The 218,654-nt window shown below is 52.9% G+C and overlaps 14 protein-coding genes across 29 annotated transcripts; 6 read left to right on the top strand and 8 right to left on the bottom strand.

Annotated features, from left to right (window-relative positions):
* The first annotated feature begins 1,121 nt into the window (after nt 1-1,121).
* PERCC1 (proline and glutamate rich with coiled coil 1) lies at nt 1,122-4,482 on the top strand. Its single transcript, XM_075059403.1, has 2 exons — nt 1,122-1,182; nt 3,610-4,482. The coding sequence occupies exons 1-2, from the start codon at nt 1,157-1,159 to the stop codon at nt 4,340-4,342; spliced, it is 759 nt and encodes a 252-aa protein (XP_074915504.1). The 5' UTR covers nt 1,122-1,156; the 3' UTR covers nt 4,343-4,482.
* Nucleotides 4,483-5,181: 699 nt separating this feature from the next.
* CLCN7 (chloride voltage-gated channel 7) lies at nt 5,182-26,861 on the bottom strand. The gene is made up of 25 exons (XM_075059365.1): nt 26,654-26,861; nt 18,943-19,014; nt 17,629-17,700; nt 17,366-17,431; nt 16,648-16,780; nt 16,191-16,300; nt 15,325-15,405; nt 14,823-14,885; nt 14,157-14,240; nt 13,900-13,993; nt 13,425-13,489; nt 12,833-12,949; nt 12,432-12,486; nt 11,814-11,874; nt 10,866-11,004; nt 10,512-10,605; nt 9,000-9,169; nt 8,604-8,655; nt 8,154-8,281; nt 7,889-7,974; nt 7,457-7,589; nt 7,264-7,323; nt 6,750-6,926; nt 6,562-6,642; nt 5,182-6,435 (listed from the first exon to the last, which is right to left on the bottom strand). The coding sequence occupies exons 1-25, from the start codon at nt 26,780-26,782 to the stop codon at nt 6,349-6,351; spliced, it is 2,409 nt and encodes an 802-aa protein (XP_074915466.1). The 5' UTR covers nt 26,783-26,861; the 3' UTR covers nt 5,182-6,348.
* A 748-nt stretch (nt 26,862-27,609) lies between these two features.
* Nucleotides 27,610-29,594, bottom strand: PTX4 (pentraxin 4). The gene is made up of 2 exons (XM_075059338.1): nt 29,274-29,594; nt 27,610-29,128 (listed from the first exon to the last, which is right to left on the bottom strand). The coding sequence occupies exons 1-2, from the start codon at nt 29,400-29,402 to the stop codon at nt 27,872-27,874; spliced, it is 1,386 nt and encodes a 461-aa protein (XP_074915439.1). The 5' UTR covers nt 29,403-29,594; the 3' UTR covers nt 27,610-27,871.
* A 2,215-nt stretch (nt 29,595-31,809) lies between these two features.
* On the top strand, nt 31,810-39,450 carry ECI1 (enoyl-CoA delta isomerase 1). Its single transcript, XM_075059367.1, has 7 exons — nt 31,810-31,925; nt 32,901-33,029; nt 34,050-34,177; nt 34,830-34,976; nt 36,324-36,445; nt 37,154-37,332; nt 38,948-39,450. Exons 1-7 carry the CDS (start codon nt 31,883-31,885, stop codon nt 39,112-39,114), a joined length of 915 nt encoding a protein of 304 aa, XP_074915468.1. The 5' UTR covers nt 31,810-31,882; the 3' UTR covers nt 39,115-39,450.
* Nucleotides 39,451-39,461: 11 nt separating this feature from the next.
* Nucleotides 39,462-48,411, bottom strand: LOC142045600 (uncharacterized). Its single transcript, XM_075059284.1, is given in 16 exon segments — nt 39,462-39,795; nt 40,549-40,645; nt 40,763-40,917; nt 41,171-41,459; nt 41,576-41,659; nt 42,683-42,771; nt 43,126-43,333; nt 43,745-43,770; nt 45,129-45,173; nt 45,447-45,543; nt 45,620-45,777; nt 46,088-46,200; nt 47,011-47,126; nt 47,268-47,351; nt 47,521-47,609; nt 48,265-48,411. Coding segments are annotated over 16 exon segments (1,848 nt in total). The 3' UTR covers nt 39,462-39,744.
* A 2,433-nt stretch (nt 48,412-50,844) lies between these two features.
* Nucleotides 50,845-59,643, top strand: INTS15 (integrator complex subunit 15). Its single transcript, XM_075059475.1, has 6 exons — nt 50,845-51,092; nt 52,099-52,320; nt 53,641-53,806; nt 56,062-56,589; nt 58,274-58,313; nt 58,868-59,643. The coding sequence occupies exons 1-6, from the start codon at nt 50,901-50,903 to the stop codon at nt 59,073-59,075; spliced, it is 1,356 nt and encodes a 451-aa protein (XP_074915576.1). The 5' UTR covers nt 50,845-50,900; the 3' UTR covers nt 59,076-59,643.
* A 1,066-nt stretch (nt 59,644-60,709) lies between these two features.
* Nucleotides 60,710-81,882, top strand: NAA60 (N-alpha-acetyltransferase 60, NatF catalytic subunit). 2 transcript variants are annotated; one of them, XM_075059295.1, is made up of 7 exons: nt 60,710-60,865; nt 73,829-73,944; nt 75,467-75,596; nt 76,994-77,090; nt 79,390-79,624; nt 80,461-80,646; nt 81,168-81,882. In XM_075059295.1, the coding sequence occupies exons 2-6, from the start codon at nt 73,835-73,837 to the stop codon at nt 80,615-80,617; spliced, it is 729 nt and encodes a 242-aa protein (XP_074915396.1). In that variant the 5' UTR covers nt 60,710-60,865; nt 73,829-73,834; the 3' UTR covers nt 80,618-80,646; nt 81,168-81,882. The 2 variants fall into 2 exon arrangements, with proteins under 2 accessions (XP_074915396.1, XP_074915395.1); XM_075059294.1 differs by lacking the exons at nt 80,461-80,646; nt 81,168-81,882 and adding an exon at nt 62,005-62,030 and having other exon boundaries at nt 60,728-60,865; nt 79,390-80,446.
* Nucleotides 81,883-85,073: 3,191 nt separating this feature from the next.
* NUDT16L1 (nudix hydrolase 16 like 1) lies at nt 85,074-88,243 on the bottom strand. 3 transcript variants are annotated; one of them, XM_075059405.1, is made up of 4 exons: nt 87,963-88,243; nt 87,318-87,393; nt 87,133-87,239; nt 85,074-86,137 (listed from the first exon to the last, which is right to left on the bottom strand). In XM_075059405.1, exons 1-4 carry the CDS (start codon nt 88,188-88,190, stop codon nt 85,664-85,666), a joined length of 885 nt encoding a protein of 294 aa, XP_074915506.1. In that variant the 5' UTR covers nt 88,191-88,243; the 3' UTR covers nt 85,074-85,663. The 3 variants fall into 3 exon arrangements, with proteins under 3 accessions (XP_074915506.1, XP_074915505.1, XP_074915507.1); XM_075059404.1 differs by having other exon boundaries at nt 87,133-87,393; nt 87,963-88,242; XM_075059406.1 differs by lacking the exons at nt 87,133-87,239; nt 87,318-87,393 and having other exon boundaries at nt 87,963-88,242.
* Nucleotides 88,244-88,902: 659 nt separating this feature from the next.
* MGRN1 (mahogunin ring finger 1) lies at nt 88,903-145,815 on the bottom strand. Of its 7 annotated transcripts, none has more exons than XM_075059304.1 (18): nt 145,628-145,815; nt 137,532-137,650; nt 134,485-134,573; nt 127,980-128,126; nt 116,202-116,319; nt 112,076-112,142; nt 108,994-109,046; nt 105,608-105,655; nt 101,096-101,164; nt 98,756-98,915; nt 96,975-97,084; nt 95,971-96,036; nt 93,179-93,402; nt 92,102-92,225; nt 91,513-91,558; nt 90,742-90,849; nt 90,057-90,178; nt 88,903-89,431 (listed from the first exon to the last, which is right to left on the bottom strand). In XM_075059304.1, exons 1-17 carry the CDS (start codon nt 145,713-145,715, stop codon nt 90,069-90,071), a joined length of 1,746 nt encoding a protein of 581 aa, XP_074915405.1. In that variant the 5' UTR covers nt 145,716-145,815; the 3' UTR covers nt 88,903-89,431; nt 90,057-90,068. The 7 variants fall into 7 exon arrangements, with proteins under 7 accessions (XP_074915405.1, XP_074915407.1, XP_074915408.1 ...); XM_075059306.1 differs by having other exon boundaries at nt 90,057-90,101; nt 145,628-145,814; XM_075059307.1 differs by having other exon boundaries at nt 90,057-90,068; nt 145,628-145,814.
* Nucleotides 145,816-151,314: 5,499 nt separating this feature from the next.
* UBALD1 (UBA like domain containing 1) lies at nt 151,315-160,113 on the top strand. The gene is made up of 3 exons (XM_075059328.1): nt 151,315-151,569; nt 157,821-157,880; nt 158,974-160,113. Exons 1-3 carry the CDS (start codon nt 151,462-151,464, stop codon nt 159,292-159,294), a joined length of 489 nt encoding a protein of 162 aa, XP_074915429.1. The 5' UTR covers nt 151,315-151,461; the 3' UTR covers nt 159,295-160,113.
* A 5,134-nt stretch (nt 160,114-165,247) lies between these two features.
* CDIP1 (cell death inducing p53 target 1) lies at nt 165,248-196,516 on the top strand. Of its 5 annotated transcripts, XM_075018416.1 has the most exons (7): nt 165,696-166,009; nt 166,376-166,563; nt 193,643-193,744; nt 194,360-194,458; nt 194,916-195,071; nt 195,393-195,657; nt 196,280-196,516. In XM_075018416.1, exons 4-7 carry the CDS (start codon nt 194,374-194,376, stop codon nt 196,389-196,391), a joined length of 618 nt encoding a protein of 205 aa, XP_074874517.1. In that variant the 5' UTR covers nt 165,696-166,009; nt 166,376-166,563; nt 193,643-193,744; nt 194,360-194,373; the 3' UTR covers nt 196,392-196,516. The 5 variants fall into 5 exon arrangements, with proteins under 5 accessions (XP_074874519.1, XP_074874515.1, XP_074874517.1 ...); XM_075018418.1 differs by lacking the exons at nt 165,696-166,009; nt 166,376-166,563 and adding an exon at nt 165,248-165,595 and having other exon boundaries at nt 195,396-195,657; XM_075018414.1 differs by lacking the exons at nt 165,696-166,009; nt 166,376-166,563 and adding an exon at nt 165,251-165,595.
* On the bottom strand, nt 176,216-179,349 carry LOC142025727 (endogenous retrovirus group PABLB member 1 Env polyprotein-like). The gene is given in 1 exon segment (XM_075018413.1): nt 176,216-179,349. A coding segment is annotated over 1 exon segment (1,089 nt). The 5' UTR covers nt 177,864-179,349; the 3' UTR covers nt 176,216-176,774.
* Nucleotides 196,517-199,040: 2,524 nt separating the features above from the next.
* Nucleotides 199,041-209,516, bottom strand: HMOX2 (heme oxygenase 2). 3 transcript variants are annotated; one of them, XM_075059372.1, is made up of 9 exons: nt 209,343-209,400; nt 208,369-208,441; nt 207,240-207,307; nt 206,523-206,593; nt 203,464-203,574; nt 201,838-201,955; nt 200,518-201,009; nt 199,395-199,515; nt 199,041-199,311 (listed from the first exon to the last, which is right to left on the bottom strand). In XM_075059372.1, exons 5-9 carry the CDS (start codon nt 203,544-203,546, stop codon nt 199,187-199,189), a joined length of 939 nt encoding a protein of 312 aa, XP_074915473.1. In that variant the 5' UTR covers nt 203,547-203,574; nt 206,523-206,593; nt 207,240-207,307; nt 208,369-208,441; nt 209,343-209,400; the 3' UTR covers nt 199,041-199,186. The 3 variants fall into 3 exon arrangements, with proteins under 3 accessions (XP_074915473.1, XP_074915474.1, XP_074915472.1); XM_075059373.1 differs by lacking the exons at nt 207,240-207,307; nt 208,369-208,441 and having other exon boundaries at nt 209,343-209,443; XM_075059371.1 differs by lacking the exons at nt 206,523-206,593; nt 207,240-207,307; nt 208,369-208,441 and having other exon boundaries at nt 209,343-209,516.
* A 148-nt stretch (nt 209,517-209,664) lies between these two features.
* On the bottom strand, nt 209,665-216,744 carry LOC142025666 (uncharacterized). The gene is made up of 3 exons (XM_075018273.1): nt 216,420-216,744; nt 215,758-215,880; nt 209,665-211,580 (listed from the first exon to the last, which is right to left on the bottom strand). The coding sequence occupies exons 1-3, from the start codon at nt 216,604-216,606 to the stop codon at nt 210,394-210,396; spliced, it is 1,497 nt and encodes a 498-aa protein (XP_074874374.1). The 5' UTR covers nt 216,607-216,744; the 3' UTR covers nt 209,665-210,393.
* Between the last annotated feature and the right edge of the window lie 1,910 nt (nt 216,745-218,654).

The following is a 218,654-nucleotide window of genomic DNA, read 5'->3' as shown; positions in this document are numbered from 1 at the left end:
AGGCCCCCGCCACCCCGTGCCCTCCAGCTGTCACAGGCAGGCCGTCCTGCACCCCTTGGCCATCCGGTGTCCCCCAGCCACCTCCAGTCCCCCAGCTGCCCGTGTCCTCTGGCTGCGCTCTCTGCTGCCCCAGACGACCCAACTGGCACGTCCCCCTGCCAAAACAGACGTGGCACCTCTGCCCACAGCTGCCTCGGGACCCAAGCTACTCGCCATCGTCACTGTCCTCAGGCCGCCACGCGCTGCGTGGGCCAGCGCGGCTGCAGGCCATAGGGAGACACGGGGCACCCCAGTGCCCCATCCGTGGTGGCAACGCTGCCGTCCTAGGTGCTGTCCCCAGCGTGGGGCTGGCCCAGCCGCTGTCCACACGGCATATCCCCATCTCTGCATCCACAGGTGCCGCCTGGCAAGAGCCACTGGCCCTGGGCACCCAGCCCCACCACTCCCTGGGGAGCACAGCACCCTGAAGTGCCTCTCCCGACGGCCGTGCCGTCGGAGCTGTGTCCTGCTACCTTAAAACGTTCCAAACCCCATCCTGGGGCTGGTCAGAGAGCCCCGCATCCACCTCGGGGAGGGGGACGAGGATGGAGATGGGGGGGCTGGACCCACACGGGGGCTGCACAGCACCTGGCCCCGCTCTGCTGTGCGGGGGGCCGGTGCTTGCAGGACCCCCACAGAGAGGCTTTGCCCTCTGCAGCCACGGCAGCAGCGCCTGTTTGCAGAGGCATCGCTCGATAACACAGTATGTTCTTCAGAAGATCCCTACTCCAGGAGTCAAAATAGCATGAAATTTAATTTTACGCCTATTTGACAAAGCTTGATTTCGCCTCCAATCAGCAGGGAGATAAGAGCCCTCGGCACAAGTGTGCGGGCAGTTTGGCAGCTGGGGCTGCCGATTTAATAGGTGAATTTACAGGAACAACACTTGAAAATCCCCTGGCTAGTGAACCATTAAGGTGAGCCCTGCCTTCCGTCCCCGCATCCCTCCCCACGCCGCTCTCCCGTTGCTGGGTGCTAAAGCAAACCCCAGCTCTGTTTACTGAGTCTACTATTACAATACAGCTACCAAATATTTGCCAGCCGTCAGCTCACTGCTCCGCTATAAATACTTCAGGCCCAGGTGGAGGGACGGGAAGGGGGAGCGCCGCGGGAGCCTATGCATGGCCGGGCGGCAGCACCAAGGTGAGTGCCGAGCCGCGGCCCTGGGTGATGCCTCCCCGCACCGGGGCTTTTCTCTGTCTGAGGGTGCTAGCGGGGCAGGCTGGCTTTGTTGCCGGGGTGGCCCCGCTCCCTTTTCCCCGCAGCCCGGAGGTGCATGGTGCCTCAGGAGGCTAAGCCCCCCACCGCCTGCCCCAGGGAGGCCGGACTGGGCGTCCCACGGTGGGGAAGGCACAAAGAAAGACGCATGGTGACCCCAGAGATGGCAACGATGCTGTCTCCGGCTGGATGCAGGGCCCAGCACCGTGCTTGGCATGGCAGGAGCAGGGCTTGTCCCCCAGGATTTGTCCCTTGTCCCAAGACCCTCTCAGGGCCAGGGCTGGGGCGATGGCAGTCCCAAGCATGTGGCCAGGGATGGCCTGGAGCAAGGCACTGCTGGGGACCCCAGGGCACAGGTATCACTATCCACAGAGGGGCCTCATCCAGGTCAGCAAGACCCAGCCATGGCTGGAGCCCACCGGGGTGGTGCGAGGAGGTGGCTGGGTTTGCCCCGTCGCAGGGAAAATGACGGGGCCATTGTGTGGGCAGGGCATGGGGCTCAGCATCCCAGGTGCTCAGCCCAGGGTGGCAGGGACGGCTCAGCCCAGAGTGGCAGGGTACTGAGCCCACGGTGGCAGGGTGGGTGCTGAGCCCCATTCACCTCCGTGCACAGCCCCAGGGTGAAGGGGAACATCCCGCTGCCCCACAGCTCTGGGGGACATCCCTGCTGCCCTACGGCTCATGGCTCAGGGGGATCAGGGCTACATCCCATGACTTGGTGGGGACACCCCTGCTGCCCCACGTCCCATGGATCAGTGAGGACATCCCTGCTGCCCCACATGCCATGACTTGGGGACGTTCCCATTGTCCCACATCCCATGGATTTGGGCGGACATCCCCGCTGCCCCATGTCCCATGGCTTGGGGACGTTCCCGTTGTCCCACATCCCATGGATTTGGGCGGACATCCCCGCTGCCCCATGTCCCATGGCTTGGGGACGTTCCCATTGTCCCACATCCCATGGATTTGGGCGGACATCCCCGCTGCCCCATGTCCCATGGCTTGGGGATGTTCCCATTGTCCCACATCCCATGGATTTGGGCGGACATCCCCGCTGCCCCATGTCCCATGGCTTGGGGACGTTCCCGTTGTCCCACATCCCATGGATTTGGGCGGACATCCCCGCTGCCCCATGTCCCATGGCTTGGGGACGTTCCCGTTGTCCCACATCCCATGGATTTGGGCGGACATCCCCGCTGCCCCATGTCCCATGGCTTGGGGACGTTCCCGTTGTCCCACATCCCATGGATTTGGGCGGACATCCCCGCTGCCCCATGTCCCATGGCTTGGGGACGTTCCCGTTGTCCCACATCCCATGGATTTGGGCGGACATCCCCGCTGCCCCATGTCCCATGGCTTGGGGACGTTCCCGTTGTCCCACATCCCATGGATTTGGGCGGACATCCCCGCTGCCCCATGTCCCATGGCTTGGGGACGTTCCCGTTGTCCCACATCCCATGGATTTGGGCGGACATCCCCGCTGCCCCATGTCCCATGGCTTGGGGACGTTCCCGTTGTCCCACATCCCATGGATTTGGGCGGACATCCCCGCTGCCCCATGTCCCATGGCTTGGGGACGTTCCCGTTGTCCCACATCCCATGGATTTGGGCGGACATCCCCGCTGCCCCATGTCCCATGGCTTGGGGACGTTCCCGTTGTCCCACATCCCATGGATTTGGGCGGACATCCCCGCTGCCCCATGTCCCATGGCTTGGGGACGTTCCCGTTGTCCCACATCCCATGGATTTGGGCGGACATCCCCGCTGCCCCATGTCCCATGGCTTGGGGACGTTCCCGTTGTCCCACATCCCATGGATTTGGGCGGACATCCCCGCTGCCCCATGTCCCATGGCTTGGGGACGTTCCCGTTGTCCCACATCCCATGGATTTGGGCGGACATCCCCGCTGCCCCATGTCCCATGGCTTGGGGACGTTCCCGTTGTCCCACATCCCATGGATTTGGGCGGACATCCCCGCTGCCCCATGTCCCATGGCTTGGTGAGGACATTCCTGCTACCCCATGTCCCAAGGCTCTATGGGGCTGTCCCTGTCGCCTGACGTCCCAGGATTCAGCTAGGATATCCCTGCTGCCCCATGTCCCAGGGCTTGGTGGGGATGTCCCTGCTGCCCCATGTCCCATGACTCAGAGGGAGCGTCTCCACTGCCCTGTGTCCCACGGCTCGGTGAGGACATCCCCACTGCCCCATGGCTTATGGGGGGTGTCCCCGCTGCCCCGCTGCCCCACCTTGGCCACAGCGTGCCATGCCACGGTCCACCTGCCACCTCAGGGTGGTGGGTCAGCGAGGGTGCCGGGGTGCACGCCACCCTCACCCCACTGTCCCTGCCCGCAGGGTGAGTCCAGGCCCTGGGGTGCCCCTGCACGCTGACATGGCTGCAGGCGTCATCCAGTCCCTGGCCGAGCTGCGGTTGCCCTCGCCCTTCCCACACGGCCTGCTGCTGCCCCCGCGCCCCGAGCCCGACTTCCCCGACCTCTCTGAGGAGGAGGAAGAGGAGGAGGAGGAAGAGGAGGCTGCAGAGGAGAGCATGAGGCCGGAGCTGGCCGTCCCCAGCGCTGCTGAGACCACCCTGCGGCTCCTCAAGTTTTCGGAGCTCATCAGCTGCGACATCCAGCGGTACTTCGGGCGGCGGGGCCGGGAGGAGGCCGCCGGCAGCCGCAGCGTGCCCGAGGACTGCGGCTCGCCCCGGCACGCCGAGGCCCAGCCCGAGACCGTGGCACCGCAGGGCGGCCCTGGGGCCGTGCACAGGCTGGGGCCGCTGGCCGAGCTCTTCGAGTATGGCGTGCACCGGTGCCTGCCGCCCCGGGCAGCTGGCGGCAAGACGCAGCGGCTGGAGAGGAAATACGGCCACATCACCCCCATGCACCGGAGGAAGCTGCCACCCTCCTTCTGGAGGGAGCCGGTCCCCAACTCTGCCGGCGTCCTCCACGCCGGCACCCCCGACTTCAGCGACCTCCTGGCCAACTGGACGGTGGAGCCGGCGCCGGAGCTGCCGGGTGCTGGGCGGGAGCTGCCGCCCGAGCCTGGCCGCCCAGAGCTGGAGGCTGAGCCCTTCGTTGGGCTGTGAGCCCACCGTGGCCCCAGGGGCCTCCAGCCCCGCCACGTGCCACCCGGTTAATGATAAACCCAGCGGCCCCGGTGCCAGCGCCAGGGCACCTGGAGCCGCCGGGTCAGAGCCGGCGCTGGGACGAGTGAATAAATGACTCCCGCCAGGCACCAGCGCATGCGGTGTCCTTTGCTACCCAGCACCGCGGTGTCCCTGCCGCCAGTGACAAAGGGCCACTGCTCGGCCTGGCCCTCGGGGGGCCGCCGGCTGCCCGGGCAGCAGGAAGAGGAGGGAAGCGCGGTGCCGGCAGGAGCCAGCAGCCCGTGTTTACTCTGCGGCCCAAGTCAGTGGATCCCATCTCCTTATCTCGGCCGTGCTGGGGCAAAGGGCGACGCGGGGCCTCATAAAGCACCCGGCTGCCAGCACCCAGCAGGGACCCGTCGCTGCTTTGGGGACCCACCGCACCCCACGGCAGTACCAGGGAACCAGCCCCACGCAGGAGAGCAGGGCCGTCCCGCGGTGCCAGGGCAGCTGGCCCTTCCCCACAGCCCCCGCCGCCAGACCTGGCTTGTTACCAAGGCCCAGCCGAGGCATTCTCGGCTTTGTGGTAGCTCTTTGTTGGCCTTGAAAAGGAAAAGCACCCGGGAAGGGGCAGCCGCCCCCCGCCTTCAGCACTCCAGCCCTGCCAGAGGGCCGAGGAAGGGGGGGCCCTTGCCTCCCCCCATACAGCCCCCCAGCTTGTGCCCTCCCAGCACCAGCAGCGGCAACAGGGCTTGGCTCAGCGCTGGGGGGACACCGACAGACACGGCCCTGAGTCTGGGCAGCAGCACCAGGGGAAGAAGAGACAGGCAGCACCACGATAAAAGTACAAACAGGCTTTATTTCAGCACAGTATCCCGCAATCAAAAGTCGCTCCCGACACCAGGTTGCCCGTGCCCGAGGGAGGAGGGGGCAGCCCCAAGCCAGGGCAAGGAACAACGCCAAGGTGAGGAGCAAGGATGGTGGGAGATGGGGGAGCGGAGGTGCCAGGGCTGGAGCCCTCCTCCTCCTCATCACCTAGAGGAGTGCAGGCTCTGCTCCCTGGCCCTGCCCAGATCCAGGGCTGGTGGGTGGTTTTAGGGCAGGGCCCAGGCTGCTGGAAAGGGCCAGAACAAGCTGCAGCAAGTGCAGAAACACACCCAGCGTCACTCTGGACCCCAGCATCGGTAAAGGGGAGAGGCAGCAGCAATGGTGGGAGGAGGGCAAGAGCAGCAGAGGGGCACACGCTAGGGACGCAGGCTGCAGGACCAACACTGCCCCAGAGCAGGCAGCTCTCCCCTCCCCACTCCTGCCCCAAACCCCACGGGTGTCCCCCCACAGGCAGGTTGGGGTCAGAGTGGCCAACGGAGGAGCCAAGAAAGAGCAAGAGGCGGCAGCTGCTGAACCATGGGAGCCCTTTTATTGCACAGCCGCGCAGGGCACAGCCCCCTCCTCCAGCCAGAGGTGCAGAGACGCAACCGCCTGCCCCAGGGCTCAGCCCAACCCAGCCAGCAGGAGCACAGGGCAGGGGGGACGGGGCCCTGAGCGCAGGAGGGAGCCCCACCGTGTCCCCCCTCTGCTCCCCACGCAGGCCCTGCCACAGGGGCCAGGGCAGGGCTAGGGCTAGGTCCTGAGCAGTTCAGGCTGGGGGCATAAGGCGATAGAGGCCACGCACCATAGCAGAGGACTGTGCCCAGCTCAGCCCGACACTTCTGCTCCCCTGGCCCACTCCAGCCTTCACCCAACCCTCAGGCAGAGCCTATGCCAGGAGCTAATAGAACCAAGGGTACTTTTTGATCCCTCGGGCAAGCAGAAGAAGGGGTGAGAAGGAGGCAGTAGACATGAGAAGGCAGCGATGGACAGGAGAGCCAGGTCAGCACGGCCATGCCGGTGCTCCAGGCACCATGATGCCTGCACAGACTGGCCCAGTCCTCTCCCCACCTCTGCAAAAGGGTGTCCCCAGCTCCAAGGGGCCAGGGTGCATCTCTGCTGGGCAACGCCACCCCACGTCACGTCTGTGCCAGCGAGAGCTCCTCCAGGCCTTCCTTCCCCAGCCGGTACCTGGCAAGGTCCTTGCGGGTGACCATGCCCACCACCTGCCAGGAAAGGGACAGGGTACAGCCCACACTGGCATACAGAGCCTGGGGACAAGGGCAGCGTGTCCTGTCCCTCCCCAGCCCCGAGGAGCCTAGGCTGCCCGCAGACGGTGAGCACGGACTCACCTCGTTGCGATTGTCCACAACCACCAGGTGCCGCAGTCCCAGGGCTCGGAAGAGCTTGAACACCCGTGGCAGAGATGCCTCCTGCAAGGTAGAGTGGGGCTGCGTGGGCTGCGGCATCCCCAGCCAGCACCCATCAACCACCCATGACACCTGGGATGCTGGGGTGTGGAGGGGTCCCTGGCCATTACCTGAGGCACAGTGTAGGGTGAGGGGTTCATGAACTCGCTGAGGTCGATCATGCACTCGCGCTCATCCTGAGAAACATGGATGGACTGGATGGGGGGGAAGCGGGGGTAGGCGTCCCGAAAATCCTTCAGCTTCAGCCGCCGCTGCACCAGGCTCAGGTTGGCCCTTTCCACAAAAACCTTGGGAGGAAAGAGACTGTCGGGGACTGTCCTGCAGCACCGACAGGTACCAGGGCCAGCGCAATGCACAGGGGCAGATGAACCACCTGCAGAAGAACAGCCTGTTTCCCATTTACTCAGGGTTTGTGGGCCCAGTGGGGTGCAGGATGATGCTGGGGTAACCCCAGCACGGCACAGCAGCCCCCACTGTCTCCTTGGGTGAGCTGAGGGAGATGACAGGGACCCCTCTGCCAGCTCCACCCAAGCAAGGCAGGGAGCAAGGGGCCTGAGGCAGCAGTGGGACAAGGGCACTGGGGCTCAGACACAGCCCAAATAGCCTCCACACAGCATCACCCACCTTGTGCTTCAGCAGGACGATGAGCTGGGAACGCAGGATCAAACCCCGCAGTCCTGCGACCTGTGACAGAGCATTGTGCATGAGATGGGGCTGGGAATGATGGGGGAAGGCAAGGGTAAGGGTCCCACACCATAGCCAGTCCTTGCATGGCCAACCCCCAGCTGTATCCCCTCGCAAGCAGCACCCAGCCCACCTGCGTGGCATCAGGGTTGCTCTCCACCACTGGGAAGCCATTGTGGTTGGAGGAGGTGTCGCTGAGGACGTCCACAACCGTGCCCACTCGCTCAATCCTCCGCAGGCAGGTGACAGGAGTGCTCATGACCTCCCTGCAAGGAAGGCTCGGTGTGAAACACAGCCTCACAGCAGCATGCCCCAAATATCCCCCCCAATACAAATGCCTCTGCAGCCCTGATGCCTCCGCTGTCCCCAAAACCTGCCAGGGACATGGGGAGGAAATCCACTGCAGGCCATGTTCCCTGCTGGGGAAGGAGCTGGGCTGGTGGTACCAGAGGACAGCAGGCTCCCAGGACCAAATTTTGTCACCACCTCCATTTCCAGCTCAGGCCAACAGTGTGGTCGAAAAGCTGCCACCCTGGGAGTCACAAGCATCCCCCAGCCCACCTACCTGGCTGTGAGGGAGTGGGACGTCACTGGGGCTTCCCAATGCAGGAAGGGCACGCTCTGCAGCTGAATGTGCATGTCATAGAGCCCCTGCAACGAGAGGCAAGCCATCAGGAGAAGCCTGGTGAAACGCTGAGGAGGTACAGCCAGGCAGCAGCTCACCTCTGAGAGGGAGCACACACTTGTCCTAGCCCCCCTATGGCTCCCCAGCATCACCAACACTGACCCACAGGCTCTCGCTATGTCCTGATGGGCACACCAGCCCTCACCTCCACAAAGTAGTCTCCCACAATCTTTGCTGTCATCAGAACGAGCATGATAGGGAAGCCATAGGTGACATTGCCTGTTGCCTCCATCATGATGACTGTGAGACTCAGTGTCATCCGCACTATCCCACCTGCAAGAGACATCCAAGGGGTTTGGGGGTTTAGGAGGGCAAGGAAATGCAGGGTGAGGAGATAGCAAAACACCTGAGGCCCCTGAGTCTCTGCATAGTGATCCAGGACTGCCCAGACAGGCAGGGGTGCCCTGGATGAGTCCAGCCCTCACTAGTGCCCCAGCACTGCCTCTGCTTGGCAGGGTCATTAGGAAGCTGACAGCCAGGCTGAGCTTCAGCTGGGGAAGAAGCTGCACCAGGGAAGCAGGGATTGCTTTTTTTCATGCCACCTTCACCCCAACATGAGCAGATGGTGGCCAAGACTGCACCATGGGGAACTCACCCAGCTGTGCGGCAGCTCCCATCAGGGCGTACTTCCCAGGGTCAGCCCAGATCTGAGCACAGGAGAGAGAAGGAGCTGAGTTAGCTGCTGTCTCCAGGGCATCCAGAGATAGTGATTAGTGCTCTGGCCCCCAACCCCCTCTCCAAAGTGGGGGAGAGTGCCTGAGGCTGCTGCACAGCCCAGCTGCTGGCAGGGCTCTGTTGGGGGACAGGAAAGTCCAGACCCAGCTCAGGAAGGCATCAAGTGAGGAGCCAACCCTCTCCAGACTTCTGTGCCAAGCTCTTAGCCAGCTTCATGCACATTGCCCGCACATGCCACCTGCCCAGTGGCAAGGGAGGAGGAGGGCTGAGTGCCATGGCTCCCACCGCCCAACACCCCTTCCCACCGAGGACTCACTGAGCCTTTGGTCAGGTACGACAGGGAGATGCCGAAGAGCCTCCCCCAGGCAGCGCCGATCAGCAGGGAGGGGATGAAAACCCCTGCGGACACCGTGAGGCCATAGGTCCAGCAGGCCAGGAAGAAATACATCAGGGTGAACATGCCCAGTGTCATGGGGTTGTAGGAACCTGAAGTGGAGAGAGAATGGAGAGTCAGTGCTGGTCCCACAGCCCAGAGGACACTGCCATGGGCTGCAGCCATGGGAGAACAGACAGCAGCTGCCCCAGCATGAAAGCCCCTCTCATCAGGTGCACCTTCTGCCCTGGCAGCACAAGCCTTTCAAACCAGCTCTTTAGGTTGTTTCTGTCCCCTCAAGGGCCCCACTAGCCGGCCAGTGCTATCCCAAGCCCTCCCATCCCGCTGAGTCCAGCACACGCCTTTCCTCCATCTCGCGACCCGTGATGACCCATCCCCTCCCAGCCCTGCGGTTCCCAGCCTCCCATAAGGCAGCATGACGAACTTCAAAGCCCCGAGGGACCACCAGTGCTGGGGGACAAGGTCAGGAGGACAGAGGTGAGCTGGCAAGGGTCCTACTGCCAGCTTTGGGATCAACTCAGCAGAGTAGGTCCTGCAAACCCCCTCCTGTCCCGCAGCTCCCACGGCTGCTCCGGCCAGTCCCAAGCTGCCCCACGGCGCAGGCTGTGCCATCACAGCAAGACCCTGCTGTCCCCAGGACTCAGCTTACTGCTATTTTAGGACTGCTGAGCAGCTCAGTCTAGTTTAAAAGAGTACTTTGCAACCTCTCCTTCACAGAGAGGTCAATGGACTGAAGCCCTGAGCCAGGGAGGACCCAGCACTGCAGGGAGCAGCCTTGAGAAACAGGACGATCATCACGTGGCTTCAGGTGGCCAGGCTGCACTGTCTGGGCTGACTGTCTAGAAATTTGGAGCTGTCTGCTCGCTGCCCACATGGAGCTGAGCATGAAACTCAGACCAGCAGGCAGAGGGCACACTGATCTTATACTAGGACCAAGGGAAATGGGAGCGGGAACCTGGGAGCCACATTGCATTTCTCAAGCAAATCCAAACCCCAAGATCCACCTCCACAACTTGCCCAGAAGGTAAAGTCATTCTGGGGCAATAGGCCCTGCTAATTAAGAAAACAGCCAGGGACATTTCCAGGACAGACTTCAGACAGCCAGTGAGGGTCATACATGCTCCCACACAACTCACAAGCAACAGCTTGCAAACATGCACAAACAAAACCAGGTCCTTGTCCACAGGCTCCCAAGACCACGGCCCTTGGCCAAGCTCGTAGGTGCCACCAGGCGCAGCATCCATCCCTCCTCCTTCCACCACCACAGGAAAGGAGCAGGCGCGGTGCTTTGCTGGATCCCATTGTGCCCTCAGGGGGCCGTGCTGATCATCCCCTGCCTCGTCCCACAAGCAGCCATGGAACAGGCTGGCCACCTCACACAAGCCCAGCCCTGCTCTGCTCACGTTCAAGGACCTGCTTGCCGGGTGCACAGACCTGGAGGGTCATGGAAGAGGTTGACGACGCTCTTCTCAGGTGTGTTGAAGAAGGCAGTGGCCATGGAGTTGTACTCTCCATCAGCACAGAAAAGCTGAGGAGGAAGAAAAGAGAGGGTCAAAAGTGGCAGATCTGGGCTGTGCTGCAGCAGGGAAGGCTGCCAGGCTCAGGGGAACATGTGTCAGCGAGGCAGCAGCTCTGGGCAGCAAGCACACCAACACTGCACTTGGGTCTCCAGCTCTGCCCACAGTGGAGGGCATTGACTGGGAGGTCCAGTGCCACAAAACCCAGCAAGGTCTCATCTCCCTGCTCAGCCCTCAGCCTCTGCCCAGGCTCAGGGTGCCCCCCACTTACCTGCAGGGGATATGCCACCGAGCTCCCCTGGATGGGCTGGCAGTCTCTCGAGCAGTAAATCATGACGAACCCCACAGTCGCTGTCACTGCTGCCACCAGCATGGCCTCAACCACCTGGAGGCAGGGCCGGTGGATGTACCTGTAAAGGGAGCAGAGGAGCGAGGGTGTCACCCAGGGGTGCAAGCAGGATCACCCACAGCCTGGCTTGGCACATCACATCAGGCATACAGACAGGCTGGCTGCCTCTGCTCCCTTCCCAGACCCTGCCAGGCTGTCCTGCACTCTGTCCTCTGGCAAAGCTGTCATGGTTACCTGGGGCAGGAGGCCAGCAGCAAGAGCAGCTTTGCCCAGCCAGCTCCAGCAGACCTGCCTGCCTCCCCTGCATGGAGCCGGGCACAGCTCCCGGGCAAAGGTTGGCGTGACCTGGCTGGGGGGACAGGGCAGAACCAAGCCCAGAAAGCTGCGGCCCGTGAAGGCCCAAGAGGATTGACGCTCTGGAAGCTGCTGCCGGCCCTTCACCGCTCCACCTCCATAGGTCACCCCTCCCTGAGGCCACAAGGCCGGTCCTGGTGTTTGAAAAGCTGGTGACAAGTATTATCTGTGCCAGACTGGGCTCGGATGGCTTTAGCAGCTCCCTCCATTCTCTTGTTACTCTCAGAAGCACATAACAGTCAGGTCTGCGCAGTGTTTGCACTCCTTTCAGCCCTCAAGTCACTGAAGGGAAATACTTAGCAGGGTCAGAGCAACGGTAGGATGCTGTGGGTCACAGCCTGGACTGCAGGCAGCGAGAGGCATGTGGCATCTTTGCCTCCCAGCTTCCAGGGGCTGCTGTTGCTCACGTTAAGTGTGAGATTACAGCCTTGCGCTGGCTGGGCATGGTGCTCTGAGGGAGTGCAGAATGTGCCAGCCAACCCACACCAATCCCCTTAGTTACCCATGAGCTCTTACCTGATCCGGAACATCGTTAACCAGTAATTGAGGGCATTGAACAGGGCCCCGAGGATCCCGCCTGTGAATGCAAAAAAGCTGTGAATGAAAAGCTCAGCATGAAGGTCCCAGGCTGTCCCATGGCTGCCCAGGACACAAGAAACCTGTGAATCACAGGGAGACATCAACAACCCATCCAGCATGACCAGCAGTCCTGGGACATGTGGACACTGTCCCTGCAGAGACAGCTAGGACCTGACACCAAGAGGAGCCAAGCACCAGCAGCAGGGTGGCCAGGGGCCAGTGTCACAGCCCTGGCACTTGGGAAACAAGGGACCGGCCAACTCCGCAGGGATAAGAGCAGCTAATTTGAAAGCAAGGGGCTGCCCATGACTGCCATGCACTGACCCCACTCAATGGGTTTAATCCATCTCCTGCAAAGGGCCTTGCCTTTGCTACAAGGGTAAGGGTTGGGCCAGGATCCAGCTCTCATCCCCGTGTAAGCCCCACAGCCTCTGCTCCAGAGTTTAATGGATTTCACATTCTCCCCAGGAAACTGGATCCCAAAGCTTTTTAGACCCAGACAGAACAGAGGAAATTATTCAGACTGATCAAATTGAAATAGCAGCACTCTCTTACCAACCACTCCCATAAAGATGAAGATAGGAATTTCCTGGATCGTGTATCCCATTTTCTGCAAGCAAGAAAGAAACGGGTTTCAGATCTCCTGGCCCATCTGCAGCCCTGCAGCTGGTCACTGTCTGCTGGGACAGCACAAGCCTGTGCTGGCGAGTGGCTCTCAGAGCTGCCACAAAGTCTCCTCTGGACACCCTGCAGCCCCCAGACCCAGCAATGGCTGCAGAAAAGCCTTCTGCTGGGATTGGTGGAGCTGGGATCTGGCCAGACCCCACAGCCTGCTAGGGCAGAGCCTGCCTCAGCCCCTGGGTGATGTTTTAAGACAGACTGGTGACCCCAAGCTGCCATGGGTTGCTTCTAACCCCCCCAAACAGAGCCCTACATGGGGAATATCTGTGCCATACCTCATTATCAAACCTGCCAAAGTTGATGAGCCCAGGGCTGGAGAGATCCCAAGCATTGCCATGGTAAACACTCAGGACAGAGTTGAGAGTGAACGTAGAGATCATGGAGGCAAAGAACTGGAAGGAGATGCAGCCCAGAGTCACTGCCAGATGCCTCCAGCCCTGCTCCCTTACCATTTGCCCCCCGCACTACCTCGAACCGCCCCCTCCTAGGCCCTTGGGTAGGGCTTGGTACCCACGGTATGGTGGGGACAAGAAGCCACATTCCCTGTGGCAGCACTCTGGACAGCTTACACCAACCAGGGGCTTGCTCCTCCTTTTGCCTTTCCGTTGCCCAGGACCACAGCCCAAGGCTGCTCCCTTAGAAAGTAGTTGGCAGCAAGATGTTGCTCAGCCAGGTCCAAATTCAGCCCCTGATGACCAGGGCACAGAAGGGGAGCTGAGATACTGTTCCCTGGGATGTGTTACACATGGCTGCCCAGCCGGGGCAGGAATAGCAGGAGGCCTGGGGCTGCGGGGCATTGGGAAAAGGCAATGCATCACACCAGAACTGGCAGCCCTCAATTTACTGCTCTTGCTTTCCAGCACTTACGATTCTCCATGTCAGGAACTGGTTCCAGAAGGAAGCTCCTTCCTCCAAGCTGAAGAGGACACCCCCTGCAAATGCAAGGCACAAACACCTTCACAAGGGGCACAGGCTCACAGCACCAGCTGAGGCACCCAAATTCATCCCAGCCCACGTGCCCCACACTGCCCCGGACCTCACAGGCTCCAGCGAAGGGACCAGCAAGCCCACCAAGCCATCAGTGATGTACTGGTCGCAGTGACTGCCCTCCTCCATTGCAGGGAGGCAACATTTGGGATCAGAGACAGATGACCCCCCTCTTGTCTTCCCAAGACCTGCGTGGCATGGCAGGACAGCTCGGAGCTGGGCTGGGCACTTTGCAGGAGGGCTCCTGCAGTGCCCTAGGCAGATCCTGGCAGCTGCATGCATCATGTGGGAGCAACCTCCTAATGAGATCCACGTGCAGGTATACCACTCAGCATCAGAAAGCTAAGATACATACCCACGGGGGCACCAAACGCAGCTGAGACACCAGCAGCAGCTCCAGCCGAGACAAAGTCCCTCTTTTCCGTGTCTCTGCGGAAGTACTCAAAGATCTGAAACACCGAAGCGAAAGCAGGTTTAGGGCTGGCCACAGGCGTGAGTTTAGGGGAAACACAGGGTATGCCATATATGACCCCAAGTCACCAGCATGACCCTGAGGAACTGCCTAGTTTGGGCACAGGAGGGTCACCTGCAGTTCAGCCCCTCAGCACCAACCTTGAAGTCTCGCTTTAAAGATGTGGATCTTCCCTGGGAGATCCCAGCAGCAATCACCGCTCCAGAGTGAATCATGGGTCCTTCCTACAGGCAGGAGAGCGGAGTCAGATCAGAGAAGGAAGAACCCCAGGGATAGCCAGGGACGGTTGAATGTCGCACACCAGGTTGCAGCCCTGAAGAAGCTGGCCAGGAGGATTTTCCTCTGGGAAGCAGACCTTGCCATTTTCCCCCCTTAAACCCCGTTCTAGCAAGTGGCTCCTGTGGCCACCTCCTCTTCCTAACAGCGCTCTCTCCAGCCAAGGAGACAGGGGCTTCCCTTGCCTGCCTTCAATCCCAGCAAGCTAGAAAGGTCCCAACGGGGCACCCAGGTCTCCCCCATCTAACATTTGCAGGGACAACCACCGATGGATCTAGTCTGCTGATCTCCTGCCCTCAGCTGAGCCACACACAGGCTGGCTCGGTGGCACCACACACCCTGGGGGCCGGCACTGCGTGCCCTGGGGGCTCCCCAAACCTGGCCACGCCATAGTCACCTTGGCCAGCACACCAGGGAATAAAAACTGGGAAGTCTCTGCAGCGCAGGGCTGGTGACAGGCTGCGGCACGTGTGCCAGCAGTGGGTAACAACATGCTAGCATCGTGCCAGGGAGCGCTTTGTGCACATCACCTTCCCAACGGCCAGGCCGCCGACCACCGAGAGGATGACTCCGCAGACTTTGATTACCAGGGTCTGCAAAACAGAGACGACAAGCACAGCACATCACGTGGGTGGCACAAGGATCATGACTGCAACAGCCACGGGGGACACGGACCCAGCCAGCCACAGGGGCAGGAGCCAGTGACCCTGGTGAACTTGTGATTCTCAGCCCTCCGTTGTGGCAATGGGGTTGGCCAACTTGCTGCTTGGCCAGAGCAAAAAATTACTTAAGGTTGCTCTTCCCAGCGCCAGCTGCCGATCCCAGGGCAGGACATTTAACTGCCTGACACCGGGGGGAACAGCTACGGAGCTGGGCAGGGCAGCAGGGTGGTCAGGAGCTCGTACCAGCTCCTCCTCTGCCGCAGCGCAGGCAGGGACCACCCCATCAGGACACAACACGCTTGGGCCAGCCCAGTGGAGGGGGCCCCATCACAGGCAGAAGACACGCATCCCACCACCTCCCGCTTCCTACCTTGAGGCGGACAACGTGCGGGATCTTCACACCGTTGAGATAGCATTTGATCTGGGGAATGCCGCTGCCAGCTGCAACGGGCTGCAGGGAGCAGGGAGAACATGAGTGGCTGCCATGGACAGGATGGGGACACGCTGGCCACCTTACCCCTGTCTCTCAGCACAGGGCACACCAAGCACACCCTTGGGTAAGCTCAGAGATGAGGCCAAAGCCTATCTACAGGCTCTGGAGGTGGGCTTGAGGGAGGCACCCACTGCCTCTAAGGGCAAATATGTCAGGGAGACTGGGTTCTGGGTTCTTGGAGGACACTAGGATGTTTCCACCATCATGCCATGGCAAGAGGCCCGTTGCTGCACAAGGCTCACACTTGGTGGCCAGGGAGAGCAAGTGTAAAGCCACAAGGAAGACACTGCTGACTCAGAGTGGCCCGTAGGGAGCCATCACCCCCTCCCAGCCAAAACCGGCCCCAGTCTCTGGCTCGTCCCCCCAGACCATGTCCCCGAGGCATCCAATCAGCCTGCTCTCTGCTGGCACTCCTGTAGCCCCAACGTGGAGAGGCCAGGCCAGGGCCAAGGCTTGCGAGAGCTGCGCCTGTGCCCAAGGCTGGAGCACACCCTCTGCCCCAGGCTGCGGCTGCCAGCGAAGGCTGGCGCATCCCATCAGTCTGACGAACCCAGAGCAACTTGACAGCACAGCTGGAGCCAATGCCAAGGAACTGGGGCTACCAAGAGCCAATCTGGCAGAAGTATATTTACTATTATACAAATTTGCATGTTTTCTGGAGACACGATCCTTCTTCCCCCATGTAAAGAGCCAGGGCAGGAGGTACAGGGATACCCCAACCCAGACCAGTTCCAAACACTTACCTCTATGAAAGCAACGATCATGGAGCCCACCATCACCACGCTGGCATTCAGGGTGGCCCAGAGCAACAGGGAGAAAGACAGGCCCCCTTTCTCTGTGAACTTGTCAATGTCTGGGGAAGCAGCTCAAGGAAAGGCAAGTATTGGTTGGGTACCATCCCTCCCACTGTGATAATGCGTCGATAAAACGCTTCTTCAGCTATGGCAGCGCAGCAGATCCTGTGCTCTTAGGGCAGCCTGGGCTGCTGCAAGGAGCCTCCTCCGTTACAGCAGTGCCCAGCCACAGCTCAGCCCCACAGAGCAGCCAGGCACTTGGCAGCACCTTGGGCAGCAGGGTCTGTGCCAACAAACCCAGGCAAGGAAGCACTGCCGTCTCCCCCAGCATCCCTCTCACGGCTACCAAGAGCAGAGATCCCACAGCTCCCAGCCGGCTGGTGGCCACAGCTCCATGGGAGGATACTGCCCTTCACCACCCGGTATTTCAGCCCAGCCAGGTTCTCCACCACGATATCAATAAAGCAGGCGACGAGGCCGGTAAGGATGCCGATCATGGCACAGATGACCCAGCGCTTTATCTCCACCGTCCGGAAAGCCTGAGGGGCAGACAGCCGTCAGACCCTGCTGCCACCCAGCCCAGCCCCTGCCAGCATTGAGGGGACTCAAACCAACCTGGCCACCTTCCCCAACACAGCCCTAAGCCTGGGCAGCTCCGAGGAGAGCTGCCCAGGGAAAACCGATTCTGGCTGACCCAGGATTGCAAAGCCCCTGTGTGGGATCCCTAACAGCAGATGTGCTTTTCCAGCTTGCCTGCCTCCGTCAGGCCCTTCCTGTTGGGCTTCTTGCTGTGGCACTGACTCCCAAAGCCCCCAGGGCAGATGCTTCACATGGTTCCAGAAGGCCCTCTGCTCAGGGACCTGCCCTGTGCTGCCCAGCAATGCCACCGTGCACACCCAGGCTAGCTCCCATTCAAACCATCCTATGCTGGGTCCTTGGTCCTGAGGTTTTACAGCTTTTCACAAGCTGGCCAGTGCCCATAAACCCACCCCAGCTCAAGCGCTGCTTTAAGCTCAACCTCCCCCATCACAGAGAAGCCCCCCAGCAGCCAGGCAGGAGGAACAGCTTCCCTGGGCCATCGTGGCTGCGGGGACAGTGGGCAGCCAGGTCACAGCAAGACTCACTGTGTGGTTTATCCTCCTCTCCTCCTCCAGGAACAGCTGGTTTTCACTGTTGTCATAGTCCAAGCTCTAGTTCAGGAAAGGGAGATGCTGTTACCATCTAGCAGAGGGGAAGAGATTCCACACCCCTGTATCATTTTCCTCCCTCAATCTCACTCCTTCCCCATTGAAACCCCCCTAGCTGGGCAGCCACGAGTCCTTGCCCCAGGTACCTTACCTGCTGCATCCCAAGGAGCAGAGCCGAGACGGGGGAGATGGGCACTTACCTCATACTTGAGCGACAAGAGCTTCTCGTTGTGGGGGATCTCATTGGGATGCTGCCGAGGGAGCTCCGTCTCCTGCAGGACGTGATGCATGAGTTAGCATGGCCAGGCCCAAGTCCAACCCTCCCCTCTGCTGCATAACTGCTGGTTTAACACTAGTTTTTACACTCAGGAGAGGCAGTGAGGACTGCAGAGTGCAAGCTGCCTGGCAGGCTGGGATCTGCGATGATTTTCCACCAGTTGGTGGATGTATGGGATTTAAGGCAGCTGGAACAGGCGGTTGGGTGTGCACTCTCACCCACTGCCTCTCCACCTACGGGCAGGACATTTCCCCATGAGCAGATGAGGGGTTTGCCCAGCTGGGTACCACGTTGCCATGTTGATCCGGCGTTGCCTCCAAGCGGCTTCGTGCTCCGGCTGAGGGCAACCTTTCATCTCGGCAGGAAATTCCTTTGGCCAAAAGCAAGGAGCTATTTCAAGCAGGCTCACGTTTTTGGGCAGAAACCAAATTCTGTTTCCCAAACGCCTTTGACCGTGCACGCTGTCCCCAGCTCCAAATTAGGGCATTTACCAAGGATGCTGGAGGGGCTCCCGGGGCAGCAGCACCCCACACCCTTCCCCAGCCCCACGTTACAGCTACAGCCAAAGCAGGCCCAGCTTGTCCTCTGAGGCGCTGGATTAAGACATATTCCTTCCCATTTAAGAATTCCACAAGAAATATTTAGCAAAAGTCGTCTTCTCGTTTGCTCTTCCTACAGCTCTGGAGCTGAGGCAGAAGCATCTGGGGAAGAAAAACTTTTTGGGGGTGGGGGGGAATAACTTGAAACCTGAGAGTTTTTGCAAGATGCCCCCTCTGCCACCAGCCCTGTCCCCAGGGCTGAGATGTTCCCCCCCCAGCTGCTGTCACACTGCTTGTCCCCTCCCCTGCCTTCACGCCGAGCTGGGCAGCAGGCAAGAGAAGCAGCTTGAAGGAGCTCTCATGGCAACAAGGAAGAAATCCCTTCCCACCCCACCCGCCTGTGCATTTGCTCCCACGGGAGGAAGGTCTCTGTGCCGGCAAGCTGGTGCTGCCGCCCAGAGAGGTGCAGGGGACCGCGATGTCCTTGGGCCAGTGCTGCGACTAAGGGGAAGCAGCGACAGTCGAGGCAGAGCAGCAGGCAACCCACGCCACAAAGGTCACCCAGCCCAGCAGGAAGCACTGGAGCCCTCGTGGGACAAGCAGGATGTGAGTGGGGGGAACAAAAACAGCCGTTAGTGCTGTCAGTGGAAGAAGGGAAGGGGTCTCGGTAAAGGTGGGCCCCTTTCTGTGCCACTCACCAGCTCACGGACATCCTCGTTGAGGTCCACATTGCTCAGCTGCCCGATGCGCAGGAAAGAGGAAGGAGTGAGCTGAGGAGAGAAGGGAAAAATGGGGTCAATTCCTGAATGCACTGCAAGCCTTGGCAGAAGGCAGAAGCAAGCACGCGGGTGCTTATGCTCTGCCTGCCCACAGCCCGAGCCCCCCAAAGTGCAGCACCCACAGAGGACTGCTCTCGGAGGACACACTGAGGAGGTGGGACCCACCGCCCCAGAGGGAGCTCGAAGCAGCAGCAGTCTGCCAGGGTTTCGGCAAGCCACTCTAACCTGTTAGCTAGCAGAGCTGGCTCACCCAGGAAAGGTGCCAGCCAGCAGTGGCTCCTTCAGGACTGGCAGCCAGCAGCCCCGAGAGCTGGCGAGAGTCACCGACAGCCTCTGGCCGACAAGTGCAGTACCCCAATGCAGCAGCCATGCAACCAGCAAACCCATGCTGAGTAGCACGTTCCACGCTCCCTTGGAGCTGGGGAGGGACAGACCCCCCCAAACAGAAAGCGCCATCTCCACAGTCACAAGCACACCAAGACATGCTGGGGCCATCCCCCCAGCTCGCACGCCCAGCCAGCAATAAGGGATGGCCAAGGGCACGTTTGGCTCTGCCATCTGCTCCACGGGAGCAGTTCCCAGCCAGGGAGATGAGCACGTCGGCGTGTTTGTCTCCCTCCGAGCAGCCAGGACCGGAGCGATGGCTGGGCTGGCTGCCAGCCAGCACACACAAGAGGAAGCGGGGCACGCAGCCTCGGAGACACCGGCGCCTCTCCGAGCCGGCCCCACTGCGATGCTGGGAAGGAGCATTTGCATCTCCCTCTGGGAAGCAGGTTCTCCTTTCGCTGGTGACCACTCAGGCTTGTTACTGGCAGTGCAATTGCATAACATGGGAGTTTTTTGGACTATCTGGGGCACCTCTCATCTCCTGGCCGATGCAGGCAAGGGCTTGGGCTGCAGCCGAGCCAGCCTCCAGCTGGGCAGTGCCGTGAGGGGATGCAGCACAACCAGGCAAGCTGCTGTCACCCCTCTGCCATTGTGAAACACAGGGACGCGAGCAGCACTGTCACTAAGTACAGCCCAAACATCATTTCTCAACATTAAGATCTTCCCCTCCAGAGCCTCAACCCTCCCCAGCTGCCAGGCTAAAGGACTGGAGAATAAAAGAGGGATGGCAAGCAACAGCAGGGCCCTGGCATGTCGGTCTCTCTCTGCCGGCAAGCCGGCAGATCCGAGATCGAGCCCCTGCTGCTTTAATCCCCACCGATCCAGTCTGGAACGTGCAGGCCATAGCGGCCGGGAGCCACGCACGTCACTGCAGACAAAGAATATATCCCTTTGTGTTTGCAGCCTGACCTATTTTCCCATTTCTCCGTCTGCTCCACGTTCTCATCCACTCCCTGACCTGTAGGCAGGTTTCGCCCCAGCTTCTCAAACCCTCTTTGGCCCCCTTTTGTCCCCAGCAGCCTGAGCTCACAGGAAGGGCTGAGCACAAAATGCTCCATGCAGCTGTTTTTGGACACTGGTTTGGTGAAAGCAGCCTGGGCTTTGGTTCTGGTCCGTGATGGCTCCAGGTGGACCCTTCTCCTGACAGTCAGAGCAGACCACTGCAGGCTCCTACGAACTGGGCACACCCAAAGCTGTCACCTCCCTGGGGGGACATGGATGGGAACTTACGCTGAGTCACAAGCTGGAGGCAGGAACTGCCCATTTCAGTGCCCACTGGTGCCCAGCTGCTCTGGTGGCAGGCAGAGGTCCCAGCTGGGCCCCCACCATCCTGGGGAGGGGGGAAGGACATGGTCCTTGCCCTGGGAAAGACAAAGCTGAGACCTGGCAAGTGAACCAACCTCCAGCTGCCTTCAGGAAGCACAAAGATTTAAGGCTCCCATTAGATGCCACACATCCAGGGCAAGATCAAGGCAACGAGATGGAAATGGTCGCTCATGCCATTGTCCCCTGCTCAGACATGGGCTCAGACCTCAGGCACCAAGACCTCAGACAGGACCAGTCCTTTGGGGAAATTCTCCTTCTGCTAGCCATGGGGGTCTGCAGAAAGATCAAACGTGGCTGAACTGGTGACACCCCCCAGACACTCCTTCCCTATGGAGCAAGTGGCTAGGGCATGGCAGTTCCAGTCCCAACGGATTAGGCAGCAGCAGAACCCAAGCACAGATGAAAGGAAAGGAATTGTAGTTGAACCTGAAGCTGAACTTTGTTAGACAAACAGCATGTTTTTAATATGCCCCACACCTCCTCCCCCTAAGTCCTGGCATCCCTCTGGCATCCAGATGGGCTGAGCCGCTCTGCGAGCGGAGGGCTGGCTCCTGTCTCACCCGGCACAGGGATCACATGCCAGGAGGACAGGAAAAAAGCTACTTCCACCAGTGCCCAACTTTTATAAGAGTGACAAGGGGGTTTCAGGCAGCCAGGAGCCAAGACAGAAGGTTGTTTGTGCACAGCTCAAAGATTCACCGAGCACACAGAGAGCGCTACCCTCCTTTGGGTGTTTTTCAAACTCAGGCCAATACAGCTCCTGATCTCAGGTACATATGATGTTGGTGTGACCGTGGTACGATTATCTCCACGTAACAACATGCACTGTTGCCAAAACCCAGAGGACGCAGATGAGTTAACAGCTCTCCTGTCCCAGGAGAGGCTCTTGGGCCAGCTGAGCCTGCCTCCAGCTGCAGCACATGAACAGCAATGGCACTCAGCCCTCGGCACCTGCCCCTTTTGAGTGGTAAAGCTAATTCCTTACCCATTTTGAGCTCTGCAAAGAGATGCCTGGAGCCTTGATCTGGACCAAAACTGCTTAACATCTTTGTCAGCAGGGCAGTTGGTATGCTGGCAGGCAGGGCTGCTCTTAGAGGCACCTCACCAGGCTGTAGAGAAGCCCCCAAAGTTTAGCAGAGGCAAATACAAAGCCCTGCACCTCAGATGGATGTGCCCCAGTGGTTAGAAAGCAGCTTTGCTGGAAAAGTCTCACAGCAAGCTGGTGAACAAGTTGAAGAGGATTCAGTGGCACAAACCTGCAGTGGAGGTGGTTGACCACCTCCTGGGTGGTCCAAGACCACATCCAAGAGGTCCAGGGAAGAGATGCCATGCCTCTGCCTGGCACATGCCATAGCACACCTGGGACTTGGCATCCAGTTTGGGCTTCCTGGGACAAGAAAGGCATGGAGACACAGGAGCAAGTCCAGCAAGACAGTCAGGGTCTGGAGCACATGGGCAAGATATACAAGGAAAACTGGTGCTTCTCAGAGATCCTCTTGCCATCTCCGGACACCTAACAAGAGGTTATATAGAAGACGGAGCCAGACTTTCCTTGAAGCTTCGCACTGATGGGACAAGAAGCAGCAGACGAAGCTGCAGCAAGGGAACTTCTGCTTAGATATCAGAGACAAATGCTCACCCTGAGGGTGGCGACACAATGAACCTGGACCCAGAGAGGGTGCAAAGTCTCTGTCCTTGGGAATACCCAAATCTCCACCAGACATGGACCTGAGTGAACTGGTCTAAGGAATACACTCTTAGCAGGGCCTGGGCTAGACACCTCCTGAGGCCCCTTCCCCCTTCATCACGCTGCCACCCACACCAGCACTGCTCCGAGCAGGCGAGAGCAAATTCAGGATCAATCTCAACAAGAAAAAAATCTGGCAGATCTCAGCCACTGTCTTCTACTCATGCCCCAGAAGGATCATCTCCAAGGTCGGGCAGTGGCAGCTGAATGCAGATACCAGCACAAGCCTGGAGCACTGCAGGTCGGGGTGGGAAACAGCAGCACTGCTGCCAGTGTCCTCATTTGGCAAAGGTGACAAGAAGCCACACTGCTATACCCGATGCCACAGCAGTGTTTTACCTCCAAGCAGAGCAGTCAAAGAGCAATTCCTGTTTGTGAATAGCAAAACGACTTCAGTCGAGGCTAAAATGCCACAGAACCAACCAGCACTGTGTGCATGGTGACCTAGCAGTGCCTTCCAAATGTTGCTCTGAAGAACTGTAAATAGGGAGCGTCTGACTGCTCCACAGCCCATTTCCACAGAGATGAGCCAGAAAAGCCACTCCCTGCAGGACATCACTCACCCCCAGCGACCACCACCTGGCATGAAGACACCCCCCCATACGCTGCCCCTTATCACCATCCTGCTGCTCACTAACGAACTGGAAGCACGTGGTTTTCTGTTATCAATGAGATAAAGCGCGGTGCAGACCACATCAGGAGCCCACAGCAGTATTGCAGAAGCAGCGGGAGGGAAGGAAGAGGATTCCCAGCCCCCAGGGCCCTCCTGGCTCCAGTGCGCTCTGCGACGGAGCCCCCGGTACCTGCTTGGGTGGGAAGAATGGCTCCAGGCTGCAAGGCTGCATCACCAGCTGGTTCACTAGCAGGGGAAGCCCTGTCACCAGCTATGGCAGCGTATGGGGGAGATGAGCTGCAGGGCTTTTGAAATCCCCCTCCTCTGACACACACACAAAGCTGTAATGGGCTTCAAACCAACACAGCCATCATCCCTGAAATGCACCACACCAGGAGACAACAATGCTTCTCACCTCCAGGCCCATAAGGTGGGAGAAAGCGTCCAGACTCTCCCTGTAGCGTCACCACTCAGTTACGATTTTGCTTCCAGCCTTCCGCTGCCACTCCAGGGCACAGTTGCTCCTTTCCCCAGGAGACGCCGTTATTGTCCTGGCCCACCTGCCTTTCTCTGGGCACTTTGTCCCATGTGGGCCCTCTGCAGAGGAGCAGCGCAAGGTTAAAGCGCTGCTGCAGTCCCCGACGATGCGAGCACCCAGCAAAAAAGACTGGACTTACTAAAACCCCTCTGCTTGGGGAAGCTCCTGCCACCACCTGAGGGCAGTGGCTTTCCAGGGAGGCCAGCTCCAGGCTCCTCACAGCAGGCGGGCAGGGGACAGGCAGCCTCTCTGCCAGCACCCAGCAGACACGCAACCTGCAGCCCATCCGTCAGGAATTGGGGCTCACCCAGGGGACTTCTCTTTTTCTCCCTCCCCCACCAAGATTTTCCGATTGCAGCAAGTGCGGCAGCCCTCCGGCATTGCCAGCCAGTCACAAAGGCTGCATTTTGCACCCTGTTACTTAAAGTAAAAGAAAACAAGACCAACAACATCTAGAGATGCAGAACAAACACACAGGGGTTAAGAAGGATGAGCCACTCAGCAGCTGCAGCCAGCCTGGTCCACTTTTAGGTGACCACCTGCCCACTTCCACTGTTCCAGGCACCCTCTGGAGCAGGAGAATTATACCAATCCCAAAGTCAAGGCATTTTAGCACAAACACAGAGCATATCTTCGATGGGTAGCGAAGGAAAAGTGTTCTCTTTCCAAAAATGCCTAATGATGGAAATCCACTGCTCTCACTAAAATTGTCCACCCACTTTTCAGCCTGAGAACCGACATGCATGGCTCAAGAATGTGGGAAAGGGGCAGCCCGTGGCAGGCGTGATGGTCAGACACACAGGCAGCCTCTCGCTTCTTGATATACTCGAAGCACTAGAAAGTCCTGGTGAGAGGACAAATGCTCAGTCAGCTCCAGAGCAGTGCTCAGCTGGTCCCAAAACCAGAGAAGACCTCAGGCACAGCCCTGTAGCATCCCCTCTATGGTCACAGGCATGTTTATCCAGCCCCTCCTCACCTCTCACCCAGAAGCACTCAATCTCAGTCTCTTGCAGCAGTTGGTTGGGGAACTACAGACCTGTGTTTCCTTTTGTCACTTTAAGATCATTTCCATTGAACAAGCATCTGAGAAAGGAAAGAAGCTCCGCTGAGGACATTTTTATTGTATTACCACAACCCAAGCTTAAGTCTCTTGTGAGCTAAGCAGCTCCAGTCTCTCTGTTTCTCTGCCAAAGCTGTCCTGCCTTCCCACCTCAATCAATACAACTATACAGCATCTAGGTCAAAGGACTGTCCGAGGGAGAGAAGCAGCTACCCTACACCGAAAGGCAACCCCAGCACTGCTGTGACAACCCAGCCACCACTGCCAGGTTGGTGCCACTGGCAGGGGTACCCGTGGTCCGGGCAGCTGTGGGTTCAGAGCTCCAGCAAGGTACTCGGTCTCCTCCTTTGCCAAGGAAAACACCACGTAGCACCTTGTCACCAGCCAGGGCCTGAGCTGTCTGTGCTGTGAAGGGGCACAGTGACAATAAATCAGATTGGCAGTGCCAGGTCTCCACCATCAACTGCCACTGCTCAGGGTGGCTCAGGCATTTCTTCCAAGCCACCAGGAACACCCTTTCCTAACTGACCTGCAGCCACGAGATCTGGTTAATCCCTATTTTAACACCCTTCAGACCTGCAGAATTCACCACGTGGTCTTTAAAGACAACCCGTGCTGTAAATACACAGGGTCCTGTTGTACCGGCTGGGAAGATTATTTTTTACACCAGAACAGCTGCAATGGCGCAGGCAACTTCTTCCAGCCACCATGCCCCACTCCCGCAGCACCACGCTAGGCACTTCCAGCCTAACAAACCCTGCATTTCCCTCTAATTAGCCTGCTGTTCTGACTTGCCCAGGAGCAGGGCAGCATAGAATCACGCTCAGTGAGACATCCCTGCTAACAGCTGCCAAAGGCTGGCACCGCTCCTCCCTGTCTAAGCTCAAGTCTCCCAGCAAACTCTTCACAGGAAATTCAAGGACATCACCCAGAGGCACCCCCTCTCTCACCTGGTGCTGGCACAGAAGTGCCCCGTGGACCCAGACATCCCACCCAGACCATGACCCTCGCCTGGCATGGCCTGCCCAGCCACAGCTTCGCTCTGTAACAGGCACCAAGTGCCTTGGCCAGAGCCACGGCATACTTCAGTTAACTGCACTGCATGTGGAGGAGAGACTGCTAGGCAGACTGCCCAAGTAACAGCCTCAAGGTACACTGGAGAGAAGTTTCTCTTCAGTTAATTACCCAAGATTAATTTGCAAGAAGGAATTGGCCTCCCTGTGTTTGTAACACAGCCCACCCTGGACTTGCTTTTTGCCAGCGTAGTTCCATCCATACTGCATGATGATCACCACCACGCCAGCAATAGAGGTCAGCGTTTGAGGCCGACCTGTTGGCTTGGGCAGCAGCCGCCTGCCAGGCAAGGGACTCTCTCACAGAACAATGTTTTTAGTAGGAAGGAAGAGGGGAGCCCCAGCAGGCAGGAGCAGGCCCCTGCTCAGCATGAGGTCCTGCTGGCAGGGACGGCCGAGGAGCAAGCAGGAGCTGGCCCCGTGGAGCTGCGGCGGGGTCCTGACGGGGCATCCCGTCGTGTGCCAGCACCTCGTGATGGGAGCCGGCCTTGGCGGGACTGCCCCGCTGCACGGCGGGAGCTGGGCAGTGAGTCAGTCCCCACGCTCACTTTTTCCCCCACGAGTGATCCGAGGGCCCGTGGCTCCCTCCCGGCTTCTCCCCACACCGGGCCCTGCCAGGTTCTGCTTTCCCCGGCTTGGGGGAGCCCGGAGGAGCCCCAACCTCCCCCCGGGGCTCCTCAGGGAGCAGAGCCCCGGCACCCCGCGGTTCCTTGCCGGCAGCTGCCGCCCAGCCCCGGGGCAACGAACACGGTTAAACGCTACAAGGGAGGGGGACGCGGACACGACCCCAACCGCCGGCCCCAGCCCCCCTCCGGCGGCCTCTCGGCGCAGGGAGGCCCGGGAGGGAGCAGATCCCCCCCTCCCACCCCGGTGCGCCGGTACCCACCTGCCGGGTGCCGGCCGCCGCCCCGGGACCGGTGCCGTTGAGTAGCGGGGTGGTCTCGCCCACGCGCTCGTCGTCATCGTCGTCGCGGTCGCGACCGGACCAGGACACCTTCTTGGCGACGTTGGCCATGCGGGGGGGCGGGGGGAGGGTGACGGCGGCAGCAGCACGCACCTCCGCCGGCCCCTGCCTCACCGGCCGGTCATGTGACCGCGGCGCCACCGCCCTCACGTGAGCGCTACGGCGGCCGGCGGGGGCCGCCCTGCCCCGCGGCACCATGGGAGTTGTAGTCCCGTCCGCAGGACCCCCCGCCCCTCCCCGGGAGAAGGGGCCGGAGCGCGTCCTCCGAGGCGGCTGCGGGACGGGACGGGGCCGGGCTCTGCCGCGCTGGGGCCTGACACGGCCGTGACAGCGGTGACGGCAGCCCGGGAGGCTGCAGGACCGCTGCAAGGCCTTGCCCCACACCGGGGCCCGGGCACAACCGCCAGCTGTCAGCTGCGGCCGGGCAGCAAGGCCCCGCCGAACCCGGGGAACACGGGGCTGGGGAGCAGCCAGAGCCGGTGCTGCTCCTACTCTCCTGGCAGAGAATTTCGCCGGGCAGCCGTTTGGGAGCGTTTTGTGTGCTTCATGCGAGCCCCCCCAGAGCAGCACAGCTCGGCCCAAAGCTTGGCACTGCCCCAGGAGCCCCTCTGGTGTGGGGCTGGGCACACGGGACAGATGGCACTTGTTCCGGCACCTCTGGCTCACTCACGGTCACGGGCTTTTCTGTGCTACAAATTCCCCCTGGGTCTGACTCAGTGGCAGACAGCGGCAGTGGCAGGGGATGGGCAGGGGTCACCCGCGTGTGACCCAGCCTGGGGCTCCAGCTGCCTGTGCTGAGCAGCTCCTGCCTGGCTGTAAGTGGCAGCGAGCGTTACACTGAAGAGCAAGACCAGAAATAAATGAGGCTTCTTCTCTGCCCGGAGCATTTTAATAGGAACGATGAGGCGGTACATCCTCTGGGGGCAGGAGCTGATGACCCGGCTTTGGGACAGGCCCCAGGACTGGGTCCCACCTCTGGCTACCCCTTTTCCTTTTCCCCATGTCCAGTGGTCCTGGTCCTGAGACACCCCTCTCTGTCAGGTGTCCCATCACCTCAGGAGGATGCAGCTCATGCCAGCATTGCCACTGTGAGCCAGCTGTGAAAGCTGGCAGCTGGCACTGTTCCAGCTGCCAAGCTTGTCACAGGCAGTGCTGGAGGCAGGGACACGCCACCCTCTGCACCCCACCGTGCAGGGAGGCATCAGCCAGCGTGAGGAGGGGGCTGCAGGGCAGCCCCTGGCTGGTCGCCATGCTGGCCACCTCCCCGGGCAGGAGAGCCCGGCTCCAGAGAGCGAAGCCAGCCAGGTGACCCACAAAAGCTTCTGCGGTGCCAAAGTCCCTGCCGGGGTGGTCCTGCTCCTGGCCCAGAACCAGCAAGCCACCAGCGGGAATTTCATAGCCCTGCCGGAAGCCAGAGCCGGCAGCCAGCAGCTGCCTGTCCACGTAGAAACGGTACTGGCCCTGGCCAGAGGACCAGATGAGGCAAAGGTGGTGCCACTTGCCATCCAGGAGCGGCATCACCGGGATCTCCCGAAACTGCCCGTCCCCGATGACGAAGCGCGCAGAGCCAGGGAGGTCCCCACGATGGCTACGCACACCCAGCTTGCTGCCGCCGTCCTCGGTGGCATAGGAGAGGAGGGCACCGAGGCAGGGGGCTGGGGTGGCCAGCCAGGTGCAAAGTGACAGCGCCTGTAGCCCCTGGCGTGGCCCCGGCCCCAGGACAGCCACGTGCTCAGCAGAAGTGTTGGGGAAGAGCAGGACGGCACCGGTGCGGCAGGCTGGGGATGTGGGTGCCAGGTCAGGGGGCCTGTACCTACCCTCTCCTGGCTGTTGGGGGGCTGGCGGCTGCTCCTGGGGGACCGTGGTCACGGTGGGGAGTGCCACTGCCACAGCTTGGGGTCCTGGTGCTGCACTGCGAGGGGCCTCTGCATCCTCCCCAGGTGCACTGCTGGCCCCGCCATTAGCCAACAGCTGGTGCCCTTCCTCCTGCCGGTGTTGCTGCCACCGCCTTGCCTTCGGGCGCCCAGGCCTGGGGGTCCTGGGGGCCACCCGTCCCTGCGGCTCCCACTCCAGCTGGCTGCCCCAGCTCCGGGCAGCATCCGGCAGGCTGTGCGGCTTGGTGCCAGCCTCTACCGGAGCACCCGGTGCGTGGGTGAGCGGGCGGTGCAGCGGGCTCAGGGCACCCACTGTTCCCTCCAGCCTCTTCAGCCTGCGGTGCAGCCGCCGACCGCTGGTGGCCAGGCGGGCAAGTTCGGCGCCCAGGGTGGCCCGGGCAGCGGCAGCCGCCTCTGCCTGCTCCGCCAGCACCCGGAAGCGTCCATCGATGTTGTAAGAGATGTTATAGTTCCTGGCGATGCTCTGGAGATGGTTCAGTGTCACCTCCCGGAGCCGGTGAAACTGCAAGGGAGCGGGGCAAGGTGGGGTGAACCTACACCCCCGTGCCAGGCCCCTGCGGCGCCGCCAACCCCGAGCCCGGCCCAAAACGCCGAATGCCCCCCTGGCACGGGCCGGGCTGCACCCCCTCCCCAACCCGGGCACCCACCTGCTCCTCCAGCCGCCGCAGCCGCAGGAGCGGGGGTCCGGGCCGGGCCCCGTGCCCTGGCGCCTGGGTCAGGGCGTCACGCAGGGCAGCAGCAAGGAGCAGGCAGAGGGGCAGCACTGTCCCCGCCATGCCGCTGCCGGACACTTTCTGCCTGCACAGCAGGGCCAGCCAGCCCTGGCCCCCGCGGTGCCCTCCCCGGGACGGCCTCCACCATGATGAGATCCGCAGCCACCGCTGGCTCGCCCCAGCAGCCGCCAGCACCGGGGCTCCCAGCCCTACGGCCGAGGGCCAGGCGCTCTGCGGAGGCGGTTGGCCCCGGCCCAGGAGCTCCCAGGGGCTCTGGCTGCCCGGGTCAGGGGCCGGGCAGGGGGTGCTGAGCTGTGGGGTGGGGGAAGGTGTGGGGGGACCCCTGGGCGCACGGCCCTGGTGGGCCCAGCCATGCGGGGCAGCTCCCTGAGGGCAGCAGGGGGGGGAGTCTCACGCTAATACGCTCGATGCAAGGCAGGGTGGGCAGGCAGGACAGGACAGTGCAGGCAGGGCAGGGCAGTGCAGAGCGGGCAGGACAGGACAGGACAGTGCGGGCAGGACAGGACAGACAGGGCAGGACTGTGCGGGCAGGGCAGTCAGTGCAGGCAGGACAGGACAGTGCAGGCAGGGCAGTGCAGAGCAGGCAGGACAGGACAGGACAGTGCAGGCAGGGCAGTGCAGGCAGGACAGGGCAGTGCAGGCAGGGCAGTGCAGGCAGGACAGGGCAGTGCAGGCAGGGCAGTGCAGAGCAGGCAGGGCAGGACAGGACAGTGCAGGCAGGGCAGTGCAGGCAGGACAGGGCAGTGCAGGCAGGGCAGGACAGTGCAGGCAGGGCAGTGCAGAGCAGGCAGGACAGGACAGTGCAGGCAGGGCAGTGCAGGCAGGACAGGACAGGACAGTGCAGGCAGGGCAGTGCAGGCAGGACAGGACAGGACACTTGCAGGCAGGGCAGGGCAGTGCAGGCAGGACAGGACGGGACAGTGCAGGCAGGACAGGGCAGTGCAGGCAGGACAGGACACTTGCAGGCAGGACAGGGCAGTGCAGGCAGGACAGGACAGGACAGGACACTTGCAGGCAGGACAGGACAGGACAGGGCAGTGCAGGCAGGACAGGACAGGACAGGACACTTGCAGGCAGGACAGGACAGGACAGGGCAGTGCAGGCAGGACAGGACAGGACAGGACACTTGCAGGCAGGACAGGACAGGACAGGGCAGTGCAGGCAGGACAGGACAGGACAGGACACTTGCAGGCAGGACAGGACAGGACAGGGCAGTGCAGGCAGGACAGGACAGGACAGGACACTTGCAGGCAGGACAGGACAGGACAGGGCAGTGCAGGCAGGACAGGACAGGACAGGACACTTGCAGGCAGGACAGGACAGGACAGGACAGTGCAGGCAGGACAGGACACTTGCAGGCAGGACAGGGCAGTGCAGGCAGGACAGGACACTTGCAGGCAGGACAGGGCAGGACAGGACAGGACACTTGCAGGCAGGACAGGGCAGTGCAGGCAGGACAGGACAGGACAGGACACTTGCAGGCAGGACAGGACAGGACAGGACACTTGCAGGCAGGACACGGCAGTGCAGGCAGGACAGGACACTTGCAGGCAGGACAGGGCAGGACAGGACAGGACACTTGCAGGCAGGACAGGGCAGTGCAGGCAGGACAGGACAGGACAGGACACTTGCAGGCAGGACAGGGCAGGCAGGACAGGACGGGACAGGACACTTGCAGGCAGGACAGGGCAGTGCAGGCAGGACAGGACACTTGCAGGCAGGACAGGGCAGTGCAGGCAGGACAGGACAGGACAGGGCAGTGCAGGCAGGACAGGACACTTGCAGGCAGGACAGGACACTTGCAGGCAGGACAGGGCAGTGCAGGCAGGACAGGACAGGACAGGACACTTGCAGGCAGGACAGGGCAGTGCAGGCAGGACAGGACGGGACAGGACACTTGCAGGCAGGACAGGACACTTGCAGGCAGGACAGGGCAGTGCAGGCAGGACAGGGCAGTGCAGGCAGGACAGGACACTTGCAGGCAGGACAGGACGGGACAGGACACTTGCAGGCAGGACAGGACACTTGCAGGCAGGACAGGGCAGTGCAGGCAGGACAGGGCAGTGCAGGCAGGACAGGACACTTGCAGGCAGGACAGGGCAGTGCAGGCAGGACGGGACACTTGCAGGCAGGACAGGGCAGTGCAGGCAGGACAGGGCAGTGCAGGCAGGACAGGACACTTGCAGGCAGGACAGGGCAGTGCAGGCAGGACAGGACGGGACAGGACACTTGCAGGCAGGACAGGACAGGACAGGACACTTGCAGGCAGGACAGGGCAGTGCGGGCAGGACGGGACCGCGCGCGCAGCGCAACCAGCCCGGGGCGCGCGGGCCACCACGGGGCGGCGGCACGCGCGCGCAGCAGCGCCGACCGTGGGCGGAGCTTCAGGCCCGAGGGCGGGGCGGGGGGGCGGGGCTTCCAGCCGGGAGCGCCGCTTGTCGCTGGGGTCCCGTCCCGGCGGGGGGCGGGGCGGCGACGCGCGGCCGAGGCCCCGCCCCGTACCCTTGACCCGGCGGCAGAAGATGGCGGCGGCGCCGACCCTCGCCCGTCGGATCGCTCGGTCAGGTGCGCCCGGCATCCCTTCCCTGGGGGTCAGCGTGTCCCCGTGCCCCCCGACGCGAGTAGGGGCGGCCCCGCGGCCCCTCCCTGTGTCCCCCCGCCGTGGGTCAGGGTGTCCCCATGTCCTCCGTCCGTGGGTCAGGGTGTCCTCCGTGTCCCCCCTGCCGTGGGTCAGGGTGTCCCCATGTCCTCCGTCCGTGGGTCAGGGTGTCCTCCGTGTCCCCCCTGCCGTGGGTCAGGGTGTCCCCATGTCCTCCGTCCGTGGGTCAGGGTGTTCTCCGTGTCCCCCTGCCGTGGGTCAGGGTGTCCCCATGTCCTCCCTCCGTGGGTCAGGGTGTTCTCCGTGTCCCCCCTGCCGTGGGTCAGGGTGTCCCCATGTCCTCCCTCCGTGGGTCAGGGTGTTCTCCGTGTCCCCCCTGCCGTGGGTCAGGGTGTCCCCATGTCCTCCCTCCGTGGGTCAGGGTGTCCCCATGTCCTCCCTCCGTGGGTCAGGGTGTTCTCCGTGTCCCCCCTGCCGTGGGTCAGGGTGTCCCCATGTCCTTCCTCCATGGGTCAGGGTGTCCTCCGTGTCCCCCTGCCATGGGTCAGGGTGTCCTCCGTGTCCCCCTGCCGTGGGTCAGGGTGTCCCCATGTCCTCCCTCCGTGGGTCAGGGTGTCCCCATGTCCTCCCTCCGTGGGTCAGGGTGTTCTCCGTGTCCCCCTGCCGTGGGTCAGGGTGTTCTCCGTGTCCCCCCTGCCGTGGGTCAGGGTGTCCCCATGTCCTCCCTCCGTGGGTCAGGGTGTCCCCATGTCCTCCCTCCGTGGGTCAGGGTGTCCTCCGTGTCCTCCCGCCGTGGGTCAGGGTGTCCCCCCACCCTCCTTCAGTGGGTCAGCGTGTTCCCCATGTCCCCACCCTGTCTGCGCTGAGCAGTTTTGGGGAGCACCTCCCGCGCCCGTGGGGGCTGTGCCCTGCCTGGCCCTAACTGCTTCTGTCCCCCCCAGGTGTGCGGCCCCTCTGCCGCTGGCCGTTGGCATGGGGCAGAGCCGCCCAGCAGCCCCCTGGCCTCCCGCTCGCCCCGTGTCGTGCCTTCAGCAACAACAAGATCCTGGTGGAGCTGGATGAGAGCTCAGGTATGGCGGGTGGCACCACTATAGTGTCACCCTCAACCAACTGGGAATTGTGGGGCACAGGCAGGGCCCCTTCCATGCCTGCCCCACAGCACATGTGGCCTGGGGCCTGGAAAGCCACCAAAGCCCTGGATGTTCCAGCTTCAGCTGCTTAGTGCCCTCAGAGAGAAGCGTTTGGGGACGGGAGTCTCACTGGTCACGGGCGCTTCAGGTGGCTGGGTGCTGCTTGGGTGCCACGGGTAAACCCTAGCTGTCACCGTGGGCAGACCTCGTGCCCTGTCCCCTGCCCATGTGTCATCTCCTCTGTGGAGTCCCTGCTTTGGGGACCTGGTAGAGTGGCAGATGCTCCTTCAGGGAGCAGCTGTCGGAGTTTTCTGTGTCCTGGCTGCCAGGAATAGCTGTCACAAGGCCACGTCACCGCACTGAACAAAGGGTGCCTCTTCCTGAGGTTTCCCAGGGCCTGCCTTGGGCTGCCAGGCCCCTGGCTGAGTCCTCACACTGTCCCTGGCCTGGGCATGGCTGCAGCACCCAGACTAAGCACTCAGTGAGGACCTTTTGGGGTAGGGTAGTGCTGTTTGGGAGGAGGCAAGGGCTCAGAGCCCTTCCTGCAGTGCTGGCCAGGGTGGCAGTGCTGCCGGCAGGTTCAGAAAGGTGTGTGATCCCCTGGGCATGGGATGTTTGCTATGACAGAAGCTGGAGACTCGACCTTATCCAGTGAGCCCAGAGAGAAGGGAACTGCTGGGCACCGTGACCCCAAAAGCGCCTGGTCTTTGGGACACACGGCACGCCACGGCACGCATTCTCGTTCATGCTCCAGATTTACTGCTGGCTGAGTGAGCCTGACTTGTGGGCAGATCTGGGCAAAGGCAGGGCCCTGCTCTTGGCCCCACCACTCTGGGGGCTTTTTGAAGAGCCAGGAGTGGAAAGACATGATTTGGGTGAGCAGGGAGGCAGGTGAAGCTCCCTTGGGCGCATGCTGCCATGATGGGCAGTTTTGATGTCTTTGTATTTACCATGGCACAGGTGTCGCCATGATGAAGTTCAAGAGCCCTCCAGTCAACAGCCTCAGCCTGGACTTCCTCACTGAGTTTTGCATAAGCCTGGAGAAGCTGGAGAATGACCGGGCCTGCCGGGGCGTGATCTTTACGTCTGTATGTGTTGTCCTGAGCTTGGGGTGCGAGCTGCGGGGCGATTTGGCAGGCATGGGTGCTGTTCCCTTGCTTGTGTTTGGTCTCTTGGCTCCCTGATCACTGGCATGGGAGGGCCAGGAGGCAGCTTTTATCGGCTCTGGAAGGAGGGGAGGGGGTTCCTGGAAGGGCTGTGCTCTTTCTTCCATGCCCTTTTCTAGCAGAAGAATAACTGCTGAGTATTGTCATTTGTCATTAAAATCAAACTGCTTATCTGCAAACCTGACACATCCCTTGAGATCTCTTGAACTGCCTGGAGGGAGCTGCTAGGGGATGCCACTGTTTATTTTCAGATGTGATGTGGTTACAAGGTGGTTCCTAGGAATGGTACAGGACAGGTTTTGTGCAGCATGGCTGATGTACCCTCACAGGAACCCTGATGATGAGAAATTGTGCTGCAAGCAGAGGGTGCCAGCCCTGTGGGCCATGATGATGGGATGATCCAGGCCGTGGAAGCACTGGGGAGATTGTTTCAGAACCCTAGAAGACTCTGGTTTATGTCATATTTAATTAGCACTTTCCCTTTCCTCAGCCTGCCAGGCCAAGTGCATTAGAGGGCTAAAGGGTCATCCCTGAGCAGTGACTCTACGTGATGTTTGTGTTTTCCCAATTCCAGGCTGTCCCCAAAATCTTCTCATCTGGCCTGGACATCACTGAGATGTGTGGGAAGAGCATGGAGCACTACGCCGAGTTCTGGAGAGCCGTGCAGGAGATTTGGCTCCGGCTGTATGGCTCCAACATGGTGACAGTCGCTGCAGTCAATGTATGTCCTTTAGATGTGCCTTCCTAGTCACCCCGCATGGTCTGTCACTTGCTGTGGCTTGTTTGCACCGTGTGAGCAGGGACAGCCAAAAAATCAGGCTTGTCAGTGCTGAAACAAATACAGGCATGTATTTGTTGGGATGTCTGGGCAAAGTACCTGTCTGTTGGTTCAGCGCATTGGGGTGTGGGAAGGTATAGAAGCATGGGATGTTGCAGGCTCCATGTAAGCTGCAGGTGCTGCTGGGGTACAGCAGCATTTCAGCTGCCGTGGAGAGCTTGCACAGCACTCATGTACTGCCGATGGGGGCTGAGGTGCCCTTGGCAGTGTTGTGTGCAACAAGAGCCATACCCTGCTCCAAGAACTCGGCTGGGAGTCTGTCCTCCAGGCTGAAGGACCAGGAAGAGGGCTGTAGCCCAGTGGTAAAGCCCAGAGGGGCGTCAATGGCAGACGAGTACTGGAGAAGCCAAGCAGTTGGCGTAGGAGTCCAAAGCATGTCTGTCACGTGCCCACTGGCTGCTTTGTCACTGATGAGACTCATAGGAGTCACCCAGGGTCACTTGCTTGGCCGTTGAACTGCTTTGCTAGAGGGGAGGAGATGGGAGGCAGCCCTGCAGTGCCACAAGTGCTTGTCCTCAGCCCTGTGGTCAGTGATGCTTTGTGCAGTGCGGTTTGTCATAAACTCTTTTTTCACCTGTTTTTACTCCTCCAGCAATGGTTCTTGGCCAGCAGGGAAGTGCTGTCTGAATCTCAGTGTCCATAGATGGGTTGTTGCCTGCTCGGTGTCTTGTTTTCATTTTTCAGTGCAGCGCTGCTTTGGCAGCTCACGGTTCTGTGTCTGTCCATACACTGTCTTTGAAGGCAGCTGGGTCTCTGAGCAGCTTCCCGCAGGCATCCTGTGCAGGGCTAAGCGAGCACTGAGTCGTGGCAAAGGTGGTTGCTAGTGGAAGTTTTATAGACAGAAAGTGTTACAAAGCCCCTGGACGGAACTATTTCTGTGGCATTTAGGGTTACAAACTCAAGTAGGTTTAAAAACTTATGTAGGCTTACAAGATAATGCCATAGCAAATCTGCGCTGCAGGGTTTGCAACCTGAGTAACACAGATTAATTAACTAGATTTCCAGGCTGGAAAATGCAAGAAACAAAGAGCATTGCAAAATGAAAGGATAATCCCTGGTAAACCTATCAGAAATCTTCTTTAGGGCTGTTTTGAATCAGGTAATCAGAGACTTGGGGGACATCTGCTCTGTCACCCTGTGTCTTCCCTGCTCTGGAGGAAACAGCAAGGCTGGGGTTGCAGGGACGTTTGTAACCATGACCTAGACTCACTCCTTCCTTCTCTTTGCCAGGGGTCCAGCCCGGCGGGAGGCTGTCTTGTTGCCTTGTCGTGTGACTACAGGATCATGGTGGAGAACCCCAAATTCAGCATTGGCCTGAACGAAGCCCAGCTGGGCATTGTGGCTCCCTTCTGGTAGGCCAGTGCCTCCCACATCTAGTGTCATGTGTAGGCCTCTAAAAGGAATTCATCTTCAAGGAATTTATTAATCAGTTTAACTGGCTTCTGAGATACAGTTTTATGTGTCAGTGATCAGGTAGTTGCAGCTGCAGGAGACAGCACCTCGTTTCTTTGTCCTATCCTGCAGGTGTCTGAAAAGCTTTCAGGCTGCAGAATGTCCTCACATCCTTCACCAACGAGGACCTTAGCTCTGACTCTGCAGTCAGCTCCGAAACTAGTGCTGGTAGATGTCCCTGGTCAGGCTCAGTCTGGGAATATGCTTTTCTCTGGATACATGCTGTGTACCTGCAAAATCCCATAGCTGTGGAGATCTCTGAAAGCGTAGGGACACTAATATACTAAGGCACAGGTCCTTAGTTGCCCTAAGAACATGTAAATGTACTGTTGGAAAGGAGCTTTCCCATCACAGCAAGTGGGCACAGCTGCGACCTGTGCACTGAAGGTAAATAGAGCAGCTCTTGTGGAGAGAAGGGAGAACTCTGCTGGGATAGTACTGAAAATGGCTCTGCTTGCCTTTGCACAGTGTGGCTCAGCTCGTAGCTACTGTTTAGAGACCCGTGCCTGTGGAGTGGGGCCAAGTGTGCTCTTAGCTTTGTTGTCTGGGTGCAGCTGCTGCAGGGTGTTTCTTTCCCTGACCGTGGCTTTTCCTCCCATCTCTTCTAGGTTTAAGGACACATTTGTGAGTGTTGTGGGACACCGAATTGCTGAACGCTCCCTCCAGCTGGGCTCTCTCTACCCTGCACCTGAGGCCCTCAAGTTTGGCCTTGTGGACGAGCTGGTGCCAGAGGAGAAGCTCCAGGAGAAGGCTATGGCTGTTATGGCACAGTGGCTGGCCCTTCCTGGTAAGGGTGGCACCTCTAACAGAGGAAGAGGGGATTTGATCTGGGTGGGAAGGACAGGTACCGGGGCTGATATCTGGGACCTATGTAACAGTTTCCTTTTAAAGGGAAGGTGTGGATGGCTGGGAGGTAGGAAAGCTCAGCACAGCGGTCCAGGCAGCCTTGGGCTAACAGAGATGGGCTTGCCAGTGCCCCCGCGTGGGAGGACACAGTGCTGGGTGTGCAGGGCATGTGGCTGCAGCTCAGCTCGCCCTGCCAGCCTGCTGAGTCAATCCGGAGGTGTCTGAGCTGTGGATACAAACTGAATCTCTGTCTGTCAGTGGAGGTGTTACCCCAGGAAAGCTGCCATGGAGTTAAGGGAACAGGCTGGGCGAGACTGCCTGGGTGGCAGCCAGTCCGCCTTTGTGGTCTGGATCAACTCTCGGCACTCTGCTGAGCTGGGGATAGGGACAGGGGCGTGAGGACAGACAGCAAGTGCAGACATCACATGTGTGTTTGGGCTGTTCTGTGACTGGCAGCACATGGTTCCTGGGCTGGGAGAGGGATCTCCACTGTCCTGGGCTAGGTCTGAGCTATCCCATCCTGTGCCACCTCCTAAGCACTGCAAGGAGGTGCAACTACATATCACCCTTCAGCTGCTCTTTCTGTAGAAACCTGAATGAAACTGCGCAGAAATGGATGGGTCACAGGACTGTCACTTTGAGTCCCAGCCTTGGAAGAGGGTCACTAAACAGCTCTCTCCCCTGCTGTCCTGGTGTTAGAGTGATGACTCAGCCCCTAAGAGTGGGGAGCATGTCTCAGCTGTGCTCTCTCCTGACTTCCAGGAGGCACCATGCAGATCCTTCCCCAGAGCCCTAAATCAGAGCCAGGAGGAGTCTGTCCAGCCAAGGGTGTCTGTAGCACACAGGTGCTGGAGCGATTCGGGGTTCCCAGTGCAAGGGGGGTTGGTCATCGTTTCATCACCACAGATGAAGCACACCGAGAGTGCATATGCAACATCTGTGCAACGGATGTGCTGCTGCATCACTGCACGTGGCTCTGTGTGTGTGTGAGCAGATGTGTGCTCGAGGCATCGGTCAGCTCCAGCAGCCAGCACTGCTCCAGCAGCGTCCATGTGTTTGTGTGGAATGGCACAGGCCCAGAGCTTGTTGGGATGAGCTCGAGGGGACTGTGCTGCTGGCTTTTGTACACTGTGTTTGGCATGAGCAGACTGTCTTGCCAAAAATCAAAGGGGTTGGGTTGGGGGAGCTTAGAGCCAGAGCAGTTTCAAATAGTGGAGAATTTTGTTTGGTTACCACTGTCCTCAGCGCGGTGGTGTGTATTGGGGTGGGGGCTGGACTCCGAAGGGCGCAAAGAGAAGGAGATGCACAACTTCTTGTCATCTGTCCCAGTAGATTGGTCATTTCCCAACTGAGCGGTACAGATCATGATTTATTGTATGAGAATTTATCCAGTTCAGCTTCAGCTGGTGGGTTTTTCTTACATCTTTCCCTGTGGGTTTAAAGACCCCTTTGGTGTGTGGTACCTCCCCATTTGGAGGCACCTGCACGTGGTGGCACTGGCTGAGAGCTGGTCAGGGGTGAGGACCATGCACGTTCCCCATCCTCACTCTCCACAGACCATGCCCGTCAGCTCACCAAGTCCATGATGAGGAAGGCGGTGTTGGACCGCCTGGTAGCTCACCGGGAGGAAGACATTCAGAACTTCATCAACTTCATCTCAAAAGAGTCCATCCAAAAGTCACTTCGCATGTACATGGAGATGCTGAAGAAGAGGAAGAGCTAAGGAGCCAGCCACCCGGGGCCCGGTCCCAGGAGCTCGAGTGACCCTCTGAAATGCTGCAGTAGCTGTAGACTTTCACAGTGAAGCTGTCTGCAGTGTCAGCAATTGGTGATATGCTGCCCGCTCCCATGGCCGCCCCAACCTCCTCTTCCCCTTAGTCCTCGTAGAGTGCCTGACACCACCACTGCCTTTCCTGAGAGTGGGAAGAGCTGCCTGCTCAGCTCCCTGAGGAATGGACAGGGAGAGGGTCTTGACACTGCTGTGGCTTGAGCCCGCCGGTCCTTGGATATCCTCCTTCTTGTCCAACAGCTAATTGTGAAATGAGATTTGTCAATAAAGTCTTCAATGAGGTAGGAGATGGATGCTTTGTTCCCCAGCCTGTCTGTGGTCACTGCTTCCTGCCTGGTGGCCTGTTCCTGGGCTCTGGTTTATGGTGGGCTGGGGGAGCTCTGCCATGAGCCACGTGGGCTGGGGGGGTCTGGGCACGGCCAGTGGCCGGCTGCGACCCTCCTCCAGACTGGGGCCCGGAGCAGCTGACGCAGAGGGCTCGTGGATGGGGCTGCGGGGAGCGCCTTCACGGGGGTTGGTGGTGGGAGCTGGAGCTGGATCGTGGTCTGTGGCCGCAGGAGGAGCTCAAGCCATCAGCTTCACCTCGACTGGGTAGTGGTCGCTGACTGCCAGGGCCTGGAGGAGGGCGAGAGGTGTGGAGTTGTAATGCAGGGGTTCAGCGAGCTCCTTGCTGTGCTGGTGGGGCTGGCAGGGCAGCTGTGAACGCCCTGCCAGAACCTTCTGCCTGCTGGAGGGGGATGCGATGTCCCCAACACCGAGACACTCAACACACAAGGCTCCAATTTTGACTCCTGTCATGGAGAGATGCCCAGATGTGGCCTGGAGTGGGTGCTGGCAGGGGGGTGCCTGCCCTCTGGGACCCCTGTGTCTCGCTCGGGAGCTATGTGCCAGCTATGGGTGGTTGAAGATTGTCTTGGATTGCCCCACAGCCCTGGAGTCCTGCCTGCGCCTGCCCATGAAAGGCCATGAAAATCTCCGTGCATCTCATCTCTTCCCCATGGGGACAGGCAATGACCCCAGATCCCCTCTCCTGTTTCCACCCATGTGAACCTCATCACCCCGAGCTCCCCGTTAGCTGGTTGCAGGCTGTCGTGTCCCATGAGGGGTGAATGGCTTATGCAGGGGCTGTGTTGGCATCCCAGCAGGCAGGCACTGGGCAGGGGCACAGGTGCTGCAGCCAGAGCCAGCTCGGGCTGCTGCTAGAGCTGCTTCAGCTCTATTTTTGAGCTGATACTTAAATGCGGCAGCTATGTGGCTGCACCAGGCTGCCTAATCCTGAACACATGTCGGCAGCCTCACAGCTGGTGCTGCCCTGGGCAGCTCAGCTTTGGTGCCTGTTTGAGCCCTGGGTTTGCAAGCCCAGCTCACCTCCTCCTGCTCCAGCTGGAAAGCGCGCTGGAAATTGTAGATGGCAGCTGAATTCGGCACGATGCTTCTCTTCAGCTTTGCGCCGCACACCACGATCCTGCCAGGGAGATGTGGGCAGTGGGTCCCACTCCTGCCCCCACGCTCAGCTGCTGGTGGTGTGGGATGGGCAGGGGGGTGCCGGGGACAGGGATGGCGGTGCCGTGGTGGTGCTCACCTGTCATAGGCACAGTCTGACTTCCCCACGGTGGTGTCAGTGCCATCGGGGAGCAGCCACTTGAAGATGTCGCTGGTGCGCAGGCGGATGGCCGACCAGTCGCTCGGCTGGACGTAGGCGCAGTCAGCGTTGAAGTCCCCCAGGAACATGATGTTCTGCGATGGGAAGATGGGGGGGACTTGTGGCGGCTGGGGAATGGGGCTGCCCCTGACACCAGCCCTCCTGTGGGGGTCAGCCCTGGGTGCCAGGGCATCCCCTGTGGCAGGGGACAGGGCAGGAGCAGGGTCCCCATCCCACCACCCTTGCACCAGCCGTGCTCGCCTCGGAGCGGGGACCCAGTGTTGGTTGAACGGTCCCCAGGGCTCAGTGCCCACCCTCGGTGCCAGCCCTGGTGCCGGTGGCACTCACGTCGGTCCCCCACTTGCTGATGATGGCCAGGTAGACGTCGTAGAGCGCGTCAATCTCAGCAACGGCATCGTGTGGAGCCGAGTGCAGTGGCACCAGCACAAACTCTTCCACCTCTGCCAGGGGAGAGGGACGTCAGCCTCGCAGCCACCCCACGCCACCACCTTGGGGCCACTCATCCCCCTGCTTACTGGTGTGAGGTGCTGAGACCCTCAAGATGAACGGCTCCCGGCTGAAGACATCCTGGGGGTCCTCATATTGGTAGGTGTCCGCCACGGACACAACGTCTGTCCTGTGGGACGAAAGGGATGGTGACCCTGGGGCTCGGCACAGCCCCTGTGTCCCCTCCGTGGTGTTGGTGGCCCTGCAGTGCTGCAGGACAGGTGGCAGCACGCCGAGCCCCGTTACCTGTAGACGAAGAGGTACATCTCCTTGTAGTTGTCCCGTCCCAGGGGGCCGCTGATCTCGTAGTCGTACGGGGATGTGGACATGCTGCAGAGATGCAAAGGCAAGACGGTGACATGGCTGGTACCGTCCTGGGGTGGCCTCAGCATGGCCAGGGGCTGGGCGGCCATGGGGTTGGCACCAGCTTGTCCTGCTCTGCTGTCCCCATGGGCCACGGTGCCCCAGCTACGGGGTGACACGGGCAGTAGTGGCTCCGAGACACCCTGCCGTCCCTACCGCCGTGGGGTGGCTCCTCGGGCATGGCCAGCTGCTGGCAGGACATGGGGCGGCTCCTGCCACCCCTTTCTCCGCAGGGACGCTCCCCAACTTCATTTGCAGCAAAGCTAAATTAGGTTAATGAGCAGCCCGGGGCCCCGCAGAGCCTGGCGTCACCCTCCCTGCCCTGGGTGCTTTGTGGCCATGCTGGAGGGGACACCAAAGGGGTGAGGACATGGGCTGGGTGTACCTGCTCAGGAGTACTCACTGCCTTTCAACAAGGCAGTGGCAGCCTCCACCCAGCCCCAGCCTGCGCCCTTGCCCAAAATGGGGTCAGCACCCAGCTGGTGAAGGGGCTGCCGCCCTGCAGTGGCCAGTTTTAGCCCACCCCAGCAGCTCCTTTTCCTTCTGGGGTGCCTGAGCCGCTCGCTTCAGAGCATCATCTGCTGCTGGGTCCATCCTGGGGTCCCCCTGTCACTCACGGGGTCTTGGGGTGCAGGGGGCTGCCTGCCCCTGCCCCCTTCATTCCCCATCTCACCTCTGCCCTGTCCTGTTGGATTTTGGAGACAGAGCTTGCCAGTGCTGTTTCCATCCTGTGTGCTCTGGTGGGATTGTAGGTTTCGGAGGGGTTTTGTGCCACTTGTATCCCTCTTCCCCCCCCTGGATTATTCCTGGTGGCTTTTTCAGTGCCTGCTCAAAGCTTCAGCCCCAGCACTTTTCTCCTATTCCCCTTTCCAAAAACAAACCCTCTGCCGATGGACTAATTTTTTGCCTTTTGCTGCTCAGGCAGCTTGGCTTTCCCTGCTAATACTGGCGTCTCAGCCCAGGCGCTCTCGGCCCCAGCCCCGCTTGTACCTGTTGAGCTGCTCCATGAGCTCAGTGACAGCGCTGAGGTCGGAGTCGCGCACCTCCTGCACCAACACCACATCGTAGCGGGCCAGGATCTGCGAGGCCGACAGGGATGGTGATGGTGAGTGGGTGCCTGCCACCAGCTCAGGCCACTGTCTCCCACCCTTTTCCCGGCCGGTCACCCTGACGCGGTGCTGGGTGCAGCACCACGGGGACTCACATGTCCCTCGGTGCTGGGGCAGATGTCCCCACAGAGGGCTCAGAGGGACTGCACGGTGTGCCTGGTGCCCCACCTTGGTCCCCACCAAGCCTTCACCCACTCAGGACAGCCCCAGCACTGGGATGCCATCCCATCCCCATCCCCGTCCCCATGTGTCCCTGGCACAGGAGCCACATTTTGGGTCTGCCCTAGCACACAGCCCATCCCTGCATGGCACGGCTGCACTCACGCTGACGATGATGCCTGCCACTCCCTCGTTGGACATCTTGGTGTCACCGAACGCCTGGATGTTGAAGGCACCGATGCGCAAAGTGGCGGTGGCCGGGCACGGGAGAGCCACAGTCAGCAGGAACAGTGCCAGTGCCATGGTCGCCATCCTGCCAGGAGGGATGCTGAGCTGCAGGGATGCAGTGATGGGAGCCGAACTTGGAAAACTGCTTTGGATTTGGGGACAGAGCAAAAAAACCCATGTAGGTCCTTCTTAAGTCCTGGCGTGCAACAGTGTGCCATGGTGGGCACTGCCCGGAGCAGCCTGCGGAGCTGGCACGGGCTGTCTGCTGGCTTGCCAGTCCCAGGGGAATCTAAATCCCATCCTGCCATGGTGAATCCGCCCGGTAGTGCCTCTTCCAGCCCCTGGGATTGCCCAGCTCCACTCCCCGCCAGGATGTCTCCATCGCCCGCCAGCCCCAGCCACCGCCACCGGCACCCCGGGCTACTCCGTGTCCTTAAACTTGATTGCAGTCCCCGCTGTTGGGGTAAGGGGGTGACTCCTCATCCCAGCTCGTCCCAGCTCATCCCAGTCCCTTGTGGTTCACGGCTGACTGTGCTGAGCCCAGATCCGTCCTTACCTTGCCGAGTGCGCAACACTTCTGCCCTCCCGGCAGCAGGACGGGCGGCTTTATTCCCGATGGAAGTGCCAGCAAAGCAGGATGAGTCGGACACCCCGTGGGGGTTTTGGCACGGCTTTGGGCTCCTTCCTACATTGTGAAACCAAAAACCCACGGGGCGGCAGGGTGGGGCCAGCATAGCTGCTCCCGTGCTGACGCGGTGAAGTGCGGCCGGGGAGGCGCGGTGGTGCTGGGGCATCCCAGCAGGGCTGGATGAGTGCACGGGACTCGAGGTGCTGCAGCTGGGGTGGCCCCCCCGGGTCGCAGGACGGGGCACGGTGGTCAGGCAGGTGGCGAAGGGCGATGGCCTTAACGTGGGTGATTCAGATGGTGTAATTAGAGGGGAGGGAAGGAAATGGTGGGGTGTCTGGGTCAGGCAGGTTGAGCACCACCAGCCTTGGCAAGAGGGGTCAGCTGCAAACCCCTGCAGCAGCCCCAGCAGTCACCCAGAACAGCCCCACTTGTGCCCCAAAGCAGCCCCAGTTGCCACCTAAAGCAGCCCCACTGGTGACCCAAATCAGCCCCACTGATGACCCAAAGCAGCCCCAGCAGAGCTGGCATCTCCCGCGCCTGCACATGGCGTCACCCTGGCACATGGCGTCACCCCAGCCGGGGGAGCGGGCGGCTTTGCCGGGGTGCCGGCAGCGGGGCGGGCAGGGAGGCGATGGCTGCTCATGCTGGGGCTTGCCAGGCTCGCGTGTGCGCCGCCAGGTTTTGCATCCTCACACCCAGTCACGGGATGAGTCTGGTGTCCCTCAGCACCACGATGGCACCGAAACCCCCCCAGGAGGCACCGAATCCCCCAGGAGCTGACTCACGTCCCCTGTCTCCCCCCACCCTCACCGTCAGCGCCCCGTCAGCTGCCCTGCAGCCAGGCGGGCGCCAGCAGGTTGTGGCCCTGCAAGCCGGTGGAAGAGCATCCTACAACCCAGCAAGGGGGGCCAAATCCTGCCTGGATCCTCCCAGGCCCTGCCCAGTGTCCCTGCTTTTGCTGCCAGCAGCGGGGAGCAGTGGTTGCCACCCCGTGGGTCCGGGTCTCTCGATGGTGGGAGGGGAACCCCAGCCCTGGTGGGGCTGCCCCTGGCAGGGGGATGGGGGGGCTCAGGTGTGGGGGTGGTGGGGTGGGGGCTGAAGGGACCTCCCTCCAGAGCTGCAAGGGCTGGAACAGGCTCATTTTTTAATGGAAGCAGAGAGCATCCCATTCCCCCAAGACCCCAAAGAGCGGCTCCTTGCAGAGACGGTGGGCAGCTTGGCTGGTACTGGTGGTGCGTGGGCTCCCACGAGGGATGCAGGCGCGTGCTGGGGCATCCTGGTAGCCGCCGGCACGGGGATGGGCTCAGCGGGCTTTCAGGGTCACCTCCACTGGGAAATGGTCGCTGACGGCCAAAGCCTGGGTGCAGGGGGGAAAGCAGAGAGGCAGCTGAGCTCATCTGGACCCACCACGACTCTCGTGGCTGGCTGGGATCCAAATGCTCCACTCCAACCCCAAAATTTAGAGCGTATCCCAAATTGCTCAGGCTGGAGGGTAGCATCGGTGCAGGGGTTGGGGCCGGGCCACCCTTGGGCACACCCTGGGGAACAGAGAGCCCACCCGCACTCCCAGGAGATGTGGTGGGTTGGATCCCAGTGCCGGTGGGCTCACGTGCCCCGGCCCCTCACTCACATCCTTGTTCTGGAGGTGGAAAGTCTTCTGGAAATTGTTGACGGTGGCGGAGCCAGGCTCGATGTCCTGGCGCAGCGCGGTTCCACAGGCGATGATGCTGCCGGGGCATCGCAGGGGTGTTAGCACCCGCCAGCCCCCTCACACCAGCCCCCACACCTCACCACGGCACCCACCGGTCATAGGCGCAGTCGGTGGTGTCGGTGACAGTGGTGTCAGCACTGTCGGGGATGAGCCACTCGCAGGCGTCCAAGGAGCGCAAGCGGATGGATGGCCACTGGGCGCTGGTCACGTAGGAGCAGTCGGCATTGAAGTCACCCAGGAGGAGGATGTTCTGTGGGGCAGTGCGCTGTGTCCCTGCCCACAGACCTTATGGGGCACCAAGGGCTCCCTAAAATCTTGAGGGGCAGCAAGAAACCCCGCCTGGGGCTCCCCAGCACAGTGGGACAAGCCCCCAGTAAAGACGGCAGAGCCACCCAGCAAATCCCTGCCCGGACATTGCCAGGGTGGCACCCACCCCGATGGGTATGAGAGGTCTCCCATGGGACACATCCATCCCAGGACAGCCGCCAGGATGTGCGGTGGCCGTACCCTAGCCCACCCAGCTGCCCCGGAGAGGAGCCAAGCTACCCGCCGCCGCTTACGTTAGTTGCCCACTTGTTGATGACGTCGGTGTAGACGTCGTAGAGCGCGTCGATCTCGTCCGCTGCGCTGCTGGGGGTGGCATGCAGGGGCACCATCACGAACTCCTCCACCTCTGCCAGACAAGCGGCTGTCAGCCCCTGGCTTGGGTGCAGCACCCAGGAAGGGAGAGGGAACCCCAGGGGACACCCCTGGGCCAAGCCCCAGCTACCAGCCAGGAAAAACATGCTGAAGGGAAAGAGTGCGTTGGCTTTTTGTGGTCTGCCTGTCCTCCAGGCTGGAATTTCCAGTGGGGAGCTGCATCCCTCCATGCGTGGTTTGGGGTTTGCTGCTTGTTTCCTATCAGTTTTTCCAAGCTGCTATGGTTTTGGGAAGGAGACAGGGGTGGGAGAGCAACAGGAGAGTGTGTGTGCCTCGGGGAGCTTCTCGGGAGGTGGAGGTGATGGCATGAGGTAGGGATGGCACAAGGTGGGAGATGGGAGGTGATGAGAGATGGCAGGCGACGGGAGATGGCACATGATGGGGGATGGCACGTGATGGGAGATGACATGGAACTGGAGGAAGGAAATGGTGGGTAGCAGGTGATGGGATGTGGGACACAATGGGAAACAGCTGGAGACATGATACGGCATGCAACTGGAGAGAGCATGATGGGAGATGACAGGCAATGAGAGATGGGAGATGGTGGGAAATGGCACATGGTGGGAAACAGCAGGCAGTGCTGGCCATGCTGGACGGGTACCCAGGACCCCTGGGCACCCGCGGGTGGGAGAAGGCCCCACAGCAGTGAAGGACCCCAGTGGAGCCCCTGAGCTGGGCTCCAGGGTGCAACCCCCCCACCCGGCAGGCACAGCTCCAGGCTCAACCCCACACAGAGGGTAACCCGTGCCAGATCTGGGCAGCCCCCAGTGCTGTCTCTGCTCACGTGTGGTGGGTGAGGAGAACTTCACAATGAAGGGCTCCCTGCTGAAGGTATCAGTCCCACAGGGCTCGCAGCCGTCGTCGTAGTAGTAGCTTCCCAGCACGGAGACCATATCCGACCTGAGGGAGCAGAGCAGGGCAGCCCCCAGCACCACTCCTGCTGCAGCCGGGGCCCCCAAAGGTACCCACCACCCTTTGGGAGCTGCGGGGGGGGGACAGCGGGTGACACAAGGGATGCTGGGCCCTGGCATCATCCCTTACCTGAAGATGAAGACATACTGCTCCTTGTAGCTGGTCCGACCCAAGGGCACGCTGTCCAAAAAGCTGTATGGGTGTGGGGATGCTCTGGGAGCGAGATGCGGAGAGGGTGAGAGGAGGCTGCTGGTGTCCCCCAGCACCCATCGGGCTCTCTCTGGCAAGGCAGAGGTGCCCCAGCACAGCAAGACACCAGCTGGGATCTGTCCTGGCATCCCATGTGCAGACACCCCCCCCAACCCTGCGCCATCGGGGTCACCTGTTGAGCTGGTCCATGAGCTTCTTCACAGCACTCAGGTTGGCGTCCCGGACCTCCTGCACCACGATGATGTCGTACCCCGACAGGATCTGGGGGGACAAGCTCAGAGCTGCTCACCCCTGGCTGGGAGCTGCTCGTGGAGGCACCCGTGGGTGCCTGGGCTGGGCTGTGAAAGCTCCCAGGCTGGAAACAGGGGCAGGTAGCAGGGACCCAAGAGCCCAGAGAGGGAGCTCCTCTGCTGATGCCAGTGTTCTCTGTCTTGAAAGAACCCTGAGGTGACACAGTGCCCTCTAACACCCATCTGCCTACCACCCACCATCCCAGCAGCTCCTCGCTTGCGGGCTGCTCTACGTGAGGAACCTGGGCAGCACCGAGCATCACCCATTCTTGGCCGAGGACCGGGAAGAGTGGAGATGGCCTGAGGTTGGAGATGGAGATGGGGGGAAGAGCAGATGTGTGGATGGATGGAGGCAGGGATGGATGGACGGAGGCAGGGATGAATGGATGGAGGTGTGGGTGGATGGAGTCATGGATGGATGGATGGACAGATGGATGGGTGGACGGATGGGGGCATAGGTGGATGAATGGGGGTGTGTGGACAGGTGGATTGATGGGTGGGTGGATGCACAGATGGACACATGGATGGACAGATGCCTGAAGAAATCTAGTGTCCGATTGCCCCAAGCTGGCTGCATCCCAGAGACTAGAGAGTGGCCAGGACTGCTTCTCTTCCCCAGCACTCACAGAGACGATGATATCTGCGATAGTCTGGTTGGACATCTTGCTGTCCCCAAACACCCTGATGTTGAAGGCGCTGATCTTCAGCGTGGCAGCCACATGTAGCAGGAGAGCTGCAACAAGCAGCGACAGCACCAGCTTCGAGGCCACCATCCTGCACGCAGTGGGGCAGGGATGAGCTCAGCCCCCCTGGCTGGGAGGGGAATTTGGCACAGACGACGAGGGTGACTAGGGTATTATTCCCACTGGCCGAACTTGTTTTCCTAGGAGGCATCCGTTTTCCAGCAAACTACCAAGACCCAGGGATGGTGCACTACCCTCCAGCCATCCAGCTCCTGCCTCATGCGGGGCCTCATCCTGCCTGTCCCTCCTGGAGGGAGGGAGGCCAGACCACCTGTGAGGCTGGAGTGGATAATTCACTGGCAAAGGAGCAAATGCCATTTCATGGTAATGCAGAACAGTCGCTTCCTCATTCACTGCACTCAGCCCAGACACCTCCCCTGGCCCAGGGCAGGCAGCAGCAGCCGGGGACACCGAGGTCCTTGGCTTGTGCCTCTCCCATCCCTTCTCGGGTCTGTGCCGGAGACCCAAAGGAGCCTACAGCTGCCGTGCTGGGACAGAGCAAGGGATGGATCCCCCCCAGCACCCCTTCCCACCTCCTTCCCTGCCTGGAGCATCCTCACCTGGCATATCCTGCCCCCCCTCTCCCCCAGCACTGCCCCTGCCCCATCCTCACTCACGCTGGAGTCTCCCGGGACCCCCGTCGGGGCAGCGCAGCAGCTCATGGGGAAAGGCATTTGGGAAGTATTTCCCGTGGCGCTCAGCTCCCTGGGGTTATATTTCACCAGTGGATGGGATCTGAGCCCTGCCCAAGCCCAAGCACCCTGAGCACCTGGTGCTGGTGGGAGCCCTGATAAGATGGGCTGAGAGGACTGGCAAACACCCCGGCTTTTGGCACACCCGAAGCCTGACCCGAGGAAGCGCTTGCTGCCCCCGGGCCCACTTTTTCTTCTGGGGCAGCCGCTCTAGTTAAATCCTCACCTTTACCCACTTGCACCCTTGCTATGACCGCAAACGCTACCATCCATAATGCTGCGGTCTCTCCAGTTGGTAACACAGCGATTCGGTAATGCCGCCATTTGGTAACGCTATGATTTGGTCACGCCACAAACTGCCCCAAGCCCCGCAAATCCTCCCCGCTCCCAGGGGCACAGCAGCCTCTGCAGCCTCCCCAGTAGAGGCACCCATAGAGGACTGTACCCACTTCGGGCAATGCCTTGAGCTGTGCCCAGGCTCAGTCCCAGCAGAGAGTTTCAGCAAAATTAAGCCAAGCTGGAGAAAGTGACATTGGAGAGGTGAGGTCCCGGGGCGAGGGAGGAGAGGGGAGTGGGACATACCTTTGGTGTTGTCCAAGGTCTCTGGAAGGGGAAGGAGCTGCACCTGCATTTATGGGGAGGGATGTGCTCACCTTGCCAAGTGGTCACCCAGCCAAGGAGCGTACGAGGCCGCAGGCTCCATATGGCATTTTTCACGGAAATAAAGGTCTGCTCAGTGAAAAAAACAACCCTTTCAAACAGTGCCAATACCTCCTGACACAGGTAAGGCCGAGAATGTGCTGGAATCGATAAAAACACCGACAAGAGATCTGTGAGGTGTAAGTGAATCCCAGAGACCACTCGTGGGGAATGGCAGCTCCCCAACATGGGGCGTGAGCACCTCTCACTCATCACCAGCTCCAATTTCTCTTAAAAAGTGTTTATTTCACCAACACCAACCATTCCCATCCACCACCCCACATTTCCAAGACGCCGGTTTCAAGCGAGCGTGCCAGGGCCAGCGGGAGCCCGGCGCTGAGGCCTGGGGGCAGCCGGCATGTGCCGGCGTCACCCCCGCTATCTCTGGTCTTCGGGTGCGAAGCCGAGCTGGGACCCCCAAAACCCGACGGGTCCCTGCCGTGGTGCCTGTCCCCCAGACCCCCCTCAGGAGGTCCCCTGGGGCAGGCCCCATCCCCGGGGGGGGGGGCTGGCGGCCCCTCACCCCAAATGTTTCCACAGTTCGCCCCGGCCCTGCCCCAGCGGCCTTGGCCGATGATGTCCCGGTGTTTCCTCAGCCTCCAAAAGCAGCTGCCGCCTTTCTCAGGAGGGTCGGGCCGGGCCGGGTGCCTGCAGTGCGCGGTGCTCCTCAGGGGCTGGGGGGGGGGGGGGGGCCTGCTGGCACCCCCCCCCCGCCCCTCCCCGGGGCCAAGCACCCCCTCAGAGCAGGGCCAGGGCCTGCCCCCCGCTCCCCACAGTGGGATCAGGGCTGGGCCGAGACGCCCCCCTCCCAGCAGGGCTGCGGCGGCTCCCCAGGGCCGGGCCCCCCCCCCCCAACAAGGGCCGAGACCCCCCCCCAGGCCCGCCCCAGGGCTCAGCGCCTCCCCCCCCCCTGCCGCTGCGGGCGGGGTCGCCAGGGGGCGCTGCGGGCGCCGGGCGCTTGTGCCCCTTTTTTGGCCGGCGCGGGCCGCCGTAGCGCCCGTCGGCTCCGCGCCTCCGCCGCTGTGGGAGGCCGCGCCGCGCCGAGCGGGGCCGGGCCGGGCTTGGGGGGGGGGGGGGGAAACGGCGGAGAGGAGGGGAAGGGGGTCCGTTCTCGGTGGGGTCGAAGCCATGAGCGACATTCGGCACTCGCTGCTGCGGCGGGACGCGCTGAGCGCCGCCAAGGAGGTGCTGTACCACCTGGACATCTACTTCAGCAGCCAGCTGCAGAGCGCTCCGCTGCCCCTCGTCGACAAGGGCCCCGCCGAGCTCCTGGAGGAGTTCCTCTTCCAGGTCCCCAAGGAGCGCGGCGCTCCGCCCAAGGTGGGCCCCGACCGTCGGCGGGTTGCGGGGCGAGGCCCTGAGAGTCCGAACAGGGTCCCCGGGGGCTGGTGGAGGCCGAGGCCCGGGGGGGAGCAGGGCAGGCCCTGGGGGCTGACGACGTGAGGCCGGGCGGCGCCCTGGGAGGCCGGACGCAGCCCCAGGGAGTGGCTGTAGAGGCCGAGGCCCCAAGAGCTCAGGACGGGATCCCTCGGGGGCTGCTGCTGGAGGCCGAGGCCTCAGCAGGACAGGATGAGGTCCCTGGGGGGCTACCGCTGGAGGCCGAGGCCCCAAGAGCTCAGGACGGGATCCCTGGGGGGCTGCTGCTGGAGGCCGAGGCCTCAGCAGGACAGGATGAGGTCCCTGGGGGGCTGGTGACTGAGGGATTTTTGGCAGGGAGGGGGCTGGCTGGCAAGAACCCGATGGACTGGCCAGGACTCTGGGAGACCACACAGGGCCCCGGAGAGGTGTGGTGGGCTTCTGGGGCTTGCTCACAGCCTGACAGTGCTGCCGCTGGGCCCTTACGAGGGGCTGGGTGTGGGATGGAGCTGGGATGGGGCCCTCCCAGAGAGCAGCGAGCAGAAACCACAGCTGCTGGTGAATGTCAGGGTTCATGGGCCTGGGGCCCGGTGGGTTGCTGTGCCCAGCTGTGAACCCCCCCAGCTGCCCAGCAGCACCCTCAGTGCTATTATTTGCAGAGGGAGGAAATACTTTTCACCCCAGTATTGCTATCTGTTTCATCTTTTAGTTCATGGGCAGCGCTTGGAGGTGCAGCACGCACCAGACTTGGGTATCCGGGTATTCAGATACAACCTAGGGCTTGTCATTGTAACTAGGTAAATGTAGTGGTGGTTCAGGAAGCTTGAATATCTGTGCTGTGTCTAAAGATTGAGTTTCTAACACCGGAGGGAAGCTCAGCCTTTACTGTTCCTGTCTTTTCACCAAAGCAGCTCTTGGTTCTTCAAAGAACCCCAGTGTATTTTGCAGCTTTGCTTTTGTTTTCTTTCAGAGATTGAATTCACTTCAGGAACTTCAGCTCCTTGAGATCATGTGCAATTATTTCCAAGAGCAAACCAAGGATTCAGTCCGGCAGATCATTTTCTCGTCTCTCTTCAGCCCTCAAGGAAACAAAGCAGATGACAGCAGGATGGCTTTACTAGGAAAACTGGTTTCCATGGCAGTGGCTGTGTGCAGGGTTCCTGTTCTGGAGTGTGCTGCCTTCTGGTTGCAGGTACAGCTTCTATGCAGGCAGGGCAGTCTCGGGGAAGGAGTGAGGGAGTGTGCCGCAATGGGTAGCAGATGAACTGAGGCAAAGTGTCACCTAACGGTTGGTGACAGCCAGTTGCAGTCAGTGGCAAGTTTCAGCTGATACAACAGCTGGCTGCTGCAGCTATGTTCACCCTATGTCTGTGCTCGTGTCCGTTCCCTTGCTCCAGCATAAAGGTAGAGCTTTTGCCAATCCATTTATGTGCTGCACTGGCAGAAGAAAACCTGTTTGGGTTTTGGTTTGGTTTTGGGTTTGGTTTTTTTACTGTAAGTGAAAGTTTTATTGGGTTTTTTTTTCTTTTTTCTTACCTTTTTTTTTTTTTTTTTTTTTTTCACCCAACCAACCACAGCATGTCAAAAGGGATCAGTGGAGGGTTTGACCAACACAGGGAACAAAATCAGGGCGGTTCATGGTCACATTGCCCAAAGAAGACGGCTCTGGAGTTTGGGAATTAAACTGTCCCTCATGTACAATTTTGTGCATGGCAGAAGCAGCAAACCTCTCTCTTGAGATTTGGGTGCAAAATAACTGTGTCTGGTATTCATATCCATGAATGCAGTATGTCAGGGATCTTCTATATCTCCTTCTTTCCTATTGAGATTCCCCACTGCAGACCTTGGGAAGTGCATCTTTGCTCCTGCTGCGTCTGCAGCATGTGCAGAAGTCATCTGCTTTACAGAAGGGGAAGAGCAGAAAGCCTGTACTGGGAGGAAAGGGTGGGAGAAGGCAGACCGGTACTGTTTCTGTGGGGTCCCCCTTTTCCCATCTGGTGAGCCTTGGTAGAGGAGGAGGGGATGTAACCTAGATAGCAGAAGAAGGTGTAGTTTTTTGCAGATTGCAGCTCTTAAGCGACATGACAATTGCACAGAATTTTTTCCACGTTAAAAATGTCAAGTGTAACTGATTGGTTACTGAACCTGTTGTTCTGGTACTGAACTAGGTGAACTACAGAACTATGTTGCTGAAGTAGTAAAGAAAATCTCCATCTAAGTCAAAATATTGATGTAAAAGGTTTTAATTTTAAACTACAGATACTGTAACCATGAAATATCACCATGTATTTTAATATTGTGAAATAGTAATTTTATTTCTGTCTGAGTGGATCTTTGATATGCAGGTTGAGAGAGAAAGCACGCTTTAATTTTGGGAAACTGGAAACACAAATGTTGAAACAGCAAAGTGGCATAGTGTTTAGGCAATGTAAACTTTAAAGTTGGCTCTGTAGAACTTCCTGTGACTGGGTTTAATCTGCTTTTCCTTGTGTGCTCTCCTCCACCCCTCCAGCGAACCCCTGCTGTGTATTGTGTCAGGCTAGCCCGAGCCTTGGTCGATGACTACTGCAACTTGGTGCCAGGCTCCATCCAGACCCTGAAGCAGATATTCAGTGCCAGTCCTCGCTTCTGCTGCCAGTTTATTACATCCGTCACAGCTCTCTATGACCTCTCTTCAGGTAAGTGTTTCCAAGCTGTGTCATTCGAAGTAATAGGTGCAGTGTAATGCAACACAAATTAACCATTGCAAGTGAATTAACTGCTGAAATTCTAAAGATGCTTATTACCATGTAATTCTTGCCAGAAGCAGCTCAGGGGTGTGGCTGTTGCCTCATCTGTCACTGGGGTGAGAATAAAAATAACCACTCTGGCTGAAGGGAGAGTCTTTACTGCAGAAGCAGGCAGGTAACGCCTGACACATTGGTAACTTCCTCCACAGAGGGCAAAGGACACGGGGACCTTATTGATTGAGCAGCTTTAGGAGTGAAAGCTGATCTGCCTGGGCTGGACAGTTGGACCTCCATATTGTGTGTCATCTACCCAGCAGATAGACTCAGGGCTGTCTGTCAGTCCGATCCCTTCCAAAAAGGGGAGAAACACAAATTCTGAATGTTGGCAAGCTGCAGCAGGATTTCTGTTGAGCAGTGATGAGAAACGCAATCAACAGCGTACCTCCAGCATGCTCTTTAAGTGTATGTGTGACCAGCTAGTGATATGACCTGTCTCAAGTTGTTGTTGCTCAGACGCTAGAAATGTGTAGGTGTCTAAAATAAGGTTGATTTACCTTTACTTGGCTAGAGAGGCAGAGAGCTCGTGGTAGACAAGGGAACAACCACACTAAATACCAACATCACGTATAATCCAAAAAAACAAATACTATTTGTTGTCAATAAAGGAAATGTTCTGCATGGTCTTCTCCAGATAAGCAGCTTGGCATTAGTGAGAGAGAGGTGCAGGCTTAGATTTTTTTTTTTTTTTTTTTTTTTTAGTGTTTGGTAGAGCTCATAGCATATTCTTCCTCAGTATTTTATATCTGTTTTGTGCAACCACTTGGAAGCTCATCCAGCTAATGAAAAGACATGTCAGAAAGGAAATAACATGAGTTATAGGAAGTAATTTTCTTTAATTCCTTAGTTTCTTTGAGATTATATTGGTGACACAAGAAAAGGAAGCTTGCTCTTCAAAGAGTGATCTGTAACTGGGCAGTCTCCACCATGTCCTGAGGACAGGAGTCAATCACACAAACAGCAGTGTCTATGATACTCGGAGCTTTCAGAAAAGCTAGAAACTGGAAAATACCAATTCTGTATGCAGTGCACATTAGTAATTCAGTAGTCCAGACGATTTGTCCTATAAGTCATTTCAGGTACAAAAGACCTGACTGGATAGTTCTGTGCTGAGCCCTGTATTGGCACTGTACACAACTCATAACAAAAGTACGTTGCTCAATCCAGTAGCCTGCCCCTGTGAGGGGATGATGTGCGTGAGCAGCTCGGAACACCTGGCATTTGTTTTCAAGAGTGAACATTAGAATTTGTTGTGCTGCGTGTTTGCCAAGCCTTTGAAGAACTAGTTTTACAAGGTCAGGTCGGAGGACGGCCTGGTGTACGCCTGGGAAGATGTGGCTGAAGACAGTCACGAGTATGTGTATGGAATGTTTTTATCTTTAAGTGTTCTGAGGACTGGCAAACTTCCTAGCTGAGCCAGATATGCACTCCTGTGTTAGTAATATTCACTGTATGCCGTTAGTTCTTTCCAGATCCTTGTTGAAACATATATAAGTTTGATTCTTTTGTGAAATAAACGGAATCTTGTACAGATAGCTTGAGCACTTAGTTCAGTCGCTGCAATGATGCACGATTACTGTGAAGTCAATGTTTCTCTTGTCTGTGACCATCTTTCACTTTTTACTTGAAGCTTTACAGAATCTTATAATCCTTTATGTCTCATGTGATCGTGTTGTTGCATTCAGTTTTTCCACAAGACATGCCTGTTTAAGTGAGCCTTAAAGGAAGTGAATGATTGAGGTGAAGAGAAAGAAGTGCCAACAAGTTTTTCCTGTTCCCTTGCCCATTGTACCTCCTGTGGCAAGGGATAAATGGAGACTGAACTTAGAGGAAAAAAGAGCAGGTGATGGGTGGGAGAGAAAAAAATGACAAAGGAAGCTTTGCTGGGAAAGGGGATAAATGTTCACATTTGGTGGTGTCTTCAGAATAGGTGGAGAAGGTGAAGTTGACAGGAATATGGTTGTGTCTTCCCTGGGGCAAATAAGCATCTACCTTTGGCGTCTTGAAAAAAAACAGCAGAGTTGGCGAGGTTCTGAAATTGTAATTGTGACAGTGCAGGAGGGATATGTGTGAGATTAATTAAACACTATTGTCCTGTGCTTCAGTGCAAGGCTCAGCTTACCCAGCAATAACTTTCTTATCTTCAGATGACCTCATCCCTCCTTCGGATCTGCTTGAGCTGATTGTTTCCTGGATCTTTGAAGACCCCCGCTTGATCCTCATCACGTTTCTAAACACTCCTATTGCAGCCAACCTGCCAATAGGGTTTTTAGAGCTCACCCCACTGACTGGACTGATCCGTTGGTGTGTGAAGGCCCCCTTGGCTTATAAAAGGAAGAAGAAAGCCTCTCTCTCAAATGGACACCCCCCAAGCAAAATTGCCAAGGACTCGACTTCAGGAGAAGACAGAGATTGCCATCAGCTATATTCAAAACTGCATCTAAGTGTCCTGCAGGTTCTTATGATGCTTCAGGGGCATTTAACGGAGAAGAACCTTTATGGCCGCCTGGGCCTAGTACCCTTTGATCACGTGGTTCCGCTTGTTGAGGAAATTAACAGACTATCTGATGAACTCAATCCCCTCAATGCATCCAAAGAGATTGAACTGGCTCTAGACAGACTGGCTCAGGCTTTGCAAGTGGCCATGGCATCGGGAGCACTCCTGTGCACTAGAGGTAAGTTGTTGGTGGGGCTGGCAGAGACCCTGGCATGGGATTCTTTTCATCCAGTGTGTGGATGTTGTATGAGGGAGTTTTGGGATGGCAAGAGTAAAGATCAGTGTGTTCACAGCAGAAGTACTAGTTTGCCACTCTTAGGAAGCGATAGTGCAGGAAATAGTTCAGGAAAAATAACTGGATGGGAAGTAAGAAAGGAGAGATCGTCAATGCAGGTGACTGGTGCGTTGCTTTGCAGAACTGCAGAATTGATGTTCAACCTTGCAGTGTGCACAAGGGGGTTATATGTGGGTGTCCAGCACAGGGACATATTTGCCCCTCTCAGAATTTCTTGTAACTATTTAAAAAGCACTGTTTAATTGTGCTTCAATTTGACCTCTCTGAGTTTGCCTGCTGGAGGAGAGTCCATGAAGCGGATAAACCCATGGGGTGGGTGTGCTAGACAAGGAATTTGAAAAGCAAACAAAAACTCCTCATCTGGAATTTCTGGGCCTTCAGCTCTCCTGTAATGAGACCCCATTACAGTGTGTAAGGTTTCAGTTAAACTTAGTAAGGAACCCTGCTAATGTGGCTTTTGTTTGCCTTTCCTGTCTCCAAAACCAGTTCTTTTGGAAAGACCTGCAGAGATGAAAAAGGGGAAGTGCCTCAACACAGCGCAGGGCCAGCCAGCCAGCCAGTTTTCTTGATACATTCTCTTGGAAACAGGCAATTTTTAGTGTGACCAGAAGGCTTAAAGCTCCCCAACAGCCAGGACAGTTAGTGCAGATCCCAGCTGCAGAGAGCTGCCTCTGCCTAAGCAGGTGCCTGAGGGTTTTGCTCTGGCTGAACCAGTGCTGCTTCTCAAATCTCAATGTTTTTCTTTCTAATTTTTTATAAAGTAGCTCTGGGTGTAATAAGAACAAGCAGAAAAGTGGAGGGTTTTTGAGTTGATGGGTTATTTCAGCTGTGTTTTTACTTAGCTGTTTACCTGGTACATTCTGAGTGCTTGCTCTTACTGTAGAAGGTAATCCAGTATAAGCAACTGCTGAAATACCAGTTATTTCAGTGTTTTGGGAGTGCGGTTATCTACAAAGGCAGGAGTTTGTTCTCAAGCTGTTCCTGAAAGGACTGTAGCAACAGGCTATGTTGTTAAATACCTTGGTTCTAGCTATTCTGCTTTAGCAGAAGTTTGGAGATGGTAAAAAAGGTGTAATTTCTAGTTGATAGACCTCAGCAAAAAAAACCTCAACCCTTTTTTTACACTAGCACTGTTTAAAAAGTCCCAAACCAATACAAAACAGGTATTGCATAAGCTTTGACCCCATGCCTTTCTCATCATAAATGCCACATTCAGTGGGCAGAGTCATACCCTGTATTTCCTGTGTCTTACTTCTTGTTAGTATATTGGTATTGCAAATTCTGTACTAAGGCTTGGTCTGCCTTGAAATGAAGCTGCATTTCCTATATGGCAGCATAGGTTCAATGTCAAACATACAATAGAGCGTCTGGTGTGGAAAGTTGAGGTAATGACTAGTGAGATGGAGAAACATTTTCTCTCCTGTGGAAGTTTTTGGCCTGAGAATGGGATTCTGGATCTGTTGATGACTGGAGCTTTTTCAGTAATCCTCCTAGAAGGGAGAGTGGTGAGGAAGATTGCTCTAATTTCTGTTCTACCCTTATTGTTATGTCTTCTGTCCTCTTTCAGATGACTTAAGAACTGTGTGCTCCAGGCTACCGCATAACAAGTAAGAGACCTTTCTACAGCTGTGTTCGTTTTGGTGCATATTCCAAGACATGCGCTTGAGGGCTGCTGAGACAAAATCTCTAAAAATTTGTGTTTACTTTCTGGAAGTCAGCCTTTACTCACACACAGTTTAGTGCCAGGCTAAAGGTGCTGGCTACTTCTTCCCTTGCAAGCTGGACTTTCGACTGAAGGAGACTTCAGTGACTCCCACCATATAGGTGATCTTGCCTGGCCTGTGTTAGAACAAATGCACAGAAAGGGAAAATGAAATTACAGCATAGAACCTGCCCCAGAGTTGTCCTATCCCCAACTCCCCACTTGTTTTACCTGACCCTAAGCTGAACTGCACTTTGCTTCTTGCTGCTTTGGAAAGAGCAACCAAGTTTTTAAAAAACAACACAAAAAAAAAAGGTGGGGGGGGAGGGAAGAGGAAAACAGCAGTGCTGTGTGTTGCTTATGAATTGTCCTTGGAGCCAGGCCCTTGTGGGCTGGGCATAGCTGTGACAAAAGCCTTCTCTAAATAATCCTCATGCTTGTCTCAATTTCTGTTCACAGCCTGCTCCAGCTGGTGATTTCAGGTCCAGTACAGCAACCGAGCCATGGCACTCTGCCACCAGGATTTTATCCTCATATCCATACTCCTCCTCTGGGCTACCCCGCGCATGCTGCGCACCCTGCGCTCCCGGCTCACCCGGCGCTCCCGGCTCACCCTGTACAAACATTTATACCAGGAATGACATTCCCATACCGACCTATTCGCTAAAATGCTAAGACTGTAGAGTGTACCCAGTTTCCCTTAGTTTGAGGAAGCCTTGCAGATGAAACCAAACATCTTGGGAACCACATTTTCCTCTTTGGTGTAAGGCTGAGCAACGCCCGCGTGAAGGATCAGCCCTTTGGCAGTGGTGAAGACACAGACGGGTAGACTGCAGTCAGTTTGGATGTGGGATGTGGATACTAAGGCAGATCATAGGGACAAAAGGAGTGGGTGGGAAGAGGCAACAGAAACTCCAAACTTCTGCAGTGTGTGGGAATTTTTTTAATCCACATTGTTTCATATAATCCCCAAGGGCATGATATTTCTCAATCATGTGTTTTTCTGTTTATGGCACGGTGAGCCCAGCTAGTCTTGCTCCAGGAGGTCCAGCAAGAAAGGCGTGAGATTTTTCAAGCTAGTCCACTCCAGCCTGCTGGTTTCTTTGTAAATGTTTGTATCTATAGCTACAGAGTATGTGTACACTGTATATTTTTGGAACACAAATGTTTGTTTCAGAAGCACAAGGTAGAGTAAAGCAGCACTTCCTATTAAAGGAAACAATTTAAGAAGCATAAAATAATTCTGGTGCTTTATCTTTCAAACAGCGATTAGAAGGTCCAACTCGTTAAGGCCTATGCTAAGGAGGGAACAAAATCCCTTTGTCCCCATCATCCTCCATCCAGGCTTGGGAAATGCCCTCTTTACACACTTCGATCAGTGATTCATGAAACTTTGGGCTGAGATCTGGTGCGTTTCATTAATGTTTGCTAGAAAACTGGCCAGCAGCCAGCTGTGGCATGCTGGCCAGCTCTGAGCGAGGCGCAAGCGGGTGTAGAAGCATCTGGAGAAGGGTGGCAGAACTCGCTGATGTTAGTGCCACATTGAAATGCGCCATCCAGCCCGATTAGTTGAGCTCTTCTCTGTCGTCATGCTGTGATCCTCTGAGCCCTCTCTACTGGGTGAAAAAGCAAGAAAGAAGGGTCCTTTCTACACATAGGTGACTATTCCAAAGACCTCCGCTGTTGTTGTCCTCATCGGAGGAGATGTGGTGGCTGTGGTTACCTATTTGCACACTGGCTGCAAAAATGGGAGAGATTAGATGGAAGCTGTGAAAATCTGATTTGAATGAAACAACTGAGAAGGAAACTTGTGTTTGCCCTTCTCTGGCAAAGGAAGCTAAGCAACAATAATATTGTAATAATATGCTTTAACTTTTGGTCAGCCCTGAAGTGGTCAGGCAGCTGGACCAGATGATCGTTGTAGGTCCCTTCCAACTGAAATATCCTGTCTCATCTCACTTTGTAGAGCTTCAACGACAAGGAAAAACCCTTTAAAAATTTCTAATTTCAGGATCAGAGTCGCTATTGGCATCAAGCCCAGCAGCGTGACGGGCCGCCCCGATGCCCCTCGCAGTGTAGTACCGGGGGAAACTGCAGGAGAGGCGTGTGACCAACCCGCGTCCTGTTTCTCAAGCGTTTGTGCTCAGGGATGCATCGCTAATTTTAAAGAGCCCCTTTAATTAGCAGCTTCCCCACCGCGCTGCCCTCCGCTGCTCGGCTCCGCTCGCAGCTGCCCACGTGGCCTCAGAGAGCGGGGCTTCCTGCGCCTGCGCGGCGCCCGCCGGTCACGTGCCGAGGGACAGCCTATCAGGAGGCCCCTTGCTGCGCGGTGCCCGGGGGAAAGGAAGTGCCCGCCGGTGGTGTCTACGGCGGCCGTCGGTTCTTCGACCGCCTCCGTTGACCCGGTATGCGCTGAGCCACCCCGCCCGCCCGCGGCGCGCCCGCCGCTCCTCAGAGGTGAGTGGAGAAGCGCGGTGGGGTCTCCGTCACGGAACGGGGGGGGGGGGGGGGTTGCCATGGCGACCTGCGCCCGGGACGGGCCCGGGCCCGGGCCCGTCCCGGGCGCAGGTCGCCATGGCAACCCCCCCCCCCCCCCCCCGTTCCTAGGCCTTCCCGGGTTGTGCTGCTGCCCGTCCCGGGAAGCGCCGTGCTGGTCCTTGATCCGGAGAGCCCCGTGCGTGCTTACACTCTTGGTGGAAACAACGCAATTATGTTGGTGGAACTGTGTCGTTTGGCTTATTACAAAAATAATCCCCAATTCCGGCACCTCTCTATGCTTGGGTACGATGGCGCCAACAGAAAAAAAACCTGTTCCTTGGTTCTGGTAGAGAGGCGGGAGGTCCCGCAGCTATGCTTACAGCTCTTCCTTCTCTTGGCGCCTTTGGGGGGCTCAGCCAGCAGTGCAGGGGGTCTGTAGCATTAACTAGTGTGTCTCCATTTTCTCTGTAGCAGAATTTCCTTTGGAAGGGTCGGGAATATGTCATGCTTCGCTAGATCCGGCTCCCTCCCTTGCACAGGAGCTGCTCTGGCTCTCCCGGCTGCTCTTTGTCTCCTGACAGCCTGGGTCACAGCTCACAAACCGTCCCGGCTGGCTCAAAGCTAACACACACCACGACAGCTTAGCTTTTCTGTGCTTTGCCCTACAGAAGTGTTGTGTCTGTTTAAACCTGCCTGTAGAGCTTTAGCAGAGAGAAAGCAGTTGTTCGACTTCATATCCAAGTGGGATGACAGCTGAATGTTTTTACAGGGTGTATCTGGAGGCTTTTAATTGCAGTTGATCAAACTGAGCCTCAAACGCTGTCCCAAAGACTTAATGGCACAGTGCTTCCTTGCAGGCGCGGTGGCAGTTGGCTTTGCCAGAAGCATTTGAGCTGCTGTGCCCAATTCCTTGGGCTGCGCAGCGGTGGGTTATACCTATGCTATCTATATGGTGAAAATAGGATCTCTGTTTCTGAGACTGCCAAAGCTGCATGCTGAAAGCGCTGCTTCTTTCTGCGTCCTGTCAGAGTGACTAGGGCTGGTATCATCACCACCAGGATTGCTATGTCCAGCCATGTACCAGAGCCTGTGTCTTAGATGTTTGCTTTTGATTATAGGCATCAAATTATTATAATCTTCTGTGGTAAGCTGTTTAAATATTTAATTATGTTTTCTGTGTTGAGTTTGAACTCTGTTAGCCTGCTCTGTATCTGTTGTAGTTTATCCTGTCTTTGTTATGGTACAGCACCTCCCAAAATCAGCTAGCCTGTGGTAGGTGACCGTGGTGAGCTCCTCTTAACCTTGGCTGCTCTTTGCAGCTATCCCCTCCAATCCTGAGAACTGAATGAACATGGCTGAGTGTCTGGCCTTTTGTTGACAGATATATAGAGGCATTAAATATCTGTAACTCGCTCAGACCAAAGGCTTTCTAAATGGTTGTTTTTCTTTCTCTGTTTGTTCTAATAACTCCCACTGTCCTATTTTTGACTGCTGCTGAGCAGCAAACTAATGTTCTCAGGGAACGCACTGTGAGAGCATGTTTTGGTTTTGTTTTTTTCCCTTGCAGTGGTTAACACAAATTGGAAATGTTTGCCTTTCTCCAACCTGCATTCCTTTTTTATCTACCAACTTACAGACTTTATCTGCCATTTTATTAGTCTTTTGGCATTGTGAGAGCTTTCTACAACTGTGAACAGCTTTAGATTTTACTGTCCTGGAAATCTGTGCACAATCCCAAAGGATCACCAGCCAGTTTTGTTGCATATCTATTAATCTCTTCTTCCATCTAGTTTTTATGAATCTGTTGAATGTATTATAGCTGGAATCTCTTTTCACTATGGATTCATCCTAGATTTGCGTCCGTCCTTTTAATCTGCCATAGATTCTCCTTAGTCCAGTTTAGTTTCCTCAAAAGCCTTTACAGGCGACACTTCCGGTAGCCTTTTGGGAGTGCTAGTGCATGGTATTTTTTCAACTAAATCAATTGCATGTATGAATAAATTCTAGCATATTTCTCAGAAGTGAGTTTCTTTTAAGAAAAGCTGGTGGCTCTCTCCCAACATGTTATAATTAGAGTGGGAACTCTTCATTTACAAGATAACATTGGAGCAGCCTCACCCCCATCAGAAGCAGTGATACTGTGTACTGCTTGGTACCAGGCTTTTAAAGTAGATGCTTTTCTCTTGCAGGTTAAAAAGAGTACTTCTGTTATGTCTTGTAAACTGGTGCTTTAGTTAGTCTTTATATGCCTAGTAGCAAATAAAGAAACATCCAGTAGTGTGTAAGCATTGTTCTAATATGTCATTTTGTTCTTTGAAGTAGCTGCTGCTGTTGTTTCTCTCAGCTGGTTGGTTGGTGTATTTAAAGCAAGTTGACTTAACATGTCTGAGTAATTGCTAAGTGGCTTAAAACCTGTGATGTTCTTAATTTACATTTCTTTTCCTAAACCAGAGTGGTATCATCGTGTCTTTTGGTATCTGGGCTGGCCTCAGAAGTCATGAAATGTTGTGGGAGCTGTCAGTGGAATCCAGAAAAATGGTCTGTTGTAGTTGGGAGCTCAAAGAGCCTTTAACATAGTATGTGTATTTATTTTTTTTTTGTTGATGAAGTGTGGTACTTTTTTCATGTCTGTTGTTATTTCTTTCCCAGTAAGGATGATCTTTTTGCATGTGGGGGTGTGTTTTTCTTTGTGGAGGGTTTTTTGGGGGGAGGTGTTATGAATACAGGTGTTGGGCCAGTACAGTCTGATAGGTTGGTCAGTGAGTCGGTGGTGGTATCTTAGACCATCGGCTGATGTGAACTGGTCCTGCCACCCAAGAAGCCATCCTCCCTCTTCCTGGCTATTTTCCAGCTCTCTGCCCAGCCACTCCCAGCGTAATTTATGGGGTGAGCAGGAGCAGTTGAAACTGTGGTTGCAAAGGCTGCCCCTTGGTGACAGAGCTGTTGTAAATACCTGAGGAATTACAGGTAGCAACCTGGGGACTTCCTTGTGAATGGTTTGCAGAGTTGATTCGGAATTCCTCATGGCTCTGCCTTCCTGCTTACCACAGGCTGCTGGGCTGGAGGCAGCCTTTGGTAATGGACAGGAATTCCCTTCAGTGACTTGGTACCATCGGCTGCTGTTAATGCTTTGTTCCTCTGATGTTAAGATGCTTTTCAAGAAACAATTGAGCTAACCTGTTCAGCGTAGCAGCAGAGAAAGTTCTGTCTTAGCCGAGCACCTCTTCTACAAACTTGAAAGTTAACTGCTATCTAAAATCGTTATTAGAGTGGTATCACTCCTGTCTTCCTGTTTTGTTTTTTTTAACCAGTCATAGCATGTCTGATGGCTTCAGTGCAGGGTGTTGCAAAAAGACTTAGAGCTTCATGTCTCACCCCCCACCCACACTTTCCTCCTTGCAGAAAGGTAAGAACAGGAGCTGTACAGTTTTCCAATGTTAGCTTTTAATTAAGTTTTTAATTTCTCCTTTTCAACTTATTACTGTGGATGTAAGAGCAAACATCTATGCCAGAATCCATTTTAAACGTTACTAGCTTAAAACAGTAGCAGTGGGGTTTTTGAGTTGAACCTGTGTGTCTCACGCTGGAAAACACCATTGAGAAAGAAAAGGAAAAGGAGCCATGTTGTCTCAAATTTTAAATTCGGAATCTTGGAGAGGTGTGAGTTTGGGGTGCTTGTCTGCCAACTAGGGAAGGAATGTTCTTTTCAAGCTTTTTTTTTTTTTTTTTTTTTTTAAAGCACCTTGTTTGCAATAGCCTCTAAAAAGTTACTTGTTAGTGTCTCCTATGATGTAGGCGGAGGGACTGGGTTTTATCGGCAGCCGTGTATTGCTGCTCAGTAATGAGGACAGTGTCTAGGAAATGGAGGCAGGCTCGAATTCCCCTCTCCCAGTGTTTGTACTATACTAGGCTGAATTTTTGGCTGTTTTTTTTAGTCACTACATACATTTTCTGTGTAGCCGTTTATTCTAATTTGGGAATGGCAGCAGGCCCGCATGTATGACGAGTTGTTGGGGGTTGCTTTTTTTTTGTTGTTTTCTGGAGGAGCAGCTGCCTGTTGGAAACTTGCCGTTTGGCATTTCCAGGGTATTAGATCTCTCCTCTAGTGAGCTTCTTGTAAATGTGCCTCTATTGTGACCCTTTGGTTTTAACTCCCTGCAGTGCTACTGTCACAAAGCAGATTTTCTTTTCCACCTCTTAACAAGAAAAGATTTAACAGCAAAACCCTCTTAGAGATTCTTGTTCGCCATTCCCTGGAGGAATTGCTGTATCTGGGGCAGCAGGAAGCCATGCCTTTTGCAGTATGCTTTAGAGACACTTTATTTGAGTACCAGCTCCTGTGAAATCTAAGGCTTCAGTAATGTATCTAGAGCTGTAGAGTAAAAGAAGGAGGCCCAGAGAGCTACTCGTTAACATTTCTGCTGCTGGGAGGCTGACAAGGCAAACTTCAAATGTGCAGAGGATCAGGGATACAAGTATAAAAGGATTTCACTAACAGTAAGTGTTTTCATTTCAAATAAATAACTGCTGCTTGCTGCACAGGTAGAACTATGTTTTGCCTTCTCATTTCTTAATATCCTTTTGGGGTCTGATTCAAATCCTGATCCTTCATGGCAGGAGGCCAAAGTGTTAATTACTGTGATTCTGTGTTTTTGGCTTTCAGGCTTTTAGCCCTGTGGTGTGCACACCTCTGTCTGGGCATAATGCAAAATGAAGTGCAGAGCTGGGGACAAGGCGCAAGTGTATTTCTTAGAATGATGTTTTCAGAATTTCAGAGCTGAGGAAAAATTGGCTGAGCAGCGTGGGGTGAGCCTTTGGGAGGAGGGCTGAATGCCAGGTCGGGTTTTCCCGGGTTGCGTGTGACAGTGCTGCGTTCCTGGCTGTCCAAGTCCGGTGTGCTCTGACCAGGCTCTTGTAGATATTCCACATGAGGAGGGTTTAATATCAAATTTACTTTTTTGGTATATTTGGTGTTACATGGGATTTTGATTTAGCGGAGCGATACAGCAACATACTGAAATCGCAGCACAAGCATAATACAGCAATTGCAGCGTACAGTTGAATCCAAATGCAAACATGATGTCTGTTACTGGTCTATATGCTCACTGTCACGGTGCTTGTCGCCTGCAGTCACTGGGAAGGAATATGCAGATTGAAGCCAGCTTGGCCCCTTTGTTTTCTTCAAAGTTTTATTTATTAATTGTCTGTTTTTTATACTTTGGGCTCAGCCATGTATATGCACCCCCCATCCTGGTCTGGGTAGCTCAGGAAGACATTGTTCTTTGTTAATTGTCTCAGGGCACCTGATGATTCACTGGTGCAGCTGTCTTATCTAAACCCAAGGTTACCCTCCAGTCTCCATGGTGTTGAGATAAATCCAGCTTTCTCTACAAAACATTCTTCCCCAAGCTCATTGTTTTTTGCCCTCCTCCACTGCGGGGGGTGTGCTGGTCGGGCACACTGCCCTGGACAGATTTACTGAGAAGAAAGTCCAGACACTGACAAACTCCTTTCTCCAGAGTCATGTCCCTGAGAGAAGCATGTTAGTGCTAGGGTTATGCTTTGGAGGCAAACGGGATCCACATAGCAGGGCTGGGCTATATGTTCAAGATGTGGCAGACTAGGAGGTTGTGCAGGGGGAGGCAGTTGACAAGGGCAGTTTTCTGCACAGGAAAGGAAGCTGTTACTGAAGCAGTTGAAATAATGAGGAGCTCAAAGTCTTGAGAATGCTCGTCGGTTTGCATAACATACCAGGAATGAGGAGAACTGTATCTTACAGGGTTTGTATGTTGCTTGTCCCAAATGAACCTGCATGGGATTCCTAGAAGGAGCAGAAACATTAAATGGGATAAATAGAGTGTAACAAATAGCATATAGAGGTATGCTTGTATGGCATGCATAGCAGAGGTCGTTGTATTGGTGTAGGCAGCACGTTTAACACCCCAGCTTTCCAATTGCACCTTTGGGTGCAAAGGAACTAGTCTGAGCCCAAGCAGGGTGAAGAGATTTGTTTCTCACTGGTGTTGTGTGGGACTGTGGGCCTGAGCAACCTGATCTAAGTTGGGTTAAACCCCAAAGGGTCCTTCCAGCCTAATTTTTTTTTATTCTATGACCAGGCTTGAAGTAGTACCTAGGAGGTATCAAGCAAGCCAAGTATTTAAATGTCTTTAAAAATTTGGCTCCTATTGCTTTGATAATGTTGCCCTAAGTCACAGAAGTACCTCTTTGAGATTCTTAGTAATGAATTAATAATGTTTTCAAATCCAGTCACAATTTTATTGTGTTAAATGAAAGGAGCTTGGTAACAGGGGTGTCTGTGTGGAACATTCCCTGCGAGACCAGTAACCTAAAAACACAGTAAGCTTGAAATGAAATGCAGAAGGGAAATCTTTACTGCTTTGTTGGAATTAGACCTTTGGCTAGTTCAGATTGAATGGTCTAATGTAAATCAAATCCCCAGTGCCAGATGGCACAAGGTAGAGAGACTTATAGCTGTGAAAGCTCCTGCTGGTGCTCTTGAAGTGATACTCCCCAGACAATAGCAGAGTTTGTGTCTGTTTTGAGTATGGTGATGCTCGGTCACAGCTAACATGTGCCTGTCCTGCATTTTGAGTAGCTCTTAAAATTCCATCTGGACTTTGTTTGATCCTATTTATTTACAAGTGAGAGGGGATGCCAGGTGTCATTAAAATTTTTTTTCATGGAAATCTTGTCTTGCTGGGATTTGAAAACTATCCACACAGAAGTTGCAAACAAGGATTTGTTGGTGACATTGGAGCAGCTCCTCTGGTGAGGGTACCAGCCACAAGGAAATCCAGCTCTGGCCCACTGTGTGTGCATGCAGATCTTCCTGGGAGTATCTGCCAGTCTGTGTTTGTGCTGAGCAGATGGTCTGCTCATGTAAAGTAAAATACAGCTACTGTGTATATGACCGTCGCTGAAGTGCTGGGTAGAAACATGCAGCCGTAGGCAGAGGGACGTGACCTGACAACCAGAGGAAGGGCCAACTCGCATGCTGCCTTTGCAGAGCAGACTTGTTTAGCATCGCTGCAGTTCCTCAGACCTGCCCCATGCATGGTATGTACTTGATAGTTGTCTGCAGGAACTTAATCTTTTCCTTCTGTGGAACTACAGCAGATAATCCTTAATAATCTAGCAGGAGTGTGCTTGAAGAAAATGCTTTGAATTCCAGAAGATGAAAATCTTCAGCCCAAGTAAACAAGGGTCTGCACCATTTAATGACGGAGGTGCCTGCGATACTGGGGTGGTTGGCCATGTGTCTTTCGGGACAGTGCTTCCTGAACCGTAGGATCATTTTGTAAAAATTGCTTTTAAAAACCAAGCCTGCCAGTGCTTGCTTCTCTTTATTCTTTCCTGCAGGTTTGCTTCTTTCTGTTCAGGATGAATTGATTTCAATTAACTTTTAAATTGGAAAGTAAAAGATTTTGATGAACTTCAGCCTAGCTTTGTTTCTGCAAGTGAATAAGATTCCTTCACGTTGTTTTTTGTGTGAACACTAAATTTGAAGCCAATACACCCCTTATTGGAAGTTATATATGTATATGATTCTAGTTAGCATTGGTTTAGCTTTAGTCTTAGATTACCTTTCTTTTATTCTGCCAGGAAATTCAGTGATATTTGTTGCTAGATGATAAAATTTTTATTTGGTATTTTTATGAGCTTATCTGGATGGAAGTTGAAGTCCAAACAAAAATTCACAAAACCAGCATCTTGTGATGGTTCACTGTGGAAATCCAACTCATTTTTGCAGAATGCACAAGGCAGAAACATGGTTAAAACGTGTCTAATAGTGCTAAACAAGGGAAATCTTAAATTGTTGAACCTCTTGGCCAGGCTTTTGTAGGTATGGAAATGCTCGAGGGATTTTCAAATGCATTGAAGCAGCTGCCTGCCAAATTCTAGTAAGCATCATGATTTATCTTGCATTTGAACACCCTGTTGGATTAAGAGTGCTGATTCTGTGTGGCTACCTCAGTTTCTCTAGAAATATGGTATTATGTAGATTTTATCTTTTTTTTTTTTTTTTTTAAATACAAGAGCTCTAAGAGGAAAAGAAAACTTCCTGCTCTTGAGAAAAGCCTGAGTTGAGGTTTCTTAGCTGTGAAGCATCTAGTTCAAGTAAAGAAACTGTCCCTGCACCTGGTAGCTAACCTAAACTCAAAACAAGACCTGCTCTTGCACAGTAGGACCTGGAAGTACTGGTGGTAGAAATATGTCAGTACCCATACTTGGCTCATTGCACTGAGTGAACATTGATAATTCATGGAGTCCCACCCATTGCTTGGCCTGATGCCGGAAGCTAAAGGCTCCTCTGCCTTTTGGACAGAATTGTGAAATACTGTTCTTTAGCTCATTAAAGCTAGAGCTTATTGATGCCAAAGATTTATGATATTATTTTTAAATAGTAAGTTTAGGCCTTAGAATGTGCTTTAATTTAAAATTATATGTTAAGTTGGCTTATTTAGTAATGTACTTGCTATTTCTTTTCATCCAACTTCATTACTGCTAAATATTTGTAATGAGAATTTGACAGGTTCCTCTGCAGCTACCCAATCAATACACCTAAGGCCAAAACATTTTGCTAGATTTGTTTCAACAGTGCAAGGCAGAAGACTAGTAGAAATGCTCAAAACCTTTATACTTTCCTGTAGTTTTTTTTTAATTAATTTGTCATGTGTTAATATCTGCAGGTTTTAGGTAGGAAAGGGAATTTAATGCTCAGTTTCTAGTTCAACTCACTGGTAACTTTGGTATTTTGGAAAGGAGTGTCCTCAGAACTTTTTCAAATGTTTAACTGCATGATCCCTTCATAAGCATAAAATGCTGGCTCCTTTTATAATCATCATAAGCAACTGTTGCCCATTTTGACAAAAGAGTGAGGTCACTCTGCCCCGCTGGGTGGAGAGGCGGTGGATGGTGTTAACCATGCCACTTCGCAGCCCGAGGCCATCATATGAACAAAAGCTTGACACCTGAGAAAAAGATATTAAAAGAAAAAAGATAACTTCACTTTGGGTTTTCAAAAATTGCTGTGGACCTCCTTCAGTTAACTGCATGTGGCTGGAGCCTACGTTTTGCTTCACAGCAACCACTACTTTGTCTCAAAGGTGAGAACTTGGTGGTGTCAGTGTTGCAGTGGTGAGTGGAGCTATGCTACCTCTAAACCCCTAAAGGCCCTTTTAATTTCCATTGAGTCCTAGGGTTGTATTTTACACTGATACTGGGGTTTTTTTGTTATTTCTTTATGCTTCCAAACATATCTTTTGTTCTCTAAAACCAAGTTGACTCTAAAAGTGATACTCTCGTCACTGTACTAGCTGAGGCTTTTGTTCAGGACTCTGGCTCTGCTGATTAAGGCATGCCACAGGCTGCGTGGAGGGTAGGACCTGGGTTTTGGGTGTTTGCCCAAGTATCTGTGAAGAGCCAGAGGCTGTCACCTGGGTATGAGGAGAATTGACTTGCCTGGGGTTTCTTCTCTCTTGGTCATAGCAGCCACTTACTGCAGCTCCTCTGGCGGCAGCAACACCTGGCCAGGGAGGAAGGCACACAGGTCTTCTCTCCTAAAGCCTCGTGGCAGGACACAGCACCAGGTGGGTGTCCTAATGTTCTTTAAATGTGCAAGAGCATCTGGATTGGGTCACATAATGCAAAGCGGATGGAGCAAGTCCCTGCAAACACAACTGGTGCTGGGAAACGGCTGTCTGAATTTGAGGGGAGGGGAATTATCCTGTTCAACAAAACAGTCATGGATTACTTTTTTTTAAGGCTGGCTTCAGCTACAGGATAATGCATAATGCTTGCCTAGCTCTTTGAGAATATAGTGTTAAATAAACATGAACTAATCCTCACAAGAATGTGTCCTGTGCTGGCTCTGCCTCTCCTGCAGCAGCTGCTGGCTAAGTCTGCTCCTAGGCCCCTGCCTTTTCCACTCATTAGCAAAAATAGAGCTCTGTCGTGGTTGTTTCATTTATCTCTGATTTATTAATGCTGAGAGTATTGACTGAGAAGGGGCGTTGCCTTACAGGAGCATCGGAACTTCTCAAGAAAAATAAAATGTGTGAGAAAGAGCACTGCTGTTGCAAACGTGAGTGCCACTTAATGCCCACTAACGAAGCGATGTATTGGGGCTTGGAGCTTCACCATGGCCAAAGCAGCTCTGGCTGTATGTGCCTGCTCGCTCCTCCCTCCTCTACCCCCCCCAGCCTATCTTATGCTACCTGAGCTTTTGCCAAGCAGTTCTGGCCTAGGAACAATTTTGCCCTCATTTTGTGATCTTGTGGTGGGGTCACCGCTTCGAAATGGCTCAGCAAAGGGTCCAGCAAGGGTGGGAGGAGTGCGTGGGTGGGATGGTGGTACTGGGGTCCACACCGCTGTGCATCAGCTATCTCAACCAGCAGCGGTGTGGTTCACATCAGCCAAAGCAAGTGAACGTGCCCTTCCTTCAGGGCCGTGCCGGTTAAAGCTGAGGCATGTTAAAAGGTCACCAGGGGCTGGTGGTGGAGAGCATGCTTACTGCTGCAACAGGGTACAGATTCGAAGTCTAGCTTCAGAGGGCTTGAGCCAGTTCTAGGGGTGTAAAATTAGCTTTAAAAGCAGCAAGGAGTATTGGTTTTGTGGGTCTTCTATATGCTTAAGTTGTTTTGAAACTAGCATCTGGACTGATTGTGAAAGCTGTAAGGCTGCTCAGTAAATACGCAGCCACATTCCTAGAACAGGCTATGAACTAGCTGTGATTCTTTTTAAGGACTTCTTTGGAGAAGAACAAGCAATACATATCAATATATGGATCCCCTTGGATGCCTTTCTTGGGGAAATATGTAGGACTGGTCACTGGGAGGAAAGCTGTGTCTGGGAAGGATCCCTTGCTTAAAGAAGCCCATTCCATTTAATCTTTTTCAAGAGCTGTGGGAAAACGCCATTGGACCTCTGCTCTATCAAAGCATTTTGCTATTCTTTCTGCCTGCACAGGAGGAGGGCTGGCAAAGATTTCTCTAGATAATAGCACACCTTAGTGGTATCCTTTCTTCTCTTGATATATCGGCTGTTTGATGCGTTCCAGGTTGCAGACAAACCAGTGGTAGAGTTCCTCCTTCCTCCCTGGGAGATCCAGGCTGATGCAGCATAGGGGCTTTATGCTACTGTCTGGGAGAACGGAGGAGTGGGAGCTCACGTTGCCCTAGCTAGTGCAAAGGAGTCGTACAACGTGAGTTGCAGGGAGAGTGCCGAAATCAAGGTGAATGTTGTTCTCCTTAGCAGTGCTGATTACCTCTCTTTCAGCATTGATGTTGAGTTCCAAGGACCCCAGCATCTGGGGACTCTCTGCTCTCTGACTATGATCATGTGTGCTAACTGGGAGTTGCTCTCTACCAGTTCATCCAGGGGACTTGCAGAAGAAAGCTAGTTTATGTACCTTAAAAGAGAAATTTGTGGGTGGAATGTGGATTTTATGGCATAGCCTGTTTTGTTTTTTTTTCTTAGGAGTACAGTGGAAGGAGGTGTTTCCAGATTTTTAGGAGAGAAATTGCACACAGTTCTGTGCTGTCAAACATGTCAAACTGGGATCGTTGCTGTGCCTACTCCTTTTGTGTGTCTTTGCCAGTTACAGAGTGTGTTATGGAGGTGATGTGATTTTTGTGTTGAAACTGCTCAAACGGCATATCTAGTCCAGTGGGGAGTGTGTATAAATCTGTTCCTTCTTGAGTGTCTGAGCTTCAAAGCAAGAGCACAGAAGAGCTGAGCATCCATTTCAACAGGAGGGCATACACAAGTGCTGCTGTGTGCAGCTTTTTCTTGGCATTTTGAAACCAAGATTTGAGACTCTTGAAACTGGGAAAGGAAAGTAAAACCAAAACCAAATTACTTTTAAAATTAAGGGTGGTGGGTTTGTTTTTCCTTTGCATCCTGGTCTGGTTCTTTGACCTGGAACTAGGAGGGCTGCGGTGAGAGAGACAAAGCTGTGGAGGGAGAACTGCAGGTGGCCTATGAAAGGGAACAGAGTCCTGCAGCTGCCCTGTCTCTGCCTGCCTTGTTTGCTCTGCGCGCAGTGTCTTGCAGAGGGCTTTGTCCTGCCTAAAGCCTGTTCTCAAGATCTGTTCTTCATTCATGCATCTGCATTACAAATGCTTTACAACCGCTTTAGTTATTGCTTGCTTCTTTCCCTCTGGTACCTTGTTAAAAAAGGCTGAAGATATTGGAGTGTCCTGTATGTGGTTAGCAGGAATGTGGTAGTGCTACGGTGAAAGAAAAGGATATCTTGGGATTTCTGTATTTGAACGCTCTCTGCTGGGCTGGAAAGCCAACCCTAATGGAGTCGTAGCATGTGGGAATGAGGGGAAATGAAATTAGATCTTATTTCACCAGCATAAGTTAAATAAAAATAACATTTTAAAGAATTTGAATCCTCTGTGTACATACTAACTGGAGATGATGGGATTGTGTAAGAGGTCTTTATAAATGTTCTTCTAGCAATGCTTCGTTTTTAAGCTGTTTGTTCAGTTTTAACAAAATGTTGATCCTGCATAGAGATTTGAAGAGCTCCATGCATCATAAGGTACTGTTGGTGCATTGTTGGCTTATTTAATGCAGCATCCTGAGCTCTTTTTGGAAGTGGCTGGTGCCAGATGCTCCTTCACATGCATCGCTGGACTGCTCGCAGGGAGCGGGGTGTGTACAGATGTAGGGCTGGCCAGGGCAGTCAGGCTGAGAAGTGAGCTGTGCTTATCCTGTGGGCAACAGGGCTTTGAATTGCTTCTTGAGTTAACATTGCCGTATTTTGCTTCATCTCTTTTGAAAACTCATTCTGTCCGGAAGAGCAACTTTATTGAACTGAGAACCTCCTGCTGCCTTTGTGCAGATGCCTGACTGAAGCTGAGGGTCAAAATCCACAGTTCATCATTCCTAATGTGCTTTCTTTTCTTGCAGGCGTGAATGACAGAGGAGGTGCCCCCGACTGCACTTACAGACGTAAACTTGCGTCTTCTCTGCCACGATGACATAGACACAGTGAAACAGCTTTGTGGCGACTGGTTCCCAATAGAGTATGTTACTGGTTTGGGGTGTGAGATGATGGGGATCTGGAAACAAATGGTGTGAACCTGCACTGGTCCAGTTCTGAGCTGACACCAAAGGCTCTGCAGCCATCTGGACTGTTGCTAAGATAGCAGCAGGTTCTGAATCTTTTATGTACTGTGGTGGTGTTCCTGTTAATGGCCCATTGCTGCCTGCCTGCAGGGTCCTAAACAGAAAGTTCCTGTGTGCAGATTTTGGCAGAAAAATGAGCTTTGTAATTAAGGGGGTGGATCAGCTTCTCGGGAAAGACTGTGTATGAGATGGGGAAAGGAGCATACCTCCAGGAAAAAGGACAGCATCCCTGTGCTTGTGAAAGAAAGTTGTGTTCTGGAGTGTGCACCAAGAAAGCACTCTCAGAGCTGAACCAAACCGACACGGGGCAACTGTTCCTAAGGGACTGTCTTTCTGAGTGTCCCAGGAGGAGACTGAACAGTACTTGCCTGTGTACTCGGAATCACTGCTGCTCCCAAAGCTCTGTCAAAGATCTGGCTTAAAGCTGATCTCAGTCTGTCCTGGGTCAGTTTCCCAGGCCTCCATTTGGTAAATGCTTGTGTCTGCACAAGCATGGAGATAAGGAGCTTTTCTGGGGGACAGTGATAGCTTTCTGGCTTAAAGCATCCAGGAAAACTACAGCTGTAGACTTCAAGGATATTTTTTTTTTCTTTAGCTTTGTTGAGAAGGTTTATAGAGGATTTTAGTGGATTATAATTAAGATTGCATAAAATGTAACAAACCAGCAAAAGCATTCATAATATTTTGAATTTGTAGATTTCTTTTAAACACAAGGCATGCTGAACTCTCACTTTGAAATAAATCAGTGTAAGCTAGTTTCCCTTTAGTCGCTGCAGAAGGGGGAGGAGAGCTCAAGGTTGGTGATGTGATTTTTTTTTTTTTTTACCAATATGCAGTATTTCTTTCACATGTGTATCAAATTAATGAGATCCTTACGCTCTTAGATGAGGGCAGATGGATCTTGCATTTAAAAATAACTTTCTAAAGATGGAAGTGAAAGCTCTGGGCAACGAATGTAAAATGAAAATGTGGTTGCCTTAGTAAGGCAGGAGGCCATTACATGAGCAGCCTGCATTGCTGCTTAGATGCAATTGAAAGAAACCATGCTACCAAATGGGGCACAGCAGCTGATTGATGTTCGTTGGTACCACACAACAGTTAAGACAGGAAAGGCAAATAACTTCCTAACCCAGATTTCATGGAATAAGCTAAATTAGTAGCATAGAAAAAGCTTTAGAGTGACATATGGCTGAGCTACCTGGCTGTATGTCTTTGCAGAAGACAGCCCTTTCAGTAGTAAAGCTTCCCTCCCTTAGTCTTGTGTAAAATACATTGGCCTGCAGTTCTAGTGACTGGCATTTAAAGATGTTGCTGCCCATTTCCAGTTGAGCAGCATCTGTGCACAATGTTGGCTGTGGCACTGCCTGCTTCTGTGGGCTCTGTGTCCCCAGACATTCCTGTTTTTTTCTTCCTTCCCAGGTACCCTGACTCATGGTACCGAGATATCACTTCCAACAAGAAGTTCTTTTCCCTCGCAGCCACATATAGAGGCTCCATCGTGGGAATGATAGTGGCAGAGATCAAGAGCAGAACAAAAGTGCATAAAGAGGTATGGAACTAAACTGTGCTTCAGTATGAGATAGTCCACCTCTTGCCATGGTTAACTGCTATGGAACCTGTTCAGGGTATTTTTTTTTCCCCTTCCATCCAGACACTTATAAGAGTGATCCTGAGTTAAGAATTTAAGAATTCCAAGAACATGCCAATTTCCAGCTAACGAAGCACAGGTGGTGGGATGTGTCTGAACATGTGGGCTGCTGAGCAGCCTGGTACCACAAAGGCTCTTCCTGCTGGGGCTAGGCAGCTGTGGCCCGATGGGAAGCTTGCTGCCTGATGTGCTGTGCGGAGAAATCAGATCATGCAGGCATAATCCAAAAGTGACTGTGTGGCAGGCCATTTAACTGCTGCCTGGCTGTTTTCAGTGTGCCTGGTCATCGCTGGTCACTGAGGTATGCGCAGCTGTGGGAAAACGAACCTCTTCCTTTCTTACATAAGGCTTGAACTTCCTTAGCTGTGCTGGGCGAGTCACTCCTGTGACTTCCTGCAGAAGCTCCCCTGTTTACATGGTCACTGTCTCGAACACAAAGCAGAGGTAACCAATCTACAGAAAGCTCAGGCTTCAGGGATAACAGAGCTTGAAGGCCAGGAGAGACAACACAGTATAGCAGAGAGGTGAAGAAGAGATGGTCACTGAAGACAGTATGAGAAAAGACCACTGGGTTAGTGTAGGAAAACCAGCATAGGCAAGTGGATTAAAAAAAAAAACAAACGGGGGCAATGCAGAGAGTGCATAACTCCTGAAAGGCCATCAGTGTTATGATTAAACAATGATCTTGACGTTTGTAGGGACTGAGAGCATTGAGTGGCATGGCTCTCTGAGCTTCACCTCAAAGCTAGTGAAAGTCAGAAACTGCATCTTCAGCAACTCTAACAAAAGGCTCTTGTTCCAGCCAAGCTGAAAGCCAGGGGCTTATTCAGACACTGCTGCAGGCAACTGAGCCTGTAGAACATGCTCCTTGTCCTCTACTGCAGTACAGAGATCTCCAGCTGACACGAAGCTCAGATGGAGCATGCAGGCAATAACGACTGTTGCTGGATTGATCTAGACACTGATGGGTAACTCCAGAATTGGCACTTTAAATCTGTCCTGGTAAAGAATGCAAATATATTCTGTCCTTAAGCCCACAAATAATTTATATAGTCAGGAAACGTGATGATTTGTATTCTGCGTCTGGGAAGATGATATGAAAGTAGGAATAACCCCTAAGGGACCATGCTTGAATTTTTTAACTCTGCACATCCTTTCCAGAAGCTTCAGCTAAGACTGTTCAGTGAAGAGAAGTTTCCTGCTCTAGCCTTGTTTTCAGGTGTTCCAGTACGGGATTCTTGCTTTCTCCTGTGCCTCCCCAGGTATCCGATTAAATAACTTGTCATATCTCTACTTAGGATGGAGACATCCTAGCTTCCAATTTTCCTGTGGACACGCAAGTTGCTTACATCCTAAGTCTTGGAGTGGTGAAGGAGTTCAGAAAACACGGAATAGGTAAGATGGTGCTAAGTGACAACTGTGTTTCTGTTATTTGCCACGTGTGGCTAATGGGCATGACTGAAGGAGCTTCACCATTTCACTGGAATACGCTTTTGAAACAAACTTCTTGCTGACGTGTAACCAGCAGTTGGGAAGGTGGTGCAGTCACATCCCCTTCTTGGTGTTAATACAGGTGCACTGAGATGTTTTTACTGGTGTAGGCACAACACGATGTGCAAATGTTTCTGAAGAGCACGAGGCTTTGTCTGTCTTGTTCCTAGGGGACAGCTGAGCACACCAAAAACTTGCAGTCAGTCTCAGCAGCAGGACTGCAAGTGCTAGGACTTCACTCTGGAGCAGGGTTTGAAACAATTTTTCATGAGTATCAGAAGCCTGGTCCCTGAGGCAGAAAACATAGCTGCTTTTAACAGTTCAACTTCAACAGATCAAACATTTAGAAAAAGGCAAAGGGAACTGGAAAAAGTGTGTAACTTGGACCTGATTAAATCTGTCAAATGCATGTAAAAGTCAGCTCTGAATGCCTGCTGCAACACACAGCATTTTTGCAGCCATTTGAAAATCCTGCAGTCAAAAGGGCTTATCTCCATTTAGAGCAGGATGTGTTTTGTCCTCAAAGTGCCCCTCTGATCCAGTTTTAAGTATCTTTGATCTGCAAAAGGAAATAGGCCAGGTTTGGCAGCATGACCCAGTGTTGCACATCTGGAGTCTCTTCAGTGGATACAGGTGTAACTCATTTTCTTCAAGTCCTCCCTTCTCCCCTAGTCATATTCAGAATGGTACAAACTGATAGGATACATAAGAATGACCAGAAGAGACGTCAGTGAGAGCACTGTATTTAAAACTTGCATTGAAATACTAGTGGAGATAAATTTTCTGTACAAAGAAGAAAATACTAGCACAGGATGTTCAGAGAAGGTGGTAAAGAGGTCTTCTGTTCTGTAAAACTGTGGTGGTTTTGAGTCTCCTTTCAGTTTCCAAATCCTAATATTTTTTTTTTCTAACTCCATCTTGCTGGAATTTTCTTCTTTCAGAATCAGTATTTCCTGTATCCATTACATCTATACAGCATGTTGCTGTGCTCTCTCAAAAACTTTGGACCTGTACCTGTAGCAAAACAACCTAAAGAAGTTGCTGCCTGCTGCTGCTTTTACTGAGACCTTTCTCTTGAGAGTTTTTCTACTTGTGTTTGAAGCTGAAGTCTTTACAGCAGGAGGCTTTTCACCCCAGGCATACTTCTAAGCACTAAAGCTCTGATTTTTCTCTGGCAGGCATTAAAAGGCTTTGGTTTCTAGTTCTCTGCTGTTCTTAAACCAGAGGGCAGTTGGATTTCTGTGAGATAGAAGAGTGGAATATCTCATAACAAAATTAAACTGCTCTCCTGTTGATGTCTCTCAGTGTCTTTCTGTGTTTAGCTGATATAAATTCTCACTAAGTATCAAGTGACCATGAAGTCAGGACTGTTGACTTATGCTCTGAAATCCTGTGGGTCCTGCTGAAAGTCTTACGTGCCCTGCAGATTCTGAAACGGCACTGTAATTTTCATCACTGTGTTTGTATTAGCTAAGCTATTTCTTTAGCCTGTTGTTACCACATCTGATGGAAGAAGTTCCCCTGCAGGTTCTGCTGGGTCCTTCATGCCGTGTTGAGGTGATTTGGATGAACCTCCAGGTCTCGTCTCTTGGGGCTAGAGTATCCTCTGTGCTCTCCTCTGGTTTCTCCTGCTGACTAGTGGCTGCAACAAATTCAGGTTGAATGAGACTATGCCTCAGCTCTCTTCCTTAGAAGGGTTCTTAAAATCCTACCAGTTCTTAGATTTTAATTCAAGTTCTGCAGACGAAATGCAATAACCTGCTTGTGAAGTCCTGTTTTGACACTCTGCTGTTTTAAATGGCTTTAAAATAAATAAATGTGATAGAACAGATACCACTGAAAATGACTCACTGACCTTCCCCAAAGCTGAGAGCTGCTTGGCTGGGGATGGGCATTATTGGCAGATTCCCATGTCTGGCTCATCTTTGTGGTTATTGAATCAGAAGTTTATGTCTTTATAAAATCTGCTTTGTGAAGCCATAGTCATAGGTGAGATGAGATTCATATTAAAAACATGTAGTGTGGTCCTGTTAAATTCCTCAAGAAGGTCTGTGAGAACTGGGTGGGGTCTGGGGTCTTCAAGCATGTGCAGCAATCGCTGCTTAGACACTGGGTGCAGATCTCAGCTGGGACCTATGAACCCTTGTGCTGGCCCTGAGAAGGCAGCTGCACTGTGTGATTGTGCTGCTCTTTCCTTCAACAGGTTCGCTCTTGCTTGAAAGTTTAAAAGACCATATATCAACAACTGCCCAAGATCACTGCAAAGCCATCTACCTGCATGTCCTCACGACTAACAACACAGCAATAAACTTCTATGAAAACAGGGACTTTAAACAGCACCACTATCTTCCCTATTATTATTCCATCAGAGGGGTCCTCAAAGATGGCTTTACCTATGTCCTGTACATCAATGGCGGACATCCACCCTGGACAATCTTATATCCTTTACCTTCAGTCTGATTAGCAGTGGAGCACGCTAAGCAGACACCAAACCACATTTTGGGTTAACAATAGCAATCTAGGAAAGCGTGAACTAGGTCTGGGGACTGATGCCCGCTCAGATGTGAGTTTAATCTGAAGCCAGCAGGAAGGCAATGTTAGAGGGATTTGACAGTGACCCGTTTGTGCCCAAGCTCCCCCGACTCCTCTGGGAACAGTTCAGGGAGGCAGTGTAGGATGGTACATTGAATTCTAAGTTGGAGCAAATTTGATGCCGGTGATGGTGAATGCTGGTGTTAAGCCAAAGTGCTAGGTGTGCTTTGGCTTGTGGGGTGCAGGATTTGGCCAGGAGCATGGCAGAGAAGCCCTTGGTCTTGATTCCTGTGACCTAGGATCCCCTGTGACTCTGGCCTGGCCTGGATCTTAGCAGGCTGCTCTCAAACTGACTTTAGGAGTTTGTTTCAGGTCACTGGATCATGGAGAAGAAACTTGACCTTTCCTGGGTGTAGGTAGTCAGTCCAAACCTCTCCAGGCAGGTGGATGGATTGCCATCCCCACGGGAACTTGCTGTGGAGTGCAAAGGGAAGTAGCAGCTGCTTGGAGGAGGTATTTCCCATACAAGTTGGAGCCACTGTTCCCAAATTGCCACCTTTTTCAGTGCAGACCTGCTTTTGACAGAAAGGAGCAGGCAATTAATACAAGGAGCAGATCTGTCTAGTTGAGCAGAGCAGCTTTCACTGTATCATGGGGTCTCTTTAGGGAGTGCTAGTCCACAGAGTATTTTATTATTTCTTAAGTTACAGGGTAGATGTTGCTGTCCTTAACTGATGGCCACTGACTACCTTCAGCACATTGGATCAACGCTAGCCAGCCTGAGCCCGTGTTCAATTCCCCAGAGGATATATCGACAAGCCCAGAGCCTTCTCTGCAGCCTTCTGCCCTGGTCTGGCATTTCTGCCAAGAGTGGCATTGAATATAGTCGGACGATGTGACTGGATCAGAAGATGTACAAAAAGCAGAGGTAGGTATCTGGGGGAAAGTTCCCTCCTCTGCCCGAGGCCGGCAGCGACGTGGTGGCAGTGCCCCATGGCTGCTGTCCTGCGGCAACTGTGAGAGTGTCCTCAAGCGAGGGCTGCTGAAGCTGCAGCTCTGCTGCTGGGCGAGCTGCTGTGTAAGGTGTTGGGGGCATCACTGTGCTCTCGTCTCCAGCTGGTGGCCAAACTCCTACTGGTTTCATTTGAAGGGGATTTGAACTCTGATCTTGTTTACTTGAGCCCAGAGCCTGACAGCAGATTGAACCTGTCCCTGGTGTCTCTCTCCTTTTCCCAGCTGTGTTAGACCAGCTTGCGAGACCCAGAGTGACTGAGTCCTCACTCTTTCCCCAGCTCAGTGTCCCAGCACAGTAACTGGTAGCCCGTTTGCTGCCAGTTGCATTGCATGCCTCTGATAACAGGGTCTTCAGGACAGTGGCCCCCCAGTATGCTTGAAGAGACCCATAGCACCTGGTTTCCCTAAGACAGCTGCCCTCTTTTCTTTCCATAGGATTGTTCTTCCTTTCATCTCCTGAACCATCCGGCTCTGTGATGATTCCAGTGATGACGGTTCTTGGTCAGTGACCCAGCCCCTGGACGGGACTCCTTGTTCCACAGGTTGACCGAGACTTGGTAGACTTTACACTTGACAGGCTGCAGTCCTGACTTACCCCCGTGGCCTGGAGCCCGTGAGCGCTGTCTGGGCTGTCATGCGAGGCATCTGGCTGTGCCGTAGCTGAGGGCCCTTTGCGTCACCAGTCTGTGTGCATGTTGCACTCTCCCTGCCACTTCCCTTGCCTCTGGTTTGCTCCTATTTGTATATGTGATTTAGAGGGGTTCAGCTGCTGTTTCCACACCATGGCTACTGAAAGCAGCATGAATGAGGTTAGTGAATCTGCACTGACCAACCATGTAAATGAGCCGTAAGCGCCCTGACAGGCCACTGCTGGCAGAATATACAGTTGTGCCCTTGTTGCTGGGGAAGGGGAGAACTGGGTGAGGGGAAGTGGAGAGCGAAGATCATGTCTGGGTCCTGCCAAATCAGCTGCTGGTGCTTCCTGCAGGTAACTTCCAGGGAGGGGAACTGCCTCGCATGAGAAACTACCCAGCCCCAACAGCCCTCTGGAGTGACTTAAAAAGCAGCATCTAATTCAGGATGCATCAAGTAGAAGGCAGGGAATGAAATTGCTATTTCATAGTGAAATATATATATATTATACTGTATAGATCTTTCTGCCTTTGTCCAAGTTGGAACGTAGCAGGGGAGGGGAGCTGGGGATGTAGAGCCGCTGCTGCAGCCAGAGCCCTGCAGAGTCTGGTCCAGAGCCCTTCTCCTCCACTGCATGCACCCTCCTTTGGCACCAGGGCTGGACCCTTGCAGCGTCTTTAGGGATGAGCTCTGTGCACAGATCACATTGCCTTTTCCTTGCTGAAGAAAAGCCTCCCCAGCTGCTCACTGGCGTGCTTCAGGCCATAGTCTGGGCTTCCCCTGGGGCTGTGCCGGCCCGTGTCCTGGCTGCAGGACGCTCTCCATGGCTGGGCCAGCCTGGGGCTGAGTCTCGGCTCACTGGAGTTAACGTCTAGCTCGTGTGCTGCAACCAGGCCAGGCACTGTTCCTGTGCCTCAGAGCAAGGTTGGGCGAGTGCTTTGCTTTTAAGGTGGGAGTCTCTGCAGCCCATCCAGCCCGGGCACGTGTCAGAGGCGCAGGTATCCCTTGAGCCCTGCCACATTCCCCTGGTGAATCCCCCTTCCCTGGCTGAGGCTTTTCCTCTGCTCAGCACCATGTTCCTCATTCCTCTCTCAATTTGATACTGGGGCTTGAGCAAAGGAGGTCTAAGCTGCAGCTGGTGCATCGCCTGTGTGTGCAGGCAGTGCCAGTTCTGGCAGTGGGTGTGGGCAGGGCCTGGGGATGAGACACAATACAGGTCAGGCTTAGACTTAGAAGAGAAAGAAAGCATGTTAAGATCTTGCAGCCCAGATGACTGTACAGTCACGTCAGTGTCTGTAAGCCCCTGAGGTGGGAGTTAATTAATAAAAGGGTGCAGGAGGTGAGTTTGCTGTGTGTGGTACTATGCTGGTTCCTGAGAAGGGTGGCCGGGACTACCTTCCCCTTCCCCCGCTGCTGCCACGGGGCTGGCACTGTGTGCTGCTGCTCAGCTCTGTGGCACAGAAAGCCCTGGTGAGCGCAGCTTCCCCTGCGGCCCTGGCCAGCCCTGCAGCCTGGACTGCAGGAAGCAGCTTGATCCAGCCCGAGGGGCTGGCACGTACCATGTTTTGGAGCAGCAGAAGGCTGTTCTGCTGGGAGGTGCTGGTACCCTCTTCTGGGGCTGAAAGAGGTCTAGCTCAATGACTGTTTGACACAAAGTAAGAAGGTGTCTCTGTGAGGACAGTCAAGCTTGGAGCTGTTGGAGAGTCCATCCTCGGAGACCTTCAAGCCCCAAGAAGCCAGGGCTGACCTCAGTGTGGGCCTTGCTCTGAGGCTGTTGGAACAGATCACTTCAGAGGATCCTTCCAACCTACACATCCCTGGTTCCCCTTCAGTTTAGAAGCACAAGCAGCACGCTGCAGTCAGCTGGGTGCAAAGTTGCGGCTGCTGGCCTGCATGCAGCAAGCAGGCTGAGTAAGGCTCAAGGGACTGTTTTGTGGCAGAGGACATGCGCTGGGGCAGGGAGATGCAGGCTGAGCTGGGGCAGATGCAGCTTTGGCTGAGGTTCCTCTCGGGGTTTTAGCTGGGCCATGGGGTGGGAGAGGGGCTCTGCTGCCGGGGGACTGAGATAGCGTGGTGTGTTGGCAGCCTGCTGCCACCGACATTCCCCTCCGCGGGGCTGTGTGCTCCTGCCTGGGAGCGATGTGGTGGAGCCGCTTGCAGAAGAGCGGGGCAGGTCTGTGTAGCCAAGGGCTCAGCTGAGCGGACAGGGGCATCCTGCGCATCCCCTTCTGTGCCGTGGAGCTGGCTGGGTCCTTCGGCCAGGTTCCGGCTGCCACCACCTCACCGAGGTGGCTTGGCTGCCTCCAGCCTGGCCTTGCTGCCTCAGCAGGTGCCCTGGCTGTGCTCCCCTGCCTGGCCTTGGTGCCAAGCAGCTCACCTGCCGAGGCCCTGGCGGGGCGGCTTTGGCTGGCCCCCACTGGCAGGGGAGGCAGCAGCAGGGGCTACTGTGACCCCTCCTAGCCACAGCACTATCCCAGGGGAGACCTGAAGCACCCTTCCAGCCTCACTTGTGTTACCACTTTTTGGTCTTGGGGGTTTTTGGGTTTTGTTTTTTGGTTTGGGGTTTTTTTTTTTGCTTATCCACTTTTTACTTAAACATGTCTATTGGTTTATATGAGTTTCTTTAGCAACTCAAGCCCCTGGTTTTCCTCAGCACTTGCTTTCTCTGGACCAGAATGAATCTCTCTCTCTTTCCCCAATTGCTTGGGACTGATGTTTCTTCACTTTGTATCCTGCCCGTTACGCAACCCAACTCCACTGCTGCAGCACTTGAGCACATCCCAAGGGGAGCTGTGACTGGTCTGTGTGTCCTTCTGCCACCCTGTCCTCTGAGGCGTGAGCCACCTCCCCACCTCACAGCCCATTATTTATTGAAGAGCATTGTGCTGCCACCATCAGTCTCTCTCTAAACGTCTTCAATTAAACCAGACCTCTTCTCCCGAGTCGTTTGTCACTCTGTGCAGGAGCCTGCCTCTAATCGGCTGCTTGAGCACCTTCACCTGACCTTGTGCTCTGCCACGATGCAGGGTGACCACAGGCCCTCTTCACCAGGGCGGGGGGTGGCTCCTGCTGGCAAGGGATGGATCCTCAGGCCAGGGATCAGTTTGGGATAGGCAGAGGTGGGGGGACAGGGCAGGGCTGGAGGCTGGAGCAGGGGGAGCAGCTCCTCTGCCACAGAGCCTGCCCTGTTGCAAGGGGGCTGCTGGATGGGTGGAGGATTTTACTAAGTAAGGCTCAGCTGAAATGCCTCCCCAAGCAGAGACCAGGGCCATGCACAGCAGTGGCTGTGCAGGCTCAGTGCAGCTGGGCTCCTCGCTGGCTGCTCCAGCTGCATTACAGCCAGGACAAACACCCCATGCACAGCCAGTACCTGGGAGGAGCTCTGGCACCTGCAGCAGTGCAGACAGCTTCTCCAGCCCCTGCCTGAAGCCCAACAACAGCTTGCAGCAGTGCAGCACCCTGCCAGCCCCCTCAGCCCCAGGTTCCCCCAGCTGAGAGGGGCTGCCATCGGCAGCTCTAGGCTCTGCCCTTCCCCTTCACCTCCAGCTTCTCGCCCTGGCACAGTCCAGCAAGGAACAGGGCAGGAGACAAAGCCCTGAGGCAGAGGGAACCGAGAGGTGCTGCGTGACCCCAGCCCCTGTGCCCCCAAAGCTCTGGGTCGTCGCAGGGTCTGCACCAGCGGTCAAGAACAATCCCGACTGCGAAGCGTTCAGCAAAGCCATTTATTCCGCTTTCCTGCTCCCACAGATCTCCAGGTAGAAACCCACATGAGCACTCCCCCACGCCCCAGAGGGAATTCACGGTGCACGCCACCCTGCCGCACCAGCACCCTGAGCGGGAGCCCGGCCACACCGCTGCCGGCAGAGGGGAGCCATTCCACCGACACTGGCAGAGGTGCTTGACCAGCAGCCCCGTCCCTCAGCTGTGTCCACTGCCCACACAGCTGCATCCAAGTCAACACAGGGCATCTAAAAAATAAGACGTTTTCTTCCTTAAAAATGAAATGGGGACCTGACAGCAGCAGTGCGTCCCTGAAATCAAAGCATAATTCTAAGGCTTCGGCACCCTCACGTAAGCACATGAACTCTCTGCAGGGCACTGTGCAGGTTGATCTGGGAAGCTCGCTAGAGTTTAATGGCCATAAAAATACATAGCTTTCCCCTGCTTCAGACAAACCCAAACCCTCCCGGCTGGGCAGTGGAATCACGTGGGCAGCAACTGCAGCCAGCGACGGGTTGGAAAGTTAGAAGAAAGTCTCTAGTCTCACCCACTTTTAATCAAGTGCAAACATGGCAGCGTCACTCCATCGGCTCAGCCACCGGCTGCTCCACCACAGCGTCGGCCCCCAGCCCCGCCGGCTGCTCCACCACCTCGGCTGCTGGCACAGCCGCCAGCTGCTCCACTATGGCCCCGCTCTCCAGCCCAGCCACCGGCTGCTCTGCTGCCTCGACCGCTGCCTGCACAGCTGCCTGGTTGTCTGCCCTATCTGCCAATTCGTTGCCTGTTTTAGCGGGCACCGCCAGCTCATTCGCTGGCTTAGCGGCAGGCAGGTTTCCTGTCACCCCTGCTGCCTGGTCGATGGCCGGCTTCTTCGGCTTCTGCGTGGCAGCCACAGCCTCGGCCAGCTTCTCCTCCGGCACCATGTTCAAGATCTTCAGGGCAAAGAGCAGCTGGAATTTGGCGGTTCCAACGAAGGAGTTGCCCAGGAAGTTGGGCAGCCCACCCATGCGGTCCTTCTGGGTGTAGAGGGGGACGCGGACCATGCCCATCACCTGCAACAGCACGGAATGCAGCTCAGCAGGGGCCACAGCAGCACCAGCCCCCCCCCCCCCACCTCTTTCTGCCCCCACACCCTCACCCCAGCACCCCGCCAGCCCACGGCCCAGGCCCACCCTGCCCCGGCTGCCAGATCCTGCCCCTCCCTCCCACACCGACCCCTGCCCTCACCTGCCTGCCCTTGCCTGCCTGCCCTCAGCCCGGCTGAAGCCCCTGCACTGCCCCTCCCTGAGCCCCACCAGGCCCCTGCTCTCCCTGCCCAGCCCCTTGTGCCCAGCCCTGGCTCCGTTCCCCCTCCTGCCCCTTTGGGGGGGATCCCGCTGCCCCAGGCCGCTACGGGGAGCCCCGCTTCCCCCTCCACACCCTGCCCTGCCTGGGGACGCCACGGCTTACCCACGCGTCCCCCTCAACCGCGCCACAACCCAGGGCCAACTGCCTCCGTTCACGCAGCTGCCGAAACCTGCCGAGCGCCTCGCGGGCGCACTGGGAGACTCTAGCTCTCGCGCTCTAACCCGGGGCGTCAGCCGGACCCAGCTACCCGGGAGGAAGGCTGCCTCCCGCACTGCCTCCATGCGAGCCTGGGAGAACTCGGGTTGGAGCAACACATCACCGCGCCGAGGGTCGCGATTCCGGTCCAGGTTACTCAGCCCAGGTCGGGGGCAGATGCCCACCGGATGCGAGACGGACCTCACCCGCGTCCTGAGGCTGAGCGGGTAAATAGGGCTCTTCCCTACACGGGCGGTCGCCGGGAAAGGCCGGAGCTCGAGCTCGCTACGCTCCGCAGCCCGAGACACAACCCCAGCCGACAGCCAGACCTCCTAACGCCGGCGCTACGCGGCGGTGCGCGGCACTCGCCGTCGGTAGCTCTACATGCGGTGCATTCCCCCGCTGGGCTGCGAGAGACGGCAGCCCAGCAGACCTAGGAGGGAAGCTTCGTCTTCCCTGGGGCTAACGCTCAGAGCTCTACACGCCCCCTCCCTGGATGTCCCACCTCCAGCCCGTGGTCTCGGGAATGCACCGCGCTGATCTCGATGGTATGCAGCTCCTCCAGGGTCAGCTGCCTGGCGTAGAAGTGTGCCACCACGCGATGTGGCCCCTCTGTCAGGTGCGAGCACAGATAGTCAGCTTCCGTCAGGCGCACACAGCCCAAACCCAAGCCCAGCACCCGATTCAGACCGTCCTCCAGGGACCAGTAACGGCGATCCACGAACCCCCCGGGAAAGCCCAGCAGTCCGTCAAATCGCATCTGCATCTGCAATAGAGGCGCATGGTGTTAATGGGGCACAGCGGAGCCCCCGGGGGGGGGCGGGAGGGGGACGCGGGCGCCCCGGCCCGGCGCCACGGAGGCCTCTCCGCGGAGGCGGAGGGGCGCGGGGAAGCCTCCCGGCCGCTCCGGCGCGGCCCTACCAGCTCCAGCGCATCCAGGACCGTTCACCGACACCGTCTCCGAGAGCTCGCCGCGGCCCCGGGGCCGGGGAGCCGAGGCGGGTCCGCCCCGGCCGCACAGCCCGGGGGGTCCCGGGGGAGGGGGGGGTGGTGGGGGTGGTTTCCTCCCCCGGGCTCGGGCCCGCCGCCGCCTCGGCCAAGCCTGACGCTACCGCCCTGCACAGGAACTACCGGACAGCCAGAGCCGCCGCGCCGCCCGGCCGGGCCCGCCCGCCTTGCCCTCAGCCCGCCTCCCCCCCCCCCCCCCCGCCCGCCCCGGAGCCCGCGGCCCGCCCCAGCCCGGCCCGGCCCGCCCCAGCCCGAGGGCCCGCCCGCCCCCCTCCCCGCTGCTCCCGGCCCCGCCGCCCCCGTCCCCCCGCCCGCCCCCTCCCTCACCAGCACGGCGTAGCGCAGCGGGATGCGGCCGAAGAGCATGCCCGGGTTGGGCGCGTACAGCATGGCGTGGCAGGAGTGGCTCCAGCCCGGGCCCAGCCGCATCGCCTCGTACCGCGTCAGCGGCTTCAGCTCGGGCACGCCCGGCACCCCCAGCGTCGGCAGCGGCGGCAGGGCCCCCGCGCCCGCCGGCAGCGTCCCCATGGCCGCCATCGCCCCCATGGCCGCCATCGCCTCGCCGCCCGCTCCGGGAGCCCGCTGCGCGCAAGCGCGGCGGCGACGGCGACGAGAGGGCGGGAGCGGCGGCCGCGAGAGCCAGTGGCGGCGCGCCGCCCGCCAGCGGGCCAATGGGCGCTCGGCCGCGCCCCCCAACCCCCGCGCCCGCCCTCGGCGGGGCGGCCAATCGCGGCGAGCGGCCAATGGCAGCGGACGCTGCCGCCCGCGTCGCTCGCCATATTAGGCAACGGCGCGCCCGCGTCCAATGAGATCAAAGCTGAGGGGATGGGCGCGCCGAAGAGCACGCCGGGAGGGAGGCGGGCGAGGGCAGGGGGACCGCCCCTTCTGGCACGTCCGCCACGCCCACAGCTCCCCGGCCCCGCCCCTCGGCTCCCCGGCCCCGCCCCCCCGCAGGCAGCCTGGCGCAGCCCCCACGGGCGACGCAGAGGGGAGACGGGTCCCCGCTCCCCACGAAGCACGGACTCGCGGGGCTGCTCCACGGGTTTATTACTACAAACATAAAGGGGGAGGGGAATAAGGGATGGGGGGGGGGGGGGCTCGCCCCGCGCCCCGCCGCAGAAGCAGAACAAGGCACACGGCGTGGGCAGCGCCGGGCTCTGCGGGGAGGCGGGGGGGGGGGGAAGGCCGTGGGGGTCAGCCCCGTCCCACCCCGAACGGGGTGGGACGGGGCTGACCCCCACGGCCTTCCCCCCCCCCCCGCCTCCCCTTCGTGGAGCCCTGCGCCCCGGCAAGGCTCACCCCAGCACCCAGAGGCGCTGCTGGCACAGGCGGGGGGTGGGGGGCCGCAGCTATGTACAGGGGCAGTGACAGCAAAGGGCTGTGCTCGGTGTGTACAAAATATACAACGGTAGTGTCCTTCATCCGCCGATTTTAACCCCGAACCCCCCCCACGCCCGGCTCCCACCCCCCACGTGAAAACACGACGCCAGCCCCTACCCACCGCCGCCAGGAAACATGCACGTCTTTAAAAAAAGCCGGGCTGTGCCGAAATCGCGCCGGTGCGACACGCCGCATTACATCCCCGGAGCGGTGAGCATGGGCCAGTCCTGCTGGGGAGGTGGGGAAGAGGCTGTGCGTGGGTTCTGGGGTCCGGTGGCGTGGGCAGGGAGGTCCGGCCCCCGCTCACGAGAGGCTCTGCTCGTCCTCCAGGTGAAGACGTGTCTGCTCGAAGAGAAGGGGCTGCGTGGGGCTGCCGGTGCCGCGGCCAGGGAGCGTCTTGGTGAAGTCGGATGAGCCTGAGTGAGGAGAAGGTAGGTTCAGCCCCAAGAGTGCCAGCTCTGGGGTCAGACCCAGAGCCCAGGCAGGGTGCTCGGCCCTGCGGAGAGGGCAGCGTGGGCCAAGGAGACCATCACCCTTGCCACCCCCTCCTACCCTGGACTGACCGCAGGGGACGGAGCTGGAGCCCACGAGCTCCATCCCCTCTGCCCCTGCTAAGATGCAGGCTCAGCAAGCGCCAGGAGTGGGACACAGGACACTAAGGGGACACATGCTCTGCCACCAGCCTGGGAGAAGCCAGCAGGAGCCTGGATGTTCATGGTGCCCATGAGGCAAGAGAGCCCTCACCCAGGAGCCCAGCAGAAGCTGGTGGGGAGGGCCGGGGTTTCTGCTGCCCTGCCTGGGGTCCTGGCACTGGGGGAGAGCAGGGCACCCCTGTGGGGTGCAGGGATGGTGGTGCCCGGAATGGGAACAGAGCCAGGACAAGGGCCAGCAGTGCCGGCTGGTTGGTTTGCTGCCCCCTCCCTCCCTGCCCCAATGGCCAGGATCAGTCCCACCCCTGCTCTCGCCTGGCTGCCAGCCTTCCCAGGAGGGGTCCTGCTGCCCCACACAACAGTGATGCGTAAGAAGAACAAGACGACGTACCAGCTTACTCCTCTATACCAATAGAGCAGGAATCAGGACCCAGTGCTGCCCAAGACAGGAGGGAGGAAGGCAGACAGAGAGGGAAGGAGACATTAGAGAGGTACTCAGAACAGACTGCGACTCTACGGAAGAAAACAGGCTGCAATGACAACAGTCGGGGGTCAGGACAGCGCAGCGTCCCATGGCCACACTTGCCAGCAAAGCATGGCACCCCACGGCCCTCCCCACCGTGACACCGCCCCACAGCAGAGGGGTGCCCACTGCCCCCCACATCGGCCCAGATGGTTCCCCTCCCTTGGCCAAAAGCAGGAGCGCGGTGTGGGGGCAGGCATGTGAGGCCACTGTCACATAAACTGTTCCATCGAGCAGCTGCAGCCCAGAGAGGAGAAAGGAGGGGAAGGACAGAGACAAAAGGGTGAGGGAGGAGGAGAGAGAAGGTGGGGGCAAGTTACCTCTGTGTTAGCCCCCCTCGCCCACAGCTCACTCTGCCCACGGGGAGGTAGCGGGAGCCCGTGCTCCAGGCAGGTGCGTTCCTGTCCCATCCCAAGGCTGCAGCAAGCCACCCAGGCTGGGGAGGCTGCCCACGGTCAGGCACATGGTCCACAACCCTCCCAGGCCCCCAAACCGGAGCCGCGAGTGCAGCAGGTCAGCAGTGCGCCTCTGACCCCAACGGCGCGGCCATTACCTGGCAGGTAGACGTCTACCGGAGGGTCGCTCTCCGACTGCGTCAGGCTCCTGTGCTCGCCGCAGCTGCTGTCCTGCAGGACGTCTTCAACGGAGGGTGGGCGGCTACCTAGAACCAGCCGAGAGCACAGAGCCCCTCAGTCCCCAGACCAGCTCTGCAGGGGCACGTGGCCAGGAGGACAGGTTGAGGTCTTCCAGGTGAGGAAGCTCCCCAGGCTCCCCCAGCCCCCCAGAGGTCTCAGGAGAGCCAGTAAGACTGGCCCAGGTCACAGTGCCAAAGGGTCAGCTCTGTTCACATGCAGGCTCATGCCCCAAAACGCACCCAGCACCCCCCTCCCACCCCATCTTCATGCCCTCTGGATGCTGAGCGAGCTCCAGAGACCCATCCGAAAGACATGGGGCACATCCTGCATGCCCAGTACTGCAGCCATGGTCTCACCAGGACCACACTGGTGCACGCAACCATCTCCCCCCCTCAGCCGTGCAAGGAGACAGCCCATGGCGTGGACAGCTCTACTTGTGTAGAGCTTACAGCAAGAAGAGATGCTTGGCAAATACACCAGGCAGATCTACTGATTTTGTTCCCTCACTTCCCAGGAGAGAACAGGGAAGTACTAGAGACCTGGTGAAGCACAGCAGCTCAGAGATGGGATTTCAGGGGCTAGATGTTTCTGAACTCATATGTCCAGTCCTCAGCTGTCCCCATCCCACCACAGCGGAGCTGGACAACAAGACAAGGTCTGGCTGCCCCCACGGCTGAGCGCACACTCACCCTGCTGCAGGGATGAGGCCTCCTCAATCTCTTCCCCTGCCACACTCTGTAAAAGAGGAACCGCACAGGTTACTTCTGTGGGCTGCAGGCCCTTGCTGCGCTTGTCTCCTGCTCTGGCGTTCTCCAAAGAGCTGCACGCAGGGCCACGCATCTCCCTGAGGGACCAAGGGGCCACGCATCAGTCCTGTGGCACCATGGGCCAGGATGGAGGGAGTTTACAGGCAACAACAGCAGGTGCTGAAAGCCCAGCAAGGCCCAGCTTCCACCCCTGCCCCAAACACTGGGCTCCTCGAAGAAGCTGGGGGAAGGTCAGCTCTGACATGGCTGCAGCCAAGTGGCTTTCCAACCCCCCGGCTCCCAAAGACTTGTTAGGGGCATAGGGAGCGGCTACGTCCTTCCCCATGGAGTCCTATGGGTAAATAAAGGCAGCTGAGACCATTGGCTCTAGGCCACTGATGCTAAGAAGCTCATCTTTGTCATGTCACTGAGGAAGCAATGGCCCTCCACAAGGCACCTCCACTGTCCCAGAAGAAGCCCCCCCCAGAAAAGCTCTGGCTCAGAGCAGCTCCCCAGCACAGCACAGACTTACTTCTGGAGAGCTGGTCTCTCTCAGGACCAGTTCACCCCCGCTCAGTGCTGGCTGCGAGTCAGAGTCCTCGGAAAGCTTCTCTTCATCCTCCTCGTGGATTGGGGACGAGGGAGACCGTAGTGTGCTGCGACAAGAGAAACTCCATTTGCAAGGAGCCGCAGTGCTGCCAACACCGCACACCCTGGTGGATTTGGTGGCAGTAGCTCAAGTTGTCACCACCCTTGCCCTGTCCCTCCACCAGCAGTGTAAGCCAACATGCATGAGCAGGAGCTCAAACTATTGAGCTAAATTCACCAGGGCCCTCCAGTAACAGCTACATGGAGAACAGCAGCAGCAGCCTTTCTGGGGCAGACCCAAGTGGTGCAGAGCTCCAGCACAGTAACACAACTTGGACAAATCTGCCTTTGCATGGAAAGCAAGAGGCCCAGGTCCCACGCTGCTCCTCACACCTGCAGGGGCTCCCTTCCCAGAGGGAAATTTGGAACGGGGGACAGCGAGGAGTGCCAGGAACAAACCCAGTCTGACCCCACCTGTACAGCCCTGCAAGGGACACGTGAAGGGCACCTATGGTGGGCTGCCCACTCCAAGGCATCCACACCTACACCCTCCATCACAAGGCCAGTAGAGGAGGCTTCAGACAACTAAAGGATCTCATTCAGCATTTTGTGCTCTGAAATTCAGGTCACTTCTCACCCCATTCTTTTGTTCCTGCAAAACTCCATGGAAAGCTGAAATCCAACGAGGTTTGGATGTCAAATGCAAATTGAGGGACTAACTGCATTGGAAAGGAAACATTTCCATCCAAAGTCTGGATTCAATTCTTGTTGTTAAAAAAACTCTTTCTTTTGGTGACAAAGCCAGCCCTTAAGGAGACACAAGATGGTAACCTCAGGCTGAACACAGGGGTGATGTCCCAATTCTCTCACTGGCATGAGTACCTGTTGGCCTCCTAAAATTCTGAGTTAGCAGTGCTACCAGTGATGAGACCAGCCAGAGCCCTCTCCTGGCTCCCAGTGTGTGTGACCACAAGCCCTTAGGGCTTGCAAGAGGAGTGGACCCCTCCACCCCCGTGCTGACCTATCTGGAGACTTGCTCCGCTTCCCCTTTTGGTGGCTGCTCTCCACAACTCTGTCCATCCCAACAAGCGGTCGGCTCGCAGGTGGCATCCCATCCACCACACCAGAGTAGTTGATTTCGTCATACAGCGGAGCTGACGGGATGGACGGGGAAACAGAGCGAAGGCCATTCAGCGCTTCCAGCAAGGAAATGGGCTCGTAGCCTGGAGGGATGTTGTCAGAGCTCTGTGGGTGAGAAAGAGAGGAGCACGTTAAGAAACCCTCACCAGGCTGGAAGCCCCCCCTAGAAAGGGGAGGCCTCGCTGCAGCCCAGCCCTGCACCTCCCACACTGCGGTCCCAGACAGCCCATCCCCACAGCCACCTCTCCAGGGACCCTCAGCCTCCTTTCCCTGCAACAGCCACACATTCCCCTTTGGGTTGTAACTCTCATGACGTTCCAGGTAAGTTTCCAGAGCAATGCTTGAGAGACTGGGCATCTCAGCAAGCTGAAACATGGCTGGGCACCCCCTGCCGTACCTTCAAAAGCTGGGCAAGGAGGGTGAGAAAGCATGTTCCTAACAAAGCTGCTATAAAAAACATATGGATTCTTTTCCTAAAAGTTCCTCCAATGGTTCAGAGACCCTTCTAGCTCAATAAGCACCCTAGTTGTGCTTCCAGACCTGGTACACACAGCTGTTTCACAGCACCACCAGTGTCACTAAGAGAGAGTCAAAGGAGGGGAGTATGTGTGCCCCAGCTGACAGCTGGTCCTTGGTGCCTACACCACTTTCACTTCTCCCATGGTCTCAGTCCTCTCAGCTGCTAACACTGGCTCTCTGCACAGTCACCTCTGCTAAAAGGTAGGAAAGGGATCACAGAATCACTGACCCTGTAAGGGCGGGGAGGGCAAAACTCCACCAATTCCCATTCCTTCTGTAACTCACTAAGCTGCCAGTCAAAGGGACCCTTGCAAAGCCATTAAACCAATACTGGTTTAACTCCAAAAATCCTCCTAATCATAAAGATCCTGTGGACTCAGAGGCAAGTGGGGTTTATGCTGCAACCCAGCAAGCCATAGGCAGCTCAGCCCAGCCAGCTACAAACAAAGAGGCAAGACTGCAGCAGTTCAGGCTTACATTAAATTGAGCTGTTTCAGTCCTGTGTCCTCAGGGAGAGGGTTCTATGTTGTACCTAAGATGGCATGTTGCTGCTAAGTCTGGCCATGAACTCCTGTAGCTTCTCTGCGCCTGATCTCCCAATCACACAGCTGCAGTTGAGCCTGCCCAGCAATCTGTTCCAACAAAGCCATTAATTTGGTGGGAGTTGACTGTTGAACTGACTCACTTGTGGTCACAGAAGGAGCTAGATCTGACGGGGAGGAAAGAACAAGTGGCAGCTGGGGTCAAGCATCAACCCGCATCCCCCAAGTATTGGTCTTGTGATGGTTATGAGCTTGCGCTGAAGACCACAGCTGGTGATTGCAAGATAACCAAGTCAGCAGAACAAGGAATCGGTTCACAGTTGCTGCCACCTGTAGGTGGTGGGGCCAAAAGCCATCTCCACAAAAACATTTCATTTCCAGACAGCAGCTCAGAGGTGCTATCTTGTGGATGGAAAAGTCAGGGAGGCAAAAACCCCTAGCTTATGTTTGGGACATTTTCTCCTGACTGTGTAGACTAAGGCCTGAGGGTTCAAAAGCTGCTCATTTTGGTTCGCTGTGGTGAAAGCTCAGGGTCTGCAAAACAGCTCAAAGGCTGGAGGAGTATTTCTCAGCCAGTGGCTACAACACCCTTGCTGCAAGTTACTGAGTGTTTAAACAACCCTAAGAGACAGAGCTCTTTCCTGGGACACTTACCACTACACCACCCATAGAGCCCGCTGCTCCAGCAGTACTGCTAGTTGGTGTAGGAGGCTTGCAGAAAGCCAGGATCCTGCCAAGCTTGCAGTAGCCTGATTACCTGAACCCAGCCTCAGGTTTTCTCCAGACCTGACAAGCACAGCAAGCCACATTCCTCGTAAGGTCAAGAACCTAGGCCGGCTTGAGCAAAAGAAAACTGCAGCCTCCTTGACACCAATGACAGCTGCCTTTGATGGGAGTACACAAAGAGGGCACAAACAGACCTTTCCTGGCCTGGGGCCCCCCCTCACCTTTCCCATTCCCAGCTCCTGGTCCCCCACAATTGCCATTCATCCTGTCCCCAGCACAGTGTTCCAGTTACACACTCGCACACCAACTCTTGAGAATCCCCCAACAAAACAAGCTCCATCCTTCCTGTGTCTGTAAAAGCAAAACAGCCCCTTGCAGCCAGTGTTCCTGAATACAGGACCTGATCCAACTGTGTCTATTTGTCTACCTCTACATCCCAGCACCGGGATGTAAACCACAATAAGATGTGCCCAGGCCAAACTGCCAAGGGGATGAGAAAAGTGCAAGGAAGCTTTTGGGTGAGCCAAGGGGACAGCAGCTTGCCCACAGTCCTACAAAGCTATGAAAATGTCTTGGCTAGGAACTATAAAGCAGCCAGGCTCAGGACCTGGGGACAGTCCCTGAGAGTCAGCATCAGACCCCTGTGGCAAGCTGCTTCCATCTTGCTTATTACTCCGCACGCGAACCAGAGGTTAGTGATCATCCATGCAGGGTGTGAGCATCTCACCACTAACATGGAGGCAGTACATGGAGTGTCGCAGCCCGTACAGGGGCACAAGTCAAACCCAGCGTGTTAGCAAGCCCTTGCATGTGTAACGCTTCCACGTGCTAGTGACACCGCTGGCTAAGAATTGCCATAGGAGCAAATACAACCAAATCCACTTACTGTTTCCCTTCTAGGTTTCCTGCTGGGCAGTGAGACAGTGCTCACTTTAAGGGGTTTAAAGGGACACTGTCAAGAGAAAACCATGTTTTAAAGAAGTTGTTTCTTGAGATTAGTGACATGAAGAGACACACAGCATCTCCTCACCTCGCTCCAGGTGACAGCACCTGCTTCCTCTACACACCACACTCTGCTTCACAACAACCCTTGGGTTTTCTCCCCTGCTCTATTTCTTAGCCCCAGTTGAAGGCAGCAGGGCTACAACGCTGAAGAGGACAGATGGATTAAACCAGGCTTTTTCTGTGACAGTATCTTTCTCTTCCCATGAAGTCTGTAAGATGATCTAGATGAAGATCTCCCTCTCCTCACTCTGATCTCATGTGTCTTGCCAGAGTCAGCTGTGCAACAGCACTGCTCAGGCAATGAGCTGCTGCCCTCACCACACCAAGGATGTGCGACCTGGCCCCAAGGCTGCCAGCACCACACTTTCCATCCCACGCTCCCTCAGCTGCCTGCTGAGACCCCGATCACGCAGGGAGGCTGACACAAAGAAGCCTTTCTGCTACTGTGCTGGGAACGCCAATGCCAAAGGCATTTCATCAGAGCGTGCTGCCACACAGATGTGCGTGCAAGTCAAACTGTAATCCCCCCCATTTTCCCAGTTCCCACCCTGTCATGCCCAGACTCTGCCACTTTTCTGCTGGGACAGGCCCCAAGAAACCTTCTCAGACTGAGGTTTCTGTGGATTTGTTTCCTCCAAAAGACAGGAGGGCACTTGGCTAAAACCAGTCATATTATTAACCCACAAGAGAAGAGATCCTGGCTGTCTAGCAGGATTGACAAGAGAGGCTGCACTGCTCAGGTGGACCTTGCTCCAAGGTCTGAGCCCACCTCCTGAGACCCCAGGGATGCCAGCCATCAGGCCAAGCAACTCGTGCACACACAAGCTGCCTGCTCAGGCTGAGACCAGCACCCAGGCTTTGTACACAGGGTTGTGAGGTACTTACAGAGTGCTCATCATGGTCAACACTCTGTGCCAAGACAGGGCTGAATGACACTGGCGACAGAGCCCCCGGCTTCTTCCTCACAGCCCGGATCTGCAGCAGGGCACGGAAGGCTAGGAGAGAACAGTAGGCAGGTGAGCACATGGCCACGCAGGACCGGGCCATGCCAGCTGCATGCCAGAGCTCCTTGGCTTGCTGCAGACACACTGTCGGTATGGGGGAACTCCCTGTGTGCATGGGGAGCAGGGCCATGGAGCATACCAAAGCCAAGTGCTGTGGGCTAGCTTCTAGTCAATTGATCTAGACAAGAAAGAGATCTGCTGGCCGAAAAAGGCTGGGTACATGCAGGCCTTGCGGAGAACAGGCACTGCCTGCCCTGCTACACTCATGTGCAGAGGTGCTTTGGGCCTGATACTGTACAACACAGTAAGAAAAACATGAGCTTGGCCCTGGGCAGTGCACTGCAATAGCTGCGAACCCAGCCAGAGGGTTAGTGGCTATACTCCTGTCTCCAGCACAGCGATCCCTTGGTCCTCCCACCACAACAGCTTTGATCTCCACTCCCTGCCCACAGTCCCATTTTCTATCTGCAGATCTTTAATATTGTTAGTTCCTCTGTGCCAAGGGCGCATAGGAATGAGCCAGACATCTGTTCTGATGCAGCTGTAAGAACTTGCTCACACATAAGGAAAAGCCTAGGCATTTCTCTAGTTCTTATTGCACCCAGCCGCTTGCAAGATCAGCGTAGAGCCGGAGGACAGAGGTGCAAATCTATCCTTGCTGCCTTTGCACTCCCCAGAAGCAGATTCCCAGGAAGTCTTCCATAGGGGCACTTTCCAAACAAATACAACCTACTCTGCTGCAGCATGCAGATGACATAATGCTGTTCCTGTGTTTTAAGTTGTGCTACTTATAGTCAAAGCTGTCTGGCACTTCCTCTGATAAGATCTTCCTTTTGGTTACTGTATCTTTGCCAAGTTTGAACTGTTTAGACTTAATTTCTCAGGCCAAACATCTGTCTTAAACTCTTTTTTCTTTTCCTGAGAAGTATCCATTAGAAACAATCAAATACCTCAGAGACCAAGCACAGGGTGAAACACACAATCTATTCCAGCAAAAACATAGGCATTTTCTCAAGAGACTCCTGTGCCCCTGTGCTATTGAGAAAGGACATGGAATTCAGCAAGTGCTGTCTGAGTGTCAGAACAGGTATTTTTTTCCATCTTTTGGGAGCTGAGCAATGCAGGGGTTAAGCAGATCCTCCTAACGCTCTTGGCAAAGCAAAAGATTCCAAATTGACTGTTATCTCTGCCTCCCTGGTGAAGTCAAAGTAAGGTTGTCAGAGGGGGAAAAAAAAAAAGAAAATCACACAAAGTACTTGGGCAGCCCTCTGGTGAGGCTGACTGATGTTTCAGTCAGACGCTCTCAGGACAAACCACGCCCCTCCTTTGGGGGATTTTCTATCATCTTCATCGAAACACAAGAACTGCCTACATGGCACGGCTCAGAGCACCTGCACCTCCAGATCCATCCCAGGGAGAGGCCAAGTGGCCAGGGAGGCACTGGACAAAGGGCCATTCTCCCATGTGCTCTTCTCTTTCCCTGTTTGAGGACAGTTATTTTAGGTGCCAGGAATCTCCAGATGCCAGTGAGAACAGTAGCATGTTTGATGCTGAGCCTTGGGGTAGGGTATATAAAATACACGATGCCTCTCACAGCCTGTACTGACTTAACAGGAGCCTAGGAGGGAGAAAGATGCCCTTGTTTCCTGGGCACATACTCACGCAGCCTGCAGATGGGGCAGTTGTTGGCCTGGTACCGCAGGGTGTCAGCACAGGAATTGCAGAGACAGAGGTGTCTGCAGGGCAGAATGAGGGTGTCGCGGAGGTCAGACAGGCAAACCACACACTCGTTGCTGTTGTCGCTGTTCTCATCATCTGAAGGCTGCAATGAGAGGCAAGATGTTGTCATGTGAATGGAAAGGGCCATGCCGAACTGCCAAGGGACTCTGGAGCCTGGGAAAATTTCCCACCCAAAAGTCTCTGAGAGAGCTGGCATCCTCTTTCCACAGCTCTCAGCAGAGTGTTTCTCAAGGAGAGCAAGCTCCAGCCCACACAGCCCTGCTATGGACACTCCTTCCTCTCAGGGCTCTGCTCTGTGCTCACTAAAGGTCAGAGACCAGAGCACTGTACTGTGAATTCATAGCATTGCTGTGCTTCCCCAGAGCTAGGCTGTGTGCTGAGGGGAGCCCCTTTGGGGTAGGGATGCCCTTGGCTGACGGGAACCAACAACAAGCTCCTGCCTGCCAGCCTGGTGGCTCCTAGGGTCAGCAGGGAAGCAGGCCCTTTGGCAGTCTGGCCTTTCTGCCCCATGTCCACAGGGAGAGAGCAGCCCCCAAAGGAGGGGGCACAAAACTGAGGCAGGCAGCAAGTCAGGCTGCCCCTGGGCTGGACAGAAGGAGGCACTCCAGCCATGCCTAGCCCAGTTTCCACAGGTCCTCTGAACAAGTGTGATGGAGTGAGCGGTTCTCCTGCCACAGCATCTCTACCAGGCTCCTGTGCTGGCACAAGCGTCGATGCAGCTGCAGGAGAACCAGCCTGGGATGCTCACCTGCTCACAGCTACCCTGGTAGAAAGGTCAGTGTGAACCCATTCGACATGAACATGCACCACACTAATCTTTCAGTCACTCAGAGCCCCACAAATTGGATTACAGCCACCAAGCTGTTGCTGGGAGGAGAAAGCCACTCTCCAACCACAAGAGCTCTCTTCACTGACACCCGAGAACCCCAGTCTCCCCACCAATGCCACAGAAGTTATGCCAGAGCCCACCAAACTGATGACCCAGCATGGGCCACCCTCCACCCCCGCCTGGTCCCACTTCCCAAGGCCCCTTTGGTTACCAGGGCTAAAACATGCTAGACCACAGGCAACCTTGGTGTAAACAGCAATATACAGCATCTGCTGCTGCCACATCTGCACCCAGCCTCCTGACTATGCCAGCAAAAGGCTGCAAGCCTGTCTGCCCCGTCACATGCACTCCTCATCTATTTTGGGAGGTAGGGAAGGCAGGCTTTTTGCTTTCCCATTCATACGGTTTGCTAAGTATACTAGGAAGAACAAAAATGGCTCCAGGCCACTTGTCTGATGGGCCACAAATGTGTGATTGCTGCATCAAGAGAATCATCACAAGACCCTGGAGGATCCAAACAGAAGCCTTCAATCCTCTTAAATAGATCCTGTGCAAGAAAAATCTTTGAAAAGACTTCTCCCTCCTGCCTCTTCAGGTGCTACCTGTTGGAACAGACAGATAGAGATCACAGGATGCTTTGGGCAGGACACTGCATTGCTTGGAGAGGAAATCCTGCTTGTCTTGCTCTGTGGCTACTCCTCTGTTTGCAAATCACGCACTACACGCACCAGAGCCATCTGATCCTCAGGCCAGCACTTGGTACATTCTGCAGCCCAGGTGGCAGCAAAGGGCAGCTCTTCGTAAGGCTAAAGCAAATATAAAGCAGTCCCATAATCTGCACGGGGCTCTGCAGCAAGCTTGGATTCAGCAGAAGGTCCTGCCTAAAGATGGGCAATGTTTCTGGTTATAGCATTTGCATATACACCTCTTAGTGATGCTGCGCTCCCTCTTGTTGGGGAATGCAGGCTGCTCTCTGGACACCAGCAAGCCCTAGAGAGCTCAGTTCCCTGCAACACTACAGTACCATGTGGTCCCCCCCTAAACAGGAGAACATAAAGGAACCGCAGGAGCAAAGAACAGACACCATGCATGACTGCCTTGACTGCAGAGAGGCAGCGACACTGTCCCACGGCTGTCTCTACAAGCCTTAAAAAATCAGTGCTCTGAAACACCCACGGGGCACTGATGCCCTTCTCTCCCAGCAATCCCAGCCTCAGGGAACATCCTCCAGAGTCTCACACTATCTAAAATTATCTCAGCACAACTCCACTGACTGTTTGGGCCTTACAACAGTGAAGACTTGTGATCCCTGGGCTTCTTCAGTGCCTGCAGGAATGACACACACTTGACAGTCATTCTGGGAAGCACCTACACATTGCCCTGCCAAGCCCCGTAGTTAAGCTCAAAAGCAGGAGCCTCCTGAGCATCTTTACCTTGGTCTCTTGGTTGTTTTTGTTCTCAATGCCGTAGATCTCCTGAAGCAGATAGCTCACCCGGTCAACCTAGGGAAGAAGACAACAGTTGGAGTGCCAGCTGCTCTGTTATTGCTGTTTCGTGATCACCTTCCCCCTCCCCATGTCAAAATGTCCATGTTACACCCACAACAGCCAGCTCCCCTATAGCTACACAAAAAAGTTAACAGAAACAAGTATCGCAAAGGAGAGCTGGGAAAATGAGTCTCTCCTTGCTCAAAAAGTGGTGCCCATCCTGTCTGGTCTGAGCAGGGAGCCCAACTGGCCACTTTTGCCACTATCAAAATCATCTAAAAGACAAATACTCTGCTTGTCTCAGAGATCAAGAGGGAACATGCACCCATAGATTAAATAAGCCACAGGCAATCAGCCTTCCACAGTCCTTTCCTTCTGTGAAGTACTGCTTAACTTTAACCAAGATGAACTTCCACTCATCTTTGTAACCTCAGCAGAGGTGCTGTGCCAACAGCTCATTACTGGCATATCATGGCTGCACATCACTTCCCTGTTCATCACCTGGGAGCATAAGTTCAAGCTACTGAAGAGGGACAAACCATCTCCCTTAGCATGAGAAGCACTCAAGGGACAACCCTACATTAGTGCAGTGTCATTTATTACCATCCCTAGGCCCTTGGTGGCATCTCTAAATTGGGGTGTGTGGTGGCAGAAAGTGCTCTAGGCACAGATGGAAGTTGCTCACAGCCCCAAACCTGGGGCATACTCCTCCAAGCCATGCCTTTATGCAAATACTGGCACCTGCCTGCAAACTCACTCAAGCAGCTGAATTAAAGCACTAAGGCAGGAAAGGCTGACAGTTCAAGTGCCAGCAAGGCAAGTCCCCTCTGCACTGTGGGATGTTCTCCCCTGTTCCTTAGCTTAGCCAGCAAGTACAGCGCAAGACTCTTACAGCTGTGAGGAACAGCTTCTACAAGGATGCACAAAGATACCAGTCCCCCGAGATTTGGTGCAACACAGCAGCTTCCCCAGAGCAGGGCATGCTCCTCTGCACAAAACCCCACAACAGGTAAAATGGTGAAGGGGCTGCAAGGTATCAAACTGACACATCTTGCAAAGAGGGGAAGGAAATGCTTTCCTGACATCCTGTAACTGTCCATTTGACGCCATGCAGCGAAGCCAAGCCACTGGGAGCCCAGTACTTCAACAGCTCATCAACCCCAGGGCTTTTGGCATTTCCACATATAATTGGCCTCTCTCCTCTCCTTTTGTCAGGCCAGGTGCTCAGAAAATCAATGGCTTTGCCATGGGATTTCAGTGCTGCAGAAGATGTCACATGCCAAGATGGGTGCAGGAGCTAGCTATATCCAGCCCGTTTGCCAGTTCAGAAATGCTCTGAGCTGGGACGCAGCAGCTTTAACAAACTAATTCCAGAGCCTCCCCATTTAACTCAGCATGCAGCTTACAGACAATCTGTTCTAGGCCTGCATTTCATGGCAATGAGGTCAGCTGTTGGACTGCTGAGCAAAATCCTCTGCAGCAGCTCACAACTCACCCAGGAAGTTTGGGAACAATTACGTGGGAGATGTCCTTTTGTAACTTGACATTTCAAAGAGAGTCTTGTTACAGCATCCTGACTCCTCAGGGAATCATCATGAGTGACAGTGAGTGTAGAAGTGGTCAGCTCAAAGCAAAGAAGAGGTCAGGAAGGAAGAGACCAAACGTTCTGCTATTGTTTTAACTGCTTGCCTCTAAAAACCCCAAGAAGCTCATGTCCCAGTAGGAAAAGGGTGAGCAGTGCAACATGGCTCTTGCTAGAAAGATCTCTAGGTTTTAAAAGAGTAGGAGTAAATAAGGAGTAGGTGATTGTGCTCAATGCAGTTCACCTCCACGTTTCTCCAACCCATCCCACACCACGTCATCCTTCCAAAGGCTTCTGTTGCTATATACAGCCTCAGCTGATGCACACAGGAGCCACTGGCCAAGTCCAGGTCATGTTTTTCTGCCGATCCATCTGTTTGTATTCATCCATGCTGAATTTCTTTAAACAGGTTGGGACATACATTATAACTGATCTCAGCTGAGAGAACAAAGCAGTTCAGCTCATTAGCTGCTGCTTCCTGCTCCCAAAGAGCTTTAGAGATCGATGCACATAAAAGGTACCCGGCAATCCAGGCAACAGCAAGGAGGGGAAGGCAAAAGAAAAGCAGTGATGGGGAAGAATGTACAATGTTATACAGATGGTTTACTCCAGACATATACTCTATACCTCTGCTCTATGCTCTCATGGGTGCAGATGCTATCTCAGTTTCAGTGGTACTGTGTGTTCTTCTAGCAAGAGCTTCCTTCTATTTTAAAAGCCATAGGAGAGAACATATAAGCATTACATTTTACAAACTGCCAATAAAAAAAAATTACCCACAACCAAACACTGAGTGGGAAGGTACATGCTCTGCCAGTAAAGACAGACAAGCACACACTGTTTCACTGCAGGAGTCAGCTAACCATACTGTGGTAGGGTGGGAACTTCCCTAGAGAGCACTTCCAGCAAGACAGCCCTCCATTTGGGGAGTCCAGAGTGCTAAATGGAGAATGCTACACACACTGCGCTACTGTGCACAGTAACCCAACACCAGCTCAAGAGAGCTCACAGCCATGTAAGCACTTAAAAAAAAAAAAAAAAAAAAAAAAAAAAAAAAAATTCCCCCCCCCCCCTCCAAACCCACAAGCAAGATAAATGAGCAGCTTTTCATCAGCTCACAAACGCTATTCTCTGATCGGAAGAATATATGAGAAAGAGGCACCACTAGCATCACACTGCTCTGCTCCCTTAGCACTCAGGCATCCTCTTGCACAGCACACAAGCTCTCCCTTCATGGGATGCTCCCATTACAAACCTGCCTTCACATGCTCAGTAGACACCGTTCTGAAATAGTCTCTGTCTCTCTGTATTAAAAATACCTGTGGGACCCAGATCGATCAGCTAGCCAGTAGATCATGCTGCAACACAGCCAAGTTAAGCACCAAGGAAGGGAGGGGAACGCAGGTCAGTCTAGGACACACAGGGCTCAGAATAGATGTCAGGCTGGAGAGGCAAGTAACTCACCACTGGCACTGGGATAAAGCTCTGGCAGCGAGGGCTAATATTGCTGTCACTAGGCATGAGCAAGTCTGAAGGACAAGCCATGAGTCTCTGCACAGCATTGGCAAGGCAGATAGTGAATTACCAAATGTGATTTTGGTATATGATTAACTGATACTTTTTAGCGGCTCTTTTCTGACCTGGGGACTGGAAGGAACATCTTAGAGCAATAAGTGTCTAATCAAGGCACTTAATTACCTTCTTGGTAGTAAAAGCCTTTTTAATTCAGATCAGAAAACACTAGCCATCAATCACAAGCAGCTGAAGTCAAACACACTTAAAGCAGAAACACAGCACACACCTAAAGGTGAAGGATTGACCACCAAAATCTCATCTCTTTCTCCAAGGCATTTTAAACTGATCCTTGTAGCAGCATCACTACCAGATTTCCTTTCAGAAGCTGAAATTCTTGGCAATCTTAGCAGTTTGCAGTTGCTTATGTATTTCTCTCTATGCAAGACTGGATGCAAGTTCAAACTTGGTAAGGCACTACACAGCTTCTGTGCATCACACCACACCAGAATGGGCTAAAAAAGGGCTACAGATCCCTGATGTTTCTCTGTTTGCCAGTCTCCCTTCTTGCCTTCCCCTCATAATGTGTGCAGTCTGGTACATAAACAACAGCTTCAAAGCAAGACCATGTCTGTGACTGCTCAAGTACCAGGCTACTTGTAGGGGACAGACAAGATGAGCCAAAAGGTCTCAGGCCCTGGGGCTGCTCCAGAGATACCACAGGCACAACAAGGAAGCTTGTGCAGGGAGAAGACAGTCCCCTAATATCTTAACGTGCGTGCGCGCACACACACACACACACGGAAAGCTAACAGTTTTCAGCCTCCAGGTAGGACACTGGGAGCCTGTAAAGATATCCTTCCACACCACAAAACACAGAACCTAAGGAGATCAGGGAGTCTCAATGAACAGACGTGCTTCACACTACTTAATACATACAGCACTTAAGCTCAGTTATGCAAACATAATTTACTTGCACCTATACACACATGGAAGCATCAGTACTGTGCTTTGCCAGTTTTGTATTCAAATGCCAAATGCCAGCAAGACAGGAACCTATAGGGAGGACTGGATCGATACATAGTGCCTGCCTCCCAGAGGAGCACAGAGACCTGCACCATTGCTCTGCCAGTCCCACGCTGCCTTATTTGTTCCCCCAACACACATCTGGTTGTGCAACAAACAACCCAAAGTTAAGGGTTGCCAGCAGCTCACTGCCTTTGCTTGTGATATCTGAGCTAACAAGGTGAGGTCTCAGCCTCTCGGTGAGCTAACACTGAAGGTTCCCACTGAGTACAGTTGAGCACCTGTGGGACACCAGCAAATATCTTTAATCAAGCAGTAGACAGGAAACAGGTACTTACGATCTGCTTCTGTTTTAACGGCTTCACGGAAAAACTGCCATCAACGTGCTAGCAGGAGAAAAAGGAAATGCGTTAAACAGCTGAAGTGTACCAATTAAAACAGACTTGTGATCAAAGTTGGTGTCTGCTAGCTAAGGGGACGGTGGCATACGTATAACCAGGACAGCCTGAATGGCAATCATTCCCAGCAGAGTTAGTGGAACAGGGTATCGGAGTGCTCCTTGTCTGCTCCAGTGCAGAGCTAGATGGACTTGGCTCAAGTTAAACCTGGCTGAAGTGGGTGAGAGCAAACACAAAAATCCCCTGACACATTGAATGCTTTCAGACATTGGAATAGGCTGTCCAGGGAAGTAGTTGAATCACCATCCCTGGAGGTATTCAAAAAGCGCATAGACGGGGTACTCCATAACATGGTTTAGTGGGCATGGATGCTGGTTGGACTCAATGATCTTGAAGGTCTTTTCCAACCTAAATGATTCTATGATTCAGGTTGCAAGCAGTCCAACTGTGTGCAAACTCTTCAGCCAGTCCAGCAAGACTTGTTAACACCCTAAGTAACACCCAGTTACAGAGCCATTCTTGAGGCCAGAGCCCCAAGAGAGCAAGGGGTTGGCATGAGGCTGAGAACAAGGCTTGTCCACTGGATGGAGTCAGAAGCAAGTCACACATGCTCCACATTGCCATCTTCAGAGCTGTGGTGACTGCCTCGAGCCTTTCATTTGAGAGTAGCAGCAGGCATGGCTGGAACAATTCTGTATATACCTGGTGTCAGAACTAATGATAGGAATAGCATGCTCTTCCTATTTCCTCCATCACCCACAAGGGCCAACTAAACTGAAAGAAACCAACTCTCCTGCCACAGTCTAGAGAGCAGGAAAGGAGACTTAGGGGAAACTGCAGCAGGCCCTGCTGCTGTGAACAGTTGCAGACATACATCTGTTTGCTGAAGGAGTTTCAGAAGGAAGGGACAACATTGCACCAAAAGACAAAACAGTCTTGTTTTCCAGGCAAACAAAGCCTCGAGTTTCTGCCTGTGGAAGAGCTGCAAGGCCAGACTATGCATAGCATCAAAGTTACTATTCTGATCTTAAAGATACATATAAATAGCAAGTTACCAAGGCCTGCTGGTCTGTCTGTCTGTTCTCTGAACATGATCTGGTGAACAGCAGCAGTGGTATTAGCAAGGACCTCTTCTGGATTTATGGACCTACACTTCAAAAGCTGCCATTATTCTAAGGATGGGGAATATATTTCAATCAAACAGGGAGGAGAAAGAACTCAACAAGCATTTTGCCCTGTGACTTTTTATTAAAAGAAAAATTTTTATCTTGTTTTAAGCATTCAGTGGAAGATGAGAAGTAAAAAGTGCCCCCACCAGACAGCACCTCCCTCTCATAGCACACACAGACTAGAAAAAGAAGGGAAGCACTTTCAATCCTTGAGCTCAGACCTGGACACAGGACATAATCCAGCATTGACGGAATGGCCTGACCAGCTTTAGTTGGTTTCCAGTTTTGCTGCATATATCATTCAGCTCCCTGAACATTACGGGGGCTTTTGCCATCACCTTTGTGCATCCAGAGAGCTCAGAGGTTCTGCACAGTAGGTGGAATTTACCTGTAATCCTTGCAGTTCAAGCCACTTTCCAGTCTGAGACAGAAACTTCCAAAGCTTCGCTTCCACCCTCATGCTAATACATTCCCAATGTGTGTGTATTTTCCTGCTTTCTATAAGGTGCTATTATCAAGTGCTGCCCACAGGATGCTAGAACGGGAAGCTGGGACAAATCCAGGTCCAAGCAAGAGCTCTACTCCCTGACCACGGAGGCTAGGCTTACTGCAACAGCACTATGTTTGGGTACTTGGAAAACAGCAACTAAACACACTCCTTTGTAAGTAAGAATCGTACTCGCATCATCAGATCCAAAGCCGAATCTGAACCTAGCTACAACCAAAAAGCTATGAAGGCAATAGCAAGGGGAGCACAGGTGAGTCTCACAGATGAGGAAGGCAAACATGCATAGAATACTTCAAAATCAGGCTGTAACATGCAGGCAGGTGGTGGTCTTACCTATTTTTCTCTCCTCAGAAATTGCTGAACAATCATTTTGCAAGGCTAGGGGGTCTCTGCCTACAGTACTCTCCCACCAAGATGACAGATGGGCTCCAAACACTCGAGCCTTCCCCAAGAACCCACTGCCCACATTGTCCTCTCCCAGGTGCTGTTGAACAATAACTGAGGCATATTCCAGTGTGTTTTGGTTTTCCAGATCAGCTGGAGGAAGAAACTAGAAGAATAAAATCCCTGCCCTAGTCCCAGGGGTGCTGCAGCTGCCCATCTCATTTCTGACAGATCTCTAATTGCCAGGAGTAGAACCACCTACAGAGCCAGTGCTCAGAGCAGCCTTTCTAACACATGAAAACTCATTTTCTTCACATAGTAAGTCCTATAAAAAAGCAACCTAGAACACTTAGAGCATCTCCCAGCCACAGGGCTTCCTTAGGACTGACTGTGCTTCCCATGCCCTCTGACTCAGCTTGTCACCATCCACATTATCCACCTAGGAAGAACAGAATAAACCTGGCAACTTGCTCAGGGATACAGCAGGAACAGAGCAGATTGAGAAACAGAAGTCAGCCGCATGTCAGCCTGGAAGTGAGGAATTTCTAACAGCACAGCATTGATGATGCTCCTCTCTACATGCCCAGCTCTGCTCCAGTATCTCTTGCTTCATCTTAGCGTGTCACTACAAGTATCACTTGCCCAGGATATGCATCTGCAGTATTACCACAGCCAGACACAACATGGTGCAGTTATGGGTCTTGCAACTGTTTTCAGGGTCCAATTATCATGGGAAGAGATTTTGCTATCAAGGCTTGTGCATACAGCTTGGCTTAGCCTTACCATGTAGGCAGCAGTCAGCCACCAAAAAGTAGTAGAGCTCAAAGTCTTTATGCAGGATGTATCCTAATTCTTTAAAAGGGCTTGGTCCTACATGTAAACTAAGGCCAAACAATGGTGCAACAGGGTCTGGACATAGCAGATCCGGTTCTGCAAAGAGATCACGAGGCCCTGGAAAACTGCACGGTAGCAGCCATGGTCAACACCTTCCACCCTCAGACATCACAGCCACTGAAGCACACCCTCTCCCCACACACAGGAAACACCAGCTACAATTAGCTGAGTGACCAGCTCAGGTACAGATAATAATTACAGGCTGCACAGGAGATGCTGCAAGCAAGTATTTGTACTACAATAGCACTCAGGAACCCCAGTCACAGGCCAGAACTCCGTTGGGCTAAGTGTTATATAAATACAAACTAATGACCCATGTAAACATTTATATATACAACAACAAGGACAGAAGGAAAAAAGAACTCATTTACCTTTTCAAATGCAGCCAGAAGAACATGGGCATGACCTGTCACCTCAACCACCACTGCAAAAAGAGAAAGAGCAGTCATGGTTAAACCTTGAAATCAGCACAAGCATAAAACCACCCCGAGCTGAATTTTAGTCCAGTCACAATTTCTAAACTGCCATCTGTTCTATTTTCATCTCCTCTTGCAATTTAAAACTTTTCTTATCTTGTTGTCAGGTTGGTTTATCTCACACTCCTGCAGAGCAAGAACATAACCCTGCTGCGGTCTGTGGTGGGCCCTACACATACATGGCTTCGTTATCATGGGTGCTCCAAACTATCCCACTTTGTTTTCAGAGGCTGGAAACGGAAAGTAAAACAAAGCGCTCAGTGGGATTCTGCTGTCCCCTCAAATTCCTGTTTTTAATTACCTGAATCTATCACAGAGATTAATAAATCCATCTGGTTTAACAGCAATTGGCAGCACTTCCAGCCCCGGTACTTATCACTTTATTTCATTCTAATCTGACATGCTTATAAAACTTTTATTTCTCATACCAATTTTGGACACTGAAACATCTCTGTCCAGTTCTCTGATTTTTTTTTCCCAAAGACAAACATCACATCTTCCCTCTTTCAAACTCGAGGCCTCCCTCTTAATCCAATAGCATTGAGAAGGGGCTGTCAGAGGTTTCTGTACTGCATTCATGGCTCCCTCAGCAAATAGAGAATAGAGGAAGCCAAGGTACAATCCCAGTCTCTCTGGCTCAAGACTCTAAGGTTCTGTTCAGCTCCAACTGGTTGGACCCTTTTGCTTAATTGTGTTCAGACTCATCATATGGAAATGGGAGACAGAGGTTATGGCGTCGTCACTGATGGAAGGGAAAGCATGTAACCACCTCACCCTGCCTGGACCAACGAGTACCCAGGCTGTGCTCAGCACATCTAGAAGAGCTGGCAGACACTACTATCAGCTCTATGCCAGAAAATTAACAGCTGAAGGAAGCAACTCCCGTGTTGTCTAAAAGGGAGAGGACCTCAACAGCTTCCTTTGGGCCCCTAGAACAGCAGAGACAACAAGAGGAACCATTCACCGGACTACGTCACGATGATCATGTTTGGCAACAGCAGTATGTGGGAGAAGAGAGTCCATGCCTGGAGATCTGCTGGGTAACTGAGACTGGTCATGGCAATTTGGGTGCAATCAGGAACACAATGGCATGCAGAAAAAAGGGCTAAAACTGGGAATTCATCTGCTTGCTCCCCACACTGTCAGCCAAGAGCAAGGCTGTTCTAGCTCACTCGGTAAATGAAATTCAGGTCCCTCCTCACAGTTTGAACAGCCTAGTAAGAGACCACAGGCATTCCTTCCCTTCATATACTCTGGCATTCAAGCAGCGCGTGTGGCTGGAGCTGTGCGACCCATTCTGTGCTGCACCTTGCCTCCCAGAAGGGTTTCTGTACCTTTCCCTGAGCGCAATCCCGCTAGCAGGAATGGGAGAGGGCTAACATTGCAAGCTCACATTCTTCAAGGCATGCAAACATCTCCTGGCAGAATTCAGTCCAAACCAACATCTTGCTGACTGCTATTTTAATTTGCCATTCAATTTTATTTAACACAAGCAGTTACAGGCCAGCTGTAATTTTCCAGGTGCTCCAAACACACAAGGCCAGCTCCTTCCAGTCCCATCAGTTAAAAAAGAACCAAAATACACAACAATTTCCTCAAATCTCGCCTAAGTGTCACATATTTTTGTGCTGATATTCTTTCCAGGAGAGGATTTAAAAGCAATTGCCTTTCCATGTTATTAAAATACATGACAGTACACTATTGGCTAAGACTGGGCATGGTATGTGCATAAATGTATGCTTCCCATGCTGCCTCCTGTTCTATTTTTGGTCCTTCTAGGCATGCCCAACATTAGAAAGTACAAATACCTTGCCAAAATCTCCATAAACAGAGGAAGGTGTTTTATATTTATGGTCAAGAAATATACATATATGTCAATTTTACTAACAGTGCCTGAAATCACTAAAAATAGATGCACTTTAGAAGTAATTTCCCTTATGTTGCACTGTGCTTTGTTAGTCACACTTTAAATTGGTTCATCCAGTTCTATTTAACTCTGCTTGGAGGACTATAAAATAATGCAATGAGTTTTTGGGCACTTTCACATCTACAACATAAGAAACTGAGCAAGTGACTACATTAAACAATGCAATCAACAATGGATTTTTTCCTCTCTAATTATTCTTAAATTTTGTACAAAATGTTACAAAATGCAGAAGTGAAATGCTGGTCCTGCTGACCACCATAGCTCCCAATTTTAGAGAAAGCGTGGCCTTTTCATTGCTGACACTCAGAATGAGTGCAAACACATGGAGCTCAAAAGCACACACCCCCTAAGGAAAATACCGTGCAAGGTGAGTAACAATCTAAACATTTACTGGACTTCCTTCTCCAAAATGGCAAAGTGCCTTAAAAATAATCAACAATATTATTTCTTATCAAAGGTTATGCGCTTTTATTGTAACCATTCAGCACCCTTCAGAAAAAGCAGGAGAACTTTAAACTGCTGAATGAAGCTGTATTTGGTTGAACAGTGGCCTGAGCATTTTAAAGCCATTTCTTTTTCTCTAACCATTCCTAGGGGAAGGCCCACCCTACAGTTAGCTATAGCTTTTATGAAGAGAACTTACCCCTCAAAGAGGGGGAAAAGACCAACTCCTTCCTTGCCTTACAAACTGCAAATGCAAAACCCAAAAAGAAAGGAAGTAACTTCTCCAATTTGTGCCTGGCATTGGTGGCAGAGCCAGGAGCTCTCCTAAACGCTATTCTAACACTAAATAACTGGCCATTTTTCCTGCAAAAAAAGGAGGCTATTTTTAAAAGCGTGGTTTTATATAAGAACCCATGGTTAGCTGGGCCCTTTTAACACAGGGAAGTTAAGGTGAACTCCTGAAATATTTTTATTCTGGAAAGGCTCCCCAAGCCTTTGCTACAAGTAAAATGTTTTCATCCTTGCAGAAGGAGGCCTGCCCTTTAGGAGTCACATAACCTCAAAGAGCGCTAGAAGACGACCAAGGGAGCACACCACCATGCTTACCATCCCCTTCATCCACTACCGCTCGGATGACCACAGGGAACACGCCACGATCCAAGTCAAAGTTCAGCTGAGGGAAAGAAATGAGATGAGGTTAGACAATTGACACCAGGCTTGCCTGAAGACAACACTTGAGATAGTGTTAACATCAGAGGAACGAAGGCCCCTTCTGATGGGCCCTCAGTCCCTGGTCTCAAAAGGACATGACAGAGCAGGAGGTTTTAAAATTCAGACACCAATTTTCAAAGGGAGTCAACCAGAATAACTACAACATGTATACATTGACATGGCACTGAACACCAGCTGTGCCTAGCAAAGCAAAGGCTCTCCATTTGAATTTTATATAGTATTTAATTCTCAATAATTCGTATATCCTAGAAGTCCCCTGAGTGATCTATAGTAGGACAAATTTCTCCAAATATATCTAGTGCCATAGTTTTGCTTGCATATGGTAGGATATACTGGTTATACCACAGCAGTACGCATTATGCTCCCTACACCACCAAAGAAACCCTGACTCCTATATGAAGTTCCTGAAGACACAGAGAAATAGGTGTAAAACTTCAAGCTCACACAACACTTTAAGGAAACACCAGACTGATTTCCATCTCTTGGCATATTATTAAATTTAGGTCCTTGACCTTCTAATCGGTGAGATTGAAAATTTAAGATCTCATTTGAGTGCAAGGAAACCAGACTCAATTTCTTGCTTTGCCCTGCACTTCATTAAAGCACTTCAAAAGCTCCATGTCATCTTACAAACACAAGAAAAATGCAACCTTACAAACACTGTCCTATGCCAGGAACGCAAGTGGCTCAGAAACTGGATTTCTGGTGTTTTTGTTAATTACTGACAGGTTTTTTTTGTCTCATCTCTTGCCAAGAAAGAAAAAGATGTCATTCCACCATAGTGCTCCAGGTAGTCTGTTTTCAGTTTTCCAGTGAAAACTGAGACCCAATTCGAAGCACCGTAGCACCATTCATGTAGTGCTTCAGGGCTTCCCTCACTTTCCCAGAGCCCCAACATCATTTGCAGTGTGATTTTCTCCAGCCAGTCCCTCAAAAGGTAAACTATCAAGATAGCCATTGCCATTGGCACAAACAGCAACCCCAAACACCCAGACTGGAGGGAAGGTGACCCTCACTGTGAGCCTTAACATAGTTGAAAATAGCTCCTCTTCAGATGAATTACAACCTAAATGTTCATCCTGAAATGAAAGATACCTGTACACTGGGAGACGATATACCTGGTCAGCCACCAGCCAAGTGTGCTGTAGCCCATTAGCCACACAGCTGTGCCTCTGCCAAGGGCTGCAGGCATGTGCTTTGGACTGCAAGAGCTCACCAACCTTCCATGGCAGGTGTGGGGGGGAAGAGGGAATTGCAAGTCTGCTGCTCTTCTGTCCATAGCTGCATGCTCCTTATGCAGGCTTCATGCCCTTGGGGCCGCTCAGCTTCTGCAGTGCTTTCTAGAAGCAACCCTTAGCTGCATAACAAAGCTTTGCACACACACACACACACACCCCCGCCCCGTTCAAACATGCATACCTGATTCCAAACAGAAAGCATGTGCTGGAAGACCTTATGATTTGACCTAGCTAGTCTTCAAACCTGAGGGATATTGACTTTCATCCTCTGTATGATGGTTTTACATTTTATTCCTCCTTCAAACTACCAGAATCTATTCTCTTTCCAAAACAGCAGAGTAACAGAGCGAACACAAAAATCTCATTTAACCTCTCAGTATTTGTTATAGAAGAGACTCACTGAGCCCCTATTTTCCAGCCTGCATTTTTGAACCATTATGGCATGCCACAGAGGGAAAATTCATCAAGGACAATTGATTAAAATTGCTGAAAGAAGCTTATGGTTTTGCTTTGCTTCCTGCTCTGATTTATTACAGTATGACAGCAGTTACTATTTGTCCATTTGAAGGGAAAGTCACATCATAGAATTGTGGTTGCTTTACGATATAAACTTCTGCATTCTGAAACAAAAGGCCTCTTTAAGGGTTCATTTCACATTCATTTTTAGGGACCTGAAAACAACTGTCTCAACACAAGCCATACACTATAACTTGCAAGCAAACCAGTATATTATGACGACAAAGTAAACTTTTATAAAGCTTTCCACATAACAACCCAACATAACATTATTTTCCCTTCTGTTGGCCAGCCAAGAACTACATCATATGTGAGTATTACACTGAGCAAAAATATGAAGTAAATCTGGGGTTTTTGGACAACACCAATAACAAAGCTGGAAAGCAATCTGAAGCATGCAATTGTACACAGCTGAGTGATAACACTCTGCCAGCTGTCTCAGATGAAAGTACTGCATTTCAGTGGCCAGTTGAGAAGATTTAGCTGTATGCATGTTACTGGACTTGAGAGGACAAGGACTGATATGTACACAGAGCCGAAATGGGAGAAGAAACTCCTCTGAATTACAATGTTTGTTCCATTTTTCTCCACACTCAGAGCTCCCAGTAACACCAATGAAAAAAGAGGAGACAGAGGATGCAAGCAAAGGGAGCTAGAAGCTTACTTTTCTGCAGCATCTTTCCCTTTAAGCTGTCAAAGGGACATGACTTTAGTACTCAAGTTAAAACCTTGCTGGCAGGAACAAAAGTGAAAATTAAGCTTCTCAATTCTTTAAGAAGAAAGGGATCTGAGCTCCTACTTTCCAGATCTCTCAGACGACAGAAGGGATTGAAAAGCAGCTCTTCCAGGCTTTTGTAGGCTGAACTTGTGAAATCATATATTGGCAGAGAAGCCAAGACATCAGGAGACCAGACTCTGCAGGCTCTTGGTAACCGCCATGGCATTTGTTAAGGCACGGGACTGATTACAGTTATAACTGTAACTTCAAGACAATAGCTATTCAATCTCTTCAAAATACATGAAAGATTATTTTTTTCTTTCTTTTTTTCGTTTTTGTTTGTTTGTTTGTTTTTTGTGGGTTGTTTTTTTTTTTTTACATAGGTAGAGTTATCTATCAGGGTTCACATACACAATACTCTTATATAGGCTTGGGTCAGGAAATGAACACTTTATCAGTGTTGACCTGGGAGAGGGGTCCACAGGAACAAATATATTAGCAGTAGCTACAGACTGACTCCTCTGCATCAGAAATCTCTTCTGGCAATTCTGCACAGAGCAGGGGAAAGACCAAGGCCTTCCTGCCCTGTGTCATGTGCAGAGGAAGCCCCTGGGCCAAAGCTCAGAGGCTCAAGAAGCAGAGAGTTACTGCCTGGGTCGGAATTTTGCAAAGATACCAAAATTAACAGGACTCCACAGATCTTGCTATGTAGTAAAAGCCACAGAGCTTAATGAAAACCAAGCCCTCGTCTGTTTGCAGTTATGGGTTAAACCAAAAGGAGGAAGGCATTCCCTTATTCAGCATTAATGCATCAGTGTGAATCTGCCCTAAAAGGGAGAGTATCCCCCCACAATACTGTGCTGCTACAGTTAATAATGCAGGATGTGGCCCTTAAACAGAACAGGAATCTTCTAGAGCAGTGGTCTCCAAACTATTTTCAGGATTCACCCCATCACTGAAAAATTTTGAGCATGTACTGCCAATATATGTATGTTTATTATTTATAAAATATATACATGTACTACTGAAGTTCCTCCTGCACCCCAATAAATTGTCTTGCATGCACTCCACTTTGGAGACCACTGTTCTAGAGAACCAGCCAAAAAAACAAAAAAAAAAAACAACCAAAGACCACCAAAACAGAGAGATCAAGACAGACATTTGTTCCCACAAGCTCTTTGGCTGGTACGGAGAGGAAGGTTGAGGAGTGGCGGGCTCCTCCAGGAAGAGCTCCAGTGCCAGTCTCTGCAGTTTCCCTCCTACACCAGATGTTGGGATGCCAGCTGATCAGCGATATCAAAAATTGCTTCTTTGGGTTTCTTCCCTGTTTGCCTGATCTAGCTGCCAAGTTCCCATACAGTGTTCATACCTGCTCCTCCCAAGGCCCCATTTGTCTCATACCCACAAAACATGCCATGGCAGCTGGGAAAGGGTGTCTTCCAGCTCTAACTTCATGGCACTAAATGGAGTCCAGTGCTTCTGGGACAACAGGGTTGTGGAAACAAGGGGACACTGAGAAGAGACTTACCTCATCATCCTTCCAGTCTGAGAAATCAATCTTGAAGGAAGGCAGGGAGAATTGCTGGCTTACCCCTCTCTTGTAATGAACCGTCTCCGACTGCAGAGAGGGATTCTTTGTGCTGTATCTGAAGAAAGGGAGGAAAAAGAAAACTTGCTGTAACAAATGATTGCTCTCTGCTAGGCTCTCATTCATTCACGCCTGTCCGCCTTTCAGGAATCACAAGTGGCAGCTCTAAGACGCAGAGCTGGCAGGGGCTGGCAGCCATTCAGTGGGGATACAGAAAGGGAAGGGAAAGGTCAAAGCAAGAAGGTGAGCACAGGGAAGGGAAAGCAGCGCAGACAGGCAAGGTCTGTGGATCCATACTGACCTGCCTGGAAACACTGGGTGTCAGAGGAGTACAGTGCGGTGCGTCAGCCTGGCAAAGGCTAGCTCACTAAATCCAGGGCCCAGGCAACGCTGGCTTTCAGCCCAGCACACAGTCTTATTTTCTGCAGAAAACCCAGGAAGAACGAGCAGTGATCTAACAGTGGCAACACACAACCCAACATGGTGCTGAAAGTTCTCCCATGCCTCTGTGGGACAGCTCTGCAGTGAGAAACGCTGCTTGGCTCTCCATCATCCTAGTAAGCAAGAGCCATTCCTGGCTAGAGGCACCATTCCTGTATTCCTCATGTGCTTCCCCAGAGGTGCTGCAGGGCTACCAACACCACCAGAGAGACACCAACCAGTACTCCATGCCAGCCACCTAGAGAAGAGTCACAATTCTTCCACTGTCTCAAGGCCTGGCACTGAAACACCAGCACTGCCGGGCTGGGATGAACATCTCTGGAATGGGACCATAGCTACAATCCGCCATCTTCTGCAGCCAGAGCCCACCCAGTGCCGTCTGCCCCAAGAGAGATGTGTCACTGCCCACTGACCATCACTACAGACGCTGTGATTCACAGTGGACTTCAGTGGCAAAACATGATCAAGAAGTTTTCACCCCTTTCTGGAGGGTGATTTCTGACATGGAGGTGCATAGCTTCTCACTATGCCAATTCTGGCACAGGAGAGCAGGCAGTGAACTGCAAAGCAGGGTAGGAACATCTGAAGCTGGTTTTACCACCAAAGCCTTTGTGGTAGAGCTACCAACCATGTGTTCAGAGCATGTTGACAAACTGGAGAGAAAGTGAGAGATCCCTTGCCCAAGAGGCTTACAGTGCAGAAACAACCACCTCCCCTGGCACAGTGATGAGACAGGTCTAGCTCCAGCTCTACAAGAAAGACTTTAACAGCTAGTCACAGTAATGGGATGTTATCTCTTCTGCACACTAACCATCACTTCTTAAGCAGAGCTTCACACAGTGAGACTGCAAGAGCACTGGCCTCCTGCCACTGCACACTGAACAGCTACAAGCTCAAAGCCTTGTTGACGGTTCAAACTTGATTGCCACTGTTCTTGATCAACCAGACAGCCTGGGGACAGGCTCCAGGGACAGGTGTCACATTAGTACCAGGAACTCTAGGCTGAGTTTTTCCTTAATTCAACTTGGGATATCACACAGGAGATCGAGGCATTTGATGTAGCCGATTCAGTACAGAGCCCGGTCAACCAGAGCAGTTAATACAGTGTGCACAGAGGCAAAGAAAAGAGAATCCTTGCTTGATAAACAGGATTCTGTACTTTTGATGACATTCAGCTGTTCTGAAACACAGGCACAGCTTACAAATCACCAGGTGTGTAAGCAAAGGCTGGAAAGCTCCAAGTTCCTTTGGCCTAACTACACTTTGTGGAAGAGCACAGCACGCCAGAAGGGGATGGCAATACAAAGCTTTTCTACATCTGAGGTAATGCCTTCTGGTTTCTGTAAGCCAGGAGCAAGAGGGCTGGGCAGCTCAATTCCAGAGGGGGTGAAGCAAAAACTGTGGGAAAAGCCCATGGGGCAGAGTCAACCAAGAACTGCAGAACTGAGCATCACACCAGAGATGGGAAGACTGGGCTGGAGGATGGCAGAAGTGATTAGAGACAACATGCCTGAACCTTAAAACTCAGCTTTAAGCCATGCTGTGGAAACTTTACACTCAAGAGCTATAGCTTTGGCAGCTACCTGCTGCCAAAGTGCAAGAGCCTACAGAGACAGCGGGCTGCCCTCCAGGCCTCAGGCCAGCCAGCGCTGTAACACAGAGCCTTAAAGCACAATGATTAGGATGCATTTTGCAGCTGAAGGTATAAGAACCTGGATACCAGAAGATGATAGATATTTATTAATTTCTCTCAAATGCAAGGAGGAAAAACCAGGCTCCCCACTGGTATGAACTGCTGCCTTTCTCTGGAAAACTAGTGTAGGTCCTGCATCCTCTGAGGATCGAGAAGGCTTATCAAGCATCACAAGATCCACATTAAATTCTGGAAGGCTGTGACGAAGGCCAAGTTCACCACGTGCACTCCGCTCTTCCTGCCAAGGCAGGTGCATTACGTTATTTATGACAATACCTTACCCTCAAAGACCATTCTGTACTGCACTGAAATTGTGCTGCTTTACTAGAAGGTCTCACTCCATCCTTTGCATTTAAAGCGTGGTGTGGGAGAGATCAGAATGACAGGTCTTTTATGTGTGAATTACAGAGCGAGCAGTTGAGTGAAGTTTTATTTACTGAGTTGTCAAGCACAGTGAATAGAGCAAGCCTGTATCTAGCTCCTTTTGTGGTGTTCTCAAAGCTTCCCAGCTCTGCAGAGGGGCACAATTCTCCCTCTACAGCTGGGAAAGCAGGGGATGGAAGAGTGACTTATCTAAGGTGACAGCAAGTCAGGAACCTACTGGAAATAAAGTGCAGAGGAGAGAGTGGAGGTCAGAGACTGCCTGGATGACATGCACCACAGCAGTGCTGGGAAAGGGGTGTAAACATGCTGATGATGAGTTCCAGAAGGCTGGACGACCTGCACTTACAGCACCAGAAGCCCAAACCAGTCTACAACAGGAAAACAAGTAACGCTGTTCCAAGGAGGATAGGGTAGAACAAGAACAATACTCGCATAGACTTGCTGCTCTCACTGCCCCTGAGAAAAGAAATAAACCAGGTACGTAGATTTTCCAAGCTGAAGAGTATGACAAAAATTATCAAGGAGGCTTCCCCAAGTGAACTTCAGGGCTCGGACTGTGTGACTGCCTAGCCCCCATTGCCAAAATGCATGTCAGACTTGAATCTGAACACCCAGACAATGCTGGAGACCTCCAGTCAGCAGCCAGTGCTGAGGCTGCCAAGCACAAGCGGGCCAAGAGCCTGGTGAATTCCCTGGAAGTGCTGGTGACCCCAGATTGTCACAGAGATCGATCACCTTTCTAAGGTCATGCCCAGGATCCACTGCACAAGTACACACTCCTCGTGCTGCACAGGAGGACAACTTGGCAAGCTGTTACAAAGCAAGTATCCTGTATATTAGTGTCCAAGTGGTGTCTACCCATCCCCAGCCCTTTTGGTTAGCATCTGCTGTATTCGTAAGTCTTCTATTCCCTGCCTATGCTGCTGTGGGCTTACAGCAAACAATAGTGGAGAAGCTCTGTAGAGCTGTGGAGATGTGTTACAGAAAAAGAGCGTGTACGAAGAATAAAGGATAGCAGAGAAGCAACATGCTGCCTCTCCTTGCGTAAAGGCTGAAATCTGAATGTTTGGGCTGCTATTTCTCAGACTGTATTGGGCCAGGTCTCCATCCAGATGGGAGGTCTAACAAAACCACCTTGTGATCACTGGCACCTCAGGATAATGGAGGAGCGGGGTCTGTCCTATTTGGTCATGACCAAACAGAAATCCCTGGTCACTTATTTTTAAACCTGTTTGTTTGCTCAGGTACCCCTGACAGCATGAGAATCACCAGCAACACAAGATACCACACTGCTGACTGCAGCAGCAGTCCCCAGCTCTGTTCTCAGGATTCATGCAGCCCACTTCCTCCTGTAAGCTCTTTGACACACCTTTACTCCCACAAAGCAAAGCTTACACTCTCCACTGACTCCTTCCTCGCCCACATCAAACTCTTCCACCCCCCAAAACCAGCTGTGTATCAGAGAACCGGCAGATGAGAAGCCCTATGACTACATCACAGTAATTTTTGAGAGAACAGGAAACAAACTAAAATTATTCCCCAGTCTCACTCCTCCACCATCAGCTGAGAAGCACTCACTGCCTTCACAGAGAAACCCAAGCCTGTGGCTCATGCAGACTTCTCCCTGTATGCAGTCCAGACTTGCTACCAGGCACCTGTACACCTTAAGTAGCTCTCAAGCTACCAGTGGCATGCTAGTGTTCGGGAACCTCTGGCTAAGCAGAATTAAACTTCTGTTGCTACATGCTCACTAGAGATGCAACACGAATGTGTGGGGGTGTTTCCCCCCTCTCACTCATCCCTGATCAGCGCCTGGGGAAGTTCTCAGCAGGGCGCCAGTCCTAACTCCTGCAGACTTCTTCACTGCTGTGTTCCTCACACTCAGCTCCACCTGGCACTGGGGCTGCCCCGCACAGTCAGAAGACAGTTCCTCTTACCACAAGCACGCTGGGATCCCTGACCAAGAAGCACCAAGTGAGGATCCTAGCCAGCTTGCCTCAGAGTTATGCAGAGCACTGCCCAGACCCTATTCCTCAGGGAAAAGCAGGATGCACACAGCAATGCTGCCCTAAGGTAGCATTTTTGACTAGTAACAGCTGAGAGACAGTCTGCGCTTTGAAGAGCCTGTGGACAAAATAAGAGTCCTCTTTCTTTAGTAACAGCTACGCACATTGCATGGCAATTTGCAATGAACTGAGGACAAGGCAGAGTTAGTGAAGGCAGAGTGACATGAGAGCTTTAGAGGGTACTCAGGAACCAATTCTTCCACTGCTGCAGGCTGTGACTGCCTGGCAGGCTCCATGTCCTCTTACAGGTGATGAGGAGGGAGCCAGTCATGTTCTGCTGGTGTTCAAAGGGGCCAGGAGTTATGTGGAGCAAGCATGCTGGCCCCCCACTCCCTCCCACCCGCACACTCCCCTTTAATTTTGGGCCAGGATCCCACAGGTCAGCTTTCGGGGGAAGAGGGAAGCTGAACAAGTGTCTCAACTCACAGTGATTTTTATTGATAAAAGAAACACTACCAAAATATGAGAAGGCCATAGCCCTGGGTCTCAGTCAGAGTTAGGCAAGATCCAGCCCAGAGCGGCTCCCACACAGAGTTTGGAGGGTTAACCGCGTGCTAAGTTGGTGCACTGCAGTCCCTGTCAGTCTTCTCCTCCCCTCCTGCTTCCTCCCAGGACTGAGTTTCCACTCCAGGCCAGGAGGAAACAAACACCTTACCATGCAGCTGAAACCCTGCTGCCCATATCCTACTCCAGCACCTGTAGAGGTCTGCCTTCAGCTGCTGAACTCACTGGTGAGAGCACTGCGCTCACGACTCCAACCAGGCTTCAAAGCTGGCGGCTTACACAACAGCTACACAGAGAGGCACAAAGGCCAGAACTCTTATTAAAGACAGAGGGTTTGTCTGCTCGGTGAAATCTATAGAACTTAGCTCTCCAGCCTGTGAACTTTGCACACTACAGCGTTCCCTTGGGGACTGGTGTCTGCCTGGATCAAAGCAGGCTTCGGCTCTAAAGGCTTGCGCCTAGCAAAAAACAGCACTCGCCTCCAATTTCTTCACACAGAAGAAATCTCTCTGCACAAAGAATTCATATTAATCACCACAGTCCACAGCCAAAAGCAGCAAGAGCACCTTTCAAAGGCCCTGAATAGACAGAGGCTATTAAATAACCAAGGAATATCTGAGTGCCTCTGTCTCTCCTATGCAAGCTTTAGTGAAGACAGCCATGCACTGAGCTACCCGTTTCAGTTGGATTTCATTTTGTGAACCAACTATTCAAACTTCCACATGCAGACAGAATGTATAATCATTGCAGTGTCACGTCCACCGTCAGCTTAAAAGACTGCGGTAGGATGTCTGCGATGAGTGTAGCAGGCATTGCAAAACAAACAAGGAAATGAGATTTTAAAAAAAAAAATCCAGTACACCCATTTGTGCATCAGCAACACAAACAGGACAGCCCTGAAAAAGGGCAAGGACTGCAGAGCTAGACTGACCTATTTTCATCCTGTTTTCTCTTTATAATGAGAAAACAGCTTGGCAACATTCCTAGGATACGGAAGAGAATCTTTTCTGTCCAAAGAGGAAGATCCTTTTCATAAGAATGGGCTGCAAAACTCAAACCTCTCATGTCATATTTATCATCAGCTCCTGATCTGCCTGGATTGCTCATGTCTTTAGAGCTGGCTGTTTTAAGTGCTTCCAGCTACAGGGCTGGTTTGACTTCTTCCCCTGAGGAAACAACCGCTGCTGTCATGTTTTAACTACACAATCCTTCCTGCTAGTCAGCAGGATACCTACAGCTGGAAAAGTCCCGGGGGCCCTCCCAGGAACAGGCTAATAGTGTGCACATCAAGGCTTTTGCCAGAAAAGGAAAGGACACATTCGTAGTGCACACACAAAAAGAGAATATGAACATCTCTGCAGCCTGCTCCAAAAACCATACCTGTCTCCTAAACCAAAGACATCTAACGGTACAAACACATGAACCAGTTACTGCAGAAGGTGGCAGGCTACGAACTGGGAGTCCTTCAACTATTCTCTAGGAGCTGCTGAAGAGTACTGCCAGGCCTGCAATGGAAATGCAATGTAGAGTACCCTCTCATTTATCTGGGACGAAAGTACATGCTTTTGGGCAATCACTAGCAAGTAGTCAACGTACAGCTTGCACACCTCCATGTTTGTGCCTCCTATACGCTAAGGCAGAGATTCTCATGCCATTTAGACAGGGCCCATCCTGGCCACCCTTCACCTTTTGGCTGAGATGGCTGAACCCTTCCTTGCTGCACATGGCGATCACCTCTACCACAGGCACGGAGCTGCCTCTCCAGCTGGCTAGTCTTAAAATCCAGTTAGCATCATGGATTCTGACAGCAAATTTCTCTTTGTTTGTAGGACATTTTTGAAGCTGGCAGGTACTGCTGTGCCTCAGCAACACTGAGCAATACAAGGCTTGTCCTCACGGGTGAGCACTCAAGCTGTTACAATGGTTTCCGCAACCATGGTCTTCCCTGCTTTCTACCCAGCTGCTGGGAAGTTGAAGCCAAAGAAAATGACAAACTGAGAAATACTACTCTCTCCAAGCCAGTCAGATCACAGATCAACTACCGAGGAGCACACCCACCACTAACCACAGATGAGAGTGGATCCTCAGGGAAGACGCTGTACTAAAGCTCATTTGGGGACACTGCCCCAGGAAAAAGAAGCACAGAGGAACAGTTTGCCAATTTCCAAAACCAAAGAAAATGGACACAACCAGAAAAATAAATAAGACTGAGGATATCAGGGTCTCGACCTGTTCAGAGGCAGGTCACCACTAATTCCATGCTATTAAAAAGACTCTGGACATAGGCACATCTGGTCTCTGTTACCCTTGGGATAATGCACCAGCTGGTCCTCTGAGAACTAATGCATTTTACTCTAAAGAGTCTTTAGGTACACCACAAAGTAACCAGGCAAAAGGTATTCAGAAGGTGAGAGCAGCAGTCCCCTCTAGATTTAAACTAATTCCCATTTCATCCAAGAGACTTCTACAGATATCTGCACTAGCACCAGAAAGTGCTGGGTACCTTCCCGTGGGCATGGGGCTGCAGAGGTGAAGACACCTCTACCATCACCAACAGCCACACATTCACCTTCTCCAGACTTTACTGGTCGACTGCAGTCCCACAGTGGTGATGATTCAGCTCCCTGTGAAACTCCAAGTTCAACAGTTCAGGCCAAGAGGCAGGCAGCAGTTGGGAGCTACATGTTCCCAAGATCTTGGCTGGGAAACGGTATAGCTGAGCATATCTCCCAGCACGATTACCTGGGAAAGTCTGCTTGAACACTCCTTTGAGACGGGTTAGGACAGGCAGCACATACTGATAAAGCCACCAGCTTTTAAATGGAGCCCAACAACTCCAGGAGGAAGCTTCCTGGCTTGCAGAGAGAAAAGCTTCCCCCTTTGGTCATGGAGACCAGCTAATCCTGAAGGCAGGCCCATGACACACAGAGCGTTGTGGCTCTCAGATAAGCAGAGGCTCTACAACAAGCAACGCCTCTGCTCAGGGAGAGCCACCTTCCCTCCCCTCCCTCCTCTCACCCCAAATTGTATGAACATAACAATGTTCCTAGCAGGAGTTTCACATGAGCAGGAGCGCTGATACTATCAGGATCAGTGGTTGTTTCAGCAGAGAAGCAAGAATAACTTGTTTAGCGCTTCTAAGGAGCCATGCTGCAGCCTGGGGACTAGGAGAAAATTTCTGCTTTTGACAAGGGTTCAGAAAGTTTCTCCCATTTTAGGATTTAGCATCAATTTAGGAGAGTGGAAAAAAAAAAGTGTTTTATTTTAAAGAGCATCTTCTTCCCAATCAAGTGCTGGACACAGCAATAGAAAAAGTTTTGAATTTATACACAGTGCAGCTTTTGCACATGCTTGTTCCTTGAATGTAGCTGTTAGCACCCAAAAGAAACTGAGAAAAAGGAAAAACTACCAGCCCAGGCAGGGAGAAGCTGCATTCCTATTACTGCACTAAAAATGCACTCGCTCCACTTAGAACTCTAAGAATGCAGCCCAGATTTTTTTTTCCACTAGAATTTGAAAAGAATAAATCAAAGTAATTATAGCACTGCCCTTTCAGAATTGCTTTGCAAAGCTGAAATCAGAGCTTCAAAAGGTTTTTACTAGCAGCCAGCAAATCCAGAGAAGCAGAGATGCCTACTTCAGGCAGCTGCACTAGCCCCAAGACGTGCTTCATGAGCCACTTCCACATGGAAAAATAGCCTGGGTTGAATTAAAGCAGCTTATAAAGTCTATATTTGTATCTCACTTCCCCCAGCCCTTATTACCTACACATCTGCATGAAATCAGGATCATGCCTTCCAAAAGGTTCCCTGGCTTCTGGTGCAGCCCCGCACACCCCAAGCTTATATAATATTTATTGTCCAAGAACTCCAGAGCAGAGAAAGACAGTTCATCACTCCTATGCTATGGGGAAATTAAAGTATGATTTATTAAATGAAAGGCCAGCAGTGGAAGCAAGAGCTGAATCTGAATGCTTTGACTTTTGATGTAAAGGTTTAGCACACTGGGGACTGCTGTCACCCTAGCAGGGCAGCACAGTATCGTCAGCTACATTTCGTTAGTGAGGTAATGACTGCTGACTACTGATCCTGGTTTCGTGCAGAGGCAGGTAGGGTTCATGAACAAAGGCTTCTCCTCCGCCATCTGAACAGAGATCCGTCTCTCAGTGAGCCATGGACAGGGTGGATCAAAAAATTCATTTTTTTTTTTTTAATATTTTTCTTTGAAGTTGACAGTTGCGTTAACTTTCAGAAACTCTACCTAGGAATTGTTCAAATTAAATTTAAAAAGCAATTAGGTAGCTCATGTTTGCTGCATATGCTTTAAAGAACAGACAACAGCACTAGTGACAGTCACTGGCTTCGTTCATGGTGCTAAATTTCAGTAAAACTTGTTCTTAAGTGAACCAGAAACAGTGTTTTCCTCCTCCAACCAAGCAACAGAGTTCTGAGAGGAGAGCTACTAGTTACAGAAGACTGAAAACACACTCTGTCCAGAAACAGTTAGTTATATTCAATAACTATAATACTTCCATGCAGCAATTATTATTACTCAAGGCACAACTTGACAAGACAGTCTCTTAATAGTCCAACATAGAGCAGTTTAACGAAAAAGAATGCTACACTGCTGGTCAGGTGATAGAGTTGCACTTCCACCCCAACACAGCTTGGTTCAAGACACAGGTTAAAAAAAAATAATTATCTTTTCTTTTTAGAATAACTTTCTTTTTTGCCATTTTGTCATAAAATGCAAAACTAGGAGCTTGAAAAAAATTTAAACTATATGCATATTCTTTACAGACTTAAGCTCTTTGTAAAATGTAGCACAAAGTTTGATATGAAGCTTACACTGAGTTGTAAATGCAGATATTTCATTGTTACTGACCAGTGACAAAGAAATTCTCCTTTGAGGTAAACCAACAAGCAAATATGCAAAACAACATTAAAATCAAGATTTAAAACAAGACTTTGTGATTTAAGCCATGGCTGAAGTCTGGCAATGTAAATACATCCACCCTGGCCATAGAGGCCCTCAGTTCTCCACATTAGCCCATAGATGGTTTCCTTCTTAGGTCAAAACCCAAGGAACACTGCAGGGCAGCACAGGGGTCACTGGCCAGCTCTCCACGTTGTACCTGTATTAGGAAAAGAGGACTTCAATCTCCAAGGCTGCCATTCCAACACCTTCACTAGCACTAAATTCACAGGAAACCTAAGGACCTAAGAGACAGAACATGGAAACTTTATCAGGACTTCTAAGGCATCCTGCTGCATTCAGCTCTGCTCAGAAAAAAACTGATCTAAATAGAAAGTGTTTTCAGAGTTTGCCAAGAGATATTTTTCAAGCACTTAAAAGGAGCTAATTTATTACCTCCCCAAAATAAAGGCAGTCATAGACTTCAACAGAAGAAGAGAAGGGGCATAAACAAAAATTCTGGACCAGAGTATCTTCCAGTTTGGAGAAATGCACATCTGGATGCGAGCATTGACCTTGTCTCATTTCTAAAAATACACTATTCATTGATCATTAGTGGCATGTTTATACTTTGAATAAAACACATAAGCCATTTTATGGTTTGTCATACATATTTCTCCCTGCTGAAACCTCTGCAGATCCCTGCAATAAAACATAAATTTACCCCCAAATCCAGAGCACCACTGCAGAAGCCGTCAGCAATATGTGCACAGAGCCGCTGATTAGCCAAAAGCCTCTACTAGAGGAAGCCAAGAGCTTCTGCAGCCTGAATCTTCCTTTACCCATAGAACAAAAAGAATTCTTTGTCCCATGGCCATCGGAAGCCTGCCATAACATACCAGCAGCTCACATGTACCCAATTCACACCAGGGAGAGCACATTTCAGCCACCTTAGCTCTTAACACAGAGAGGAAAGTTTTCATAGTCTTAGGGATACAGTGTTGATTGGAATGGTTTAAACATGCCGATTTAGATAAAAAGGTTTTGAAATCTGTAGGGATGCACTACCAGGATATGAGAAAGACTCCACAGATGATGTTTTGACCATTCTTTCTACAGCTAGCCAAAGGCTAATATGTGTACCTGGCAGGAAACACACAGACAGGGTTTCAGGCAGTAAATCCTCCTGATAACCATCTCACAACAGCCTGTTGAGGTGGTCATTTATCCCAAAAGGGGCCTTGGGTGGGCCTCAATTCCACAGACTTGCTATGTAAATGTTAGACTGAACTTTACATTGGTGGCCCAGATGTTCCTGTCACAGGGAACACAGAAATTCAGTGAGTTAGGTGATCTGGAAAAAAACAGGTAGTATTTGAAGGGAAAGGTGGTTGTTTTTTTCATTTCATAGAACATCTTGCTGACCAAGGATACAGCTGTGAGTTCCTCTCCTTTGTTGCACACAGAATGGCTTCCCCACACCCAAAAAACAAACCAAAAAGGGAACAAGAGAGGATATTGGCTATGCGGGGGAGAGAAGTGAAAGTAATATTCAAAACTATCAGAATATATAAAACAAAACAGAAAAAGAAGAGATTTCCCTCTCCACCATCTGTGGCAGCACAGCCCTTGGGGGTGATTAACGAAAGATGTCTGACAGGCTCATCACCTGACAGCTCCTGTGCCCCTCCACGCACCCACAAGCCCAGGACTTACACTGCCATGCCACCAACAAACTCTTCTGTAGCCTGGCAGTAGATTGTGATGGCAACACGGGCATCCGCATCAAATGTGAACTCCAGGCTGTACAGGACTTTCTGCTTCCCATTCTCCTCAGTAGGACTGTCAACATCATCTTTATACCTGAAAGACAATGCCAGAGGATTAGAACGTGTATTTATGAGATATCATCAAGATCACTCTGGAAATCAGAACAAGAGTACTCCAATCTAGGTGTTCTGGGCAGTCAAGGCACCATGGGCTTCCACCTGGGGCTTCCCAGGAGATTTCCATTCCTTCCTCTGAGGAAGGTTCTTCCAAGATTTGACTGAAGTTATTAAAGCGAATTATATAATGACAAGGTTGAGGGATCTCACCCAGCCTTACAGTGCCAGGACACAGAATGAGACAAGAAAGTGAACTCTTGAATATCAAACCCTCAGAAGAAACATTCTCCTTCCTTTTAAATCTTCACATTAGGTTCAGTATTTGGGCTAAAGAAATCCTGCATGGGCCTGAGAAATCTAAAGCCAAATTCTTTTAACTCTGCAAATGAAATGGTGCATGACAAGCAAAAAACAAGGTTTCTGTAACACAAAGAACTCCTCAAGTTCAACAAAAGGTACTTCCAGTATCACACAGATAATGATATTCAGATTAGAAAGCATCCAAATATAGGAACTTCAAATACCTTTAAATGTACAAATCATCAACTAAACCTTTGATGCTGCTAATGACTGAAGCTTGTACACCTTTATTGTATGAACAAAAACTAACACATTCAACTGCATAACAGATGCATAATAACTAATACGAGAACGAGTTTAGAAGTTATTTCAGTTAACAAAGGTGAGTCCTAACTTGGCCGTGGACTATGGTACAGCTGGATCCCACTCTGTGATCACCACTGCCCAGTACTACTCCTTCTCCCTACTGCTGGAAAAGGCAGGTAAAAAGTCTGGTGAAGAAAGTGGTTTGAAGCAAGCTCCATGGCAGTGAGCTAAGGCGTAGATGAGCAGTCACTTATGGCATGCCAGAGTGGCCAGGGAGACCGGCAGATCCTGGAACAAGCAGCCAACACAACACACCATGAAAAGATCTCCCCTGCCTTGAAGTGGAAAGTGATGGACACAACGGACGTGATTCACTCACAGCGCAGAAACAGATTCTCATACGTAAATTCAAATCCCACTGTAATCCTATGACTGTAGCTACCACCGTTAGTTCACGCACTGTGTAGGAATGGTGAATGCAGCAGGTTGCCTCTGAGAGGTGTACACCGCTACGTGACTTGCCACCCAGCTCCAGCCTCACTTGTCTATCGGTATTACCTTAATTGTCACGATGCCTGGGTCAAAGCCAAGCAGTTAAACTATTCAGAAAAAGCTTGGCACTGTCTCTGACTTCACAGTATCAGTTGGCCTCTCCCTTCATTAAACAGCCTCGATGAGTATGCTGCACTGTTGAAAATACTCAGAAATGGGCTAGGCATACCTTCATAATTCAATCTAAAAATTGTCAAGGGAATCCTTATTTACTGAGTTCACTGAGATGTAGTAATTGCTGCCTAATTAAGACAGCTCCAGCATGAATTTTACTTAACACTACACTAAACAAGGATGAAATGTTCAGCTTCAGCAATTTAATACAGAAAGTGCAAAATAAAATTTAAGAGCAGTATAATCAAATACCTAACACACATACTTGTACTAATGTAACCCTAGTGAATCACTATAGCATACACTTGCATTCCTGTCTGAAGGACTTGGAGCACTCCAGACAAGACTTTTGCCAGAGGTTCACCTAGGTCAGAACAGCAAATCAAACTAGAATGCACCCAACATGCCAGTATAAAAAAGACAAATCCCAAGAACTAAGAGTTTGAACATCTGCAGCTGCCTGGATACAATATACCGTATAGAGCAAGACAGTATTTTCACACAAGCTAGTTATATTCAAAGAATAAAATCATGGCACTTGAAGGCTGTAAACAAGAAACACTCTAGCCAGCAGGGCAGGTTTGCCTAGAAAACACAGTGGTAGCATCAACATTTTGTGCTGGACTGACCCAAGAACACAGATGGCAACAATCCACTCACAAGAGTCGTGTGTGTTCAAGAAAGCAGCAGCACAAGCTTCTGCAAATTATCACTTGCTGCACTGCCCTCCATTGATCTGAGGTGGGCAGCGAAGGATCCAGGCTACAATACACTTGCCACTTCTTCCAGAAGTAGTAGGGTGGGGGAGAACCAGCACCCTTTCCAGGCAAGCACCTATGAAAGCTACTTCATAGACCTACACTCCCTGCATATATAGGTAGGTATTAAAATAGAGGTGCCTGACACATGCATGAGTTACAGATTGACCACACAGATCTAGATACCTGTAACAGACCCAAGTAACGAGGTGGGAGACCTGGAGGTGGGGGCAGATCACACAAAAGCAACATGCCATTAGTAAAACCATTGCCTGTTTTGTCCTCTCAGTGAAGTCACAAAAAGCGTATGGGTTCCCAGATCACCCTCCTGCTCCCAACTTCACCTCTGCACCTCCCTGCCAGCACTCAGAATGTGCTTCCATCCTTTCAAGAAGAAAAGGGGTTAAACCTAGACTAGAATAGATCTGTTGCCCTGGGAAACCACTGAGGGGCCACTAACAACTGCAGAGCCAGGAAAGAAGGTTTCTGGAGGATGCATCTGCTGGAAAGTAGGAGAGTCAGAGCCCTGTCTGCCTGGAACAGCATCACTTGAGCAGGGAGCAAGGTATATGTGCCTAAATGGCGACAGTTACAGCAAGGCTGTGTACACATCTTCATGTTGCAACATGCCTGGCACTGGAGATTAATAAAATCGCCTGCCACATAGCAAGGAGTTCAGGTGAGAAAAGACTGCATAAGCAGCTATGCCAGCTGGTAGCTGGACCAAGGAACAAGCACAGACTACTTTGGTGCATACTTTGAGAGGCAGAGGCATCTCATGTTCCACTTTAAGGTGCAGGAATGGTGGGATGTAGCTTCAGGGGAGTAACAAGACAAAGTCACACATTTTGCATTCCTTCTTTCTTTGCAACAGAAGTGGCAGACAAAAGAGGCAGTTCAGGAGTGGTTCAGGTGGTTAAAGAGCTCTTCTGTCTCCACCTGCACTTGAAGTTTACAGCGTACATTTAGTCAAGCCCTACAGACAGTGTTGATGTGAGGTGGCCACAGATGCATGCACAAATTTAGAAACCAGTGACTTTGCTAGGTGTGCCTTTTCGGTCATGCACACAAGTTAATCACATAGCCTCCACAATCACGTGTATAGAGCAGAAGAGACTGACCACCTTTGAGAACAAATAGCTGATCCAACGTTATGATGAAAAAGGCAAAGCAGGATGACCAAGGGAGCTGAGGCCACTTGGTCTGACATCACTTCTGGATAAAACAATGGAAATGCTGGAACTTTTTGTTTGTCTGTTAAAGAATTGAAAGATAAAAATATAATTAACAGCAGCCATTACAATTTTACAGAAATAGGTCGAGGCAAACCCAATTTCATCCTTTGAGGAGGTTAAAAAGTTTGATCAACAACTTGGTAGACATGCAGGATAAATGCTAAGTATTGCTTGACTTAGATACACATTACAACAGTGTTAGAGCAGGCATTAAATTAAGTGAGAACTAGCTGACATCTATGTCAGCAGTGACTTTCATGGGGGCAGATCATCATCAAATGGAGGCTTTCCTGTTTGGGGGTTCTGCAGAGACCTGTACACAGTTTAATGCTATCCAGGGCTGCAGAGCAGGCAGTCCCAGCACCCTCACCATCAGCACCTCCACCACAGGATGAACAGCTCCAAGGATCAAGGTCAGCCCCACCGTGCTGGAGAGGGAAGTGAAGTGATTTCCCTTCTCTCACTCACAGCAACTCACCTCTCTCCCCTCAGTCCCTATCATCCGCCTCCCTCTCAGGCCCTTATCCAAAATGCTCGCTGGTCTCACTATTCTCCATGATATTGCTGCTGTTTCAGACACATTCTCAAACCACTATAGCTGCTGATTCCTTCAGCACTTTTGTTTCATGATGCTATCCAAAGCCTGAAGCCTGAAGCCCAAAGCCCATGCTGAAGCAGACGCTGTCCCAGGATGCAACTCTTCCATGAAACACATTGCCTCAGGAGTTGATCTTCCTCCTGTAACTGGAAATGCTTTCAAGGTAAGAGTAAACAGCCAGTACCAGCCTATCAGGTACTTCAGTTCTGAAATAAAGCTTCCAATCCAGGGCCAAAAGAGGGACACAAGACAGACATGAGGCAATCTTTTTCTGTTAGTGGTTAACAGCAAAACTCATGCTACCCTCCTCTGAAGTTCAGAGTCTCATACTGCTAGAAATCAAGCACTCACACGAGGAGTCGAAGACTCAGAACTTCAGAACCAATATCCACAGGTTTATTGCTTCTCTCCAAAGCTGCTGTAAATATTTGGCATTTGTCAAAGCTCAGAATTTTGACTGGTCAGAGCCAGGCAGGAAGACCAGAGTGGACATTTCCTCATATTCCTCCATAAAGCCCTACACTCCACATTATGAATCAACACCCTCTTCACAGATGAACAAGGAACTTTCAATTAAACACAAGGAAAACCAAAAAGCTTGTGAGGACTTTACCATCAGAACCTACTTTACACCTAGACACTTGGCTCAGTCTCTTTGTAGTTGGTGAAGGAGGTGGTAAATTAAACTTAACTAGCTCTGGAAAGAATGTGCAAAGCTCAACCACTGGTTGCGAATTAGCCAAGCTAGAGAGGGCACAAAGTGTCTTTACGTGCACATAGGGAGAAAGGAAAAGCCTCTAGTCCAGAACAGTAGAAAAGCACAGGACAGAATGTGCCCTTGGGGACTGGAAATTAAAGTCTCATTTTGGGTCTACATCAGTACAAAATTAAATAGAGTAATGTTGGCGATGTTGTCGTCAGCACTAACACAGCAGCAGCAGCACAACAGCCTGTGAGAGCTCATGAGGCAGAGAAAGAACCGATAGTACCAGGAATTAAACAGATGCAAACCTAGACACTGTCAAGGTGCACGGACACTACATTTCAAATAGTCCACAGCTGCAGTTCTGCTTGGGGGTACAGGACGTGCAACCACAGAAAGCAGAATGACAATTATATGTACTAAACCCCACCAACTGCTGCATTCACAGCAAGGCCTCTCCCAGTGAAAAAGCCACTTCCCATTTGGCTTCTGAGAGATGTTACACTGTTTACGTGGATGCCTGCAAGGAGAACAAGATACCCTTTCCACAGTAAGTGTGGGAGGAAAGCAAGACTTTCCTAGAGAAGTACTTCACCCTTTAGCTGTAGCTTTATGCCCCATCCCTGGAAGTGTTCATGGCCAGGGTGGATGGGGCTTTGAGCAACCTGGTCTAGTGGAAGGTGTCCCTGCCCATGGCAGGGTGTTGGAACTAGATGATCTTTAAGGTCCCTTGCAACCCAAACCATTCTATGATTCTACGAAAAAGCCAGACAGCATTCAGAGCAGTTCACCAATGGTTACTTTTTCAGAAGTTCTTCCCTCTTTTTCTATTCAATCAGTTTTGAAGCCACAGGTATTGCTCATTTAAAAAAACAAAACAAAACAAACAACCTTCAGTTTTCACACAAAAACAAACTGAGGGTTTTGTGTGGTTATGACTCAAATTACTTATGTTACGCCATGCTCTCAGAACCACCGCAGCTGAGAGTTGAAGCTGGCCCCCTGCCAGTACTGCAGCCTGAAACGCAGAATTCAGAGCAACTCAAGGATCTTTGAGAAATGCTCTGCTTGGACATCTGCCTGGTCACTCAGACCAAAACAAAAGCACTGTATGCTGAGCCCCTGCACTTCAGCTATCTGCTTGAAAGAGGGCAGCTGCAGGTCGAAGTGTTAGCTATTGCGTTTAATCCAGCTAAGTGCTGGTTTAGATCTCACTGTAGAGCAGTGAGACGTAACAGATCTCCATGATTATCCAGACCTCCTTCCCCTATGCATGGGACACAAGCCATCCAAACGAATGCGCAACACTAGGACCAAACTTTATCTTGGCAGCAGGAGAAACCTGAGGAAGTTTCACTCAAGACCAATCAGTCTTCCTGGCCTATGACTTGCACCAGAATCAGCTACTTTCTGGCTTCTTCTTGCACTGGAATGCAGAAAGGAATCTGTCTGTAGGGTTTATTGACCTGACTAATATCTTCCATTCATGCTAATGATTTCATGGGTTTGTTTACAACTCTAGTCTGTCCTGTAGAGACAGATACATCACTGGTCCTGTTTGGAAACACAGACTGCTCAAGTCTAGGGATAAGGAGCATATAAACCACATGAAAAGCTCTGATCACAAGGGAACACAGAAACCTCTAGACATAACTAGCAACAAGGATCTGGAATTCAGCTATTTCTCCAAAACCTTATCAAATATATTTTGGCTCTGGATGACAGATCGCTGGGTTGAATAAAAGGAAAGGTTCAGGCAATAACAGTACCTCACAAGTCGGAGAGAGTCTTTGCGGATATTCACCAAACTTCTCAGTGTCTTCACTGGCTCATGTGGAGCTGGAGTTACATAGGGAAACTGGAACAAAAAGGCAAATAATTTTCCTATTATTATACTATAAAAGGTAGCAGCATGTTACCTAGCATACTATTTATCCAAACCAAGAAACATCTACCTTTAAGGGTACTCAGTACAAGAGCCACAAGGAACAGTAATAGAGAATTCTATTTACAGATAAATCAAGCATGTTTCAGGGTGAAAATCCTGCTCTGGCTCAGCAATAGCTCATACTGGGAGCATGCACTTTAAGAAAGGGCATTTTCACAAGCTCTTTTTCTGCACCCTGAATTCTCAGTCTGGAAAGCCTTGCTCTCACAAGCTTTTATTTCCACTAAAGAAACCACCTCCAGCTTGAGCAGAAGAAATGCAGCTCTTTCATGTGTGTTACAGCATGCAAACAGTGACTTGACTGCTAATCAGCATGCTGAAGCCCTGGATTACTGGGGGAAACTCTTTTTATTCTGAAACAATGGGGCAAATGTTCTGGAAAAGAAAGAGACAGGGATAGGGGGCCTCATTCTATTCTACAGTCAAGAGACCTTCTCTCACAGATTGTCTTTTAAATAAAGGACGATAATGCTTCAGACTGTAATTCTTACTGGTCACAGAATCTCCAGCAAGAAATGCAAAGGAAACTGCTTACTGTGGTGACTGCAACCTGTACAGCTGCGGTCCTGCCTGCTGGATCTCCCATCTGCTGGGCTAAGTCTGAAACTGAAACATCCACTCACACAACTGCCAAATTTGATAGGTGCTCAGACCGGAACCACAGCCGTGCTCCAAGTCAGAGCAATGGCACGACACAACGGTACAGAGCTACAGGACAGGTTTTCAGGCAGAAGGTTACCCTGAATGTATCCAGCAACAGTGCCACCACACAGCCTTGTCAGAGTTGGGGTCCTTCAAAAACACGTCTACCAGGTGCCCTGCAGTGGTGTAGAGAGTGACTGACATGGAGCAGAAGTACCAGGGACCACCAATATACATGTTTCCTTAGAAATGAGGAGTCTGCTAAACAGGAAGCCAATGCAGCTGAACTTCAGGGCAGCTCCTGGACACAACCCTTCAGTGTTGTCCCCTCAGGCCACAGAAATGTATTGGTGGGGCAATAGCCAAAGCCCGAGGGAAAACTTGCTGTTTCCTGACCAACAGGAGAACGCCACAGAAGACCCCATGCCACAGCCACAGGCAGCAGAGAATTCACAGGGCAGCAGCAACTACTTTCCTTGCACCCTGACTGCTCGGTACTGTGGTTGGTAGCACTGCTCTACACAGAGCAGTCAAGACGTCAGTTACTCCAGAGTGAGAACTTGGCCCATGTACAGAAAGCAGTTTTGCTGCTCTGTGTTCAAGTGGTTTTTTTCCTTGAAGATTAATCAGAGCTGCCAAAGGGCATTAACTTTACATAGGCAAACTATATACCACAACAGCCTCCCTCTCTTAAACCTATTTGGCAAACATCCCACTGTGTTAATAGCATTCTCACCCACTCCCCTCTGAAGAAATGATGAAATTCAGTGCCGGGATGTCTGCAAGGAAACCCAGGCTGAGACACGCAAGCAATTTAACTCTGCAAGGTTAGTTCCTACAGCCACAGGCACATGGGATATTTAGCTAACAGCTGCATCTTCTGCTTTTGTTGGAGTGCTGTGCAGCTGCTAGTCACAGAGCAAAGGAGAAGCGGTCAGTTTTTAACCACTGTCCTGCATGGGCCCTGTATGCAGACATCATGTAGGGTATGTGGTGAGCATCCCCATGCCTGCATAGCATGTTACATCCAGAACCTTTTCCATCTAAAGTCCCTCCTTCATAATTCTGTTGCTCATCTGCACTTTCTGCTCAAACAAGGGCTTTCCAGATTCAACCCTGCTCTACCCTGCAGAGTCTTGTTAACTAACTGTGGTGCTGAGAAGGCCAATGGCACAGCCCGAGGACAACTCAGAAAGCAAAACATGCTTGTCACTAGTCCAATTCAAACATCAAGTCACCTTGCCTCAGTTTCCCCCATCTGTAAAACAGGAATGATAGTGAACTGCCTCCAAGCACTACCAGCATGAATTAACTAATAGTCACAGCTTTTCTGAGGATGAGAACCATGACATCAATTTTTCATTTTCACGTTTTGAAGCTGCAGAAACAACTAGGAAAATAGCTGGCAAAGCAAGCAGCAGTTTTCCCTTTCCTCTCCAGCACTCTGAAAACATCTCCAAAAGGCTCCTACTCTGTTACCTTTTGGTTCTTTTTAAGTTCTGAGATGCAAGAGAAATCCAAACGTAACACTTGCATAAAATTCCTATCTGTCCCTCACAACTGTGCTATTCCCTGTTCACAACAAAAGAACAAGGCAACCACTCGAGCAGGTAGCTTTTCACAGTCTCGTAAGATACCTGTGAGCCCAGAAAGACCTCCATGTTCCAACTGGGAAAACTAAAGGAGAGACTTTCTGAGCAGCCCATCAAAGCAAACAAAAAATCACCAAATATCAAGATCTGTCTTAACACTGCCCTACGCCCAGTCAGGCCACTCATTTACACAGAGAACAGCATGCATTGAAGACTGGCTGGAATCCACCCAACATGCCCAGAAGCCCTATGATGTTCAGGCTCTGAAAGTGGATCTGCTTCCCAGCCTTCTCCTCTCTGCAGCATGTTTTACACTTGCTCAGGCAGGCAATCAGAATTAGTCCCAAAATCTGTGCTCCAGAATCCCTGTCCTTCTTCCTTCTGCCCTAAGTGAAAATAAGTCTAGAAGGTGAATAAGGCGTCTTAGAAAAACTCTGCTTGCATCTTGAACAGCTATGTTAGCTGGCAAGCTGGAACATGGGGTGGGGGAGCGCTCTTGCACCTCAGCCTGGAATGACACTCCCCAAGCAGCAAAGGTCTCTTAGGTCTATGCTATCCTCTACAAGCCCTACACAAGATTTTCCAAAACAGGCAGAAAACAAAAGGGCAAAATAGACAGCATATAGCAACTTGCCTGAACAGGTCTATTCCCGAGGAAGTTTAGATCCATGTTCTCGCCAAAAAGGTAGCCCTCAGGGTGAGGGGTGTCAAACTTCTCGCCTCCCATAAAGAAGTGACTTGCAAAGTAGTTTCCTAGAAAAAAACAAACCACAAGGGAATAAAGAAAAAACTCTAAATGACCACTTCCCAGAGAACAGCTGGTCTGTGCAGTTTTTAATTCACAAGTATAAAAGAGCATGACAGAGAAAATACTTGCTAGTTCACTCCTTCCCTGTACTACTGACGGCCACGGCCAACAGTAGAAGCAGGGAAAAAAAGAAAAAAAAAAACAACCTAGAATAAATCATTACAGTGGAGATAATTCCATTTTAACTTGTTTTCCAGAGGAGGGACCGGGGGCAGTAAGAGTCAGCTCTTTCTAATATTGCTCAATTGTGATGAATTATTCCTCTTTTCTCCACCTTTCAGTGTGAAGTCCAGTCTCACAAACACCACCAACCTGCTCAGAGAAGGATGAGGCTTCCCCCCACTGCGAAGCCCTGCACAGCCAGAGTGGCAAAGTTTGCCTTCCCTCCCCTCTTTCACTCCCATATCCCAGGGTGAGAACCACACAAAACCTTTACTGTGAGCGCTAGAGACTATACACCTTGATGCCGAATTTAATTAATAACATTGACAGATGTTAAATGCAGAAACATGGATGTCTGGAAGAGATAAACCCTGGGACTGACTAAACTGAACTTCAGCTCTGAAAGCTTCACCACAGATTTGTTTCATTCATCTTTAAGGTGATGCACTACAGTGCATATTTCAGGAGACAAAGTGTGTGCAAGGTCACTGGGATTCTAAAGCACTGGATTAACTGCAAAGTCAACTGAATTGATTCAGATGTACAAGAGCACCACAAATGTAGCTTCCTCCTAGAAAGACTTCAGGAAAACACTCTCAAACATGAACTTCACAGAGTTACAATTTCAGAGAAATAAGTATCAGGAGAGAACTAAAATAAAAGGCTCCACCCAAGCTATTTCCCTTGAAGTTTCAGAGTGGGGGTTTTTCATGCACATGATGAAAGGACTGAGCCAAAGATACATTTGCTTCCCTAGGTGCAATGCATAGACAGTACAAAATTTGTTTTAAAACGAGTCATTACAGAAGCAGTAACTAATCATCTGAAGGGTTATAGAGGCATTATGGAAGGATTTGCAGTCCCTCCAGCTAGGAGCAAGCATGATTTACTCTGAAATGGAAGTGTTTTCATGAATGGCTCTGTTTTTTCCATTAAGGCTTTTTTTCCTGTTTGCTTCAAGAAAGGCTCTCCTTACTCTGCACAGATGGTAGTGCTTTAATGATTATGGTAGTGCTCAGCTATTGCTGAGCTCAGCTTACAAGCATCCAGATGTTTATATTATAGAAACACTTCCTTCTTTCCAGATACAACAATCAACTTCCGCACAGGTTCAGAATCTACCTAGAATCTGTCCTACAGAATCAGCACAACAAAATGTAGGTGCTCCAAATGACAGGCAACCTTTTCCCACCCCTCCCAGAAGCAACAAATTAAAAAGCTAATCTGCATACAATTTCCAAGCACAGCTAGCTTGATACAGCCTCTCCACCTGAGATATACTGTAGTGGTTTATGCTTATACTAAGGTTCAGAAAAGCATGACGAACACTGGGGATTAGGAATAGATTTTGCATTTTACGTGGGTCAAGTAGAATACTGTTTTGGAGCATTTTATCTGATTAACTGTGAAGACAATGCTTGTGCAGGACATCTCAGTACCACAGCAGCTGATTATCTGGGATCAGAGTCTGGCAGCTTCCTCGTATCCCATGAACAAGACATCCTGGGGCTCAACTCACCTCAGTAAACCTGTATTCCAAAAATTCAGAGCAGAGCTTTTCTGTGGAAGAAGTTCTGCGTCCCATGTGCAGAGGACGCAGAGCCCCAGCAGGCGAGGACTGCTCACCACCACTGAAACCCAGCACCTGCAGGGAGCCAGCTGTCCAGGAGAGCATCGCCAGGCAGCCTCTACAGCACCTTGGGATAAAAAGGTCTCTCTCACACAACCAGAACGACACTGAGACGCATAACTAGTGTGTTCAAGGCACCTGCTACACTGTCTTTGGTCCACTAAGAACAACCTTTCGGATCTCTAACAAATCGTTAGGATTTCTCACAAACACACAGTACCCCCTGCAACACAGCAGCACTTGTCTAACTGGAAACCACCGTTTCAATTCCACGTTCAGACTGAAGGCTCCATTAATCTTCCTGCTAAGTCACCTCCTGCAAGGTGAAGGAGGTTTTTTTCTCACAAAGACACTTCCTTCACAAGCAAATAAGAAACCTAGTCAGTGCTAGTCACAAAGAGCACAAGGAAAAATCACTTTGAGGAGCTCAGAAGGAAATACACTGGTGAGCAGAACACCCCCACGCTCTGCCAGTGCTGCTATGGGTACAAAAGCCGTCACGTACACAAGATCTCAACAGCAAAACTAACAAACAAGGATGGCAGCAAACTGTCTTCACAAATTTATAACACTGTTTTTAGCAGCTAAAAAAAGATATTCTATTGCAAGCTTTCAGAAACCAGTTGCTACAACAACACATTAAGTTCAGAGCCCTCAAGGTAAGACCAAAGTTAAGCATTATTCCTCTCAACCACTGTCACAAGCAACTCAGAGTTTGCCCAAGTTGGAGACAAAACACTTTCAGAAAGCACTTCTGTAAATATCATACAAAGGAGTAAAAGGACAAAGAAACTTCAAGAAGGAAAAAACGGGGTATCCTCTTTTCCAGTCACCATGACGTCCACACATCTAGCACAAGACTGATAGTGTTCTTAGTGTCTCTAAAATGCTTGTATGTAGTTTCTACGCATTAAAATCCTACTGCAGCTCCACCTCTAGGTTCTATTTCAAACTCCATTACAAAGAGCTTTAGGATTTTAGCCAGAATACCATGCCTCTTCAACCCTGTTCCTACATGTCCCCCCAGCCTATAAAACAACCTTGACCTACATTATGCAGGTGTTGCAAGGCCAGCTTTACACAGAGTTCTGTAGCTATGGACAAAAGGGGGATGCTAAGCACCATCCTCTTTGGCAGGAAAAAAAAGAAAAGCAAAAAATCTTTGGATTAACCCTCCACAGAATTGCTACAAAAAGAAATCCTCCAGAAAAATGCAGCAACACACTTACAAGGAAAGAGTCATACACAAATAAACAAGGACAGAATATGAGAAAAATGCCAGAGCAAAGAAAAACTGTGGCTTTACTTCCCCAGAGTAAATCAGCAGAAAACATAGGAGAGCATTAGATAAAAGAGAACACGAATGGGTGACATTGCTAAGGTAGATGAAGAACAAGTAGTGGTTTAAGAGAAATTGTTGTGGTAGAAAACTTTACAGTGGCTGGAAAAACACCACTGGGACACCCAGAATGGCCAAGTCTGACTCATTAGTTTGTCCCGCACAAAACCAAACTGGAACCCAAGGCTTCTCCAAGGCATCCAATGACACCAAACTACTTAACATTTAGTCCAACATGGTGGTGGGATTTTGTTATCAGAAATGCACCAGCATTAAGCACCAGACTGCTCCAGTCATAATTACTTCTCCCTAACCCAGCATCCTAATCCTGTGACCATGCAAACCCAACACATGGATGTGATGCACGAGTGACACGCTGACAGGGGACACAACAACCTACAACAGCCAGGAGCAGAGTGTCAACAGCACAACTGTAGCCCCATCAAAACAAGGGCTGTATTGTACAATGTTAATAAAACAGAAAGCAATTAGATGTCTATTTAGGCTTCTTACTGTTATTAGAAGTAATGGCAAAGTGATAGAAATTGAGTCTGTTTTAATTACTCAGCCACTCACCACCACAGCATGCCGAGGGATGGATTGACAGCATGGTCCTAGACACAGCCTGAGCCTGAACCAGCACTGTGGCTGGATGAGGCCATCTCGCCTTCCTCATTGCCCATCCCTGTTGGGCCACCAAAAGCAATCACATAGCAAATGGGAACATGGCTCTGAGCTGGGTTAAATGTAATCCAGCAACAAACAACTAGCAAAAGCAACTGCTTGTGGTCCACAAGTGCTCCAGTCTGGTGCTCTTGAGTAGCTGGGGAGAAGGCAGGAAGGGAATGCTCCAGTCAACGGCAGGCAGTGGTGGCCATCACCAGCAGGGTTGGGCTGAAACCCCTACAGAACTACAGCAGGAGTAACAGAGACAACTGCCCTGCTGTGCTTTGCAGAGTGGGTGAGGAACAAAAGCTATTCATGAAATACAGGAACGTATTTCTGTCTTGACACTGTCACAGTACACATTGTTTATGAGCTGACAACAAGGTGATGGACTGGGTACAACTCTGGGTACTCTTCCCCTATTTAAAATTGCTCTTTCTTTGATTAAAGCATCATTCCCAAACAACAAAGCAGTTCAGCTTCAGAGAGGAATAATCTGCCTCCTTCTTTCCCTCCCAAAAATGTCCAGGGAATTCTCTTTCAAGAGCCTACTCCAGAGGAGAAAAGCTATCTCAAGGGCACGTGCTCCCTGCCCTGCTCCACACTGCAGATGAGCTCACTGGAACAAGAGACAAGCTGACGAAGGAGCTGCGGAAAACACTGGTGCATTGCTCACTGGTTGCTAAAGCAATAGGGGCATCATGAGACCGCATGCAAGAACACGGATTGTTTTACTGCTTCAAGCACAGAAGCACAGCAAAGATCATGACTGTTCCTTGTGATTACCCATTTTTAGCCCACTTCACAGGGGCACTAATTCTTCTGTACAAACTGGGCACTTCTCCAACCCCCTTCCAACTGGTCAGGCATCTGCAATGCCAGCACACTCTCCACAAAGCAAGAAAGGTTAAAAGGTACCAGTGAAGAGGGAGTAGAGAAGGGAATCAGGTGTCGCCTTACAGCTTTTCAGCAACCTCAGACCCTGAGATGCAGGAAGGGAAACGCAGATAATACATACCCAGAGCCTTGGAGGAGTAAGCAGGGTGTTTTCAGAGGACTTTTAACTACAAAACTGCATACTAGTTGCAACAAAGCTGTTAAATGATCTGTGGATGCCTCATTAGGGACTCTGGCTCATAAGGACCAAGGTGGATTCCACAACAACCTGCTCAATCCTCCACTGAGCATGTGACTGAACCAGCAATAACCACATCAAAAGTCAATAAACGAGAACCAAATATTCACCACTGCATTTGCAACCAGCTGTGACTCAACAAGGTGCCGTCACTTGGTACAACCTGATAAAATAACCGTGTTCGTTTTCACAGGCAGGTTGACATACTGCTTAAATTACAGTGAGAATACCTCTATTTTGTGTTTATTTCCTCACACAACATGTCCTTCTTGTGAGGTGGTGTATTTGCTCTAGAATGCAAACCCGCATCCTTCAAACTGATGCCGACCATGGACGGCAGCTGACCAGAGCTGCAGCATCTTGCCCAGACACTCACAGTAAGTCACAATCTGCTTATACCAGAGACTCAGAGGGAAAGAACGTAAAAGGTGATGGACAGCCCTCAGCGCTGCACAAGACTCCAGCGGATGAGTAACTTCAGGTAACACTCTCTCTCACCACATCTTCCAGCCTTTCAGGGGTAATCTCTAAGCAGCCAGGAGACTGCCTGCGTGTCAGGCTAACATTCCAGTGCACACATTCAAATATCTGACACAGCCAATGGAAAACTGGCTTCTTCCAGTCAGGCAGTCAGTAGCAGTACAGGGCTCACAGCAACAGTGTCAAGTTAGAAATAATTAGCAACCATTTAGCCTAAGAACTTTTTGTACTACTTCCAGCTTGCTTCCTGAAATCAAGTAAAACCATAGACACTTCCAGTCATCTTCACTGTCAGGTTTTGTACCAATCATAGCCAATCTGTCTAGCCCCAAGACAAACACACTTAAGATTGCAGGACCAGAAGGGACAGTGTCCTTCTGAACATGCTCCACCTGAAGAAGGGAGGGGGTGTTGCCATCCTAACAGCCCTTACTGTTCTGGTGTTTAGTAACCTTCCTTGAACCTCTGCCTTAGAAGTGTTCATGACCTCTTCTTCTGCCTAAAATGATCTTGAGCTTGAACAGCTCTTCTCCCTTCCTGAAGTCAAGAGGATCCTTGTTAGAGAAACCTGAAGAAGGCAAAGAGAAAGGTCTAGCCTAAAGCCAGAAAGAGCACAAGCAAGTGCAACAGAAAATTAATTAACAAGCTTCTAATTGTATCCAAAGCCTTTAAAGGAAATACCAGTATTTTTCTTTAATCAGCTGCTTGAAAGCATTAGCTGTTCAGTTTTACAAGGGAGGTACCACGTGTGGAACACTCTTTGGCAGCATCTAGGTCAACAGACCCCTTCCAGGGTGCACGTGAACACACAAACTCAACCTCATGTGTGCGATGGGGCTACCTTGGCAAGCACATTGGCTAAAACCCAACACACCATTAAACTCTAGTCCGGGTAATTACAACAGTACAGAAACAACAGGATGATGATTTGAAAGAAGCAGTTTAATGTTCGTTGCATATGGTGGCTATGATTAATCCAGTCCATATCTAAAATCCTATCTAAGTGTCAACGGAAATCAGGTGCAACCTCTAGGCTGTAAGAAAATTGCCAGTAGGAGCCATGATACCATAGCTACAGTTTAGCAGGCAGCTCACATCTGCCCAGTCTCCCACACTGGGACAGCCCCCCAGCCACCCAAGGGACATGCAGAGTTTTGCTGTAACCTAGCAGTGACATTTGCCTTTCCTAGCAGCCCAAGAAACTAGTCCCCACCCCCCCTAAAAAGGCAAGTTCCATTTTCTAAAAGAACCAACACGGCTGAAGAATTTTTCTGGGCAGGTTTCCCCCTTCCATCTCCTCCACACCACCATTCTTGCTGAAGGCCAACCTGCAACAAGTCAAGGTGTAATGATGGTAGGACTCTGTTTGAGAAGATCTTGCACCCCCTCCAAACAAAAGGGGGGAACCTAGCTCCCTCCATCACACAGCCCTGAGGATGTCACAGCCAGCAAGTCATCAGACACACACAGAACTCGAGTCTCTGAAAGAAAAGGCTGTGCTGCACCTGTACCTGAGAGTGAGGGAACCTGAACTGCTGCCTGCAAACTCTTTACCCTGCCTGGAAGAGCCCTAGTAGAACAGAAACTTAGAAGAATTCGTAAGCAAATGGATACTGTAGGAGAAAAGAGCATCTGGATTTCCCCAATGATTTGCTTTGTGACAAGAATAAATAAAACTCTTTAAACAAGTTAAACCAGGCCAATCTCAAAAGCCAGTCTAGGACAAGGTGAGTCACGGGCTCATCTCAACTTCACAAAAGTGGCACTGCTGACAAATCTCTAAGTTTTCAGAATGTCTCTCTTTGGAAAACAAACAGGTATGTAGGCCATGTCAGTCCAATGGCTCCTAGGTGAGAACCACTGCCATTTTAAGGAGTTAAAGAAGGTTGTCATGTGGGAGTTTTTCCATCCCACATTCCACCAGATCCAATTTTCCTTCCAAGTCCCCACCGAACTCCACTGCCGCTTCCTCTTTACCAGCAGGAGATGCCCCACTTGCCACACACTGACAACTTGCTGCATTCACGTTTCCAGAACAGAGAAGCAAAGCCTTGCTCACCTACCATGACCAAAGGGCAGCGACTGAGCCGGGTGGCCACGGACACTGACAGCCGGACGGACCAACGCCTCCAGCTGTTTCAGGGCACAGGGCCCTTCTGGACCCTTACACTTCAGCCAAACGGGGCACCGAGATGGCCTCATACCATAGGTTTAGCCCAAAAAAACGTACCCATCGGCTCTCCCCACCAGGGAGGCCCCGAAGCCGGGCGGGCAGGGCCCCGAGCAGAGCCAGAGCCAGCCCCGGGCCCCGCTCGGCCCCCGCCGGTGACGGGCGCTCCCGCAGCCCCTTCCCCTGGGGACCCCGCGGCCCGGCCGCCCCGGGACCGCCCCCCGCTACGCCTGTCCCCCTCGGGGCGGCCTTGGGGAGGGGGGGAGGCACGGAGCCCGGCGAAGGCCCATCCCCCTGCCCCCGTCCCCGGCGCTGAGAGGAGCGGCCCCGCGGCCCTCACCGGACTTGGGCGGGTAGCGATAGGCCGAGTTGGCCTGGATGTCGATGTCCTCCACGCCCGCGATGCGCCGGCTGAGCAGAGAGCCCATGGCGGCGGCGGGCAGGACGGTCGGACCGGAGGACGCAGAGCAGCGCGGCGGCGAGCGGCCCGCACCCACGGCGGCGGCGGCGGCGGCGCGGGGCACGCCGGGAGAGCGAGTCCGCCCGCCCCGCGACTACAGCTCCCGTCAGGCACCGCGGCGGCGCCTACCAACAGCGGCGCCGCGGGGGGGACGGAACGGACGGCACGGGAGGCGGAGGCGGAGGCGGAGTCGCGCGCCCCATGGCCTCCCCCGGGGGCGCAGAGTGCGCTCTGCCGGCAGAGGGCGCTGCCAGGCGGGGCCCGGGCCGGAGCTGCGGCCGCGGTCACGGTCACGGAAAATACCCGGGGATACAGCGTGGGTGGGGAAACCCGTGGGAGCCTGCACGGGGGCGCCCAGAGGGGACGCCCAGGGACCCACCCTGCAGAGGGATGCACCTCGCGAACGGCGCGAAGGCAAAGCGGGGAGGTGGAATTACGCTGAGGGTGCCCGGCCGGGCTGTTCTGCTCAGCCCAGGGAACGATCGACCTGCTGGTAGTTGTTTTGCAGAAAAGAGCTTCGTGCGGCAACGCCGCGATCATCCCCACCTGCCTCTTTTCCCCACCGGCTGGCGGGGCCCAGGACGTGGTGCCGGTGGTGCATCCCGCCGGGCACGGCTGGTCCCTGCTGGGATGGGGGTGTGCAGGGAGCCCACAGCCCCCGTGGGCCGGCTGCGGCAGCCGCGCACCTCCCGGGAAGTTTGGCATGGGGATTCGTTATCGGGGCCGGTTCTCAGAGGTGGTGACTGCTCCTGGCCGAGGCTCGCTGCCAGCAGCAGAGGAAGACGATCGGCCTCCCCAGCTGCAGGACTGTGTGATGCTCACGTGGGGAAACCTCTCCTGGGTTCCTCCTCTCACTGATAATCCACGCAGGAAAGCGCACGGAGGTGTCCGAGGTTCGGACGTGAGAGCGGGGAACGACTGAAGGCTGTCTCTCATGCATGACGTAACAGCCAGGAAGATGGTGTGGAGGAAGAGGCACAAAAGAGCACCCACCAACACTGAGCCCTGTCCCCTCCAACACCGAGGTCTTGCAAAGCTGCAGGGAAGAGCCCCCCGGCTCGGCTTGTTAAAGGAGGCACCTTCCTGCACACGTGCTACAGACAGGCCCACGCTGCAAAGGAACTGTGAACCTAAATTCCCAGTGGTGGAGTTGGGGACCCCCAGGAGACACAAAGGTGGCACGTGAAATATCTTAAATTGGCCTCAGGGGCAGGGGATCAGCAGGGGAAGAGGGCTGGGGCACAGGGAGACAGGACACTGCAGAGAGCCAAGCCTGCCAGCACGGGAGAATTTTCTGATAGTGAACGGGTGGTGGGTGGAATTTGCTGGTCATAAACACAAACTAAAACACACCCGGCGGGAATAAGCAAACAAACCCGCGGGGAAACATGCTTCCAGCTAGTTATTACCCTTGCAGTTGTTGCAGCCACCCCAAGCACAGCAGCTCTGTGCCAGTGGGGCTGTGTGAGGCCCAGGCTGCAGGGGGAACGGGTGCTGGGGGTGAGGACAGAGCCGGACCGGACCTGGCTCTGCTGAGTCCCATGGTGCAGCAGGGCTGGGAAGAACAGGGAAAAGCCAGGAAAATAGCAATGGCCACGTCCTGCCAGCAAACCACGAGAGTCAGCTACCCTGCACCTGGCACGGGGGAGACCTGGGCTCTGCTCGGCAGTGCCTTGGCAATAACTGTGCCCGGGCGCTGCCCGCTGTGTCCCCCAGAATCCTGCTGGCACCGGAGCAACGGTGCCTCTTGCTCAACCAACCTCTCCATGCAAGAGTTTCTCGTGACAGAAATTGCACAGAGAGGGAAGAATGGAGCCTGCTGACCAGCAAAGCAACGCCCAGCCGGTATGCTCTGCCCCGGAGCATGTCCTGGCTGCTCCCTGCCTGCACGGGCAGCTCAGAGATGCTCCTTGGTGCTGGGAACAAGCGCCCGGGCAGTACCCTGGCAGCAGCAAACTGATGCAAACAGCTCATGTGCCACCAGCAGCCCCAAACTGAGCACGGTGAACCCGTAACCCACCATGGCCTCACCCTGCACACCAGCATCCAATCTGGGACCCGGCACAGGAGCAGACCTGGCATGGCAAGGCTCAGCGGCTCCATCTCCCCATGCCATGCTGGGAACCGATTGCCAGCCAGCAGCCAGCTGGCCGCGAGCACGGGGGCAAAGCAGAGTCGTGTTTGCACCACGTGGCAGCGCGAGGAGGGGAATTTGCACAGGGACAGAAGACGAGGGTCCCTCTCCCTTCCCTCCCACGTCCTTAGCAAAAGAGCATCCTGCCCTTCCCTGGCCCAATGAGATGCCCGGAGTCAGCTGCCCCAAAGCTGTCCCCTGAGCTTTTTTGGAGACAGAAGCAGCCACCTTCCTTCTGCAGCTGCCTGTGCTGCTCACCGGGAGCCCAGCACCATACGGGTTAAGCGGGGAAGCCAAGAGGAGAGCCAGCGTCCCAGCAAGCAGCGGGACGCTGGCACTGCCGAGCACCGGGGCCGTCCGGGGAAGCGGCCTCGGCGGGAGGTTTTTGTTCGTGCAAAACCTCCACCAGTGGGAAGGTCCCTCCCGGGCTGCACAGCTCTCTGGAGCTCAGAGGAAGCGGTCAGGCCCTCAAGGGGGTTATTGTCATCTGGGAGGGCAGGGGCCTTTGCTGGAGAATATCTCCCTCAGGGCCCTGCTCGGTGAGACGTATGTGACAGGCAACTACAATAGCAGCGGCGTGCCAGGGACGGGCTCAGCCCTTCCGCTCCAAACCCTAGGGCCCAGAGCGAGCGGTGGAGCTGAAGGGCAGCACCTCCAGCGGACGACGACTCCTTTACCCACACCCGGCCCGTGGGATGCGGGCACTGGCACACACAAAAGCAGGATATTACACCACTTGCCTCCTCCGTCCCTCGCAGGAGCTGCTGCCAGCAGCATGGGAGAAGGAGAGTGGGTGACTCGGGGCCGGAGCTGCTGCCAGCAGGGCACGAGGGCAAGAGGCCCTCTCTGACAGCCCCCAAAAGGATGAAAACACTCCCACAAGGTACGAGGGAGCCTGAAACCCTGGGTGCCATCATTGTGTGGAGTGAGAGCAGCCAAGCTGGGGAGGACCAGGGTGAAACTGGGCTGGGGCTCCTGCCCCCGGGGGCCCTGCAGAGTCCCAGGGGTGGTAAGGAGGCCTCAGCTCCTGCCACGGTCTTCCAGTTCGGCCATCTTTCCTGTTGGGCAAAATCCATCCAGGAAAAGGTGAACCTAGAGCCATTCTCCAGCACAATCTGGAGAAGAGCAGCAGGACAGAGGAGGGATCCTTCAGCTGTGAGCCCACCTCCTCTGCTGGCTCTCAGGGCTCCCTACTACTCCATTTGCATGCTTGCCATCACCAAGGGTCATGTCACCATGTCTCAGACCCAGCTGGCATCAACTACATCACTCCTTCCTACAAAACGTGGATGAAAAAGTAGTTCTGAAGCTGGACTTCAGTTACCAGAGCATAACCCTGGGGAGCACGACTCCACAGAGCTTCAGCCTGGTGACAAGGCAGACAGGCCAGAGGGACACCCACCCTCCCACTGCCACACACATTTCTCCAGCTACCACGACCTGCCCTTCAGGAGTCTCCTTGGATGTCTCTGCCAGGGAGGTAGCTATGAGCATGCCCGTGTAAACAAGAAATTATGTTTGCCTGCAAACCTTCCACTCACCAGAGCAGCTCATCCAAAGTTCAGCTGTTCAGGGGTTTATTACCCAGTGAAACAAGTTGCTTTGTCTCAGTTGTCCCCTCCCCAGTGCTGTCACTCACTTTGTTTGTCAGGTACACGTAGAACAACAAGGTTCAGGAGCCCTGGAGACTGCATGCAGAGTTATTCCTCACCAGAAGGAGTGGCAAGCCCATGAACTTTGCCTCCCTAAACACTGCCCTGCTCCAAAGGGCTTGCAACCCTCCCTGAAAGCCCTGCTGAGCCAGGGCCAACCCGTCTCGCTTCAAACATCCAACTGCAATGTTTCTAAAAATGTCTGGTTCTCTCTGATTAAAATAATCCTTCGGGAGATTTGTTTTTCCAGCTGTATTTACACCTTGCTGGCTACAGATCTCCTCTTGCCACTTTCCTCTTGGGGTTGTCACAACCTTGTAAAAAAGACTGGTCACCTCTTGATGTGTCCCACTGCCACCACCGTACAGCTGTGCTCTCACTTTGATTTAGGCAGTGACACACATAGAAAGAGGAGGAGAACCCCTTGGCCCTGGCATCCTCCAAGACCGAGAATACTCTGCATGGTTACTAAAGGAGACACTGAAGACTGTTACCAGGCAGTCAGCTTTGGACAATACCGGGGCAATGCAGCGGAGCTTGCAAACCCCTCAGGTCAAACGCGTGACCTGCCTGAGCTTCAGCCGTTAATCCTCACGGCTCAGAAATATCTGCAGCCGTACGCGAAACGCCGGCCAGGGTCAGAGGTGTTAGCGAGCAAACTGCTCGCGGCGAGGCTAAGCCCCACGCAAATTGCAGGAAAGAGCCCAGAATCCCTCAGGAAAGGTGGAGGAGGCTGCCAGCCTTCGCAAGCCCCGCGGAGCCAGTGGTTCCCTTCGTCTCACCGCGCTTTTCCCTTGCTTTATTACCCCGCGGCCACTCAACCGCGTGCCCGTGCCTGCCTATCTTTCCTAGTACTTAGCAACACCATTGTGTCCCCCGCCCGGCGCTGCGGCATGGCCGCGCAGCGCCCGCCTGGCTGCGTGCTTTCATCTGCTATGGCAATGCCCTGCTCTCAAAGGATCCTTTCATGCTGCCAGCAGCCCCTCAGCACCTTCCAGAACCTTCCTACGTCTCAGCAGCCATGTCGGGAGGGGGGTGCAGGGACATTCTCTGGCCGAAGGAGTGAGAGGTCTGCGGAGGGGACCGGGCAACCCCCCCATCTTTTATTAACGCTGCCAGAGAGCCCGGGGCCGGTGGGCCGCCGTTTCCCACCCCCCCCGCCCTCAACTCAGGCCCCGGGGCTGTGAGGCGGCAGCGGCGGCTCTGCCCGGAGGCAGCTGCGAGGCGAGGCGCCCCCGCGGGCCGGGGGGGGGCACACACACACACACGACACCTCCGGGCCTGCAGGGACTTCTTCTCCCCCCGCTCCGGTTAAACGTTACCCGCCGGGACCAAAGGGCAGCGACGGCCCCGCCGCGGCCGTTACCCCCCTCACCCCCCCCCCCCCCCCCCGCCCGCCGCGGCCGCTCCCCGCACGTCAACAGGAAACCGCACGCGGCCGACTGTAAACACCGCCCGCGGCCCCCCCTCCCCGCCCGCCCACGTGACCCGCCCCGCCTCAGCCCCGGCCCGCCCCCGCCGCCCTCTCATTGGGGGCAGCGGCGTTGTTGACCATATACGGTCAGGTACTACCAAGCCGCGGGCGACGGTTGGTGGGTCTGACGCGTCACTCAACGCGCGCCGGCGGCCGGCGGCCGCTCCGCAAACAAAGCGGGGGCTGCCGGGAGTTGTAGTCCGGGCGGAGCCGAGGCGGCGCGGCGGCGGGGCGGGCGGGAACTACACCTCCCAGCGGCAACCCGCGCCCCGCCCCTGCCCGCCCCGCCCCTGGCGGCCGTCGGCGGGGCTCGCCGGGCGCCGTGAGTCAGTGCCCAGTAAACATTGGCGTGAGCCGCGCCGGCTCCGCCATGGTGGCGGCGCCGTGAGAGCGGGGGGCGGCGGGCGGCGCGGCGGGCTGGGCGCGGCGGCGGCGGCGGCGGGGGGCCGGGGCCATGGACGAGCTCAAGCACCAGGTGATGATCAACCAGTTCGTGCTGGCGGCCGGCTGCGCCGCCGACCAGGCCAAGCAGCTGCTGCAGGCGGCCCACTGGCAGTTCGAGGTGAGGCCGCCGCTCCGGTACCGGCTCCGGTCCCCCCGCCACCGCCGAGCGTCCCCGCGTGGGTTTGGGCAGCGCGGGGAGGGTGGGGCACCCGGCCCGGCCCGGCCCGCCGTTGCGCCCCCGCCTCCCTCTCCCCTCCCCTCCCCCCCCCTTCCCGCCCCGCGCGTCGGCGTGGGGCGCGTGGCGGCCGGCGCATGGCGTGGGCCGCGCTCTGCCCCCGCGGTGGGCGTGGGGGGCGGGCGGGCGGCGGGGCAGGGCCCTGGTGCGTTCGCGTGGGGCGCGCTGCCCGCCCGGCCACGAGCGCTGGAGCGAGCGTGGGCTCCACGCGGGGAGGGGGGGGGGGCGGGGAGCCACGGTGCGCGGGTGGGTGCAGAGCCCCGCTCCGGGCCGCGGGAGGGTCGGGGGCGCCCAGCCCTCCTCCTCCTCGTCCTCCTGCCGCCCCCCCACCCAGCCCCGGCCGGCAGCGCTCCTCCCCGCCGCACCCCCCCCCCCCAGCCCTCCCCCCTCCCCGCGTGGCCGTGGGCTGGAAAACCCCAGCCCAGCCTTTCCCACGTCCCTGCCTCGGAGAGTTTGAGTCCTCAGGCAGCCGGGAGAGAGGAGGCTTTGTAGGTCAAAGCTTTTCTGGCTCCAGACGCCTTTTCCTCTTGCTTGCGGGCAGGATACTCCGTGGCATCGACGGGGGTTAACGTCACGCGTGGGGCCGGGGTTGCGGGTGGGGAGCTCTGCAGCAGCCTTTCTGGGTGCTCTGCTCCTCCAGAGATCCCCGGAGCTAAAGCGCAGGGAGCAAAGCGGGGAGTGCGGCGGCTGTATCAAGCAAAGCTCTTGCTAAATAGGGCTTTTTTTGTTGGGATTTTTTTGGTTTTTGTTGTGTTTTTTTTGTTGTTTTTTTTTGTTTTTTTTTCCTTCTGCAGCCCCAGCAGCTCTCTAGTCTGGAGCTGATGGATTTGACGCTAATGGCACCTTTGTAATTGAAGTGTCTGTTTTGTGATGCAGGAGGAGGTCTGAGTCAGTCTGGAGAGCAGGAGGTTCAGTTTGTATTCATCCCCGTGCCTAGGGCACCTCTCGTTCAGCGCACGGCCCGGCCCGGGTGGGTGCGAGCGCCGCTGGCAGGCCTCCTAGACGTTATTCGGGGCTCGTTCTGTAACGTGATGGCTGTCGGATGGATCGGGCACGGAGGCAGTTCATCGCCATGCGATCTGCGTGCAGTCACAGGATTTCCAGATGCTAAATCGGAGGCCAAGAGGCATTCAAAGCCAAGCCGTGCGTGGCCAGGGAGCGAGTGGGTGGGTGTGCGGGCATGTGCGGAAAGCCAAGCCGGTGTTCCCCTCTGCCGTGCCTGTTTAATTCCGCGGTCTGCTGACGGGAGCACCACTGACAGTGGATGTGTTGCATGTGTAACGTGCTCTGGGTTTTGTTTACTAATAGAGTTTGACAGTGGCCCTCTGGGACAGGCGGGATCCGCTTCCACCACCTCCGCGCGTGTCGCAAAAGAGCTGGGAACGGATGACAAAAGTTTAACTTTTCTTTCAAAAGGCTTTTTGCAGAACTTTGCCACCGTTTGGCGAGTTGCACAAGTACAAACAGCCGTCTCCTGCCGGCTTGGCACTCACATGACTCAGAGGAAGCTCAGCTGTAAACAAACGCGCTGCGATGAGCAGTTACCATGTTCCCACTCACTTTTGGTGCAACGGTCAGATAATTCCCTTTGCAAAATGGCCGCTGGGCATGCCTTCTGTGGGGAGCCGTGCTGGGGAGGTGTCATCTCCTGACTCCAGCGTGCTCTCACCTTTTGCCTGTGAAATTCTGAGGCTTTTGGTACTCTAGTGCAGTACCTGTTTGGTGGCTGGCCCCACATCTGCAGCAAGACTAAATTGGTGGAGTTCAGGCAAGTTCAGTGGTCATTTACACTGTCTTCACTCATAGTCTCCTCGGATTCAAAGTGCCACTCCAGGGGTGCGGTGTGAGTTGGACCGACCCACTTGCACCCCGAGGACATTGCATGGTGGTGTAAGACCACCACAGGGAGAGGTGTTCTGCACAGTGGAGATGAAGCAAGCTAGGTGGCCTGGTGACAAGACAGCAGGGGTTGGGTTCACCCAGCTCTGTGCTGCTGTCCTGGCATCTGTTTGCCCTGCCCAGGACCTTTCCTACCTGGGCACATGCCCCATTCGCTGCTTGTGGCAGCCAGAAAGGGAGAAGGAGCCTGGGACGTTGGGTCACTGGCAGGAGGGAGAGGGAGGCTGCTGTGAAACGCAGACACCTTCAGGCTGGTGGGATGCTGATGTTTTGGGACCACTTTCCTGGGCTTATGCTGCTTTGAGGCTGCTCTGGGGCCTTCTGTGGCTGGTAGGAGCTGTAGAGAGGGTTTGCTGTGCACAGGGTCCTCTCAGCCCTGACAGACCTGGAGTTTTTCTGGGGGAAAGGAACTCAATCCAGGACAGCCTGCGTGAGCTGGACGGGAGGTCAGGAAGCTGTGCTGGAGATACAGCTGCCTTCGCTGCGGCGTGAGCAGATCAGAACCTGTACCATACTAAGGGGTCTGACAAGAATGCCATTTATTTTGCATATGCTCCATCCCCGGGGGAATGGGGCAGCTTGTGGGTAGCAAGTGGATTGCCTCTCCCACTCACCATGACTCCACTCGTGTTTCGTAGGGACCCAGGGCAGGCTTTCTTGTGGCGCACCCAGTGTAGTTTGCAGCTCTTGCAGTGCCGTGAGCTCTGCTGTGCTTCCCAGGGACAGCCGCCGTGGGTGCCAGCAGGGATGGCGGTGCCAGCCCAGCCCTCTGGCAGCTGGAGCAGTGCCATGGCTGATCAGAGGGGAAGGTTTACAGGCTGAAGAAAGTGACTTGGAGTGTCTCTGCGTGAGGGCTGGCACTTGGCCTCTGGGGCTGCAGGTGCCGGCTTTTTGGGAGAAGCCAGGGAGCGCAGCAGGTACCTCCACCATGGCTGGAACACAGCAGGCTACCAGGGAGACATTTCGGAGTTTGCAGAGTCTCATGTTGGGCTGAGCAGTGGATCAGGCTCCTTCCCAGGTAGAAGAGTATTATTCGGCTTTGTTGTGTGCTGATTGCCCCTGGGGCTGCTTGGGAAGGATAAGAAGACATCAGCTTTAAAAAACCCACCCATTCCTTCCTTTTTCCTGGTGTTAAGTGTCGGTCTCTGTTCAGTGTAGTGAGGTTGTGTGTGGGGAACAAGAGAAGGAGCAGGTGTCCGGCTCTGCCCGCTGTGTCCATTTTGGATTTCCACTTCCTCTTCTGATTTATTTAGGTTTTATCGAGCCCCTTTCCCTTTGTGGCTCAAGGGCAGATTGCCCCCAGGGCTGCTCTAGCACTGTGGGCTCCCTGCTGCTGGATCCCCTGTGCTGGCATCCAATCCCCAATGCTGGCAACTGCTGCAGTTCACACATGCAGCGGGGAGCGGGTGTGAGTGCAGCTTGAGCAGCGATCGGCAGGGGAACAGGCAGCACCTGAGTGTCTGCAGAGGGCTGGGTGTCCCGTTCCACCAGGCTGAGCTTGTTCTGCTCAGCACCCAGGTCTCCTTGCATTCACCCCCCCACCCAGCCCCTGCAGCCATCCTCCCTCCGACTCGGTCACCACGGGCCTCCCTTGGTGCCCTGGCAGGGTCTCTGTGTGATCCACCTCCTGCGAAGCTCCTGGTTTTGCATCCTTGGTGGGGGGACGACACGCAGTGGCCTGGTCGCCTGCTGAGCATGGCCAGGCAGCGGGTGCGCGGCCGTCTTGGTTCCACTCACACCCAGGGCAACACGGGCAATGGGGCCTTTGGTCCAGGGTCGGGGCTGAGCTGGTACTTGGGCACCTTCTCAAGCAGAGGAGCCTTAATTGGCTTTGCTGTTGCACCGGTTGCCCCTGGCACTTCTGATGCTGGCTGGAGACCAAGCAGCATCAGCAGCTTGGGTTACGTGTGTGGCCCTGGCACCCCGTGCCACCGAGGGGATGGGTGTGCGGGCCTCTTGCCCACCTGGGTTGGGGCTGCTGCAGGTCCTGAGTTCCCCTGGGAGGTGTCAGCCGTTCCCTGCGGTCAGCGGGCATTGTGGTGGCCAGAGGGGTTGCTTCTGCCATGGTTGGAAAGGGGCAGATGGAGGGGAGGAGATGCAGTGTTTTAGGCAGAGGGGCTTGCGATGGTGGAGTGCTTCCTCCACCCAGGTCACGGCTTTCATCCTAGCTTTATCAGGGATTGGTGGGTGGCTCAGGGACAGTGGGGACCTCCTCTGCCCCGATCTGCTGATGGCACAGTCCCAGATACGAGGCCATTTGGAAAACAGGAGCACAGAGCAGATTTAATCAGCTTATGGTATCTGGCTGTGCCCACACCTCTGCCTGTGCTTCCCGTTCACTGTTTCCTCTCTTTCTTATCACAATCCTTTCTGTCTGAGCGATAGGGCCTGTGGGTGTTGACATCAGACCTCACCCAGGACAAAGGGTAGCATGGTGATGGGACTATCGCTGCCTCAGAAGTGTCCGTGTCTCCGTCGGCCATTTCCTTGATTCACAGACGTGTGCTGGCCTCTTCAGAGCAGGTGTCTGTGGACACGGACCCTCTTCCCGCTCTATGGCCATTACTGAAATCTGGCAAGTCCTACCCGTGGATGCTGAGGGCTCTCAGGTCACAGTCTGGCTGGCTGCAAGGTTTGGGTGCTGTGTTATTAAACACAGCCAGAGAAATGCAGCTATCGTGGGGAAGAGCCTCGCCAGCCCAGCTATTGCATGCTCCCCCCGAGGTCTGGGAGCTGCCAGCCTCTAGAGCAGCAATTGCTTCCCCCACCCAGGTCTGGATTACTGTTTTGTTTGCAGGTAATGCTCCTGGCTGCCACCTGGTCTGGCCGATAGTTTACTCCCGTTTAGCCAGGAAACCAGAAACGTTGCTGCAAGCGGCCGGCACCGGCTCCCCAGCTCCCCCAGTGGTGCGAGCACAGCCCCTTCACCTTTCCAGGGCCTGCCAGCCTGGGTGTTTGGGGCCAGAATAGTTTTCCATTGGATCAGTGAATGGAGCTGACTTGCCATCGTTCATCCCATTCCTGGATGGGATACAGGAGCGTGTGGCTGTGGGCACCGGGACGAGGAGTGTGTGTGGTGGTAGGACTGTGGCTACTGCAGTTGCACAGGGTTTGGTACAACCTACCTCTGCTTTTTCTGGGTGTTTCTCTTTTTTTTTTTTTTTTTTAAGCAGCTTGGGTAACCCATCACTGGCTTGCAGGAACGGAGCAGTCTGGGGTGGTGTGGCAGTGCCTGGCCACAGCCCTGTGCCTCGCACCCTGGCTTGTAGACCTGCAGGCCAGGCTGCCCTGGGGAGGGGATTGAATGGGGATTGATGGGGGCTTTTCCTCCAACCAGAACTGAATCCAAACCAATTCTCTAACATTTCTATCAAGTCTGATCTGCAACTGAATCAAAACATTGTTTTCTAGCCCTAACTCAGTTAAAGCCTGGCACAGAACAGGAGTCGGCTTCTCCTTTGCCTGTCCTGCGTCAACCCAGACCCACATGCCCCCAAAGCTCCTATTGCCTCTGCTCCTCCCAAGCCTGGGCTGGGTGTCTGCCTTCCTGGCCAGCCCGTGCCCCTGACGTTCCCTCCCTGCGACTGCCCTTGTCCTCTCACATGCCTTTGGCATGTGACATTTACTGGATTATTACTGGTCTGAACTGGAAGCTAACCAAAATTATGTCAGTCATAACTGTACCCTGCCTGTGACTGAATTGGAAATGCTCTGGTATATGGGGTGGGCTACCTGTTGCAGCCCCACCCCTGGGGATCTCCTGGCGCAAATATGGTGACTGTGATCTTGTCCTGTTAAGGACATGCATCTAACCAGTTCCTGCTGGCCTTCCCCTGCTGGGTTTGGATTTGGCTTCCGTCCTCTCCCTGCACACAGCGGTTGCTGAGCATCGCTGTGAATTGTGAAATGCCTGCTGGGGTCCGCTCCAGCAGTGGCTGCTTCTCAGCAAGGAGCGTGGTGATCCCAAATATGCGTGATTGCTGCCTGCCCCAGTGCAAGCAGGCGGCAGGCGCGGGTCCATGCTTGGGGACGTAGGAGCAGCTGTGCACAGGGCTCTCCTGTGCGGGCAAGGGGACTGTGGGCATGGTCCAGCCCTCCGGGACCTGTTTCGGATCATCTTTGGGGTGTTGCAAAGCCCTGCCGTTGTGTGCAGGATTGAGGTGGGTGCCCAGCTTGTGTGCTGGTGGTAACATAATCTTCTTTTTATTTTTTTTTTTTATTTTTTTTTCTTGCAGACTGCTCTCAGTGCTTTTTTCCAAGAAACAAACATCCCCTACAGCCACCACCATCAGATGGTAAGTGCTTTCCCACCTCTTCAGTGCTCGCCTGGGGCACAGCACCAGCTGGCGGGCGCTTTGGGCTGTTGCTGATGCCCAGCTCACTGCTTCACAGCTCCAGGAGTGCAGGCGGGGAGGTCTGGCCAGGCGCTGCCAGAGCTGCCTGCTAAGGAAAGTCTTCCTGGAGAGCTGCTGGGGGTGGCATAGCCTGTCCTACGCAATGCGACAGCAGGTCCGGGAGTGCCCTCAGAACCCTACAGAGAGGTTGGGGCTGCTCCTCAGAGAGGGATGGTCTGACAAGATGATGCTTTGGGCATGGCCAGCAGTCCAGATCAGCCCCAACATGGCAGAGAGAGGCTGGGGGGATCCTGGAGCACTGGCCCGTTGTAGGCTCTGTAAACACAGGTGCAGATATGTGCGTGGTTCCTGCCCCACAGCCCAGCCCCACATGTGAGTCCTTGTGTGCTTGTTGGAGTGACTGAGCGTGCAAACCCCTGGAGCCTCGCCGGAGCAAGCCTCTAGTACAGCATGCACAGTGTCTGGATGTGTGTAAACACAAAAGAACATGCACATGCGTGGGGGCTGCCTGCCTCCGCTCTCTCCCATCTGTCCCCAGACTCGGTCCCTTAACTGTTGTGCCCCAGTAGCCCGTAATCTGCTTGGGCAGCTGTGTCTTAGGGATTTGCTGGCTGCTGTGGCCTCATTTGACTCTCTGGGACAATTGGGGATTTGGAGCGTGCAGTAAGTGTGCAGAGCAAGTGCCTGGCAGGGCCTAGGCACACCCAGTCTCCCGTGGGGTGGGAGCTGAGCCTGAGCCTTGCCCGTTGAGCCAGAAAGCTGCAGGGCCAGGGTGGCACCAGTGGGTTGTGGAGTAGAGGGTGTCCCCGCTTTGGCCGGGTGCAGCAGGGTCCAGGAGCTCTCACCACAGCATTAGTCTTCAGAGCCTTAAATAACTGCTGCTTGCGGGCAGCATTGTCAGCAGAGCATGGGTCTGGAAGCTCCGTGTGCTGCAGCAGTGGGGACAGAGGGGTCTTGTGCTGGGCCCTGGTGGGAGGCAGAAGGTGGAGACAACCCCCCCCACCCCGCCTGACCCCGTGTCTCCTTCCTGCAGATGTGCACTCCTGCCAACACGCCGGCCACGCCGCCCAACTTCCCAGACGCCCTCACCATGTTCTCCCGCCTCAAGGCCTCCGAGAGCTTCAACAGCAGTAGCCCCGTGGCCTCCATGGCGACTTCCCCGCCGCCCCCGGCCCCGCCGCTGCCCCAGCATGGGGCCTTCAACCCCACCTGGCCCGCAGCTTCGCCCCCTGGCCAGCAGCAGAGCATGTGGACTCCGGCCCCCTCGGCGCAGCCCGCGGGCTGGCCAGCCGCCGTCTCCCAGCAGGCCACGGCAGAACAGAAGGCTAACGTGACCATGGAGGCAGAGAGATGAGGCCGCAGCGGAAAGCGAATGCGGCGGGGACCCCTGCCTATAAATATATATATATTTTTTTTCTTTTCCCCCCCCTCCCTGAAGAGGAGAGGAACTCTGCTGCCAGGGTGTCTGGCAGCCGCCAAGACACATGAGCAAATAGCTGCCTTGCATGGGTTTGGTTTGAAGTAGTTTTTACTTGTCCTCGAGCTGAACAGAGCTCCCCAGAGACAGCGGGAGGCTGCGTGGGATGCAGGACCAGTGCTGGCCTCTGCCTGGGACCCCGCCACTGCCGGGCTCTTGGGGAGGGAGCACCCCCTCCTCTCTTGGGACACCGGAGTTTGCATGCGAGTGACATTTACGGAGGAGGTCCCTTCTTCACGGTCCCCTGGGCCACCCCACCAGGCAGAGTGGGTTGTGCCCGAGTGTTTCCCCCCATCCCTTGGTCCCACTCGACTGGGTGCAGGGCAGACACCCCACACAGCTTGTTTTTGTAAGGGGGGGGGAGAGAGCAAGGGCTGTTCTGCTTGGCCGCAGCCTCCACCCCGCATGTGCCGTGCTCGCTGGTGAGCAGGGCTGGGGGACACTGGCTCCCGGGGAGGCGCCTGGCCCCTCGCCCAGCCCCGGTGATGGGGAGCAGGGAGTGAGCCACGGGTGGCCCCACCGGGCCAGCACATGCTCCCCTCGATGGGATGGGGTTTGCCCTGGGGCTGTTTGCATGACACAGTGTAACCCTAGAGACTGGGATGGTTTTTAACCCCTCTGTTCTTTTCTCCTGGCGGCTGGAAGTCTCTCTGGATGCGCCGCAGCCGCTTGCAATACATGCTCTTCTGCTTTGAACCCAGTGTCTTTGCTTCGTTTGCAGCAGTGGCGGGACGCGGGGAAGGCTGGCCTGGGCCTGGGGTGTTTCAGGATCCCCTCTCCCAGTGACTCTGTGTGTGCTGTGCCTCCGAGCTGGGGCTGGCCACATCTCTGCTGTATGTGCACTGCTCCAAACACCCTGTCCCAGCAGTGCAGTGACTGCCAGCTGCCTTTGGCCAGGTGCATGCCAGGGCTCAGCTCTGCCCACTGCCCCACTGCATCAGCTGTGGTTGTGAGACCCCACCAGGAGCAGGGGCAGGCTGATGGCAGGGCTGCAGTGAGACCTCGGTGTCCCTGCGGGACACCCACAGGTCCTGGGTGTCTTGCTGTGATCTGGCTCCTGTCCTGTTTTCACTGGATGACAGGGGCCAGGTCCCTTGGAGGTCGCCATCCCTGCTGAGCCCTCTCCCCAATGAGGCTGTGCCCCTGCATCCCTGTGCTCACCAGTCAATAATTAATTTCATTCTTTTACTTGTGTTGCTAAAATAAACATGGTAGGAGTGGTGGTTTCACTCAGGCTGCCTCTTCTACAGCCTCAGCAAGGGCTGGAGCTGGTGCTGGCGCTTGTGAGCTTCCCTGCGTGGGGTTGTGTTGGAGTTATGTGCCTCGGTCCTGTCCCACTGAAGTGGACTGAACCAAGCTGGTGGCATCCCCAGTGAGCCAGGGCCGTGGGCCTCGTGTTCCAGCTGTGGTGGCCCGAGCCCATCAAGGCCAGCGTGGAGTCCTGCTGGGAGTGGGGATGGTCTGCGAGGCAGTGGGTGTGCAGTACAGAGCCCACCCAGGGGAGACAGAGAAGGGATCTGTCCTCAACCTTGGAGAGAGGCGCCTGTCTGTGAAACATGGTTGAAGCCACATGGAGACCTGGGTGGTGGCAAGGGGAACCTGCATGTGACTGTCCCAGGGCCACCAGGACCCATGGGATTGGAAAATCCAGGGCCAGACCACAGAACTGAACATCTGACTGGTCAGAGAGAGCTCACAGGGACATAGCACAGCCCAAAAGCATCAGGCTCTGGTTGCCGAGTCCCCAGGGATGCCCCACGAGCCCAGGGACTGCGCAGGAGAGGCAGCAGAGGAGGGAGCATCTTTATGGCCCGTGGTGTTACCCCACTGCAATGAGCGGCTGTCAGGGCAGTGTGACTCCCACCCCACCAGTCCCCGAAGGCAGGCAGCACAGCCCTGGTGTGCCTGCCCACCCCCTCCTCCAGATCCCCACGCCGTTTCACAGCCCCCTGGCCAGTTCAGACACCCGACGTCCTGCTGCCACCCGTGGCAGCCTGCCACTGGTCCCCTGCGGAGCCCGTCTTTGTCCGCATGGCAGCACCTGCAATGCAGAAGGACAAACAGCCTTGCATGGGGCACGACACCCCCAGCAGCAGCCCTGGGAGGCCCCTGGGGAGTGCTCAGCAGCAGGCTGAGCCCACCTGGTGGGGCCGGTGGCCTGGAGGACACCTGGGACAGGCACTTACATGCGTATGGGGACATGCAGCGGCTGCCGTACTTGGGGACACAGCACATCTTTGCTGCAGTGTGCTGGGAGAGGGGCTGGGGGGTCTTTGTTGCTTCAGGGTGAGAAACAGAGACACTGTTAGCACAGGGCGATGTAAGGCTGCTGATGGCTCGGCCCCAGCAGGGCTCTGGGCCGTCCCAGGCGCTGACGGTGGGACATGCCATTTCAGGTGGCTGTGCAGCCTGGCTGGAGCTAACGTGGTGCCCCGGGGCTGCTCCCTTACCTGGGAAGACCGTGTCCACAGTGACAGTCCTGTTGGCAGCCGGCGAGCTCAGCCTGCCTTTGTAGACGATCCCATTGATGCCCAAAATACCCACTTCTCCCTAGAGGGAAGAGCAGCCGGTGAGGTCGGAGGTATCCCAAGGCTGCACCCAGTCCACAGCACTCCCACCATCCCAGCCCAGGTGGGCTCGGTGGGTTTCCAGAGCATGGGGATAGGAGCTTATGTTCTTGCAGACAAAGCCTGCAGGGTCTCTGCAGGGACAGACGGTGACGAGGGAGCTGGAGGCGGACAGTGGCCCGGCAGGATTCACCGGGTCCTGGGTGGCCCTGCTGCTCCCTTCGCTCTCCCTGGGCAGGGAGCACCTACGTTACCCCTCACACCCAGGGAGAGGGACCCCAAAGGGAGAGGGAGGGACGCGGTGGCACCTGGCAAGGCTCACCTCCCCGCTAGCCGCTGTGCCAGGCAGTTGGAGCCGCCGGCGCTGGCTAGATGGGCTGGAGGAGATGGTTGGCCTTTCGGCTGGTCACCAGGTGCCTGCAGATGGCTTTGTGGGCCAGCTCCTGCGAGGCCTTGGGACCAATGTCCTGGCAGGATTGCTTCTGAAACAAAACAGCCCCTGAGGTTTTGTGGAGAGAGAAGAGCCCTGTGCTGGCCCAGAGCCAAGGGTCATTGCCAGCCCCCAGCAAAGAAGCCTGGCACCCAGGAGCCTGCACGTACCTCACCAGCACGCGCCCCATAGAGAGAGCTCCAGTGCAGCTCCCGACGCACCTCTGCCTGCAACCAGGAGAGAAATCAGCCCTTCTGCTCTGCTCCAGGAGGGGAGAGCCTGGGCAGCCCCTGGGATGGGGAGGAAGACTCCCAACCTTGCCACTACCCCCAGTGCCATCCTGTCCCCAGTCCAGCAGGTCTTCCAGGGCCTCAAAATCTAGAGGGTAAAATCCTCTCGGCACTGCAGGAGGGACAAGAGCAGTGGAGGTGGCCAGGACACGGGCGCACCCAGGGACAAATGCCTCTGCTCTGGTGGCTGGGAGGGTGTCATGGATGCTGCCAGAACCTTGCAGGGCCAGATGCTCACCCAGGCAGGTCACCACAGCCATGGCAGCCCTTGGGAGTCTTGAGTGTATTTTCCATAAGGATTTCCTGACCCTGGACAGCTTGGGGACAGTCCCAGGGACTGGGTGCTGATTGCCTCTCTGCACAGTGCCACAGACACCCACTCCCAGCCCCTCTGCCAGGGCTCCCCCCACTCACCATTTGATCCAGGATGCTCTGCAGGAGGTGGCTGTGCTCGTTCTGCTGCACCGACTGCTCTTGCACCTCCTCCAGACCAGCCTGAAACGGAGGCATCAGGGGGTTCTGCATCTGCAGGGGCTGGGAATGGTGGGGATCAACATCAGCAGGGACAGGCAAGGACTGGCAGTGCCCAGCCTGGGTCAGGGCTGGGCTCTGTGGCTGCAGGCAGTGTCTATCCCAAACCACTGGGCCCCAGGGTTGGCCTCAGGGTGGGAGGGAGCTCGAGCTCAGACCTCATCCCTGTCACCCCATGCACCCTTGCTGTCCGTGCAGGTCCCCAGGGAGCCCAACCCCTCTGCCAAGAGGTCTCCAGCAACTGTCCCAGCTCTGCGTGCGCACCTTCTGGAAATTGTCCTTCAGGAGCTGCAGCTCCTCCTGGAAGCCCTCGATGGTGGTTTTCAGGGAGCAGATGGTGGTGAGCATCTTCTGCAGCATGTCCATGACTGGAGGAACGCAGGTTTCGTCACTGATGCTGGGTCCCCATGGGCTCCAGGGGACACGGAGAGAAGGGAGGTTAAGGTGTGCGCAGCGGGGGCTGGGGCTTGGGGGTGTCTCTGGGACCCAGCAGGGCTGCCACAGCATCAGCCACATCTGGCCATGCCCATGGGGCTCCCCTAAACTGAAGTAAAAGATGTTAAAAGGTGATAAACATCCCAGCTCCAGCTTCCTCGCCCTGGCAAAGTGCTGTTGCCTTTTTCCTTTGCTCTCTGGTTGTGCTCAAAGCCAAGGTCACAACGTGTGAGATGGGACTGGCCTGGGGCTGCCAGGTCTTACAAAGGATGAAGAAGAGTTGGGTTTGCTGTGGGCCAGCCCCATGCTGCCTGTGGAGATGACAGCAGGGCACAAGGCTGCCACAACTCATCCTTGTGCTGCAATATGTGGCTCGAGCAAGGAAGACGGCTCTGACGTTACACATTGCGTTTCCCACTTAGAGTCAAAACTTGAACAGCCAAATAACTTGAACTTGTGCCATGGCAATGCCTCCCATGGGGTCCTGCCTTGGCATGGGGACAGCCTGCCTGTGAGGCAGCACTGCTGTCACCCGCAGCTCAGCCATTCACTGTGCTGCAGGGAAGAAAGGAGAAGAAAAGCCTGCCAGGGATGCTGCTGCTCCTGCCAGGGGAGCGGGGGCTGTGTGCTGCAGCCCAGGGTGACCGCAGCCCCCAGGCACAGCTGCCAGGGCAGGATGAGACCCAACAGACCTAAATCTCAGAGCAAGTATCACTGGAGCCCCAGGGTCAGCTGAAAAGTGACCGAGACCACCTTTGGCCAGCGGCTGTGTTAAAATACTGCTCTTCTTCAATTAGCCCCCGCAGTGGAGCTGGGGCCACTGGAGCTGGAAAGGTGCCCCCGCACTTTGCTGGGCTCCCTGGTCCTGGGACAGCAGGTATCATGACACAGTCACGTCACTGTGTGGGGCAGGACACTGTGCAGGGCAGGAGGCCACCCAGAGCAGTACATCGTGTAGGGCAGTACGTGGCATAAGCCAGGACACCGTGTAAGGCAGGGTGCTTGTGTGGGGCAGGACACTGTAGGGCAGGATGCCACACCAGGCAGGACGCTGCATAGGGCAGCACATGGCATAGGGCAGGACCCCGCGTAGGGCAGGATGTGGCACGGGGCACAGCCTGCTGTGACACTCTGTAGGGCAGGACCGGTGAGCCAGCAGCAGGGATGCGGCAGCGTGACCGGTGCCCTGCCGAGGATGGCTTCTCACCTTCGTCATCCCCTCCTCAGTCGCTTCCACCCTCTTCTTCAGCCGCACCATTTGCCACTCCATGGCGGCTGCCCCGCCTGGGGCTGGCAGCTCCGCGGTGTGCCCGGCGGCCCGCTGGTCTGGCTCGGCTGCCCCTCCGCCCTCCCCAGCCACGGCCGCCTCTGCTGATGGAAGGAGCAGGGCTTCCCCCCGGCCACACCGGCGGTGGCTTCCAGGAGACCCCTCGTCCTCCCCGACCTGCGCCCTGGCCTCCTGCGGGTGGAGGTGCCGCGGGAGGCCTCGCAGGAGGCCGCCGACCTGGGGGCCGCCGCCATCGGCCGTGCCGAAGGCCACGTCCACCAGCTCCGCCCACGCTGCCTTCGTCCCCCCCCCCCAGGGACGCCGCGGGCCGGGGACGCTGGCGGGGGGACGTGGGGCTGAGGTCACAGGGGACGGCCCCGGGGTTCTGCCGAGGCCCCTTCCCCGGAGCAGCCCGGCGGAGGCAGCGGGCCCTGGCGCGGCCCGGTTGGGGGCGGTGGGGAAAGCAGGCCGCGGTCCGGCGGGGGCTGCAGGCCCCGGCCCCGGCCTAGAGCGGCCCGGCGTGGCCCAGCAGGCCCCGGTGCCCGGCTGGGAGAGCGCGGCCCAGGCCCGCCCCGCCGCGGCACCGCCCGCCCCGTCCCGCCCCGTCCCGCCCCGGAGCCGGCAGGTGCCCGGAGCCGCCGCCGAGAGCCGGGAGCCGGTAGGTGCTTCCCCACGAGGCCGAGGCGGGGGTCGGGCGCAGGGCCCGGCTGGGCCCCGGAGAGCGGCGGGGCCGGGCGAGGGAGGAGGAGGCGGCGGCGGGGAGGGAAGGAAGGAAGGAAGGAAGGAGGCCGGACGGGGCCGGTGTCCCCCCAGCCCCGGGCAGGCCGCGGCGGCCTCTTGGCAGCGGGGCGAGCCGGAGGCGAGGGGACGCTGAGCCCGGGGAGGGGGACGCAGGAGAAGCCCAGCACCGTCCGCCGCTGATCAGGAGAAGCGGGATGAAGATAAATCGCCGGTTAACTCTGTGAGGAAGGACCTCGCTTCTCCAGGCGGAGGGCAGGGCTCTGTGCTCGGCCGAGGCCGGAGCGTTTGCTGCGGAGCCGGCCGTGCCGGGGAGAAAAGGCGTGGATAGACGGTAATATGGGCTGGGGAGAGGAGGAGGCAGCCCTGGTCTCGGACTGCTCTTTAACGCTGTCCGGAGCGGCCGCAAAGTGCCGCAGGGTGCTACTAAAATCTCGCACAGCTTCGGCTTTGTACCCTCAGCGATGGAGGGAAGGGTCGGGACGGGAGGAGCGGGGTGGGTGTGCTTGGAGGGCTGGGGCAGCGGGCGCGGGATGAAATTCGATCGGATGGGAAGCCAGGTCGTGTACTTGGGAAAAGACTTTCCACTGTAAGGCGAGCGCTCTGGCCCGACTGAGGTCGTGCCAGCTTGCGGAGAGGACGGGTGGGAGCTGCCAGCAGGGCACAGCAGTGAGAAGAGCGAATATGATCCCTTACCCAGCCAGATCCCCGGGAGAGGAGGGAGCCAGGCCTAGGTCCAAGTGTGTGTGTTTCCAGTCATCCCTGCTCAGGAGAGGCGAGCTTGGGCTGGAACTGCCCGTTCAGTGATCAGGAGCGATGAGCCCATTTTAGAGGAGCTGAAAGAAGCTCGGATATCTTGACGAGCAGGAAGAGAAATTACGATGACGGGTAAGATATTGTCCGTCAGCACATCGGCAGTGTGAACCCTCTGAAACAAGGAGAACTCATTCAGCTAACGGGTAGCACAGCACAACAAAGAATACCAATGAATAAATGTTCGTGGGAGGCTGGGAGGTTGTTAACCGTTAGAGTGGTGAGATTTTTGTTCTGCTCCCAAGGGGACTGGAGAGGCAAAAGGGTAGGAGCTGTTAAAGCAGGGGGTTGTGGTTGCTGCTAAATGGAGGGAGGGGGCTTGGGACCCCAGGAAAAGCTCCAAGACCATGCAGGAGAGCGGGAACAGGCAGGCTGGGATGGACGCCGCCATGCCGACATCCTCTGGATCGTCTGCAGGAGTCATGCTCAAGGTTAAACTTCCCTAAGTTGCTGCAAGCGTAGGTGTGTGCCCCTTGGCCCAAGGTGTAACTGGAAAAGTTGTTCAGAGATGATCTCCTTGCACCAGTGAGAACTGGTGAGGGTACTGGCGGTTGTCACGTTCCAGGCTGAGCCTAAACTATCAGGTGGTAGACTAGGTCAGGCGCAACAACTTTAAGTATAAATGTTTTAAATGATAATTATAGTGGTTTTGGGCTGTATGTAAAGCTTGCTGAGAAACACTTTGTGAATATGCGAGATATCCTCCTGTTTGTTCCCTTTCAAGCAACGTGTTTGAAATGGGGCTTTCATTTCAGCAGGAGCCCTTCTGCTTTCCAGAGTGTATGACTGGAGTAGGCAGTAGGGGAAACCAGAATGAGTATTATGTAGCATAACGTATAACCATAGTATGTCATTCATTCGTTTTTAGGAACTAAACAAACTGAGGTCCATGTGGAAACCGCAGGCTGAAAATTTCCCTTTCCCAAAGGCTTCTCTGTTGAAATGTATAAATGTTGTAGCAATGTGCATGTGCCCCAGGAAACCCCTGGAAGCGTTTAGTGATGTACCTGCTCTGTTCTCCTTAGGTGTTACGCGAGGAAGGAATTCCTGCCTGGACGTAGGGAGGCAACAACTTTAGGAACTGATATGAGGCTGTCTGTTGGTGTGGCTTGAGCACAGATGGGGGATGAGGCTGTAACAAGGGCAGAGTGATGGAGTAATGTCCCTAGATGTCCACTGAGTGATGCCGAGTGGAGCAAATATGCGTAGTCCTCCCTGGCTGCTATTTGTATGGGTGGTGGGGCTGCGGTGGCTGTGTCTGCTCAGGGCTGGACTCAGGGAGGTGCTGGGAGAGGGGATGTGCATGTTTGTGTGCTGAGTACTGAAAGAACTTGCCACAGGTGTGACTGGAACAGTTAAGAGAGAGAGAGCTTCTCTTTCAGAACCTAAGCCCTTCTTAAGAAGATGGAAGACCGTGCTAAGTTTCTTGTGTTCCCTCAACAGGTACTGCACCTGAAATTCAGTTCTGAAATTCAGTTCCTTGTGTTTCTGTTCTGACTGGAGCTCTGTCTCTGCTGCTGTTATGAAAGGAGGGAGGGTGTCTCCGTCAGCGCCTTGTTTTGGTTTATGAGTATGCTTTTGAAGCTCACTTCCTAATCAGCCATGCTTTCTGTGCTGGGAAATCATGCAGTGATGCAAAGCGCAGTGACTGCCTTCCTTCTGGATGAAGCACAGCTGGCAGATGCACTCTGGGAGCGCAGCTAATGGACTCCGGTAGCTGAAGGACATTCAGCCAGGGACCGGACTAGAGCCTGTCCACAACACCCACACTGTGTGTTTCAGAGGGTTTTGGGTCCTTGGCACAGTGTTCTTATCTGCAGAAGTGTTCCTATTGCCAGTGTTACTAACATAGCGAGGGAAGGGATGAAAGTAACTTTATTATGTAGAAGATCATCTTTTTTTCCCCTTCAGGTGTGAATTTAGCAGATAAATACTTGTATTTAAAGGATGTGGTTGATGCAGAGATCTTCCAGTATGAGGAGGAGCGAGGAGCGGTTTTGGAAGGAGATGCACAGACTTCTAGTATCTGCTCTGATCCAAGACCAGTTTTTTGCTTATGGGTAAAGAGAAGTATGAAATTAGGTGTTCTACATCTGTTTGTGGTACCATTGTAAAGCCCTACATTTGAAGTCTTACAATTGCTTTAATCAGGAGAGAATATACTAGATTTAAAGAAGCTAAGTTTTTAAAAGTCTTTTTAATAGCATTTTTTGTAGGGTCTGCAATGGGGCTGTGCATCACTTTTGCTGGTATTACCATGGCTCCGTTTGTGTGCGGAACGAACTGTCAGTACTGTGATAGTTTTTCTCCGTGCAGGCTCACATTTACTCAGCTTTGCTACCAAGCCAAGGAAAAGATTGATGACTGCCAGGTGAGACAAGGAGGAAATAACATTTGCCTAATATAGAGATTAAAATAATAACGAAGGCAGCAGGACTGAATATACCTTTAAGCTTCTAGACAGGTATGCCAACTTCTCATCAAACTGCGATGAGAAGGTGTTCTCCCAGACTGATGTGTGCAAAACTGCTGAAAACAGGGCGGACAGGAGAGTTGGAAAACAACAAATAGATGCTGATATGCCTCATGGCTCTTAGCAGCAGTCAATGATGTTCTAAAAGGAAAGATTTTAATTGTACAGTACTCTTCCCTTATCCCCGACGCAGTAAAAGTGATGGTTTGTACTGGGAACTTAAGTTGTTCTGCAAGTTGTTGGAGGTTTTTGGTTGGTTTTGCTTCCAGGACCTGATTTTGCAACTGTTATGCAGGCGAAGTACTCTAGCCTGAAACCGACTGACTCTCCCGAAGATTTCAGAGCAAGGCACCCGAGCACACAGATGTGTATGTACCTTTTTTTCCTTCAAAAAACACATGATGAGCAAATTCTGCCATGGGATGTGATACTCACCTTGCTGTTTTTCTGTTGTTCCCAATCGGCACTTGGTATCAGTCTTGCAACTGGAGAGAAGCAATGCAATTTTCATAAGCACTGTCAGATCTTTGCATGCTCTGCAAAGGACGTATCTCCTTCTCAGATCAAAGGGAACACAATTAGAACAGATGCCATAGGAAACCACAATCCATATTCTCAACAGTATAAAGTCTCTGAGGCAGGGGGAGCACAGTTTTTATTTCTGACATGAAATGCTCAGGGAAACTCCTGGCTGCTGTTACAGTTTTGCTTTGGACTTATTCATTCGGAGCTGCCTTGTGGCCACAGTCTAAAATTTGTTGTATTTGCAGTGGTGAAAAAGGGCTGTTTGAGAGTCTAGAGAGTACAGCAGGCCTGTGCTAGTCATAGATCTGCATAGGGAATGGAGGTAGGAAGGAAGCTGCTTCATGCTGTGCATCTTCTGTGTGAGGCCCCACTTCAGTGCAGCTGTCTTTAATCTGAATTCTCTTAGCAGGCCTGCATTTAGAGTAAGAAAATACAAGAAATAACCCCAAAAGATGGCAATGTAATTAGCATCTTAGGAATTGTGAAGAACAGCTGCTGGCTATGTGTGTTCGATGTTGTACCTCTTGTATGATGAATCCTGAGATGATCAGAGAATGAAGAAATGAGCTGGGGCTTTCCATGGAAGTTAAGTAGTATATTTCTCTATTACGTATGTGATTAGTAAGGTAACTCTGCGTTAGTAATAGTTATGTTTCCTTTACCTCCTTTATACGTAAGAAAATGGAATAATACATAGATTAAGAGAATTTAAGATAAAACATTTGTGCTGAGATAGTGGTCCCTCTGCCCTGAACCAGTGTGCTGGTAGACGTTCCCTATTGTGTTTGTCCTTGAACCTTCTTTGATACCCAGTCTCTGCATTTAGAAAGAAAATCTTCTCTACCTTGCCCTAACAGGCTGGTTACCTATTAATGGTTTTGGAAGATGTGTTTTTGGAAGGAGCATCCTAGCTTGAAGTTTACATACTTACTGTTTCATCTTGCATTCCATCTTCCGATCATAAATTCCATCCATCACATCTTACCCTGGTACATGCACATCCCGTGCTCTAGCTATATTTCATCTCTATTTACTCATTGCATTGCGCAGTCGCAGAGAAAAAGAATTTTACTTACAATTTGAACCATGGGAACCTGTTTGCTTTAGGACAGTTTCCTTGAGTTGTCGTTTTGGGAGTTAGTGTCAAGGCTGGGTCTACGTGTGAAGGCATTGTACTTATCCCAGCCGGTGTATCTGGGTGCGTGCGTTCCCCTGCCCTGCCTGGGACAGGCAGTGGGAGACTTGAGGACCTGTGCGGGCTGCAGGGAAAGGCTCTTCGACTGCTGCAGAGGGGTAAGTTCAGCTCTCTGAGCTGCCCCAGTGGTTTATACTGGCTCCCTGAAAAAAACCCCCAAAATACAGCCCACTTTCAGACTAGAAGGACTTTCAGATGTAAAAAGAAAAAGCACAGAGGCTTGCTCTCTCTTGCTATTGGGCTGCATGTGTAGACACAGTACCCTTCCCACTGCACTCCAGATCTCAGCCAGTATTGGTTTTTTTGGGCACCGACGTCCCCAAATGGTATCTGCTGCACGTATCTTTACGAAGGAAGCCCTGACTTATGTCATTTCACAATTGAATCTTTTACTGAGATGAGATGTGGTGGCTGAGGTGGGGTTACACGTGTGTGCACATTATCTGCCAGAGTCTGGGGGATGGCAGGCACTGTCAGCCCCCTCCCTGCAGGGATGGATTCCAAGGGTCTTCCCACTTCTTAGCTTTGCATCTTTAATCTGACAGTACCTCACAGTGCAAGGTAAAATGAATTGGAGGTGGTTTTTTTCCAAACATGTTTTAAGCACAGTTATTTGATTGAAAAGATACAGCCCTCTCCCTAGTTTGTGAGGGGTTGCTGAGGAATTGTATTAAAAATAAGCCCTCATTGCTCAGAAATCCCTTGTGCTTCCTCCTAGAGCCTCACAGCTGGAGAGCAGGTATAATCTTTTAGATTATGGGTGAGTGAGTAAGATTACTGTCCCAGGGAGGATTATTGTAAAATTGATTTCATTTAGGTCACGGAACAAAGATTGTCATGTGGGAAGACTTGAGCAAAACTTAACTGTAGCCTGGCCTTCCTGGGGGCTAGACAGACAGTGCTGAGGCTGGCTGCGAGATGGGAGCACTTGTCTTCTGCTTGGCCCTTCACAGAGAGTCGTAGGAAACCTGTCCAAGCCATGCTTTATCTCATGTCCTTCCAGTGTGTGTAAGGGAAACGGCTCTTCACTCTCTGCTAATAGCATCCCTGAAATGGACTGCACTTTCCCTTCTGGAAAGCATTTGTCCAGCCTGTAAGTCTTTGTGATATTGGGATGCTAATGCTGTAGAGGAACAAATAAAGGCAAAGATCAGGGCATAAATGGGGAGCAGTTTGTGTCCTGGCAGCCATGCACGGCCAAGCGGGTGTTGCATCAAGAGGCTGGTGCTGGGAAGCACCACCAACTTTGCCTGATTCAACCAGAGCTAAATTTGCCTCTCAGGAGCAGAGGGAGGGTCGACTGCTTTTTATGGCAGTACCATGTGTTTGCAGAGCTTTTAAAAATAAAGATTGGCTAATAGGTTCTGGATTCACTTGTTCATATCTCCAAGACCCAGAACAGCTGTTCTCCATGTTTTTTCTCCTTCCCTTTTGGGTTGTTGTGGTTTTTAATTTTTTTTTCAAGTGGCCATGACTCAGCCCTTCCTTGCTGCTCTCTGAGTTTCCTGGTTTCTGAATAGGCTATTCTTGGGACAGCGATTCCTGACAGATAGGAACAAGGGGAGTGTTGTGGTGGTGGTTGGTTTTTTTTTTTTTTTCTCTTCTGGCCTGTCTTAATGCTCTGCTTCCCTCTGATTTTTTCCTTGTTCCTGAATTACTGAATCATCCTAAATTGTTGGATGCCATCTGGGGTGTGTTCTTGCCCTTGTACCAAGGCAGCCCTTTCAGGCGTGATCCAGGCTGCGATCCTTACACAGCACCAGCTTTTCTTTTGCAGCAGGATGGTGGTGGCACTCCTAAGAGCATGGAGGGTTAGACTGGTATAGCTGTCTATTATAAAGCTTAAACCCCCCTTGGTTTAGCCCCTCTAATTCCAAGGGGCTGTGCTTGGCTCTCCAGCGATGTTACCTTGCAAGGGGTAGATCCAGGTGAGGACCACGTCTTCATGCCGTGCCCGTATGACACAGGTGATACAGTGACTCTCATTGCAGAGCTTAGAGGCAGTACACGCCGGTTCAAGTGGCTAAGCGTGACTTTGGATGCATGCTGCCTCTGTGTGTGCTTTCACAAGTAAGGGGAAAATATGAACTAGAATTTAAAACCAATGAAAAAAGCTTTCTGATTGCTTAATTAATTATTGCCCTCCCCCACAGACAGCAGAGGCTGGAAATCGGAAGGATGCTCTCTCTGAAATGCTTCATGATACAGTTACACAGCTTCTTAACATGGAGGGCTTTTGAATTTCTTCTGAAGTTTATTACTCTCTAGTGTGGGTTCAGGAAAATCACCTTCCAGTGATAGGTAGTACGCCCCAGGCCAGGCATGCTGGCCACCACTCTTGCTATACAGACATGCAGTTGGAAGTGAACGTGGTGTCTAATACTCAACAATCTTTGCTAGGTTTTAGTTTTATTAAGAGCACAGCGCTTTCTGTCAAGACACGGTTGCATGTGAGGGGGAAGTAGCCTGAGCTGTTGTATATTTTGCCTTGAAAATACAGCTGGCTTTTTAAAAAAAACAGAGGCACTCTATGTTTTCTCAAAGTCTGTGGTTACCAAGAGAAATTTCTCAGACAAAAGTACTAGAGGACTCAAAACACAGGGGTAGTGTTCTTCTTTAGCATCCCTCCACGTTTTTGGATATGCTGTATTGTTGTTAAGCCAACCAAGATAAAAGCTTTTCTGTGTGAGGAGGCTTTGAGAACATTCACTGCCAGATTAAATTAGCCTTTCTGAGAATAAATTAGTCGTCATGATGTAGGCAGCCCTGCTCACTGCAGCTGTAAAAGCCACTCATGCTAGTACCCACAGCAGATAAATTAAATGATAGATGTGATATCTGTGTTCAGGGTAGTGCTGTTAACTTGAGATTAAATTTCTGGCTGGTGATGAATGAAAATCAGTCCTTTGAATTTTATTGATTGTTTCTCCAAATAAGTAGCAGGCCACCCTTTTAAGAGACGCAAAGGAACCCCTGGGGTACAGCACAGCAATATTTTGGGAGGAAACCATGGGCCAAAGCCAATGCTGTACCTCTGCTGCGGTGACTCTCCAACCTGGGATGCTTTTGTGGTCCTCAGGTGTCCCAGTCACCCAACGCGTGGCAGAAGGGGAGCGTTGGAGCCTTGTGCTGGAACATGGAGTGGAGGAGAGCAGTTATGGTGGGATTTCCATGCTGCTGCTGACTCCTTCGGGCTTGTGTTTTTAACTGAGCACTGGATAAATTGCTGCTAGCATGTGTGTTCTGCCCTTTTCTTAAACAGGTGTTCAGTTTGTCTTCCAATTAACTTAGCACCTTTTTCTGCTTTATGGTATATAAGGAAGTGTTCGCAGGAGGTATGGGTGTGTGCTGAAGGCTCAGCTTGCTCTTCCCGCCTGCTTTGCTGTGACCATTCAGCTCCTCCAAAATCCTAACGTAGTCTTTCAGCAAAAGAGTGAAGCTGGGACTAGAGACTGTTTCCATTGCCGTGAAAAAATCAGCTCTTCTCCTGGGCTTCTTGTAGCTCTTCCACAGAGATGTCGTCTGGAACATATTTGCATGTTGGGAATGGAGGTTCCCCCAAAGTTCTTGGCTTCAAGCTACAGGTGGTGTTATTTTAGCCATGCTCAGGCTTTCAGACTCCCTCTTGGGTGCCACAGTTCAGGATGCATTAACACGGTGGGAGCTCAGTTTTGAGCTGGCTGCTGGGCTATTCTGATGAGAGAGAAAACAGTTCCCAGCTTGTTTAGTGTTGTAGCTATGGGAGCTGCTCTGTCTTCATCAGGCTCAGGAGAGGATTTCAGTCCCGAATTCTCCAGAGCACCTGAGCTATTTACCTGTCCTGAGGGCATCTTGTTATTACATGCTTGAATTTTCACCGGTCTCATCCCCTGCTGTGAAAGCAGTGACCCAGCCTTAGGACTGTTCAAAACTCTCTGACCAGTGATGCTTTTAGTTTAACAGTAAAGCAGTGAGGTGTTGCCTTGACAGAGAGGCAGAGAAAGGGTTTAGAAAAGCTTAGAGCAGGGACTCGAGGAGGTGCGTTGCTGCATATTAGGGATGCTTTGAATCCAGCTGTTGTGTCTAGATTTTCAGCAAGAGGTCTGCTTGCTTTGTCTGCAGTTCTGGAGTCGGTGTGGCTCGTATCCAGGTGATGTCCCATGCATGCCAAAACTAGGATGATGCCTGGAGCTGTGGCCTGGAGAGGTATGAGGACATCATCTCTCTTCCTTCACTGTTGTTTTCAAAGGGAATACAGCTCTGTGTGCCCGATTGCAGATCTTGCTGAACTTGGCTAGCTGATTTGTATCTTGGTCAATGTTCTTGTCAGATCTGCTTACATTTAAGTGAGCCAGGCTAACCATGTGGCTTTGTGTCTTCGTTGTTGTCTCCCCTGGCAGGACTGCTGTGCGTTGCCTCTGAGCAAGCAGTAGTGGCAAATTAGGCTCATGGGGAAGTAGCTTTTGGCGTGATCTGAGGGACAGATATGTAGCAGCTCATTACGTGGCTTTGTTCAGCAGATAGCAACAGAGCTTTGGGGAAGGGGTTACAAAGGGGTTGGCAGGAACTTGGTGCTGCAAGGTGAAACCAAAGTCATGAAATGCTTTGGAGAAAAATTACTTCCCTGGATTGGGAAGTCAGTGCAAACTAGCCAAGTCTGGCTGGAACTGGAGGGAGAAATGGGACCGGCAAGAGCTGTGTGTGACTCAGGGATGCGTCCCAGTGCTCCCTCTGAGCCACCGAGGTGCTGCTGGAGATGACCCAGCACTGGGCACACTCGGTGGCTGTTGATTAACCCAGGGGGTTTCCCCCTCTGGGAGCTGGGACGTTGTCATCTGTCTTCGAGCAGCCCAGATGAGCTGGGCTTGGGAGCAGGGGAGTGCAGGGTACCCTGCTCCTGTCAAACTGCCATGAGACGAGTAAGCCCCACGCTAGCAGGGCCCTGGGCCACCCCGAGAGAGGTCCTGGTCTGGAAATGGGAAGGTCTGGTCATGCCGTGGGAGCAAGAAGGTGGGTGTGATAACATGAGTGGCTTCAGCACAGAGGAGGTCCTCCCGTGCACACATCTCTGGATGTGCATGGGTCCTCCTTGTTGGCAGAAGGACTCAGGAGAGATCTCAGACCTTACGCACACACTCCTGCTTAACCCCAAACCACTCTTCTTTGCAAAGAGTGAGCCATGGCCTGAAATAAAATTGAGTGGCATAGAGCACTTCTCACTACTCCTCAGAAAAAAAAAAAAGCAAGGTGACACTGTACCTGTTAAATCTAAATGTCAGCAGCTTCTCTGGCGCCAAGGCAGGGGTATCTGTGAGGATAGAAAATGCTAATGTTCTTGGAGGCTGGAGTCGGTCCTATAGCAAGCTGGTGCTATGCCTCGGATAAGAAAACATCAGTACCGTGACACATATTTTGTACATCTCTTGGAAGGAAAATGGATCTGGAATCACCACGAATGTATTCAAAAATATTTAATTGTGTTGCAAAATCTGCAAGGGAATTCTGAATAGTGATTCAAAGAAATTAACTCAAAAGTTGGATAAATAATTGAGTCGGTATTCTTTATTGGCAGCGCTGGATGCACGGGGGATCACTCCACCTATCGTGCATACCGTTAAGTCTAATCATACAACTTAAATACAGATGTTACATGCATATTCATTAGATTTCCGAGAAACATATTACATATTCATTACTTTTCCGAGAAGTCATTAACATATTTATCTCTCTTTTGCGCAGGCGTATTGGGGTCTCTGGTGGTCCTCGGAGATCCTCTGGTGGTCTTTCGTAGTCTTCCTCACCTGTCCGCTGTTTGACCCCTTTGAGTGATTCTGCGCAGTAGGGTTCTAGCCAGCTGCTATCACTCATGTCCTTGCTCATTTTCCTTATCTACATTTTTGCCTGTTTCTCAAGACTTCTAATTAAGGCTAGAGTTAATGGCCTGCAACCCTTATCTATGGTCATCCTCCTTGTACCTAGTCAAGGCTATATTCTTGTCAAGCAACTATGCGGCTAATTGTTAAGGAAATTTACGAGTAAGCAGATTTACAAGCACACGTTTGTTCTCTATATCATTCCCCCCTTTTCTTTATGCTTTTGCAAATTCTTTTGCAATCATATAATTCTATTATTTTCGAGAGACCGGACGAAATATTTCCCGGTTTCCACTTGATGTTTAACTTTATTCCGTTTCCAATTCTCATAATTTTCCGTTGTATTCTGGCAACACCACAGAAAACACCTGAGCATAATACAGACTATTATTCCCAATACTATTAGAATTATTATCCCTACGAAGATTTGTTTTAGCCATTTAAAATTTGGTAGCCAAGATGTTAATTTATCCCACAATTCTTGAAATCCCCACGAGAGGTCATCTTTTGCCACCTCATGTAATACTTTGGTTTGTTTTCAGATTTCCTCTAAATCGGTGGAGATTCTTCCACTTTGATCTACATACATGCAACAACTTGTATTTATAACTGTGCATACTCCACCTTGAGATGTTAGTAGTAGGTCTAGTGTCATTCTATTTTGTAGAACAATTTGAGATAAACTAGATATTTCCAATTGTTGGGCTTTTATTGCATCGATCGTTCTATTTTCAAGATTTTCTATTACTGCCGAAATGTTAACTATAGTTTTTTCTAACTCACTCACTCCTAACCAGGGAAGGAACCATCGGGCAAAAGTATGGAAGGCAGTAGGTCTCCTCACCAAAGGGTTCTCAACATCTCGTTTAACTTTTCGGAAATGTGTTCGCACCCATCCCTTTGGAGGAGAATTGTGTATAGTCATATTCGGAACCACTGCCCCCAGTGTACATGTTCCTTTCCAATTTTTTGGCAAGACCTTCCAGGCAGTATCATTACATAGCCAATACCATCCTTTGCCTTCTGGTACGGGCCATGCGGTAGTATTTACAGAAATTGAAGTTTCAATATTTATGGTTTTGTTACAAACTGTGTGATTCCCTACGTATGTTTCATTAACACAATCGACTTTCCCAAATCCTATAGGTGGATTGCATCTCTGTACACATGTACAGTAGGGTTCCCGGGCCTCAGGACTAATTATTTCCAACTTCTGGATTCTATCAACATCGGTATACCATGAGGTACTTTCCCAAAGAGTGGTCCAGGAGTAATTGCTTGGTATCGGAATACCAATTAGCGAGATCGCCTTTCCACTATGTTCTGGCATGTGAGTACATATCTAACAGTCAGTTTTGTTCAAGATTTGGGAAATATTTTGTGTCAAGGAGAAATGTGAGTTCAAGTTCCATAGAGCTTCATTTGAACCGAGTAATAACGCCGTTACCATCACGATCTGAAGAATCGCAAACCCGTGGGTCCTGTAGGGATGACCGTCCATGGCCTCTCAGGTGCCCTTTTCACTCTCGAATAGTGGATCCAGGCCGGTTGTTCTTTGATTTTAACGGCGGTGAAGGTCGTCAGCAGCACTTGGTAGGGGCCATCCCATTTCTCCTCCAGGGGTTGTTCTGAAAAGATCTTTACATATACATGATCACCTGGTTTAAAGGGATGAATTGGCTGATCTAATCCTCTAGCCCTAGTTCCTAAAATCTGTTTATTTATATTTTCTAATTGTTTCTGGAGGGATACCATATAGTCATACAAGTATCCTGTACCCAGTTGGGTTAAATCCTCTCCTGTAAACCGAAACTGATATGGTCTTCCATACAATATTTCAAAAGGGCTTAGATTTTCTTTGGTTTTCGGTTTTACTCTTATTCTGAGTAATGCCAGGGGAAGAGATTGGGGCCAGGTTAGATTGGCCTCTTGACCAATCTTTGCTATTTGCTGTTTAATTAAGTGATTCATTTTTTCAACTTGTCCACTTGCCTGTGGTCTATACGGGGTATGTAACTGCCAATCTATCTGTAAAGTTTTACTTACTTGTTGTATTATTTTAGTACAAAAATGAGAACCTCGATCGGAAGATATTGTTGCTGGAATTCCGAAGCGAGGAATGATTTCATTTAACAATACCTTAGTCACTTCTCTGGCTTTGTTTGTTCGGCAGGGGTAAGCTTCTGGCCAGCCCGAAAAAGTGTCAGTCATGACTAGCAAGTATCGGTACCCCCCTTTTCTTGGGAGTTCCGAAAAATCAATTTGCCATTGTTGTCCCGGATAATTTCCTTTACCAATTATTCCCAGTTTTACTTTATTCGCTACATTTGGGTTATTACGTAAACAAATTTCACACTGTTGAGATATTTGTTTCACCATTGTATACAAATTACGCCCTATTAGTCTTTGATTTAGGCTCTTATATAAAGTATCTGCTCCCCAATGCGTTTTATTATGTTCAGTTAAAACTGTTGTCCATACTAGATTGGATGGTATTACTATACGATTATCTGCTAAACGGACCCACCCATCTGATTCTACTTTACCATCCAGATCTTCAATTAATTTTAAGTCTTCTTTCGAATAATTTGGTTTTTGATTTATACTTACAGTTTGGATTTTACCGTCTGGTATTAAGGATAACGCTTCTGTTCTTACTTCCTCAGCCACTCGCCTGGCTTCATAATCTGCCAATCGATTTCCAATTTCTGGATCTGTGTTTCCTTTTTGGTGCCCTCGACAATGCATGATAGCTACCTTTTCTGGTTGCTTCACAGCTTCTAAGAGCTTCAAAATTTCTTCTGCATGTTTTATTTGCTTTCTTTGAGCAGTTAGCAGTCCTCGTTCTTTCCAAATGGCACCGTGAGCGTGAACTACTCCAAATGCATATTTAGAATCTGTCCAAATGTTTATCCTTTTCCCTTTTGTCAATTCCAGCGCTCGGGTAAGGGCAATTATCTCCGCCTTTTGGGCTGAGGTCCCGGAAGGTAAAGGCTCAGATTCGATTACCTGTTGGGTGGTTGTGATTGCGTATCCTGCTTTACGTTGTCCCTGCTTGATAAAACTACTCCCGTCGGTATACCAGGAGTCTTCGGCATCCTCCAGAGGTTCTTTTTTAAGATCTGGTCGACTGGAATATATTGCTTCTACTGTTTCTATACAGTCATGTGTCACTGGTTCATTCAAAGTTCCACTAAGGAAAGAGGCTGGATTGACAATGTTAGTAACTACAATTTCTACATCATCCTGTTCCACTAACACTGCCTGGTATTTTAAGAATCTCTGGGGCGAGAGCCAATGGTTTCCTTTTTGTTCTAAAACCGCTGAAACTGTATGAGAGACTAACACTGTTATTTTCTGTCCCATGGTAAACTTTCGGGCCTCTTGAATATTGATAACAACTGCTGCGACGGCTCGAAGGCAACCAGGCCATCCCTTGCTTACTTCGTCCAATTGTTTGGAAAAATAAGCAACTGCCCGTTTATAGGGACCAAGTCTTTGTGCTAATACTCCCATAGCTATCCCTTGTCTCTCATGAGAGAACAGCCAGAATGGTTTTGAAACATCAGGCAGCCCCAGAGCAGGAGCTCTCATCAGTTCTCGTTTGAGTTGTTTAAACGCGTTTCGTGCTTCTCCAGTCCAAATCACTTTTAACTGGTCTTTCTTTATCAACTCATATAATGGCTTTACTAGTAGTCCATAATTATATATCCAAAGGCGGCACCAACCTGTCATTCCCAAAAAGGTCCGCAGCTCTTTTACCGTTTGGGGCTCCGGGGTTCGGCAAATGGCTTCTTTTCGCTCGGTCCCGAGCTCTCGTTGTCCTCCCGAGATTTCAAGTCTCAAGTAGGTCACACGCTGTCGGACCAGTTGAGCTTTCTGTTGAGAGACTCGATATCCATTTAAACCCAAGAAATTAAGAAGATTTACAGTTCATTGAATACAACTTTCTCTAGTTTCAGTAGCTACTAAGAGATCATCTACATACTGTAACAGAATTCCTTCGTTGTCTGGAGGCATCCAAGTCTCAAGCTCTTTCGCCAGCTGATTTCCAAAAATGGTGGGGCTATTTTTAAAACCTTGTGGTAACACTGTCCATGTTAACTGAGTTCTTCTCCCGGACTCGGGATTTTCCCATTCAAAAGCGAACAAATTCTGGCTTTCTGTGGCTAAGGCCAGGCAAAAGAAGGCATCCTTTAAATCCAGTACGGTAAACCAAACTTGGCTATCTTTTAGTTTTGTTAGCAATGTATATGGATTCGCGACTACTGGATGTATATCCTCTGTAATCTTATTTATGGCTCTCAAATCTTGGACTAACCTATAACTCTTTCCATCTGCCTTTTTGACTGGTAGTATAGGGGTATTGTATTCTGATTCGCATTCAATTAATATTCCATACTGCAAGAACCTGTCAATTATTTCCTTTATCCCTTTTCTATCATCTAATTTCAGAGGATATTGTTTAATTTTGACAGGTTCTGTTCCGGGTTTTAATTTAACTACTATGGGGGCTGCATTTTTAGCTTTTCCTGGAACCTCGGAAGCCCAGACTCCAGGATATACTTGATCAACAATTTCTGGAGGTACTTCAAATTTTGATTCAGTTTGTATTAATGCTAAACTTAAAATTTTTATTAGTTGGTCTTCCTTGACTTTCAATTCCATTTTTCCTTTTTCAAAAACAATCTCTGCTTCTAATTGTTCTAACAGATCACGACCTAACAAGGATTTAGGGGATTCTGGTAAATACAGAAATTTATGTATTCCTATTTGCTTACCCAATTTATATTTAAGCGGTTTTAGGAAATAAGCCTTTTTCTGCTGGCCGGTAGCTCCCACTACTGTCACAAACTCTTCATCCTCTGGTATTAGCCTTTGATTTAACACTGAGTAAGATGCTCCCGTATCTACAAGAAAATCCACCTCTTGTTCTACTTTCCCTAGCTTAACTTTAACCAGTGGATCCGCTAGGGTGGATTCCCCCGGTCCCCCTCATTGACCAGAGGTAACATTAGCTACAACAGCTTGTGCTCCATTCAGCTTGGGACATTGTCCTTTCCAGTGACCTGTTTCTTTACAATAAGCACATTGGTCTGATCTTAGGGGCTGGCGTAAGCCTCCCCTCCTCCCAGTTCCCCGACCCCTCCCACGAAGGGAGTTGTTCTGTCTTCCCAACGCAGCTATTGTAGCTGCGGCAATAGCTGTTCCCATTTTTCGTCTCTCTTCCCCTTCTCTATTCCGATACGTCCTCCAGGCCTCCTCTATCAACTTTTCTAAATCCCTTATCTCTGGCTCCTTTAATTTCTGGAGTTTCCTCCTTATATCCTCCGAAGATTGTCCCAAAAACAGAGAAACCAACTGTTGTTTCTCCACCTCAGAAACAGGATCTAAAGTAGTATACTTTCGCATTGCCACTCTCAGTCGGTCAAGAAACTCCGTGGGAGTTTCAGTCTGACCTTGTTTCACAGCATATAGACTCGACCAGTTAACCGCTTTTGGTACTGCATTTTCGATGCCAATTTTTATCCATTCTTGATATCTTTTCAACAATCGGTAATCATGGTTATCGTTAGGGTCCCAGTTAGGGTCTGTTCTTGGCACATGGGTATCTACTGTTCCGGGTAAAACCCCCGCGGTAATTTGGATTTGTACTTGAGTTCGTGCTTTCCCTATTATTAATTGTTTTTCAGTTTCAGTTAAGGCATCCAACATTAAATCAATGTCCTTCCAATCTGGGTCCTGATTTTTAACAATCAGCTCGAATCTCTTGGCAACTCCTTCAGGATCATCTCGATATTCTTTTACTATTTCTCTCCACGAGTCCAAATCATTCATTGTAAATGGTATCTTAATTCTAGTAGGGCCAGTAACCCCCACCGCTTGTCTCAGAGGAGCCTGAATAATAGGGCCCACCTTACTTCGAGTACGGGCCGTTATAGGTGTGAAACCTAAATCTTTTGTTTTTACATTTTCCTCAGGTTCCTCCGCACCTGGGTTCTCAATAGAATTTCCCTCTGAGGATGGTGGAGGTAAAGAGAGATCAAGGTCCTCCTCCATCCTCTCTTCATTTTTCTTTAATTTTATACATCTTTGTCCTATGCTGCATGCTGAGCAGCATCTCTTCATTTTTCCCGTACTCTTTCTTTGCTCCTTTTCTATTGCTAGCACAAGAGGGTCTCGTGGAGCTAAATTGATATCACACTTTTTCTGCCACTCTGGATGATTTCTCAGAGTGAAAAACATATCTGCATATATTACTTCATCCCACTTTCCTTCCCGTCTCAGAAACAGCATCAATTGCAGCAAAGTATTGTAGTTTAAGGTCCCATTAAAGGGCCATTTTTCATCATCATCTAATTTATATAAAGGCCACCATTGATTACAGTATTTTGTCAAAGTTTTTCTATCCACATTTCCACCTGGAGGCCCCCCTATTTCCTTCCAATGTGCCAAGATACAGCCTAAGGGGCTCTTTTTCAATATTCCACCACTCTGTTTACCTCCCATATTACTTGCTCTGATTTTTATCTTCCCAACCGCAAATTATTCCCACTGTATACGTGACTCTCTCCCTCTTGTCCCAGGAAGTCCAAACCCGACACTTAGGGCATTCTATATCCTCTCCACAATCTATTTGCAACTTTCGTTTACACCACACACACTCTAGGATATATACAGGTCTGCACTCGTTTCCCGGATGCAGAGGACACCATTCATATCCCCACATTTATATAATACACCAAACAGGGAACTTCTTCCAACAACAACAACACAGGACAAGTAAGACAATCAAACTCAAACTTATAACTACAATAATAATGTATGAGTTCACGTCCCAAATCATCAGTAAGTCAGTCACACCTCATTCGTTTCCAGAGTTACGAAACTGCGGATCGGAATTTCACACACACTCTCTGCAGCTGCTTCTCATTCGCTCATTCATTCAATTCACCGTTTTCAACACTGTGTTAATTCAGAACTCACAAACAGTATCCGTAATCCGATTCCAATGGTCGTTTACCGCGTTCAGCTAGCCAAAAGGTCCGAAACAAATTCAAATCAAAAATCAAAGTACATGTATGGGCACCAAACCAAAAGCACGTAAAGTGCACAACAGCATACAAGTATACTGAAACAAAAGTGTCCAAACACGTATCAAACCAAAATCAAATGTATACCAAGAGCATCAACTACCTGGCATACGCCATCCTGCATAAGTAAATCTTATGACTTATGGACAGCCCAAATGACCGGTCCCAACCAAAAAATTTTAAAGAATACCTTTATTCCTTCAGATGGTGTTCTTGTCTGCTCCCGCAGTGATCCGAGTGAGGCGAGGAGTCCCTCCGGGAAAATCCCGGGGGTACCCTAGGGAGTCCTGTTCTCAGCGGGTCCTGCAGCCGAGCAGAGAATGTCCCATCTGGGTCGCCAGATTGATTCAAAGAAATTAACTCAAAAGTTGGATAAACAATTGAGTCGGTATTCTTTATTGGCAGCGCTGGATGCACGGGGGATCACTCCACCTATCGTGCATACCGTTAAGTCTAATCATACAACTTAAATACAGATGTTACATGCATATTCATTAGATTTCCGAGAAACATATTACATATTCATTACTTTTCCGAGAAGTCATTAACATATTTATCTCTCTTTTGCGCAGGCGTATTGGGGTCTCTGGTGGTCCTCGGAGATCCTCTGGTGGTCTTTCGTAGTCTTCCTCACCTGTCCGCTGTTTGACCCCTTTGAGTGATTCTGCGCAGTAGGGTTCTAGCCAGCTGCTATCACTCATGTCCTTGCTCATTTTCCTTATCTACATTTTTGCCTGTTTCTCAAGACTCCTAATTAAGGCTAGAGTTAATGGCCTGCAACCCTTATCTATGGTCATCCTCCTTGTACCTAGTCAAGGCTATATTCTTGTCAAGCAACTATGCGGCTAATTGTTAAGGAAATTTACGAGTAAGCAGATTTACAAGCACACGTTTGTTCTCTATATCAATAGGCTCTTGGGCTCTGATTAGTTCTGAAACTGAAATGTGGCTACATCTCCACAAAAGTGCTGATCCTCTATGACTCTAATTTCTTCCTCCCTTGGAGCTTACTGTGTTATTTAATGGAAGTCACACATCTAATCAGTTTGATTCAGCGACGATGTAGCTGTATTATTTGACTTTCTCTCAAAAAATTCTATAGAATGAGGGAGTAATGAAAAAATGGGGTGCATAAAAGAATGAAATATTTTTAGTATAGTTTTGGGAAGGGAAACTACAAAATCCTGACTTGTGCTGTGAGACATAGTAGGTAATCATCCTGTATTCATCTTCTCTGTGCGAGAGCTGGGAGGTGCCATTGAAATGGGCAGGCAGCAGACTGTGACAGCAGGAGACACTTTTTTGTGTAGGTAACTGAAGAGCAGAACTTGCCACTGCCGTCTGTGGCAGAGCTCTGCGAGCTGGTGGGCTATAAAGGAGTTAGGGTGGTCCATGGAGAAACTCCAGGCTGCCTAATCTCTAAAACCCTGAGTGTTGGCAGTGGGAGGGACGGACAGGGCGGTCATTCTGCCTTCACTTGCTTCCTAACTTGTCCTTAAGCATCTGCTATGGGCTGCCATTAGAGATGAGCTATGGAGCTGTGACTGTCTTTAATGTAAGGAACTGTGGAGCTTCTTCCCGATCTCCTCCGGGACTTCTGCTTGCTGTTAAGCTTCTTGAGCTGGAGGTTTGTTTGTTTGTTTAAATGAACAACTACTCTTGTGGTACAGTTAAGTTTGGTGTTATGTTAAAACACTAGTATTGGAGTACATCTTGGGTTTACTTGCTCTAGATTATTGCAGGTTATGTTATTAACATTATTAACTAGATATCAAATGGATGAGGTAATGCAGTATTTATCCTCTCAGGGAAAAAATTAAGTAGGTGCAGAGGACTCCAGGCAACAGTTGCTGATATCCGTGGGTGCTTTCCCGTGGATGTTATCAAGCATTAGCTTGGACTGTTTGTGGACTTCAGTGAAAGTCTCATGGAAAAGCTCTCTGGCTCCCCAGAGATTTGGCTTGCGGCACCCTCCTTTTCTCATCTAAGTCTCTCTGGAGCAGATTGCTAAAGTGCAGAGGAACTCAGGTTTGTTTTTCATGTTTCTTTTAAATCGCATCTTTGCATCCTTGAGAACACCTGGCCTATTGTAGTCTCTTTTCTCTCATGAGGCCAGGTCACCAGCTGGTAACGTCTGAATAGAAAGCACCTCCTGAGTGGGAGGGAGTGTTTCCCAGGGCCAGTAGCAGCCTGCAAGGCAGCCTGGCTGCAGATTGCTCTGTGCTTGCTCTGTGTTCAGAAAACTGTCTTTTGGGGGTTGTGTTCAGCTGCCCCGGTGGTCCAGAGTGCTCTGTGCATGCCTGAGCCTTCCCTGGTGCCCCTAAATGTGTAAGGGCTGGGGTTCAGTTTTGAAGTGTAGGGTAATGGCCTCTCCTCGCTGGCAGCTCACAGGCTTCTTTGCAGCCCCTCTTGGCTTTTGTCAGATGTCACCACCAGCACGGTGAGCTCTGCAGATGTGTGATGCTTCCTGCAGCTGTGTGCTGCAGCTTGGGAGCCCACGACAGAGAGCAAAGAGCTACCCCAGTTCTTTCTTTTAATTTTGGCTGGTTTTTCTTTAAATGTTCAGGTTAACCAGGTCCTGGCAACGCTGTTTCTGCAGCCCCAGTGTGGAGAGCCAACAAGCGCTTGGTCAGCCCATCTGGAAGCGAATAGCACTGGAGAGAATCCTAGAGGCGGCAGCAGGTCCTGACAAACGCTCCTCCCGCACATAACCCTTTGTGGGTGTTGCAGATAAACCATCCTTGTCTTAAGCAGGGGGATTTTGTGTCCGTTTTTTCTGATATCCATACAGAGGAGCTGCGCAAAGCAGTAAATTGAATCTCTGGTTGAGGACAGCTGAGCCTGGGCTGCGTCGTGGAGATTATCTGATTGTGCTTTGTATTTAATGCCCTGAGAAATCTTGCTTTGGACACAGCACCTGGCTTCCAGTGAGGATCCTGCTCTTAGCTGATTTGCCTGCTGGGTGACAGTGGCGCACAGAAGGTCAAATGACAAGTCTGAGGTCCCAAGGTAAATGACTGCAATGGGGATGCTCCTCCAGAGATTTGCATACTGTAGAGTGGAGTGGGGAGCTTTGGCCGTCTGACGTAGCGGGATTGAATGGTGAATAACCTTCTCCTCCAGCAGTCTTTAATTTTAAAGGACTGCTTCTGTCCTGCTTTGCCAGCAGAGCTCTCCATTCCCGCACTGAAGAAGGAGCCTGACCCTCCTGGAAGTAGCGGTTTTCTGCAGCTGAAATCTGACTGCAGAAGTGTGGGAGAAATCTGCTGTTCTGCGAGCAGCCCGGCTGTTTCTGCATGGTGGGTTTGCGCTCCCTGGCAGCAGCGCTGGAGGCACAAGGGCTTGCGCTTTGGGAAATGCAGCTGAGTCGCTCAGAAAAAGAACAGACCTTTCCGTTAGTCCTTAACTTGGGTTTCCATCTGCGCCTTGCGCGAGTGTGTTGTAGGCATGCGCCCTCTTGCTGTCTTGCCCAGGACCAGGATGATGAGCTGAGGAGGTGCTGCTGGGGTTAACAGCGGGGTAAAGGAGGGAGTACAGGCCACCTGGTCAAGGATTGCCAGGGCATCCTCTTTCTAAAGGAGGCTGCAGCACTGTCATCTGTTTATTCCTTCCCTCCTGGCTCTGGGGAGATGGTGTGCAGGCTGGAGGCAGCAAATGCGCATGGGAAGAGGCAAGGCTGAGAGGGAAGTTTGGCTCGCTCACAGGGAAAACATCTCTTCTTTTTGTTCCGCGTAAAAAACAGGCAGAAGTAACCACTGATACTGCTTTTTCAGCAGGGATTTTTCCCATCTTTCCTTTCAAGGTAAGAGCTGTCTGCTGTGGATTGCGCGTGGTGCTTTCAGGAGCAGTGGGAGTTGAGCCACATCCCTGCAAGCTGTGTGCGAGCGTGCGAGCGGGCATGCGTGTGGAGGGGGCAGCGTCCCTGACTTGCTCTGTGGCACAGGTATAACGCAGAGAACATGCTGCAGAGCCGGTCCAGGCTGGCTTTGGAGATGCTGCTCAGAAATGCCGTTGTGGAGGAAGGCAATTGTGATTGCCACGGTCAGGGTATGGCTCTTTCCACCTCTCATCCGACACTGCTTGGTTCAGTCTCTTCTTGGTACCCCTAAAGGCCTTTTAAAGGGTAACAGGCTTTTGGTCAAATAACATTTTGTCAGCATCTGATCTGGCTTTTGTGCTCATACCTCGCATATTTGTCTGCCTTCCTAGCCGCAGTATTTCCCTGTTTCTAGAGCAGGTAGAAGCCTGGGGCACACAGGTAGCTTTCTTGGGGCCAGGAAAGCTGGGGTGGTGTTGGCCACAATGCTGTTCCTTTTTTAAAAGGAAAGAGGCTGGCCTCAGTGAGGGAGCCCAACTTCTTTGGAGCTCTTGACTTTGCTTTTAAAGATGTATTTACAAAAGCCTGGAAGCTGAAATTTGCGTCTGTTTGATGTGCGATGAAGCAAAGTGGCCATATCCTTTTCTCTTACTTACTCATTTAATTTTAGTGTGTGTTTTCCTTTTCTAAATATCGGAAGTTATTTTTTGTGGAGGAAGAGCTCCAAAAATGTGCAGTAGCAGCTTTTGAAGTGTCAACATCACTGAACGTGGCTGAGTATGAACAAATGCTGCTTCCTGTCTCAGTGGCTGGAGCCACTGCTTGCATAGGTAAAACAAAGCTGTGGGTCTCCAGTTATCAAATGCGGGAGGAGCAAGGACAACGCAGACCATGTTTCTGCTCGTGGGAGTGGATCTCAGCTGTGCTGTGAGGCTGACTCAGAGCTGCACGGGGCCAGGGCTGCACCATCAGGGTTTGCACGTGAGTTAGACTTGTCAGCGATCTGGTCCGTCCTTCTCAGATTTGTCTCACCCTTGGTGATTTAATCTGGGAGGAAGCAGCCTGAAGTGCACACGGCTGCTGTCTGGGAAAAATGGCGTTAACAGACCAAATCTTTGGGTCTCCAAGCAGTGCAGAAACTATCTGTGACTGTCCTCCTTGTGAAATTATCTATTTTAGGGTGTGTTAGCATATGTTCAGCTAGGACCTGTTCTGGTGGTGCAGTGTTCCCTGGTCCTGCTGCATGCCATGGTTCAGTTGCTTTTGACAAGTGGTGCCCCCCATACCTGTTTGGAGAGCAGGTCGGGTGGGCAGACCTTTCCTCTTGCCATGTTTGAATCCCAAACTCTTTCTGCAGTGATCCTGTGTGATGTAGCAGAGGGAAATACAGCCAGTGGGCAGCAGTGGACCCTAACACGTCAGCTCCTCTCATCGCTGCTGTAAGCAGCTGGGAGAGCTTTGTGGTCACCAGTTTTGGATCTGTCAGTAATGGGAACTGCGGGCTTTGGGATATCAATCCCTAATTAACTAGAGCTGGGGTTGCTGAGCACGGGAAGGACGCAGATTAGAAAGCCTTGTGTTCCTGCACGCAGGGCTGCGTGCTGCCCCACTGGCTCTTTGGCTGTGCTCACTGATGTAGGGAAACCTTTCGGGGCTGGGAGTTATGCCCTGATCTGTGGGGGATCTAGAGACCTGTTGCCACGTGTTTGTTCCCCTCCTCACCCAGAAGCTGCCTGGAATGAGACCCTGGATTGACGAGGAAGCACAAAGCCAGCCGTAGGGAAGGATGCACGGATCAAAGCCATAGCCAGGGCTTGCCAAGCCCTTTCTGCCTTTGGGGCTGTGATGGAGTCATGCTGTCCTCGTTGTGTCTGTCACGCTGCTGTGCCCGAGCAGGGCTAATAGAAGCGGTGGGAATCTGGATCTTTTCTCTTTTGTTTTCTTTAGCAAATCTCCAGCCTAGCCTGCACGTAGGCTCCCATGCAGCTGTGGTTTAGTCCCTTGTGTCCACACTGAATCCAAGCTACCCATAAAGACCACAAGCCTTGAGACGGTAGGGGAGGACGAGGGCTGGCCAGCTGTGCCTGTGCAGTCCTGCGGCAGTGCCACAGGGCAGGTGAAGCTTGCTGGAGCAGCGAGACCAGCCACAGCTTGCTGTCCCTTCCATATTGCAGCAGCATGCCCGGAGAGCGTGCCAGCATGGGCGATGGTTGCCGTTGCCACAGCCGAGCACGGCTTCAGGTCGCCAGTCTAGACTTGAGGGAGATAACGGGCTTGCACTGAAAACACAGTGCAGAAATACCCCACCAGAGCTTGGTGTGTTCAGCCTAGCAAAATGAAGTCTGAGTCAGGGTATGCTGGCTGTTTGCAGCAAGCAGGGAGTGGAGGAAAGCTGTTCAGGCTCAAGACTGGCTACAAATAAAGTAGAAACTGTAAGGCTGTCGGAGCAGTGGGGCCTGGAACAGGCTTCCCAAGGGAATAGCAGGAGCAGGATGGCCAACACACCACTGGCATGTGAAGGGATGTTTTGGGGTATTGTTCCCAGAGAGGGAAAGAGGGATGGGCTGATCTAGCGGGTCCCCTCTGTCCTTTGATCCTTGTTCTACTTCGTTTGTCACACTGCCAGCCCATGGGGACCCTTTGCTTATCTCCCGTGTTTAACAGGAACAGTGTTTGCAATGAGGACATGGTGGGTTCATCTTCTGTAGCTAGTTTAAAGTAGAGGAGCCAGTAAAAGCTGTTCTTCCAGTTGAGAACAACTAATCTGCATTTTTAGCTGGAAGTAGTGTCTCCTCTGTTCATCCTTTTACTGGTAACCAATTCCTTTTGAGTCTTAGGATCTTGCGATGGGTCCTTGCTCCCAAAGGACCTGCACTAGACATTGGTGACTCCATCTTGAACTTAAGCCCGGTAAACTTGGCCGAAATTATTTGTAAAGCTTTTATTTTTCCCCCAGGTGTTCAGCTGGTTATTCCAGTAAGCTCTAGCGTGGATGCAATTTCTGCAGTCTTTGGGAACGTTTCTTCCCATGTGAGAACAGCTAGTTTTGTGTAAGCTGTTCTCATGACACAGAAATGCACTGGTGGTTCAGCTTTAATAAACCAGCATGGTTAACGTGGGACAGCTTTGTAGTGTGCTGGCAGAATGGCTTGTCATGCTGGCATGGATGGCTGGAGATTCTGGGGCAAAGTGCAGCCTGCCAGGGGCATCCTCCCCGAGAAGGGCGCACCAGGCTCTGCTGTGAGCTCACACCGCACTCCAAGTCTGTCTCTCTGTGGCGGTGCCGTGGGCAGGAGAAGTCTTGTTTCTCTTTTGCAAGACAGAGGGAACAAGGTAAGTCAGCTTTACTGAAAGCTAGTGGGTAAAACCAGAAATGACCAGCATCAAGAGTCCTTGCTATGTGTTTCTGGGGATCATGTTTTGATGCAAAATACTGCTGTGGTTTTGTTTAGTGGCTGGGTCTTCCCAGCTCACCTCCCTGTGCGCAGATACCATCAACCTGCTTCGGCCCAGAAGGGCTCTCCTGGCAGGGCACGCTCCAGGCTCCGCTCTCTCCTGTGGTGGGTGGGTGCTGCTCAAGGAAACTCTGCCTCTTTGCAGGGACGCTGCGAGGTAGCTCCTGAGAGCATGTGCTGCCATGAGCATACGAGGGGGAGGATCTGGGTTGCTGTGCTTTGGCTGCATTGCTTTTGAGAGGGAATACGGCAGGGTCGTCCATGCCAGGGTGGTGAGTGATGTTCTGGGGTAGCTCCCATCCAGCGCTGACCCAGCATGAAGGGGAAGCCACATGCCCTCCACCTCCCCATGGAGCTCTCCGGCGGAAATGGGCTGGGGCGGGTTTGGTGCTTCTCACATTAAGATAAAAGAAAGTACAGGAGAAACAGCTTCTAAGAGGCTTAAAAGCAACAGGCTTTCTTTTCCTCCTGGGAAGGGCATGCAGCCAACATCTCGCTCTTTACAGATCTCTCTTAATAAGCAGAATATTGCATTAAGAGTGACTGAGTCTGCCAAGTAAGAGCAGAACAGCTCTGCAGCCCCTGCAGCTTCCTTCATTCCGGTACACACATGGCTTTGAGATCCACTGGCCATCACCCTCGTGGCTGCCTTTTCCTGCTGGTGAAGGTGGCAGGATTAATTGCTGGCTCAGTCTGGGGCTGTTGCTTCATCTGATGGGTGTTTCTAGAGCGGCTGGTGGAGCACGTGGGTGGGATTGCCTCTTGGTCTCCTTGTCTCCTGAGTTTTCTCGCCAGCTGCTTTGATGACGGGGAGAGTAAGGCTGGGGAGTGTTGAAAGATGTTGCATTATGGGAAGGCAGCATCTGAGCGGTAATGGGAGGAGATCTGTTACACTAGAAAAGTCGTGGGCTCAACTGGCCTGCGAGGGCAAGGAAAGCTCCCCAGCAGGCTGGTGTCCCCACGTAAGGATGTGGGGATGCTCCGGTTGGGCTGGGCTCATCCAGGAGCCCTGCAGGCATGGGGACAGGAAGGTCTGAGGCTCCTGGGTGCTCAGGGTGGGTTGGTTGGCTACTTCCAGAAGAATAAGAAGTCCTCCTTTTCTTTACATCCCCAGTGAAGCTAAAAAGAGCGCGGCCCAATTTGTAGCTTTGTAGGTCACTGAAGGAGAAGGAGGGCTCTGCAGTGTGCTGCACTTCGGGTGCTTTCCTCCACCTGGAAGCGCTCTGTGCCATGGCAGCTCTGCTGTACCCACTGCCTGGGCCGGCTCTCCTTCCCCTGGCTCGTAAGGAAGAAATCGGAGAGAAAAGCAGGAGGAAGATGACCCCCAGCTGCCCTGGTATTACACTTTGAAGCTGTGTGTCTGCAACACACCACTTCAGACCTCTGGGGAGAAATATTAGTCAGTAAATACGGACATCCTGGGGAGACCCTATGCCTGTCGGGGCTTTACTCAGCTCCTGGGGGGGTCTGCACGCTCCTCTGCGATCAGCAACAGGTAATGGTGCTCCTCCACAATCAGCAATGGGTAATGGTGCTCCTCCGCAGAATTGTGACCTGATTAGATTTCCTGCCACCTTGCAGGAGGCTGCTTGGAGGCAGGGAGCGTGAGCTAGAAAAACAGGAGTGGATTAAAGTGAAGCCAAGCAGGCCAGGGAGGGACGGGTCTTCCTTCCTGTGCTTGCGGAGGCCTCGGCTTCGCTTGACCCAGCAGCTGCAGATGGAGGTGGCTGTGCCCCACAGGCACCTCTCTGGGCACACCTGCAATGCAGGCAGCGCTGGGGCAGCGCTCGCTGCCTGGCCGGTTGCCCGTGGAGGCTTGTGCCGCGCCGTGGAGGTTGGCGTGTCCTGGGCGGCTTGCCCAGCACGTGGCATTGGTGCTGGGGCCGGAGGGACCCTTGCCGCCTCTTCCTCCCTAAGCAGTGACCCCAGTGGGGTGCTGCCCGTCTCAGCCCCACTCCGGCACCCCTCAGCCCCGAGCTCTCTGGGGCCGAGCGGGCGGTTTGTGCCTCGCCAGGGCCTCAGGGCAGCCTTGCCGGTCACGCCTTGGAGTGGAGCATTGTGGCAGCAGTGCCTGCTTTGGCCATCTCTTGGGGTACAGAGCTGCCCTGGTTGTGGCCATGGTATTTTTGCAGGCTGCCGGTAGCCTGGGTGTGTTTTTCCTCCTCAGTCGGGAGCTGCTGGAGCGGGACCTGTGGGACTGGCTGAGACAGCACCGTCCTCGCAGCATGCTGACCTGCCTTCAGGAGAGCAGGAAAGCAAGGGCAGCAGGCCAAGCAGGGTCACATCTGCTCCTGGCCCATCGGGGACGAAGGATGGGGGTTTCGGGTAGCTGCTCTGACTGCAAGGGGAGCTCCTAGCGCTGCTCCCTGGGCACTGACAGCAGTGTCACCGTGTCCCATGCCTGATGGCAGCCTTCCCAAGCGCTGAGTGAACAGCCTTTCATTTGTGTTTCCCAATTTAGTCACGTCCTGCCAGATATAGCTGAGCCAGAGTAAACAGGGAAATCAGGGTTCTTGATGTTGTTGCACTTCCTTGGAGTTCAGAGTGTGTTGGTGGGGCTTTTCCATGTGTCGAAGACACATAGCCTCGTGCCTGCCATCGAGGGGGCACATGTGTGGAGATTCCTACCCAGAGCCGCTCTCCCCATGTCTGCACCAGGGAGAGGAGGGAGTTTGGCAAGGCAGCGCTGTAGCAGTGTCTCCTCTCCATATCTGTAACTCGCTTGCTGTCTCCTTTCACGCAGATTCAGTGGGGTAAGCTGGCTTCGAAACTACGCTGCTCAGAAGAATTGTTTTTCTCAGCTCTGTCAAGGCCTCTGAGCTCCTTGCTGCAAGGAAGAGGACAGGTAAATTTTACTCCATGTAAAATAGTGTCTCCAGCTGTTAAAGATGGTCTTACCTTAACTCACTCACTTGATGAGAATATTTAGAGATGCTCTCTGTGGGTTTGCACCCTCCACTTCAGAGTTTGTGCTTCAGGCTCAGGGGGTCCTGCCACCTCCTCAGGGCGCAGCATTGCCTGTTACTCTGCTGGGTGGAGTTGGGTGGCTGTGGGCAAGGGGGGAAGCTCTTCCCCATCTTTGGTACCGTAACGCTGCAGCCGAGGCGCTTGGCAGAGCAGCTTCTAGCCCAGTACTGCCCCGGCATGCAGGCCACGCAGCCGAGAGTGGCACCGATGAGCTGCTGTTCACCCCGCGTGGGTGTTACAGGGGAAGCCCTGCGGAGCCAGCAGGAAGATGTTACACCTTGGATTCACTGCCTGGGTTGAAGCCTGTCCAGCTTTGGGGCTGCGGCCTTGTTTCTGCCCATGGTGGGGGGAGCTGAGGCCAGTGCAGTGGTGGCAGCAGCCCCGGACCCCTCCGTTACCTGCCACCTCCTTCCCCAAGCACCGTGCAGCTCCGGGCAAGTGCCTGTGTGAAGCCAAAGGCTACTATCTTTTCTAAAGGCTTCTGTCCTTGCAGGGCCACTCTGAGCCATGTCCAACGACCCTCCGCCACCCTACCCGGGAGGCCCCTCGGCACCACTGATAGAAGAGAAGCACGGTCCGCCCCCTGCAACAGGTACTGGGGGGTGGTCCCAGCTGCTCGGGGTGTTGGGGTGACATTGCTGAGCAGGCAGGAGCCAAGCAAGTGTGGTTTCCCTGGGAGCGCCCTGGCCATGGCCTCTCCTCACAGCTCTGCCCCGCGGTGTGCAGCGCGCTGGGGAGGGTGGTGTGACGCTGGGCTCCATCCGTCACCGTATCACCCTCCAGGGAGTCGGGAGGTCCTGGGGCAGTGACAAGAGCAGAAAGCATTCCCCACTCAAAGCCTGGCTCTGCTTGCCGCTGTGGGTAACGTGGGCTGAATTTGGGCTTCTTGTGGCCCGGAGGATGAGTCTTGGGGGTGTGCCCCCACCCCCGCCCCGGTTGTGTCGCCCTTCCCTGCTGGGGCCAACCCCCAGACCACTCAGCCAAGCCACCGTCTCCCCACCAGCTCCGCTGCCTCCTGCCTTGGCTGCTGATTCCGTGTTTCCTTTCAGATGGCGTCGCCCCCGTCGCCCCCGTGGTGGGACAGCCCCAGGGGGTTCCCATCCCCCCTCCTGAATTTCCTCCCCCCCCATATAAGCCACCCTCGCAGCCAGGGTTCGTGCCCCCCCACATGCCTATGGACAGCTCTGGTCCCTACGTGCCACCTGGTGAGTACTGCCAGGGGCTGGGTGAAGCAGGGGGTGGTGATGGGCAAGGATTCCCCCCCCCGGAACCACATGCTCTCCTGCTGCCTGGGGGAGTGGGGTGGGGGGACACAATGGGGGGGGGTGTTGGGGCTGCCGTTTGGGGCTTGCAGCAAGGCTGCTTGGGGGGGTAAGGGGGCACAGTGCCTGCAGAAGGGTTGGCCCCAAGTCCATACCCAAGGTGGTGGTGTGGCAGCAAGGCGGGCCCCCCCCCCACCCGCAGTGAGGATCTGGCCTCTCCTGCCACATAGAAGACGTTCACCTGTGCATGTTTCTCATTCCCAGCAGGTTATTACCCCCCTCCAGGCCCTCAGCCCACCATGGGCTACTACCCTGCCCCGGGACACTACCCCTCTCCCGGTGGCCACACGGCGACGGTGCTTGTGCCGTCAGGGGCTGCCACCACGGTGACGGTGCTGCAGGGAGAGATCTTCCAGGGTGCCCCCGTGCAGACGGTGTGTCCCCACTGCCAGCAAGCCATCACCACCAAGATCACCTATGAGATCGGGCTCATGAGCTTCCTTCTTGGCTTCCTCTGCTGCTTCGTGGGGTAGGTGCTGCAAGCAGAGCTGGTGGCCTTGGCCAAGCTGTTGGGCATGGCGGGGGCCTCGGCAGTGAGGTGTTATTGGGGCAGCACCTGGGTTCCTGGGCTGACAGTGCCTGGAGACCCAGGCTTCTGCCAGGGGAGGGGAAGGCGGCACCTCCGAAGGCCTGGTGTAGAACCTGGCATCGGAGCAGGAGCTGTCCATCCCCTGGCCAGAGCCTACGGCGCTGCAGAGAGCCACGGTCTCTCCTCACAAGGGCTGACAGCAACAGTGGGTGTGGGAGGCGATGGGGCGCTTGTCCCAGACCCCTGCCCCAGTGGTGGAGGTAGGTCAGGCCTCAGTGCCTGTGTGTGTCTCACCAGGCTCGCCCTTCCCTCTGCGAGGTGTGTGACTGCTCACTAACGCAGCTCTTGCCCTTCGAGCAGTGGCAGCAGCACATCCCAAGGGGCGAGGGCTTTGTGCTGCTCTTCGCAGCAGCAGCAGGGGGTCAGGGTTGGCTCCTAGGGGCAAGTACTCACCTTTCTTGCCCATACCCCAGAGTGAACCCCACACATGCCCCCCCCCCCATGCCCACAGGCTGCCTCGGGGGTGCCCAAGCTCACCACACTCCGTCTTCCTGTGCTCCAGGTGTGATCTCTGCTGCTGCCTGATCCCCTGCCTGTTTGATGACTTCAAGGATGTGACACACACGTGTCCCAACTGCAAGGCCTATATCTACACGTACAAGCGCATGTGCTAACAGCACCCCGGGAGCCTGAGCCGCTGGAATGATACCGGCCCCTCTCCCGTTGCCGTCCTAGTCTACGCGTGTGCAACACTCCTTTGCTTAACCCTCCGGTGGTGTGTATGTGTGTATCCCCGGCTCCCTCCCGCTCAGAGCTGCGACCACCTTCCCCAAGCTCCAGTCCTCGCTGTGAATGGTTGGACTGGCGATGCTGGCACGGGTGCGCAGGGGAGGTTGGCCCAGGGCCCAGATGCTGTGGCGGGGTTGGGGGGACCGCCCTGCAGCACACAGGAGTGGAGGGGAAGGGGGGGTATTGCTCTGCACCCCCTTACACTCCAGGATGCTAGCGAGGCCCCTCATGCCTGGAGCAACCTGGGGAAGGGCAGCAGGTGCTGGAGATACCCACTCCTCAGTCCCCTGCGGCACAGGGGGGCACCTGGCTGCAGGGATGTGCTGCTGCGACCGGGAGCTGCTGCAGGCACGGGGGAACCTGCTGCCCAGGAGGGGAAGGGGGGGAACCTGAGCAGCCCACAGTGCACACAGGGGAGGCAGCACAGATGTTGTGGCACTTTTAGGAAGGGACCCGGTGGCAAGGAGACAGAGAGGGTAGTGCCACACGTGCCAGGCTTCAGCGTGGTTCATGGCCCTTTCCAGCCATGTCAGTGTGCAGCCCATAGGCAAAGCCCCTTCCCGAGGAGAGGCAGGCAGAGCTGCCTTCGAGGTGTGGCGGGAGGGGAGGGGGACCGGCAGCAGCACTGCACCCTTGATCAGCACCTCCGTCCTGCCAGAGCAGCTGCCAGCACCTGGTGGCCTCGGCTGCTCCAGCTGCATGCGCCTCCCCCCAGGCCCTGCTGTGGCTCTTTTGGGGAAGAAAAACCCCTGGCAGTTCCTTGCCCACCTGGCAAACCGTTAGCGAAAAATGCATCCAGCATGTCGCTATCTGCCCTGGCACTGTAGATTAGATTAGAAGAGTTTGTTACCAGGCCACAGCTCTGGAGCAGACCCATGCCCACCCACTGCAGAGCCACGTCCTGAGCCCGGCAGGGTCTGTGGGCACGCACCCTGCAGCACCTCTCCTACCACCACCGCAGCTGCACCCTGTCGCCTTCTTTGTTGCATGTGGGTGTAGGGGTTTATTTTTAGCTCACTTGATATGGGGCAGAAGGAATGGGGCAAGCAGGCAGCGACAGGAGCTGCCAGCAGACAGACAAGGGCAAGAGGACCTGGGAGCCATTTTCAGCCCCTCTGTGGCTGCTCCTCCTACTCCCACTGGCCCCAGCCCCTGCAGCCCCCAGAGCGAAGCAGGGGGTCTCTCAGTACACAGGTCTGCGAACAGCCTGGCCTGCACAGGCAGCTGCTGTTTGCTCAGAGGTGGAACTGTGGCACTAATCAGTGTTTTTATGTAAATAAATAACAGACCCTGAACTCTGTGTACATCTTTTCTCCTCCCCCGCTCCAAACCCACAGCAGATCTACCCGCAGGGGAGCCAAGGATGAGGAGGGATGGCATGGGAGGGCAGGGCACAGCACTGCCAAGCACTGGAAGAAGATCAACAGCTTCCCTACCCCAGCCCATAGCAGCAGAGGCACCCTGGGGTTAAGAGGAGCTTTTCCTGCTCTAGCACTCAGACAGCCCCTCTCCTTGTGCCCAAGCACTCAGCTGAAGAGGAGAAAAGCCACCAAGACTGGGCTGGAGGAAGGCAGAGGGATGTCTCTGTTACCAAGCCCAGGGCCTTTCTGAGGCCCAGCACAGTGCCAGGAAGCAGGGAGCAAGGGGCAGCTGTGGGACCCAGAGCCTTTCACCTGCCTCTAGGGAACCACTGCCCCCAGCAGAGCCAGAGCCCGCTCACCAAAGGAAAGCCCCGGGCTGTCACAGCATCTGGCTGTGCCCTTTGAGCAGGGGCAGCGGATCCCCTCCCCACAAGGAGCTGGGGCAAACGTAAGGGGAGGCAGCAGGGACAGAGGGGGGTGTAAGGGCAGGAGTGTCCTAGCGAGTGCATGAGTCAGAGACAAGTACAGTAGCGTGGGAGCCTGTACCCTCTCCGCTTCTCCCTATTAGCCCCCTCCCCAGCCTTCCGCATCCCCCACACACAGTTCACTCATTCTCCCAGTGATGTGCTTTTGGCTTTCCCCAGCTAACAGCATTGCAACTTTTTATTCCCATAAAGGCTTCAGAAAAAAACCCAACCACCCCCAACCCCAGTGTTGCACAATACACATTTGTCACCTTCATAACCCCCCCCCCATAGTCCTGTCCCCACCCCCAGGGAGCTTCCTCCAACACCAGTTAGACTTGGTCCCCAGGACACTGCAACACTCCTCTGAGCCAACAGCTCCACAGCACAGCTACTGCAGCACGACTGAAACATCAGTTTCTCAGGGTAGGAAAGCAAGTGCTCTCCACTGAAAAGACCGATGACACATTCTCAAGGTTCCAGCCCAGGGCAGGAAACTCCCTCCAGTGACTGCTCCTGGGAAGGAGATGAAAAGCCAAGCACATGAAGCTTTTGCCAGTACAAGACAAGACATCTCTAGCCTTAAAAGCTGCCCGCCCCAGCCTGGGCAGGGCAGTGCTGAAGTGGAATCCTCACACCAGATCAGTCCTGTACACTAGTCAGCTAAAGACATTATATTACAATGCTTGCATTATTGGTGTGGAAAGTCTTTGACAGTCCCGCAGGATTCCTGTTTATTTTCTTACTTCCACCCTGCAGCCAACTCACCACCAACAGCAAGGGAACAGTTTGAAGAAGAACAGGGCGCATGCCTCTCCACTTGCCACCATTTAGAGCCACGCGCCGCTCTTCCCATCACATGATGTACCAGGCTGCAGCTCCTGCTGCCACAGCCACGCAGGCTGCCAGGATCAGCTGCACTAGGGGCTGCTTTGCCAGGGCCATGGCAGCATGATAGGGGCAGCTGGGTCCTGCCTTGCCTGCCGGAACACAGAAAGCACCGTTAGTGCTGCAAGTCTTGTGCCATATGCGCGTGGCAGCTCTGTTGTTGCCCCCAACCTACCTAGTTTGTCTGTGTAGTAAGGGCATTTGCGTAGGTCTCCTTTTCCGTCGTGGACTGGAAGGCCTCCGTCCTGAGCTTCTTCTGTCAGCGACCTGCCAATCTTGTCCAGTTCATCAAATACCTGCAAGTGGTCACAGTGAGTAGATGAAGTGGGCAGAGCCAGGCAGCTTTCATCTGGACCTGTGGAATGATCTGGAGAACAGGCAAAAGCCACTTCTGCCTCCCTCCCCCCAAAGCCAGCATGTGCTACTCATTTCAGAACACCTTGCAGGCAGACCTGTGGCGACATCTGGCAAGTGCCACAGCTCCAAGGAGGCACAGCCCATTCCAAGAGCAACAAGTCAGACCCAGGAGTGAGACAGACGCAGGATCACCCTGCTGTTCACCTCCCAGCCTGCTGTGGGTGGGAGTATAAGGTAACACGCTCTCCACTCCCTGCTGCAGACCCTCCCTACGGATCAGTGCAGTGGCCAGGCAGCCCCTCCACTCTGCTGCCAGGTGTTTCCCCAAGGATCCTGACAAAGGAGACAATCACATCCCACCACGTTTCTGGCCAGCTTAAACCACAGTGACCTGCTACAGGCACAGATTAAAGCTTCTATCCAGTAGCTAAGGCTACGTTCATCCCCCTAGGGCAAGTGGCAGCTCAGTCAGATTTTATGAAAGGCAAATACTGTGGGACGGAACAAGAGGCTACAGACATATTTGGCCATTAGGCAATGTCAGACATGAGACGGGATGAATTGTAACCAGTGCACTGCAATATGCTCAGGTTTGAGATTGTCTTGGAGCGATAGCTCTGCTCCCCCAACTGCTTCAGAGCCACACAGCCCACAGGAATCTTGTAGTGAAGTCATCTCAATTTTGCCCTAATCTAAGGCTCAGCTGTGGTGTTGGAGCACGGGAGGAATTCCTGCCCAACACCGGCCATGTCTCCTGAAGTTAGCGGAAGAGCCATTCAAACCAGAATCCCACCTGCACCAGATGGAGGGGCTCAGGTGGTCTCAGACCCAAACCACGTTGCCTGGATGAGCAGTTTGACTGAATTAACCCGGGCCTAAGAGTTGGTCCAGACCTGAAAGCAGCAGCACCTACACATACAGGGGCTCAAGGGAGTTAGTACCTGCATGTTGAGTCTGAAGGCTCGGTTGGCCTCTTCCACAATCCTTTCCCTGGTGTTCCTGTCCAAGTCTAGAGCATTCATCCTCGCTCTGTAGAGCTGCTTGAACTGCTGCGCATTGGAAACGTTGTCAAACATGTAGAATTGGATCCCTTCTTCAGTACTGGGCAGCTTCAGGGCCCTCTGGGCTACCTTCTTCAGCACTTGGCCACCCGAGAGGTCTCCCATGTAGCGTGTGTAAGCGTGAGCCACTAGCAGCTCTGGCTCGTGCTGTCCCACATGATGGATTCTGTCGACATAGTGCTGAGTTGCCTCTGAACACTGGATCTTCTCTTTCCAGTCTTCTCCATAGAAGTATTTCAGGTCTTTGACCAACGCTTCTCTCCGGTGAAGCTCTAGGGGGAAATACAGAGGAGCAAAGACTGGGTTGTCCTTGTTGCGATCTATTTCCTCTTCCAGAGCAGAGTATGTGAAGTAAAGTGCCACCGTGGCCAGCTACGGACAAAGCACAGCTAATGTGAGAAGCCATTCACTAGATCGGCACATCCCACCTTGTGACTACTCCCACCCTGCATGGAGTTGGGGCAAACAAGGAAGAAACACCCAGGCTTGACACAAAACCAGCCTGGAAAGCCCATACCAGGCATGTATCACTTGAAGGACCAGAGGTTCTTTTCTATCTACATTCATAACAGCAATGCCTACAGAGCATGAGCTAAGAATCAGTCTAATGTTGCCAACTGTGTGCTCTTGGCCTCCTATCACCTTGACAGCAAGGGACAGGGACAAACTTAATCCAAAAGGTACAACTAGCACCAACAGCCTTATGCTACAGGAGACTACTGTATATACGGAGACCTTCAGGATCAGACAGTGCTGCTCAGACCCAGAATACCATCTCTTCTGTACAGAAGAGAAAGCAATCCAACCTGAAGTCTATGGAAAACATCCTAGACTTCAGAGGATGGAGTAAGTGCTGTAATCTCACCAGGATTTCACTCCTGAACAGCTTAGGCCACCAGTATCTGTGCTGCAGCCACACCTGCCTTGAGCAGACAGCAGACGCATGGCCAGAAGCCCAGCACTCCCACCTAATCAAACTTGTGCTGGGGCAGCATGTTCCTCACCCCGCTGGGTCCCAGCTGTAGGACACACCAGGCAGAAGTCCTGGACAAGGGCCCTCCTCTAGTTATGACTATACCACTTAGAAACTGGACTCCTCCCCACCCCCTACACATAGGGCTGTGGGGCTCTGCCTCAGTCTGCATTAGTCACTGGCTATGTCAGAGAGCTTCTCTGCCATAGGAGCAGGGCAGCACTCACCTTGAAGACCTCCTTCTTGATCCGTCCTTTCAGAAAGTCTTTGACAAACTGAGTGTTCTCCGCACGGTCGTGGGATTCCTTAGTCCCCTCCTTCAGCAGCTCTGAAAGGTCAGTGGGACTGCAGGCAAACAGGGAGAGCTCCTTTCACTCCACTTCCACACGCAGTAATGAGTTTGTCCCTGCTGTGTTTGGAGGGATCCCCCCACTCCCTACCATCTCGGGCCGAGTTCGGAGAAGGTACAAGGTGGGATCCCTCAGGCCAGCCCCACAGGCTGGACCTGGCACCACCAGGAGGAAGCAGCAGGATGGCAGCAGCCAGAGGCTCCTTCCACAGATGTGGGTGCCCGTGTGCCAACCAGACTTGCCATTCTGGGAGGGTTGGGGCTTACCAGGGTCTCAGACCCAGGAGGCTAAAGCAATTGCCAAGGATCCTCTGATCCCTGCACCATTACTTTTGCTTCTCATCCATGTGAGCCCCAACAATACTACAAAAGGAGGCCCTGAGTACATGAAGATCAACTACCGGGGCAGGCTAAAGGGCACAGGAGCCTTGGTGGTGTCCTCCGTGGTTACTCTGGAGAAGGACAACGGCTCAGGTAAGAGCAGATGCATTCACAGGCAGGACCCTAGCTTTTCTGACTTGGGTATCAACTGCAGGAGAGGAGATGAGAGCCAATGGCAAAACAGGGCAAGAACACCCTTAAAAAGTTTATGTATCCTGAATCACACTGTTTTTGCAGGTTTCTACAAGTTGTCTTTCTAAAAAAAAAAAAAACCAAAACCCCCCAAAACCCCCAAAAAACCACAAACCACTGTGATTTTAGGTTATAGCCACTGCACCTACCTGGAGTTTGGTACAGTGTTATCAACATCTACACTCACTCAAAATTATGCCAAAGTGCACTGGCTTGCTACAGATAGCATGTTCATGTTAGCTGTAAAAAAAACAGACTTTGAACACTCCAGACCTACCAAGTGGCTGAACACCGTAGCCGACAGGCTAGACAAGGCCTGGACGTGCTGGGAGAGCCAGGAAGCATTGACAGGCTCAGTTTCATAAGAGGTTAAGTCAAAGAGAAGTCAACCAGCCTATCTAGGTATTCTGGGAAGCACCCTATTCACCCTTCCCATTTTCCAAGTCTCAAGCCTTGGCTTTTAAACTAACCTCCAAGAAAAGAACCAAAGATCCTTGCCTAGACCAGCGCGTATTCTGCAAAAGCAAGAGGGGCAGCTCACTGGAGCGCAGTTCACCTCTAGAGTCATCTTTCAAAACAAGAAGCTGCTGTCATATGAGACTGCCCAGAAGCCATGGAAAACTGGCTCATCTTGGCCAGGACGGTACAAATGCAACTGCCAAACGGTCAAAGTGTTTCTGAATGCTACTTTGATAGTAGAGGCTAAAAAAATAACTGCTTGTTGTCAGCCTTAGCCAGACAGCTCCTTCCCATCCCTTCCACCCTTCCAGTACAGTTTGATTAAACACATTTTACTGCACATATATTTAATTGTTCACCTTTTGGAGTCCCTCGCGCCTTTTCAGATGAGGAGAAAGATCACTCCTTTACCTGGAAGGTGTCCTGCCTTGCCCAAGACTGTGTCTGTGCTGTGTTGTGAGGCAGCACTCACCTGACATTGTCATCTTCTGTTTCCTCATAGTGCAAGATTTCCCCTTCTTCTCCTCCCTCTGAGCCCTCCATAGCTGATGGCATCACTGGTCAGTGCTGGAGATTAGGCAATCTGAAAGGCAAAATTAGAGAGGGGTTTTAGAGGGATGGGTATGAAATGCTGAGCAGTCTAGCAAGGAGCCTCTGAGCTGCTCCACCACGCAGGGCGGTGAGGAGCAGCCACAGGACATTTCCACTGCACACCAGGCACTTTCAAGGAAGCAGTCTTGCTTGTTCAGTTCAGCTACCTCAGATGAACCTCAACACTAGCACCCAGTTCACAAAATATTAACCTCAGGGAAGACCTACAATGCAGCAAGCAGCCTGCATTAGGTTTCCGACTTCAGGATGGCTCCTGGCTGAAGACGATCAGAGACCTCCATGTCAGCAATCTGCATTGAAATTGTGAGCAAGCTGCCTTCCACTGGTGCTACCAAATATCTCATCCAATGTTAGACTCTGAGCAGAGTAACTGGAAAGGGAAGCACCTCTCCTTCAGTCAGGAGAAGAACAAGCTACTTCGTTTCCACAGAGCTTCTCCTGGAAGAAAGCAGCAGCAAATTAGGGCAGCTGAGCTCTGAAGTCAGGCAGCTCACAGGGGAAACAAAACCCTTCCCTGCGACTGAGTATATGAAGAGGAACTTCCAAAGCAGGGGCAAATTTCACTGCTCTGCCTTTCCTGGGCTGTACTGCATGAAGAGTCAAAGCGGCTGCTCCCTGAACAGCGTGAGCTGCAGATAGCTCCTGCTACCACTCACACGCTCCTCTCTTGCCTAGCAGGGTTTACTTCAAACCCTGGAAGTAACTGTGTTCTTCCTCCTATTTTGCAAAAGGAAAAAAATCTCCTCGAGTGTAGCTGGATGCACAAGACTTACCCAGAAGCAGGAGCAAGACACCTGGCTTATTTTAGCTGAGTACCCCTGTCAAGCCAGAAATCCAGCCACCTCATTTATAAAATGGACCTGTAATCAGCTTTGCACAGAGCACCACCACCTTACAGGCAGCCTTGCCAGATGAGCAAGGAACTAAGCTGCTTGCTGGCTCTTCAGAAAGCACTCATGTCATGGTTTAACACCAGCCAGCAACTAAGCACTACGCAGCCGCTTGGTCACTCCTCCCTGCTCCCAGTTGGATGGGGGAGAGAATTGGAAAAAAAGTAAAACTTGTGGGTTGAGATAAAGACAGTTTAATAGGACAGAAAGGAAGAAAATAATAATGATGATGATAATAAGATAACAATAAAAATAATAAAAGAACTGGAATATACAAAACAAGTGATGCACAATGCAATCGCTCACCACTCTCTGACTGATGTCCAGTTAGTTCCCAATCAGTGATGCCCCTCCAGGCCAACTCCCCCCAGCTTATATACTGGTCATGACATCACATGGTATGGAATATCCCTTCAGCCAGTTTGGGTCAGCTGTCCTAGCTGTGCCCCCCCCCCAACCCCTTGTTCCCCTCCAGCCAGCCTTCTTGCTGGCTGGGCATGAGGAGCTGAAAAATCCTTGACTTGGTATAAACACTACTTAGCAACAGCTGAAAACATTGGTGTTATCAACATTCTTCTCATCCTAAATCCAAAACATAACACTATACCAGCTACTAGAAAGAAAATTAACTCTATCCCAACCGAAACCAGGACAACTCACTACAAGAGAGCTTTCCCACTTTAGTTCCATCCCCTTGGTGGGCTGCATCCACAGGCTTGCTGCTCAGCTCATGCCTGGGGGCTGGGAGAACAGCAGACAAGCAGCTGTGAGCTCGCCAAGCTCATTAGCACAGGGCCAGCACCAGCACATCAGTTGCTGACTCCCAGCTCACATGAAGCACACCAGTTGTAAATCAACTGCCCTCCGGTTCCTCACCCCTGAGTTTCTAAGCCCTGTTTTTCAGCCACTCTCTGGCACAGGACTCGTCCAGGAGCCAGGTCTGAGCACCCATCCCCGGGGTGCAGAACAGCAAGGCCCTCTGGCTCAGGCACAGCACTCAGTTTGGAGGACACATCACCAGGGCAAAGCTTTCCCCCCCGTGATCACACAGCCTTTGGGTTCACTGGGACAGAGCCTTTCCCGAGGGGAGGACTGACTAAAACACATTACTTTGTGATGCTAGCTAGCCCCGTGCAGTAGCAGAAGTCATGAGGGGTGGCAGCCCTACATCCCCATTACCCTGCCCCACAGGACAGGGTACAGCGCAGCCTCCCCACCCTGAGGATAGAGAAGTTTAGGGCAGGATAATGCAGCCAGGGCAGAAAAGCACACCAGCACAAGGGCTCAGAGATATCTGAGGAAACCACGTTCAGGTGCTGTATTGTCTGTTTGATCACTCACTAGACAGCAAGCACGCACACACCAGGTCAGCAAACAGGACCTACCTTCACTCACCACACAGTTTCGGCTTCAAACATTGGAAAATGCCTGCCATGAGGAAGGGAAACTAAAGCAAATAGACAAATTACCTGCCCAGGCTCAGCTGGGAGCCTGTCATGGGCACAGGGGGAAACAGCCTGCTTGCCTCACAGCACAGCCAGCCAGCCTCCTGCCAATACAGATGCACAAGTTCTCATGACACCCTGCCTTGCTGCTCAGCTTATTTCAGGCCAGGCACTTCAAGAAATGAAGATCCCAAAATTAAACTAGATGAACTGGTTCCGATTTATCTTATACCTCCAGAAAGCTAGAGTCCTAGAGATAGGGTGTGCTGCCTCTGCACACTGCCAGGCCTGCAACAGCCACCGGTACAAAGCACCAGGTGAGAGCAGAGCTTCAAAGAGCACCTCAGCACCACTCATCCCTTGGAAAAGGCCTGAAGGCTGACATTAAATCCAGCCCAAAGGAACACACCAGATCAAGCCTCAGAAACTAGTAGTTAACAGCAGCAATGGTTCAAGGCTCCCAATGGCAGACATGCATGGCAATGGCTCCTGAGATCATCATTGTACAAGGCACATCTGCTAACTTACTGGTTAGAGCCTCCAGACCCATGCCTCACAGCACACTCGTGTTTAGCAGCACTCACCAACACTGGAACTCTGCTCTCCATGCTACACAGGGGACATCTGATGGGGTCTCAGAAGCCTTTACCCAAGCCTGTTGTAGAAGCACAACTGATCAGAACAATGAATTGTTGTTCCAGTAGCACTGGCTGCTGCTGGAAGAAAGGGTTAGAACGCAAAAAGTCATTTAAGGAATTTGGCGCACTCTCAGACTTTTATCTCCCACAGCTTTTTTTCTAGGGGCTCAGTCTGACACATTCATCTCTATAGCAATACACCAGGCAGTGGCAACACGAGTCCCTTTAGCCCAAGGTGAGGACAGTACACATATGGGAAAACATGAAAGCTTAGATTTTTCCCAATACCTTCTCCAGTATAGGCACCTCCCTGATGAGCCATGAATTCAAGAGACAAATCAGCACAAATCAAATGTCTGTCCTTTTCACTATTAGGATATTGCATGAGAACTGGGAGGAAGGGAAGTCAAAATTATTGTATCTCTTAGCACACATCATTGCTTTTATTCAAAAACTGGCAACTGAAAGCCCACAGCATGGTCACTGGTCAAAGGCCTGGTTTCTCAGGGCGTTCTGCTCCTCTGAGAGAGGCAGTGTTGTACACACTGAGAGGGAGGTTCAGACAGCTGCCTATCTCCACTGCAGAGGCTAGAACACCATTTCATTTGCTACGAGGAGCTCTGCTCATGAAGACCCTGGCTGATGTTCAGGGTAAACACATACCTTCCTGGTGGCCTGACAGCAGACTGCTTGGGAGAAATCCAACAGCTACAAGAGTCTGGATAGCAGGGCTAGACAGTGGAGAGAAGGTTTGGTACAGAACACCTCAGCACTCCAAACATTTATTTCCCAATAATGGTGTTCAAACACTCCAAGAAAACATGCCTATCTCATCTAGCCAGCAATCAGTTTGCCCCTACACACATTTCCACACCAAGCTTCACACTCAAGATGCACAGCTGCTCTTCTCAGGGTCGGAAGACACTTAATCCCAATAAACCCATGCCTTTTGAAGGAAGTAGACACTGCTGCTGCAGGAAAGCAGAACTGGAAGTCCTGGCTTTACTTGGGCACCCTCAGAAGTTCAATAATTTACAAACACCCAGGCAGTACAGAGTTCCTGTTTGCTGTTCAACTAGCATGCAACTTCAAGGTATTTCCCCACACGTAGAGCTTACATCCTTGCTTTAGCAAGTGGCAGAGTGTGGCTGGACCTACCCAAGCATCACTGCAGCAGAGACAAACCCCAGAACCCCAGGCCTAGTGGCTTGAAGAATCATCACAGGGGTAACCTGGCAATCACATCAGGAGAGCTTCACATCTCCTCCTCCCTCTGGGGAGGTATTTGGCACCAGCTGCTGCTGGAAACGGAGCCTCACAGAATAAGTTACTACCTTACCTGCTGTCAGGTAGGTTTAAGACTTCACCTGGACACAGCCAAAATTTAGGCAATAATTCAAGTCTAAAACACTTCTAGCAGTGCCCATGCAAATGCTACTTCTGTCCCCCAGAGCTGCAGTCCAGCACCTCAACAAATTGGTCGAGAAGGGAAACTCCTAGTAAGTTCACAGGTCTCGTCCAGTTCTGCACTTTGGCAAGCAGCCCATGTCAGGCAGCGCATCAGGAAATCTATTTTCTCACACTGGTTAGGAGAACAGCGCGAGGGGCAGGCAAGTCAGTCAGTCAGGGTTAGACCTGGGGGGGGGGGGGAGGAAGAGTGCAGTGTGACAGTCACGCATGAAAATATCAAAGAGCCTTTGCTCTGGGGAAAGCCAGTGCTTGCCCTGCCTGTCCCAGCCCACAGCCAGCTGTGCCAGGGACACCCCAGGCAGGGCCCGTGACAGGCACTTACGGCTGATGTATGTAACACAGCACTGTGTACAAGTGCTAGGCACCACAAGGCTTGACCAAGACGTCTGTTTCAGCTGAAAATGGAAAAGTAGGGACAGCAAGCAGCCTCAGAGGCTTTTGCCCTCCAAGCTCGTCACTGAGCTCCAATGGGGTGAGAAGAGCCAAGTACCCCCCACGCCACCTGGAGAACCAGGTACAGGACTCCTGTCCAGAAGGACCGGGACATCCTTCCCCAGAAGCTGCGCATAGGAATCACTGCGGAACCCCGAGGCAACTGTCCTGGCATGCTTCCTCAGCTGCTGTGCAGACGCTCGCCCGTGGGAACAGAAGGAAGAGATTAGGGAGGCCTGACAATCGCCGGCCCGGCACGCAGCCAGAGCTCGGCTAGTCACGATCACAGGGCTAGCAGTCGGGCGCTGCGCACCCCGGGCGGCTTGAGGTGAGCCGAGCCGAGCCCCGTCCTTCCGCGGCCTGCGCCGCGCCGGTGGCCCAGCCAGCGGCCCGGGACCAGGCGGCCGGGAGGGCCGCGACAGCCCTCCCTGCGGCCGAGAGGGCAAGAGGCAGAGCAGGCCGGGGGCAGAGTCCCGGGGCCGGGCGCTGCTCCCAGGCCCGGCCGCCCCGGAGGACACGACCCTGACACGGATTTCACGACCGAGCGTTTCCCCCCACCACAGGGTACCGGGCCCACCTGCCCCCGGGAGCGGGGAGGCCGGGGCCGCTGCCTCCCGCGGCAGGAGCCTGCCCGCCTTCCCTCCCTCCGCCGGCGGAGGAGAAGCGGCGAGGGCTCGGGGCAGGCGGAGCAGAGCCCCGCGGGGGGGAAAAGTCCTACAGGGGGCAAGTCTGGAGGGCCTCAGCCCGGTACCGGCCCGGGCGGTGGGAGAGGGGGGCCCGTTACCTCCGGAGCAGGCCCAGGCCCAGGCCCAGGCCCCGTCCCGCACCGCCGCGTTACCATGGAGACGCGCCGCTCGCACTCACCCTCCGGCCGCTGCCCTCCACCCCGCGGCGCGAAACAAAGGCCCAGCCCTGCCGCCCCGGCTTTATTGCCCAGGAGTGACAGGGCGGCCAATCAGGAGCCACCGACCGCACGCGCCGGCGCCGCCGATTGGTGGAGGCGGCCGGGTTGTTACAGAGGGGCTCTAGCCCGCGCCCCCCCCCCCCCGTCGCCTCTCCGTCAGCGACCTCCAGCGTCGCGCGAGGCCCCGCCCCGCGGGCGGCCCGGCGCGTGCGGCCGCGCAGGCGCAGAGCGGCCCCAGACCGGTGGCGCGAGCTGTGGCGGTAAAGGGCGGACGGTGGAAAGGGTGGTTTTTAACGATGGTTTTATTTGGCGGTTTTGGAAATAATCAAGCCTCGCTAACACACAGTTCTGCTCCCACGGGGGCTCTCTGCCCAGGTGGGCACCAAGTACCACACACCCACGCAGCGATGAGCCTCGCTGGGACTGCCAGCCCCTGCCTGCGGCCTGCCCAGGGACACAGCCCGGCAGGGGGATTGGGGGGCTGAGGGGCACCAGGCTTTGGGCTTCTCTCTGCCACAGGCCCAGCCCACGGACTGAGGAAGGCGATTCGGAGCCTCTGAAGAAAGCAGTGGCAGGGAGGGAACGCAAGAGCTGTTACCTAGTCAGAGCGTTGCAGGCTCGAAGATGGTCCGTTTAGTTCACTCTCTAAATCATCCAAAACATGTGCACGGAGAAAAGGCAAGGTATTTACCTTCCTCTAAAATACACCATCATGTACCTTCCAGCCTTTTCAAACTACTTCCTTTCTCTCCCTCTCCCAAAAGCTATCCCTCCAAACACCATTTCCATCCCCTGCTGCATCACAGGCTCTTCCCCAAACCTTCAATTCAGCTCCTTCCACCAACTCTCCCCTTCTTCCATCTCTCTCGTTTAGGACTTGTTCTCCCAGAAAGAAATTGCTTTCACTGTCTGCAAGCAGGGCGGTCAATAGAGCGAAGGGAGAGAGACACCAGGCTTTGCTCCCCAGGGTATGAGACCTAACTGCTCCCCACACTCACACTCTCACCCCTCCTAGGGCTCCCCAACCCTGTGGATCTGCTGGTGCCGGAGGAGCGCAGAGCTCACGGTGAAGCCCTTCCCGCAGTCGGCACAGGCATAGGGACGCTCCCCGGTGTGGATGCGCCGGTGCTGGATGAGATGGGCACTCTGCCGAAAGCTGTCCCCACAGTCAGCGCAGGCGTAGGGCCTCTCTCCTGTGTGGACCCGGTGGTGCCGGAGCAAGGCTGATCTCCACAGGAAGCTCTTCCCGCACTCTGTGCACTCAAAGGGACGCTCCCCAGTGTGGAAGCGGCGGTGCTGGATGAGGTGGGAGCTCACAGTGAAGCTCTTTCCACACTCGGAGCACCCATAGGGGCGCTCACCCATGTGGAACCGTCGGTGTTGGATGAGGGCTGAACTCACGGTGAAGCTCTTCCCGCACTCGGAGCACTCGTATGGCTTCTCTCCAGTGTGGACCCGCTGGTGCTTCATGAGCTCGGAGCTCTGGCTGAAGCTCTTCCCGCACTCCGCGCACTCATAGGGTTTCTCTCCGGTGTGGACCCGCTGGTGTCGCGTCAGGGCTGAGCTCACGCTGAAGCTCTTCCCACAGTTGCTGCACTCATAGGGTTTCTCCCCAGTGTGCACTCTCTGGTGCTGGACGAGCTGTGAGTTCCCAGAGAAGCTCTTCCCACACTCGGCACACTTGTAGGGCTTCTCCCCAGTGTGAGTTACCTGGTGCCGGATCAGCTTCGAGCTCATGCTGAAGCTCTTTCCACACTCGGAGCACTCGTAGGGCCTCTCCCCTGTGTGGATTCTCTGGTGCTGGATGAGATGTGACCGCTGCCGGAAACTCTCCCCGCACTCGGCACAGGCGAAAGGTTTCTCTCCAGTGTGGATTCTTCGATGCTGGACGAGGTTGGAGCTCACCCGGAAGCTTTTCCCACAGTCCCCACATATCGTCAGTCTCCCCACAGAAGGATTTCTCTGCTGGATAATATCTGGCAGCCTCCTGAAACTTTTTCCACGCAGCATCACTCGGCTTTGCCTCTTCTCCAGAGGTCTCTGAACCCTTTCTGACCTGCGTGGGAGGACTAGGTCCTGTGCAGGACTCTGGGAACTGTTCTCCTTGGAGCGTCCTGAGAGTAAACCCTCAGGCTCCACTGGCCCAGGGATGCATTGGTGGGCATTCTCCTCCTTCTTGCTCACAATCCCATCTTCAGCTGCAATAAAATGAGAATCCAGAGAGAAGTCACAGGCAGGACAGGGAACTTTGCACAGGGGAAATTGAAAGAGGCCAAATTCTAAAAATTCAGCAGATTGACTTTAAGAACAGAAAGTTCTGATATTTCCTTCCAAACCACATAGCGGATTTTTCAGCGTTCACAGGAACAAACCCTGGAAATAGCCCTGCATGCTTTGCCAGAACCTGAATCTACTGCAATTATTGCCATATTAGAGGGAAAAGTTTAGTGCTCAAATGGGAAAGATGGCTGCTCTTCCAGGGTATTATACCTGAGCATGTTATTAAAAGTTGAACTGGGAGTCAGAGGAGGGCCATAAAGAACTGCCTTGTTCAGCAGAACATTACTTGGGTTGCAACAGATGCAGCCTCTGTGCTCTTGTGCTGCTAGTATAGCAGAGAGGGAGAAGATGCACAAAGGAGACACTGGCCCTAAGGCATGGGACATGGAGACCACCTGGAGCCTGGCTTATGCCAATCTTAGAGCAGAAGAAAGGTAAATTTATGCTTCCATTGGTGCAGAACAAATCCGTTGTGGAAGGTGGTTGGTGAGCTGAAGATCCTTCATGGCCGATTCCAGATTACGCACTGCAGAAATCTGATAAACGTAGATGACTAAGGTAGTGCAAGTCAGTGGAAGTAATGCTAGCTGAACAGTTATGAATGGCTCCTGGGACACAGGCAATGAACAAATCCCTGACCTCTTATTCACATAAAGTCTTACAGAAGCATAACTGATATGAATCTATGCTGCGCAGACTCAAGATCAGCTGAAAGTCTTTCCAAGGCAAGGGGCTTGCATAGATTTCTAGGGTATTGACACAGAGCAGTGACTCCTTCCAGCCCACTGCTCTAATGTGGTTTGATGAGCAGCATCCTAGCAGGTTCAAAAGCATGTACCCCCAACACCACTGTGGCTTTTGCCATCAGTGGCGAAATGTAGCTCTTTGCAGGCTTACTGAGGGCTTATACGCTAAATTGGCAAGACAGGACCTGTGTGGCATGTACCCTTATACTATTGGGGAAGGGTAAATGGATGTCAGAGGGATGCACATGGGATGTAGAAACGGCAACATGCATCTCTGAAGAGAGGCATCACATCCAGGTTAAAGACAGCTCAATCAGGGAAATAGATTTCTAGATGATCTCTTTGTATGGACTTCCAGGGGTGAAGGATAACTTGCTGTTGACTATACGTAGACCCAAAATATGGAACAGGCTGAGGACTAAAGCTGCAAACATGCAAACCTCCAGAGCTGCCTACTTAAAGATTCAATGGCTACCTCCTGGTTCTCTGAAAACTCCTGTGAAATTAACTGGTAACTTATCAGTTGTGTGGGACTGAGGTGCAAACCACAGGCACTTCCTGTGGTCTGGCAGAGTTGCGATAAGGAAGTGCATGCCTTGGAAGAGGAGAGTTGCTATGGAACCATAAGTATGCAATAAAGGAACGAGAGTCTAGAATTTCAACCTAGACTGATGCATGTACATGTTTAATCTTCCTCTTTCTAGTCAGTATAAGGAAACATCACAGTATGATTTCACAGTGAATTCCTGATATACCTTCTCTGGCAGTTTGGTGTGGTAGTGATGCCACTTCTTCCCGCATATAGTTTCCATTAAAATCATCCCTTGAGAGGAACAGAAACTGGAACTTTGCTATTCACCATGAAGGCACTTCCATTTGTCTGCAGCTACTCCATCCAGCCTGGAGGAAAAGAGAAAGATGATATCCAAAGACAGGATAAGAAGAGGACATTTCTGGCAGGCCAGCATGAAGCTCTTGACCTGTATGTCAGACTTACTGAGTAGACAATGGAGCTAGTGAAGTTGTTCAGTTGCTGTTGTGCCCAAAGAGATACCCTTCACCTATGCTAGCTTTGGTACTTACACAGAAATTTGGTTCTTTACACAGAACTTGAAAAGGCCTTCAAAGTACAGGAGAATCAAGTCTTCTACGGTGTTCTGTACTTTTGGGGGAAGGTCAGGAGTTTCAAGCTGTTTATTAAAATGATTACAGCCATGGCTCCAGCTTTCAGCTTCTACAACCATTTTTGTTACGTCTGAGCTACTAGGTACCTTCACTGGCATCCAAGAGAAGTTGTCTGTAAAGGGTCTGATCGAAATCACGATGACAGGAATTCACTGGAGGTATTTTAAGTGGAAGGAGAGTAAGTTCACAATGCTAAGGAATTAATACTGGAAGCATAAGGCTGAACTGGCAAAAATGCGTAAGCAAGAGAGACAGGAAGAATGTGGTTCTTCCTCAGCCCATGCCAGTCTGGGTTGATGGTAAGATTTCTGATATGCCCAAGACTGCCTGTGCTATAGCTACAAGGCAAGCTCCAGGTAAGCAGAGTAAGCGTACATGTTGAGAGAGAACCTAAATATCACCTTAAATGTACCCTTAGATCTGTCTTTCTCAAGAGAAGCCAGCAGCAGAAGGAGTTTTGGCTGATGCTCCGGCCTATCTCACAGCAGCAGGAGGACACAGCAATCGTCTCCGGCACTGAATTCAAGAGTTCCCAGAAGAGAAAGCCATGAGAACTATTAAAAATAACACATCACCACCATGAGGAAGCCTCAGGCTGCTGGATGATGGTAGACTGTGCTGGGGAGGTGTCAGTGTATGATTATCTTATCCCTCTCCCTGGCAGCCACTTCTAGCCAGTCCCCGAATCCCCAAGACAGGGCTTGGAGCTACACAGACCTTTGGTCTAACCCAGCAGGGCTGTTCACACAACCTCACAACACTGCCGGACTCCTGACTGTGGTACCTCACTGGTGGGGGACTGGAAGGTGGCTGATGCGATGCCACGGGTCGAGGGGAGATCTGGGGCCCAACATTCCAAGCAAACAAACAGAAATTGGAGCAAGAGAATTAATGGACAGATGGCCAAAGAGGGCAGACTGAGGAAGAGCTGGCACGGCCTTTGGAAAGAGATGTCTTTCTTCACAAACCACTTGGAGTTCTTCAGAGACATCACCAATATTAGCGAAAGGGAGATCTGAAGTCCTAAGGCACTCCCAAAAGACTTTTGTCCCTCACCAAAACTGATAAACTAAGCTGCCGTGGGATGAGTGACCCTCAGTAAGGTGGTAAGGGAGGGGAAGGGGAGGTGGAACCACTGCTGATGATTCTGTGTCATTCAGGGTTAAAGACACAAAGGCTAACTATAAAGATAAACTGTGGCAGAGCTTTTGATACTGACCAACCAGGTGACAGGGGAATGACAGGGGACATTCACTGCAGGTAAACATAAAGAACCGCAGAGGGGAACAGGGTCTATATGTTGCACTTATACCAGGATGGGCCTAGGATGTTTTTGGTATCATTCAGGAATAGCACCTTGGAGTTAGAGCAGACAGATGAAAACTGCAGCTTCTAGGCAGACAAAACAGCTAGTCACGTGTTAGGGACCTTTAGGAAAAAAAATAGAGAATAAAAAAGAATGTAATTCTGCTTTGCTGCTCAAACCCCACATCCTGACTGTGTGCAAGGGGGAGGACAGATCCCCTGTTTCAGAGAAACGGAAGATTTCCGTAGAGCTGAGGAAGATACAGAGGCATGATTTGAATGATCAAAGGCACAGAACAGCTTCTGTATAGGAGATGACTCAACTACCCATTCTGCTGGAAGAAGGTACAGCTGATAGGGGATATCACTGAGGACTGTAAAAACACAAGTGGCATGTGGGTTGGGTAGGGATCCATCCTGCACTGTCTGTTCTAAATTAAGAACTAGTGACATCCAGTGATCTGCTAGAAGGCAGCTTCAAAGCAAACCAAAGGAGGCAGTGGCTCACAAAACAGCTAAATAAGCTGTGGAGCTCCTTGCTGCAAGCTAAAATGTACACAACTTCGGAAGGCAAAAAAATACACAGAGAGCTGCAAGATATCAAGACATCACATGTCTAGTTCAGGACTTTCTGAAGTCACAGATTGCTTGGGCCTGGGAAAGCACACAGGGACACACCACCCCTTGTCTGCTCTTCTCTGCGCCTCCAGTACCGGCCATTGTCAGAGACAGCAGGCAAAACCGGCAGGACCCTGGTCCGACCCAGTACCGCCACTCTTGCGCATTCCGGTGGGATTCAGGGATCCTGGAGCCGTTTTTCTCACCGACAGGTTCGCAGAGGATTCCACCGGCCCCTTACCTGCACCGGTGCCACTCAGAACGGTCTTCCCCTTCCCTTCGTAGGCGTGGAGGTGGGAGAACCACAGCTCCTCCTTCCGATCCCTGTGGGAGATCATCTCCAGCTCCGCTCCTGGGGGTCCTGCTTCGGGAAAAGAAACGGGGAGGGTCAGACGACCTGGGCTTTGACTGACTGCTACGAGCAGAAGGGCTTCAGCACTTGGGAAACAGCAGCTCCCCGCTGAGCTGGGACCCCGGTTCCACCGGCCTCCCCAGCACCCCAACGGCCCCGCTGCCCGTGAGCGCCCGCACCGCCCCGGGGAAATTAACGCAGCCGCCGGGCTGGGGGGCGGCTCTCCCCGGGCTGGGGGGGAGCTCTCCCCGGGCTGGGGGGGGGGCTCTCCCCGGACCGAGGCCCCGTACCTGCGCCCGGCCCCGCCGCTGCGGCGGGGGGGGGCGTCACGTGACGGCGGCGGCAGCCAATGGCGGGCGGCGCCTTCGGCTGTGAAGGCGACCGAAAATGGCGGCACCGAAGGTCGGGATGGCGCCGGTCCCATCCCGCGGCCGAGCTTCCGCGGTCGTCCCGCCGGCCAAACCGGGCCTTTCTGGCAGGCGGGGCTCGGCCGAGGCCGGCCCTCCCCGCGCTCGGGCAGCCTCAGGGTTTCTCCCCCGCGGGTGGGTTACCTGCTGCCGGATCCGCTCCGCGCTCACGCCGAAGCTCTCCCCGTACGCGTAGGGCCTCTCCCGTGAGGGTTATCCGGTGCTGGATGAGACGCCATCGCTGCCCCAGGCTCTCCCCGCAGGCGAAGGGTTTCTCTCGGGATACCTGTGGGAGGCAAGGCTTCAGCTCTGCAGCTCTGGGCAGCCTCATCCCTGTCAGGCAGACAGCAAATGCCCACCTCGGGGGGCAACATGGACCCTTCGTCGCAGAAGCTCGGTGAAGAAGACAGGATAGCAGCCAGCGCTTTCTAAGAAAGAAGTATCTAGAGGACACCAAAGCAGACCTCTGGAAATTTGTACGTGGGCTCGGTGCCCTTCCAAGAAGTGAGGACATACCGGGGGCAGCTGTCGGGCTGCTGGAGCCTCCTAGGTCCCAAGAGCAGAGACAGGGCCTTCGGCGTTGGGAAAGGAGGAGCAGGCTTGCGCTGGGCTTAGGCATGAGCTTAAATCCTTAGCAGTCTCCTAAATCCTTAGTGAGAACTCATTCCTTGGTAATCTAAGCTTACAAGATGAGTGCCTGGGCAGTAGAGCAGCTGGAAAGGCAAGGAACCTGGGCAGAGCACTCTTGCAAACCCTGTTCTGGGGGACAGCAACTGAGTCACAGAGAGGTCTTTGCTGAAGGCTGCATCACCTCTCTCAGACACTTTGTGTCTCATTAAACAACAAGCAGCCTATATGCAATGCCTCTGAAGGAAATTTTATGCTGGAGTGATCTGAAAAGCTAACAAGCGTGTTTCAAAGGCACTTCCAGAACAGCTCCAGTCCCCTTCAAGAACTGCAGGAAGGATTGCGCTCGCATTTATCCCTTCAATATCTAAACACTGACACTGGAAGCATAATAGCTGGGCTCTGTTGGCCTAGTAGAATGGGAAGGCACAGCAGTCACCACTCTGCGCTTTACAGCATTCTCATATTTTGTAGTTAAATTGGCCCCTCCGTGGGTCTTGGCCATGGCAGAGACCACGGTGATGGATCGCACCCACTCAAGAAATGCCATTTAGACAGGGCAACTTCTGGAGTAAGTGTACACGCAGAACTGTGCCTGTATAAGAAAACAGCTCTCTTCTCACATGCAAGATTATTATGTAAACATCTGCAGCACAGCTTTTCAGAATAAACCTATTGAGGCTATTTTTTCAGGCAGGAAATGTGACAATACACAAACCAACATGGTGATAGCTGCAGAGGAGTATCCATGATCAATTTGTTTGCATTTGTTAACAGCGAATTTAGAAACAGTGTTTTCCAAAGCTCACTCAGAGCTCACATGGCGCGTCTTGGTAAGACAGAAGCTTTGTGCAATGCTAGTAACATATCTGCTCCTTTCTTTAACTTTAAAAAACCAACTAATTTCTTAGTTGAAAAGGTATTTTTTTTCTGAAGCCTTAGAAGTGTTAAAACAAACAGAAGTATCAAAATGTTTTTGATAGCTGTTACTACACAGTTGGAAATAAAAAATCATGACAATGTATTTTCCAAGACAAATGAGCCTGCATTAGGAAGGTATGAAAACACAGAAATACATACAAATTGAACTGTTTGGCAACACATTATCACTGGCAGATGGTAACACCAGTGTTAGCTGAGGGAGGCACACTTTGCTTACGGATTAATGAAGCAGGCAAATGAATAATTGCTTTCAGATAATTTGCAGTGTGTCACATATGTCCTTGTGGTCTTGAAGGCTGTAACATATTTTAAATTATTTTCTCATCATCTGAGAAAAGTTTTAGAATTACAAGAGACATTTCATTTTGTCATCTTCTGCAACAAGGAAGCATTGAGGCAAGCCTCTGCAAAGCGGTCACCTCCAAACCCTGACAGCACAGATGTGATACTTAAAATCATCTTTCTGCACTAGGCAAAGACAGTTGCAAGGTTTAAGGATGACAAAGATAGGAGGATGGAGACTAAAATTCAGATTTTTTTCATAACATGCTAAACAGTTTTTTATGACACAATGGTATTTGAATGATTGTAATTTATATTCACTGAACTGTGACACTGCATTCATTGAAGATTAAGGTGTAATAAAGAATTGATTACAAAACCCTTGATCGTAAATATGTCTTACCTAAAAACAGAGCAAAAAAAACTGGGAAGGGATTTTATTTATTTTCCCATATTAAGACTGGTAAGTAGGATGGAAGCTTTTTCCATGTATGAAGTGTGTACTCGAGAGAGAAATACACGGTACAC

Source organism: Buteo buteo, chromosome 29 (genome assembly GCF_964188355.1).
Source record: "Buteo buteo chromosome 29, bButBut1.hap1.1, whole genome shotgun sequence".
Classification (NCBI taxonomy): domain Eukaryota; kingdom Metazoa; phylum Chordata; class Aves; order Accipitriformes; family Accipitridae; genus Buteo; species Buteo buteo.
The sequence above is the reverse complement of the archived record's forward strand: the minus strand, read 5'-3'. Positions and strand labels throughout refer to the sequence as shown.

What these genes read in the sequence shown, in the direction of transcription:
- PERCC1 (XM_075059403.1), top strand. Translation starts at nt 1,157, where the DNA reads ATGCATGGCCGGGCGGCAGCACCAAG. An exon ending in GGCCGGGCGGCAGCACCAAG is followed by an intron (nt 1,183 to 3,609) that starts GTGAGTGCCGAG and finishes CCCTGCCCGCAG; the next exon opens with GGTGAGTCCAGGCCCTGGGG.
- CLCN7 (XM_075059365.1), bottom strand. Translation starts at nt 26,782, where the DNA reads ATGGCCAACGTCGCCAAGAAGGTGTCCTGGTCCGGTCGCGACCGCGAC. An exon ending in CATCTTTATGGGAGTGGTTG is followed by an intron (nt 11,875 to 12,431) that starts GTAAGAGAGTGC and finishes TTGCATTCACAG; the next exon opens with GCGGGATCCTCGGGGCCCTG. An exon ending in TTAACGATGTTCCGGATCAG is followed by an intron (nt 11,005 to 11,813) that starts GTAAGAGCTCAT and finishes CTCCCTTTACAG; the next exon opens with GTACATCCACCGGCCCTGCC.
- PTX4 (XM_075059338.1), bottom strand. Translation starts at nt 29,402, where the DNA reads ATGGCGGGGACAGTGCTGCCCCTCTGCCTGCTCCTTGCTGCTGCCCTG. An exon ending in TGCGGCGGCTGGAGGAGCAG is followed by an intron (nt 29,129 to 29,273) that starts GTGGGTGCCCGG and finishes GCTCCCTTGCAG; the next exon opens with TTTCACCGGCTCCGGGAGGT.
- ECI1 (XM_075059367.1), top strand. Translation starts at nt 31,883, where the DNA reads ATGGCGGCGGCGCCGACCCTCGCCCGTCGGATCGCTCGGTCAG. An exon ending in CCGTCGGATCGCTCGGTCAG is followed by an intron (nt 31,926 to 32,900) that starts GTGCGCCCGGCA and finishes TGTCCCCCCCAG; the next exon opens with GTGTGCGGCCCCTCTGCCGC. An exon ending in GGAGCTGGATGAGAGCTCAG is followed by an intron (nt 33,030 to 34,049) that starts GTATGGCGGGTG and finishes ACCATGGCACAG; the next exon opens with GTGTCGCCATGATGAAGTTC.
- INTS15 (XM_075059475.1), top strand. Translation starts at nt 50,901, where the DNA reads ATGAGCGACATTCGGCACTCGCTGCTGCGGCGGGACGCGCTGAGCGCC. An exon ending in AGCGCGGCGCTCCGCCCAAG is followed by an intron (nt 51,093 to 52,098) that starts GTGGGCCCCGAC and finishes GTTTTCTTTCAG; the next exon opens with AGATTGAATTCACTTCAGGA. An exon ending in GTGCTGCCTTCTGGTTGCAG is followed by an intron (nt 52,321 to 53,640) that starts GTACAGCTTCTA and finishes CCACCCCTCCAG; the next exon opens with CGAACCCCTGCTGTGTATTG.
- NAA60 (XM_075059295.1), top strand. Translation starts at nt 73,835, where the DNA reads ATGACAGAGGAGGTGCCCCCGACTGCACTTACAGACGTAAACTTGCGT. An exon ending in GGCGACTGGTTCCCAATAGA is followed by an intron (nt 73,945 to 75,466) that starts GTATGTTACTGG and finishes CTTCCTTCCCAG; the next exon opens with GTACCCTGACTCATGGTACC. An exon ending in CATCCACCCTGGACAATCTT is followed by an intron (nt 79,625 to 80,460) that starts ATATCCTTTACC and finishes ACTGATGGCCAC; the next exon opens with TGACTACCTTCAGCACATTG.
- NUDT16L1 (XM_075059404.1), bottom strand. Translation starts at nt 88,190, where the DNA reads ATGGCGGCCATGGGGGCGATGGCGGCCATGGGGACGCTGCCGGCGGGC. An exon ending in CGCTGCGCTACGCCGTGCTG is followed by an intron (nt 87,394 to 87,962) that starts GTGAGGGAGGGG and finishes CCTCTATTGCAG; the next exon opens with ATGCAGATGCGATTTGACGG. An exon ending in CCCGAGACCACGGGCTGGAG is followed by an intron (nt 86,138 to 87,132) that starts GTGGGACATCCA and finishes GTGCTGTTGCAG; the next exon opens with GTGATGGGCATGGTCCGCGT.
- MGRN1 (XM_075059303.1), bottom strand. Translation starts at nt 145,715, where the DNA reads ATGGGCTCTCTGCTCAGCCGGCGCATCGCGGGCGTGGAGGACATCGAC. An exon ending in GGCCTCATCCCTGCAGCAGG is followed by an intron (nt 90,850 to 91,512) that starts GTGAGTGTGCGC and finishes GGCTGGTTCTAG; the next exon opens with GTAGCCGCCCACCCTCCGTT. An exon ending in GGTAGACGTCTACCTGCCAG is followed by an intron (nt 89,432 to 90,741) that starts GTAATGGCCGCG and finishes CTCCTCACTCAG; the next exon opens with GCTCATCCGACTTCACCAAG.
- UBALD1 (XM_075059328.1), top strand. Translation starts at nt 151,462, where the DNA reads ATGGACGAGCTCAAGCACCAGGTGATGATCAACCAGTTCGTGCTGGCG. An exon ending in CGGCCCACTGGCAGTTCGAG is followed by an intron (nt 151,570 to 157,820) that starts GTGAGGCCGCCG and finishes TTTTTCTTGCAG; the next exon opens with ACTGCTCTCAGTGCTTTTTT. An exon ending in ACAGCCACCACCATCAGATG is followed by an intron (nt 157,881 to 158,973) that starts GTAAGTGCTTTC and finishes TCCTTCCTGCAG; the next exon opens with ATGTGCACTCCTGCCAACAC.
- CDIP1 (XM_075018414.1), top strand. Translation starts at nt 194,374, where the DNA reads ATGTCCAACGACCCTCCGCCACCCTACCCGGGAGGCCCCTCGGCACCA. An exon ending in CGGTCCGCCCCCTGCAACAG is followed by an intron (nt 194,459 to 194,915) that starts GTACTGGGGGGT and finishes GTTTCCTTTCAG; the next exon opens with ATGGCGTCGCCCCCGTCGCC. An exon ending in TGGTCCCTACGTGCCACCTG is followed by an intron (nt 195,072 to 195,392) that starts GTGAGTACTGCC and finishes TCTCATTCCCAG; the next exon opens with CAGGTTATTACCCCCCTCCA.
- HMOX2 (XM_075059371.1), bottom strand. Translation starts at nt 203,546, where the DNA reads ATGCCATCAGCTATGGAGGGCTCAGAGGGAGGAGAAGAAGGGGAAATC. An exon ending in ACAGAAGATGACAATGTCAG is followed by an intron (nt 201,956 to 203,463) that starts GTGAGTGCTGCC and finishes GTTTGCCTGCAG; the next exon opens with TCCCACTGACCTTTCAGAGC. An exon ending in TCAAGAAGGAGGTCTTCAAG is followed by an intron (nt 201,010 to 201,837) that starts GTGAGTGCTGCC and finishes CTTTGTCCGTAG; the next exon opens with CTGGCCACGGTGGCACTTTA.
- LOC142025666 (XM_075018273.1), bottom strand. Translation starts at nt 216,606, where the DNA reads ATGAGGCTGCCCAGAGCTGCAGAGCTGAAGCCTTGCCTCCCACAGGTA. An exon ending in CGGAGCGGATCCGGCAGCAG is followed by an intron (nt 215,881 to 216,419) that starts GTAACCCACCCG and finishes CTTTTCCCGAAG; the next exon opens with CAGGACCCCCAGGAGCGGAG. An exon ending in TCTGAGTGGCACCGGTGCAG is followed by an intron (nt 211,581 to 215,757) that starts GTAAGGGGCCGG and finishes ATTTTATTGCAG; the next exon opens with CTGAAGATGGGATTGTGAGC.